Source organism: Heloderma suspectum, chromosome 4 (genome assembly GCF_057233095.1).
Source record: "Heloderma suspectum isolate Gila_16-S chromosome 4, 16-S_ref, whole genome shotgun sequence".
Classification (NCBI taxonomy): Eukaryota; Metazoa; Chordata; class Lepidosauria; order Squamata; family Helodermatidae; genus Heloderma; species Heloderma suspectum.
The window spans coordinates 288,811,751-289,100,108 of record NC_139461.1 but is presented as its reverse complement, the minus strand read 5'-3'; the positions used below and the strand labels follow the sequence as shown (position 1 = coordinate 289,100,108).

The window sequence follows — 288,358 nt, the reverse complement described above, 5'->3', positions numbered from 1 at the left end:
CTTATCTCTTCCTCTGGTGCACAGCTAAGTAATGCTGAAAAGAAGATAACATCTTCCTCAGACAACAAGGTGCCCACAAGGTTGCTGAGATGATTTGACTTATGTGTTTTCCATTTCTATCTTGCTGGGCCCTTCGCTTGCTCGACATGCTTGTCACCCGTTATTGTGGTTGTGAAGTCACCAAGCCCACCAAGGCTCTTGCTTTCAGCAAGGATTGGATCACAGCAAACTATGGGTATGAAAAGACAGATAACTCAACACATGTAGGAGTGTTGGTAGGCAGAAAGAAGGTGGAGATAGGTAGGCAGAAAAAAGGGGGAGAATTCACTAAATTTAAAAGGCAGGAAAGCAGGGATAATCTCTTAGATCAAGAAGGATGTTGCTCAAGCATTTCCATGTGATGTGGTATACCCTAAAGGCCTCTAAAAATTATTTCCATTGTCACATGAGGATCACTGAGATAAGGAGTTTAAACAGCTTTCCATTCCCAAAGTGTTACAGAAATAAGTAGTAATTGACTGCTCTTGGTGCATATTATTTTAAGTGAATCCAGTAGCATGAGCTTTTGGGGAAAGACTGGATAAATACTCTAAATAAATAATGTTGCCTTCAACACAATCACCAGTGTACAGGCACCTTTATTAAATTAGTGACACATCTGTTGTTGTCAATAATCCAATCACTCTTTTGCTGCCCATTATTTAGCTCAGTGGCTAGAAGTGGGGAAATTAGATGTGGGGGGCTAGGATATAAAAAGCATGATAATCAAGTTTCAAAAGAGAAAACAACAAAGAGCCTTGTCGCATCTTAAACGACTTCATCAGGCCTCTAGTCCATATGCCACAATAAATTGGTTTGTTTTGAAGGTGCCACAAGATTTTGTTGCAATAAGATTAACATGGTGGTTATAACTCTCACCAGTTTTGAAACAGCAGCAAAAACAACCGAGATGTTTGGCACCCTAAAAACTAAAAACTAAAAACAAGTGTACTGTCACAGGCATTTTCACAGGGAAGAGCCTTCATCACATACATGCCAATCAAGATATTTTTAGAAAAATTGAACTGCTGTGTAATTATTAGAGTCTACATCAGCCTCCCCCAACCTGGTGCCTTCCAGATATGTTGGACTACAACTCCCAACTTCCCCAGCAACATGGCCAGTGGCCAACACATTTGGGTGTTGCCAGATTGGGGAAGGCTGGATGGACAAAGAGACCATGAAAGAGAGGAATACTGAACATAGAGAGTCCAGTGTTTCTGAATACCAGGCTTTGGATAATAAGATCTGTGGTTTACCTTAGTCCTTTTCACACATGAGCCTCCACTAGTTCCCTGACCAGAACCACCCTTCTGCCCAAACCCTCAATGTCAATGCATTCAATACATACATGTTATTTTTATTATTTATATTTATATCCCAGTATCCACCTTTCTTCCAAGGAGTTCAATGTAGTACACGTGATTCTTCCCACCCACCCTATTTTATCCTCAGAACAACGCTGCGAAGAAGGTTAAGCTGAGAAGGAGTGACTGTCAGGGTGGATACTGAGCCCATAGAGCCCCAGAGTAGTTCTGATTCTGAGGAGGACCAACCACCTGTGGGAGAGGAGCTCGCTCATCTCTCACAGGCACAGCGGCAGGGAGAGATTCCCCCTGCCTGCATTCCTGAGAGAGATAGTCACCCTGGCAGCGAGAGAGTGTGGGATGGGATCTTGCTGGACACTCAGCGGAGATGGAGGGAGCGGCGCCTGATGGAGGGCGCCGAGAGGCGGTGCTCTGCCCGCTTGGCGCTAAAAGAACGGTCGCATCCCGGGGATCCCCGGGTAAGAGGGAGGACCTCTCCATAGCTCATAAGTTCAGAGTTTTCCTGCTCTTCCCCTGCCCTACCCGAAGCTTAGGCTACTCCAGTGCGTTTCCTTGCTTAGTCACTGGTTTTTAGCATCTGAAAGAGTCATTAAGTTGTAAAGGAATAAAGCCTTGGAAAGAATCCCTTTCGTCTGTGTTGTGAGTTGGCTATTGGAGAGGTCTTAAAGAGGCAGCTAGGGGGCTCATGGTCACCCAGGGAGCTTTTTGTCTCAGTGAGAATTTGAACCTGGATCTCTCTAGTCTTAGGCCAACCCCCTAACCACTACATTATACTGGCTTGAAAGCATGAAAGGGGCCCTACACACATAAGCTGTGTGTGCATAGGAGCTTCCATGTGCTCAGGAGCTCCCAATTATGCAGGGTTCCCAATCATGTGGGAGCTCCTACATGCATAAAGCTGAGCATGTGTAGCATCCCCTTTCACATTTCAGTTGAATTCTTTGCCATAGAGTTGGGGGTGTGGCTACCCAGTATGGTCCCACTTCCCCTTCCACGCATTCAGGGAATGTGTGAAAGGGACTCTTCTTTATGTGAATTGGTTAAAGAAACAAACATGAATATTGGACTTCAGCCCAAATAACATCTTACAAGGATCCAACAGGACTCAAAATTCATGTCATGTTTTCCCCTTTCTTTCAAGTTGCAAGATCTCATAATTAACAAAGTCCAATGTATTTTCATCAGTATTCATGCCATATACTTAACACATCTACACTATAATTAGTCCTGATTATGTGCTTTGAGGTGATGATGGGCCTGAAAATAAAGAGGAGGATAATGGGAACTGCCTCAGTTAATAAAGTGGTTCATGGTTTGGCATGGTACCTTTGACAAGTGAAATCAATACATACTTTTGGGGGACTCTACTAGTATAACTACTAGTAAAACTAATAGAGGAAGGTTGCACCCATATGGGGCTTCTGCAGGGCATTAGATGTGTTCGTTCCATGTTTCTGATGGCTGTAGGCATAGTCTGGGAGGACCCAGTGGACATATGAGCTCAAATCCCTGCCTGGTCAGTCATGGGGCTCACTGTCTGATCTTGATGTAACCTATTTCAGAGGAAATTGTTGGGAGAATAAAATGGAATAAGCCTATTTCCTTTTCATTCCTTAAAGGAAGGATAGGATACAAATGTTAACGAATGAATGGATGAATAAATGAACAGATGTTCCCTGATCTAAGCCAATACAGTGATCCCATATTTGTCTGCAAAGCAGAAGGGGACTGTGGTGAGGCCATCTTGTGCCATAAGATTTGGTAGATGTCATCAATCAGGATTCTCATATCACCTTCTTGGAGAACTTTCCTGAGTTTCCAATTTGGCATTGGCAAAAATAAAAAAAAACAAATTGTTCACACATGGCCATAGGTGGCAAACAATGATTGTCCGTCATGACAAATCTGAGGTCCATTAATTTAGAAATATTAGTTATCTCTTCTCCACCCCCTTCAAGAAGTTGTTGAGCTCCGGACATTAGCAGTTCAACAAGAGATATTTTGACATGCCACTGTTGCCTTTATAACATCCCACCTGGCCTCCCTATAATATTAATTTCAAGAATGTGTTAACTAGGTCAACAGCTCATAAGAAACAAGTTGAGCCTATTTCTGTATATAGAGCGAATATAACTATTTGATCAGAGTAACCAAAGAAATCAGAACGCCTAACTCATTAGCTGCATTTGCCTCATGCGAACAGCTTGATTGTCTCACAGGGTAAATCCCTTTCCATTAAAAGCAACAGGGGTTTTCCCAGGGACTTTAATGGGATCAAGATTGCATCCCTGGGGCTCGATCTACACATGGAACAGAATGAGATGGCAGAATTATAAAGAATGGACTGTACCATTTCAAACTACAACTGGGGTTACTACTCTTTTAATGTTCAACAATGTTCATGACTCCCTGCAAGGAGAAAATAAGCAAGACATCAGGAAGAAACCTCCTAGTTCAGTCCACTCACCTCTGTGCTACTTTTCTACTTGCAGGGACAAAAACAATCCCTCTACCTGCAGCCTCCACCTTGCTGGGAGGCTGAAATCCCTGTGGTTGAAAGGACTCTACCAGACGGACTTCAGCCTCCCAATGCTTTACCACCTCCTTCCCACCGTGCTATGCTGTAGACCAGTGGAGGCTGGTGGTGCCGATGTCACTGGGGTGGTGAATCTGCTCCGGGTTTCAGTCAAAGCCAGTCAGAACTCTAAAGGAGCTATCCAGGGTGCTTCTCACGGAGCCACCAGACTCCACTGCTGTAGGCCTAGCCGGTTTTGATGTGGAGTCTCTCCACAGTAGCATTTCCATATTTAACACCATGCGTTACCTCAGATTGTGCAGTTTCTCCCCTCTGCAACGCTTGTTTCTGTGTGATGACTGTTTTTCTGAAAGAAATGCCAGAGCTAAGCATAACTGTAAACTTCACCTACATATGCTACGTAGGCCTGAGCCTATCCCATCTCCAGTGAGCCCACCCTACAAACAGCCTACAATCTCAGTATAACTCCCCACTTCCTGTTTACAATTATCTGAGGGCCTATATTAACATTTTGAAAACATTAAGCCGATGGAACTACAAGTTGTTGTGGGACATCGCAGCAATGTTTTTGAACCCTTACTCTGCATGGCCAGGGGACATATAGAAAGTGTGATATTATGCCTTACTTTCCTTCATGCTTCCAGGTTATAGTGCAAGAGAGAAAGTGACAATGGGAAAGGGTGGGAATAATACTTTTGAGACTGTCTCTGTGTTAGCAATGGACCCGGGAGTTTGTTTTCCTAAGTCTAATAACAGAATTAATCTTCCCATCCTTGCCTACGATTATATTTTTTAAAATATTTGAGAGAGGTAGCCATGTTAATCTGTCAGAGCAATAAAAACAAAGAGTTTTGTGGCACCTTAAAAGCTAACACATTTATTCCAGAATAAGCTTTTGAGGACATTGCATTGGATGAAGTGGACAGTGTCTACGAAAGTTTATGGCTGAATAATTTTTGTAGTCTTTAAGGTGCCACAAGACTCTCAAGGTGAAATCCTATGTGAGTTTAGACAGAACAAGGTCCTGCAACTCCCAGCATTCCATAGGCAGCGTGGCTTGCTGAGGAATGCTAGGAGTTGTAGGGCTTTTTTCTATCTAAACATGCATAGGACTTTGCCTTTAGGGCGCAATCCTGTGGGGATAGTCGGCCAACGGTCGTCTCTGAGCTTGGAGGCGACTGACTATCCAATGCAGGGTGGGCGGAGTGCGGAGGGGATCTTCTCCTCCACGCTCCACCCACCCTGCATTTGCAGCTAGACGGATGATTTTGGCTGTCTAGCCATGGTGCCTCGAAGTGGGAGGAGGGGAGGCTGGACAGCACATAGGAAGCATTATAACAGCACTTCCACAGTCCCCTCCCTGTCCCCAAGAATGCCCCCTTTTTGGCCGCTCTGCGTTGCTCTTCCGAGCACAGAGCTGGGAACAAACCGCATTGCCTATGAGGCAGCAGGGGAAGGGAAGGGGAGTCGGTTTTCTGGGAAACCTCAGAGAGCTGGTTCCCAGAAAATGAAAAATCCTATGGCCATCTTGCCGCTGTCTAGCGGCCATAGGATTGTGCCCTTAGTTGATAAAAAAAAAACTTTTGACATTCTTCCAAGCATCATAAGTAGTTTAGCCCTTTTGTTTATTACATGGATCAAGTCTGTAGAATCCTAACCAGTGGGGGCTGGTGGCTCCGAAGTCAGTGGGGCAATAAATCTGCTCCAGGTTTCAGATACCACCAAAGACAACAAAAAGGGAAAACCCCACAAGAATTGCCAGAACCAGTCAGAAATCTAAAGTTGCTATCAAAAGTGCTTTGCATTTCTGACTGGTTCTGATTGAAACCTGGAGCAGATTCACTGCCCCACTGTCATTGGAGCCGTTAGCCTCCACTGATCCTAACCCTGAAAAATGTACATCCCTCTTGCAAGTTGTTGTTGTTGTTGTTAGTAGTAGTAGTAGTAGTAGTATTCCTTTCAGTGAGTGAATCTGCTTGTTTCCCTGCAGCTCCACCAATACAGACATACACACATTTCTCTCAATTTTCCTTCAGGGCACTCAGGGAGGTCTGAAAAACCATGGGAACTTTTCGAGCACAGTTGTGTCCTTAATGAAATAGTTATGCAATTTCCATTATTTTTCTTTATCTCTAACTAAAACCTTGAAAGGCCTTTTTTCATGTATGAGAAACATGTAAAACTGCTAGTTGTCAGCTTCTTGCCAATGACAAATGAAACTTAATAATGATAATGAAATGAAACCTAAATGTGTTTGTTGATACTCATTAGAATTCTGCAGTTTCAAACTTAGTTTATGCTTTTTATATACTGTGAAGAAAGACAAAAGAGACATGCCCAGTAGAATCTAAATCCCCCCAACCCCCAATTATGCAAAACAATAAAAACAATTATGCAAAGCAATATAATAGGCGCATCCTGTCTTTTGGGATTACGTTAATCAATTGTCACATTTTAATCTGATCTTGATATTTTAACAGTTGTAAAATCTGAATTGTTTTGTTAAAGCAGGGACTGGCAGAAGCTAGATGTGGGTGATTTGCAGTAAATTATACTGCTGAAACGAGGAAAGCTTGGGAGCAGACTTTTGTGTGGAAGGACTGTGATCTCTGTTCAGTTCTAGTATTCAAAACATGTTCATGGACTCAGAACTCTTTAATTTTAAGTGTATGTTTTTTGCACCAGGCTGTGGCTGGTGGATCTGAGGGTTCTAGTGAAAAACAAAGTACATCCTGCAACCCTGAAGTCTGCCCAGTAGTCTGAAGTCTAGACATGTGTTCTTTATTTGAAGGACTGCCAGAGGATTGCCCTCTATTTTGAAGGTGTCCTCTATTTGAAGGGCTGTCCGGTCCAAGTCCAGTATAAATTTATTTATATATATATACACACACACACACACACACACACATACATACACACACCACCCAATAGCCGAAGCTCTCTGGGCAGTTCACAAAAATTAAAACCACACAGTACAGCATAAAATAATATAAAATATGAAAGCTTAAAAGTACAACCAGAAAACCTAGCAGCAATGCAGACATTTAAAATACAAACTTAAAATAGCAGAGCTAAAAGACTAGAGTGCTAAAAAGCTGGGAAAATAAAAAGGTCTTCACCTGGCACCAAAAGGAGTACAACGCAGGTGCCAGGCGAACCTCTCTAGGGAGCTCATTCCACATCTGGGGTGCCACAGCAGAAAAGGCTCTTTTCCTGGTAGCCACCCGCCTCACTTCCTTTGGCAGGAACTGCTGGAGAAGGACCCCAGAAGATGACCTTGGGGTCCAGGCAGGTACATTTTGGGAGGAGGCAATCCTTCAGATAACCTGGCCCCAAGCCATTTAGGGCTTTGAATGTTAATACCAGCACTTTGAATCGGGCCCGGACATAGACATAAATATGAAAATACACCTTTTTGTATATGGGAATCATAGAATAGAATAGTAGGGTTGGGAGGGCCATCGAGTCCAACCCCCAACAGCAACACACACCAGATGACTTCAAACGCAGAAGTTATTTATTCTAAATTATAAAAACAAAGAGCAGCCATCTTTGACTTGTTAGAAGAACATAAACAACAGAATGGACAGTTGTCCTTGATAACTGGTACAATCATATAGACCCAGGATTGTCTTGGCCACTCAGAAGATTATGCAGGCCCAACCGCTCCTAGTGACTTCTGCCCCAAAGTGAAAGCATTCCCTTCTGTTCTTCTCACATGGGCTGCTAACACTGAGGTCTTCTGGCCTTGCCTCTTAAAAAGGCAGTACAAAACAAGAAGGAAGAGCTGTGCCTTGAAGTTGCCCATCGACAGCACCTAGAGAGCAGACTGAACAGGCACAGAAGTCACCTGCTCACAGTCTTCCACGCTACGGTGAAATGGAATTCCTATTTAAATTATAATTATTATTTTTAAATTTGCACTGATTTTTATATATATATATATATATATATATATATATAAAACGTTAATTCTGTAATAAATTATATTACTCAACCTTGGGGGAGCTGGGGGTGGTGACGGCCGACAGGAAGCTCTGGCGTGGGCTGGTCCATGACGTCACGAAGAGTCGGAAGCGACTGACCGAACAAACAACAACATATATATATAAATTACCATATGCAATTTTTATGCAAATCATCGCCCTCTTTTTTGGGTGATGCGTGTCCTCTTTTTTGGTGATTACGAGTGGCCACCCTGCTGCCCATCACTGTGTTGAGGAGCAAGCAGTGAGGTTGCAGGAAAATTGGTTCAGGAGGAACAAAAAGAAAGCGTATTTTGTGATGGCCGCTAGCATTGGCTGGACTTTAAAATGGAGTAGACAAAATCACAGGGTAGCTCCATCAACAACTATCTTCCATGAGCAGAGGCAAAATGGTTTGATTATTGTACTTTTCATTGTACTTTTTCTCAGGGAATATTTCTTTACCGGCTTCTCTTAACTTCGTGGAGGTGGGACCTGTTTTTTACTTCTGCTGTAATGTACCATGTATATCAATGGCACTGTATGAATGAATGAATGAATGAATGAATGAATGATATTTTCCATAGACTACTATGGAAGAATGAAAATGCCTACCTATGGCACTCTTCCCATTTAAGAAATTATAAAGGTGGAGGCCTGTGCTTCAGAGGTCCTAGATATTTGCTGAAGCTTGTACAGTTGCTTTGTTTTTCACTTTATTTTTGGGGGGGTTTGATTTGGGGGAGAGGGCAGGAGTGAGGGAATCTTACAGGTTATGAGTTCCCCTCCCTCCCAGTTTCTAAAGTAAATGTAAAAGTCATTCTTTAATTAAGCCTAGCTTAATTAGTTCTTGTATGCCCACATATACCCAGTGTGGGCATACATCGTATGTTGGCATATAATGCGGGCATACAATTATAAACCCAAACCATAAAATAAACTTTTCTACATGGGAGGCAAGTCTCATCTGGTGGGGGAAGGAGAAATGGGGACAGCAGAAGTAGATTCGACTTTATTACACAGATGATATTGTTCTTTGCTATTGTCAAACCAAATCACTGTCATAAAATTAAACCCTGGAAGATTAAATATACCTAAGCACGAACAAAAGCAAAGAAAGTTCCTAAGTGTTTCAAGTAAACTCAAATACACATTTTTCCATCCCAGATAGTCAGAATAACAGAGACATGCTCAGCCTAATATCCTCAGGGTGGTGTAGCATACATTGAAGATTCAAACTGACTTTATCCCCATCACCCCCAAAATGTACATCACTCTATATTACGAACCCAACTTGTAAAGTTAAAATAGCTCATAAAAGTGTGATGTGGAAAGTTCAGACTTACATGAGAATGGTTACATATTTCTTTTGTGTGGCCTATAATGGAGTTATTTATGGTAGATGGAGGTGAATTGTAGGAAAGATTAAAGGTTTTCATAATAAAGGAAAGCAAGAGCTCAGGAACCGGGTGCCTCCTCACCACCACGACTCTCAAGACAGGATAAATCACCCAAGCAACCATTAAAACTTCAAGAAGATTGCTTGTAAACCTCCAAGCCATGCCAATAAAGCATATTCTTTGCCATACAGCAGCCCATATGGTGAAGCTCAGCAGTTTCCCCCCCCCCAAACCAAGGGCCATTCACAATGTAACCTTGCTGCCTTTCCCTCTTTCTCTTTGTAAGGCATCATGCCAGCCGAGCACTATCAAATCAATGCAGACTTTAAATCTGGGAAATGGGGGTGGGGAGTGGCGGGGGGGCATCAAGGAAAGCAGAATTGCAGGAACGGAGAAAAGTTAAAGCCCTAAGAGGCAACTCTCTCTGAAATGGTTTAGGGTGCCCCATGGTGGAAAGTCATCCGTTACTTTCCATTAAAGTAACATTTCCCACCCTAAGCAACATCAGAGGAAATTCATACTGACTTGCAGGATGTTAGAAAGTATTCCTTGGGAAAGTGAAGAAAATATGGGACTTTGTTTTTCTAGAAATTAGTAAAACAACAGGGCAAAGCATATCAAAAACGCCAGAATTAGCATTACTGGGAATATTTCAAGGTAATAATGAGAATTTATTACATAAAACACTTACAAGATTTCTAACAAATACAGCTAGATTGTTGATAGCCAGCAAACGGAAATACCAAAAAGGAATCTCTTAAAGAATGGTACAGAGTATGGAAGATTGCGTTATTAGAAAAAATGACAAATAATATCAAATAAGCAAAAGGACAAAGAAAAAAGGACAGTTTTATAGAAGAATGGTACAATTTTATTGTTATACTAATGCAGAGAAACGATGGAGTGTTCCCTCCTACTACAAAACTCTGTGGTTATCATAAGAACACAAGAAGGTACAATACATGATTAAAATAACAAATAAGAAGGTATATGTATTAACAAAGTGTAACACACGTTTTCAAGTTTAGCTTATATATTTGTTCTTAAGAATAAAACATGTACATCTTATCATTGTTAATAGCATGGATAACTTGTAAATTGATGTGCAATTTATTATGCATTTGTTGAACAAAGTTGTACAGATAGATAATGTACATGGAGCGTAATGGAAATGAAATATAGAACAATTAAAATAATTTTTTTTCCCAAGACATCTTTTCTCTCCCCACCCACACCCTTGCTCTTCTACAGCCTAGTTCGTTTGTATTTTAAAATGTCAAGTTCGGATGCATGTAACTTCATTTTCATTCCAAAAGGACAGACCTGGGAAAAGGGCCATAAATCACAGCTCGGCCTTAAAATGTGGCATAACCTGTTATAAAGCAATCCAACAGGAGAAATCTTGAATCCCTCCTCCAGTTTTTAATTCTGTCAAAAATCCTGGAGCCAAAAGATGGAACTGTTGAAGCCAGCCTACCCATTTCTATCAGCATCAAACTTCTAAAGAATCCACTTCGGGATTTGGAAGAAGCTTGCGGAGACAAAACGAAGGCAAGCCATTCAAAAACCAAGCAGCTAGGTTTGGAATTTTGAAATGGCTGTCACTTAAAACCAAAAGTTGAATAATCCATGTTTTTCATTGTGGGGCAGAACATGCCCTGAAACTTCCAGGACAGGGAAAGTTAAAAATCCAAATAAATAAAATAAAGTGAGGCGTGGAGACTAGGTTAGTGAAAACTGAATAGAACTGTGTGTGCAGATGCTACAAAAATTATTATGTGACTCCATTTATATCCTGTCCTTCTTTGAAGGAACGCAAGGCAGTGTACATTGTTCTTCCCACTCTCCACTCCATTTATCCTCACAACAGCCCTGTAAAGTAGGTTACCCAAAGTCACCCAGTTTGTTCTGTTGCTAAGTGGGTCTTTGAACCCAGGTCTTCCCAGTCTTAGTCTGACAATGTTGAATTGTTGGAATATTGACATTAGGATTTCATTTGTGCCTTAGCTCAGCTCTGCCAGATGTTTTTAATTCCAGGGCTCAGCCCTGGAGTATACAGGCCGCAAGTCTTCTCCAAATGTTTTGGGCTTCAACTTCCATCAGCCCCTGCCAGCACAGCCAATGGTCAGGAATTCTGGGAGTGGTAGTCCAAAACATCTGGAGGTCACCAGGTTGGGGTGGTTGCAGGGCCCAATAAATGCATTTTTTGGCCTGGATGCTTAATGCTGAATGGTGGCATGCAAGGATCCACAATTTGTCGGAATGTGTTGGGCAAAATTTCTGACATCGCAGCCTGTTCACTTTGAGGAAGCATAGGCAAGCCAGCTGTTTAATGGTGAGGGAAGAACGTTATATTATGTCATCAGTGGGGGGCCACCTTCGTCTTGACTTAGAATTCCGACCCTGACAGTCTATGCAACCCGTAGTAAATTAATCTGTTCCGGGGGGTGGGGAGGGGGAAGATGTGTTAGTCTGTTGCAGCAAAACCAACAAAAAGTCTGGTGGCACCTTAGAGATGAACAAATGTATTACGGTGCAAGCTTTCATGGACACTGACCACTTCATCAGATGTGTGAAGTGGACAATGTCCACGAACGCTTATGCCATAATAAATTTGTTTGTCTTCAGGGTGCCACACGACTCTTTGCTGATTTTAAATGAACATGGGTTTGTGAACCCAACATCATGCTCTATATACGGACATGGCAGGGTAAGAATTGCGGTGCTTGGGCTATAATTTTGTCAAGTAGGAACTTCCAATAGAAGTTTTGATTCTAATAACCCAACACAATCACCTTTTGAAATAGTCATCTTTGTGAGGAGCCATTGCATGGCACTGTCTTTCCTTACTGGAGAGTTCATGAGAGTTTAAGTTAATGCAGAAAATGTAAACAAGAGCATAGACGTTAATTGCACTGAGGTCACCTATTTCATTTCCATTTTATGGCATCTTCCTTATATTTTGCAGTGGGCTATTATTTTTTTCTGGATAAAATGAGGCATCCTTTTAAGAGCCACCTTTGTATTATCATTTCCATTTGGCCAAAACAAAACCCTAAGTCGTAATGAGCTGTTAAGAGCCAGCAATCCCTCCTCCTATTGTGGAAGCTGCAACAGAGCTTCTAAAGTGTTGAAAAGCCAGAGGACAATTTATGATCCCTAACCCTATCCCTTCCCGGGACAACTTATCAGAAAGGATGATATTCAACAGGGGCTTAGAAGTTCCCCTCTTTAGATGTTTGTGCATCATTTACTGAAGTTATTAGAGCACAAGAACTGACATGTTGGGTTAGACTTAGAGCAATGGTTCATCCAGCTGAGCATTCTGTTTCCCACAGTGTCTAAGCCGATACCCAGAGAGAAATTCACAAGCCAAGAAGGATGATGCTATCCATCCACCATTCTCTATCCAGACAATTGGAGGATCAGTTCACATGTGTGGCTGCGGTATCAGCAGTCATGAATGGTGCATTTCTTACTCAATCCATAGATCAGTCTTTGGCAGTTCTCCAGAATTCAGCAATTCTCCAATGTGGCAGAAAAGGGCAACTGAGGCAGCAATCCTATGCCCACTAGACACTGCCTAGATGGCCATAGGATTTTTCAGTTCCCAGAAACTGTGCTCCCCTCCCCAGCCCCCTACATCGCCACACTGGGAAATGGAGCACAGAGATGGGGAAAAGGGGGCAGTCCCAGGGGCAGGGAAGGGACTGTGGAAGCTGTGTTACACAGCTTCCTACGCAACATGTGGTCTCCCCTTTCCTGCTCCGAAGCTCCCCAGCTAGACTGGCAAAATCACCTGTCTAGCCAAAAATGCAGGGTGGCTGGAGCATGGAGACAAGGATTGCCTCCATGGTCTGGCCACCCTGCATTGGATAGTTGTCAGCGTCTGAGTTTGGAGGCTGACAACTATCTGCATAGGATTGTGCCCTAAAATGATCAAGGGGCTGGAGCAACTTCCCTATGAGGAAAGGTTACAACAGCTGGGATTGTTTAGCTTGAGAGAAAAGCAAGTAAGGGGAGACATGATAGAGGTCTACCAAATTATGCATGGTTTGGAGAAAGTAGACAGAGAGACCTTTTTTCTCCCTCTCTCATAATACTAGAACGTGGGGTCATCCCATGAAGCTGATTGGTGGGAGATTCAGGACAGATAAAAGGAAATACTTCTTCACACAGTGCATAGTTAAACTATGGAATTCATTACCACAAGATGTAGTGATGGCCCCCAGTTTGGAGGGCTTTAAAAGGGGATTGGACCAATTTTTAAAATTTTTTTTAAAAGAAACAGATTCTGAACATAATAAGCCACAGCTGGTCGCTCAAGGAAGGCCTCTCAAAATAAAAATGTCTTCAGGAGGTGCTGAAAGCAACACAATGTTGGCACCTATCTGACCTCCAAAGGCAGGGAGTTCCACAGGAAGGGGGGCACCACATTGAAGGCTCTTTTCCTGATGGACTCAAACCAGGCCATAGGTCTATATGGAACCACCAGGGCCATTCCCTCTGATGACCAGGCAGGTTGGTAAAGAAGAAAGCACCCTCTCAGGTATCCTGGTCCCAAGTTGTTTAGGGCTTTGTACACTAGTACTAAGACTGTAAACCTGGCCTGGTAGCGAATAGGCAGCCAGTGCAGTTCCTTCAGCAAAGGAGTTACATGCTGAAAATGGGCAGCCCCTGACAACAGCCAAGCTACTGCATTCTGCACTAGCTCCAGCTTCTAGACCAGCCTCAAGGGCAGCCCACATAGAGTACATTGCAGTAATCCAGTCTTGAGGTTACTTATGCCTATACCACCATGGTCAAGCTATCCCTGTCCAGGAGAGGCCGTAGCTGGCAAACCAGCTGAAACTGGTAAAAGGCACTCAGAGCCACCGTGCCACTGTTGCCTCCAGCAACAATGATGGGTCTAAGAGCACCCCCAGACTACATGGATACTTTCTGCAGTGTAGGACACCTGGCTACCCTACTCCTGGCCTACACCCGTATGAACCTGCCCAGGCCTCAGAGGCTCTTTGGCCTGCCAGGAAGGATCAGTTTGGCAGCTCCCCATCTATGGAACTCTCTCCGCAGAGATCTTTATCAGGCCCTCTCTGTGGTAGCCTTAAGACTGATTTGTTTTGCTTAGCCTTTCCTGATTAACTTCTTTCATGCTGTTTCTCCTGATTGATTTTCTTTTTAATGCTGGCTTTATATTATCCTGGTGATAACTTTTTGCATTTTTTTTTTCATTCTATGGTTTACATCTATGCAGGAATACATCCTGTGAGGTCACTGTCTTACAAGGCGGGGTATAAACATATAAAATAAATACTGGAGGGGAGCCCATCCACTTAATTACACATGGACCCTTCATAACTGATGACACCATGCATCTACTTTGCCATTTAAACCTCTGGATCTTTTGTATTTGTATTTAAAAAGTAACGTGTGAATTGGATGTCTCATTGGGTTTCCTGCTATTGCCACTCATAGCTGCCAATGGACTGATCCTTCATGGATATTTCTAATCCCCTTTAAAAGCCAACATCCTGTGACAACAACTTACATAGGTTAATTATGTGTCATGTGAAGCAGGGCTCTCTTTTCTTTGTCTTAATCCCCGGCTGTCTATCAGTGTCATTAGAGGACCTAGGCATTTTGGAGGTTTTTTCTGAGCAAATGCATTATCTTTCAGTTCGCTGCCTCTGCATACCTGTGATTTTACAAACCTCTTTCATAGCCCCTGTCCTCCAGCTCTGTTTCTAAAACTCAAAATTCTTAACTGTCAAAGCTTTTCTTAGTAAGAGCCATGCCAAGCTAGTTGCCCCTTTTCTGTACCTTCTCTAGATCTTGAACTACAGGGGGCAGACAGACTTCAGGTGTGTCAGATCTACTTTTTTACTAGAATCCCAAGGTCCACCAACCAGAACCAGGTGCAGAAGACACTGGTCCAGTTTGCATGATCACAGTGGCTGAAACAACCCTCAAATAACCCAACTTCAGCTTATGGGTTATTTGAGGATTACTGCCCACCCCAAACAAGCCATGCCACCCAGGTTCAGATGACACAGCATGCTGTGCCAGTGTGGGTAATTAGGGAAATCTGGCTGGCATGTACTTTCTACCCACCCTATTATATCCCTGCAGATAGAAAATGTCCTCCTGATCTGTGTGCAGTGGCCGTAATGCAGAGAGGCATAGAAACATAGACAAAATGGGGAGGGTTTTTTTTTTCCCTTTCAGCAGACACTTCCATGGAACTCCCAAAATGCTTTTTTGAAAATTTCTAAATAATTAAAAGCACTGGGAAGACTCCTAGCTGGTCCACGCATGCAAGTTCATCACTTGGTGACTGCAACATTATAGCCCTTTCAGATGTTCAAGCTCTCCTAGATGTGTTCCACAAATGGTTGTAGGGCGGGTGGTGGCACTACGACATCAGTTTATTCACTACCACCACCCCCATTGTACATGCATTCATTGGCATGCCTACAGCATGCCTTTGCGTATGCACTTCTGTGGACGTTGGCACCCGTCCTTATGATTGGGAACACTGCAGTTAATTCCAGACATACCAGCAGATGTGTGTACAGCAGGAACAAGTGGCCCGAATGTATGAAAAGAACTTAGTTGACAACTTGCATGTGTGACTGCATCATCACAGGTAGCACTTTCATGTTGCCCACTGCCACCTCTAATGCAATAATTTTCAGTGGTGCCAATTCACACATTCAGCTATGAATAATCAGGTATATACTATTCATGTTTTACCTGCATGTGGAAACCAACCCTTATGAAGGAGGGTTTAAAAAGTGGTTGGTGGGCTCCTCTAACTCATGGCCAATATTTCTAAATTTAAATGCAAGATAGATTCATATCACTATAATAGCTTTATGTTTTTGTTGTTGTTGTTGTTGTTCAGTCGTTCAGTCGTGTCCGACTCTTCGTGACCCCATGGACCATAGCACGCCAGGCCTTCCTGTCCTGCGCTCTCTCCCGGAGCGTGCTCAAGTTCATATTCATTGCATCCGTGATGCTATCTAGCCATCTCATCCTCTGCCGTCCCCTTCTCCTTTTGCCTTCAGTCTTTCCCAGCATCAGGGTCTTTTCCAGGGAGTTTTCTCTTCGCATTAGGTGGCCAAAATATTGGAGCTTCAGCTTCATTATCTGTCCTTCCAATGAGCACTCAGGGTTGATTTCCTTTAGGATGGACTGATTTGACCTCCTTGCAGTCCAGGGCACTCGTAAGAGTCTTCTCCAGCACCACAGTTCGAAAGCATCAATTCTTCGGCGCTCAGCCTTCCTTATAGTCCAGCTCTCACAGCCATACATTACTACTGGGGAAACCATAGCTTTGATTAGACGGACCTTTGTCGGCAAGGTGATGTCTCTGCTTCTTACTATGCTGTCTAGGTTGGCCATAGCTTTCCTCTCAAGAAGCAAGCGTCTTTTAATTTCATGGCTACAGTCACCGTCTGCGGTGATCTTGGAACCCAAGAAAGTAAAATCTGTCACTGCTTCCATTTCTTCCCCTTCTATATGCCAGGAAGTGATGGGGCCAGATGCCATGATCTTCGTTTTTTTAATGTTGAGTTTCAAACCAGCTTTTGCACTCTCCTCTTTCACCCTCAACAAGAGGCTCTTTAGATCCTCTTCGCTTTCTGCCATTAGGGTGGTATCGTCTGCATATCGGAGGTTGTTGATAATTCTCCCAGCAATCTTAATTCCGACCTCTGATTCATCCAACCCGGCATTTCTCATGATGTACTCTGCATATAAGTTAAATAAGCAGGGTGACAATATGCAGCCTTGTCGTACTCCTTTCCCAATTTTGAACCAATCGGTTGTTCCATGTCTGGTTCTTACTGTTGCTTCTTGACCCTTGTACAGGTTTCTCAGGAGACAGGTAAGGTGGTCTGGTACTCCCATCACTTATGTTTTTAGAAAATACTAAATAATATTGTATGACTTCCCCATTGATTTCCAACACTGCATTGTATTTAGACTTAGTCTTGTTTCTTTGTATGTTTATTTATTACATTTCTATCACCCAAAGCTCTCTCCACAGTTCACAACAAACCATAAAATGCATAATAAAATACAATATAAAAGGTAAAAGTTTAAAACTACAGTATAAAAGTACAAACCAAACTAAAACCTAGCAGCAATGCAGAGATGTAAAATGCAATAATAGATTTAAAACAACATTGCTAAAAGATTAAAATGCCTGGGATAATAAATAGGTCTTCACCTGGCACCGGAAAGAGCACGACATAGGTGCCAAGTGAGCCTTTCTGAGAAGCTCATTCCACAACCAGAGTGCCACAGCAGAAAAGGCCCTCTTCTTGATAGCCACCAGCCTCACTTCCTTTGGCAGGGGCTCCCAGAGAAGGCCCTCTGAAGGTGATTTTAGGGTCCAGGCAGGTAACCCTTCAGATAACCTGGCCCCAAGCCATTTAGAGCTTTGAATGTTAATTCCAGGACTTTGATATGGTCCTGGATATGGACTGGCATATTTTGAGTAGACCCATTGAAATCAATGGGACGTAAGTTAGCAATGATTAAGTCCCATTGATTGCAATAGGTCTTCTCAAACTATGACTAAGTCTAGATCCAACCCAATATGTTTTCAATGAGGGTTGGGTTTTTTGTTTTGTTTTTTACTGTGATTCCAAGACATATTTTCCAAGTTGGTAATGGCCAGGTCATAACCATTGGGTTTAATGATTTCACCTTTGAACAGTTTGAACCATCTGCATTTATTTTATAAAGTTTCTTTTACTGTTAACTCTCTGGATGCATGCACGTGGAACACTGTTCTTCAGATAGACAAATGCATTTGAAAAGGATGGGAGAAGATGATTCAGTCAAAATCCACCTTTTACTGTTAGATGTATAAAACACATTCCTGCAAAAAAGGATTCACCAGCTTATAAAAATATCGATTTCAATTAGAATGATGGCAGAATGTTATAACTGGAGAATGTGGTCTCTTTGTTATCCTTAGTCATGTGCTTTTGCTGCTCACAGTTCAATGAAAATTTGCTGACATTCAAATCAGGGGGGTTAATTTATGCAATGGGGAATATTTTAAACATAAGGATTTCACAAGCTTAAAACAGCCAGCAAATACATAGCTCTTTGACTTCATTTGTCTTTAAAAATGGGCCCCCAACAGGCATGGGTATGTTGCACCAGAAATGCAAAAAAAAAAAAAAATGTTTGTGAAGAAGGACAATTTCTTTAAATATTTATCCAGTGCCTTTTCAGGATAAAACCCTGTCCAAGGTGGCATACAACAAGATCCCTAAAAAACAATTAAAACAGCACAAAATCCCAAGGAAATTTTGTATATGCAGCTCATAACCCAAAAGCTGATTGAAGTAGTACTGACTTTACCTACTTCCTATAATCATTTGAACATATTCATCCGCCTTATACTAACCAAGTTCTTATGACACAGCTCAGGTGATCGGGGGCTGCTCCGTGTCGTGCGAACCTGACCATCATGGGTTATGCAAGGCTTAAACCCTACCTCGGTTGATAATATGGTTATGTAACGGTTGTTTAACCCTCCAATAACCCATGATAGCCAGGTTCACACAACAAGGTGCAACCCCCAATTGCTCCAATCAGGGGTTACATATTCAAAATGGCAGCCACAAAAGCCTGGCATGCACTGTGGCTCAGTGTGGGTTAAATAACCCACAATGAACTGGCTGTGTCGTGTGGACTGGCCCACTAACTTAGTCCATGTAGCCCAGTATTGTCCCCTCTGACTGATAGTGGCTCTTTGGGGACTTGGGCAGAGGTCTTTCTCACTAGGTTCTGCTAACTGAAATAGTTTTTAGATGGAGATGCCTGGACTTGAACTGGGAAACTTATTCATGGTACTTTATGGAATCCCTCTTCCCATACATATCTGCCCATCCCTCCCATTCAGAACTCAACAAGTGGCTGGATTCCTGCAGACAGAACTGCTCTCAGCCATATTCTGAGCCCAGGCCATTAACACAATTAAATATTTGTACCAGAGGCAAAGCCCATGTGAGTGTTAGATTTAGGGGAGGGGAGGGAGAGCAAATATCATGTTACACTTTATGTTTCTGCAAATGACAGATGTCCTAATCTACAGAATTTCATCAGCTTGTAAGGACTGTTTTGCAAATGGTGCTGGGCAAACCAATGTCTATGGCCAGTCCCAGCTCCCTGATGAGTGTCCCTATATGATATATATGGTTGCCAACATGTTTGTTGCACTCACACGTTGCATTGTTTGGTGTACCCTAGGATGTACAAGTAATACATTATGAAGCCATTATTTCCCCCTAAATTAGGTTGCTGGCAAAGAGAACTTGGGGAGGAGGGGAATAAGTGGAAAGAATGAGGATGCGAGCACCTGGTTAGCATAAGAACATAGAAGAGCCTTGCTAGATCAGACTGAGGGTCCTTCTAGTCCAGCATTCTGTTCACAAGTGGCCAACCAGCTGTCAATGGGAAACCCACAAGCATGACATGAGTGCAACACGCTATTGGTACTGATCACAGATTCCTGTGTTCAGAGGCACCATATTCCTTAATTCTTAGCATATGTCTACCTGCCCACACCACTATTTTGCACTTCGGCTCTGTTTGTGGGACCATAAGATTCCAGTAAAAAGCAAAGTCGATCCCACAAGTCTGAAGTCTGCCCATCACTGATTTAAAGGACAACCTGCTCCCATATGATTGTCTGCTCCTCCCCCACCCCCCTGCTGAGATCTTCATGGAGGACCTGAATTTTCAGCTGGCCAGGAAGAAGGAACTTTATGGAGGTTCCAAGGGCACCCAGGTTGCTTTTGAGGAACTGATGCTGCTTTCCAGACTATTGCTCATCTGGCTGTGCGCTGTCCTGCTCACCGTGCTCAAATGCATCAGCACTCTCTCATCATAAGGAATTGATCTCGTACGAGGCTGCCCATGAAACATCAGGATAGTGGGGAACCACAGAACAATATTCTATGTTGTACATCCCTTTCTCCATTGTATTCGCTGGAATAAAGAAGCAAAAGTGTTGGGTTCATTGTCCCAAACACACCACATTTCGAAAAGCAACAAAAGGCCGCCCAACCAATTATAAAGTCCCTTTATGAAAAACCATGAGTTGGATTTTCATTCAATAATGTAGGATTTGCCAAAGCTGCATCACCAAAGAACTGTACCAGTGCCCCTGGCGTGCAGAGTAAAGGGGAAAAAGTGTAATTCAGAAGGATGAGGGATTATTCTTCTATTAACCTGAGTGGACAAAGGCCCCACAGTAAACGTTGCATTCTGCCAGGCCAAAGGGGTTTTTGTCCACTTTACAGCGCAAATCATACTGTTTCTGAGTGCTCCTCCCCAGCAGTATTCTTTAATGCTTAACTCTGCGACCTCACAAATATAATTGGTGTGAAGCAAATTTACTTAGCCTTCTGCCTTTATTTGCAGACTGAATGGCTCAGGGAATTGTGCATATTGTTTATGGAAATGAAGAGGAAGGAAAAAAAGAAAACAGAATGGTTGTCTCAAGATAAAGGTGGCCCCCATGCAGAGCTGAAAGAATCTACCATTGTGGCTCAATCTCCCATTTCTTAGCATTGTGGAAAATAAATGAAATAGACAGATGATGGATGGATGGATGATAGCCAGCCAGACAGGGCTGGTATGGTGTAATGTAGCTTTCCCCAACATGGTGCTCTCCAGATGTGTTGGACTGCAAGTTCTATCATCCCCAGCTGGCTGGGAATGATGGGACTTGCTGTCCAGTTCATCTGGAGAGCACCAGCCTGGGGGAGGCTAATGTAGTGGGAAACCCAGGTTCGAATCCTCGCTCAGTCATGAAACTCACTGGGTGAGCTTGGGCCAGCCACTATCTCTCAGCTTAACCTACCTCACAGGGTTGTTGTGAGGATAAAACAGAGAGGGAGAGAGAAGCATGTAAGCCCCCTTGAGCTCATTACAGGAAAGATGGATTATAAATGTAAGAAATAATCAGACAGATATACAGTACACGTATCTCGGAAGTTCCTCTTGCATGATAATATAGAGCTGATGTGATCCCATGGCTAAGAGTATTCACTGTGAACCAGGAAGCTGCCAGCTCAAACCATGGGCTCCTTCACATGGAGCTTTTATCGATTCCATGAAGGAGCGATTGAGATCGCTCCTTCATGGAAGATTGTGGGCTCTTTACATGACAGTGTGATCATCCAAGGCGTCTCCTACACTAAATGCCCTTCGTTCCATTTTTAAATAGATCGCAGATAACGAGAGTCGTTGTGGTCCTGCATTTAAAATGGAAGCAGAAAGCTCTGTTTTAAATACAGGATTTTAGGCTAGTGCAGAGATGCTCCTTGCCTGTCACCACCTCTCAATGCTCCACCAGCCTCCAACTGCAATATGGGGTTAGTAATAATGACTAACTTGCAGGAGTGATGTAAAGATTACTGAAGTGTCCTGAGCACTCAAAATGCGCTATGTAAAAGCTAAGTATTATAATATATATACCTGCAGTTCCAATCTCAACCCTTAGGTTGAATATACTCCTGCCTTATAATGCTATTGAATAATATGCATTCTTCATCAATACACAATGGCTTGGATCCTAAGAGAAGCGAAGTACACAAAAGGAAAGCTTCCCATCCCATCCCATCCTCCCCTGCTGCAGAAGCCTGTACCCCCTGAAAAGCCTCTCTGGAGGGCTGTGGCACCAGTCTCGACAATGCGGGATGGTGTGTGCCATGAGGGACTGCTGGGAGAGGGAGGAATTGCTCCAAATCATATGGACTAGGGCAGTGGAGGCTGTTGGCTCTGATGTCAGTGGGGTGGTGAATCCGCTCCTGGTTTCAGTCAGAACCAGTCAGAACTCTAAAGAAGCTATCCAGGGTGCAGATTGCTCCTTTAGAGTTCTGACTGGTTCTGACTGAAACACGGAGTAGATTCACCACCCCACTGACATGAGAGCCACCAGCCTCCACTGGACTTGGGGAGGAGGGAATGGAAACTTTCCTTCCATACACCTCTTTCCAGTGCCAGGTTTTTGAAGGCTCTTGGACAAGACACCCTCAATGGGGCCCCTCCCTCAGTGAGTCCACCTTCTCTCCCCGCCATTATTATCAGCTGCTATTGGTCCTCTTCCTCATCATTGCTACCTCTTGTCTGCTTGAGCGAGCCAGTGATCAAGCAGGCAGCATGAGAGGCAGGGGAACAAGGACGTTGCAGTGGGGAAGAAGAGGAGCAAGTCCAGGGGGCTCTTGTCAGTGGGCCCCTGCCGGGGTGTGGGCCCTCAGCAGGTGCCCAACCGTGCCTATCCTTGATGCTAGCCCTGTTTCTTTCCAGTCACATCTCACAGTCCAAGACAATGGCCGTAGTCAAAATTCTGCATAATTGTTTCAAAAATGCAGTTCCAGACAAGCAGGGGTTGTCCTGCCATCCTTCTGTGCAATCCATTCCCTGACAGTGAAAAAATAATCTGGCAGCCCTTGTTTGTGCAGACTCCATGCACATATCAGAGCTTTTGCCTGTATGGTGGAGTGCCTAGTTCAGGGTGAATGGGGAGAGGAGGGGAAGGAGGAGGAATATGAACATCTCCAGAATAAAGACATAATTTGATGTTGCATGCCACCCTGTTTTACCAGCTGCGTTAGAGATCCAAAGGAGAACACAAGGGAGATTTCCAAAACTAGTTTCAGGATGTGGCTATGGAGGACTGAGTTATGCCTTGCAGACAGAAAGAAGAGTAATTAGCATATTTTTCATCAATATTATTCTCTACAGTTATTGCATAACAGGAAATGGTATTTAACCTCACATCCCAACCTAATGAGATTATGTTGTATACTTATCTAACATCCTATTCATAAGGACCCCATCTGAGTCCAGTTAATTAGAATTACTGTTTCACAGCTGCAACTTGGTGGCGGGGGAGGGGGAGATATTTATAACATCCACGTTTGTTTGTTTTCCCTTTAATTAATAAAAATCATATTTAGGATTATATGAAAATCTGAGCATCTGACAGAGTTTTCACTTTGGACCTATCATATATTTTTAACTCTGTCTCCCACTTGAAAATTGATCTTAGATTATTACATTCTAAATGTGGAAGCAATAGTAATAACAAAGCACCTTCGGTGTACATGGCACTTTACAAAGTAAGATGAACAGAGGGTAGGTCCCTGCTGCAAAGAGGTTACAATCAAAATTGAGTGGCAGAAGTAAGCAGCAGACACAGAGAAGGAAAGGATATGAGAGGGAAAGGTAACAATGAATAGATAGGAGGAAAGGCAGATACTTGTTTTTAGACTGCAATCCTATACACTATTACCTGGGAGTAGGCACCATCAAATTCAGTGGGCCTTCTGAATAGATTTGTGTCAGATTGCACTATTAAGTTTTGCTGTGTATCCGGATGCTCTGTGAGATGCTACTTCTCTCTCTCTCCTTTAAAATCCTAACTCACATCCCCCCTCTTCCATGAAGCTTTTGAGTAAACCCCATAGGGCACAATCCTATGCATGTTTAGACAGAAATAAGTCCTACAACTCCCAGCATTCCCCAGCCAGCCATGCTATCTGGGGAATGCTGGGAGTTGTGTGTGTAGGACATTTTTTTCAGTCTAAACATGCACAAGATTACACCCTATGGGGTTTACCCAAAAGCTTCATGGAAGAGGGGGGATGTGAGTTAGGATTTTAAAGGAGAGAGAGAGTAGCATCTCACAGGGGGGTCTTGAAGGAAATCCCAAGCATAGGGGGAAGCAAGTGAGAATGGGAGGAATTGTGATCTTCAAACAGCTGAGGATAGTACAGCTGGGAGAATGAAGGCCGCTGTCAGAGATATATCAGGAAATGAGGGCAGAGCTAACTGGTTTAGCAGTGCAGTCAGTTGCTTAATTAATCTCAGACTAACTGGGATTTCGCAAAAGGTATTCCCTGATAAGTAGTGATGGAATTATTGAAATCAGGGATTGCAGTACCACGCTCCTCCCGCCCCAATGAATGGAGTTCTTAGTCCTCACCACCTTCTCTGGTTGATAGGACCACTCAGTGCATATAGGACCCAACCCAGAAGAGCTACTTGAATGCAGAAAGCAATTTCTGCACACTGTTTGTTGCTCTTGCTGGGTCAGAGCTACTATGAGCATCGTAGACTGGAAAGTCCTTCTAGGCCAACTTGTGGGCTGCAGGACAGATGCAACCCCCAAAGCAATTTATTTTCTGTCCTTTGCTCACCTTGCCAAAAATGGTTTTAAGCAGGAAGGAAGGATGATCCACAGTTTAGTATTACATCTCTCCTTTGTGTTTGGTAAGCAATATGTAAATGGACATGTTTGTTTGTAATGCTTGGCTCCACATGTGCTCCAAAATGGTGAATTGCTTCCTGCTAGATGAAAGTGCACCATTCTTCACCCACAAACCACCGTCCCCTGAAAGTACAGAAGCTGGCCATTCTTGTGCAACGACAGCCTTCCCCAACTCAGCATCTTCCAGATGTGTTGAACTACAACACCCATCATCCCCAGCCAGCATGCCCATTTCTGGGTGGGGATGATGTGAGCTGTAGTCTAACACATCTGGGAGGCGCTGAGTTGAGGAAGGTTGTTCTAGGATATATGCATTCCCCACTGCTTTTGCTGCTGTTGTAGTCTGCACTGGTTTTTCCATCCAAGAGAAAAGATAATTCATTTTCAAAGAAAGGGGAGAGAAGAAGAAATGAAAAGAATAACACAGATTCTTTCAGCAAATAGATAGACAAAGAGATACACGGTCAGCTAAATCAAATTCTAAACCTGCTCACCTTGTGGCTGTCCCTTCAAATTCACTTTTGTGGTCTGAGAACATCCACAAACAGTGCTTTAAAGAGCATGGTTTTCATCCTAAACGTTTCAGTCCAAATTTTAATTTTAGGGGGACCATAAGCCATTTGGAGTACTTTACTAGAGGTGCAAAACTTCATGGCTCAGCCATGGTTTTATTTATTTATTTATTTATTTATTTCTATACCGCCCAATAGCCGAAGCTCTCTGGGCGGTTCACAGAAATTAAAACCAAACAACACACAATAAAACAATTTAAAATATATAGAACATTAAAACCACAATATAACAATACAACCACAATAAAACCTAGCAGCAGTACAGGAGTTTAAAATACAGATTTAAAACAGCAAAGATAAAAATTTAGAAAGCTAAAATGCTAAAATGCCTGGGAAAATAAAAAGGTCTTCACCTGGCGCCGAAAGGAGTACAATGTAGGCGCCAGGCGAACCTCACTAGGGAGCTCATTCCAGAGCCGGGGTGCCACAACAGAAAAAGCCCTCCTCCTAGTAAGTACTAGGTAAGTACTTAACAACAGAATAAGATATTACGGCAGGGTTGTGTGACCGCACTGTTCTCATCTACAGACTCTCTCTCTCACACACACTATTATTGATGCTATCTTCAGCTCTAGCATCTGATGGAAGTTGTAGGACTTTCTTCTTTTAAAACATGCATAGGAATGTGCCCTTAATCACACTTTAGTGAAGCCCTTTTGAAATCACTGGGACTGAAGTTAATCATGACTAACTTGTCCCACAGATTTCAGTGGGACCAAAGCATGACTAACTTAGTCTAGTTTCAGCCCAAGAGCAATAACTTGAACCATCAGAAGATCTGGGGAGCTGTCCAGCAGGGGAGAGAAAGACCCAATGAATAAATGCAGTTTTAAGTGGGCTGTGACACTAGTCAATTAATTGGTTAGATTAATCAATTAAAACATTTTGATTGATCAAAAGTCTGCCCCTGATTAATCAGTTGGCAAATTTTAGTTATTTTTTAATATAAATACTTCTAAAAACTGAACCTGACATAGCGGTACATCCACCCTGTACACACTACAGCGACTGGTTCCACCATCACAGCATCTTATGCTTGAGCTATCGGGAAGGGGAAAAACCCCCTACGTTAGTATTAACTCAATCCTGCCATCATAAAACACACATGCTAACACTGAAATACAAAGAAGACTGTTCTAAAATGACGAAAAACAAGTGCAGATACTGGAAATCAAGTGCAGATACTGGACTGCCTTAACACACACACGCACACACACGCACACCCCATATGATCCCAGTTTAAGAAGAGTCCCAGAAGATGGCTAGCAGTTCCAAATATTCAACCTGATAATCAATAGGCACAGAGAGGAACAATGGCCTGCTAGTTCTGTGCAGTCCTCAAGCCACAATAGCACTCCAAACATCTGAAGGAAAAGTAGATTGTTAATTGCTGTCTAGACAGTTTATTGCAGCAATAAGATCAAAACACAGAATACTGAGGTTTCGGGTATGAATCATGCAGACTAAACAATTGTTTTACTGCATTTACAGAGGGGCTGATTTATAACACACTTGGCTCAGCCATAAAATCTCCCTATAGGTTATACCAAATAAATTTCGCCTCTTTCGCATCCCCTTGTTATAGTTCTGGCACACTGACTTTTCAACTATGCGTTCTCACGCATCCATGAGCAGTTCTTATCTCAGAGCATTTTTCATACCATCTCTGAACATACAGCCAATCAGCTTGGTCATTTATAAGAACTCAACTGTGTTCTTTTTTCTTTTTTAAAAATGTATGTGTGCTGTTACTTTGATTTTGCATCCTCTACAATGTCCCGTACCTAGCATCATTCTAGAGCTTTGAGGAAGGGGAAGGGAGGCAGCTACCAGAAAATAAAATGGTGGTGAAAATTTGGAGAAAATTCTGCTCTGGTTTCTTATTTCTAGTGGGGTAAGAACAGAAAAATCATTTTTGAGAAAGGTATCTTCTGAGATATTTTGGCTCAGTTCTAGTTGTCATTCTTCAGGGTTCAGCACCTTCCCCAAGGTCTTCCAAACATTACATTCCTTAGGGGTGATTGTGGGTGATCTTGGGCTCCTTCACACCGGGCTTTTATCCTGAGATTGAGATTGCTCCTTCATGGAAGTTTGCGGGCCCTTTACATGATGCAGTGACCCTACCATGACCCTCCTGCACTAAATGCCCTTTGTTCCATTTTTAAATAGATTGCAGATAATGGGCTATCAAATTACCCCTTTGTGTTCCGCTTCAGTTTCCACTGTGAAAAGAGGAAAAGTGGCAAGAAGAGGAGCGAGATCAATGAAAGATGATGGAAGACTCAGATATGGGGAGAAGGAGGGGGAAAGGGGAGGGGGAAAGGAAACACATGAAAAAGGGAGTCGTTGTGATCCTGCAATTAAAATGGAAGCAGAAAGTTCCATTTTAAATGCAGGATTTTAGGCTGGTGTAGAAATCCCCCTTGTCTCTAATGCAGATGCTTAGAATACCACTATTTCTCTGAAAGCCCGGGCGCAGGTGTGAGGGGGGCAGAGTTGTGTCCAGCTCCAGAGAAGAGGTGCAGCTAGTGCTGTGCCAAAATCTGTCCTCTAATTTCTTTAATATTCCACCCACACACCCCATGAAAGAAGCTTCCATTCTTCTGTCTCTTTTTCAGGGTGATTTATCACTTATTTTGAATTTCTTTTGGTGGTATTTTTGAGCTTATGTGATCACTGTGTGGTGGTTGAGGGTGCTGTGTGTGTTTTCTTTCTCTTACACATCTTTCCATTGCTCTGCAGCAGCCAGCCTGCCTGCGCTTCCTGATCTTAAGAAGCCCTATGAGAGGAATTACTTCATTACCCCTGGACTTCAATTGAAGTGTGGGAAGCCAAAGAGGCTACAGGCTGCTGGTGAGATTACTGTACAGTGAAAGACAGGACACTCATGTGCACTCCTTGACCACCTCATAAGTAAGGTAAGTACAAGAAACCTGAACCCAGCCCATTAGTAAGGGGAGACATGATAGAGGTGTACAAAATGTGCATTGCATGGAGAATGTGGATAGGGAGACATTTTTCTCCCTCTCTCAAAATACTAGAACCCGGGGTCATCCTATGAAGCTGATTGGTGGGAGATTCAGGACAGATAAAAGGAAGGACTTCTTCACACAGCACATAGTCAAACTATGGAATTCACTACCACAGGATGTAGTGATGGCCACCAATTTGGATGGCTTTAAAAGTGGGTTAGACAAATTCCTAGGGGAGGAGGCTACCAATGGCTACTAGTCCTGATGGCTATATGCTACCTCCAGTATCAGAGGAAGTACGCCTATGTACACCAGTTGCTGCAGAATATGAGTGGGAGGGTGCTGTTGCATTCACGTCCCGCTTGTGGGTTTCCTGTGGGCAGCTGGTCGGCCACTGTGGGAACAGAATGCTGGACTAGATGTACCCATGGCCTGATCCAGCATGTTTCTTCTTATGTTCCCAATGTTCTTATGAGAATTTCTCCAAAAATTTCTTCTTCTTTGAATTTCTTTTCAAAAGTGATTCCTTTTTTATCAAATTGAATGAGAATGGTAAAAATATCGTGAAAGAAATTTTTGACACAGCACTAGTTGAAAACACAGGGATTCCCACCCAGACTTTTAAAAGCTAAGCACTCAAAGCTCTGGATATGGATAGACAAATCTGTCTGTTTCAGTTCCTCCCATATTCACATTTTTTAAATCTCAAGTCCTTTCCATCCTGGATATGAACTAATTTGCAAATTTTGGAAAATTCTTCTCAAAAACAAACTGAAATGAAAGTCTCACCTATTCTTACTCCTTCCTGCCTTTCTAGCCAAGCAACGTGCAGCTGAGGAACGGCTGCAACAGATTGGTTGTCTGGGTAGAAGTTAATTTCATCAGCTTGGCTGCTAGAGCCCTACACCACCTGCCTACAGTCAGACAGCCTTTACAGCTGAAAGATGTTCCAGCGATGTCTGTTCAGTTATCATGGAGAAGTTTGCACAGAAACATGTTCCTCTTTAAATAGGAACTCACTTTTCCACAACTAAACCCAGAAGTGAAATATTATACTCACTTCTATACAAGCATGATCGACAAATGTCTTTTAGCCTGGAAATCACCACTTGGGAATATTGCTTATTCAGGATAGAAAAGAGAAGTGTGCTATCTTTAAAACAAATCTAAGCCAAAGTAAGCATTCTCATTTGAATTGCAAAAATGCAGGAAATTACTCTACTCCTGGAATTTTGCATTTACATTGAATATATGAAAAATTGGGCCAGATAGATTTCTCCCCAAAATATACTTCCTGAAAGGAAAATAAATGGCTTTATCTTCTGTTTCCAGGCAAGCTATTAAATGTAAGAACTAAAAAGCCACTTCCTGTTTTACATGGAATTTGTGTTTGCTGTGGCTACACCACTGTTACATCAGTGCTGTTTCCTGCAGTAAGCATGCATGAAACACATAAATTATTTCTTTTTATTTCTTCATTTATTTGGCAAGTTTATAGACTGTCCTTCAGTATAAGACTGCCAGGGCAGCACACGAGATTAAAATAGTAAAAATAAAAGAACAATAAAATTCAATCTAAAATGGCACACATGTCTCATGTACTGCGGTACCATGACCAATCAAGATCTCCAGTATATGTCTCCAAGTGTTTAGGTTAAGGATGTCTGTCACTGAAACTTACTTGTTTACCATGGAAGCATCAGCATAAACACAATTACTGCATGAGGTGGAAAGCAGCTCTCAGAGGACCTCCATTTGACCCTCACGCTCATATTGGAACAAATCTTGTGAAGAAACTCCTGGAATTTCTCCCCTATGCTCACCCTTTTGCTCTAAATTCCCCCTCAGAACCAACAACCGCTTTCTCCATCATTCATTTCTGGAGCTGTTATCAACAGAGGGAAGCAAGAAAACTTTTCTATCAGATATCAGACTCTCAAAACTGGCTGTGTGGTTCCAAGACCATAAATACACATTAAAGCAAAATACACCATCTTGTGAAGTCATGTAGAACTGTATAAAGAACTTCATCAGCTAAGGCAACCACAAACAATGGCAAAAATAGTCCCGAAGAGGGAGGTGGGGGAGGAGGGAATGCCAGTAAAATAGGCACAGGAGATATTCCTGTTTACACTTAAAATGGAGATTGACTCTGCTCCTTGGGAGGGAAGGCCTTACTTGCTTTAATTGGAGATGCCACTGCAGTGTTATTAGATTGAGAATGGTTTCCACAGCTGTTGTTTCTCTCTCCTTCAGTCAACATTCCCACAGCAATAATTAATTTAACACCTAGCCACAGACAGAAAACACAGCACAGCATCAGTTAACTACTGTGTAGAGGAAACAGCCTTTTCTTCTTCTCCTTTAAGTATTCATATTCTTCTGTGTTGATTCTTCTTCTGAAGTGACTGAGTGGTAACTTCTTTTGAAAGAGATAATCTACTGTTCAAAAGGGATTTGGGGGTATTGCTTCAGTTTTGGGATCACCTTATTCAGGGCCAGCCCAAGACATTTTGTTGCTTGACACAGATCACCCACTGGAACCTGAGGCAGAAGATCCCAAAAGCAACTCTCTACCTCCATGGTGGTAAAAACACAGTAGTAATGAATTAGCCAACAGTCTGCTGCCCATTCATGACACCCAATATCAGCTGCCTGAAGCAGCCAACTTACTCTGCCTAATGGTAGGGCCGGCCCTGATCTCAGTGAGACACCCAAAATTAGACTTTGAGCTGCATTCCATAATGTAGCTATGCATAAGGATGAGCATATTCTTTCCCTGTTTTTCCCTGCCTCCATTCCCTCCCTCTTCCTCTATTGTCTATAGCCCCTTTCAGGCATTCAAAATGAACATGGGTATAAAGGAGCAAGGCATGCATGTTAGCCCTGCCCCCAATGAACCCATCCATACATGACGAAGCTTCAGATCTTTGTGTGTTGAGCACAAAGTTCTGAAGGGTAAGTATAAGCATGTTCTGCTGCAAGTGCTTAGAAGCCTTCCTGTGATCAGGAACTCTCACTTATCAGGGTTCTAGACTGCAGAAAAGATTCTAACCACATTCAGCTAAACTTACTTAGAATCCTGCTAAAATCTTCATGCTGAACATGTGGAAATCAGAAGTGCAACAAGCATGTGTGTAGACATTGGGGGGTGGGGCTTGTGTGCCCATCCAGCCTCTTCCCTCCTTCCCCAGTTTACACCAACTCACATTCCATGGAACACCTGAATTCTCTTGTCTTTTTTTTTTTTTTAGATTGTAAACTCCTGCCCAATCTTTCCTGTACTCTTTTCTTTTATGAAAAATATTATTAATATTTAACAAAAGTACTTATAAAAACTGCAGATGGCAAGCACCTCCATCTTAAATGAGTCATTTCCCCTTCTCTCACACAAAGGAGGGAGCTGGGTTGGCCACTTATGCATCACCAAAGAGGGTGCATGAAAATGACCTTGGCATAAAAGGCATTTGATGTGAATTTAGCATAATTTGCATATGCTAATTTATATGTATGTATGCATATTTAGCCATAAATAGACATACAATACTTCTCACCATAGTAGGGACAACTGTGACCAGATGACCTGTGTTTCTGCTCAGTCTGCTGTCCAGGTGGTAACTGTTGCTGGGCAAATTCCCTTTTATGGTTCTTTATCTTTTAGCTGGACTTGGACTGGACAGCCCAGGAAAAACTTCCTGACTGTTAGAGCAATACGGTAATGCAACCAATCACCTAGGGAGGTAGTGGGCTCTCCTACACTAGAGGTATTCGAGACGAGGCTGGACAGCCATCTGTCGGGGATGCTTTGACCTGGATTTCTACATTGAGCAGGGGATTGGACTCGATAGTCTTGTAGGCCCCTTCTAACCCCACTATTCTATGATTCTAACCCTTCAAACAGAGGGTGCCTTCAAACAGAGGACTGTCCTCTTTAAAGTAGGACACATGGCTACCATTTGGAATGCCTCTTGTAAAATGATCACCTAAGAACAAGGAAAGTGTTTTCGCTTCAAAATTGTAGTATGCAAAAATGCATATGCAAAATATAGTTGTATGCAAATTTGTTCAAATAATTAGTCAATTGTCCACCTGAAATCATACAATTAATGACTACACTTTCTTTACTTAAGAGATGATGGCCCTAGAAAAGCAGTAATCAGGCCAATCCTGAAGAAACCGTAACCTGGACTCAGAAGATGACAACAACTACTGTATAGGCCAGTTGCTAACATCCCCTTTTTGGGCTTGAGTGCGTGGTTGCTGATCAACCCCAGGCTCTCTTAGATTAAACTAATTTCCTAGATCCATTTCAATCCAGTTTCAGGCGTAGATTTGGAACAGAAACTGCCTTGGTCACCGTATAGGATGACCTGTGCCAGGAGAGGGACACGGGGAGGTTCTCTTGGACCTTTCAGTGGCTTTTGATACTATTAGTCATGGCATCCTTATGGATTGGCTGTCTGAGTTGGAATCTGGGGATACTGTATTGCAGTGCTTCTGCTACTACTTGGATGGCCAATTCCAGAAGGTGGTGCTGGGGGGTCATTGCTCTTCCCCATGCCAATTGTGCTGTGGGGTTCCTCAGGGCTCTACTTTATTCCCCATCCTTTTCAGCATCTACCTAAAACTGGTGGGAGAGGTGATCTAGGGATGTGGGCTGAGGTGTCACCAATATGCGGATGATACCCAGCTCTACCTCTCCTTTTCATCTAATACAGGTGTGGCAACTGATACACCAACTATGAACATACCTGGGAAGAGATAGTTTCGTGACATTTATTCATACTCTGGTAACCTCCCATTTGGATTATTCCAGTGCATTATACATGGGGCTGCCTTTGAAAATGGTCTGGAAACTTCAGTTAGTCTAAAACAAGGCAGCTAGACTGTAACTGGGACTGACCAATGTGATCATATTATGCCAGTACTTCTCCATCTGCACTAATTTCCAGTTCATTTCCAGGCCCAATTCAAAATGCTGTTTTTAACCTTTAAAGCCTTAAATGGCTTGGGGCCAGGTTACTTGAAGGAACATCTCCTCCCCTGATTTTAATCTCCTACCTGGATATTCAGATCATCCTCTGAGGCCCTCCTCTGGGGCCCCCCACCAAACGAGACAAGGTGGGTGGTTACATGAGAGTGGGCCTTTTCAGTGGTGGCACCCCATCTGTGGAATGCTCTCCCCCGAGAGGCTCAACTGGCGCCTACATTGTGGTCTTTGTGTCATCAGGTGAAGACCTTTTTATTTTCCCAGGCATTTTAAGAAGTGTTTTTAGTGATTTCAGTATTTTATTCTGCTGGTTTTATCTTGGTTTTATTCTGGGCTGCTTTATTTATTTTTTTTTGTATTTTGTTTTTAATGTATTGTACACTGCCTGGAGAACTTTGGCTATTGAGTGGTTTAAAAGAACAGTAAATACAATAATAAAATAAATAAAATAAAAAAGAGGTGCAGAACAGCAGCTCCTGTGATTAGCGAGCAGTATGGGGCTCCGGAATTGGCCTTCCTTTGTATAAAGATAAGTTGCCTGGGCTTTTGCCCTTACCAGGTTGGAAAAGCAGTATCTTCTGCCCACTGAACTTCAGTCTCAGGTTCAGCAGCTGAGCTCAGGGACCCTTGGCTGGAGGACACACCCTCCCAGTCTAGATTTGAGTATGGCTGCCCAGAGGGTGTAAAATCTGGGCATTTGCTATGGCCCCAAGACCAGTGGAGGACCTGTCATCACCCTAACAGTGCTATGATTTCAACTTTGCCTGGAGTATCCAAAAGCTTAGCTGAAGTATAAGAGAATCTGTAGTTTCCCTGTCCTAACTCTTCCAGGTTCAGGGACCCCCACTCTAGGACACCACGCGCGAGAGCCCCCCAAATCCCAGAGGCGGCACTATATGTTGCTGTGGAGCAGCAATAGCGGAGGGAGCGCTGTACGTAACGTAAGGCCACCACTGTGGCCGGTCTATGGCAAGTCTATGGGAGGGGCGCAAGTCACTTGGCTCAGGCCAGTTTCTCTTCTTGTCTACTTGCCTGCCTCTCTGGGGGCACCTGTCCCTTTAAACAGAAGGGGTCTTGAGAAAGGACCACACTGGCTCTCCAAGTGCCAGCAGGGCTGCTTTTCTGCAACTTGCATAGGGATTTCTTGAAGCAGCCAAGCCAGATCGCTTGTTCTCCTATTACAAGCTATTCTTGTGTTTATACCAACCTTGTTTAGCTTACTCCTAATGCACATACTTCGTTGTGAGCCCCCTATACATCCCGATAAATGTTTATGAAAATTCTGTATAAGCAAAATATTTTACTTTGCCCCGGGAAGTTCAGATACAGAACACTTGCTTCCCAGTAAAGAAAATGAACCCTTTCTGGGCATCTTTTAAAAGGAAAACACACACACACAACCCAGCCCACCCACATGATGACAGTTTTTACAACATGTAGATTCTTAGACATCCTCCTTGGTTTGTTATTTATGTCCTGTTTTCTCAATTGGCAAATATTCTCCCAAACAGCTTGAGCTCCACAAGGTGACCTCGAAGTAAGCCCAGTTTGTTGTTGGCACTAATTAGTGCTTTCTTTCATTATTTTCCTGAACAATTCCTGTATCTAGTCCCGTAGCCTCGACTCAATGAGGGTGAACTATTGAAAATATTAGTATTAACAGGACGGGTGGCCAGGTCTTCTACTTTGCAGAGAACAGTCATCTGATTGAAATTGTCCTCTGTTTGAAGTGCTGTCCAGACCAAGTCCAGTTTAAAGATAAAGAACTTTAAGAAGAGAGAGCAGCAGAGGCCTGGATGTTGCCCATCAACATATGAATAACTGAAAAGAGCTACTACAGCATGAGAAAGGAGAAGACAGGGCAGGGCTCACTGGGAAGAGGAAAAAGCTGTTTCTCCCCTCTTTAGCAACCCAAGGGCTAGTCATCAGGCCCAGTTGGGTTTTGTTAGGCACCAGTGGCTACTGGGCACCTGGATTTTTGAGCCTGTGTCAAAAGGATGGCCACTTACAAATCACCCCAAACGAGGAAATGCATAAACTAAAGAGTGGACAAAAGAGGATATTAATTTGCATAAAATTTGCATATATTAATTTATACATACAGATGCAAATTTAGTAATAATTATTATAATTTCAACAGAAATACAGGACACGCAGAGGACTGTGAGCCTACTCAGTCTGCTGTCCAGGTGCTGTTGATGGGCAGCTTCAAGAGAAGCTTCAGCTTCTCTTCCTTCTGATGGTTCTTTATCTTTAAACCAAACTTGGTTGGGACAGCCCTTCAAACAGAGGACCCCTTCAAAATAGAGGACTGTCCTCTGTAAAAGAGGACAGATGGCCACACGGACACATTTATCAAAGCCCTCCTCGTCTTTAAACTGGACCTGGACTGGACAGCTCTTCAAAGGGAGGACGCCTTCTTAAATGTCTTGCAATGAAATTGCAATTTATGTGTTTGTTACATTCACATCCTACCCTTTCCTCCAGGGAGCCCATGGCAGCTTACATGATCTTTCTCTCCATATTCTCGTCACAATGACCCTGTGAGGTAGGTTGGGCTGGGAGTCAGTGACTGGCTCAGAGTCACTCAGTGACCTTCATGGCTGAGTGGGGACTTGAACCTGGGCCTCACCAGTCCAGTCCAGCACTCTAAGCACTACACCACACTGGCTCTCAGCCTAACGTACCATCAAGTGTATCATCAGGAGGACTAAATCTAAATCAGAATGCTGATGAGAGCAACTCAGTCTACCCAGCCATTGCCATCATGATATGAGCTAAATCCTTCACTGGTATTATTTGTGGTTTCCTTTTTTTCAGGAAAACCATGTGAAAATAACTTTACATGCTTTTAAAACTCATAAATGCAATAAATCAAAGGCAATTTGGCAAATTATTTTGATGGCGAGAGGCCCGATCGGATCTGCCCACTTAGTTAAGTTCAATCTTGCTGAGACATCTTTCTGTTCATAAAGAACCTGTCACTTTATTTGGACCAATATATCATGTTGACAGACCATCTTCCTTGGATGTTAGAATAAAATGCATTTTTAACTATAGATTCAGCCCTTACTTCACTTACTGCCATACTTTCCCCCTACAATTTATGTCTTTCTTGCCTGTTTTTAAATTCCTCTTGCAAACTCAACTTGTACACTGGCCCCAGTCCAGTTAGAGTTAGTCATAACTGAAGCTGCAAACCTATGCATTCTTACCTGGAAGTATATACAAATGAACAAAGTGAATCTTACATCCGAGGAGACATGCATCAGATCAAGCTGCAAGGCTGTACACTTACATAAGACTAAGTCCCACTGAACTCAATGGAATTTACTACTAAGAACAGTATGGGGCAGTGATTAAAGTGTTGGGCTAGGACTGGAGAGACCCAGGTACAAGTCCACACTTAGCCATATACTTCACTTGGTGTCCTTCTGCCTAACCTTAGTATTTCTCAGCCTAACTTACTTCACAGGGTTGTTGTGAGGATAAAATGTGGGAGGAGGGTGTATGTATGCTGCCCACAGTAAAGAAATGCATAAGCTCCATTATCAGCTATAAACCTATATTTCAAAATCTATATTAGTGTAATATCTTTATTAGTCCAACCCAGTGGAGGCTGGTGGCTCTGATTTCGGTGGGGCTGTAAATCTATTTTGGGTTCCAGTCAGAACCAGCCAGAACTCTAAAGGAGCTATCCAAGGTGCTGAATCAGAGCCACCAGCCTCCACTGGTCCAACCCAAAGCTCATAAAAATTGTCCAAGCTTTCTAGATCTCCAGATCTCCTCATCATAGGGGAACAGGGGAGAAAAAACCCTGGCTTGATTGTGAAGTCACAGGGCTTCATCACATGGAGCTTTTATCCTGCAAGTGATGTGACCCTCTTGCACTAAATGCCCTTTGTTCCATTTTTAAATAGATCGTAGATAATGAGCTATCAATTACCCCACTGTGTTCTGCTTCAGTTTCCTCCATGAAAAGACTTAAAGCGGCAAGAAGAGGAGCGAGATCAATGAAAGATAATGGAAGACTCAGATATGAGGAGAAGTGGGGGGGAAGAAAGGGCATGTAAAGGGAGTCAGTGGTGATCCTGCCTTTAAAATGGAAGCGGAAAGCCTCGTTTTAAATGCAGGATTTTAGGCTGGTGTAGAAATGCCCACAGTGTTGGCATGGTCAGAGTCCCAAGATGATGTGGGAGAGGAGGGGTCTGTAGGCATGCAGATTAGGCCCTGTAAGTCATGTGATGTTGAGAGGTTGGTTGGACCTGGAGCTGCCCCTTAGGGTGGCTAGGAGCAAGAAAGGGAGGAACACTGGATCCCCCACTTGTGAAAATATAAAATCCAGCTGTGACTCAGAAGTGTTTAGTTACCACTGACTTAGTGCCCATGTAGCCACTTGAGCTGTCCCTACTGTTGTTCATTCAAATGTTTTCATCCCACCTCTCAGTTTGAAAACCCTCAAGGTGGTGAACAATGCAATAGTAAAACAGTCATAAATGGCAGGGCGCAGGGGACTCCACACAAAACATCGACAACAAAACCTGGCATACGTAAAACCACAGTGAAGCAACCAAGTACAAGCTTGGCTGACACACACACCAAATACCTGCTGAAACAGCCATGATTTTGCTGTTCGCCTAAAGGCGAGCAGCAATGAAGCCAGAAATGCCTCTTGGGTGGGCCTTCCACAATTTAGGCCCTGCGCTCCTGGTCTACTTGCTGCCCCTCAGATGGCAGGGGAACACAGGGGGCCGCTCTGATGATGAGCTGAGCACACAGGCAGGAAGAGGCCATTCTTAGTCCATTAGAGCAATGTGTATATGAAGAGGGCTCCTAGTGCTATCAGTCAGCAGGCATTGTGCTGCACCTCAATCTTTCCCTCCTTAACAGATTTGGGGAGTAATCCTATGGACCCTAGACAGCATTTCAGGGGCCGTAGGATCTTTCAGATTCCTGAAATCTGTGGTTGGAGACGGCACTCTGACCTTGGACCCAGGAGTCCCTGCTCCCCTCCCCGTCCCTGTCCCCGCCACCACGGAGAGAAATGTGTCAGCTGCCTCTCCGAGGTCACAAATGCGAGCTTGGATTGAAGGGGAAAGGGGTGGTTCTGTGGGTGGGGAAGGGAGAAGATTGGGGCGGAGGGCTTATGAAGAATCCTCCAGTCTGCCCCCGCCTCCTTCTCCCCTGCTCTGCAGAGCCCCAGGTAGACAGGCAAAATTGCCCATCTAGCGAAAATGCAGGGCGAGATGAGCACAGAGGCAGCCATTGCCTCTGTGTTCCTCCTGCCCTGCATAGGATGCCCATCAGCTTTCTAGTTCAGAGGCTGACGGGCATCCAGATAGGATTGTGCCCTTATTATGTGAAGAAAAAAGATGGAAGAAGTGGTGGCCTGCTTACAAATGGAAGCAACAATGTCTGGAATATCCCCCATAAAATTCTGTGTTTGTGGCAGGGCAATTGCACAATAAAAGGCTTGTCTGGAAATACCCAAAGAAGAGTAGAAGGCAGGAAACTGGGGGTAGGAAGGAGGGAATAAATTGGCAGCAATAGCAGTAGCTGGTTGTGCGAGTAGTCCTTGATCTTTTCCATAGCCAGCTCTTGTTTGGGGGGGGGGGTGGAAGACAAGTGCCCCATAGCAGGTAGCTAGTGCTACCACCCCTGGCAAAGCTGGATCTCTAGGGTTACTTGAACGAAAGGTACTGTTCACATACAAATTCAAACTGAATAATTCACTGGAAATTAAAAGCAAAGGAAACCATATTGGTCATAAGAAAATTCCAAAATCCATATAAGTGTAATTCTTTTATTAGGGATGTACGAGAGTCACTTACCTTTCGAGGATTATGTTGATGGGGGGGGAGGTGCTCCGTCCCTCCCCCCGGAATCCTCGACGGGGGGGGAGGCACTCCGTTCCTCCCCCACGGAATCCTGGCCGGCCGGCTGTGCTCCGCAGGAATTCTGCGGAGCCGCTGGCCAGCTCCGCCAGCAGCCGGACATCTGGCCGCTGGCTAGCAGGGACGCAAATGGCGGCGGCCATAGCCGCCACCATTTGTATCCCTGCAGTCAGCCGTGATAGGCTACGTAAATGTTTACATAGCCTATCACGGCTGACTTAAAAACAAACAAACAAACAACACGCGTACGCAAATGGTGGCGGCCGTGGCCGCCGCCATTTGCGTACACACGTTTTTGTTTTTTTTTAAAGTCAGATGTGATAGGCTATGTAAAGATTTATGTAGCCTATCACTTTTTTAAAAAAAACTAGCCGTGATAGGCTATGTAAATCTTTACGTAGCCTATCACGTCTTTTTTTTTTTTTTTAACTGGAAATGGCGGCGGTGGCAGCTGGTTGGAAGACCGGCCACCGCCACCGCCGCCGGAGCCACCGCCGGAGCCACCGCCGGAGCTGCCGCCGCCAGGAAGATCCGCCCCAGGTAAGTCTCGTCCCAGGGGGGCGGGGGGGCAGACCGTTCTGCCACCGATTTCGGGGGGCCAAATGCGCTGGCATTCGGCCTCCCCGAGATCCGTGGTGGAATTCTCTGACATCCCTAACCTTTATTGGGCCAACCAAAGGGTTACACATTTTTAGTAACCTTTTGGTTGACCCAATAAAGATATTATATTAATATGGATGTTGGAAATTAAAAGAACCCTGCAATCATCAGCATGCAGTTAACATGTGCTTACATGTGAACCGCCCAAATCAATAAGACCAACTTCAGAGAAAATATTATCAATCCAATCAATAAGACCAACTTCAGAGAAAATATTATTTATTATTAATTACATTTATATACATTGCTGGGAGAATTATCAGCAACCTCCGATATGCAGACGATACCACCCTAATGGCAGAAAGCGAAGAGGATCTAAAGAGCCTCTTGTTGAGGGTGAAAGAGGAGAGTGCAAAAGCTGGTTTGAAACTCAACATTAAAAAAACGAAGATCATGGCATCTGGCCCCATCACTTCCTGGCATATAGAAGGGGAAGAAATGGAAGCAGTGACAGATTTTACTTTCTTGGGCTCCAAGATCACCACAGACGGTGACTGTAGCCATGAAATTAAAAGACGCTTGCTCCTTGGGAGGAAAGCTATGGCAAACCTAGACAGCATAGTAAGAAGCAGAGACATCACCTTGCCGACAAAGGTCCATCTGATCAAAGCTATGGTTTTCCCAGTAGTAATGTATGGCTGTGAGAGCTGGACTATAAGGAAGGCTGAGCGCCGAAGAATTGATGCTTTCGAACTGTGGTGCTGGAGAAGACTCTTACGAGTCGCCTGGACTGCAAGGAGGTCAAATCAGTCCATCCTAAAGGAAATCAACCCTGACTGCTCATTGGAAGGACACATACTGAAGCTGAAGCTCAAATATTTTGGCCACCTAATGCGAAGAGAAAACTCTCTGGAAAAGACCCTGATGCTGGGAAAGACTGAAGGCAAAAGGAGAAGGGGACGGCAGAGGATGAGATGGCTAGATAGCATCACCGATGCAATGAACATGAACTTGAGCACACTCCAGGAGAGAGCGCAGGACAGGAAGGCCTGGTATGCTATGGTCCATGGGGTCACGAAGAGTCGGACATGACTGAACGACTGAACAACAACATTTATATACAGCCCAACAGCCAAGGCTTTCTGGGCAGTTCACAGCAATTAAAACCATAAAATACAACATGATGAAACATACTATAACACTTTAAAAGTTGGAGGGAGCAGTCCTATGTCCGCTTATCAGAAGCTAGACAGCCACAGGATATCTGGTTTTCCCGGAACCGACCTCGAAGCCCACGCTTCCCGGAGAACCGACCTTCCCCCCCTCGCAGGTAGCACGGAACAGCCCCGTGCTCCACACTTGCAAGAGGAGAGTGAAGCGACCAACATGGGGCATTCTGGGGCATGTTTCAGGGGGCGTTCTGGGGCAGGTAGGTGGAAACGCCCGTACAACACATGCCATGTGTTGCACTCCCGCGGATGGCCAGCCAAAATCAGTTGTCTATCCACAAAATGCAGGGCAGGAGAAGCGCAGAGGGAACGATCCCCTCCGTGTTTCTCCTGCCCTGCATTGGATAGGAGGTTGCCTCCGAGTTTGGAGGCAGACGCCTATCTGCATAGGATTACGCCCTAAAAGTAGCATGCAAAATATGCATAGGATGAGAGCGTTATTGTGATATATAATGTGATTTCTCTTTCAGAAAGCTAACATGTGAGACGAAGCTTCCCTTCCGCAATGCATTTTTCCGTTTCTGTGTGTCCCTCCGCCCCCAATCAATGGTCATTCTCTCTCTCTCTCTCTCTCTTTTTTTTTCCTCATCTGCAACAGCGCTCTGCTTCAAGACAGCAGGGTTGTATCTTTAGTTGTTTGTATATAAGATGAGATGGACTCATTGGGAGAGAGTCATCACTTATTTCCTTCTTAAAATTATTGTTATATATTCCTGTAACAATCTATGTTTATGATTTGTCTTTAAAATCCGTTTACTTGTATTTGTTAGGGAGGCTTTTTTGTCCATTCAAAACTTAATAAATTAAATTGAAAATCAGTACATGGGAACTGGAGACCTTAATGATGACTGAAGCCTTGCAGATTTGATATATGACTGACCAGTTGTTACCATATAAGGCCAAACTGTTTAAGTAAAGACAATGTTTTATACTGTGTTTGCACAGTACCGAGTGTCCAGAAATAATAAATGAATGAGCAGCCAACGGGATTAGTCAGTGGACTGATTATTGTAGATGGCTCAACTGGTATTAAGAGTTAATGTTCACAAAAATTCCAAGTCATCGAACTGAAGTTTCAGCATTACTTCATATTCAGCCCAGACAAAACACTGACTTGTGGAGCGAGTCTTGCAAAATCAGCAGCCAGTCGTTTGCATACAGTGCATAGGCACAGAGGGGCCGCTTGGGTGTTGCGTTCATTATGGCAATGTCAGGCGTTTTCCTAGGAGGGGGTGACACATGGCTGAATATTGCAACGCTTAGACAATAGTCCTACTTAGCATGACATCACAGGTGAACTAGCCGTGCTAGGAATCCTACTACATGTTCACAGAAGCTCACCACCACCACCAGGGTGACCTCCTGGGAAAAGGTGGGGCAGTTTGCGTCGAATGGGTTCAGTGGTGGGATCAACTCCTGGTTTGATTGCTAAAATCTGAGTTCCTTGTTAATAAGCAGTGCTTGAATTACAGAGAGAGACGGAGAGAGCGGGGACCAGGCTGTCTTTCCTTTTGTGGTGGTCTACTCAGCTATTGGTTTTGAAAGGGTATGGGGAGTATGGTTTGGCTAAAATTGCAGGGAGTAGCGTGGTCACTTATGCATTGCCAAAAAAGAGGAAATGCATCACCCCTCCCCCAAAGGACACCAATTTGCATAACATTTGCATACGCTAACGTATAAGTATAGACCTAAATTTAGAAATAACAACTATAATTTAAATACAGTACATCTCACCATAGTGAGGGAAGTTGGACCAATTGACTGCATGCCTACTCAGTGTCGGGAGCGCCCTTGCTGCCTTCCCGGGGTTTCTAGCCTTAGGGAATCAGTTGGTCTCCGTTTGGAGGGAAAAGGCGGGAAGTCTCTGAACTTAAGGGCTAGGAGGTGAAAGTAGTAAAGGAGGACATCTGGCTATCCTAGCAGGGAGTCAGGGGTTGGGTTTGTTGATTTCATAAAAGGCGCCCTGCCTTTCTTCTATAATTTAAGCACAGTAACAAGGAACTTACTTCCGTAAGATATTTGCTATGAACAGACATCACAAAGAGCATAAGGTCTGGTCATTAGTATTTATTTATTTATTTATTTATTTATTATGACATTTGTATACCACCCAATAGTCGAAGTTCTCTGGGCGGTTCACAGTAAGCACTTGTGCCTGCCATGAGAAAAGGAAGACTGGAGTGCTTACTGATGAGTCGACCCACTGGTACGAAAGGTTCAAGTGAGCTGCTTGAAAAGAGCTCTTCTTAGCCAGGAGTTGCTGCAGCCCCTCATTTCAGTAGATCTCTTCATGGGTAAGCACCTCAGCTTTCCACTTTTCACCATATGTTGGAGTGATTACTAAAATTATTAAATGTTCTGGCAGGGAAGAATCCAGTCTGGACTGCGGGTAAGTGGAGGCACACGACTCAAGTGCCTGCTGTTTGACTAAAGTGTAACATCTGAACATCTGAATCCGCCACTTTTATTAGGAATTAGGAACCTTTTTTCTAGCGCTATGTACCGCTTCAGCGCGAACCCTGAATCCCGAAGCAGATCAGGGTGCTTTGGGCCAAAGCAGTCCGGTTCTGGAGCAGGTTGGGGGCAGACCAAAGTAGCCTGAAGTGGGTTGGACTGCTTCTGAAACTCTTCAGGCCCCTTTGGCCTGATCCGAGCAGCCGCCTGCCCAATCACGTGAGCCCCCTGCTCTTTACCTAGACCCGTGGGGAGTACCTGCAGCCACAGGCTCCCTCCAAGATGGCACATCTTGGAGGGAGTCGCCATGGCAACTCTTCTTCTTCTGGTAAGTACAGTAAATGGTGCATATATTGTGGCTGCAAAGGGGCCAGCTATGCAATATTACAGACGTAAATGGGCCATTTAGGCCACAATCTACACACCATTTACTTACCAGAAGAGTCAACATTTTAAAATCAAATGGTGATTACCTGCAAGACGGCAGTGGCTGCAGGCGCTCCCCACAGGTCCAGGTAAGGAGGAACAGGGGGCTTGTGTGCCTGGGCAGGGGGTGGGCGTGGGGATCAGAAGGCACTTCAGCTGTCCAGATCATGCTTCGGACCTGCAGGCCAAAGTGGGTTGGCCCAGCTCCAGATCAGCCTGAGGCGGGTTGGGGCCGATTCGGAAGGCCCGAATCAGCCTCCGGAGCGGGTCAGGGGGTCCTTGCACAGCCCTACTTTTTTCTATTGAGGGCTGCATTCCTTTGGAGGTAATTTCAGTTTGGGACCGCAATACATGACAGAATGCCTCTCCCATCATGAACGTACCCAGACACTACAATTGACACATGAGGCCTTCCTCCAAATGTCTCTTCCAAGGGAGGCTCGGAAGGTGGCATCATGGCAAAGGGCCTTCTCAGTGGTGGCCCCCTAACTGTAGAACAAGCTCCCCACTAAGGCCCACCTGGTGCCAACACTATCATCTTTCTGGTGCCAGGTTAAGATTGCACTCTACTCCCAGGCATTTAATGGCATACGATGGGGCACTTATTTCAGCTGTCTTGAACAGGTCTGTTACTGAAATTTACGGAAATTGTTTTTAGCTATTTAAATGGTTTTTAAATTTTGTTCAACAATTTTTAGACTATATTTTATTATAATGTTGGAATGTTGTATAATATTGGAATGCTGTAGTTTGTATTTTTCTGTGTGTGAATTGTTCAGCTATTGGGCAGTATAGAAATGAAACAAACAAACAAACAAACTGTTTGGGGCTGCATACCAGCAGTGGAGCAGAGCTGAAACCAGCAGTGAGCAGCACCAGAGCCAAAATGGGTAGGGCCACACCTTTTCTCTCTTTCGTTCAGCTCCTCCACTCTCTCTCCCTCTTCTTCCTTGCCCAATGAGCAGCTGAGGACATGCAGATAACCCTTGCTAGAGGTCCAAACTGATTGCTTGCAGAGGGATTTTGAAATAAGGCTGAGGGCCCAATGTGGCCCTAGGGACACCAGTTTCCCACCCCTGATTTATACTAATGGTATTCAGCACAGTCCATTGGACATTTTGCCTTCAAAATGGGGAGTTGGACCTTGGGGGTTGGACTCGATGGTCTTATAGGCCCCTTCCAACCCTGCTATTCTATGATTCACCAGTCCTGTTCAAACTATTGGAGAAGCTCTTGCACTTTACAGGGGTGGCCCTACCATTAGGCAGAGTGAGGCAACCGCCTCCAGTGGCAGGTGATGTGAAGCAGCAGCAAAGTGTAGGAAGGCAAAGTTGTGTGTCCATGCAGCCTGCCATCCTCAGGTACAGTGGAGGGCACTGTCCCGTCACCAGTGTTGAAGCAAGATTCAGACACTAGGCCAGCTGGCTTTTGTACAGGGTATAGGGGTAGGTCATCTTATCCTTTGCCTCAGGCCACAAAATGTTTTGGTCCAGACCTGCACTTTTCTATAGTTCGGTGGGGTAGGCACATAGCTGCATTAGTAGTAATTGTCAGAGCAGTAGAAGCACCAACACAACAATAAAGCAAATGTCCATCTCTGGAAAACATTCTCTGTAACCTTAACTCTTTTTAGAAAATTATTTCTCAGCTGTTTGAAATACATGAGCTAGTGCGCACTCAAATTGCACCCTCAAAAGATTTCCGAGCAAGAAAGTGTCCAAATATGTTTACTATATGAAAAATGATTTCCTTTTTCTTTCTTTTTAAAGTAAAACATACAAGACGTTCTTTTTCACTGAATTCCCTGTATTGATCCTTGCATCATCTTATTTTCTTCTTCATCATCTTGTTTAATGCATTTGTATTTCTTCCACACACAAACACACAAAAAAGGCTGTTTCTTTTCCAAAGGAGGCACAAAGAAGTTTTTTTCCTGTTTGCAATGAGTAATTTAGTTTTTCTTTTGTAACTGTAAGAAGAAACCCCACAGAAATCAATATATCATTGCCAAGCTATAAAAAAGGGAATGAAGAAAGCTTAGTAAATACAGGAAATTGCCATTTTCCCCCTCCCCTGGTCAAGCTATGGTATACTCAAGGTGATTACTAATCTTGTCCAGTTTTCTGGAGATTTCGAGCAATGCAAATATTAAACTTAAGGCCTGTTCCTATGCGTTACTATGCTAGCTAGGGTGGCCATGAGTCCTACTTTACAGTGGACAGTCCTCTATTTGAAGGGCTGTCAGAGGACAGTCGTGTATTTGAAGGTGTCTTTTGTTCGAAGGGCTGTCCAGGCCAAGTCTGGCTTAAAGATACAGAAGCATGAGAAGGGAGTACAGGGGCCTTGAAGTTGCCCATGGACAGTTAGGACCTGGACAACAAACTGAGCAGGTGCGCAGGTCATCTAGTCATAGTCACTATGGTGAGGTGAGAAGTATTGTGTTTCTCTTTATCTTATAGCAATGATGACTAAATTTGGCTGAGCCATGTGAAATCCTAGCTGAAGGAACACGTTTTACCCTGGATAAATCATACTGGAGACTCCGGGTCAAAGGAATAAGCTTGCATTTATTACAAGAAATACATGTTGCATTTATTACAAGAAATACATGTTGCATTTACTACAGGAAATACATGTTGTAGGAGGGTCCCCAATTCAAGATAGAGGGAGACCCAAAGAGATGTCTCCTTTCTGAGAGGCAAGAGCATGAAGAGGGAAGTAGGAAGTGAGGTCAGCAACCCTAAGAGCATCAGTCTAGCATTAGAAGGAAGGTCGGCACAGATCAGAGGATGGTCTAGGAAGCTTGGAGGTCCTCTATCTATTCCCTTTCCATGCAGACACATCAGTATTTCTCTCTTCTTCTTTGGAAGCTAGCCGAGTTACACCCATGCTTCCAACACTTCGTGCCCTGCTTGCACATTTTCCATCAGGCATTTAGCTAGCCACTGTTGGACGCAACGGTATTGTCCTAGACGGGCCTTTGATCTGATCCTAAAACTTTGCTTCATAGGGCCAAACCAGACATTACTGTAAATCCATATCTAGCAACTACATCTTTCATTTTTACTCTGGAGTAGACGCAGGGGCCCTGATCCATATTGGGACACTAGAATGGGGTGGGGTGGGGCTGTTAAGGTCTGGATTGGCGGCCCTGCCCTACTCTAGAGTAAAAATGGAAAAAGACATATCTGCTAGATAAGGTTTTTAAATAATGTCTGTTTTGGCCCTTAGTTGCATGGTAGGCCTGGCCCAGGTGTTCACCTATCATAATTAATCTTCCAAGTGAATCCTGGCCCTAAATAGCTGATTGTGATAATAAATAATCAGCTTTTGCCAATCATTATCATTTACTTTGCCTTTGGGCTTTCAGCTGTACATAAAGGACAAGATTAGGTCATTGCAGAGTATGATAACTTATCAAACAAATTCCTTTTTTTCTTTTTTTTAGCAATTGTTATTCAACATGGGCGTCTCAGACAACTGCAGATCATTTCTTTCCTCTGCACTTACTCCTGTACCACAAGGAAAAATAGAATGATTTACAACAAATAAATAAAAATCAGGAAGTCGGTCAATTTTGAGAGGTCAGGTTACTTTTAAATGCAGGTAACAATAAGAACTGATCAGCAACGGGGGTGAGGAGTTAAAGGCATGCAGTTTCCCTTGTTATCTTCTAATAATTGGAATTCCAGCAAGGTGGGAACTCCTGTGCTTTTGCTACAGAGTTTTGAGTTGTGGGTGTAGGTACACTTTACCAGAGCCCAGAGAGCCACAGGATCCTATGCTAAGCTGCAACCCCTCTACCATAAGGGGAAAAACTGAGGCTAAATTGCAGATCATGCTTGAGGATATTTATGGAAACATATTTCCCTATCTCTTTGTATTTATTGTCCAGATCTTGTGAAATTTGCTGGAGCAAATCAGTAGTGTTAGGGGCAGAAGAAGCAACATTCTAGAACAGAGAGACTGTACTTGTTCAGTTAGAATTAGGACTTGTACTTAAGAGAGAGGTAATGCAAATTGGTGTCCCCTTTTGTCCTCTTTTTTTGGGTGAGGACAGCTCTTCAGATATATGAAGCTATCACATCTCCCCTTAAATCTTTTCCAGGATAAGCGTATCCAGATCATTCCATCATTCTTCATTGGCCTTCGTTTCCACATTCCAAACGATCCTGGCCACCCTCTTCTGAATGTGTTATACTTTGTCAGTGCCCTTCTTAAAACACGGTGCCCAGAAGCAGACACCATACTCCAGTCCAGATACAGTCTGATCAGCTGTCCCAAAAATGTGTTGCTTTTATTTTAAAGCAGCGGTGGGGCTCCAGTTTTTATCAGAGCAGTGGGCACAGAGAATTTAACCATTCCACCACTGCTGTTGTTGGGAGCCTCCCAAACTTGTTGTTGTTTTTAATTGTGTTTCATTGTATTTTAATGTATTTGCTTATTGTTGTTTTTATCAGTGACTGTAAGCCGCCTCGAGTGCCGTTTTTGGCAGAAAGCTGGGGTACAATCAAATAAATAAACAAACCTTTTGAAGAACATGCCATGTGCTTGAGTGGCAGTATGCCTACACCAGTTGCTGGGGAACATGGGCAGAAGGGTGCTGTTGCACTCATGTCCTGCTTGTGGATTTCCCGTGGGCAGCTGGTTGGCCACTGTGTGAACAGAACGCCAGACTAGATGGACCCTTAGTCTGATCCAGCAGGGCTCTTCTTATATTCTTAATATATGCTTGCTCTGCCTAGCCAATCTGTCCCTCACAAAAAGTGGGTGGATGGATTACATGGTTCTAACGTGTGTGTGTGTGTGTGTGTGTGTGTGAGTGAGAGAGAGAGAGAGAGAGAGAGAGAAATCATACATCACATTCTACATCAGCCTTCCCCAACCCAGCCCCCTCCAGAGAGCACTGGCCCTACTGGCTGGGGATGATGGCAATTGTAGTCCAACCCATCTATATGCACTGCAAGGGGACTGTAAGTCAAAAAACTTGGTACCATGTGTACAATCCCTACCCAGCTCAGCTGTAAGAACTGGCGTAACATGAGTGGGCATTGTAAGAACATAAGAAGCGCCATGCTGGATCAGACCAAGGGTCCATCTAGTCCAGCATTCTATTCACACAGAGGCCAACTAGCTGTCCACGGGAAAGCCACAAGCAGGACACAAGTGGCAGAAGTGTGCAAATCACTCCAGTGCCCCAAGCCATCCACACAATAATTGCTGCGCCTTAGGCCTGGGGCAAACTGGGATCCTCTTTCCCATAGATCCCATCCTCCATCTGAAGCAGAGGCTGTTGCTCCATACTGTGAAAAATAGATCTGATGGTGTTTACTCTGGATGAGATGAAAAGCTTGGGCATTTTAACAAACATCCCAGCATTTGTTTGTTTACCCGCCTAGCCCACATACTTGTCATTCTTCTGGGCTGTGGAGCCAGTTAGTGCGTCTTTCTAAATATTACAGACCCTATAGAGTTCTTGAGCTCTTTGACACTAATGTCGCCTCCCCAATTTTGTATTTCCCAGACTGCAATTCAATTCTGCTGACTGTTATTTGTGTAGATTTCTTCCCCCCCCCCAGCCCCCCAAGCAAAGTGCATGCAAGAATAATTTGTGGGATTGTTATTAGAGACTTATTCGTAGAGCCTGGGATCCTGTGGATGAAGGCCAGTTTACAAATTTCAAAGAGAGACAGACAGATGAATTTTGGAACAATATTGTGCTACTTTACTGAAATTGGCCCTCCTTGTATTGGATATACCATTTCATTTCATTGTTTATTACATTTCTATACTGCCCAATTGCAATGAATATGAACTTGAGCACGCTCCGGGAGAGAGCGCAGGACAGGAAGGCCTGGCGTGCCATGGTCCATGGGGTCACGAAGAGTTGGACACGACTGAACGACTGAACAACAACAACAAATACTGCCCAATAGGCAAAACTCTCTGGGCAGTTTACAAAGATTAAAAACCATTAAAAATACATTATACATAGTATTAAAACCCATTTACATACAAATATAAGAACAGACAGCACACGCACAGACACACATATATCTAAACAATTTTTAAATAATCAACAAGAAAAATCCCAGACCTGATTAAAACCTCATCATATGCTGCCAACTGCCTGAGAAAAGGGGAAGATCTTAACCTGGTGCTGAAAAGATAACAATGTTGGCACCAGGGGGGCCTCATCAAGGAGATTGTTCCATAATGGGGGGTCACCACTGAAAAGGGCCTCTCTCTTGTTGCTGCCTTCTGAGCCTCCCTCAGAGGAGGCACCTGGAAGAGAACCTTAGGGCGCAATCCTATTCAGATAGGCGGCTGCCTCCGAACTTGGAGGCGACCACCTGTCCAATGCAGGGCAGGAGAAGCATGGAGGGGAACATTCCCTCTGCACTTCTCCTGCCCTGCATTTTTGGCTAGATAGCCAATTGTGTCTATATACCCGCGGGAGGGCTGAGCAGGGGAGGAGGCTTCTGTACAACACACTGGTTGTGTTGTACAGGCATTTCCACCCCATCCGCCCCAGAACGCCCCCCAGAATGCCCCTTGTCAGCTGCTCTGCACTCCTCTTGTGAGTGTGGAGGATGGGGCTGTTCCGCGCTGCCTCCAAGGCAGCGCAGAAGTGAGGGGAGGTCAGTTCTCCAGGAACCGACCTTGGAGCGTGGGCTCCAGGGTTGGTTCCCGGAAAACCAGATATCCTATGGCCGTCTAGCCTCTGTCTAGCAGCCATAGGATTGCTCCCTCCAATGATGAATGTAGTGTACAGGTAGGTTCATGCCTACCCATACATTTGCCTTTGTTCAGATCTGGTTGCCAGGTGGCCATCCTGAGGCACTGCTTGATGGGAGTCAAAGAGAAGGAAGAGCACTGTTACACGCACAAAATTCAGTTTGAGGGGATCCCTGCCCCATTTTTTTTTCTGGGCATGTGTATATTTGGGACTTGGGAGTGTCCAGTATTAGTCATTTATTAAGGGCTGGTATAAGAACATAAAAAGCATCCTGGATTAGACTTTTCTCTTTCCCAGATGCAACAGAGGTCACCTCCAAATGCTTTAGGTTGGGGTGGCCAAACTTCATGCTTGCAGGATCTACTTTGGGTTGGTTTGTTTTTTCACCAGAGCCCAAGATCCATCAATTGGAGACTGAGTCATGCACTTAGAATTAAAGAATTCTGAGCCCAAGAATTTGGTTTGAGTGCCAGAACTGAATGGAGCATGTGGTCCTTCCTCTGCTGGTTAGCAGTATAATGTAGGAGAGGGAGTCATTTTGTTGCTGGCATTGTTAAACAACTGGGAGTCCACAATCCTTGTGGATCTACTGCAAATCAGCTAAAGCGTTACAAGTAGATCCAGGTATACAGTGTCTTCTCCCCACCCCTGTTGAGTAGGCGGGTGATCTATGGCCAGTAGCAACTTGATGGTCTCTGAAACACTGCAGCATATCCTCTTAAAACTGCAGGTGTTCCCATGATACGAAGCCCCACCTGTAGGAACAGAAATATAATCATACTGAGTGGAACCAATGGTCCATCCAGCTCTGCATCCTGTTTATCTGATCATACGGGTTGACAAGAGTTGTAGGCCAAAACATCTGGAGGGCACCAGGTTGGGGAAGGCTGAACTATGTTATGTTCCTCTGTACTATCTAAATCTGTGCTATATACATTATAGACGGTAATAATCATAGAATCGTAGAGTTGGAGGTAGGCCATCTAGTCGAGGGGTCCCCAACTTTTGGGGGTCAATGGGCACATCTGGAATTTTGAGAGAGTGGGTGCTCTCACAAAATGGCTGTAATGGGAAGACTTGCCCGTTCATAAAATGGCTACCATGTTGTGCATGGCCAATCACAAAACACTAATTCCCATAAACCTGTTAGAATCTAGCTCTATGCTCTGGGACAGCAGAAAATAAATATTCGCCATCTTCTCCTTCAGTTATTTGAGGAGTGCCATCATGACCCCTCTAAATAATGTGGACATCCAGTCCTATCATACAGAGATCAATGTAAGTAGGCTCCATGTGATAACTCACTTCCACAGTGCCCTTAATATACAGTATTAATTTAGCTTCTGGGAACCTCATCATATGGATGCCATACTGCATTAGAACAGCCTGTAGCCAAATCTTTTTCTCCTAAGCTAAAAATGTTCAAGCCTTTCTTCATAAGAAAGATGTTCTACTGGTTGTAATGGCCAGGAGCTCTCTCAAAGACATCATATATAAATGGAAGTTTTCTTAGGATGTTGAGAAGCACATCAATAAAAGCATGGTGGAGTAACAGGTTTTATGCACCGTGGATTCAAATAATGGTTCTGGTAGACACTGATATCTCTGGAAATAACTTGTGAGCTGCTATGGAAGGGGGAATTCACACATGCAGATTTGACAGGCACACATCCAAATGGGTTAAACAAGACTGTTCTTAGTAAAACATCAGGACAAAAGTGTCTCCTTGCTCAGTTGTCTTGAGGATCAGTACGGTGTAGTTGTTAGAGTACTGAACTGGGTTTGAGGAGACCAGGGTTCAAATCCCCATTCAGCCATGAAATTCCCTGGGTGAACTTGGGCCAGTCACTATCTCTCAGCCTACTTCCTACTTCACAGGGTTGTTGTGAGGATCAAATTTCTGTCATCCTGAGCTCCTTGGAGTGAGGGTGGGATATAAATGGAATTCAGTGCTGGGGAACCTGTGGCCCTCCAGATGCTGTTGAACTCAAACTCCTATCAGCCCCAGCCAGCAGGACCATTGGTAAGGGGTGATGGGAGCTGTAGTCCAAAAATAGATCGATGGCCAAAAAGAAGGAATGCGTCACCAGAAAAGAGGACACAGAACTGCATAACATTTGCATGTGCTAATTTATAAGTATAGATGCAAGTTTAGAAATCATAACTATAATTTAAATAGAAACCCAGTTCATATCACCACAGTGAAGAAGGATGAACCTGTGGGCTCCTTCACACTGAGCTTTTATCCTGAGATTGAGATTGCGCCTTCTCAGAAGTTTGCGGGCTCTTTACATGACGCTGTGCACCTCCAAGGTGTCTCCTGCACTATTCCATGCAGATAATGAGCTATCAAATCTCTTCAGTTTTCTCCATGAAAAGAGTTTAAGCGGCAGGAAGAGGAGTGAACTCAATGAAAGATAATGGAAGACTCAGATACAAGGAGAAGTGGGGGGGGGGGAGGAAGGGCATGTAAAGGGAGTCAGTGGTGATCCTGCATTTAAAACAGGAAGCCCCATTCTAAATGCAGGGTTTGGGGCTGGTGTAGAGCCTGTGTGCCTACTCAGCTTGCTGTCCAGGTGTTAACTGTTGATGGGCAACTTCAAGGCTGCTGCTCTTCCTTCTTATGGGTCTTTGTCTTTTAACTGGACTTGGACCAGACAGCACATCAAATAGAAGAAGTCTTCAAATGGAGGACTGTCCTCTGTAAAGTAGGACACCTGGCCACAGGCTCCCCATCCCCAGTGTCATAAATTATACTCTGCACACCATTCTTACTAGAACAGAGCCCGTTTCCTGATACCCACCTCCAGTTAGTCATCATTCGAGGAAAGTGCACGCTCTGATAATTAAACACTGTAGCTGAAAGTCAGTGTTCCTGCCCCAAAGGGTTTATAGTCAAAAGGCTTCATTATGCAAATAGCTGCCATCACTTGAGTAAAGAGTTGACTCCAAGCGAAGCAAGCAAAGGATAGCTTGACTACAGGAGAGAAACTGAAATGGATTGGAAGAGCTGTGCACACATCCTCACCTTGACTTTAGCAGGATTATGAGAGGGGCTGCTGTGGATTGTTAGCAGGATTCCAACCCACGGGGCTCCCACTAGCCACTTTCTGCATTCGTTTGCAAAGTTGTTTTTCGAAGGCTCTCTTGAAATACAGCACAGCCATTCATTGAAGCACCTTCTACAAGATTGCCCCTCTTGACGACTGCGGAGGAGGGAGCTGGGTGGCTTTGTTTCGTTGTTGTTTCTGTATCATTTTGATATAATTATTTTACCATCTCAGGGTGGTTGTTGTTTCTACTTCTTCACTAGATTGATGTTATCATATTAACCAAGGCTGAAAACCTGAGTACACTCACTCAAAAGGTAATATACACATCTACTCAGTAGTAAGGTCCATTTAGTTCAATGGGACTTACTTCCAGGTAAATACATATAGGGTTGCAGCCTTAGTTTTATTTAGCATAAGGGTCTGTAATGCAAATTCTTGGCTAAACTCGTGTCAACAATTGCATCCCTATGCTACAATCCTCAAGCCATTCACTGCAGAGAGTACTTCTCTCCAAGCTTTATTCTCTGGGGTGTAGACACTTGTCTTGAGCCAATTCATTTGCTTAAAGCACCAGAGTTTAAATGGCAAAATACAAACTAGTAATTGGGAATGGTCCATGAATGCTTAAATATCTGTTTCCCTGCAATAAACAAGGAACACAGATCCCATTCTTTTCCCATTTCTGTGTTTATTCTGGGAGAACCCAGTCCTTTAAATCCACTTAACGACATTCTCAATGGATAGTTTTATTGTTTGAATTTTTTACCTTGCAAATTGTGTTGAGGAGGCTTCGCCTCAAAATGTGTTATAAAAATGTGGTATAAAAATTATTTTAATTAAATAAAAGTGTCATGTGTGTATTCTAAAATAAATAAATAAAATATTGTCATGCATGCCACTTCAATTTGGTATATACCCATTTAATTGTGGTGTTTGTGTGTGCATATGTGTGTGTGTGCATATATATGTTTTTGTATATTTCCATTTTACAGACAGTGGGTAAAATTCAGCATATGTCCTATTTAGAGCAGTTCCACTGAAATGAATGGGGCTTAAGTTATTTATAAGTCCCATTCATTTCAATGGGTCCACTCTAAATAGAACTTACATTGGAGTTTACCCAGTGACTTGTTTAAGACCACAGAATGAGTCATGGCACAGATAGGATTTGAACCTGCATCCAAAGCTGATGTCTTATTCAGCAAGCATCTGCTGTTATTTGAGAAAGTTTGTGCCATGTATTTATTTATTTATTGGCATTTATATACCAGTGAATATAATAAAATCTCTCAGCACTTCACAATATTAAAATACAATATTAGAAACACCACATTAAGAACACTTCCAACTACAATAAAAAATCAAGGAGCAGTAAAATGAAGCGGCGTAATTAATTTATTTACAGCCCAGGGAAAGCCTGGGTGAACAAGTGTGTTTTCAGGAGGTGTTTGAAAGATATCATGCTTTCTGCCTCCCAAACTACTTGAGAGAGGGTTTTCCAGATGGTGGGTGCTGCTACAGAGAAGGCCCTCTGTCAGATTATTTCACGCAAATATTCCCTTGGTTTTGGAATGACTAGCAAGGCCTCCTCTGCTGATCTTAAAGGTCGACTTGGGAAGGCGGTCTGCTAGGTATCCTGGTCCCAAGTAGTTTAGGGCTTTGTATGATAATAACATAATCTTGTATGTGGCTCAGTAGATAAAGAACTAGACTGCCTGCCTATTAACACAGGTGGGCATACCTAGGTGCCCCAGTGGACACCCTAGCTGCTGCATTCTGCACTAGCTGCTGCTTCTGAACCACGCATGGGGGCAGCCCCACACAGAGTGCATTGCAGTAGTCCAGTTGTGAAGTTATCAGTGCATGGCTCACCGTGGTCATGCCTGAAGACTGTGTGGGATTGCCACTTTTTTATGGCAAAGCTCCTGTACATTTAATGATTTCATTGTAGGAAGAAATTCAACAGGAGAAGTTTTCCATGACAGAAAACAGAAGTTTTCTCTTATGCCAGGAAAAGCTGAACTTATTCCATTTCAGCTCTTAATGCAGCTGGAAAAGACACAAAAGCCCTGCTTAAAAAGAGAGAGAGAGAGCACACCCTGGGAATATGTATGTTGTGCACCAAGGAGCAGGAAAAGAGCGACAAATTTGTGACAAATGAGAGATGGCTAAGAGTAAAAGCTGTGAGTCAGGAATTATTCTCACCCATGAACTCACAGGATGGCTTTAGGTAATTCCCCAAGCTTGGCCTCAGTTCTACCACAACTGCAATATGGGTATATATAGAGGAGAGTGTTTGAGCATTAAATGGTTAGAGAATTGAACTGAGACCATGAAAATGTGGGCTCAAATTCCCACTCACCCACATCGCTCACTGGGAGAGGCTGGCCCTACCATTAGACAAAGGGAAGTGGCTCCCTCAGGCAGCCAAATTGGGGTGTCGTGAATGGGCATCAAACTAAGTTGTGTAAGGTCCAATCCTAAGCATGTTCATCTATAGAAAAAAGTCCTACAACTCCCAGCATGCCCCAGCCAGCATAGGATTGCACCCTTAATTTATTTTTGTTGGGGTTTTTTATTGCCAGGGATGGGGAGAGGTGCTTGTAGGGCTTTCTGCCTCCTGTGTCAAAATTACTTGATCTTGTGTGGTACTACCATGCACTTTGGTTGGGGAGTAGGACATTTGCTGCTCTCCTATAAGCAGCAAATGTCTTGGGCTGCCCCTAGTGGGTCAGTCCGTCTATCCTACCTCACAGGATTGTTGTGATGATTAAACAAAGGGAGTGGGGGAGAGAACCATGTATGTCCCCCTAAGCTCTAAGAGGAAGGGAGGGATAGACATGTAATAAAATGAATTACTTACCTTACAGGGATGTTGTGAGGATTATGTATGTGAAAATACCTTGGGCACCCAAGAGGAATGTTATAAACACCCCCTATTTGCTTCTCATAGTGAGGGAGTAACCAGCTGCAGTGCCAGAACAAAACATTTGTGCTTAAAATGCCACCACAAAATGCTGCCTTTTAGGTTCTGTAAGATAACATGTTAACACTTCTGAAATCTAGCAAGTGTATCCATGGATCTCCCAGTGAGCATTTAAAATACAGATATGCATTTAACCCGACAGTAGTCCAGCTTCATGCAGAGGTATGGAGGAACATTTCAAGTCCTTTTAAATATACCATTATGTTAAAACAAAAATAAACACATGCTCACCCTTCTGCCATATAAAATCCCCCCTCCCCTTCAATTCCAGATAACCCAAGAGGCTAAAACCTCATGCGCACTGACATGGAAGTTAAGCCTCACTGAAATCAATGGAACTTGAGTGGCTGAGTGACAAGCCAGATGTGCGAGCAATAAATTTAATAAATAAAATAAATAAAACTTACTTCCGAGTAGACATTGTACAGGATCGCGCTCGGAATCTCCAGCTCTACGGACACTGGGAAGTTTTATGGATACTGGAAGCTGAGAAGTTTTACGACCCTTTCTTATGAGCAAGCTCCACTGAACTCAGCGGACCTTACTTCCGAGTAAGCATGCCTGTCTCTTTACACCCGGTAAGACTTTATTTTTGAGGAAACGTACATAGGATCGCTCTGCAAAGATGCTACCTCATTTGAGGAGGTGGCGAGGAGAGAGAGAGAGAGAGAAGAGGTGTTTCTATTTGATGTAATGCGGATTAAGTTTCTCCAGCTGAGAGATGCGTACAGGACTCTATACAGACACACCCAACCCACAGATAAATAAAAATGAACTCCTTTAAACAGGAGACAACTAAAAGGTAGGATAACAGACGCATTGTTCCCTACTGATTGCCCCAGAAAAACAGGCTGCCTTGTTTACTTTCAAAGATGGATCCAGGGCATTTTCTGCTCTTTCCCCATCCCCTTCCCTTAAGGGAAGCATAATCCAATCAGGCAGTGCGCAACGCTGCGCTAAACTCCCCCCTGAGTCTTGGGCTCCACGCTTCAATCACATGTGAGAGGCCAGCGGGGCCACCCGGAGAAACTACAAAGCCCAGCGTGCCCTTCTGCTCCCTGATCAATGGACCTTATTTGAATAATCTGTGAGCTCTTGGACTCAGGCCAATCAGCTGTCAGGGACCCATGATAAATCGCAATGCATTATTGATAATCATAATTACTCTGACATGCGCATTCCGGTCCCTGGGAGTAATTTCCCAACTCTAGGAATTTGTTGTGAAGAAGAAGAAAATAATTGCTACTATTTTGCCCCCGATGCGTCTGCAGCATGTCGAGGCGCAAGCAGGCGAAGCCTCAGCACATCCATTCGGACGAGCGGCCGCCCCCGGATGTAGCGAATGGTAAGGCACGGCCGGGGAAGCTCGGGTCAATTCCCAACTTTAATTGATGGGCAAAAGAAATCAAGCAGGGAATCGGATTTGGCGGGGGGGGGGGGTGCTTGCTTTTGTGTGCGAGCGTGTGGTCGCCCTCCCACGCACCCACCCTCCCCTTTTGCGCATCGGGGTCCTTGTTCGCGATCCTGAGCCAAACTAATCCTTTCGGTATCTGGACCACTTCAATTTCGCCTTTATTTCTCACGATTGCGGGAGCGGACCGGATCATGTGTGTCTTTATTGGTTCTTTTTTCCTCCTCGATAGGCAAGGTTCTTCTTCTTCCTTGCTTTTCTCTCTCTTCTTCTTTCCATCCTTTGCCAGTCCACATTAGATCTGCCTTCTGCTCCCTTTCACTTCAGCAGGGAGAAACGGATTCCCAATAGATATTAATTATTTTTTTAAAAAATATCCTGGGGTGTAATTCTTGCCTCTCTCTCCCCGGTCTGGGAAAAGTTCCTTATATGCTCGTCCCGGGATCTCTTTAGCATCCTTAAAAAAACAAAGCAAAACCCCAAACCCCTGTGTGGGACAATCGTATCCTTATATTCCGGTAGACGCTGCTAGAAGGTAACTCCCTAAACTTCTCTCCCCCCCCCACCCCTAGGGAAATATTTCTTGGTGGGAGGGGGCAGGCGAGAGGGATACTGCGAAACACCTTTTGTAATGCAAGGGTGTGTGTGCGGGGGGGGGAAAATATTCTTCCCCCCCTTCAATCTCTTTCCTTATTTGGATGGGGGTGCTTCCTGGCCCCTCTCTGGTTCACCAAAAACTTGGAACTATCTTTGTGGGGAGAGAACGAGAGATCGCAATCACTTCGGACCTTTTGTAGCCTGACCTCCAGCCATCTTTGATTTCCGACTTCCTAAAATAACTCCGGTGAGCTAATATGGTGTGTTGCAGGATGGGGGCGGGTGGGGAGAGGCGATCTTAAAAAAAAAAAAAATCTTCCCAAAGTTGCTGATCATTACGACTGCTTTTTGCGTTCTCCTCCTACCGCTGATGTTCTATGCCTTTTTTTAACCTATAAAGATATGAAGAAATGGATAGCTTTACGTCTACAGATTGTATTTATTGAGCGGGGGGGGGGGGTGTTCAAAGAAGAGCAATTGATGTGGCAGAACTCGCTAGAATGTAAACGGAGAGTTTGAAATTCCTGGATGGTGCGACCGCTCTGTTGCTTTGGAACCTTTGGGCCAAGATGGACTTTATATATTCTGGGAAGTTGGATTTCAGATTTCTTTCGAAAAAACAAAACAAAACACGGAGGGGAGAAGTGCAGTAAAATATGATGCGCCGGGTAGGTGGGGGACTTTTTGAGTCCTGGATATTTATCAGTACAATCCTGAACTTTACAATTCCAGGAAGGGGGGAGGGGCAATTTGTCCTTTTAAAAACCAACTTTAGATATTAGGGTTTCCTAATTAAGTTATATCTAATGCCTTTCCCCAATCTATATGCCCCCCGCAGAGATCTATGAAAAATGCCCCCCCCCCCGATAAATGAAAACTTTGGGATGAAATCTTGGACTGGATTCTCTCTCTCCCTCTGTCTCCCCCCCCCCCATTTATTTTTTGTTTTTGTAAAGGTGGGGTGAACTCTTAATCAAAAGTGATCCCACGATAAACTCTCCCCCACGCCACCACAATTGCTGGAAATGGTCGATAACAATGTATATTTGGGAGGGAGGCGATTCTCTTTTCGAACCGCAGGAGGTTTGGGGCTTTTCTCTTGTCTCTTTCTTTTGAGTCCAAATGTGCAATTGTTGAGTCCGGTTAATGGTGATTTAAGAAAACGGCGAGCTGGCCAGAAGGCAATAAATCCCATGTTTAATGCATGACTGTTTTTCCTTTGTGCATATGGTTAGGATGGAGCGGGGGGGGGGGTTGGAAGTGATGTGTCCACATGTAAATCTCTGCTCGCAGCTGGAAAGCCAGCTCCGGGGTCTGCCTTGAAACAAAAGGGTTAATAACTCCCTTGGAGTTGCGTGCTGGGGGGGGGGGGGAGAGAAGAGGGTAATCGGAAAATTGCTCAGATGTTCCTGCATGTATTCACTCCTCGCTGTAGGCACCGACCTGGTTTTCAAAAGTCACTTTTTTAAATCAATTTTTCACTCCTAAAAAAAAAAAAAGCACTAATTTGCAGTAAGTAAAGTCTTCAACCTTATTGGATTTTGATTCAGTGCCGCGGAGCTCTTTAACTAGTAAAGAAAAAGTCGCGTGGTGGTGCGGGGAGAGAAACCTAGTATTTCAATAACTTCTTGAATGTGTGTTATCAATCTAGTGGGGAAAAAAACCCTCACGCTCTTTAAATCGCGCTCAATTGTTTGAAGGTAACTTCTCGAGTGTGTGATGGGACAGTTCGGTTGCTCTCTTGCGCCATCTAGGGGACTCTGCCTGCGTTGACTTTGTCGGTAGAGAAAATGCGTTTTTGGCCATGGATTCTTCTTGTATGTTTAGGTCTTACTCTTCCTGTTTGTGGAGCTGGGTTAAAGCCTAAGCGCTCAGAATGCCTGCTGATGCCTCTCTGAGCAAATCTCTGGAATAGAGAATGAGCCTACGATGCTGTTGTGGTGTTAGGCAGGTCTCAGTCTTTTTGGTGCCTGGTTAGAAATACCTATCCAAATGTTTCTAATAGATAGATGGATACTTCATGGAGGGGGCTGGCCCAGATGACCTCCAAGAACCCTTCCACCTCAGTGAGTTGGATCCAGATTTAGTCATACCTGAGAGTAGAACCACTGGAATCATGTCTAGCTTGTTCCATTGATTCCAATAGGTCTCCTCTTAAGCATGAATGAATCTGGATCCAGCCCTATGAACCCACTCTGCCTTTTCCGGCTCCAGAAGGGAAAAGCTCAAGGTGTGATGGCAGTGTGCTGCTTGAAGATTTGTTATATTTTAAAATCTGCTGCAGCAAAACCCAACAAATAATCTGGTGGTACTTCAAAGTTTGCAAGCTGTTTGTTTTGCAAGCTTTATGGAGGCAAGAAATATCTTCCTTCCATGGATGACCTCATGAAATAGCATCTTGCCTTTAAGGCACCAGAACTTCTTTTATTATTATTTGTTGCATTATCCTACCCTCCTCTATTTAGCCCCAGAACAACCCTGTGAGGTAGGCCAGGATAGGAGTGACTTGCCCAAAGACCAACCAGCGAACTTCATAGGCGAGTGGGGATTTGGATTGGTGCATTCCGCATCTAAACCCTGAGGGAAGGGCCATGGCATCTCCAAGAAAGGCTAGGAAAAATTCCTGCCTGAAGCCCTGGAGAGCAGCTTCCACTCTGTGTTGACAATACTGGGCTAGGTGGACCAAATGATCTGACTCAGTATAAAGCAACTTCCTATGTTCCTAAACCCAACATGCTCAATAACCATTAATACCACAGTATGTAGGGGATTTCCTAAAGTATGGGGTAATAAGTGTGCTAAAAATATGTAGATCCCCTCGCATTTACTTTTGTACCGTGGAGTAGAATGTAATTGGCACAGAATGGACGTTCATTTAAAAAGAAACAAAAACTGTTCCATGATGATAATACAAATTGTGTAGGTGTCAGCAACGGTTTCGTCAATCAGATTGTGCATAGGTTGAGCATCAGAATCTTGGAAAGAAACCCAGATATGCCCATATTATCTACTTTCAGATTGGCAGGTTGTGAAATTTAATTGGATAATTCCCTGAGAATTTCTTGGGGAGTAGCTGCATATGTGTAGCAAGGAGGCATAATTAAACCAAGCACTTTATCTTTTAGCTTCAGGGATTGAAACCCCAGACAAAAATTTGCAAAGCAAGGCATTGGGGGGGGGGGTGTTACTGCTAACCTGGTGATCAATTAACTGGTCAAAAATAGCAGGTGTGTCACTTGAGACCAACAATTACATACTGAAAATTAGCATTTCCCCCTATTCAAAGGATTTAACAGACCATTGTATTTGATAATAGCCATTAGGCCAAATAATTTTTCTTAAAATGCAGTGTAGAACTTTTTTCCAACTGGAGACTCCAAATTTTTTTTTAAATGATCTACTGTGATGGGAGTCTCACTATGACATCAGCAACATCCAGTGCTTACATTAAATGAATATCAAGCAATTTTGCAAAAAACCAAGGTGGAAGTCATCTTTAAAGAAGATGTTTTCTGCAGTTTAGCTTGGGCTTAAACCCACTTGCAGAAATGGAAAGGGTTAAGCAGAATAAAATTGTCCTCGTAAAAGAGTTCTTTTTAGAAGCTCCCATTTGGTGATAGTGTTAATGTTTACCAGAATATCTTAGCTTATTTTCAAGACTAGAACATTTTCATCTGATCAAGTGTTTTAAAAGTCCAACCACGATCCCCTTCTGTCTTGCGGTGTGGAGATGAACCATTTTAAACAGAGCAATAAGAGAATGGCTGGGTGAGAGCGGTGCTGGAGAAGTAGTTAGGGTGGAGTGCCATGCATGATGTTTCTGCCCCCCCCCCCTTTTAAATGCAAGTGAAACACTATATTGGTTGTAGTGACTGGGCCTTTTCTGCGAAACCCAGCAGCTTGTGACGTTTTTGACAGAGCTGCTGCTCTAACCTTTGCCTCCTCCTGCCTGCTGTGGGTGGTAAGTTGATGTCAAGCTTACAATTAGGACTCTCATGCAATTGACCTTGGCAGCGGGGTTTTCTGCTGTTTAGCTTGGTCTTAAACACTGTACTAGTGTTAAGTGAGATCTGGAGCTGCCTTGTTTATAGTCGAGGGGGCTTGCTGGTGGAAGCAATTGAGTGCGGAAGAAGAAATGGTCCTTCGACAAGGTAGAAGCAAAGGGGTTTCTCTTTTTTTTTCCCCTCCCTCTTCTAGGCTGTGAGCTAATGTGGGGGGTCTCTACGCCCCATTATTACTTGAGTATGTGTGTATGTGTGTGTGGGGTGATTGGTAGTGGGCTGTTCACTGGCTGTTTATTTCTAGCTCTGTCCTTTGATCTTTAAATTCCAACTTGGTTTAGGTCATCAATTAAAGTCTTAAACCATAAGGATCTTGCAGTATTTTGCAAAACTTATGGATCTTGCAATATTTTGCATAGGCAGATGTAGTGCTATTTAACACATCTGGCAGGAATGCAGTATTGGCCAATAATACTGGGAGAAATAAAGTAGTTGCTAGCTTGTGCATAGATAACACATCAGTTGTGACTCTGTTTTTGTGAAATGCCATGTAGTCATTTTTGTTTTATCTTGTTTTCCTTTTTTTTTTTTTTAAAGGCAGTTCACTGGGATAATGAAAATATGTGGATTTATTTAATGTGATCCAACCAAATTAACCTTGCTCTGCAGAAATGGTGATATTTATACACCTTATATAATAAGTGCCTTCCTATCCTTGGCCTCCTTTTTAAGCTCAATGTTAATAGCGTTGGAACAGTTGTTCACTAAAGATTTTGATTTTAAGCCACAGCAGGTAGCTAAGGCCATTTCTCAGAGGTTTGTCAGCCTGATTTACTAGCCTTATTGGGGGATTTTTAAGCCCTTCTAAACTTACCTCAAACAGTTAACATGAAATCCAGTACCCCATTCTAAGGCTGCATATCCAAGTACATTTTATAGGGGGTAAGTACTTCCTGAACTCTGTGGTCCTTTTTTCTTTTTACAAGTAAAAAGTATGTTTAGGGTTGCACTGCACAACTCTGAATAAACTTGTTAGCATTTTGTATTTGCTCTAATTTGATGTAAGACTTTTAAATACAGGATGGTTTTTATCATCTGTTTGACATGTGGTATGAGGCTCACAAACTTCTGTGACAGTTTGATTTGTGTTTTAACTAATTGCTGAAAGCAAAATCAAGAGCCTCATACATTATTGTTATTATTAATATTACCATTGAACACAAAGGTTCTCACTGGCCCACATGTGTAACTAATTGGTATTGATCACAACTGTTGAAATATCTAATGCTGTTATCTTCATACGTGATTGCAATACTGGAAATGTTTAACCAAAATACCAACAACTCCAAACCCTGTCTTGTTAATGGCTCACAAGCTGAAATATCTAACTAAAAGAATTGATTGAAAACAGTTGCCAGTGGTACTGACGAGTAGTTAATTTGGATCTTTTGTAGGCTGCTTGAAAAGCTCGTTTTGCCTGAAATGCAGAGTTTCAGCATGGCATGATCTAAGTACACTGCTGCAAACTGGACAGGACCTCAGGGCTGAACCCAAGGGCCTCAAAGTCCAAAGGATTCCCCCCTCCCCCCAAAAATAACCACCCAGAGAGCAACAGGTGATGGGACAGTAGCAAGTAAGCCCAATGTCACCACCTGGGCTACCATAGGCATGCCATGGGCTACTGGGGTTGATGCTGCTTGCTGTAGCCTCCTTTGTTCTTAAAAATAAAAACCATTTTATAGTCAGACAGTATCTGACCAGGCATGTACATGATTACAGAGGCTCCTCTTATTATTTTGATTTCTAAAATATAATCTCCTTTCCTAGAACAAAAAATTCGTGCTTATTCCCAGGTAAGTGTGTTTAGCATCAGGGCACATCAGAAGTTAACTCCATTTTATTCCTGTAGTCCTGACGGTGCGAAGATTTGAGTTTAAAATGCAAAACTGCACATGCTCAGAGGATTTCTTCTTTTTTTGTAAAAAATTTGGATTGGCAACCTTTTTTTTTTTCCTTTTGCTCTAACATAATAATATCGAAACAGTTGTAAAGCCGGGGGGGGGGGGGGAAGGTTCATTGTGTGCTTCACAACTGAAGTAATGACACATCCACTTCCCCCGCCCTGAAATTACCTAACTGCACTGCTGTTTATATGGCCAATATAGTATTAACCTTAAGAGCAATAGAGACCATCAAAATCATAATTATGATTATTATTACGTTAGCAATATTGCCCTAACAAGTATGTTTTGACGAGTGGGGCGGGGGGATGGAAAGAATAAAAGCGTAAGTGTATGCATGTGTGTGGGAGAAGGGACAGTGGATGCTAGCCAGCCAAAATTAACCATTTGATTCAAATCGTTAATTTTGTCTGACTGGTTCCCATTGGCCCTTCTATATTTGATTTAAAGATGTTACTTCAAAGGGCTGAAATATTGCCCGCTGAAATTAAATGAGACCTAAATGTGCTTAATTTTGGCTGGATCATGCCCCGTTTGGGAATCTCTACCTATGACTTGGTGGCCAACTTTTAGGAGCAAGTTTTTAAATCTAATCCTTGTAATGGGGTAGGGTGGTGGAAGTAAATCTCTGAAGCAGGAGAACTGTTTGGAACAAATTGGATCATTCCGGTATGTGTAGGCACTTGAGTAAATTAAACCTGATTATCAAAGTGCCACTGGGGAAAACTTCATAGGCTTGGGCTAAATATGAGGTCCGGTTTTATTGCATCAGACCTAGTTATAGCATGATCTCATCTACACCTTATGAGTATCTTTCCATTCATTGTGCTGTGTTAGACTATAAATCTCCCTGCTGACTTTACTGCATTCTAGTTATTCAGTAAGTTTACAAGATGTTGAAAGATAAAATTCCTGTAATCTGGGGGAGGGGGAATAGAACCACATCTTCAAGCATCAAGTGGGGTTTAAAATGTCTTAGACTGAGGCCTAGATTTAAATGTTTGCTGTGCTATAAACTCCCAAAGTGAGGGTTGGGCATGCTATTCTGTCCCAGTTTGTCAGCTGTACACTGAGGTTTAATTACTGAACATGGCAGTAAAACTCCATATTTATATGCTTGTAAAACATCTTCCACTGCCATTGTGCAGCAAGGGTGCAGGCCTTCAGACTCAGGGGCCAAATCTGGCACGCCTGGGGTCCCAATCCAGCCCTCTGGGGTTCTCCAGAAGACCACACCCCCTTTACTTGGCCCTGCCCCCTCTCTTTCAACCACCAATTGCTTGGTGGTTTCCTGGCTTTTGTGCAGATTTTCCCACACTCTGAAAGGTTGAAATGCCGCTCCTAAGGCTTAGCCACTGGCAAGAAGAGCTTTACGCTAAAATATGCTGGTATTTTGGCCCACCACCTTTGCCTTTGGCCCTGCCCACCCATAGACCCCCCCCCCAGCTTATCCGAAATGGAATTCAGCCCTTAGGCTGAAAGAGGTTCAACACCCCTGTTTGAAAAAACAACTAGGGGTTGGTATAAAGGGGGCAGGCCTGACATGTGTACCTGGCATCCTAGGGCAGCTGCTGAGGCCCCACCAGCACAGATGCCTGTCCCAAGCCACACAGCTGGGTCTGCAAGCAGCCATTTTAATTTCCCACAAAACCCTTGAGTGGTGCTATGTGGCATCAGGCACCTGAGGGCATTGTGGCAAATTGCAACCGTGGCTCCTAGCTGCCCTTGGTGTGCTGCCCGTGGCAGGTAAGCCTGAAGGACTCCCTGACCTAGGAGGGGGGGCCACCGGAGGGGACTTTGCTCAGGGCCCCCTCAGACCTGGAGCCAGCTCTGAAAGGGAGAAGGGCCCAGATTTACTTAGTTACCGGTAGCCAGAGCTTCAAGCTACAATATGCTGCTATTTTGGTATGTGGTATCATAGTCATGCCCCTTTTGCCTTCTGCCCAGACCGCTTTTTGTCTTGGGCCCACCCACCACTGGAATGCTGCCCCTGTAGAGCTTTTCTGAAATAGAATTTGCCCCTCGAGCTGAAAGAGGTTCCACACTTGTGTTCTACAGTGTAAGAATAATGGTATGTGAGCACTTGGTGGCAAACGCTCCTGACTACATTGATCACCATTTCAAAAATAGATGTAATATTTAGTGGTTGCATTTTGGGTGTCCAGAGCTGTGGTAGTCCACTGTATTCTATGGATCTGTGAAGCTAGCTGTTCCAAAATACGGAGATCCCAGATCATCCTGAGCAGAAATAAGCCTTTCTCAAACTAAGACAGCATTTTTGAGCAGAGTTGCAAAGACCCAAGAGTGTAACGGTGCAATTCTAAGCACTTTTAGACAGCAAAAAGTCCTTCAGTTCCCAACATTCCCTAGCCAGCCATGATGGCCCGGGAATGCTGGGAGTTGTAGCACATTTTTCGGTCTAAATGTGCATAGAGTTTATTATTACATTTCTATCCTACCTTGTTTCCTCTTGTGAGGAACTCAAGGCAGCTCACATAGTCTTCCTCTCCATTTTATCGTCACAGCTCCCCTTAAAATTGTTGTGAACTCTGTTGGCAAGTTCAGCACTGTGCATCAAAGAGAGGTGTTGGGGCTTAAAACGTCCCTGGAAGTCACCTGTTCTGACCTGGAAATCTTCTAATCCTAAACAGAAGAGAAGGTTGTCCGGGATTACAAATAAGGCAACCAATTCAGATGGCCTCAAAAGGGGATTGGGCAAATTAATGGAGGAGAAGGATATCGATGGTTACTAGTGGTGATGGTTATATGCTACCTCCAGCATCACAGGTTGCATGCTTCTGAATGCCAGTTTCTGGGTAACAAGTCAGTGGGAGAGTGCTATTGTCCATGTATCCTGTTTGTGGACTTCCTAAAGGCATCTGGTTGGCCACTGTGGGAAACAGGATGCTGGACTAGATAGGCCTTTGGTCTGAAGAGCACAGCTCTTCTTATGTCCTTAAAGGCACTCTTGACACTCTACAAGCGTTCTGATCACTTACATTTCAGGGCTGTACCTGTGAACTGAAAAATACTGGTGTTGGGGTTGCAGTTATTTGGGGAGGGGGACATGTTGTCCCCTGCCTTTAGGCCTTCTCCTGAATAGAAAACCATTGAGTTCAGCAACTGAAATTTAAAACCAGGCCTGTGCAACCAAGACAAACACAGCCCATCTGCCCTGTCTTTGCAACCTGCTTATCGATGCCAATCCCCCATTTTTTACAGCCCTAGGAAGGGAGCGAAAACAAGGTCTTTCAAGCCTCCAGTGGGCCAGAAGATATGAGAGTGGGTGTTGTGTGGTTTGGTGAGCCACACTTGTACTGGCCTTTAAAAAAAAGTGAACCCCCCAAAACTTTCCTATTGCCTGGGTATGTTCTTTTCTCACTGAATAATGGTTGACATGTGGTCCTTATTCCAAAGCATATCCTAATATTGTACTGAATGATGCTGTTAGCCCTTGTCACTCTGCCCAGGAGTTTTACCTGCTCTTCCCTGTTAGTTTAAAGATACCCTGCTTGTTCCCTATGCTCTCAAAGGCTCTTCACCCTTGTAAGCAGCAGAACCATGTGGGCTACATAGAATCATAGGAATGGAAGGGGCTTACAAGACCATTGAGTCCAACCCCCTGCTCGGTGCAGGAAGCCTGATTCCCAGGCAGTCTCCCATCCAAGTACTAACTAGGCTGACCCTGCTTAACTTCCGAGATCAGATGAGATAGGGCGCATCCAGCCCTTTGCACAGTCTCCTGTTCCTCCTAGTGATGTTTCAAAATGTAGAACCAAAGCAAGGTACTGCTCTAGGCCGTAGGGAGCTTTCCTAGACGAGGCTCTGGTTTATGGATACTTTAGAAGATGTCTTAATGTGATATTTTGCAGGAACACAAACCAAAACCGCCACCATCCACCAGTGTAGTTGTTCCACTATGCTATAGTACCACCTAGAATGGCCTCCAAGTAATGGCACAGAAAATCGAAATGCAATGCAATTCCTTCTCTGTAGGAATAAGCTTGCACCACCACCCCTCACTGCCCCTTTTTACAGGTAAAATCATTAATAGGTATTTTAAAGGGGAACCATTTAGATGGCCAAGGCAGGTATTGCTCTGTGGAGGAATGTTTGCGCTGAGGGAGTTTAAGGGGGTGGGGGTAGGGGAGTGGATAATGTCAATATTTGGTGCATCCCACCAGGCTCCACCCACCAATGTAAAGGTTATGTAGTGGAACTTATCAAAAGACAGGAAAGGAAAAATTGGGTGTGTAGAGATCTGATCTTAATCCTGCAAGGAACCCAGAAGCAGAAGTAGCAAGTTAAAAATCCTTGTCTAGAAAAACTCAGGGTCTCTTACTGCTAAGACTAGTCTTTTTGTGTCATCATGTTCCTGCTGCCCAGAACTCCCCAGACATTTATTTAGTACATTTCTAATGCGCTCAATAACTAATGTTCTCTAGACATCTATCTAGAACTGGCCTGTTTATAGCTGTGAATCTGTTCTTATGACAGCTGCATTGTTCTTTCATTGAGTTTAGGTTTCCTCTGCAGTGTGTGAGTCATCTGGAGTTAATTTGCTCTGTACTGCCACATGCGGTCTACCTGCCCTCTGCATGTGGCATTACTATTCTGGGTCACCTAGATCCTTGTTCCTCGACACTGTAGGCGACATCAGCTCTTCTGAGCCTCTATTGCTTATCTTCTCATCAGTGTTCTAAGAAGCCACATGCCTGGTTGTCTTTAGAAAGGAAGAATTTATTTAGTAAGAATTGCGTCTAGCCAACCAGACAGGCTAGCTTTGTGTGTGTGTGTGTGTGTGTGTGTGTGTGTGTGTGTGTGTACCAGCTGAAAGAGGAGCTTGTTCATTCAGGCTCTTGATGGAAATGGCCAACACGTGGCTGTATGGACAAGAGGAAGGCTAATACAACGTTCAGAAAGCTGGGAAAAGTGCCAGCTCCAGATTTTGGAGGGCCCTTGGACAAGATACCCTCCATGGGACCCCTCCCTCTGTGAGTCTACCTTCACACCACTACTGTCACTACCTGCTGTTGTTCTTAGCCCTCTTTCTCATCATTCCTACCACAGCACAGGGCTGGATGTGCCTGATCTTGTCTGATCTCGGAAGCTAAGCAGGGGCAGCCCTGGTTAGTACTTGGATGGGAGACAGCCAGGGAATCATGCTTCCTGCACTGAGCAGGGGGTTGGACTCAGTGGTCTTGTAGGCCCCTTCCAACCTTATGATTCTATGCTTGCTTGATGGGCAGAGAGCCACTGAGTAAGTAGGCAGTGGCATTTGTTGTGCCTCCTTCTCGACACTACCATTGTTTGGGCCAGAGCAAGAGGCAGGTGAACAAGCAGGGCGCAATGGGGAGGAGGAGGAGGAGCAACTCCAGGGGGTTCGTGTCAGTGGGCCCCTGCTTAGATCTGGGTCTTTGGCAGGTGCCCGACCATGCCTACCCTCAAAGCCAGCCCTGGCTGGTAATACTATTGGGGTTACTTGCACTGCTTGCTGCACACAGCGTTCTCCCCACACCCTCCTGCTTGGTGGCTACTGATGTAACAGTTCCAACTGCTGTGTTTCCTAATGGTGATTACATCTTCACAGGAAGGAATAGGTGGACTCGGTTCGCATGACACGCTGGGCTCACGGTGGGTTATTTAACCCCTGATGAGCTGCAGCACATGCTGGGCGCATGCAGCTGCCATTATGAATATGTAACCCCCAATGGGGTTGTAGCATGTTGTCTGAAGCTGGCCACCATCGGTTATACCAGGGTTAAACAACCTAGCATAACCCTACAACAAACCAAGGATTATGTGAGGGTTGCTTAACCCTTGAATAACCCATGGTGCTAACCGGCATTTCACGCTAACCAGTTCAGAGTGTCATAAAATGATGTGGCAATAGATTGGCCCACCCCAAAGCATAATGAACACCAACCTGGCTTGGCCTATGGAAATCATGCAGATTGATGGCCTTGCCTCATAGGTATCCTTTTGGATTCTGTGATCCTTCAAGCTAAATTTGTGGTGGGGGCAGATGTACAAGCCATAAGGCTCCACATGGAAGCTGATGGTATCCATGCGATGGGGTGCTCCTTCTCCTTAGATCTTTGACATAGTGTTGGATCATCAGCCACTGTCAGAAATGTGCTAGTTGCATTGGCCTCCATGTGGACGCTGTGGCATCATGTAGATGAGTCCTGAATGAGGGACCCTTTGGGCTGTGTTTCCACCTTTGCGGGCTAAGGTTGATGAGCCGCTGAGTGCATGAAGGACCAATAGAACATTTGCTTCATTAGTCATCCACTTAATTTTAAAAGGAAAGGGTCTCTTACACAAGGGTGGATGGGTGGAAGAAGAACTCTTGTAATTTGGGTTTTACCTGATATTTAGCTGTACTGAAAGACAAACTAGACTGCAATCCCGAGCATACACCCTTGGAAATGAGAGCACTGAAATCGGTGGGAGTATGCATGAAACCAAAAGTGCACGTTACTTTACAACGTAGTTAGCAGCTATGTCTTTGTTGGCTCTAGGGTAAGCACAGTCTCCCCACCGCCCCGCCATGCAGATTAGGACCTTAGTATGAAGGTAGGTGGGTTTTAACCCTCCCCCTGCTGCAGTCCCAATCCGGGTGGGGGAGGTGCATGCAATTTATATTGCCAACTAGTGTTCCATTTGCTTTAACAGAGCACTATTTGGTGATACGTGTTGCGGGGCCCCTAATCTAGATTGGGACTGCAGTTGAGGGGAGGGGGGGAAGGGTTAATGCCCCCTACACCAGGGTCCTGATTAGGATCCCTGTTCTTACTCTAGAGTAAAAAAAAAGAGAGACATAACTGCTAGCTATGTTGTTAAAATAACAGGTGCTTTGTCCCTGAGCAAACGTATTTAGCAGTTAGGTAGTAGAGGTCCTAGGTATTTTCTGGAAGCTTTCAAATAGGGACCGGGGTAACCACTTGCACCATGGTAGTCACCCGTGCAGTCACTAGCTCAGATCTGGCCTTGCTTAATACCAAGCTAAGCTGCGTACATTTTTTCTCATCGCCCTGCCTGCAGAAACCCCTTCTCGTTTTCTTAGTTAGCATTAATTCTATGACTTACTGGGATATCTAAACCAAAGTAACCATAGTTAGCTTTCAGACTGGAGACTGAAACCACAGAGGGACCAAGGCGGCACACATGAACCTCCTCTTCCTCCTCCTCTCCTTTTTATTTTCACAACAACAGTGTGAGGTAGGTAAGGCTGAGAGTCGGTGACTGGCCCAAAGTCAACCAGTGAGCTTCATGGCTGAGTGGGGACAAGAACCTAGGTCGCCCAAGTCCCAATCCAACACTCGAACTACTACACCACTCTGGCTGTCTCTTATGTGACTCCACTGACTCTCTAGCAAGCATACAATACCAAAATAATTGTGCATACCTTTGAGAGCTCTGGTGGGCAGCAAAGTGATTACTAAATCGAATACATATAAGTAAATGACACAGGTGGCCCTTAAAATACACTCCAGGAAGTAGCCTGGAAGGGGAGTGGGGGGAGACAATATACTGAATCCAGAGGGAAGGAAGTTCATGGATACTGTGGACTGTGGAATTGTCAACGTCGATATGACAGGCAAAATTCTTTTTCTCCCACAGAAGTCTGTTAGTTGGCCGTTCACTTCTATAAGAGAAAGTAAAGGGTGGCATTCGAGGGCAAAACCTACCCTGGACATGGTACTCCAGTACTCTGATAATAAGGGGGGTCTTAGGGAGGGGGGGTTTGTTTTATAACCTCCCCCCCCAGCCTGATATCCCTGAATTTATCTGCTCTACAACAGAGGTGGACAGAAAGTAAGTTTCCAGATGTTTGGGACTTCCAACTCCCAGCATTTCTGACCATTGGTCATGCTAGCAGGCGTGTCTGGGAGTTGAAGTCCAAAACATGTGCTGATCTACTTCTGCCCACCCCTGCTCTACAGAACCGAAGAGCACACTATGAATTGTATCCAATGTTAGTCCACAGTAGACCCACTGAAATGAATGGGACTTGTTAGACTAACATTGGATGCAACCCTGTGTGTGTGACTTTATATACACTAGCTACAGGTGTGTGAAATTTCTCAGTTGGGATAAGGAAAATGGCCTTCCCAGTATTCTCCGGGTTCCTTGTGTGCTCTTTTCCCATGCTAGACCCAAATCGACCTTCTGATTGGATCAGCACCATGCTCTCTTCTATTTTAAATAGCGCCTTCTTGTTCAGCAGCTTGCTTCCCTGACAAATGCTCTTTATTATGTAGTTGCTTCTATTTAGTCCTGGTGATTTCCAAGAGTTCACATCTGTCACTTTGTGCTAGAAGAGACGGCTACCTCCCAGCTGAAGTAGGAAACGCTAAAAAGCTACCTGTTGATTATTGCTAGACACCCCCACCCCCAGGCAGATTTACATTAACGAGTGATAGTGAATTCTCCACATCTGCGATGTGAGGATAGTAATACTCATTGATCTTGTATCATCTCAGCAAATCTTTACAACAAATTTGAAGCTTGGTGTGTGTGTGTGTGTGTGTGTGTGCGCGCGCGCGCGTGCGTGTGTGGCAATAAAGATGCTTTTTTTTATAGAGCTGTGCGCAAATGGCCTCTTGAAATTCTCCACTCTATTTTTGGGTACAGACAATTTCACCGAATGTTTCAAGGGTGAGGAGAAATTCTCAAGAGTTTCTCATAGGTAGGCCTCACCATTGGCAGGGATTGTAGCACACCTTTCTTTTTTCTTAAGGGTTTTTGGTTTTTTTGTGCTACAACCGCAAGTGGCAACAGCATCAACCTCATTGACAGCCAATCCATTTTGCACCACCCACAATGCGGGTGTGAGAAGGGCAGTGTTGTGTCCAGCCCCAGGAAAGAGGTGGAGCTAGTGCTATGCCAAAATTTGTCTTCCAATTACCTGAAAGTTTTCTTCCCCCATGAAAGAGGCTTCCATTTTTCTTCCTCATTCTTAGGGCATTTAATAATTTAATCTGACTTTATTTTGGTGGTGGCTTTGTGCTTACTTAGTCACTGCAAAGTGGGCAAGGGTGATGGGTGTGTTTTATCTTTTTTATTCTATATCTCTCCATTGCTCTTCAGCCTCCTAGGCTGGCTGTGCTTCCTGATTTGAAAAAAAGCCCTATGGGAGGAATTACCTCATCATGTCTTCTTCTGGGCTTTAATTGAAGTGTGAGAAGCTGAGGAGGCTACAGGCTGCTGGAGAAATGATTGTATAATGCAAGACAGGACACTTGAACATGCTTCTTGGCCACCTCATGTAAGCTAAGCACAAGAACCCTGGGCTCAACCCATGAGAATTTTTCTGAAATTTTCTTCCCCTTGGAACCCCCCCCCCACCCTCCTGAAAGCTATCTCTTTTCTATCAAATTGAATTGGAATGGTTGAAAAAAATATGAAAGACATTTTCGGCACAGCACTAGTTTCTTACAATATGAGAAAGCTGATCTTTGTTTTGCTGGTAGCTTCTTGACATGCATTAGATTGGTTTCTCTGCTTTACGCATGCCCTGTTAATATATGTATATACTTCAGTGGTGACTGATGGAGTGAAATTTCATAAGAACATAAGAAGAGCCCTGCTGGATCAGACCAAGGGTTCATCTAGTCCAGCATTCTGTTCACACAGTAGCCAACCAGCTCTCGACCGGGAACCCACAAGTAGGACACTTTTTTTATAAAGTATTTGCAGAACATTTTATTTTTGCTGTCTTCTTGAATTTTTGGTATTAAGTCTTCATATTGAATATTGCTAGACACTTTCTCCCTTGCACATTTAAGTTAATGAGTGATAATGAAATCTCCACATCTGCAAGGTGAGGATAATAGATGAACTCTAGGTAAGAAATGTATTGTTGAAAGAGAGTTTGCAAGACTCTAGTTTAGGGGTGGGCAGAAAGCAAATTCAGGGCGCAATCCTATGCATGTCTAGGCAGAACAAAGTTCTACAACTCCCAGCATGACGGGAGTTGTAGCACTTTCTTCTACCTAAATATGCATAGGATTGCGCCCTACGATCTGGTAGGTAGAGTGTTTTGCAATAGATCAGCAAAGAGTTTCCATCTTCCAGTCATTTAATAACCACAAGTAAAATGTCAGTAAAAAAACCAAAAACATTCTGTCATGGCTGGTCTCGTATTGTTTGTCTCTTAGCCTTGGTGATTATTGCCTATAAAATAATTGCTTGCCTTTGTCCAGGGCAGTTCTGCTTGTCAGTGTTAGAGTTTTGTGTTAGCATCCTCAACCATTTGTTCTAGACCACTCTGATGCAAATGTGGACTTTTTTATATATATATTTCTATATATTTTAAATTGTTTTATTGTGTGTTGTTTGGTTTTAGTTTTTGTGAACCGCCCAGAGAGCTTCGGCTATTGGGCGGTATAGAAATGAAATAAATAAATAAAATTTATGCAGGTTATTGCAGTGTATGGGTCATGGGATGTAATAGGTAATTGGCTCTGCCTCCACAAGCCTAGGGTGGCCAGGTGATCTACCTTACAGAGGAAAGTCCTCTATTTGAAGGGCTGTCAGAGGGCAGTCCTTTGTTTGAAGGTGTCCTCTATTTGAAAGGCTATTCAGTCCAAGTCCAGTTTATAGTTAAAGAACCTTTAAGGAAGTTAAAAGCAGAGGGGGAGCAGGTGAAATTGCTTATCAACAGTTAGCACCTGGACAGCAGACTGAGCAGGCACACAGCTCATCTGGTTGGCCTTACTACGTATTGTATTTCTATTTAAATTATAGTAATATTTCTAAATGTGCATCTATACATAAAAAATTAGCATATTCAAATTTCATGCACACCTGTGCCCTCTTTCTTGAGGATGCATTTCCTGTATTTTGACAATGCATAAATGGTCACTGCTCGAGCCACAATTTTGCACCAGGCTCCGATTGGTGGACCGGGGGGGGGGGGGGGCGTTCTGGTAAAAATAGAAAGTGGGTCCAGCAAGCCTGACCTCTGTCCGCTCTACCCCTGCTCTGGCTCATATCCCTTCATAGGTTTTACTTGCTGTAGTTCAGAGAAATGTTTCAAAACCACTTTTTTCCATTGCTGTGTGGGCAGTCATTTTTGTGCATTGGCATTAACACATGCGAGCATCTCCCCCATTTAACATGACTCTCTTGTTTCCAGCAGACCTTGACACTTTTCCACTTTGTCTTCCATAAAAGTTTTATTGGCCTAAATGATTCATTGTGCCTGCACCTAATGGTGGGTGTAGAGACACTGTATGTACCTGTACAACATGTTCGTGATAACAATGAACCTGACGTTGTTATCTTTTAGCTCTTAAAATAGTGTATTTAAAAAAAACAAGCTCACCCTTGCTTGCTTTTCTTTATAAATGTGTTTGTTTGTCCAGTCTTGTAGAATTATATTTTAAAAACCTAATAAATAACTTCAAAGTGCTCTTACTTAGGTACTTGGCAACCTGGCCTTTGGCTACAATATACACCAAGGTGCTTTATGCAGTTCCGCCTTCCCAAGCCCAGTGCTCTGCAGGCGTGTTGGACTGCAACTCCATTTATCTCCAACCAGCATGTCCAACCTGATTGTGGAAGGCTGGCATAGTTCTAGTCTAGATGCTTTGATGTCTTGGGGTTCTCTTGGAACCAGGGCATTGGTTATAGAGAGAGAAGTACACATTTGGGGAGGGGGCATGGAAAGAAGTCAGTGGGGATATTAGGGGACAGGAGACCAGGGGATACCTTTCCATCACAGGAATTCGCTTCGGGGGGTATCTGTATGTCATGCAGCTGGTCCAAGGCTGAAGTTAACAGCCATGCAGACAGGGGTGTCCAGAGCCAGTGTGGTGAAGTGGTTTGATTGTTGGACTAGAACTGGGGAAATCCAGGTTCAAATTCCTACTCAGGCAGGAACCTCACTGAGTAACGTTCAGCTAGTCGCAGACTCTCTTTCTCAGTCTATACTACTTCACAGGGATGATGTGAATATATAATTGGGAACAGGGGAAGGTCCATGTAGACCAGCCTCCCCCAACCCGTTGCCCTCCAGATGTTTTGGACTTCAATTCCCATCAGCCCCAGCCAGCATGGCCAAAGGTCGAGACTGTTGGGAGATGTAGTCCAAAACATCTGGAGGGAAACAGGTTGGGGAAGGCTAATGTAGACCGGAGGAGGGGCAGGATAAATATTGAATGAATTGATAAAGTAAAGGAGGAGCTGCTATTAGGTTTGTGTATCATACACATCATTAGAATTCTGGACCCTGCAACAAAATGTTGCAGTGTGTTCTGTTCAGGATTCCCACCACTCTATTCCATTTTCCCCTCCTTCAGTTTTCCATTTTCCACAACAGTTGGTCTGTGTTCCAGGCCACTGAACATGTTCACTCCTCACTGGGCTGTTTTGGGGGCCTTTTGTCCTTTAGGTCCCACCCCCCACTAAAGATTTTTTTGTACCTCTGTAAATGTTGGGATTTCCCCAGGGCTGCTGATACCTTCCTCTTGTGTGTGGGTGGTGCTGTTTAGGCTATATAAGCAACAACACTTACAACCTGAACGCTGAAAATGGAGGGGGGAATAATGTAAAGACTGGCATTTATATCTATATGATGGGGGCGGGCAGGAACACAACTGGTGCCTATAAGTTGAGTAGGGCAGGGGACGAAATGGCTCCACTCCCATCCCCACTGACAAGCACTGAATTTTTTTTTTTAAATCAAACCCTTTTTGTTTCCAAAATTTTGGTTGTTTTGTCAAATCTTCACACTTTACAAATTAGCCCCATAAAATAAAGGCCTATTGATTATTTAACTTTTAATGTGGTAAAGCTATTGCAAGAACCCTGTCCAGATGTTCTCTACACATTAATTGAATGCACATTGGAGGGAGGGGATGCAGTATCACGGCCCAAGGCTTGCTCCAGCTTATACATGTTACTTGTAAGATCTGAAAAAAACACCACACATGTAACTTCACAAAGGATGTCTGATGAAGACCAAGATGTCCACACACCTGCAGTTTCATGTGGCAGTCTTTTCTTATAAATGTTCCCCCCTTTAAAAAGAAATACTATAATTAATTTTTATTAATTCAAAATTTCAACAAAACAAAACCATAAAGAGGAAAAAATATAGTTAATAGATTTGAATATATCAATTTCAATACATGCATATGAATTGTGTGTGTGTATATGTGTATATATATATATGTGTGTGTGTGTGTGTGTGTATGAAAATACAGCTTTCTAACTTCAACAAAGGCAGACCAAATATCCATATAAGTATCCATTCACAAATGGTGTCTATATACCACCTGTTCAAATGTTGAAAGTATTGTAAGGTCCTCAGTCCATGGCATTATAGGAGATGAGTGTTTATTCTTCCAATGTTATATCAGTCTTTTAGCTGTCAAAGGGGCATGGAGAATCCATTTGCGCTGACTGTGTGTTTAACATCCAGGAAGCAAGTAGATAATTTAAGAGGGCATGTACATCAGTAAATATTGAAGTGTGTTCCAATACAAAGTTTATCCGTATAATAACCTCCTCCCCAAAAGAGGAAACTATTGGGCATTGCCAAAACATATGATTAAAAGAAGCATTAGCTGTGTTACACATCCAGCAATTAGCTGACGTAGACAAACCCTTATTAAAGAGACATTCCCCCATGTGGTGACATCTGGTATTTGTGATACCGGGGAGCTTACAAATCCTTCAGTGTTAGACAGTCCTCTATTTGAAGCTTAACTGGGAAAACTAGCACCCAAATTGCCTCGTCATGTGGGCAAAATGAAAACTGATTTTGGATAAAAGTGTTTGAGAATCTGTTCATTTCCATTCTGCAAATGTCTTGGTCTACCATCCATGCCTTCCAACCAAGATCTCTGATTATGCTTTTGTTTCTGTTGTAACTTTGCTCTGAGACCCCTTCTCTCTCTCTGGTTCCTTTCTAGGGAGTCCACGAGACATCCCACGTGACAGAGGTGGCGAAATGAGTTCCAAAAGGTGCCGGATGGAGGAAACCAAAATCTGTCAGAAATGCTGTGCAGAGTTCTTTGACCTCTCCGAATTCCTTGAGCATAAGAAAAATTGCACTAAAATGCCGCCTGTCCTAATAATGAATGATGGCGAGGGGACGATGCCCTTGGAAGGCTTCCCTGATAGCTCATCGGGGAATTTCCCAAGCAGTCATATGGACAGTAGAACAGCCAAGGAGAGTCATGCAAAGAGTTGCTCTGCTTCTGTGGACAAGCGAGAAGAGAGTGTCGACTCTGAGCCAATGGGAGGGATGTATCTAAAAACTGAACCCCCTGTTGCTCCCGCAGCTCATGGGTTAAGCTATCTCCCCAAACCCAAAGTACCAAACACTAATGTGACTTTGCAGACCATACGTGGCACTAAAGTGGCCGTCAACCAGTGTACCTCGGAGGCCCTCTCTCCATCGACGGCTACCCACAGCGCCATTCCGATGATCCTCGAGCAGCTTGTGTGCCTACAGCAACAGCAGCTGCAGCAGATCCAACTGACGGAGCAAATCCGCATCCAAATTGCCATGATGGCTCCCCATCTCCTGCATTCTTCAATAGCTGCTGCTGCTGTCACAGACCCCCTCAAAGCGTTGGGTGCTCACATGTCCCAACAGCTGTCAGCGGCTGTGGCTTTAATCGGACAGAAAGCTGGGAACCAAAGCCTATCACTGGAATCCTTGAAGCCAGGCAAACTACCTCATTCGAACGTTGGCCTTCCAGCAGCAGTCTCTGTGGCCGGTGGGCTCATGCCTGCCATCTCCATGAAGCCTGACACAAACCGAGGCCTGCCTAACTCCATGTCGCGCTTCCCGAGCCCTTTGCTACCTCAGCCGTCCAGCTCGGTTATCTTCCAAAACCCGCTTTCCGCTGCCTCCCAGGCAGTTGACCCCTCGAAGAAAGGGAAAGGGAAGCTGCCCAACGTGAACGTGTCCGAGAACAAGCCAGCCGTGGAAGAGTCCTTTTTCAAACACAAGTGCAAGTTCTGTGGCAAGGTCTTTGGCAACGACAGCGCTCTGCAAATCCATCTCCGCTCCCATACCGGTGAAAGGCCCTACAAGTGCAACATCTGCGGCAATCGCTTTACGACCAAAGGCAACCTCAAGGTCCATTTCCAGCGACATAAAGACAAATATCCTCACATCAAAATGAATCCTTACCCAGTACCTGAACACCTAGACAATGTGCCAACGAGCAGCGGCATACCATATGGGATGTCTGTTCCGCTGGACGAATCGAACCTTATAGTGGATACTAAGCCTATCTTGACCGCACTGCCTACCTCTATAGGTGCCAGCTTACCTCAGCACCCTTCTGGCCTAGCAAGCGGCAAGGATTCTTTTGCTAGCACGCTTCTGGGTGATGTGCAGCCCGGGCCTTCCCCGGAAAGTGAAGGGGGTTCTTCGTCAGGTGCGGCCAGTCATGAATCGGGAGTTGAGCAGAACAGGGGTTCCCCACAGGCTGGCTGCAGCGTGAGCGCTTTTCACATCAACCGAGGTGGGGAGCACGGCTCTGAAACCACAAAGCTCCAGCAGTTGGTGGAAAACATTGACAAATCCACAGCCGACCCCAACAAGTGCCTGATCTGCCACCGAGTTCTCAGCTGCCAAAGTTCCCTCAAAATGCATTACCGCACTCATACGGGTGAGAGGCCATTCAAGTGCAAGATTTGCGGCCGGGCCTTCTCCACCAAAGGCAATCTTAAGACCCATTATGGAGTGCACCGTGGAAACACCCCATTAAAGGTGCAGCACTCCTGCCCCATCTGCCAGAAGAAGTTCACAAATGCAGTGGTGTTGCAGCAGCATATCCGTATGCATATGGGTGGGCAGATCCCCAATACACCGGTCCCGGAAAACACCTGTGACAATTCTGATGTGGAGACTACTGTGGCTGAGAAAAATGGAGATCCATGTTGTCCAGAGGGTAATATAGAAGGTATGGCGATGGAAGGAGACCTGGAGTTGCTGGATGGTCCGAGCCACTCTTCTAAACCGCACGCCCCTTGCAGTACTCAAGCTGACACTTCAACCTCTGTATTTTCCAGTATTTCGGTGTTGGAAAGCCAGATGAAAATGGTAAATTCGGCTTTGACCTTACAGCGGCAAAGCAGCCTGAAATCCAGTGATAATGGCTCAGCAGAGAGTGATGGCATGACTAATGACTCTTCCTCGGTGGCAGGTGATCCAGACTATCAAAATGGCAGCCGTAGTCCTGTTGCCTCTGAATCAGCTTCATTTCCAGCTTTGTCGCCGGCCAACAGTCAAGCAGAGAGCAGCAGATCCAAGTCTCCAGGTTTTAACACCCAAGAAGATGGAGTGGTGGGAAGCAAGGCCGAAGGTCCCGAGACCCATCCCATGGAGAGGGATAGTGCTTTGGATCTAACTTACGGCAATATTGGTCGGAAGGTTATCAAAGAGGAACCTGGGTTACACTTCCCAAATGGAGAGTATGGTAAGTCCCTTAAAGGTTCTAACTACATATACTGTAGATTCTGAAACCAAATCTATGGAAGGATGATTTGGGTTAAAAGCTTGTTGCCTCTGCTAGGCCAGCCAGTCTTTGAGAGCCAAACTAAATGTTCTGCTCATCATGCATTGTACAGCTATGTCTGATAGTTTGTCTTACTCTTGTGTAAGCATGTGTGGCCCCAATTCAGATCATGATCATGGTGCTTCGGCAGTGGAGGTTAAACCTCTCCCCACCTGCTTTATCCTGAAATTCTACCCCCCCCTTCCCCACAGGGGTAGATTTAAAAAAAAGAAGAAAAGCTTCCATTGACGCCAGGGGAGACTTTTTTTCTTTTTCTTTTACCCGGTTCGTGGGGAAAATGGGTGGGGGGAGATTTAAATCCCGCCTCCCAAGGTGCCATGGTCCTGATCCGAATTGGGGCCACGCATGCTCACACAAGAGTAAGGAAAACTATCACACATAGTTACACTGGTGGGCAGCAATGGATCTCCAGGGTTTCAGGCAGGAGTTTCTCCAGCTGTACCTAGAGAAGCCGAGGATCGAACCTGGGGCCTCCTGCACACCAAGCATGTGCTCTTCCGCTGAGCCACGACCCCTCTCCCGCCATGCCTTCTCACTCCAGGTTATTTACTCCATCTTGCTCTATCTTCCAGCTGCAAAGGTGAGCGAGGGAACCTTACACAAACTGAGGAAGGAGAATGCCTGGATGCAAGTGTCTTCTTCCATTGCCTGCCCCCACCCCCCAGCATACTGAATGAAGGCAAGAGTCACATTTGTAACTCCACCCACCGCAGCCACTTCTGGAATAAGTATCCTGAGAGGTCTTGACTGAGTTAGTGCAGACCTCGACAGGAAAAAGGTCCCTGCCCCTATTCTAGACCCTGTGCATTTGGTGGCATCCAGATATGTGCCTTGCATCTCCTGAGGAGCCTAATTAAAAATGACTTGTTCATGCAGCAAACAGGGTGGGCAACAAACAGATCATAAGCATCCTGTTTTCAACAGTGGCTAGCCTGATGCATTCAGGAAGCCCACAAGCCGTGTGTGTCCCTGGCATCTGCTACTCAGAGGTCCCTGACTCTGAAAAATGGAACTTCCATATTCTGTCAGGGTCAATAGCTGTTGATCATTTGTCCAGTTTTTAAAAGCCATCTAAGCTCCTGACTGTCACCACATTTTTATGGTGGGGAATTCTATAAGTTTGTGTTTCTTTTGGCTCCCTTGAACCTCCTGCCAGAACACTCTCTGGGTGACCCCGAGTTCTCTTCCCACATCAGAGGAAACGTCCCAGTTTAATCTTTGTAAACCGCCCAGAGGGCTTTGGCTATTGGGTGGTATAGAAATGTAATAAATAAAGATAAATAAATAAGAGGCTGGGGAGGTCTCTAGCAGCTGATAAGATGCACTTTGTGACTGGCAGGCTGTAAACAGCCCACAGGCAAAGTACCTTGACAGCCCTGTTGTATGCAACATAGACAGAATGATGCTGATTTTTACAGAAAAAATCTAGAGCTGGGATCAGGAGGTTCACTGCACAAATACAGAATGTGCCTTCCACCACCACCCCTTCAACAGTGAAGGTTTATTAACGCTTGAAAATGTCTTGGCTGGGGTATTCAGACGACCAAACTTCTTGCAGGGTATTGTTGCTCTATGCATCTCCGGTCCATTCCACTGGTTCTTGCCAAATTCTGCTGAGTAGCTCAGCCATTCCTTGCTTACACTGCAGCCTTGTCTCTAGGCAATCACCTTGTGCCCTAAAATTCTCTGCAGCCCCCCAGGAGTAGCCCCCCTCCACCAGGAAATGCAAAGGCTCATGCAACTGTGCCTGGCCTCTCTTAGTGCTAGTGCAGGGTTGGGGAACCTGTGGCTCCCAGCTCCCATCCACCCCAGCCAGCTGGCCCAATGATCAGGGATTATGGGAGTTGTATTCCAACAGCATCTGGAAGGCCCGAGTTTCCCTACCCCTGTGCTAGACAAATGGAGCATCCCGCTATTGGGTGAGGGCGCAAGTCACAGGAGCACAGTGGCAAGCCACAGCTGGCTCCCTCTGTGGAACATTTTTATTTTTTATATATTTATTACATTTATATCCTCCCTTTCTGCCTCTTTCAAGAAACCCAAAGTGGCTTACATGGTCTTTCTCCTCCCCATTTTATCCTCCACAACAACCCTGTGAGGTAAGTTAGGCTGAGAGTCAGTGGTTGGTCCAAAGTCACCCAGTGAACTTCATGGCTGAATGGGGACTAGAACCTGGGTGTCCCGAGTCCCAGTCCAACACTCTAGCCACTACACCACTCTTTCTGTCTCTCTGGCTTTCAAGCTAAAAGACATGGAGGAAGACCTGAGGACAGCCTCATCCCCTCTCACAGAATAGGTGAGCAAAACAAGAGGCTGGTAACCACTCCGGATTCTTTGCAAGACTGTTTTGTGCTCTTCCCCTGTCAAGTTGACACATCTCTGAAGATCTAAACATCAAGCTAACAAGCCAACGTATAATTCTAGGGGTACAGTTTGGTTCCTTAAGTGTGCAGTCCTATGCATGTTTAGACAGCAGTGTCCTACAACTGGCTGGGGCATGCTGGGAGTTGTAGAATACTTTTCTGTCTAAACATGCATAGGATTGCACCCCTAATCTGCTTTCTGTCCACCCCTAAACTAGGGCCTATCCACAGCCCTAGCTCCATAGGGGACTGTGAGGCTAACTTTCCCAAGGCCCTCAGTTATTTTTAATGGTGAGAGGGAGGAAGAAGCACTTTTGAATGTTTTGTTCTCTCCCACACCAAGTTACTTAAGAACAAAACAAAACACAGGAGTAAACTATGGACATAAGAACTGACGTGAAACTAGTGTGTTGTCCCCTCTGCCTGCGCAGGATGAGCATACCTGTAGATCACATGATATGGAATTGAAAATTAGGAACAAAACAAGATGTCTGAGCATTGCTCCTTTCAGAAATGTGGCCACTTACATGCATATAGATCCAAATTTATAAATAATGTCCATGATTTAAATAGAAATGCAAGACATCTCACCATAGAGGGGAAGACTATCACCAGGTGACCTGTTGCCTGCTCAGTCTGCCATCAAGGTGCTATCAGTTGATGGGCAACTTTGAGGCCTCTGCTCTCCCTTCTGTAAACCACACTAGGGACTGGACAGCCCTTTAAAGAGAGACTGTCCTCTGTAAAGTAGGACCCACAGCCACCCTACCTTTCAGTAATTTTAAAAAAGCAAACGCATGTTGCTCGACTTCATGGTCACAAAGAGGTGTTTGTAAGCACAGACAGTGGGTAGCATCCAGTGGTGTCCTGACGCTAGTGCTAATGGTGTTGCACTAGAATAAATAATGGTGTTGCACTAGTGGGAAAAAAGTGGTGTTTTGCTGCCAGATTTCAGCAAAGCTTGCATATCAATGGAGGACTTGAATAGTTTGGTAATTAAAAGTGAGGTGTCCACTCAAATTACTCTAGAGTAAAAGTGAAGAAAAGATGTAGCTGCCAGAATGAATTTGTTCATCTTTGAACTGCCACAAGCCCCTTTTGTTGTTTTTGCTGAAGCAGACTAACACGGATATCCCTCTGGGATTTAAAGTAATGTCTGTTTTGGCCCTGAGGATCATGTTACACAACAGCCTCTGTATTTGCACTGGCTTCGCATTTGCCTTGAGACCACTGTTTCTTTGTATTTATTTATTTATTTGTAATATTTATATACCATTTAATAGAATAACATCCCTAAGTGGTTCACATATAAATATTAAAAATTACATGTAAAATACACTATTAAAAACAATTTCAACTGCAGTAACGATACAAATCACATTTAAAATACACTATTAAAAACAAGTCCAGCTACAACAATACAAAACAACATAAGGAACAGTAAGATGGGGCAGCATATGATTAATTGCAAATAATTAGAAGACAGAGAAAGGCTGGGCCAACAAGTGTATTTTCAGGAGGCGTTTGAAACATCTTCTGACTCCCAAACTGCATGTAGGCGGTGTCCCAAAGGGTGGGCGCCGCCACCAAGGAGGCCTGCCTTTGGCATAGTACACGGTGACATTCATTTTGGCACGACCAGCAAAGCCTCTTCTGAAGATCTTAAAGATCAGCTGGGTATATACAGGGGAAGGTGGTCTGCTAGGTACTGTGGTCCCAGGTTGTTTAGGGCATTGTATGTCAACAACATAACCTTGAACATGGCTTGGTAGCTAATAGGTAGCCAGTGCAATTACTTTAACACAGCTGTCATGTGAACATAGCTGGGTGTCCCAGTGAGCACCCTAGCTGCTGCATTCTAACTAGCTGCAGCTTCCGAACCAGGCACAAGGGCAGCCCCACATAGAGTGCATTACAGTAGTCTAATTGTGAGGTTACTAGTGCATGGATCACCAAGGCTAGGTTGTCCCTATCAAGGAATGGTTGTAGTTGGCACACCAACCAAAGTTGGTAATGGGCACTCTGGGCCACCGAGGTCACCTGGGCCTCCAGGTGATGGATCTAGGAGCACCCCCAAACTACATACCTGTTCTTTATATGTTTTCTGTTGCTCATTGGATACCGGAGGCCTATAAAGGTCCCAGTATCGATAACTGGCCATTTAAAGGAGAGTTTTTGCTTTCTGTGGTGTACACATAGTAAAACAAATGTTGGAAATGATACAAAAAGCTGTTCAGTCCAGAGGCACCAGTGGAATGAGTGTACGCACTGCCAGCAGTCTCTCTTCCAAATTACCTTCAGCTCTCTCATCTATCTCCAGCCTAAGCATATGATCTTACGATTTGTTTGTATCTGCCCACTCGGTTTTTATTTTTAAAAGATGATAAAGCTGGGTTTATGAATCCTCTTCAGTAGGGACGGAAGGGAAACACTTCAGTGCCCATGTAACCAGGACCAGTATGAAGGGTAGGTATGGTTGGGCACCCGCCAAGGGTCTGCACCCCAGTAGGGGCCCACTGACAAGAGCCCCCTGGAGTTGCTCCTCCTCTTCACCCTTGCAACATGCTTGTTCCCCCGCCTGTCACTCTGGCCCAGACAACGGCGGCAGTGAGAGGGAGGAGCAGCAGATGCCACTGCGTCCTTGCTCACTGGTTCTCTGCTTGTCAAGCCAGCAAGTGGTAGCCATGATGAGAAAGAGGATTCAGACCAATAGCAGCTGGTGGCAATGGTGGTGAGAAAGGAGACCCACTGAGGGAGGGCAACATTGATTGAGTCTTGCTGAAGAGCCCTCAAACACCTGGAGCCTCAGCTGCATGTAACATTGGTGTGAACAGCTTACCAATGCATAGCCTGTCCCTTTTCTTATTCTTCAGGCCGAAGCAGTGTCCACGCAGCGTTTGTCCGAGCACCACCAGCGCTAATAAAGATGGAAATTCCTAGCGATCGCCCCATTAGCGCGAGTCATTTTATTGGCCCCCCTGCATTGTCGCCCGGTGTGCCTCCTCTTCTGGTGCCACCCCCTCGCCGTACCGCGAAACAGCATATCTGCACCACGTGTGGCAAGAACTTCTCATCAGCAAGCGCTCTTCAGATTCATGAGCGGACTCACACGGGTGAAAAGCCGTTTGCATGCACCATCTGTGGAAGAGCTTTTACCACGAAAGGGAACCTCAAGGTGAGCAACGGGAAGGCAATGGCTGTAAATATGTCCAGTGGCAATTGCTGTGGGCCGGCCTTCTCTAGCTGAAAGCAGCACTTTGAGTGTGGCCAATTAAGAGCTGAAGGGAGGAAGTTGTGTTGGCTTAGTTGAGGACTGGGCACAATGTCTCTACCCGTCAGTATCTGTTGAGGGGAAAGGTGCTACCTATGGGCATGCTTTCCAGTGTTTTCCTCATTCTCAAACTCATCTTGATGGAAAGCCCACAATTCTCAAATGCACAGCAGGCTTTTCTGCACACCCAACTCCCCGTTCCAATTTTAGACTCCATTTGAGGTGACTGTGATAAGTTAGGTAACTTTAGACACTGGACTTAATGGTCTTATGAAGTCCTCCCTTTAGACAGCATGTGCATTACTTCAGTTGTGAAGCACACAGCTAATATTTCTCTTTTCTCTCTCTCTTGCACACGTGTTGCACACACACATGTACCACCATTCCATGCTTTACTACTGCTTCTACATTTCTGATGTTAGAGCAACCCCCCCTGCCCCCCAAAACCACCCCTCCCTGCCGACCCTGATAAAAACAAGAAATACTCTGAGCATATGCAGTTTTAATATGCAGAGATACCATGTGCACTGCCTCATTGCGGTGACGTCCACATGTTCCTCAAGATGACCACAAAAAGGTACCTACATCTATACCCATGCAAGAATGTCACGGGACTGGCTCCCATGATCACGCAGGGTTTCCAATCACAGAGAGTGCCTACGTGCATACAGGTGTGCATGAGCATGAGTCCTTTTTGCAGTCATGTCATTGGATGTGTGGATGTCGGGGGAGTGGAGCCAGCAGGAGCAATCCTTTTTCTACACCCCCCCCATTCCATCACGTGATTATGGAGGAACATGTTAAAAGGGATTGTGTTTTATGTTTAAAACCCTGCTTAGGAAGCTTCCCATAGCGTTCAAGATTCGAACACATTGTTGGCACACAGGAGGATTACAGTGGTGTAGACCAGCCTTCACCAACCTGGTGCCCTCCAGCTGTGTTGGACTACATGGCTGGCTGGGGGATGCTGGGAGTTGTAGCCAATCACAGCTGCTGGGGAAGGCTGCTCCAGAACTTGCTGGGAAAACACCGCATGCCGAACGTACCACATTCATCCCTTTTGCTTGTCGTACCTATGCTGTCACCCTTCCCTTTAATCTGTCACATCTGATACCATCCTTTCCCCCCTTAAAGATCATAGGGCAGGGCCTGTGGGGTTATTGCACTCCCCCCCCAAACAAACCTGTGAAGTAAGTTAAGTTGAGAGATGGAGCTTTGTCCAAGACTTGACACAGGGAGCTCTGTGGCTGAGCAGGGATTTGAAGCTGGGTCTTTCTATTCAAAATTCAAACACTTTGATCATGGTTTTCTCTGCCCCCCCCCCCCCAGTGCTGCAGGATCAGTATGCATGGAAAGATAATTTTGATGTTCTTTCCCCTCCACTGCTCCTTTTCTGTAAGGTCCATGTTGGAACTCACATGTGGAACAATTCGGCCCGACGTGGAAGGAGACTGTCCATTGATAATCCCATGGCTCTGCTCAGCAGTGACCCGAAGAAGGCGTCAGAGATGTTTCCCAAGGATGTTGTCCCTCCGTCGGTCAACCTCGACACTGCAGCATGGAACCAATATGCTGCTGTGCTCAGTAATGGCTTGGCCATGAAAACCAATGAGATCTCTGTCATCCAGAGCGGAGGCATCCCTTCTCTTCCAACCACAATCGGAGGAGGTCCAGCAATCAATGTATCAATGAATTCTGCCACAGTCTCCAAGATGGATGGTTCCCAGTCTGTGATTGGGGTGGAGATGGAAAAGCCCAGTAGCGCTGCTGCAGACACTGTGCCAAAATGCCAATTCCCTCACTTTATGGAAGAGAACAAAATTGCTGTTAATTAAAAACAAGAAAACTTGAGAGGAGGCAGAATGGATTTTTTTTTAAAGAAATAGCTATAGAAGCATATATATATATATAAATATATAAATATATATATTTTTAAGAGATTACACCTCAAGTATCCTTATTTTCCTATTGATGTGCAAATGATTCAGTGGTTGTCTTTGTAAGAGTTGCCCAGAGTACAATCATGCCATTGTTTTTGCGCAAAACAAAAGTGAAGCCAATTTAGGATTCTTCTCTGTCTTTGGAAAGATGCGGGTCTTGCAAAGTACTTCTTACATGGGTGACTTCTTTAATGTGTAAAACCGGAGAAGTTTTACAACATGAAATTCCAAAGGTTATAACATTTACCTCTTCTCTCTTGTTTGGGTGGGGTGGGGGTGGATGTCTGTTTTGTTTTGTTGTTGCTTATGTAGAAACCGTTTGCAGCTTTGAGCAGAATCAAATCTATTGGTCATTAAGAGGGAGAAGGGGGCACGGCACTCCGGGAATTCACGACTGATATGTGGAAACCAATTATGCGGGTAAAGGTCCTAGAATGCCACCCTTTTAGAGTAGTACCTATTTTTGTTTGTTTGTGGGGAATATTTTTTTGATGTGGTTTTGAATGTAATATTGCTATAAAGCCTGTCGGAGAGGCGCAAATCTGATTTATGCAGAAGAATGCCGTTTGAAAACAAAATTACTTCTTGAAACCGGCACTCCATGATAAAATCTTAAATACCCTGTATTGATGACTGCTGCTTATTTAAATACTACATGGACACACACACACAATCTACGTAACCGTGCCAAAATTCTGACTTTTCATTGCAGTGTGTGTGTTTGGGGGGGAGGGGTGTTCCTTCCCTCATGCCGAACTGGAGTGGCGAGTTGGAAGAGACTCAACACCAGGAAGCAGGAACAAGCATGGGGTGGAAGTTTTGTATATACTGTTGAAAGGGAATCAAATCCTTAGGTTGAATTTTTTTTTTTAAACGTTCTGCCAGGAATCTCAGGTGATTGCATTTTGAAATGGTTCCCTTAGCAAGAGGAGATGTTCCCTCTGCTCATGCATTTTCAATCTTTGTAGGGTTTTCTTTCCTCTACTAGGAGAAGGGTCTGTCTAAATCTGTATTTAAAATGAAGTATGTGTTTTGGGGGGGTGGCATGTTCTTTTGTTACTACATTTCCACTTCAGAAATTCAGGGTGGAATACACCCAGAAGTTTAGCTGCATGAAATTCCTGGTCACGTGCAGCAGATCCAATTCATTTCAATGGAGCTTGTGCAGGAGAAATTCTTGGGGGGGCCCAAAGGTTCTTTTGGACTTTTTATGTGTATTTTCATTTTCTTGCCCGGGGTGGGGGGTGGGGGGAAACCAAAACAAAACCCTGATGGCATTTGTATTGTATGAAGGTTACTGGGATTGTCTTCTGGATTCTAAGTTATCTACCTCATTATTATTATTATTGTTATTACTATTTTGTTCTTTTTGTAGTGCTAAGTGTCTATTTTTCTATAAGATAACCACTGTATTGAACTTGAGATCCAAGCAGAGGCTACTGTGCACTATTTGAAACAAAACATGATGTACTGGTAGGAGTATCTGAAGATGTTATGTTGCGTGTGTGTATGTGGGGGTGCGTGGGTTTGTTTTGTGTTTGGTCTCTCCCGCCTCCACTCTCCTTGCATCTGCAGGATCTCTCTGTGTGTTGATGTAATGCTACATTGGAAAATTTAGCTAGGCATTTGATATTAAGAAGACTTGAATAAAATGTGGCTTTTTCTGACTTCAGAGTCCAGCTTTGCTCATGTGGAAGGCTCATGAAACCATGTGGATTCAATAATAATTTTTTTAAAACCTTACTTGTGTAATGTTGTTGCACCTGAACTATATTTCTCTGTGTGTGTCCAGTTGTTGTTGTTGTTTTGCTAGGATCAGTTTTGCCAAGTTGTGCCTTTCCTGCTGGACTTTGTAAAGTAAGAACACAACCTGTTTACAGTCATATGGATCTTGTTACATGGAACACGTCAAAGGTGCATCCCAAGCATCACGCCTCTTCTGCATTGTGAATGTATGGACTTTTAAAGCAAATTCTGTGTAGTTGTTTTGTTTTTGACTATCTACTGATGCGTTTCTGTTGATATGAGAATAAATCTGGGATGACTTTTTTCACATTTGGGGCATTCAGCCTTTATTTTTATTACATTGCTACAACGCTTCCAGTGTGCATGGTGCATTATAACCAGCACAATACGTATTCCAGGCTAAAAAAAGAAAAGAAAAAGTCTGCACGCAGGCTATTTAAAATTCTGCAACCCGTATAGATTGTGCAGATAGAGGGGATTTTCCATAATTCTGCAACAGATTTGAGTGCTACCTTCAACCCATCGCAAACCTAATTCAATCACCTCTCCTGCTTCTTGAGATGTCAGCAGGCATGCAATCTGAAACATTCAGGAAATTGAATGTTTACCCATGACCATTGTATGTCCCCCGCCCCCTCCCATACCTTGATTTTTGGCTAGGCTGTAGCTTACATGAGTGAGGTATGTGAGTGAGTGAAATTCTTTTCATTTATTTCATTTCTATACTGCCCAATAGCCAAAGCTTTCTCAGCGGTCCACAAACATTTAAAACCAAAATACAAAATAATAAAAGCATACTACTATATTTCTAATCCACCCAATAGCTGATGTTTTCTAGGCGGATTACAAACAGTTTGATTGATTGATTGATTGCATTTATACCCCGCCTTTTTTTCCTCTTGCAAGGAACCCAAGGCGGCTTACATTATCCTCCTCCTCTCCATTTTATCCTCACAACAACAACCCTGTGAGGTGGGTTGGGCTGAGAGTCTGTGACTGGCCCAAAGTCACCCAGTGAGCTTCCATGGCTGAGTGGGGACTAGAACCCGGATCTCCCAGCTCCTAGTCCAGCACCCTTGCCACTACACCACACTGGCTCTCGGTTTAGTTAAAAAAACTACAATGCCATAGAACTGTTAACAATATAACAATATAGTACAAAGGATAAAATGCAATATAATTCAAAACAATAAACTGCACAGGCATAGATAAAAGTGCCATAATAACATAGAACTAGGTCTTTAAAATGCCTGGGAGAAAAGAAAAGTCTTTGCTTGGCACCAAAAAGATAACAGCGTACGCGCCAGGAAAACCTCTTCAGGGAGTTTATTCCATAATTGGGGTTCCACCACTGAGAAGGCCCCCTCTCTTGTAGCCCCTGCCTAGATTTTTAATACAGGTACATGGATTTCTATGAAATGCATACAGCTTTTAGCAATTATACATAGGCTTCAACAAAAGTGGACCAAATATCCAAATAAGTGTCCATTTGAAGGTGGTGTCTATATGTAGAGATGTCGTGAGTGCCTGGCTTGGTCTGAGAGGCTGGCAGACTCCCCTGTGCCCAATCCATTTGCCAAGCTGTGGGGCACTGATGGACCTGGTCACCAAACGCCCCACAGCTCGATGTGCAGCTCGGAGCAGCCTGGAGCAGCTGTCACCGCATGTGCCCCAACCAACCTTGCTATCTCCTCCTTGCAAGGAGGAGAAGGCAAGAGCGCATTAGGCACCAAGGACTCATCCCCACTGACTGTCAAGCTCTTAACAGCCGGCCGGGGCAGAACAAGGCCTGTACGCTGCACCCCCCCCAATCCTTGCAAAGAGGAGATGGCTAGAGCGGTTGGGCATGCCTGGCTCAGAGGACTCCGGCAGTCAAGCCCTTGTTCGCACAAGGGCTTGACTGCTGGAGTCATACAATCATAGAATAGTAGGGTTGGAAGGGGCCTATAAGACCATTGAGTCCAACCCCCTGCTCAATGCAGGAATCCAAGTCAGAGCATCCCTGCCAGATGGCTGTCCAGCCTCGCCTTGAATGCCTCCAGTGTGGGAGAGCCCACCACCTCCCTAGGTCATTGGTTCTTTGAGGAGGGGTAGCTCGGTGGGCGGGGGCAGCGGCTTGTCGAGCTCCTGTGCGCCCCAGAAAGAGGTGAGTCTGTCCATGCAGCCCTATCTATATGCCACCTGTTCAGATATTGTAAGTGTTGTAAGGTCCTCAATCTGCTGCATTATAGGAGGTGAATGTTTATCCTTCCCCTGTTGTAATATCACTCTTTCAGCTGTCAACAGGGCTCTTAGAATCAATTTATGCTGACCATTCGTTAATTTTCATGAAGGAGGTAAATAATTTAAAAGAGTGAGTACATTAGTGATACTAAAGACTGTTCCAGTACAAAATTTACTCATGCAATAATATCCCACCCCAGAGAAACAACTACTGGACATTGCCAAAAGATGTTCAAAAGAAGCATTAACATTAGTACTGCACCGCCAGCAATGAGCTGAATTGGACAATCCTTTATTAAAGAGACGTGGTGTCCAGTAGACATGAATCAAAAGGTTTTGCCAAATAAGATGCAGTCTAAGATCCATTGACACGACAGGTAGACACCAAAATGTTGATCCATTAATTAGGCACTTTGTGGTGGTGCCCACACCAGTTTCTCAAATTCCCAAATGTCCCCCTGGGTCCAAAAAGGTCGTGGACCCCTGCATTACGCTACAGCAGCTCCATAATTCTACTAATCATGGGAAGCGGGTGGTAGACAAAGAGGGCAATGACCCCTCTCCCCTAATCCTAGATATATTGCTTGGTCTCCTGTCTGGGTTCCAAGTAGTTTAAGTTGAAAGACTTGTGTTGGCCAAGGCTACACGGTGCAATTCAGATTTGAGTGAGGCTTTGAATCTAGCTTTTCCTGGTCCAAGTCAAACATTAACAGTACTAGCCTACACTTCTTTACTCAGAAGTAAAGCAGAGCAGAATCTCCTGTCGGGCATTGAGGTGGCCATTTTGGGCGAGGGATGCTGGGGGTGTTGAAGGAGAGAATTGTGAGTGCCACATCGCCTGCCTATATCCTAGGGGTGGGGCACTTTGGGCCTGTGGGGCCAGGGGACATCTTTGTCCCGTGACCCCACCACCCCTTCCCCCAACCACTGATCATTTGGTGGTTTCCTGGCCGTTGTGCAGTTTTTCTGCATTCTAAAAGGTTGATATGGCTCTCTCAAGGCTTAGTTACTGGCAGTAAAAGTTTTCAGCTACAACAAGTTGATTTTTTTAATGGGTTTGGCCCTACTCCCTTTGCCTTCAGCCCCGCTTGTTACTGGAATGCAGGCCCAGAGAGCTTCTCTGAAATGGAATTTGGCCCTGGGGCTGAAAGAGGTTCCAGACCCCTGTGATATCCTCTAAGCTAGCTTGCTAGCAGAAGATGCTGTCCCACTGCCTGCATTGCAGTAAGATTCAACTACCGGTCTGGTGGCCTCTGTATGTGGAATTGGGGTGGGGCAGGGCAGGGCAGGGTGGGGAATCTTATATTTTGCCTCAGGCAGCAAAAAGGCCTGAGACTGGCCCAGACTATGGATTCTGTTCACTGGGACTCACTCTCTGGTAAAAGATTGGATTGCAGCTTCAGTCCACTACACAAGACAGGCCTGAGTCTTGGCATGTAACTTTTAAAAGTAACTAAAATGTGTATAGGCAAGGGCGGGGGGACGGGACTCTTCTCCATGTAGTCTTGTTCTTGTAGCTTCACCCCTTCTCTTAGCTATGCGCATTTAGGACAATCCCCCTCCATCTCATGTGCTCCAATTTACCTGGGACCATCTTTCTCATCGGTTACCTGAACCTGGTAAAGCAGTCCTTATTTTGTACCTATGTTTGACTGTTCAGGGATGCCTTATTTAAGATGGTTAAGTGTCATTGTTCAGGGTTCTGCTTCCTTCCCAGGGTATTTAGAAGGCGGATCTCTGAGGAAATGATGGATGCATCTTGCCTTTCGTGTGCATGCATAGAAAGCACATGAGCACTAAGGCACCCTGCCTTGCACAGCCAGCTGTTTCACATGATGAATCCGCCGAGGTACAACTACCACCATATTGTAGGAAATTAAAGGAGGGTTCAGACAACCCCCCCTGCCTAGGTATAACCCCTGTGCTACAACTAGTCTTGGCAGGGGGAGCTTCCCATCAGTTTTTGGGGAGCTATGGGACTTTTCCTCCATAGCTATGACACACCCTGCTGCAATGAGGCTTTTTCACCTGTGATTGTTTTGGAGGGGTGGGTCAAGGAAGAAAGGCCCACCAGTTCCCCCCGCCCCAGGAACTTGGCATAATCCTCAAACAAACAAAAAATACTAGTGTTGTGCTGAAAATTTATCTCACATTTTTTTCAAGCATTCTCATTCAATCTGATGGAGAAGAAATTCCTTTTGAAAAGAAATTCAATGGTGAAGGAATTTTGGAGAAATTCTCATGGGTTGGGTTGGGTTTTCTTGTGCTTACTTTACTTAGGCCAAGGAGTGTGTGCAAGTGTCCTATTTTTCAATGCACAATCATCTCTCCGGAAGCCTGTAGCCTCCTCAGCTTCCTGAACTTCAATTATGGCAGAGGGGAAGACATCATGAAGTAATTTCTCCCATAGGGCTTTTTCAGATCAGGAAGCACAGGCAGCCTGGGAGGCTGCAGAGCAACGAAATGTGTAATAGAAAACACACGCACACACACAGCAACCTTGCGATGACTAGGTATGCTCAGAAACACCACAAAAATAAATTATAAAACACCCTGAGAATGTGGGAGAACGTGGAAGCCTCTTCATGTGGGAAGAAAATTTTCAGGAAATTGGAGGGCAGATTTTGGCTCAGCACTAGCCCCACTTCTTTCCTGGAGCTGCCCCCCTCACACCTGCATTGTGGTGGATGCAAAATGGGGGCCAGCCTGCCGATGCAGTTGATGCTATTGCAGCACACACACAAAAGGAAAAAAGAATCTGTGCTTCAATGCCTGCCAATGGTGAGCCCTACCTTTGAGAAACTGTTGAGAAATTCTCCTCTCCCTGGAGAAATTCGTTGAAATTGTCCCAATTTCTCCATCCACAAATAGGGTGGAGAATTTCAATTAGTGGAGGACAAGTAATTGAGAGTGAACTAATGCAACAGATGGAGTAAAGTCTTCAGCAGTGAGCAGCTACACATCTTTAAAAAGTGTGTCCCTATTTTCATCTGTACCATATAGAAAGGTATATACCATATTGAGCCATGCCCCTTTTTTCCAAGAATATGTTTTAGGGTGCAATCCTTTCCAGATAGGCGGCCGCCTCCGAAATCAGAGGCGACCGCCTATCCAATGCAGGGCAGGAGAAGCATGAAGGGTGTCATTCACTCCACGCTTCTCCTGCCCTACGTTTTCAGCTAGACAGCAGATTGTGGCTATCTAGCCGCGGGAGGGCTGAGCGGAGGAGGAGGCTGCTGTGTTGAGAAGGAGGCTGCTGACATTGGATGTGTCGTACAGGCGTTTCCACCCTCCCTGGCCCGGAACGCCCCCAGACACGCCCATTTTCGGCCACTCCGCGTTCCTCTTTCAAGCACGGAGGATGAGACTGTTCTGTGCTGCCTCAGAGGCAGTGCGGAAGTGGGGGGAGGTTGGTTCTCCGGGAACCGACCTCAGAGCGCGGGCTCCGTGGTCGGTTCCTGGAAAACAAGATATCTTATGGCTGTATAACCACTGTCTAGCGGCCATAGGATTGCTCCCTTATTTTATTTATTACATTTCTATATTGCCCAATAGCGAAAGCTCTCTGGTTTTATGTTAAATCCATAAAATAATGTAGAAACAAGTACATTTAAACAGTTACAGAGTAAAACTGAAGTAAAACCAACAGCTTTGGACAATGACAGTGCAAAGATCTAAAAAGCACAAACACAGGTTTTTCAAAACTGAAGGACTAAAACGCCTGTGGAAAATACAAAGGTCTTTACTTGGTGCTGAAAAGTTCACAACGTAAGTGCCAGGCAAGCCTCTCTGGAGAGGGTATTCTATAGGGCTGCCACCACTGAAATGGCCCTCTCCTTAATAGCCACCCATCTCAAACCTCATTTGGTTATGTCTTTTTATGTGTATAGCACCAAGACAAAGATAAAATGTTGCTATACTTATTCAAACCTGAGAAAAAATGTTATGGCAATACTCTGTGTAACTAACCATCCTCTCTTCACGTTTACTGTTATGAACCTATCCTCTCCAAACTCTTCTAGTCTTATGTATTTTCCAAAATCCACATAACACACTGATGTATTATTACCAGGATGCCAAACTGCCTCTCTGCAAATGCCTGTTGCAGTGTGAAGTTTTTTTGTAGTTTCCGTTAGCATGTGCTGATAGATTTATGAAGGGTTTTATTTAATGTATGTTTAAAGGATATCCGCTATCACCCACTTGTCAAAAAGGGGAAGAGAAGGAAGGGGGGAATCAAAGCCATCCCAGCAGATCAGAGATACAGGTGCTAACAGCTTATTACAGTCTGGTAGTGATTAACTGGCCAATTAATTGCAGTCGTCTTGTCGGAGCTCAGACATAGAGAAAAGATAAATGCATCATGTGTAGATTTAGGGCATGCATAATATTGCCACACTGCTAATAATTCCAGTCTTGGCATCCAAGATCATGGCTGTATTTCAGTTGCAGAAGTGCATAACATACATTTTGTTATGTATTGTGTGTGCAGATGTTTGGTGCCTTTGCATCCATTAAGCCATGGGAACAGTCTGCCCCTGCATCTGTTTCGAGCCATTCTTTTATTTCCTCTCCTCAGGAAGTGAAACATAATAGGCTGAGTGCATTTATTAAGAAGATGAAACTGGGACAAAGCTCGCTCCTCATCACCCTCGGATATTACTAGGAATTGAATGCAGTTCATGAAGCAGTCACCTGTAGCAGTGAATGCCTGGTTAGGACTTCTGTATTCCTTAGCAGTGAAGGCTGAATTCAGAGGACCCTTACAACAGCCACATATGAATTGTCAAAAATAAAGGAACTTTTATCACCAAACAGGAAGACAAAAGAGGACAGTGATTTGCATAATTGAGAAATAATTATTATAATTTAAAGAGAAATACACTACATTTCACCATAGTGCAGAAGATCTTTATCTTTAAACCAGAACTGGACTGGGCAACCCTTCAAATAGAGGATGCCTTCAACTACACGACACTCCTCTGGCAGCTATTCAGACAGAAAACTGTCCTCTTGGCAAAGAGTTAGGGTAGACAGATATATGGCTACCCTAACTCTTTGCCAAGCAGTAACTGAAGCATTGAGTGTAACTGCTTAGTAAGCTGGTTATCAGTGACCTAGTCTACCCAAAAGCAACCAAATGAGGGTAGAATGAAAGTAGAGGTCTGAGATGGCAGAATGTCTGTTTCCTGCCTCCCAGCTGAGCAGAGCAGAGCAGAGCAGAGCAAGCTGCTCCAGCTGGCCCAGGGACTACAGAAGCAAGCAAGCTCCCAGAGAGCGAGCGACCAGAGCGAGCGAACAGGGGGAGCAAACAGGAGTTGGCCAGGGGAGTTGCAGTGATTGAAGAGACAAAGGAGATGGAGGCTAAGAGGTAAGTGGGCTGCAGGAAGCCCAGGGGGCTGCCCTTTATCCTTCTGATTGGCTGTGAGCTCACCAGGTGCTTCTGAGAGCTCCAACTGAATTGGGGGTGTGTGGCCTGAGTACTCCCAGCAGCTGAGTGGGTGGGAAGCTTCAGACTGTTTCCCGCCTCCCAGCTGAGCAGAGCAGAGCAGAGCAAGCTGCTCCAGCTGGTCCAGGGACTACAGAAGCAAGCAAGCTCCCAGACAGCGAGTGAGGGAACAGGGGGAGCAAACAGGAGTTGGCCAGGGGAGTTCGGCAGGGGAGGTCAAGGGGAAGGCCCCTAACATTTTTTCCCCATTTTTTATTTTATTTTATTTTATTTTTTAACTAACTTTTTTCCATTTATTTGTCTTGTAACACACACTTTCACACAAGTGGGACTCTGCTTTTAACCTCTACTAAGTAGAGGAACAGGCACAGGCTAGTCTAGAATGGCTTTGCAGCAGATAAGGCAGTATATAAATGTTAATAATAAATAAATAAAGGATTACAGCCCAAGGCTTTATAACAACAGGAACTTTATTGCTTAAAGCCATCGGCCGCCACAAAGCCTTAAATGCTGGTTTGCAGGCCAAAGGTCTTCCCAAGCAGTTTACTCAAGATTCTAAGCCAGCAACAATGAATAAAAATGCAATCAACCAAACTCAAAGCCAGATGAGACACACAATAAAACTGAACATGCTAAAAGGCCTGGGCAGATAAAGATGTCTTTGCCTGGTTCTGAAAGGATATCAGACTCAGCACCAGGCAAGCTCCCTGAGGAGACTTCCAGAGTTGGGGAACTCCAGAGTCATGGAGTCAACTCCCACAACTGACAAGGACCTATCATGGGCTGCCACTCACCTCACTTTAGAACAGAGATGCAGAACCTCAGAATGGAGATAGCAGTGGGGCACAACACAACTTGGTTGGTGCTGGGAAAAGTACCCACTGAAGGGGATGTTGATACTGCCATACACAATGCCTATGAAAATGGTGCACCCATGATTGGATCTGCCTAGCCAGTCCACAAAGTTATATATATAATTTGAAAGATATGTTTGATTAAGATCTCATGTTTGATGAGGTCCTTTGCCAGAAAGTTTGTTATGCAAAGCGACTCACAAGTAGCGTCACTGAATCTTACCTACACCACCTAGGCCAGGAGACACTGAGTGTCTCCTGGCGGAGTTGCAAACTTTCATGTGTGCACAACGTCCACCTGAAATGTGCAGAAGGTAAGCAGAAGTCAAATATGTTGGCCCGATCTGTTATTAAGATGGAGAATCAAGTGGGATAACCTCAAGTTTATGCCTCTCTGTACTCTTGGGGAAAGGATGCAATACAGATGTAATAAATACTAATTAAATCCAATTGATTTTGGTCTAAAATGTGATCTAAGTGGCCTAACTGTAGCCCTCAAGTATAGAGTTCCTGTTCTTTCATTGCTGAAAGAAATGGGCTGAAAAACTGTCACCATCCCATTGTTCTTTGATCTGTGAACCAAGACCTCTTCAATGTCACTTTGAGTGGGCAGGAGAGTGTAAAATGTAGTCATGTGTCATGGTTTGGCTGTGGCCCTGGCGTTGCGCTCATTGACTCCATAAACTAGGTGCTCATGTTTACTTAAGGAATCTTTTCCTCTCTTCACCTCCCCACTCCCATCCCCTTATTAGGAATGTGCCTGGTCACATTTGAGAAAGCAGATTATTCTCGGCCCATAGCTCTTCCCTCTTCTTTGTGTCATCTGTTGGAGGACTATTTATCTCATCAGGACACATCTGGAAAGACTCCAGATTACGGAACTAAGGGCAGGGCTGCATTAATCATTACACTAAATATGCTGCAGAGCGAGGGCCCAGCCAAATGGGTCCAATAAAAGCTATCGCCCAGCTTCCCTGTCTACACACACGGGGGCAACAGAGATTAGTTCAGGGAAAGGAGAGGACGATATTATAATCTAGTTTGTATCCAGTCGTCTGGGGAAAACAATTGGACAATGAAGGGGAGAGGTGGCTGAGGGCAGTTAGGAGGCAATGGGTGGACTTTAAGGGAAAGTCTCTCCTAGGATGAGTGGTGAGATGGGCAAGAAAAAGATGAGCCGATGGTATCAGTGGGCGGAGGCAGACCTCATATGGAAGAAGAGTCATTAGGGGTTATTTGGATTAGGCATCTCATATCAAAGGGCTCCTAACGCCAAGGCTCCCAAGCACATCCAAGGCCGTTGTGATGGGTTGGCATCACTGGGCGTTTGTTGAGCCCCTCACCCTCGGAACTGCCAATCCCTGGAGCATCCTGGCCTCCTCCTCCTCCTCCTTGTTGTCGCTGCTGGTTCACCTGACCCCTCGGAGCACGAGCAGGGGATGGAGCAAGGAGCAGCAGACCTGGCTTGCCTTGCCTGCTCCTTCTGGGTCTGGTTTACAGCTTGGGCCCAAAGGAAGAGGGCAAGTGAATGGCTAGTGGTGAGACAACAGCAAGGAGGAAGTGGGCCCACTCAGGAAACGGATGCACTCAGGCCTCTGCCAAAGGGCCCCCAACGCTCGGCATTGGCCCTGCCCGATTTGTTTCATGTGGGCCAATACATGTACAGCAGAGCTCAGTCTTGCAACTTCTGAGGGTTCGGCGTGATTCTGCTACATAAAATGTTCTCACAATACGACAGAGGCACACATACCAAGGAGCCTACGGATTGATTTTTGCCTCAGGGTCATCTGAACACTCTAGATGAGGGGTAGGCAAGCTGGTGCCGACACCCACCTTCCATAATGCCTGGCTATTGGCCACGCTGGCGGGAGCTGTTGGGAGTCGTAGTTCAAAACGCCTGAAAGGGCACCAGGGGACCTCTCCTCCCCACTCCCCAGGGGAGAAGAGACAGAACTGGTGAGTTTGGAGGCCGGCCAGGAGCAGCGACGTCTCGTCTGAAAGCTCCCCCGACGGGCGGAAGGAGGAAACGCGGCTTCGCGACCGCTGCCAAGGCTGGACAGCGAGCAACTCTGTCCGGCGGGTGGGCCGCGGCTGCCACGGCCGATCGAGAGCGATGCTCGGGCGCTTGGAAAGGAGAGCGGCAGCCTTACCTGGGAGGTGAGCCCCGGCGGGGAGAGAGGGCTCTGGGGAGCGGGCCGGCGGGCGGCAGGGTCTGCGGCGAGGGACGGGGCGAGGCAGCGTCGGCCAAGAGGTGGGGAGGCGCAGCCACGCCGCCCAATGGGTGGGCTACGGCGCGGGGAGGGGAGGGGGAGAACCGGGGGCGGCGTGAGCGGCCACGTTACCTGCGCGTCGCCGCCCAGCCAGCCCCCAGCCCGCCCGTCGGTCCGCGGCGGCGGGCTGTCATCAGAGCGCGGAGCGGCCGGGCCGGGCCGGGCGAGGCTGGGCTGGGCTGGCAGAAGCCGAGCCTCCCGCGCGCTGCTCCTCCCCGCCTGCGGCTGCGCCCAGCCCGGCTGCCGCGGCCATGACCGATAACATCCCCTTGCAGCCGGTGAGGCAGAAGAAGCGCATGGACGACAAGCACCGCGGCGGGTAAGCCGGCCGCGCCGCCCGCCGGGCCCCGTCCCTGCCCGCCTCGGGGCCCTGGCCGCAGCTGGGCCTCGCCCTCCCGCCGCGCGCCTCTCCTGGGACCCCTGCCGGGGCTCCCCCGCGCCCCTGCGCCCGTTCTCGGCGCCGGAGGGAGGCACCCCGGGCTTTCTCTCCCCGGCGCCTCCCGCCCGTGGCGCTCTCGGGGACAAACGCGGATGCCGCGTCCCGGCCCTCCTTTCGGTTTCAGGGGCGGCGGCGGCGGCAGCCTGGCTCGTACTCGAGCCAGCCGGTTCTGGCGCCAGCCGGACGCCGCGATCCGCGATGGTCGGGCATTGGCGTGGGTCGCGCGGAAGGATCGGAGATTCCTCCCCCCAGCCCCCGGCAGCTGCGCGCTCCTTTTTTCTCCTCCGCGCCTCGGAGCTCCCCTTCCCCGTCGCTGATTGCCCCACCCCCTCCGGGCCCGTTGGCCGAGTGGGCTTGCCTTTTGTCTTTCCGGATTTGTCTTCCTCCCACCCGCACCCCTGGAGGGGAAAAGAAAAAAAAAAAGGAAATGGGAAATCCAGTTCGACCCCTCTTCTGCGGCAAGGATGTTAGAAAAGCCCTGGGCATCGGAGACAGCCCCATGTCCATCGGCATTTGGGGGCGAGGAAGGGGCTCCCCTGCTCGTTAGGAGAAACATGAACCCGTGGATGACGCACCCTTCTGGGAGAAGGGCAGGAGGCTCCTTTTCCAGCGGGGGCTTTGAGGGGGCGCGGGAGGGGGGTCGGTCCACCCCTTGGAGGGGGCTGGGGCGGAGGGGAGGGCGCGCCGGCAGCAGGAGCTGACAGGTTGATCCTGACGCCATTGTAGATGGCACGCCCAGGCGGAGGCTGTCATTCCAGCCCTCGAGAAACCTGGACGGGAAAAGGAAGGCGGAGGGGAGGCTGCCGCTGCCGCTGCCGGTGCCAGCTTTCTTATGCGCTCTGTCCTCAGGCCCGGGGAAAGGAAACCGAGATCGGGGCAGGAGGCGAGCTCTTCTGAACGCACACCGCGTCTCCAGTTGGCGTGTTTGCGCCCGCCGCTTCCATTGTGCTGGTCACACGGGGGGGGGGGGATACAGAGCCCTCTTGTTTGAGAGGCCAGAAATGAAGCTAGGGGCCACCAACTGGGATGGCTTTAAAAGGGGACTGGGAAAATTCCTGGAGGAGTAGGCTGTCGATGGCTACTAGTCCTGATGGCTATATTCTCCCTCCAGTATCAGGGGCAGTATGCCTGTGTACACCAGTTGCTGGGGGACATGGGCAGGAGGGTACTGTTGCACTCACATCCTGCTCCTGGGTTTCCCAGGGTTGGCTGCTGTGTGAACAAAATGCTGTTGTGCTTGTCCATCATCAGCTGTTATGAGCAACCCGTGGACGCGTCCAGATCCTTTTTCTACCCCTTGGCACAAAGGAACAGACCTTGGGCGGGTTGTTCCCTTCAGTCACCGGCATGAATTAGGAGCACTTCCCAGAGTCATGCTTCTAGGGAATGCTAGTTGTGGGGAAGCTGTTACATCTGAAGGGGTTATCCAAATGGACTTTTTTCTTTTAAGAGTGGTGCTTAAAGAGGTCAGTTTCTGAAAAGGGAATTGTAGGAGATTATACCGGTACAGAAGCCATGCCTTCCAGTCTAGACGGCCTCCTAAAGTTGCCAGATCGCAATTTGGAGATTTGTGCTTGGTACCTTCAAAACTACTGGTGAAGCTGGAGATGAAACTGCCTTTTTCTCCCCTGGTCCTTTCTTCCTCCTCCTTTCCCTCTCTATTGTGTAGCACACCTGGAATCCTGCTCATTATAGTCTTTGGTTTCAAATGTAAAAAGTCTGGCTGTACTTTGTCAGTAGTGAGTGAAACACCTTCTGTGCCAGCTATGAGGCACCTGGTTTTTTTTATAAGGGCAATATGAGTGGTTGCCTTGTCAAATGCATGTTCCAGATCCATGTTTGCCATGTAAGGCAAGTGGAGGGTGAAAACATGTGAGGGGAGGAGTGCAGAACCATTCCTGCACCTACCTAGAAATGCTCCCTGGTCACCCCTGTTTCATACACACATGAAATTTGCATGTATTTCATTAGTTTGCATAACTAATTATTCTGCTTCTGCTCATGAGAAGGCGGAATGGTCAAAAGAGGTGAATTGTAAACTCATAGAAAATCCATGAGCGTCATATGACATTTTTGAACACATAGTTCAGCACCAGATGTGCAAACTGCTTCCCTTATTGATTGATTGATCGACTGAAGATGAAAACTCTTGTCTGTTTGTCCAGTGACGGTGGTTTCACATGTGAAAGTCACCACTAGAGCCCTGTGCTGCTGTTCAGTGAACGTGTGTGTGGGCAGACCGGGAGCATGTCCATTATTTTATTTTAGTTACTTAATAGATTTATATACCAGTGACCATATTCAAACGTATCTCTAAGCGGGTTACAAGAAAATTAGATACATTAAAATACGTTATGATATACATTAAGATACATTATCCCTGCTTCCCAGCCCTTAAACAGAGCATACATGTGCACAACTGCCTGTCTCATTTGCAATCTGGTAGATCTTTCGCAGAGTTCCAGTTGCACTGAGGGAGTCTGTGCACATACAGTTTATGTGCACATAGGCTCTGTTTTCAACCTTCAGCTGAATGTGAGGAGATCAGGACTGATACAGTGCTGACTTTTCCTCTCCCCTGTTTTTACATGTGTTCACTGAATGTTTGCACAGGATTTTTATATTGCAGTCATTGACTGGAAAAACAGCAACAACAAACTGTCTGGTGACACCTTAAAGCAGGGGTTTCCAATGCGGTGCCCACAAAGCTCTCCACTCCCTGCCCCCTTCAGAAAATGTTGTTGTTGTTATTAATAATAATAATAATATAATTTCATTTCTATACCGCCGCATAGCTGAAGTTCTCTGGGCGGTTCACAACAAACCTTGTAAAATGTTAGGATAGTTGCCTTTTTCTTCCTTTCTAGCCTCTAGCCTTGCTCTTTCTCTCCCCTCTACCCCTTTGCCTTGCTATTTCCTGCTCCCTCCCAGACTCTAGTATCGCTATTTCTCTCCCCCCACCCCAGACCTCTTTTGGTCACTTTTGACTAGCGAGGCCTCCACGGCAGCCATTATTTGACTAGCCGCATCCTCCATGGGAGCCATTTTATGGTGATGCCCGCAGCAGTTTCTCAAATTCCCCATTGCGCCCATGGGTCCCAAAAGGTTGGAGACCTGAGCCTTAAGGAGTGACACTTTTATTATGGCATAAGCATCCGTGGCCCAGAGCCCAGTTCATCAGATGCATGGAATGTCATCCTGAGTTGGCAGAGATATGTACACACATGGGGTTAGGGTAGCCTTTCCTTACCTGGTGCTCTCCAGATGTTTTGGATGTCAACTCCCATCAACCCCAGACAGCATGGCCAGACAGCATGGCTGAAGAATATTGAGAGTTGTAGTTAGGAACGTATGGATGTTGTAAAATCTGCTCTGTCTGCATTTTGTGGATTCTCTGGTGCTTGTCATTCTATCGTCCACTCATTGACGGAATTTGATTTTTTCCAATTTCCCGAATTTGTACAAATGCGCATTTGTGCAAATTCACTCTTGCAAAAATGTGCAAATCCTCCCCCATGTGCATTTTCATGCTTTAGCCTATGGGGCGTTTTTTTTTTACTTTACATATTTTTCTATGACGAAATTTGCATAAAATTCCGGAAGGTAAAATAACCAGTCCACAAGTCCATGGAATCCATGTGATTGGTCCAATGTAGAATCGGTGGGACGGATTCATAGAAATCTGAACTCATTTGATTCCATTGCAGATTTCTCTGAGATCCCTAATTGTACTCTAAAACATCTGGAGGGCACTAGTTTGGGGAAGCCTGGTGCAGGGAGAAGAAAAAGTTATCAGTGAGGTTGGAGGAGAATTAACTGCCAGAAATACAGGCAATAATAATTACATTAAAACTTTGATGTATAATCACAGTGTCTGTTCAGTGTGTTGATAAGCAACCTGGCATTGATAAGTTATTCAGCACCTGTAGTGTGACAAAAAAAATCCCTAATCTCAGTTCAGGCTATAGGTGATCGTTGAACTGATATTTATGCGCTCATCCTAAATCCAACACCTTGTTCACTAGAACACGATTCAATGAAATAATAGTCTGAAGATGCATGCCTGGGTCATTACATTTGTTAAAGCTAAGGAGACTTTATTCTGGTCAGTGTGTAGAGATGGGAGATTGCATTGGATTCCTATGTAAGTTTCTCCGAGCTTCTAGAAGGAAAAGCAGGCTATAAATAAATAAAGTTTAGCTCTATTAAGTCCTTGTTGATTTCAGTGAAAGAGTTAAGCAGGTTTATTTATTCATTCATTTGCGCCATCACATTGCTCATGCTTGACTCTGGCCTGGCTTTATTGATTCATTATTACATTTATAGCTTGTCTTTCCCCCCCTCTTGCAAGGAACCCAAGGCAGCTCACATGATTCCCTGTATTTTATCCTCAGAACAACCCTGTGAGGTAGATTAGGCTGAGTCAGTTACTTCCCCAAGTCACCTAGTGAGCTCCATGGCTGAATGGGGAGTAGAACCTGGATCTCCTGAGTCCCAGTCCAATACTCTAACCACTACACCACATGGGCTCTCTGGGGGAAACTATGATCTCCTGTTATGTGAATAAGCCACAGCAAGCCTTGGGGTCTTGAGCTCTGCCTCACCTTTCCTCTTTCATGCATCAGAGGAGGAGATCAGAAGTTTCCACTTCCAGTTTTAAACAAACCACAGTTCCCCATTGTGTCTAAACGCAGGTTTGTTTAAACTCTAACTGGTGAACAAACCAGGATCAGAATCCATGTTGTGATCCTGTTTTGCTCTCACTAAGTAGAGTTTAAACAAAGCACAGTTTCCTGAGTTCAGATGTAACAGGAAACTGTGGTTTGTTTAAAACTGGAACGCCTCTCAGATCTCTTCTGGCACAGAAAAGAGAAAGAAAGGAGTGCATGAATGTGGGGCTCACTGTGGCTTGTTCATGAGAGGGAAGCCATGTTTTCCCATTATCTCTGAATCATCTCTCTCCCCCCTCCCTCTCTCATTGAAGTCAAAGGAGCTCACTTTGGCTGGATCTCTTCACAGGGATCGAGTAATTTATTAGTGCTTAACATATTCTTTTTGCAAAATGTTAGCAGATAGCAGTTAGCAGTGGCTGTAGAACTGGTTGTTTCTCAGATGTTGTTGTTGTTGTTCAGTCGTTCAGTCGTGTCCGACTCTTCGTGACCCCATGGACCATAGCACGCCAGGCCTTCCTGTCCTGCGCTCTCTCCCGGAGCGTGCTCAAGTTCATATTCATTGCATCCGTGATGCTATCTAGCCATCTCATCCTCTGCCGTCCCCTTCTCCTTTTGCCTTCAGTCTTTCCCAGCATCAGGGTCTTTTCCAGGGAGTTTTCTCTTCGCATTAGGTGGCCAAAATATTGGAGCTTCAGCTTCATTATCTGTCCTTCCAATGAGCACTCAGGGTTGATTTCCTTTAGGATGGACTGATTTGACCTCCTTGCAGTCCAGGGCACTCGTAAGAGTCTTCTCCAGCACCACAGTTCGAAAGCATCAATTCTTCGGCGCTCAGCCTTCCTTATAGTCCAGCTCTCACAGCCATACATTACTACTGGGAAAACCATAGCTTTGATTAGACGGACCTTTGTCGGCAAGGTGATGTCTCTGCTTCTTACTATGCTGTCTAGGTTTGCCATAGCTTTCCTCCCAAGGAGCAAGCGTCTTTTAATTTCATGGCTACAGTCACCGTCTGCGGTGATCTTGGAACCCAAGAAAGTAAAATCTGTCACTGCTTCCATTTCTTCCCCTTCTATATGCCAGGAAGTGATGGGGCCAGATGCCATGATCTTCGTTTTTTTAATGTTGAGTTTCAAACCAGCTTTTGCACTCTCCTCTTTCACCCTCAACAAGAGGCTCTTGAGATCCTCTTCGCTTTCTGCCATTAGGGTGGTATCGTCTGCATATCGGAGGTTGTTGATAATTCTCCCAGCAATCTTAATTCCGACCTCTGATTCCTCCAACCCGGCATTTCTCATGATGTACTCTGCATATAAGTTAAATAAGCAGGGTGACAATATGCAGCCTTGTCGTACTCCTTTCCCAATTTGGAACCAATCGGTTGTTCCATGTCTGGTTCTGACTGTTGCTTCTTGACCCTCGTACAGGTTTCTCAGGAGACAGGTAAGGTGGTCTGGTACTCCCATCACTTTCAGAATTTGCCACAGTTTGTTGTGATCCACACAATCAAAGGCTTTAGCGTAGTCAATGAAGCAGAAATAGACTTTTTCTGGAATTCTCTTGCTTTCTCCATGATGCAGCGAATGTTGGCGATTTGATCTCTAGTTCCTCTGCCTCTTCTAAACCCAGCTTGTACTTCCGGTAGTTCTCGGTTCGCATACTGCTGAAGCCTAGCTTGTAGGATTTTGAGCATCACCTTGCTGGCATGTGAAATGAGCGCAATGGTGCGGTAGTTTGAACACTCTTTGGCGTTGCCCTTCTTTGGAATTGGAATGTAAACTGACCTTTTCCAGTCTTGTGGCCACTGTTGAGTGTTCCAGATTTGTTGGCATATTGAATGCAGCACTTTAACAGCATCATCTTTTAGGATTTTAAATAGCTCGGCTGGAATACTGTCATCTCCTCTAGCTTTGTTGTTACTAATGCTTCCTAAGGCCCACTTGACTTCACTCTCTAGGATGTCCGGCTCAAGTTCAGTGACCGCACTATCATGGCTATCAGGGACATTCAGATCTTTCCTGTATAGTTCTTCTGTGTATTCTTGCCACCTCTTCTTAATCTCATCTGCTTCTGTTAGGTCCCTGCCTTCTTTGTCCTTTATCATGCCCGTCTTTGCACAAAACGTTCCCTTGAGATCTCCAATTTTCTTGAAGAGATCTCTAGTCTTCCCCATTCTGTTGTTTTCCTCGATTTCTTTGCATTGTTCATTTAAGAAGGCCTTCTTGTCTCTCCTTGCTATTCTCTGGAACTCTGCATTCAGTTGGGTATATCTTCCCCTTTCTCCCTTGCTTTTCGCTTCCCTTCTTTCGTGAGCTACTTGTAAAGCCTCATCAGACAGCCACTTTGCTTTCTTGCATTTCTTTTTCTTTGGGATGGATTTCGTTGCTGCCTCCTGAACAGTGTTACGGACCTCCGTCCATAGTTCCTCAGGCACTATCTGTATCTTCTCTCTCTCTTTCGATATGTATGTATGTCTGTCACTCTTTATTTATTTGATTTATTCCCAGAGTTATATTATGTATTTATATATCACTACTTCTAATAATACTGATCAATTCAAAGAAGAAGGGAAAAAAATTGGAGTGGCTGAGACCCTGAATGGAAGCATGTTGTTTCCATTCAATGGAACAATGTTGTTGCAGGGCCCCACTTGTATATATATGAAAACTGATTAAGGGCGCAGTCCTATGCATGTTTAGACAGAGAAAAGGCCTACACATGCTGGCTGGGGAATGCTGGGAGTTGTAGGCCTTTTCTCTGTCTAAACATGCATAGGATTGTGCCCTAGGAGTCTTCTTGTGGAGCTGGAACCTAAACTGCTTCACCCACACAGATGAGAGGAATATGAGCAGACTTGGAGTAATTCTGAGGTTTGAAGATACACAGGGGAAAAAAAAGAAAGAAAATCATAAGGGGGCAATTCTCTGCCAAACCATTCCATAATAACTCAATGACATGGAATGTTGAGAGGGGGAAAATCTGAGAAGCAGGTAGGAGAAGGAATAGAATCCTTGAAAGTCTTCCTGTTCTGGTAGTCCAGATCAAGCAGCAGGTTTATCAGTGCCCTGCCAAGCCAAAATATATGGCTGGTAAGTTCTGTTTGGCTTGATCGGGCTTACAGATTTGGACAGGCAAGACTTGGGGCAAACAGCCCTGGCAGTTGGTCTTCATTTTGAATGCAGCTACAGTGTTTACAGCCCCTCATTTCAAAATCGGACTTCCCCTGTATAATTTGGGCTGCCATGTTTCCACTGTGTGCTTTATGGCTTTTACGGACTGTTTTCTGTCAGGCTGCCAGTAGTGTAATGAGGCTCTACAAAGCTTCCAAGAGCACAGCAACAGTTTTGGGAAACACTTTTGTAGGCCTTATATTCTAATGAATAATACATGCCTAAGAACTATTTGTGAGATTCCAGGAGAGGCACATTAAGCAAAGGACCAGAGCTCAGTGGTAGAGAGCACATGACTGGCATGTGCAAGGTCCTAGGTTCAGTCCCTGGAATCTCCCAGTGAAAGAATTCCAGCAGGAGGGTTAGGGAAGGCCTCTGTCTGGGGGCCATGGCTCGTTGGAGTAGGAGGTAGTGGACTAGATGGACCAACGACCTGACTCAGTGTAAGGCAGCGTAATATATTAGACCAAGGGTAGACAACTTGGTGCCCTCCAGATGTTCTTGGACTACAACTCCCGTAACCCCCACCATTGGTTGTGCTGGCTAGGGCTTATGTGAATTGTAGTCCAAAACATCTGGAGGGCAGTAGATTGCCTACCCCTGTATTAGACCAAGCCTCCACAATCTGTGACCTGCCAAGACAAATGCAGCCAACTGCCGTGGGTTGTGGCTATTGCTAAGCCAAAATGCCCACCACCTCATTTACAGACCACTAAGTTGAGGAGGGGTAATGTCAGGGGTAGGGAAAGCCCGACAAATTTACTGCCAGTGGCAGTCCTTCTGATGGTCACAATTTCCTCCCTGGAAGTCCCCTAGAATGATGCTACATCATCACTTATCATCGTTCCAGAGCGCTTCTTGAAGCGGGTGGGTGATGGCAGTAGCCGGCAACTGGCCAGAGTACCATAGTCACCAAAAAGTAGGCAGCAATGAAAAAGGGTGAGGTGGGGGCATTTGGGGGGCACCTTTCTCCTCCCTCCCCCGTTCCCATTGAGGACTACAGTTCTCCACAGTGATTGTCTGGCACGGCTTTAATTGTTCCTGCCAGATGTTAATAACCTCTCTGCTTTTGCAGTCAAAGATGTGCAGCCAATACAGAAGGCTTAACGTGCATTGCTGGTGGGCTGTGTGTGTGTCTTGGTGGGCTTCACAAGTTGCTAGGCCAAGACTGTGGGTGGTGTGGCAGGTCCATTATCTCCCAGCTTTTTTTTTTTTTTTTAAAGACTTAACAGCAGTTGCAGGGGGCAAATTGGATCAGGGCTTCAGAACTGGAGAGAAGAGTTTAACCCTTTCTCCCCATACCATTTGCCTGATTTAAATCACCTCCCATTCCCAAATAACTACTGCTATTAGGTGCGTAAAGGGGAAAAAAGAAAATTACTATCAGTGTGTGTTTGAATTTGGGGAAATGGTATGGAGAAATGCATTATCCATCTCTTCCCTGAGCACCACAGCCCTGTTCCAGTTCATGCACACTCATATCATGGCTGCTTTGAAGTCTAAAAAAAAAGTTGGGAGATGTGGTCATGGATAGGGCCAGCCCTGTTATTGGACAGAGTGAGGTGGCTACCTCAGGCAGAACAGCCTGGATGGGTGTAGGGGCAATGGTGGCAGCCCTGTAGCCATTACTCCTGAGCTATCCTGGCCTTTCCCTTCTGCTGCTTTCCATACCCTAGGCTACTGTTGAAGTAAAATTCAACTGCAGGTCCAGTCAGCTTCTATACATGGAATGCGGGGTGCAAGTGGCAGAGTCACCATCTTGTCCTTCACTTCAGCAGCAAAATACCTTGATCATGGATTTCCCATATCACTGTAGTTTTGCCCTTAGACCAGGAATGGGGAATGTGTGGCCTTGCAGATGTTGTTGGATTGCAGTCCCCAGCATCCCTCACTACTGGCTATGCTGGGCTGATGGGAATAGGGCTGATGGGAACTGCAGTCCAGCAACAGAAAGGCTACATGTTCCCCGCTCCTGCCTTAGACTGTTGCAGCAAAATACACAAAACATGTCTAAGCCCTCCCAAAATATATAAGGAGCACCTGAAAGTAATGAACTGACCTGTACACTACGTTCAGCATCTAAAGCCCTCCTCCAGGTGCCTTCTGTGATGGAGGCTGTGAAGGCAGCAACAAGGGAGAGGGCCTTCTCTGTGGTGGACCCCCAATTGTGGAATGATTTCCCTGACAAGGCCTGCCTGGCACCAACATAGTTATCTTTTCAGCCCGAGGTTAAAACTGCCCTCTTCTCTCAGGCATTTGGCAGCATATAATGAGCTTTTGATCAGGTCCTGGATTGTCTTTGGCTGATTATTTAAAAATCGTTTTTAGATGTATGGTGTCTGTGTGTGTGTGTTATCTGTTTATATGTTCTATGTAAATGGTTTTTGTATTTTGTATATTGTATTTTAATGCTTTTTAATTTTTGTGAACCGCCCAGAGAGCTTCGACTATGGGCTGGTATAAAAATATAATAAATGAAATGAAAATGAAATAAAAGTCTAGCAAATGTATTGTGGCCAATGCCCCATTGTAATGACAAGGATGTTGCTAGTTACATAATAATGGCCAAGTGTCAGATGACAAACATGGTGAAATTAAGTGAATTGGCTTAACTTTAAAGCAGTCCTGGTGACAAAAAAGCAACCTCATGGTTATAGGGCTCCAGTTAGCAGTAGTCTTTGCCTGATCTTGTTTTCTTTGTAGGGGATTGCATAGTTTTCACTGGAGTTTCATTGACATGGTTGTGTGACTAGCCTTGTTAGCAGTGCTTGCAGCAATCACCCTGATCTAACCTTAGATCCTGTGCAGTGTTAGTCACAGGCTAGGGAGTTGGTTTGCTCCAGTTGGGTCACAGAAGTGGTATTTCCTATAATCATCAAGAGCTGTTGACAACACAAGACTGTGCTGCTGCACTACATGTAGCAATAGCTGTTCTATGTTTTATTTATTTTTAACCATCCACATTTCTGACCCTTAAGGGTTTTTGTAACTTTGTTTTCGGACTACTTAGGGTTCAGAAGATCAGCTTGGCTTGCTTTGATTCCAGATTGGTTCCAATTACGGTTGCAGCATATCGTCAGTTCATTGGTTAAATCAGTCTTCCCCAATTTGGTGCCCTCTAGATGTATGGGGCTATAAGTCCCATCATCCCCAGACAGCAATCCTTTGGCCATGCTGGCTGGAGATTATGGAAGCTGTAGTCCAACACATCTGGAGGTCACCAGGTTGGAGATTGCTGGGTTAGATTAATCAATTAGAAAACATTGTGATAAACTAAAAAGATGTCCCGGATCAATTGGATGGCAGAGTTTTGTTTTAAACCGAAACGTTAGTTATTTTTTATACAAGTACTTATTAAAACTGCAGAAGTCAAAGGCCATCTTAAGAACAGGCATTCCCGTCTGTGTGTGTGAGAAAAGAGAGAATCTCTCTTCTAAGATGATCCTGCTATGTGACACATATGTACACGACTCCACCTTCCCAATTGTGGCATGACCAGACCACACCATCGCAAGCGTCTTCAAGCAATCTTGTAGATGATGGAGGTCAATTTTTTTTTTTTTTTTACCATGAGTGGCATTCCTAAGGTCACCTAATCAGTGAGGTGGGGTGGAAATTTTTCCAGTGGTTTATTTTTCTGTGGAAAATTTTCTGTTTCATAAGTTCATTAATAAAAATGAATGTATGGAAATTGCAAATACAATGTTAGGCAAGCTTGGCAACTTCAAATTTGTAATTAATGTTTTTCAGGTGATTATCCTTAGCAAGTATGTGAAGGAATACATATATGTCATTGAATTACATATATTATATGTATTTCAGTGACACACACACACACACACACACACACAACACACACAAATACCTATATGTCTCTCAGTGAAATAGAATGGAGAAGTAGTGACATTGAAACGGAAGGTGTCCCAACAACCTTAGTGGAAGGTTGAAATAGATGAGTGGTTGTGAACACATCATGTGCATTTCTTTGGGTTGCTAAAATTAATTAGCGTATCAACAGTTTTCAGTACTTTGCTTTTTAAAAATTTTTAAACAATGTAAGGGAAATACATGATATTGTCTTTAAATGTTTACAAGTATTCCAATAAAAGTATCTTAATAATATGACATTTAAGGGAGCAATCCTATGGCCCCTAGACAGTGTCTGGGGTGCCTTAGAATACTTTGGATTCCCAGATCCGAGGTCGGAGACAGTGCTCCAACCTCGGATAAGGGAATCTGTGCTTGGCCCCCCTCCCCCTTGCAGCTGATGTGGAAAGAACCGTGCTGGCTGCCTCTTGGAGGTCAGTAACTCAACGTCGGAGAGGGGGCAAAGGGAGTGTTCCAGTGGCCGGAGAAAGGGAAGGGACTGGAGAGGCTGGAATACAAGCTATCCCAGGGTCTCTCCAGCCTCCTTTCCTCCCCCTACGAAGCACTCCAGCTAGGTGGGCAAAAAAGCCCGTCTAGCGAAAATGCAGAGTGGGAGGAGCAGGGAGGTGACGATCACCTCCTTTGCTCCTCCTGCTCTGCACTGGATGCTCATACGCCTCTGAGATCAGAGGCTTATGAGCATCAAGGGCGTAAGCAATAGGATTTGGGGTCTATTTGTTGGTTGGTTGTGGTTAACAAACCATGGTTTGTTAGCGCAGCTGTGTTCACACAACACAACAACCCACAAATCAATAACAATCCATGATTCAATGACAACCCTTACTCTGGGGTGTCGTGTTGCGCTGAACCCATTCTAAATGTGCTTTAGTTTTCCTCCTCAAATATTTCAGTTCAAGTACTTGTGGTGTGTTGGGACAAAAAAAACCAGGCTTTTTTTTAGCTTTTTTTTTTTTTTTTACTAAGTACAAGAAAAATAAACATGCTAATTTAGCTCTCTCTAGAGCAGGGGTGGGCAACTTATGAGCCTCAAGATTTTGGCTTACAGCTCCCATCAGCTCTAGCCAGCATAGCCAGTGGTGAGGGAACATGGGAGTTGTAGGCCAAAACGTCTGGAGGGCCAGAAGTTGCTCATCCTTAGTCTAGGGCATCAGAACATTTTTCAATGGAAACTTAATTTTTTCCTAAGCAAATTACCCTAATTTGCATTGGAAAAATTTCTGATACAAACTGAAAATTTTCCAATTCAAAATTTTCCAGAAACTCCATATCACTGCACCTAATATGTTTATGTCAGAGGTGAGATTTGAACTAGGAACTTTCTGGTTCATAGTTCAGCCTCATAGCCCCTATGCTACACTAGCTGTAGAATAGACAATTGTATGCTTAGTGGATGAATGGTCTAATTTGAGAAAAGGATTTTTATTTTTGATTTGCACTTCAAAATTAAAATGCTATATATTTTTCTTGCATTTCACCTGACAAATGAAGGTAGGCCCTATGAGGTAGGCCATTTTAAAGATTGGAAGGCCAAGTATGAAATGTAAAAGTGTGTATTGGCCCTTCCTAACATATCACTATAAAAGAAGCTTGCCAGTTTCACTTTGCATTGTGTGTGTGTGTGTGTGTGTGTGTAAACCATATCTATTTTCCCTCCCTGCTTTGGATAGTATTTTATTATTCTTGTTTATATATTGACATCAATAGGATTGCACCTTAAATAAGAGAAATTCTTGTCCCAAGGAGCTTACAGTATAAATTTAGAAAATGTGAGGGTAGGATGCTTTGGGCCAGAGATTGGAGGAAAATAATTTAATTGAAAGATGTGGCTCCAGCATTGGCAAGGAGTGGGAGCACATCTGTCCTTTATTTTACTTTTAAAAATAGAAGTGGCATACCCCAGCACACTCATTGTTTGAGGCAAAATTGCCTTCTGCGTCAAGTCTTCCACTCTCCCAAATCTCATGGAGATGGTATTCACATTTGTTGAGGGACTAGTGCAAAGGGAAAAATGCAACTTTTCAGGAATGTTTAGAACAGCCCTTATCTCTCTTCAACCTCTGATTTGTTTACATGGCTCAAGGTGGGGCTTAGGGGAACATTGAAGAGAACCTAAAGAATGTCAGTGGAGTCCCAGGAAAGGTCTAGCGTCTTGACTTTCTTCTCTTTCATCTCTGAAGAAATGATAAACAGGTAAACAGGAGGAGGGCTCTGAGCTCTGCTGGGTGGACTTAGCGATTTCACAGAGGCACACAGTGACATGTTAATGGCTGATCATTGATTAATGAGCAAAAGTGAATTGGCATTAGGTAAGTATAAGAAAGCCTTCCCCAACTGGGACTATATCTCCCATAATCCCAGCCAGCCATGCTGGGAATTGTAGTCCAACACATCTGGAGAGCACCAGGTTGGGGAAGGATGGTATAGGGATTATTCAGGGATAGAGCATTTGTATCTGGTTAATGCATTCTTTATGTCCAATACAGTACACACCTCCTTTCCCCCAGAGTCATATGACTCATGAGCGTAGCCCAGAGGAGTCCTTTGCTGTATCCCCGCCCCCCCTCCAGTAATGTTGCATTTATCATTTGTCCAGTCCACCCAGTGTGATGCAGTGGCAAAGAGTGTCAGTTTTGGATATGCAAAACCCATATTCAAATCCCAGGTTTACTGTGAAGCTCAATTGGAGACCTGGAGTACAATGAACACAACCCATTAAGCACTTTTAGGCTGCCATCCTAAATCTTACTTGGGAGTAAATTCTATTTAACTCAGTGGGACATACTCCTAAGTAAATACGTTTTAGGAATGCTCTGCACAGTTACATATGTTTTCAGTGGATTAGAGTTAGGCGCCTGTTCAGTTTTTTCCATGAAAATCTGTGGGACTTAAATGTGCCTACTTTTGGCTGAATCAAGCTTTGCCTCTTAATTTAGCTTCTCTCATAGGGGTTTTGTAAAGATAAAATTAGCTGAGCCAGTCTAAGCCACCTTGAAGTCCATAGAAGAAGGGAAGAATATTAAATGCATTGGAACAAGGATAACAGTTTTGGCAGTTGGCCTCTGTACACCACCACATTGAAGTTGAAAGGAAACACACCCAGATGGGAGTGAAGTCATGACTTTCAGCTGTAATTCAAGGGGGTTGACAAAAGTGGGGCACTAGCCATTCAGGAAGTACAGCCAGTGGCATACACACCCACCTGTCGTTGGTGGCTCATAAGTAATGGAACGAATGGCTGGCAAGCAGCTGCATGGCCAGGTGTGGCCTGTTTCCCGGGTACCCCATGACCAACCAAGCAGATAAAAGGCCTGGAGGTGGTTCTGAGTGTTACATTTGCATTTGGTAGCTGTTCACTGGAACCCCCAACATGAGGTCCAAAGAAGTGTCCATGTGAGTGAAGGAGGCCATCATTAGGCTGAGGAAACAAAATAAACCCATCAGAGAGATAGCAAAAACAGTGGGAGTGGCCAACACAACAGTTTGGAACATCCTGAAAAAGAAGGAATTAACTGGCAAGCTCAGCAACAGCAAAAGGCCTGGAAGACCACGGAAAACAACTAAAGTGGATGACCGCAGAATTCTGCTCATGGTGAAGAGGAACTGTTTCACAACATCTAGCCAGATCAAGAACGCTCTTGAGGAGGTAGGCATGTCATTGTCAACATCTACAGTCAAGAGACGGCTTTATGAATGTAAATACAGAGGCTTCACAACAAGGTGCAAACCACTGGTAACGCTCAAGAACAGAAAGGCCAGATTAGCCTTTGCCAGCAAACGCCTAAAAAAGCCTGCCCAGTTCTGGAAGAAGATTCTTTGGACTGATGAAACTAAGATGAACTTGTACCAGAATGATGGGAAGAGAAAAGTATGGAGAAGGAAAGGAACAGCTCATGATCCAAAGCATACCACATCATCTGTCAAACATGGTGGAGGCAGTGTTATGGCATGGGCATGTATGGCTGCCAATGGAACAGTGTTTATTGATGACCTGACTGCTGATAAAAGCAGCAGGATGAATTCTGAAGTGTATAGGGCTATACTTTCTGCTCAGATTCAGCCAAATGCTGCCAAACTGATAGGACGCCGCTTCATATTGCAGATGGATAATGACCCAAAACATATAACAAAAGCTACCCAAGAGTTTCTCCAGGCAAAGAAGCGGGATGTTCTTCAATGGCCAAGTCAGTCACCTGATCTCAACCCAATAGAGCATGCTTTTCACTTACTGAAGACAAGACTGAAGGCAGAAAGACCCACAAACAAGCAGCAGCTGAAGGCAGCTGCATCTCGAGGGAGGAAACTCCGCATTTGGTCATGTCCATGAGTTCCAGACTTCAGGCAGTCATTGACTGCAAAGGATTTTCATCCCAGTATTAAAGGCGATCCTTAAGTTTGAAATGATGTTGGTTGGTTCCATTACTTATGAGCCACCAATGATGGGGGTTTGTGTATGCCACTGGCTGTCCTTCCTGAATGGTTAGTGCCCCACTTTTGTCCAACCCCTTGAATTACAGCTGAAAGTCCTGACTTCGCTCCCATCTGGGTGTGTTTCCTTTCCACTTCAATGTGGTGGTGTACAGAGGCCAACTGCCAAAATAGTTATCCTTGTTCCAATATTTCTGGCCCTGACTGTACTAGTTATTTCCCATTAGACAGAGTGTCCAGGAAAGGAGTACTGAGAGGTCCCTGTTCTGTTAGTGTTCATACCATCTCAAATTATCATTATTTTAGAGCTGCCTTCCCCACTCTGTTGTCCCCCAGATGTTTTGGACTCCCATCATCCCCAGCCAGCATGGACAATGGTCAGGAATGCTGAAGCTTGTAGTCCCAAACACCTGGAGGGCACCAGGTACGGGAAAGTTGTTTTAGAGTCTAGTTCATGTGGCAGTTATTTGCCTTCTTGGTTTGTGCTTGCTTTGTTTCTATAAAGGGGGGAAAGTAAAATATCTTTGTATCTTGGACTCCCTTTTCCCAAAAGCAGGAAGGCTTGGCAGGGTATTGGCATCTGAGCATGATAGAATTGGGATAGTGGAAAGGATGCACTATATATTCGGTCTCCAAAATGGGTCCTGTGCAGACATGCCTTAACTCTCCCATCAAGAACAGAACTGGTATTAAAGTGTCCTGAGAGCCTTCAGAATAAAGAAGCTCTGCGTGAATATGATATGGCTTAAGTCAGCCTTCTCCAACCTGGTGCCCTTCAGGTATGTTGGATTACAACATCCATCATGGCCATGCTGGCTGGGGATGATGAGAGTTGTAGTCCAACACAGTGATGGGCAGAAGGTAGATCTCCAGATGTTTTGAACTTCAGCTCTCAGAAGCCCCTTCCAGCATGACCAATGGTCAGGAATGCTTGAAGTCCAAAATATCTGGAGATCTACTTTATGCCCACCTCTGGAGGATACCAGGTCAAGAAAGCTGGCTTAAGTGATCTTTGGGTGTGTTAGAGCCAAACACCCTGTAAAATACCGCAGCAGCAGCAAAGAAAATAATAAGATGACTATGCTAAAATCATGAGGTTGCCTTATACCAGGAAATAGATGAGTAATTTTTGCCTTCCACTTGGTAATGTAAAACACATTGAGAGTGCAGGTAGGCTGGAACTATTGAAAATGCGTGAAGGCAATATTGTGCAGCTAGCCACTGTTGTGGAGAGAGAATTCTTTTAATCAGAAGAGGAGATGAGTTGATGGAGACATTGGATGCATGTGCTGTGAACTCATTTAGCTGAACGGAGCTCAGAAGAGTTGTAGGAAATTTCCAAATACTTAAGTGTTTTACTTTAGTCAAAGAGAAGTGCTACTCAGATGATGCTCCTTGGACATGAATAACTAGGATTGTAAAGAAAACTTACTGCCTTACTTGAAATACTGCCTTCCCCCATATGAACCTGCCTGGGTTTTAAGACCTTCAGGGGAAGCCCTTCTCTCAGTACCGCCACCATCAGGGGTGCACTTGGTGAGGACATAAGAGAGGGCCTTCTTTTCGGTGGCCACTCCCAGGCTGATTGCATGGTATCATCATCTACAAAATGGTTGGGAAAGGCCAAGCTATGGGGATGTGCAAAGAACGAATTGTTGGAGTGGCTGCATGCACGTGTGGGCTGATGGGATTGCATGTGTTAGATCAGGGGTGGGCAGAAGATAGATCAGGATCTAGTACTGCAGTAGATCAGCAATATTTTCTAACTCCAAATTGTTTAACAATAGCAACAACAAAATGACTTTCCCCACCTAAATTAGGCTGCTGAAATGTACAGAACTTGGGATAGCCTGGAATGGAGTTTTGTGTGAAAGTACTGTGAATCCAATTCAGTTCTGGTATTGAAAGCAAATTTCAAGGCTCAGAGTGTGCTCAAAGGCATCCTGTTCTTTAATTCTAAGTGTATGCTGCTGCTTCTTTTTTTTGCACCTGGCTCTGGTTGGGGGCTTCTGGGGCTCTAGTAAGAAACAAAATAGATCTGATGCTAGAAGTCTGCCCATCCCTATGTTAGATGACTACCTCCCTTAATAATAATGTTGTAGATGTGCCTCAAGCCGGACATTGAACTAAGAGGGTGGGGCATATTTACACAAGTCTTAAACTGGTTCAGTATTCATTAACTTTCTCTGAGGAACACTGTAAGGTGGCCACTTACGTATTGACAAAAAAGAAGAAATGCATCACTAAAAAAGAGGACAAAAGACACCAATTTGCATAATATTTGCATATGCTAATTTATGTGTATAAAGGCAAATTTAGAAATAACTCTGATTTAAATAGAAGTGCAATAGCCTCACCAGAGTGGAGAAAATGTGACCAGATGACCTGTATGCCGGATGCTCGGTCTGCTGTCCAGGTACTAACTGTGGATGGACAACTTCAGGGCCCCCACTCTCCCTTCTTAGAGTTCTTTATCTTTCAAACAGAGGAGTGTCCTCTTTAAAGGAGGATGCTTGGCCACCCTAGAACATCGGGAGCTGTAGTTCTTTGAGGAAGGGCCATGGAGTCATAGTACCCTCACCAAACTATACCTCTTTGGTATACCTTAGGGGGTTGGACTCGATGGCCTTGTAGGCCCCTTCCAGCCCTACTATTCTATGACTATTCTATGATTCTTGGAATTCTTTGAGGAAAGCCATGAGAATTAAACTGGTATAAAACCAACCAAAGTTTGTAGTATAATTCTGCCCAGAGGAAGCGCTCCTCAACACTTAATTGCAAAGCTTCAGTAGATTTTTGGGGGGATAGTCTTACTGTATTCACATACACACATATACCCCCCCCATATGTATGTATGTATACATGTTTTGACTGCCTTCAGTGTTTTAGGAAAGGCAGGATATATATGTTTTAAATAAATCATATACTGGTAAATAATTAATTTCTGGGACTTTTTTCTTTTTCTTTTACTGTTTTATCTTTTGCCAGGAAAGGCTTCTTCTGCTAAATTTCTGCATGCCATGCTGCTGTTAAAAGCCATTGGAGCAGGGCCACTGAAAAGACTAGCAATCCTAGGGATTGCATCCAGAATATATTTTACTTTTAGGGATATATATATATATATATATATATGCCACAATGAAGGGAAATAAAACAGTTCTCCACTAGTTACTTTTTTAGAAAAAACCCTCAGCACACAAAATAAACAATACAAAGTAAGCAATAAAAATTATTGCCTCGAGGAAGAGAGAATCAGTTGCACATAAACATGTTTATCGGTGTGTCGTTTCCCCTCCCATGAAGCATTTATTAAAGCTTGATTTCATAACTGTTGAATACGTCTAAAGCTATTAACATTTTTGGCTGTAATTCTCTAGGCCTTGTCGGCTGCATTTGCTCATTTCTCTGGGGATTGCACAAGAAACCCTTTCCAGTCTTTGTAGATGAAGGCCATGGCCATGTTTGGATCATCAAATTCTGACTTAATAAAATCAGGATAAGTATGGGCTTTGTGCACCCACATACAGCTGATCTACTGCTCCCTTCATGTCAGTCAGTTCATGTCAGTCTTACTTAATCATAGCTTCCCATTACGTCCAAACTGGGAACTGTGGTTAATAGCTTCCAAACAAGATTCAGGAGCCAACTTTGAATCATGGCTTGTTTGGAAACCATTGATCATCGTTTCCTTTTTCAGACATAATGGGAACCTATGGTTAAATGCAACTTTCTGACAGACACAGGCTTCCTGCACACTCACAAAGCTCAGGGATATCCTGGCTTCTTAAACCAGCATTTGACCATCTGAAACGGGCCTTTGTCAGGAGAGTCACAAAGAAAGATACAATTAAGTTGGCAGTTTGCCATAAATGCCAACTTATAACTAGGGTTGTAACAAGGGAACCAAACGTGTAGGTAGAGTTTTTTTTTTTTGGGGGGGGAGCAACATCAATCTAGCCCCCAGACACAACAAATTATATACTCCAGCCATTTTCTTCCATGAATTCCATTTTCTTCCACAGATAAAACGAACACTCAGTGTGCTTAGGCAGAATTCTCCCCATATGTACCTCAGCTCCTCATTCACCTCCTAAAACCAAGTGAGGCCAGGTTTACACCTGCCACAGAATGAGGTGACACAATGCTGAGGTGATAGCATGGGTTGTACCATTTCAGACTGCAGGTAGGTGATAGGTTTTTGAATGTTCCCCTACTTTAAACTCCCTGCTAATAAAATACCAGCATTAAAGGCAAAGGGCTAGGATACAGCTTTTTTTCCTGCTGTGCTAGTTTTGTATTTGCAGGGAGATGAAACTCGCACACATGGGAGCACTCAAAGGTGGAACCTTCGGTTGCATGCTACCATTTCATTCTACTGCGTCTTTTGACTAGGCCTCATTTGATTGCAGGACTCACACAGACCATAATCAAAGTAGAATTCTTGGATTTTATCTTGTACGACACCTTGAGAAGGTTCCACCCTGAAAGGCGGCCTAGAAATACCTTGTAAATAGATAAAATAATAAATGAATAAATTCTGCCCAGGTGTCTGCTGCCTGCCGCTGTTCATACTGAGGAGGAGAGGTAAAAAGGGGTCTTTGCCCCATTCTCAGTTTGCATTGGCCAATACATGGGTGGAACCAGTATTGCTGGTCTTTTAACATGATCCATTTAGAACGTGGTTACTGATTAGGCTATAAATCTGCCCCTACAACATTTGTGCTTAAAAGAAGCAAATAGCTACTGCTGCTGCATTTGGTGCATGCTCCCCTTCCCATGGGTATGAACAATCTGAAAGCATAAATCCATTATCAGATTATCTTCCAGTGACTCTTTATGTTTACCTAAGACAACTTCCATCGAAAAATTCCTGGGGACATTTAACAATCCTTGCAGCAAGTTCTAGCATTAATTTACTGAGGTGGGTGGACGTATTGTATCCACAAATGTGAAATTTGTGGCTTAACAGTTGCCATTTCATGTTCCTGAAATATGCAGCTTGCTTTTTTTCTTTAGTAAGAAGCAACAGAACAAATCCTCAGTGTTTTAAGGTTTTATATGGCAGCAGCAGGAAAACAGGTTTTACAATCCTAGGCACACCTACTAGAGAGGAAACTCTACTGAACTTGGTGGGTTTTACTTCTGAGTAAACATTCTTAGGATTGCACTGCAAATCCTACTTCCTTGAAAGTAATTTCTATCTATTTCAGTGGGATTTATTTCCAAGTAAATGTGCATAGGACTGCAGACCTAGGATCAATTTGCGCATTACATGTCTACATGTCATTGTTTTTAATGTACACCTAATAATGTGTGAATTCAGCCACTGCTTGTATCATAAATACACATATATCAGGGACAAGAGTTAGGATTGGCTGCTTCCATCTGTTGAGTATATTCCCAATGGCAAGCTTGGATTTTCTGCCACGTAGTATGGACCTTGAACAGCGAACAGGTGAATGCTATCTCCAGAACATCCATAACAAATATTTCCTAAATTATAGGGAGGTTAACCTGTTGCATCAAAAACAAAGAGTATTTTGGCATCTTAAGGACCAACGTATTTATTATGGAATATGTTTTTGTAACTGGACTGCACTTTGTCAGATATAATACACACAAACACAGATACAAAAGGAAAAAGAAAACAGTTGCAAACAGCAGGTGCAAAAAGCCATTACTTAGAAGCAGTAGCTTGGCCATTTCTGTGGAGGGCACCAATGGATTTAAGATTATACTTGAGTAACCATCCATAGCAGCAGTGATAATACTATTGTTTTACCTATGCTAGGCTAATTAAACCCCTCTAGAAAGAAAGGAACCCACTGTTCTGATTGTACAGATTAGAATCACATCTGCTGATAAATTCTAGTTCAGCAATTTCACACCAGAGCCTCCCTTTGAAGTCTTATTCTTGGACTATAGTGACTTTGCAGTCAGCAGCAGAGTGTCCCAGGAGACTGAAATGTTCCCCCACTGATTTCTGACTGTTGCCAATTTTAGGTCTACTGCCACCAGTGTTCTTCTTCTCTCTATACATAGTACAAACACATAAGTCCCCCTGCAAAAGAATAAATGAACACATATCTGACAGTCACCAGGAAGTTCTTCTGGTGATTGAATACAGGAACATAGGAAGCTGCTTTATACTAAGTCTTTGGTCCATCTAGCCCAATATTGCTGACATGGACTGGCAGCGGGTCTACAGGGTTTCAGGCTGGAATTTTCCCAACCCTACCTGGACATGCTGGGGATTGAATCTGGGACCTTCTGCGTGCAAAGGAAGTGCTCTCTACCACTGAGCTACGGAACATAAATGAATGGGAGTTTCACATTCTTATACTTATACATTTACAGTAGCTATTGACATGCCCATTGAACTTGTTGTGGTGATAAAGCAAGTCTTAGCCAGCTCTGATTTGATTTTGATTTTTTTAAGCATTAACTAGAAATATAGAATTTGTACATCATACCCTTATGACATGGTTTGACATCGGACTTATTGATGGAAATGCACATTATTTTAATTAGATATATTTAAAAATAATATGCCAATTAGCCTGAGTTCTTGGATTCGTTATGGAATTCCTTGCTCCCCTCACATATATTACTCTTCTTCAGTGTTGAAGAAGCAGGCTGCATTACCATCCCGTGTTCCATCTGATTTCTATAAACTATAAGTCCTATCCCAAGGGTCCCCAAGCTTTTTGAACCCATGAGCACATTTGGGAATTTGAGAAAATGCTGTGGGTGCCACCACAAAATTGCTGCCCTGGTGGTGTGGCTAGTCACATAATGGCTGCCATGGGGGCCTGGCTAGTCAAAAGTGAGCTAAAGAGGTTGTTGTGGTGATGGTGGGGAGAAATAGTGAGGCTAGAGGCTGAGAGGGAAGGGGGAATAGCAAGGGAAAGGGGTAGAGGGGAGAGAAAAAGCAAGGCTAGAGGCTAGAAGGAGAGGGAAAGAAGACTGCCTTAATATTTTCCAAGCTTTCTCTTAAAACAGTTTTTAAGGGGACAGGGAGGGAAGAGCTTCCTGGGTGCCATTGGAGGTCCCTGCGGGTGCTATGGCACCCGTGGGCACCACACTAAGGAACCCCTGACCTACCTAGCCCATTACTATTCAAACTAAACCTTCTCGGGACCAAAACACACATTATGTATTGCTGAGTGATTCATTTTCCTGATTGGAAAAGGACTGACAATGGATGGGGGTGAATTGCTCAAAACTGCTCTCCCAGGTCGCTCTTCTACTCATGGGATAAAACCAAAACAAAAACCTAGTCCTATGTTGTTCCCCCACCACTCCACCCATTAGTGGGAAAGTAGCTTGGGAGAGCCCATTTTTGAGCTGACATGGAAAGGGTTAAGCAGCTCCTCATAAAAATGTAAGAGCTGTGTTGGATCTGACCAAAGGCTTAGCTAGCCCAGCATTCTGTTCCTACAGTGAACAACCAGATGTCCACAAGCAGGACACGAGTGCAACAGCACCCTCCCACTCATGTTCCCCAGCAACTGGTGGACATACACATACTGCCTCTGATACTGGAGGTAGCACAGAGCCATCAGGACTAGGAGACATTGATAGCCTTCTCCTCCATTAATTTGTCTATCCCCTTTGAAAGCCATCCAAACTGGTGGCCATCACTAGGTCTTGTGTTAGAGAATCCCATAGCTTAACTAGAATCTATACCTAAACTCCACAAACACACACACTTCTGCTTGAAGGAGTAATTGCAAAAATAAGCAATTCCAATAATGGTGTAAGTCAGCCTTGCCCAATCTGGTGCCCTCCAGATGTTTTGAACTACAACTCCCAGTATTCCTGACCATTGGCCATGCTGGCTGGGAGTTGAAGTCCATAGCCTCTGGAGAGCACCAGGTTGGAGAAGGCTGGTACAGTGGAGGCTGGTGGCTCCGATGTCAGAACGCTAAGAGTTTTGACTGGTTCTGACTGAAACCCAGAGCGGATTCTCTAGCCCACTGATATTGGAGCCACCAGCCCCCACTAGGCTGATGTAAGTAACAAGGATTTAAATCCGGCTGGCAAGTGGCCAGCAACTGAATGCCACGGCAGACGTTATTCTTTACAGGGCTTCAGCTGGTATTATTACATGTATCACTTTTTAAGAAACCTGCTAAACAGGAAGTATGTGCTAGTGTGTAATTGTGCATTCAGCATTCTCCCTTCGTGCCTAACACGATGATGACATCTGTGGTTAGCTACGGTTTCTGGATATTGCAGAGTGGAGGCTGTTTGGAAGAGACTCTTCCGATTTTCCCAATTTGTGGCTTGGTGGAGCAACTTCAGCATCCTCTTGTTTTAATTCTTTAGGGTGAAATCCTATATACGTGAATAGGATTCACATTCACATTCTATAGGGTGAAATCCTATGCATGTGAGTTTAAATCCTATGCATGTGAAATCCTATGCAGTGTCCTCTGGCTTTAATTCTTGGTGGAGCAGCTTTAGTGTCCTCTTGTATTAATTCTTTAGGGTGAAATCCTATGCATGTTTAGACAGAAAAAAGCCTTACAACTCCTAGCATTCCCCAGGAAATGCTGGAAGTTGTAGGACTTTTTTCTGTCTAAACATGCATAGGATTGTACCCTTAGCTGAAGCTCATGCTTAAATGCCTGATAATTAAAATTCTTAGGATATGGTGCCTGCAAGGTTCACTGGTGCCTGCAAGGAGTGAGGTGTTCCCGGGTTGTTTGCTAAGCCAGGTGCAAAGCCGAAGCAGTGCTTGACCCCAAACCCATGTATTTATTTTAAACCTCCCAGCAACCAAAGTTACGTGTGAACTGGGTCATTTCCTGCCCACAGATTATTAACTAAAAGACATGACACAAAAGGAAAAGTGATGGGCAGGGAGGAGGAAAAAAGCAAACTCAGAAACCAGTTCTTATAATGACCAGCTTGAATGGAAACAGTTTAGCTACAAGAGGACCCAAAGGCAGCTAGTCTTCAGCAGAGCCAATAGAATAGTTCCTCCTTTCCATCTCTGCCTCTACTGCAGCAAGGTGCTGGAAGTGCTGCTACTGGAAGATATTTAAGGGAGAGGAAGAGCCAGATAGATCTGGTCTTTCAGCAAAGTTGATGGAGTGGGCCCTGCTTCCCTTCTCTCCCTCTTCAGCTGATCTTCTGCAGCTTCTGGATGTGTTTTTTTTTGGGGGGGGGAGGGGTTGTTTCATTTGATTGTATTTAAAAATATTTATATTTTTAAAATGGTTGTTGGTCATTTAAAAAACAGAAATAGATACATTTTCAAATAAATAAATAGATGTGCTTTAGGATCTCCTGTTTTCGCTTCAGCAAACTCATCTTTCTTACTTGAGATTCTCACTTAGGCTGGAAGAATTCAGCATTTGTATAGTGACCTACATTAAACACTGTTTAATCTATCACTTTCAGGACAGGGTCACTTCGTTTTTGCTACAAAGCCCCATGTATTGATAGCAAGTTGGTTAAAAAGCTATTTCTCTACTTCATTAAAAAAAAAGAGAAAGTTTAATGTTGTCTTTGGAAAATATTGCCTGGGCTTTTTTAAAAAAGCAGGAACAGTGTCTTCTACCATAATTCTGCAGCAGTTTATTGTTCCACCTTGTCTGCTTACTTAGAGCCAAGCTATTCATGACTTTAAAGACACCAATAGCAGCTTACTTTAAAGTAAACACAGGGAGCCCAATCCAGATGGTGAATGAATCACTTTTTGGCAATTATAATTATGTGTGTTGATTGCACAATAGGGACTACACCAGGGGACAAAGTCTTAATCCCCACCTAGGGTCTCAAACTGGATTGGGCCCCTTGTGCTTACTTTAGAGCAGGTGCGCATAGAGATGTGAAAGCCTGGAAAAATCCTGGAAAAATTAAGAAAGCACAGGGTTTTTTTTTCCCTAAGGACTGTTCCCCCCCCTCCGGAAAAAAATTGAACAGTTTTGGATTATGAAATATTTTCTTTTAGAATTTAAGACAAAGTATTTATATATTATTACTAATATATTATTATTATAATATATATATATATATATATATTATCAGTCCCACCAAAATGTTTTCTAAAAATTATGTAATAAGAACACTTTTATAGAAAGACTAAAGATGTAAAATGTCTGGAAATAATGAAGCCATGGGGAAAAATGTTTTTTTTAATCTTCTCTGTAAGATTCCCAGCATAGTTATTTCTTTCTTTCCTTATGAAAATTATTGATCTAAAGTATATTTTACTGATAAACATTTATGCTCAGTTTCCCAACATGTAAGTAGAATCATCATTGTGTATTCTTGACAGTAAATGTGCATTCTTGACTGGGTTTTGTTCTATAGAGTCCTATGTTTCTGGTGCTATAGCAAGTCATTTAGGGTACAATCCTATCTGGATAGCCAGCTGCCTCTGAACTCGGAGGCGACCGCCTATCCAATGCAATGGATCTTCCCCTCCACGCTTCACCCGCCCTGCATTCACGGCTAGAAAGCTCATTTCAGCTGTCTAGCTGCGGGAAGTTGGAGTGGGGGGACCCCGGATGATGCATAGGAAACGTCAGAAAGGCATGTCCGCCTTCCCTGCCCCAGCCCACCCCCAGGAACACCCCACTTTTGCTGCTCTGCACTGCTCTTACGAGCACAGAGCGCGGGGCTGATCCGTGCTGCCTACAAGGCAGCGTGGGAGGGGGTAGAGGTTGGTTCTCAGGGAACCAACCTATCCTATGGCCGTCTAGCCGCTGACTAGCAGCCATAGGATTGTACCCTTAGTGTAGTTCTAATCTATTCAGACAATAATTAGAAATTTACCAACTGAGTTTACTTTTAAAAGTTTTAAAATATAATGATAATTTTATGAGCAAACTAAGTTATACATTAAATAACTTTAGGAACAGAAAAGCTGCTTCATCCTCCTAAAGCAGCCCTCCCCAACCAGGTCCCCTCTGGATATTTTGGACTACAGTGCCTAACATTCCTGACCATTGGCCATGCTGCCTGAGGCTGATGGGAGCTGAAGTCCAAAGTATCTGGAGGGCACCAGGTTGGTGACGGTTGTCTTAAAGCAAGAAAGTGGCTTTAGATCTGTAAAAAGCAGTAAAAAAATTAAGTATTATTTTTCAATTTTTCCCAAAAGTTTTGTTTTTTCCCAGAAAAAAACTGGAAAAAAAAGTCCCCCCCCCATGGCCTCAAAATTTCCAGAACTTTTTCATCTCTAGGTGTGCACAATTTCTGAGGGTCCAAGGGCCAATTTGCAACCCTTGAAACCCACCGCGGGTCACCTCCCCCACTGCTGTCGGAATCACAGCTGCCAAATTTGGTGGTCGCAAAAAGTGCCCCCTTTCACCTTTAAACATGGCATGCAGGGGAGCATTCAACTTGTTTTAATTTACAATTGTGCTCTTTGAAGCCCCTGTGGAATGTGAATTTGCGTGAAAGCTAGTGTGTGGTCCTCACATGCCTTGTTTTAGAATAAAAAATGCAGCCTTTTCCACACCGCCAAAATTTGGTGGCAATGTGTGGTGATGGCAGCTTGGGGGGGTGGGGCTGTAGAAAAGTCTTGGGGCCGGCCATGGGCCTTGTGTTGCTCACCCTTGCTTTAGAGTAAAAAAGAAATTACAGGTGTGTGGCTATACGTTCAAAGTAATGTGTCATTGAGGTCTTACCAACTGAGATGCCAGTTCTGATATTAGTTGGTGAGCTGAAAGGGTCGCCATGTGACGTTGACTTGATAGTTCTGTCGCACTTTAGCTCTCATTTAATACTTTACTATGCTGTACTTTGTAGCTGTTTTAACAGCTTAGGTGTCCCCTTGATAGAGAGATACATCAAGTATGGCACAAGTTCTGCTTGACCGGAGGTGAAGAGAAGCATGCATGCAAATAGATCACTGCAATGGCAAAGCAGGGATCACCATTCTCATATAACTGCGAATGCAAAGGAGCTGTTTCCAAAGCAGGATTGGAGTCCTAGAGTAGTATCTGTTGTTAGTCCTACTTAGAGTAGATCCACTGAAATGAATGGAACTAATGTTCATCATGACTAACCTAAGCCCTATTCATTTCAATGGGTCTACTCTAAGTAGGACTAACAACGGATACTAGCCCTAATCTTCAAAATGGAGCATACTCAGAAAGTGATGACCAGGATAATGAGGGATCTGGAAACAAAGCCCTAGGAGGAATGGTTGAAAGAGCTGGGGATGTTCAGCCAGGAGAAGATCAGATTAAAGGGAGACAGGAGCTCTATTCAGGTTGTCAGTCAGACACGTGAGGGCACAAACTGTGTAGTGATCTTGGGGTATGCACCCCACGCCCAACATCCAGCATGTTCCTTCTCCTTCCCTCTCAACCTTCATATGTTTAGCACAGAGATCTGAAGGGAGATTCTAAGCATGTTTAGCTGAATGTGCTTCGGGCCAAATCAGACATTGACCAAATCAGACAATCACACAACAATCCACTGTAACTTGTCAGCTTTGTTTCAGGGTGGTTTGTGCAGTTTTCTCAGCGTAGTTTGTTAACCATGTACAAGCCACCCTGAGATCCCATGGTTTGTTGCTGGGTTGTTCAGGTTGGCTTGTTTTCAGAGTGGCATGGTGTGATGTATGAACCTGGCACAGTGGTTTGTGCGTGGCTTGTCAGAAAGGTTTACAGAGCTGCCTGATAAGACCAGCGGAAAAAAAACCAGTTGCTCCTTGTCATTTCAGTAATGATATTCTCTATTACATCTTGAAATGACACTAGTCAATTTACTGTTCCACTTCATCGCCTCCCTAGACAGCAAGCCCTTTTTTTCAACCATATGGGAGATTTGCCCATATTTAACATAGTGTTCTCACCTTCAGAGAGAATTGCACATATTTAACATAATTTTTCATGTTGAGGGGCATTTGCGCATATTTAACTTTTTTTTTCCCCCACCTTTGGGGAGACTTCTGCAAGCATAACTTAAAAAAAAAATTCGGGATATTGCGCAAATTCACAGTAACTATTTCAGTTATGCGCAGTAGTTACTGTAAGCATAGCAGTTAATGTGCTTTAGCGAATTTGCACAAATTTCCCCAAGTTTTTTTAAAGTTACATTTGTGCAAATCTTCCCAAAGGTGAAAAACAATTATGTGAAATATGTGGAAATCTCCCTGAAGGTGAAAAAAAATTCTACAAAACAAACTCTACTCAGCAAATGAGCACATTCGCGCTAATTCACGGAGTAGACTGCATAGGTTGGGCAGCAAAGGCCCATGGGATATGTGCCAGGAGCGGGTGGGAGGATTGAGGGGGAAACGCGGCAAGCTGCAGAGTACCTCAATGTCTTTTGGGAGTAACATGGGTTAGTGAGCGAACAACCAACCCACCATGGCTTATTTTCAAGGTGGCTTAGTGTGGTGCGAACAGGGCCATTACTTTATCTAGCAGCTATGTATCTGTATCTAGCAGCTATGACTGTTTTTTTTTTTCATTTTTACTCTAGAGTAGATATAGGGGCCCAATCCGGATCAGAACCCTAGTGTGGAGGGTAGGGGGGCTTTTACAATCTGGATCAGGGGCCCTGTGCCTACTTTAAAGTAAAAATGAGGGTGAGACATAGCTGCTAGATATGTTTTTAACATAATGTCTGTTTGACCCATACAAACCTTCCTTACAATTGGGAGCCCCAATAATGCAGGCCTTCTCCTTTCAGAATCACAGAATCATAGAATAGTAGGGTTGGAAGGGGCCTATCAGACCTCCATGCCCTGAATCTCTTTTCAGACCTCCATGGCCTGTGTACAAAGGTCGGGAATGGACTATATGGAGATCTTGGGGCTGGGGTGAGCGCATGCACGACCTACACCATTTGTGCCCTCGCATGTTCAGCTAAACCAGTGACGTCTGCAAGTTTTTGAGGGCTCTTGGGCAAGACACATCAATGGCCCCCTCCTTCAGTGAATCTACCTTCTCACTACCATTGTCACCAGCTGCTAGTGATCCCCAACTTCTTTCTCATTATTGCTACCACATGCTTGCTTGACATGTAGAGAGCCAGTGAGCAACAAGGCAGTGGCATCTGCTGCTCTTCCTTCTCAGCACCACTGTTGTCTGGGCCAGAGCAAGAGGCAGGTGAACAAGCAGGATGCAATAGTGAAGAGGAGGAGCAACTCCAAGGGGCTCTCGTCAGTGGGCCCCTGCTGGAATGTGGACTCTCGGCAGGGGCCTGACTATATCTACCCTTGATGCCAGCCCTGACCTGAATGCCTGAATAGGGCTAAGATAGCTGTCCTCAAATATCTGTCGTCTAGAAGGTATAGAGCCTCGTGTGGCGCAGAGTGGTAGGCGGCTGTATAGCAACCAAAGCTCTCCCCACAACCTGAGTTAGATCCCAGCGGAAGCTGGGTACCAGGTAGCCGGCTCAGGTTGACTCAGCCTTTCATCCTTCTGAGGTCGGTAAAATGAGTACCCAGCTTTCTGGGGGGAAAGGTAGTCACAATTGGGGAAGGCAATGGCAAACCACCCCGCTATAGTCTGCCACAAAAACGCTAGCGCAAGCAGCATCCCTCTAGGGGTCAGTAATGACCCGGTGCTTGCACAGGAGGAACCTTTCCTTAGGGGCCGCGATGGCTTAGTGGTTAAGACACTTGAACTGCAGACTGGAAGGTCAGCAGGACAGCAGTTCGAGACCCAAGTGCTGCGTGATGGAGTGAGCTCCCATCTTCAGTCCCAGCTTCTGCCAACCTAGCAGTTCGAAAGCAAGAAATTACAAGTAGAGAAATAGGTACCGCTTCGGCGGGAAAGGTAACAGCGTTTCGTGCACCTCGGTGTTCAGTCATGCCAGCCACATGACCACGGAAGCGTCTTCAGACAGCGCTGGCTCTTCGGCTTAGAAATGGAGATGAGCACCACACCCTAGAGTCGGACACGACTGGTTGGGGACACCTTTACCTTTACCTTTTTAGAAGGTGCAGCTTACTTGTCCTCTGTGTTCCAGAGGGCAGGACTAGCACCAGTGCGTGGAAATTGCAGAGGGAAGCAGGTTTGGGCTAAACATGGTAAGAGCTGTTAGACAGGAGAACAGCTTGCCTCAGGAGATGATGGACTCTCCTCCGTTGGAGATATTTGAGCAAAGGATGGACAACCATCTGTCAAGGCTGTTCTAGTTGCATCCTGGGATATAGATGCTGCCTTGAGCAGGGGAATGGATCAGATGACCTCCAAGCCACACTCCCTCTCCATAATTCTGTGAATCTGTGAAAACCACAGCTTCCTTGACATTCCTTAGGGAGATCCTTGCTGAGAAGCAAAACCTGGGAGTTTATCCCAGATTTAAATATTAGGGTCAGGACTTTGGTTAAAAACAACAACAACCTGACAGTAATCTATGGGCTTTCATCAAATATTTCCTACTGAAATATTTAGTGCTGAGAGTATTTACCTAGCACCATAATCTTCTTGCATTTGTTCTCAAGTGGATGCCTGAAAAATACTTCTTTTGAAAGTCAATCTTTCTGCTGCCTGTGGAGTATTCCAATTTAAGCTAAGCTAACATTTCCTTGTAACTAACTGGATTTTTCAGCGCTGCTCTTTGGGGGTGGGGTGGGGTGAGGGCTTCTAAAAGCATCTCCTTAGCAGATAAGATTTCTCTTATACTTATTTGCAGGCAGTGAGGTGGAAAGCCAGGAATGTGATACTTTATTTTTAAAACAAAAAATACTACCTCCCCCATTGTTTGTCACTTCCCAAAGTGTTTCCTGTTTTGCAGTGTGCAAATCAGGGATGACACTATCTGTTGAAAGCATTGAATTCTTCCTAAAATAGAAATTAGTTTGCTTCTAATCATTAAGTTATTTGCTTGCCTAAATCTTAGCGGAATGGATAAGCATCATTATTCAGGGTAGACTGGTGGATATTTTACCTGTAAGAATGGACCACTGTGTGTGAGATTTTTCCAGTTTTTTTTCCTATGGCAGATGTGTCTGTGATATTAACCTACATATGTCTCAACGTATGATATTGGGGACCCATTTAAGACATAGGCTGTGTTCTCACGTAACCATTGTTTATTTTAACCACCGTTTGTTGCTTTAGCTACGAATTGTCTTGCAGATGAGCAAACAAACCATGGCTTGTTTTCCCTATTTCTGGGTTGTTGCTGTCCCGCCCATTTTGTCACCCTTCAGAGTGGTTTCATTTTCAGGCTGCTCTTGCTGGGTTCCTCTGTTTCAGGGTGGACAGTAGCAAAAACAAGCCAGGGATAAGCCACTGTTCTGGTTCAGACATCATGACAAGCAATGGTTTAAACAAGCCAGACATGTAAGCCAACATGAAACATGGCTTCTTGTTGTGGTTTGTAACTCGTTAACAAAACATGGTTTTTTTGCAGGGATGGGGTGAGATGCAGCAACAAGCCAGATTTCAACAAATCATACCATGGCTTAGGGCTAGATCGTAAGATAAATTAACTTAAGAAAGTTCACAGAAGGAAAGTTTCCCCTCCCTTCCTCCCTTGTACAACCACCGGTGTCCCCCCAAATGCCTCTGGATGTTGGTGGTGGGCTCCTGAACAGTGTGGGATGGAGTGCTGTAAAAAGTGCAGCTACAGTGGCCACTAGAAAATTTGGCTACCCTATTCTTGCGTCCTACCTGAAAAACAGTGTTGTTTAGTTGCTAGGCTGCTGGGTTTCGATGTGCAAAACTCAGGTGGGTTAATCTTCACTAAGCCTGAAACTTCTTGGGTGGCCGTGGGCAAGTTGCTTTCAGCCTAACGTGCCTCACAGAGTTGTTACGTGCAGCTATAACACTTGCTCTGAGTGCTTTAAGGTTGGGATACAAATGCAGTAGATGAGAGTCTGTGCAGATGGTCAGACAGGGTAGAAATGAATGCATGTAGTGGGGGGAATATGACTGTCAGTGCCAGACCTGATCAGAATTGTGTACTGGGGTCTATGGCAGTACACTCAAACATATGAAGGCTGTAAAGATTAGATCTGTACCTTCTCTTTTTGCAAGTTACGGATCACACATTTAGAGCCTATGAATGTCTGCACATAATTCCACAAGTTGCAATCAATGTGTGGAGGCTGGGGACAGGGCCGACGGACACGATCCCATTCACCTCCTCCTCATGTGCATTTTTACACTGCTTAGCCATCTGTCCAGGGCTCAGGTTATTTGACATTCTGATACTAGCCACATTTACTTTGAAGTAACTTCCATTTGTTCAATGAAAGAGCATTTGTTCCAAGTATTTAGGATTGCTGCCCTCGGGTCTGTTTAATTGTAGATTCCATACAACCTGATCTTATACAGCAGGGGTGTTGATTCTCTTTCAGCCCGAGGGCCGGATTTCATTTTGGAGAAGCTCTTGGGGGCTGCATTCCAGTGGTGGGCAGGGCAAAAGGGGCAGAGCCAAAATACCAGCATATTTTAGCTTAAGGCTCTCACTGCCAGTAACTAAGCCTTAGGGGAGGCATTTCAACCTTTTAGAATGCGGGGGAAAACTGCACTAAAGCTGGGAAACCACCAAATGACCAGTAGTCGGGGGGGAGGGGGGGCAAGGGAAGGGGGGGTCATCTAGAGAGCCGAATTGGGACCCCAGGAGGGCCAAATGTTCTGCACCCCTGCTATACAGACTTAGGTATGCCTAAATCCACTGAAACAAAGACATGGTTGGCAATCAAGTAACATATATTCTGGAGGATCTGAGCCAAGGGAGCTCCATTGAATTGCTGTGTCCAAAATAGCACCCATATAGAGACAGGGATGGGGACTCTGGCCCTCAGCATATTGGACTACAATCCCCACCAGCCCCAGCCAGCATGGTCCATGATTCAGGATGATGGGAGTTGTAATCCAACAACATCTGGAGAGCCACAGGTCCCCCAACCATATTTATGAGTTTGGGATTAAGCTTTCCAAGAGGTCTGTTTTAACTCAGCTAAGATGATGAAAGATTAAGCATCGAAGAAAACAGTGTGAAATCTGTGATCCAGGTTTGAAAGATAGCAATGTGCAGCAACTTATGAAGCAACGTCAACCCAGACTTTGCTTTAATAGTGTGCTTAGCAACCATGTCTGTTTTTCTTTTTAAAAATACCAGACAAGGGGTGGGGAAATCTGCAAAGCACAGGGAGGTTTAACCCTTCCCCCCACAGCTGCAGCCTGACAATAATCGCCCATGGGTACCAATGGGAGTTTTTGTCCCATAAGAGAGAGCTTCGGCTATTGGGCGGTATAGAAATGAAATAAATAAATAAATAAATAAGGCCAATTGCAAAATTCCCCTTTCTATGTGTACTGCAGTCCTGATGAAAACAGACCCCCATGGCTGGAATTATTTTTATTTTTAAAAACAGCTGTGGTTGCTAACTACACTATTAAAGTAATATTTGGTTTGGCCCTGAGAAGCCAGCTCTCTCTGGTCCTAGTGCAGTATTCTAATCACTACATCACAGTCCATAGATGTGTAGCAGCACTGTAATACCTTTGCAGCCTAATAATACTATGTACAGTTACTCAGAAGTAGCCCCACAGAGTTAAATTGGAATTGCTCTAAGTAGCTGAGGATAGAACTGAAGCCATGCAACATGATCCTAAGCATGTTCACTAAGGCCTCACCTTATTCAGTGGGACTCCTTAATTACAGCCCAATCCTACGCAGAGTTAGACATGCCTAAATTTTTAGAAACCAATGTCACTTACTTTTAAGTAGATGTGTATAGGATTGCACTCTTAGTCTGTTTAAGATTGCATTCTTGTAAACCTGATCTTTTCTATGCATGGGATCCAGACCTAGTCATGCTTAGAGCAGACCCACTGAAATCAATGGGATTAACTGAAGTTCCATTGCTTTCATTGAGTCTACTCTAAGCATAAGTATGTCTGGATGCAACTACCGATGTTAACGTGGAAGTTAATCCTACATATTTTAATTTACTTCCAAATGTGATAGGACTGAAGCCTCAGTCTCTAGCAAATGTGCTTAGGATAACAGCATTGGGAATTTCATGTGAACGAATGCCAATATTTTAACAAATGTTAGGTACATCTTACACACATTTAGTAATACATTCCTTGAAGTTAAATTGAACTTCCTTCCTGTTAAAAAAGCTTAGGGCTGCAGCATTGCAGCCTGATCTTACACATGTTTATTCAGGAGAGAGAGAGAGAGAGTATTCACAAGCAAGCATCTATAAGATTGCAGCTGTACAGCCAAACATATACACATACACACACACACACACACACACACACATATATATATATATATATATATGGTTCACATGCATACACACTCACAAGTTCTGTGTGGGATGGGATCTACTTTCATATGTTTGTATGGGATTGCAGCTCTTAGCTCTAATTTCTATTTGTTTTTACTTTCAGTATGATTGATGTGACAAGTGTGACAGGGGGTGATGAGTTTACGATCAAGGGGAAGTATCTGGATCTTAAAACCACATGAAGTTAAACAAAATACAACCAAATCTCAACCAGAGACTGCTCACAAGTTTTGCTTCAGTGCTCTGTATCTGTACCATTAGAGAAGAGATTTGCTTCAATCATTAAACAATATGGACTCTAAGGGTGTTGCAGTGTACACTGCGGTGTTGACTGAAGGCAGTGTTCTGGCTGGGCTCAATCATCCTTATCAGTAACAGTACAGTGACAAAGTACGACTGCGTACTCTTTGCAGTTCTTTGGAATTAGGAGGCGTGGACGTAGACCTGTATTTAACAACTGAAATCAAATAAGCAGTGAATGTGAGGTTACAACAGAGCCACTTTATCATTCATTACAAATCTTTCCGGGTTCACTTTTCCAAAGTGCGCAAAGCAGCTTACATAAAGCCTAAAAAGTGGCTCAAAAATGGGTAGCCATCTTGCTCTAGTCAAACAAAATTTGCAAGGAAAGTAAAAGAATAGCTTAGGGAGAAATCCTGTGGACCCAAGACAGAGTCTGGGGGGCCTTAGGATAGTTTGGGATCCTGGGTCAGAGTCAGCACTGTGCCCTGGGAGTAGGAGTCCGAGCTCCCTGCCCTCTCCCCCTCTGTGCAGAGAGAACTGCACCAGCTGCCTGCTGGAGCTTGCAGAAGTAACCTCAGAGAAGAGAGAAAGGGGCATGTCGGTGGGCAGGGAGGGGACTGGGGAGGCCAGCTTACACTGTATCCTGAGGCCTCCCCAGCCTCTTTCCCACCCATCCCACATAGCCCCAGCTAGATTGTGGGGGGAGCCTGTCTAGCCAAAATGCAGAGCAGGAGGGAAGCCATCCACTCTGCTTTGGATGGGTTTGGAGGCTTACAGCCATCCTGATAGGATTGCTCCCTTGCAGCAATTCCAAAACATGGTCTGAAGGCATACAACGCAGCCACCTTGCTGAAGCTACGCAGCTCTGGGTCTGGTCAGTGCTTGGAGGGGAGACCAGAATCACATGTAGCCACCTCGAGTTCCACAAAGGAAGAAAGGTGGGATATAAGTGTAATAAATAAATCCTATCCTTTGTAACACTTTTTCTTCAGGGTCTCTAAAAGGACTCACAGCAAAGGCTTTGTACAGGGATAATTAACATATATCATTTTAATTTCCTAATTAAAAACAACAATAATGCACATGTAATAATTTCACATGGATAACAGCTCACTTATCACCAAAACAATAAAACAGAGCACAGCCCTCCCAAAGTTCTGTCTTTCAGCTTGAGTCCACAACAAAAATATAAATAAAACTTCTCTCTGAAGCTTCATTTTTCTGCTGGCCGACAAAGGAAAACAGTCTCTACTCAGTTCACTCCAGCTCCATAGCAATCTTCTCAAGGTGGATGAGTCCAATAACACAGGAACAAACTTTGCAAACAGCCCTTTATACAATATTAAAGAACATAAACAAGGAATTCATAGTGTTTGAACAAAATCATGACTCTTTAAAAAGAATTCCAAGAGGAAATCTCCCTACAAACCTGTCTCAAGGTTTCAGGGTCTTAAGGGGAGGAGAAAGCAAGCTTCTTCCACGCTGCATTTTGGTAACTCTTAAAATGGTGGCCACTCCCCATCTTACTGCCTTACTGAGCATGTGCAAGAATATTCTCCCTCCAAAATTCTGAAAGGGAAAATATACAAGTGGATTACACTTTATCTACCCAGAAGTGAGTTCCAAGGGGCTTTACGCTCAGGTAAGCCTGCGTGGCATGGAAGCCTTAATTACACAGGTTGCAGAACCTCATGCTTTCTAGAAGGAATCACCCGCTTTTCCTCAACCACTGATCAATCCTTTTGTTGTTTCCTGGCTTTTTGTCAGGGTAGAAACTGAGCCGATAGAACCCCAGAGCAGTTCTGATTCTGAGGAGGATCAGCAATCCGTGGGAGAAGAGCTAGCTCATCCCTCACAGGCACAGCAGCTGGCAGAGATTCCTCCTGCCGGCATTCCTGAGATAGTGATCCTAGCAGTGAGAAAGTGCGGGAGGGGGGCTTGCTCGACGCAGAGAGCGACAAGCGATGGAGGGCGCAGAAAGGAGGCGTAGTGCCCGTTCGGCGTGCAAGCAATGGCTGCGTCCTGCGGACCCAAGGGAAAGAGGGAGGATCTCTCCCTAGCCCATAAGTTCAGGGTCTTCAAGTGATTCTCCTTCAGACAGGGATCAACTGCCTAGTCGGAGCATAGGCTACTCTGCTGTTCCTTGCTTAGTCGCTGGTGATTAGCATCTGAAAGAGTCATTAAGTTGTAAAAGGATTAAAGCCTTGAAAAGAATCCTTTCATCTGTGTCTTGAGTTGGCTATTGGAGTCTACTGAAAGAGGCTGCTAGGGTGCTCCTGACACTTTTGTGCACCCCCAACCCACCCATTTTAAAGGTTGCAGTGCCTCTCCTAAGGCTGTTCCTGGTGGTAAGAGCTTTAAACTAAATTAGGCCGATATTTTGGGCTTTTTGGCCCCACCCACCTTTGGAATGTGGCCCCTGAGAGTTTCTCTGAAATGGAATTTGGCCCTTGGGCTGAAAGAGGTTCTGCACCCCTGCTTATTCAGGACCAACCTGTGTTTACATACAGTGCACAAGCCTTTGAGTTACACAGAACCCTCAGGCTGGATACTAAGGTGGGAAAAATGTTTCTAGGAGATGGCATCGCTCCGGGCAAGAAAGCGTGCTAGTCCTTGGTGTCAGGGAAGAGGAAGAATGTCTTAGGGCGCAATCTTATGTATGTTTAGATAGAAAAAAAGTCCTACAACTCCCAGCATTTGCCAGCCTGCACAGCCAATGGAAGTTGTGTGACTTTTTTTCTGGTTAGACATGCATGGGTTTGCAGTTTTACTGTGCAAGAATTTATAACTGTTTATAAGAGATTTCCCTGGTGTGTTCTGAAATATGAGGTTCTTCCCTCTCCCAGATAGATGTGATGAGCTCAAAATACCTATTGACAAAGCAAGGTTTTTACTTTCTCCCCTGTTTTTATGTTGCAACAGCATTGTGCAGGCTACCAGAGCAAAACATGGAAAAAATAAGAGGCGGAGCCAAGCTAGTGTTAAGCACATGCCTTTTCTTGCAGAGTTTATGGATCTTTAAAGGTTCTGGGCATTGGAGCTGCAGGGATTAGCTTTAGACCACAGCAAAATGCACAGAATCAGACAAGAGGACTAGTATACAAAGTGTAGTTTCTGATAACCAATCAGCAAGAGAAAGTGAGGCACTAGCAAAGATCACTAGCCAGGAAAATAACACTCAGGTGCATAGGTCAGTGGATATAGCAGGAAGATAGGAACTACAGTTGCCAACTGATCAGAAAAAACCCCTCACCAATTCCTGGGCTTTTATCTGCATCTTGCTTTCCAGTAATCAGCAGAGGGAGAACTTCACAGCACAGAGATTGATTTCATCTACTTACAGGTGCAATTCAACAACTGTTAAATACACAGCTACAGAGGCCAGATGAAAAGCTGGCAATTCATAAAGTGCAATCCTAAGCACATTTACTCAGAAATGCATATCACCAGTTTCAGTGGGCTTACTTCCAGACTAGTGTGGTTAGGACTGAAGTCTTCAGGAAAACAAGGCCAAACTAATGCCATTGGCTACCCAAAAGAGCCCCAGGTTTTATACCTTCAAGAACTGGCACTTAATCAGCCCTTGCAGAAGGAATGATTGGATATGGCTGGACAACCATTGGCTTCTTCTGGCACCTGAATGATTGTCAGGAAGGGAGCCTCCGATTGGGTCCATAGTTTTCAAGAGGCGAAGCAAACAGCTAGTTATGTTCTTTGTAGAGCAATGGCTTTCTGTGCTTATCAGCAGCTCAGGCCTCTCCCCTTGGGATTCCAGGGCAGTGGAAACTTGGGAGGAATGGGAAGGACTAGGATAAGGGGCAGAGTTAGGTGAGTTTCTGGATGTATACCAGGGTGGATTCTTGCTCTGGAATCACAAGCGACAGAGGGGTTTATGCTGCCTGTACGTGTGCTTTGAGGACATTTTTCAGAACTGTGTGAATTATTTAAATTACAGTGATACCAAACTCCTGGTGTTCAGTGCCAGTCTACAATGCCTGTATTTTTATAATCAGCTGAGTGTGTTGTGTGATCATACTGTGCAGGTGTAAAAACTGGAATAAGAAATGTTGGTGTGTTTTGCTTTTTAAAAAGTAATTTTCTAGTCTTTGAGCCAGTAAGATGGTTCCCTTGCTGGGTGTGGGGGTGTGCAAAGTTTCAGGAAGGGATAGCATCAGATCCTGAGGTATGTGGAGCTTTCATCTCCTTATCAGCAAACTCAGAGTAAGATGCCCTTGATAGAGGACACCCACAGAACCACACTGCCGTTACGGGGGGGACTGTACCATTCCTATCTTCATTCTAACATGTGGGAAGAACAGAAGAGTTGCTGCTAGGGCCTAATGGTAGTTCCTGTGTGTGGATTTAGGATGGGTGTGCAGTCCAAGGCGTCCTGTTCTACGATTGCCAGTCATGGATTAGTGCACCTACCTACAGATCTTTGTGTACATACCACTGCAAACAGATTATTAGTGCTGGGTTGGGGAAGCAGAAGGCAGAATAAGAATATAGAACAGGGGCATGGGAACAGCAGCCCTCCCAATGTTGGACTACAAATCCCATTCACCCCAGCTGGCACGACCAATTGTTAGCCATGGTGGGAATTGTAGTCCAGCAACATCTGAAAGGTCATAGGTTCCCCATCCTTGATATAGAAGGAGGCCCGAGTTCAAAGTTGAGCTGTTGTAAGGCCATGAAGATCGGGTTGAAAATTGTTAAATGGAAGTAGTGGAGTTGAACAGGGCCTATGATGATCAGGAGGTTGGCGTTTACTGCCTGCATAACTATTTGCACATTTGTAGTGTTAAAGAAGAGGCACAATCACACTCCCCATCCCTCACCCCATGATTTTAAGCAGGGTGACCTCTGACCTGGAAGTCCCTCCTTTTATTAGGTTCTCCCTTCAATAGAATATGAACTGTGGAGGACCAGAACTCCATGATCACTCAGCAACGTTTTTCGTGTCTTGTAGACATGGAAGCATTGGAAAATGAACAATATACAGGTTAATGCCTCCCTTAGTCAAGGCAGAGTTCCAGCTTGCCTGAAGGAGGCAGTGGTGAGACCTTTGTTAAAAAAAAAAGCTCTCCCTGAACTCCACCATTTTGGATACCTATTCAGCCAGTCTCCAATATTCCATTTCTGGGCAAGATATTGGAGCGTGTGGTGGCCTCCGAACTCCAGGGATTCCTGGATGAGACAGATTATCTAGATCCATTTCAGTCTGGCTTCAGACCCGGTTATGGGACAGAAGCAGCTTTGGTCGCCTTGGTGGATGACCTACGCTGGGAACTAGACAGGGGGAGTTTGTCTCTGTTGGTTCTGCTGGACCTCTCAGCAGCTTTTGATACCATCGACCATGGTATCCTTCTGGGCCACCTCGCTGGGATGGGACTTGGAGGCACTGTTTTACAGTGGCTCCATGCCTTCTTGGAGGGGCGGATCCAGAAGGTAGTGCTGGGGGACTTCTGTTCGACTCGCTGGCCATTGGCTTGTGGAGTTCCTCAGGGTCCTGTTTTGTCCCGCATGTTATTTAACATATACATGAAACCATTGGGAGAGGTTGTCCGGAGTTTTGGGGTTGGGTGTCACCAGTACACTGATGACACCCAACTCTACTTTTCCTTTCCACCCAATTCCAAGGAAGCTGTTCCAGGGCTAAACAGGTGTCTGTTGGCAGTAATGGACTGGATGAGGGCAAACAAATTGAAGCTTAATCCAGACAAGACAAAGGTGCTCCTGGTCAGTCGAAAGGTAGATCAGGGAATAGGGATTCAGCTTGTGCTGGACGGGGTTACACTTCCCCTGAAGACTTAGCTTCCCAGCTTGGGTGTACTTCTGGGTTCAGCCCTGAGCCTGGATGCCCAGGTTTCTGCGGTGGCCAGGAGTGCATTTGCACAGTTAAAGCTAATGTGCCAGCTGCAGCTGTTCGTTGAGATGTCTGACTTGGCCATAGTGACAAATGCCTTAGTTACATCCTGTTTGGACTACTGTAATGCATGCTAAGTGGGGCCGCCTCTGAAGAGTGCTCAGAAACTTCAGCTGGTTCAAAGAGCTGCTGCCAGACTGTTGACTGGGGCTGGCTACAGGAAGCATACAACTCCCCTGCTAAAAACAGGGGAGTCTGTTTCCCAGCCTGTTTCCGGGCACAACTCAAAGTGCTGGTCATGACCTATAAAGTCCTATATGGCTCGAGTCTAGGTTACCTGAAAGACCGTATTCTCCCCTATGAGCCTGCTCGTGCCCTGAGATCTTCAGGGGACGCCCTTCTCATGGTCCCGCCATCATCACAGGCACATCTGGTGAGAACCAGGAGAGGGCCTTCTCAGTGGCCGCCCCAAGGCTCTGGAACTCCCTTCCTAGGGAGGTGAGAGGGCAACCTCCTTGACATGCTTTTGCAAGCATGTAAAAACTTTTTTGTTCTGGCAGGCCTTTGGGGATAACTAGTCTGGACCTGTGAGATAGGGATGGCGGAGAATTCCGCCACGGACTCCAGTGAGGCCGGATTCTTAGAATCCGACCCCCCCGGGGTCCGTGGCGGAACGGACCACCCCACCCCGCCACCCCGTGAAGTCCGACCTGACTGGATCCTACCTGGCAGGCTGGCACCGCCAGCTCCAGATCCAGCTTGGTCCGTCCACTGCCCCGTGCGGATGCAAAATGGCGTCCAGCATAGCGGACGCCATTTGCGTCCTTCTCTTTGGCCATGATAGGCTACGTAAAGATTTACGTAGCCTATCACGGCAAAAAGGGAAGGATGCAAATGGCGTCCGCTACGCCATTTGCGTGCCTCCCTTTTTGCCGTGATAGGCTACGTAAATCTTTACGTAGCCTATCACGACCAAAGGGAGGCACGCAAATGGTGTCCGTTATGCCGGACGCCATTTGTGTCAGTAGACCAGCTGCGGCCGGAAGTCCGGCAGCAGCTGGCCCCGGCCGGTGGCTCTGCGGACTCGCTGCGGAGTGCAGCCAGCTGGGGAGGATTCCGGGGGTTTCAACAACAAAAAAGTTTCAAAGGCAGAGTGTAGAGTAAAGTCACTTGAGATGGAATTAATTAGCAAATTTCATACCTTGGAACTTGGACTCAATAGAGACTGGGAGTATCCAACACTACAGATATTAAATATCTCTCTTTAGTTGGTTATTCATGCTGTTCATTTTGCTATACTCATTCGGTAACAGTGATTCTTAATCGGGAGTGGATCACATCCACTCGGGGTGAGTTTCATGAACACCTCTATATCCTACCAACTTAGTGGACCACTTTGTGTATCTGTCAAAATGGGGACTGGCCAATGAATGTTTATCCCACAATATATTTCTTCAGCTTTAAGCTGCCTTATCCTGTTTTTGTTACAATGGTCCAACATGACTACCTCTCTAGAGCTATACGCTGTTCTGTAACACAGAATTTGCAAACGTTTTCTGCCAAACATAGGCAGAATCTCGGGAGAATGATGCTGCACAGCAAGAGCTCAGTGAGGGATATATCTTGGTTTAAACCCTCCAGAATGCTGGGGAAATTACAGTGAAAACCAGTAGACTGGTGTGTGGTTCTTCGTCCTGTCCCAGGCCCAGTCTCCAAGATGAGGGATCTGAGGAAAGGAAGAGGTGACGCTAGTCCTCAAGATCATATATGGGCAAGGAACTAATGGACAGACAGGGAAGCAAGACACCAATTCAAGCTGAAGGGCATACAGCCAGCACAGGTGCTTACAAATGCTCTTTTTATTGTGCAGTTGCCTTGCCTCATCCTTGGAAAGCGGAGTGGTCCAGACATTGCTGTCTTCTATTTCTAACCCTCCCACATTTTCCCGTTGTTGCTTCTGTCTTCTTTTCTTACTGCAGAACATGTGTTGGGGGGGGGGGGGGAGATGGAATAGGTGTTCCACCCCTACCCAACTTGGTGCCCTCCAAATGTCTTGGACTCAGTTCCCATCAGCCTCACCCAGCATGGCCAATAGGAATGTTGGGAGTTGTTTTGTATGACATTTGGAGGGCATCAAATTGGGGAAGGCTGAGCTACACAATGCCTTATGGTTGGTAGCACTAAGGAGCCATTGGTTAGGAAGCATCCCTGGTAAGCTCTGGTGTTTGGAGTGGGTAGATGGCCCAGTTCTGACTAGCCTCTAGGCCCTGAGCTGAAAGAGAGTCATGGAATAGCTGGTGCCTCTCTTAGCCATTATGTCTGTCTTGCTAGGGAAGCCCATATCACTTTTGAGACACGTGGCTGTATGTCAGAGAACAGGTCATGCTAATCACAAAAAACTAAAGTGCCGCTTTAGTTTAGGAGTGAACAGCATGCTCTGGGCCCTACAAGATGTCTGTTAGGGACTGATGAGGAGTAGCTCATTTGTATATTTAGATATATGTTATGAGCATAATGTTCATATGGGGTAACCAGAGACAAAAGAGAACATGGGCTGTTCCTTTAAATAGGTGGGGAATCTTTTTGTTGTTGTCAAGGGCTCCATTAACTCGAGGCTCATCTGTCAAGGTGTTGTATGCCAGCCAGTAGTGGGCAGGATTGAAGCCAGGGGGTGGGTGGGACTGGAGCAAAAATTGGATGGGGACTGCTTTTCCCCTTCCCCACCCAGCAGTCTGCCACGGGGGGGAGGGATAGATTGCTTTTGCCAGAGGTCTGAACTGATCGCTTGCAGGGGGCTTTTGAAATTAAGCCAAGGACCACGGGTTGCCTTCCCCTGCAGTTTAAAAGAAGTGTAGAGGGAGGGATTTTGGCAGACGTAGTTTGTCACATCACAGCCCTAAAGAGGTGAAATAAGCTGCATTTGCCAGCAATTTCATATGCTGAGCTACAGGTAAAGGTACAGGTGTCCAGCCCCTCAAGTGCATTTTGTCACCGTGTGCACACATGTAATTTGGTGGAGAAGTTGTGCTTTATGTGCACTATTCTTCTGAAATGGTTACACTCCAACATGGAAAAACATGAGTTAGTTATTGGGAGAATAGAGAATCTTGAGAAATGGGCTTATAATGGTATATCCGCTTGCTTAAAGGAAGGGAGACTTAGATCAGTAGGTTGGAGGGAGTTTTTCTTCCTCGCTCTTTAGAACTTGGGGCACTCGATGAAATGTATAGGCATTCGATTCAGGCCAGACAAACAGAGAGCCCTTTTTCACCCAATCCATAATTAAGTTATGGAATCTGCTCTCACAAAATGTGGTGGTATTTATTTATTTATTTTATTACACTTATATCCCACCTTTCTTCCATTGTGGAACTTGAGGTGGCTACATGTTGTTCCCAGGTGGTCTCCCCTCCAAGCACTGACCAGACCCAGAGCTGCGTAGCTTCAGCAAGGTGGCTGCCTCTTGTGCCTTCAGACCATGTTTTTGGGTAGCCATGGGTGTAGATAGCTTTGTAAAGGGGATTGAACAAACTTTGGAGGATAGGTCTATTTATGGTTGTTAGCCAACACCATTAATGGAAAATCTTGTTCAGAAGCAGTGTGCCTGTGAATACCTGCTGTTGAAGGGTACTTATATCGTGCAGTTCCGTTTAAAAACAAACACTGAAGTTGTTGGATGGCAGAAAATGAGAGGGCTGTTGGCTTCATATCCTGCTGTGGTAGAGTGGCCACTTATGCGTTGCCAAAAAAGGAAAGAGGAAATGCATCACTATAAAAGAGGACACCAATTTGCATAATGTTTGCATGTGTTAATTTATATGGCTCGAGACAAATTTAGAAATAAATAGAATTTTAATATAAATATATATTTTAATATAATATAAACATCTCATCATAGGAGGGAAGATTGACCAGGTGCCTATGTGCATGTTTTATCTTTAAACTGGACAGGCCTTCAAATAGAGAACAACTTCAAATAGAGGCCTACCAAGTAGAACACCTGGCCACCCTGTGGACTTCCCGGAAGTGTTTGGTTAGCCACTGTTGAAACCAAAATCCTTTGGTCTGATCCAGTACTCTTCCTATATTTAGTATGTTAGTTCTTCTCAAGATAACGAGTTTTTATAATTGCCACTTTTCTACAGGTGTTGCGAGTGCCTAAGATGCTGCGGAAGAAGAGACCCAAGGCCTCGGACGGTTTGGCTTGGCCATCCAGAAAAGAGAGAACAGAGATATCCACGCAATGTCATCAACAACCAGAAATACAACTTCTTTACTTTTCTACCAGGGGTATGTATGTCACCTTGAATAACCACATTGTTTTCCTATTAATATTTAGAGCCTTAAGTGACGGAAGTAAATTTGGAGAAGGGGATTAAGAGAGCAGGAATCAGGACTGGCTCAAGTTACTCTTCTGCCTTAGGTGAAGTTCTCATCTCTTCTGCTCCTCCAGCTCTCTCCACATCCCATCATCTTGTTGCATACAAGAGTGGCAGTTGAGTTTCTTCCTTGAGGTTTTTCTCAATTACTTCCCCTGTTGGAATGGAGGAAGGGGAAAACTTATAGCGTCACCCCACCTGCACACTATCTGCACTTTTGAGATAACAAGTGGTGAGGAAGGGATGGAACTACGTTACCTCCTTGAAGTCTTTCCCAATTGCAGTCCTCCTTCCATGATCTATACACATCAACAGACACACTGATCCTTCTGTTTATATGGAACCAAAAAAAGACACTGCAGTAGGGAAAACATGTTGTCCTGAGATGTGTGAAGGATTGCATTGCTTCTTAAGGTTTTCCCAATTAGTCTGGAGGCCCTAAAACGTGGCTGTCTCAAGACATTTGCCTGTAGTGCTGTTGGACCTAGTCAGTTCTGGGTAGAATATATTTTCTTCCTGTGTAAGTTCTTCCCTTTCTGCAAAATGCAGACTTAACCAATGGTTTCTTAACAATGGCTTCAGTTCTAGTTTCTCAAGATATCATGCTCATTTTTTGTTATCACAATGTTAATGTGTTGCATCCTATATTGTCTCTCTCTCTCTCTGTCTCTCTCTCTGTGTCTGTCTGTCTGTCTATCTATCTATCTATCTATCTATCTATCTATCTATCTATCTATCTAGATTTCACTACCTTCTCTGATCAGACGGTGCATCTGAAAATTGTTACAAAAGCTCCACGCTGTTATTTGCTGATTAAACTTTCCCCAGCTATTTCCAGAGAAGTCATGGCTGTCATTAGACGTTTTAGGGTAGCTGACAATGTGCAAGTGGAAGGGATTATTTCCACTGAAATGGTACCTGGGAGTCATTTCTATTTTTTATATTTCTTCTACAAGCTTTAGGCAGCCAGTGCTGAAGTATAGCATTGTCACAAGGGTGCTCTTTGTGCCACAGAGTGAGCGATACTTTTCAAGCAGCTGGGATCCAGCTTCTTAACTCCTTAGCATGAAAGGCAAACTTATGCTAAAAACCTTTATTTTTCATGCCTTCAGAAGTGCTATCCAAACATCTTTGTATTAATGTCCACTCCTTTGGGGCAGAATCCAACGGGGTGCCTATGCTTCTGATGATTGTCTTATACCCTTATACTTAATAATAATACTAAGTGGTGGGTCCTGCTCGCACAATGGAATTGGTGGGACCCACTGCTTGTGCAAGAGCATAAGTGCCCCATTGGATTCCACGCTTAGAACTGGAAGTTTTTAAAGAACTGGGTGTTCTCTGTTTCTGCATCTGAAGGAATATTTTACTGTTTAGGTGTGACCCAACTAAATTGATGCATGTTCCTCTATTTAAAAACACAACAATATTACTTTCTAAAAATGCCTTTTTTTAAGAAGCTTTGAAAAGTTTCCATGGTCAGCAATGTTAACATAGATGAGCTTATACAATTTATGCCTCTTGTCACTCACTCTGCCCCTCCCTTTTTTTAGGTGCTGTTCAACCAGTTCAAGTACTTCTTCAATCTCTACTTCTTGTTTCTGGCCTGTTCTCAATTTGTTCCTGAAATGAGGCTTGGTGCACTTTACACATATTGGGTTCCACTGGTAGGTAATAACAGATTTATTTATTCAAGAGAAGTTTCAGTGTTTGAACACAAGTTGTCCTTTGTTAACCTTATCTCGAAGATCCAAGTAATGCTGGAACTTAAAAATGTTTTTTGTTAGCTTATTTTACGAAGCCTTTATGTGTTTGGGAATTGTAGATGCTCGGGTCTGACTTTTAAACTGATTTAATAAAGGTTTGCCATTCAGAAATAGAACCTTGAGCAGTGCAGGGGGAAAAAGTGCATGGGGGACACTTGATCCAAAGGGTAATTTATCCCATAACCCAGCCATTCTAAGAGTATGGCTAAGGGAGATTCCCTTGGGCTAACTCCAGGAAAAGTAGACTATCATGCGAACATTCTAGCAATTATTCCTGTTAGAACAATTAACAATACATTATTGAGCCAGTGTTAAGCAAAGAGTAGTAAGCTTGTGTGTTGAAGTCCTGGGGCCAGGGTCTTTCAAAGGGTTAAACTATATGTTGGTCAGTATTTGCAGTGGTGCACACGGCTCGATGACTTCTGCTGCATATGTGAGTGCCCAAACAAACCACAGACTTTCTGGCCATGGTGTGTGTATCATGATGTATGACCTGGAAACTCTGGCTTGTATGAGGAGACACAGGCCAGAGTTCCTAGTTCGCATGTTATGATGCACAAGCCATGGCCAGAAAGTCCATGGTTGGTTTAGCTGGTCCTGCTTGCAGGAACAGTCAAGTCGGTTGGGGAGCGGGGGAGGGGGGAATCAAGCAACGTGCATCAGAATTCCTTCGAATTCTGGCTTATTGTGCTGTGCAAATATGGCCAGTATGTAGCAAATCTGTGGTTGGATCTCTTGATATATTTTATTTTTATTTGGGTAGGATGTCCCAAATTTGATTGGAACAGTGATGCCTTCATGAGTTTCCCAATTGCAATTTCCAATAAAGGGGGAAGTGATCTTCCTTCACCTATTTATGGACATACAGCATCTTTCCTTCCAGACTTCAAACTAGCATTACTAGGCTTCATTACTGTTCGCAAGGATCCTTTTGCTTTCTTTGGCATGCAAGCTCCAGGAGTCTGGGTGTGAGGTCAAGAAAATAAGGTCTATGCGTGTGTGATGCTTTTCTTTCTGAGCAACATGACTGAGAACCAGTGTATGACAATGGGTGCATTTGAAATCACTTTAAACGATGTTCCAATGTGGTCTGAGCTGGACTCTGGGCACCTTCCTTCCATACAGCAGCTTGTTGAAACCCATATCCAAACCCTGTAAGCCCTGAAGACAATGTATAACCTGAGAAGCATTGTAGTGCTTAGAGTTCTCGGTTTGGAGGTAGGAAATCCAGGTAGTGGGAAGGGGCAGAAAGGATGGAGGAGGGAAACGGCAGGAGAAGGACCTAGAATAGATGGGTGGGGGTTGAAGCAACGTCAGAACGTTTTCAGAAGACTATTCTTGGTCATTATCAAACCTGAATGCCTCATATCCCACAGGCTAGTTATATGACAATTACATTTTGTGACTGGATTGCAAGATAACTCACCACAGTGCCGGGCTGGGGGACTACAACTCCCATCACCCCTGACCATTGGTCTGCTGGCTGCAGCTGATGGCAGTTGGGGTCCAACAACATCTGGAAAGCCACAGGCTTCCCACCCCTGCCATAGTGCAATAGACCTGCCCCACGTGCTTTGCCCTGGATGCTGCTGTTCCTATATCGGCAAAAGAGACCCTGGGCATCTCTACATCAGCCTAAAATCCTGCATTTAAAACGGGGCTTTCTGCTTCCATTTTAAATGCAGGATCACAGTGACTCCCTTTTTCACTCGCTTCCTTTCTCCCCACCCCTTTCCTCCTCCTCCTCCTCCTCCTCCTCCTCCCTGTATCTGAGTCTTCCATTATCTTTCACTGATCTTGCTCCTCTCCTTGCCACTTTTCCTCTTTTCACAGAGGGAACGCAAGCGGAACACAACGGGGTAATTTGATAGCTCATTATCTGTGATCTATTTAAAAACGGAATGAAGGGCATTTAGTGCAGGAGACGCCTTGGAGATCCACGGCGTCATGTAAAGAGCCCGCAAACCTCCATGTGGGAGCAATCTTGATCGCAGGATAAAAGCTCTGTGTGAAGAAAGCCCCTGTGTGCCATGACAACTGAGCACACTGGTAGGATTATGAGTTCAGGGCAGTGTTGCACCTCAGCGTCCCCTGCACAATCCCATGCACACAGGGACTTCCTCATTTCTTCTGTACGAGGGGAGTGACCATAACTCGTTGGTAGAGCACATGCCTTCAGTGCAGAAGGTCCCAGTTTCAATCCCTGGAATCTCCAGTTAAAAGAATCTGGCAGCAGGTGATGTCAAAGACTTCTGACTGAAATCCTGGGGGGCTGCTGCTAATCAGCATAAACAAAACTGGGCTGGATAGACAAATAGCCTGCATGTGCACTTGTAAAACAATGGGGAACTCCTTGTGCACATGGGGTTCCTGATATAATAACAGTAATGAATAGCACTTGTGTAGCACTTTAGAGCTTTGAGATAACTTCATATACATTGCTCCACTGCGGGTACAAGAGCCAGGGACTTCTTGGTGGGGGCACTGCGGTTTGAAGCACTTTGTGGATCCACTGGGCTCCCTTTCTGTTGGCTTTAGATGATTAGTAAATACTTAAAAAAAAGAAGTTCCATCCAGCGTTTAGTGTGTGATCTGCTGTGAGGAGTCTTAAGTCTGCTATCTGCTGGAACTTAATTTTTGTACTACTGTCTTCTGTGTTTTCTTTTACTGATTTATTGTTCATAAAGGCGTTAGTGTTTTAATTTTGTTTGTTACTGCTTTGATATGCATTTGTTCTTCTTCTTTTCATTTAAACTGGAGCTGTTTTGATTGACCTGACAGAAAATTTGAACATAAAGAATTAGCTAAATATTATCTTGGTGATCCTTACAGCAATCCTGCAAAGTAAGCCAGTATTAGCATCCCCATATTATAGGTGGGGAGCAGAGGGAATAGTGGCTTACTTCCTAGTGAGTCCATGGCTGACATCACACTAAAACCATTGGGCTGGCTCACATGTAATGCCAAACCACGATTTATCATTATGTGCACCAGTCTCTGCAAGTCCAGGCAAAGCCTCAGTCCTGAACACTCCCAGCTTCCCTCTCCTCCACATGCCCAAACAAGGAATAAACTATGATTTCACTTTCCTCAAAGTGGGCTTGTTGTTATGTATGTAGTAGGAATTGTGGTTTCAGATACACTCTAGCTTTTTGAACAAGCCAAATTCATAACCCATGGTTTGAAGTTGGCTTGATTAGGAGTTGACTAGAATTTATTTTAAAACATGATTTCTGGTTTGTACATAACAACAAGCCAGGAATCGGGGAAAGTTAAATTGAACTATGGTTTATTCCTCCTCCTGGCTATGCAGGAAGAGAAGGAGTGGGGAGTACTTGGGCCAGAGGCTTTACTTGGGTTCACAGGGGCACGTGCACGTAATGTTAAATCATAGAATCATAGAATAGTGGGGCCTACAAGACCATTGAGTCCAACCCCCTGCTCAGTGCAGGAATCCAAGTCAGAGCATCCCTGACAGATGGCTGCCCAGCCTCGTCTTGAATGCCTAAACACTCATGGTTTAGTGTTAAGTGCAAACCAGGCCATACACTTCCCAACTCACAATTGTAGCTGCTATGACACACCAGCTCCCTGTATTCTGGAGATCTGTAGGGGTTGGGGTTATGGTTAAGAAGTTTACAGAGAATGGTAGAGCTGTATGGGGATTTTTTTTTTTCTCACAGCAAATTCAGTTACCTTCCAGCCAGTTTTTCCTAAAACTTGATTTTTCTAGTGGTGTATTAAGAGTTTGGGGGCCTGGGGCGAGGAGACAATAATTGAAATGTGTGGCTGTGGGGAGAGGTTTTTCTTTTTTTAAGCTTACATTTATGCGTAACAAAAATGTGCAGATTCCTCCACACCTCTGGGTCATGATGACTTGATGTACTTCCTGTTGGCTTACCTATCTACTTCTGCAATCGCATTTATTACCGTCCTGTTTTATAGCTAATCTCTGAAACCATGAGACAAAGTAACTTCGACCTAACTACCAAACGATGCCAGGATTCTTACGATGGTAGCAAATGCAGAAAATTAAACTGCTCCATGATAGATAGATCAAAATGCAAGCTCCCTCCAGTCAAACACCTCTACTACATATAGCAGGGGTGTCGAATCGAGTGAAGTCTGGTGGCTCTGATGTCAGTAGGGTGGTGAATCCACTCTAGGTTTCAGTCCAGAACCAGTTCCGCACCTTGGAGAGCTCCTTTACAGTTCTGACTGGTTCTGACTGAAACCCAGATTGGATTCACCACCCTACCGACATCAGAGCTGCCACCCTCCACTGGTTGAACCTCAGGACCGCAGGCCAAATATAGCCAACCTGGGGTCCCAGTCTGGCATTCTGGGTTTCCCCAGATAGCCACGCAAGCCTTCCTTTGGTTCCACCCCGGATTGCTGATTGTTTGGTGGTTTCTTGGCTTTCATAAATTTCCCCCCATTCTCAAACATTGAAATGCCTATCCTAAGGCTTAGTTACTGTCAGTAAGAGCTTTAAGCTACAAAACGGAGTACTGCCACCTTTTGAGGCATGGTCAGTGGCAATGTGAGAGAGGGCCTTCTTGGTGGCTGCTCCCAGACGATGGAACTCCCTGCCAAGGGCGGCTCAGTTGGCTCCCTTTTTGGTGTCCTTCCACCAGCAGGCAAAGACATTTCTATTCAAGCAGGCCCTCAGCTTGTAAAATCGTCTGTTGGGTTGGGTGCTGCTTTTCTTCTGTAGTTTTTGTTGTATTTTATATGTGTTTTTAATGTATTTGTTTTATTATCAACTATGGTTTTTTTTAATGTTTTAATTATTGCCTTGAGTGCCATTTTCTTGGTGGAAAGGTTGGGTATTGAATGAATGAATGAATGAATGCTGGCCTTTTGGTCCCACCCCTTTTGCCTTTGGTCTCGCCCACCACTGGAATGTGGCCCCAGAGAGCTTCTCTAAAATTGAATTTGGCCCTTGGGCTGAAAGAGGTTTCAGTACCCCTGGCATACAGCAACCTCTTGTTTGTTCAAATGATAAGAGCTGCAGCATGAAACTATAGTAATTCACCATTAATCTACACTCAGGGCTGGGTTATCGCTAGGAAGGTATGAATCCCCCACTGTCCAGTCCAGGGAGAGGGTCCGTGAAGCGGCAATTCAGGCCACTCAGGGCCCTGTGTAATCCTCTGGGGCCTAGACGCATCTGCCAGAGTTGGCGGATCAGGTCTTCAGCTCCCTTTAAGATGCGATATGCTAATGGTGGCTGCCATTAGCCTATTGCGGGAAAAATACAGCCGTAAATGGCATATCGTATGCCATTTGCAGCCATAAAGCACTGACTTGGACCTAAATTGCAGCTGTTTACTGCTGTATTTAGGTCAAAGTCAGTGCTTTACAGCCGCAAATGGCGTACAATAAGACATTTCCAGCTGTAACTTTCCTGCGATACACTAATGGCAGCCACCATTAGTGTATCGCGTCTTATAGGGAGCCAGAGAGCCACCCCACGGGAATTCCTCCAGACCTGGAGGTAAGTGCAGCCGTTCCGCCGTGGACTCCGGAGGTTGGATTCTTTGGAATCCGGTCTCATTTGAGTCTGCAGTGGAATTCTCCAGCATCCCTAGTTGTCGCCTTGAGCTCCACAACTCCAGTGCCGAAGCAATCCAAGAAAAGCTGTATCCTGTGACCTCGATAAAGTAATGCTGAGCAAATTTTTATAATTTCTCTTACATTGCCCAATTCTTCCATTTTTTCCCTACTTTGCATAATTCTGGGTTTACTAGTCGTCAGGAGGGGCAAGCAACTGTGAAGAGCCCTGAGACCTCACCACCCCACTGACCCCACTGAAATCTAATTCACTCACTCAGGCTTCACCTGACTTGCCCAGACACTTTCAAACATACCTTCACAGCCCTGAGGGTTAGAAACATGCTGCCTTCTTAATGACAGGTGAAATTTTTAGGAACCTGAATTGCGTGACACCCCACCCCCAATTTATACAACATTTGAATGGACATTCTGGGCACTTGCTTGCTAGCTGCACCATTTCCTTTGTCACAGCTAGGAAGGCAGAGAGTGTTGGAGGTTTTTGCAAGGTTTTCTCCAAATCTGTAAGGCCTTTGTGATTCGTCCGCATCACGTGAGCCATTAGAATCCAGCATGTGAACTGCCAGAGTTATATATAAAAGGCCTTTGTTTGTTGTAGGCTTCTATTACAGCCATTTGTGGCATAGAATGACAACTTGAGTTGAAATGAGTCAGTGAGGTGGAACATGAGGGAATATTTTTGGGAATGATTATGTGAAATTCTGATACCCAAATGAATCTACACCAGTTTGTGTGTGTGTATAGTGTAGTGTAGTGTAGTGTAGTGTAAGAATGAACTAGGCTTTTGGATTTTCTTTGAGAATTAAATTTATTAAGTTCAGAATCTGTTGTTTTAAAATGTTTTAATTGTTTTAATTAGGGTTTTTTATTATTTTATCTTGTTTTTCACTGCTCCAAAATCTTTGATTGGAGTGGTATATAAACATTGTAAAAATAAATAAATAAATAAATAGCAACAACAGTATTTTAAGCAGCAGTTCAAAACAAAACACCACCCTGAAATAGTCTAACAGTGCAGTCCTATTCATGAGTTCAGTGATGCTTACGCCTGAATAATGCTGTGTAAGATTGCAACACTGAAGTGCCAGAGGAGGTTTCCATCGTGGGGGTTGGACATTTCATTTAACCAGATGGTATCTTGGTGCCCTCAAATGAGAAATAATGACCCTGAGTCCCTTTGGACTTGCTTCATACTGTATACTAATGACTTCCAAATTTGTGTAGTTGGAATGTATCCCTCTGCAGCATTTGCATCTCTTTGTAAAAACATTCCAAGCCTTGAGGGCATGTAATAATATAATTTTGAATTAACGTTTGTGGAACATATGCAGGGGAGTAGAATATGCCTTGAAATTAGTTGGGCAGATTGGTTTCCTTTTGGGGGCTTAATTGCATTTAAGTAATCAGTTCTCCCCACTTCGTCATACAAATAGGAAGAATCAGTATTAAGAGGCATGTTACAACTTGTGTCTACACTGACATTGGTCCTTGGTGGTTGTTTATTTTGAAACAAGAACTTAAAATGTCAAGATTTTTTTTTTAAGTCCTAATTTTGCGGTGCGTCTTTTAAAAAGACAAATTGCGTAACTTACTCTGACTGAAAAGCAAAGATTTCAGCATGGGTTTTCCACACCCTCAAAGGGATGTGACTTGATTAGGCTGCACTCCTAGACCTACTTACCTGGGAGTAATTCCCACTGAATTCAACAGCATGTACTTCTGAGTAGATGTAGGATTCTGCTGTAGATCTGCTGGTATGGCCTCTTAAGTTGTGCACTTCGTGCATGATCATTGAGTTTGTGTGAACAGATGCACATATCACTGTATACAGAAACATGTTTCAAGTCTATCATATACATTTTCTTAAATGTTCTATAGATTTCCTTGAAGAAGGAGGTCCAAAACACACTGGAACGGTTTATTTTTGTAGAATAAAACACATCTTTTGCTTGTTGTTCAGTCGTTAAGTTGTGTCCGACTCTTCGTGACCCCATGGACCATAGCACGCCAGGCCTTCCTGTCCTCCGCTCTCTCCCAGAGTGTGCTCAAGTTCATATTCATTGCATCGGTGATGCTATCTAGCCATCTCATCCTCTGCCGTCCCCTTCTCCTTTTGCCTTCAATATTTCCCAGCAGCAGGGTCTTTTCCAGGGAGTTTTCTCGTCGCATTAGGTGGCCAAAATATTGGAGCTTCAGCATCTGTCCTTCCAATGAGCACTCAGGGTTGATTTCCTTTAGGATTGACTGATTTGACCTCCTTGCAGTCCAGGGGACTTGTAAGAGTCTTCTCCAGCACCACAATTCGAAAGCATCAATTCTTCGGCGCTCAGCCTTCCTTACAGTCCAGCTCTCACAGCCATACGTTGCTACTGGGAAAACCATAACTTTGATTATACGAACCTTTGTCGAAAAGGTGATGTCTCTGCTTCTTACTATGCTGTCTAGGTTTGCCATAGCTTTCCTCCCAAGGAGCAAGCGTCTTTTAATTTCATGGCTACAGTCACCATCTGCGGTGATTTTGGAGCCCAAGAAAATAAAATCTGTCACTGCTTCCATTTCTTCCCCTTCTATATGCCAGGAAGTGATGGGGCCAGATGCCATGATCTTAGTTTTTTTAATGTCGGGTTTCAAACCAGCTTTTGCACTCTCCTCTTTCACCCTCAACAAGAGGCTCTTTAGATCCTCTTCGCTTTCTGCCATTAGGGTGGTATCGTCTGCATATCTGAGGTTGTTGATAATTCTCCCGGCAATCTTAATTCCGACCTGTGATTCATCCAACCCGGTGCTTCTCATGATGTACTCTGCATATAAGTTAAACAAGCAGGGCGACAATATACAACCTTGTCGTACTCCTTTCCCAATTTTGAACCAATCGGTTGTTCCATGTCCGGTTCTTACTGTTATTTCTTGATCCTCGTACAGGTTTCTCAGGAGACAGGTAAGGTGGTCTGGTACTCCCATCTCTTTCAGAATTTGCCACAGCTTGTTGTGATCCACACAATCAAAGGCTTTAGCGTAGTCAATGAAGCAGAAATAGACGTTTTTCTGGAATTCTCTTGCTTTCTCCATGATCCAGCGAATGTTGGCGATTTGATCTATAGTTCCTCTGCCTCTTCGAAACCCAGCTTGTACGTCTGGTAGTTCTTGGTTTACGTACTGCTGAAGCCTAGCTTGTAGGATTTTGAGCATCACCTTGCTGGCATGTGAAATAAGCACAACTGTACGTTATAGAATCATAGAATAGAATCATAGAATAGTAGGGTTGGAAGGGGCCTATAAGACCATCGAGTCCAACCCCCTGCTCAGTGCAGGAATCTAAGTTAATTATCTACACTTCAGCTATGAAGAAAAACTATGTCATTCCTTCTAACCTGAGAAAGGCATCTATATTATGGTTTGGGTAGAATACATTTATTTAAACTGAATGGACTGTTACATTAATCTAATCAAAAGCCAGGTACTTAACCAAAGAACAATATTCAATTAGTTGACAGCCCTAGTCTTGTATGATGCACAAATTAGTTAAACCCACATATTTGCACTTAACCCAACATGGCTTGTTAATGGGATGAGATGTTCCAGTGTGATGGGTTAAGAGGATCAAATGTTTTGTTCAAACATTTGCTCCAAAGGTGCTCTCTAGGCATGAGACTCCTAAAAAATTTAATTCCAGCCTAGAATATCCAGATACAAGACTACAGAGCAGAGGTACACAACCTTTTTGGCCTTGAGGACCACATAGGGCAGTACCACAGGACAGCGCATACACACGTGCACACAAATACATATGCACACGCACAAACTGACACAAAAGCCTGGGAGTTCTCTTGCTTGTGCCAGCAAGGGAAAACCTTCCCCCATCTCAGATCTCTCATCAGAAATCAGAGATAAAGGAAGACATTACCCTGCTTGCACGAGCAAGAAAAAACCCTTATATTCTTGTGGCTTTGTTGTAAAGCTTGCCTTGAAATAACAGAGGTAGTTCGAACACTCTTTGGCAGTGCCCTTCTTTGGAACTGGAATGTAAACTGACCTTTTCCAGTCTTGTGGCCACTGTTGAGTGTTCCAAATTTGTTGGCATATTGAGTGCAGCACTTTAACAGCATTATCTTTTAGGATTTTAAATAGCTCAGCTGGAATACTGTCTTCTCCGCTAGCTTTGTTGTTAGTAATGCTTCCTAAGGCCCACTTGACTTCACTCTCGAGGATGTCCGGCTCAAGTTCAGTGACTGCACTATCATGGCTATCAGGGACATTAAGATCTTTCCTGTATAGTTCTTCTGTGTATTCTTGCCACCTCTTCTTAATCTCATCTGCTTCTGTTAGGTCCCTGCCTTCTTTGTCCTTTATCATGCCCGTCTTTGCACAAAACGTTCCCTTGAGATCTCCAATTTTCTTGAAAAGATCTCTAGTCTTTCCCATTCTATTGCTTTCCTCGATTTCTTTGCATTGTTCATTTAAGAAGGCCTTCATGTCTCTCCTTGCTATTCTCTGGAACTCTGCATTCAGTTGGATATATCTTCCCCTTTCTCCCTTGCTTTTCGCTTCCCTTCTTTCCTCAGCTACTTGTAAAGCCTCATCAGACAGCCACTGTCAGGAGCACCCTAGCTGCCTCTTACAGTCTACTCCAATAGCCAACTCAAGACACAGACAAAAGGATTCTTTTCAAGGCTTTAATCCTTTTACAACGTAATTACTCTTTCAGATGCTAATCACCAGCCACTAAGCAGGGAACAGCACTGGGGAAAGATAGCAGAGTAGCCTATGCTCCAGGTTAGGCAGTTGGTCCCCATTTGAAGGAGAATCATGGGAAGACCCTGAACTTATGGGCTAGGGAGAAATTCTCCCTCTTTCCCTTGGGTCCTCGGGACGTGACCGTTGCTTGCGCGCCAAATGAGCGCTACGCCTACTTTCCGCACCCTCCATCTGTCATCGCTCCCTGCGTCGGCGTCGAGCATCCAGCAAGCCCCCCTCCAGTGCTCTCTGGCTGCCAGGGTCACAATCTATCTCAGGAATGCTGGCAGGAGGAATCTCTGCCAGCTGCTGTGCGTGAGAGATGAGCGAGCTCCTCTCCCACGGATTGCTGTTCCTCCTTAGAATCAGAACTGCTCTGGGGTTCTATCGGCTCAGTTTTCACCCTGACAGCCACTTTGCTTTCTTGCATTTCTTTTTCTTTGGGATGGATTTAGTTGCTGCCTCCTGAACAATGTCACGGACCTCCGTCCATAGTTCCTCAGGCACTCTGTCTATCAAGTCTAATCCCTTAAATCTATTTCTCACCTCCACTGTATATTCATAAGGGATATGATTAGGTCATACCTGAATGGTTTAGTGGTTTTCCCTACGTTCTTCAATTTCAGCCGAAATTTTGCAAGAAGCAGCTCATGATCTGAGTCACAGTCAGCTCCAGGTCTTGTTTTTACTGACTATATAGAGTTTCTCCATGTTTGGCTGCAAAGTACATAATCAATCTGATTTCGATATTGACCATCTGGTGATGTCCATGTGTAGAGTCGCCTCTTGTGCTGTTGGAAAAGAGTGTATGCTATGATCAGTGTGTTCTCTTGACAAAACTCTATTAGCCTTTGTCCTGCTTCATTTTGTACACCAAGGCCATGCTTGCCTGTTATCCCGGTTAAGATGAAAAGGACATCTTTTTTTGGTGTTAGTTCTAGAAGGTGTTGTAGATCTTCATAGAATCATAGAATAGTAGGGTTGGAAGGGGCCTACAAGGCCATCGAGTCCAACTCCCTGCTCAATGCAGGAATCCAAGTCAGAGCATCCCTGACAGATGGCTGTCCAGCCTCGTCTTGAACGCCTCCATTGTGGGAGAGCCCACCACCTCCCTAGGTAATTGGTTCCATTGTCATATTGTTCTAACAGTCAGGATGTTTTTCCTGATGTTCAGCAGGAATCTGGCTTCCTGTCACTTGAGCCCATTATTCTGTGTCCTGCACTCTGGGATGATCAAGAAGAGATCCTGGCCTTCCTCTCTGTGACAGCCTTTCAAGTACTTGAAGAGCGCTATCATATCTCCCCTCAGTCTTCTCTTCTCAAGGCTAAACATGCCCAGTTCTTTCAGTCTCTCTTCACAGGGCTTTGCTTCCAGTCCCCTGATCATCTTTGTTGCCCTCCTCTGAACCCTCTCCAGTTTGTCTGCATCCTTCTTAAAGTGTGGTGCCCAGAACTGGACACAGTACTCCAGATGAGGCCTAACCAGTGCTGAGTAGAGGAGAACTAGTACCTCCCGGGATTTGGAAGCTATGCTTCTATTAATGCAGCCCAAAAGAGCATTGGCCTTTTTTGCAGCCGCATCATATTGTTGGCTCATATTCAGCTTGTGAGCGACAACAATTCCAAGATCCTTCTCGCTTGTCGTGAGTCACGTATCCCCCATCTTGTAACTGTGCATTTGATTTCTTTTTCCTATGTGCAGAACTTGGCATTTATCCCTATTCAATGTCATTCTGTTGTTTTCTGCCCAGTGCTCCAGTCTATCCAGATCACTTTGAATTTTGTTTCTGTCTTCCAAAGTATTAGCTATCCCGCCCAATTTTGTGTCATCTGCAAATTTGATCAGCATTCCCTGTACCTCCTCCTCCAAGTCATTAATAAAAATGTTGAAGAGCACTGGGCCCAGGACAGGTAGCACAGAATTGCAGGGATGGCATCAGGAAGGCTAAAGCTGAGAACGAGCTGAGGTTAGCGAGGGATGCTAAAAACAACAAAAAGGCTTTCTTTAGCAACGTGCATAGTAAAAGGCAGAGGAAAGAAATGGTTGTTCAGCTATTAAGTAAGGATGGCAAAACAATAACAGATGACAAAGAAAAGGTAGAGGTGCTCAATTCCTACTTTGGCTCAGTCTTCTCCCAAAAGAGGGTCTATGACCCCCCTGGCAAAGGCGAAGTGCAGGCGGAAGGGGCAGGATTGCAGCTTGAGATCGATAGGCATATGGTCGAGGAACACCTCATTACTTTGAATGAGTTCAGATCTCCAGAGCCAGATGAACTGCATCCTAGAGTAATAAAGGAACTGGCAGAAGAACTCTCAGAACCGCTGTCTATTCTCTTTGAGAAATCATGGAGGATGGGGGAAATGCCAGATGACTGGAGGAGGGCTAATGTTGTCCCTATCTTCAAAAAGGGTAAAAAGGAGTAACCTGGGAATTACAGACCAGTCAGTCTGACATCAATCCCTGGGAAAATTCTGGAGCAGATGATAAAGCAATCCATCTGTAAGCACCTTGAAAAGAATGCTGTGATTACTCGAAGCCAACATGGATTTGCCAAAAACAAGTCCTGTCAGACGAATCTGATCTCATTTTTTGATCAACTAACCCCCCTTGTGGACCCTGGGAATGCTGTGGACATCATATACCTCGACTTCAGCAAAGCTTTTGACAAAGTGCCCCATGATATCCTGATGAGCAAACTAGCTCAAAGTGGGCTAGATGAAACAACGATCCGGTGGATCCACAGTTGGCTACAGAATCGGACTCAAAGAGTGCTTATCAATGGGACCTTCTCCAACTGGGGAGAGGTAACGAGTGGGGTACCGCAGGGCTCAGTCCTGGGCCCAGTGCTCTTCATTTTTATTAATGACTTGGAGGAGGAGGTGCAGGGAATGCTGATCAAATTTGCAGATGACACAAAATTGGGCGGGATAGCTAATACTTTGGAAGACAGAAACAAAATTCAAAGTGATCTGGATAGACTGGAGCGCTGGGCAGAAAACAACAGAATGACGTTTACTAGGGATAAATGCTAAGTTCTGCATCTAGGAAAAAGAAATCAAATGCACAGTGACAAGATGGGGGATACGTGGCTCAACAACACGACAAGCGAGAAGGATCTTGGAATTGTTATCGCTCACAAGCTGAAGATGAGCCAACAATGTGATGCGGCTGCAAAAAAGGCCAATGCTCTTTTGGGCTGCATTAATAGAAGCATAGCTTCCAAATCCCAGGAGGTACTAGTTGTCCTGGTTAGGCCTCATCTGGAGTACTGTGTCCAGTTCTGGGCACCACACTTTAAGAAGGATGCAGACAAGCTGGAGAGGGTTCAGAGGAGGGCAACAAAGATGATTAGGGGACTGGAAACAAAGCCCTGTGAAGAGAGACTGAAAGAAGTGGTCATGTTTAGCCTTGAGAAGACAAGACTGAGGGGAGATATGATAGCACTCTTCAAGTACTTGAAAGGTTGTCACAGAGAAGAAGGCCAGGATCTCTTCTTGATCATCCCAGAGTGCAGGACACGGAATAATGGGCTCAAGTTGCTGGAAGCCAGATTCCTGCTGAACATCAGGAAAAACGTCCTGACTGTTAGAGCAATACGACAATGGAACCAATTACCTAGGGAGGTGGTGGGCTCTCCCACAATGGAGGCCTTCAAGACGAGGCTGGACAGCCATTTGTCAGGGATGCTCTGACTTGGATTCCTGCATTGAGCAGGGGGTTGGAGTTGATGGCCTTGTAGGCCCCTTCCAACCCTACTATTCTATGATTCTATGATCTTTCTGGTGCTACTTGGAAATTCCCTCTGCTCTTCCCCAGTAGTATATTGGACACCTTCCGACCTGAGGGGCTCATCTTCCGGCGTCATATTTTTTAGCCTTGTGATATTTTCCATGGGGTTTTCTTGGCAAGGATACTGGAGTGGGTTGCCATTTCCTTCTCCTGTGGACCACATTTTGTCAGAACTCTCCGCCATGACCTGTCCGTCTTGGGTGGCCCTGCACGGCATAGCTTATGGCTTCACTGAGTTACGCAAATCCCTTCGCCACAACAAGGCAGTGATCCATGAAGGGGATCTTTTGCTTACCCCATTGCTTTTTGCTTCTTGGCATCCTCTGTAGTGTTCCGCATTTTGTTGGATCCTGTTTAGATGTACTGTAGGCATAGGCTGTGGTTGTGTTTTCACATAAAGCTAAGCCATGGTTAATGTTAATCATGGTTTATTTTAGCCACGAATTGTCTTGCAGGTGAGCAAACAAACCATGGCTTGTTATTTCCCCCTATTTCTGATTTGTTTCTCTCCTGCCCATTCAGAGCAATTTCATTTTCACGCTGCTCTCCCTGGGTACTAATGGGAGGTGTTTTTCAAGCCTATTTGCTGTATGGAGGTGGGGGAGATTTTCAGGATGGGGTCACAGCTGGAGAGGGAAGAGTTAGCCATCCCCTGCCCCCCTGCTTCAACCACACCTGAAAGTCAGGCCCCAATCCAGCAGTTAGGTTTGAAAAAAGCTTCCCAGTACCTCCAATGGGAGGCTTTTTTTTCAAGCCAAGTTGTTTCTTGGGGGGCAGTGAGCATGAGAACATGGATCTCTCCGGCGAGATCACATCACTTCAGTGCTGAAGGAGTTGCACTGTTTACCTGTTGTTTTCCAGGCCAAATTCAAGGTGTTGGTTTTGACCTTTAAAACCCTATATGGTTCCTGCCCAGCCTATCTTAAGGAGCGCCTCCAGCAACACCAGACAGGCTGCTTAACAAGATCGGCCTCGGATAGCCGTCTCTATGTCCTATCAGCCAGGACAGCTAGACTGGTGAGGGTGAGGGAGAGGGCCTTCACTGTGGTGGCCCCCACTCTGTGGAACTCCCCCCTAGGGAACTCTGCCATGCCCCCTCTTAATGAGCTTCTGCCATGCATTAAAAACGTGGTTGTTCAGGCAGGCATTTGGGGTGGGTTAGGGTATTTTTTAGAAATATGATGTTTTTAATGTAGAATTTTATTGTTTTAAACTGTTTTATTATTGTACATCGCCCAAAGTGGCTGGGTGACTAGCCAGATGGGCAATTAATAAAGTTAGTTAGTTAATTAATTAATTAATTAAAAATAAATAAATTGGGGTGTGTGTTTGTGTGTAGGGGGGGACAACAGCCATTTTTGCTTTGGCCCCACCCACCACTGGTATCTGGTCTCCAGAAAGTTAGCTACGAGAGAATATGTTCCTTGGGCTGCAAAGGTTTCCCCACTCCTTGGACAGAGTGCTGGACTTTGACTAGGGAGACCAAGGTTTGAATCCCGAGTCAGTTGCAAAGCTCACTGAGTGACCCACCCCATCTAAACCACCTCACGGGATTGTTGTGAGGGGGAAAGGTGGGAGGACCATGTATGTCACTGAGTGACCCACCCCCATCTAAACCACCTCACGGGATTGTTGTGAGGGGGAAAGGTGGGAGGACCATGTATGTCACTGAGTGACCCACCCCCATCTAAACCACCTCACAGGATTGTTGTGAGGGGGAAAGGTGGGAGGACCATGTATGTCATCCTGCTCGTCTTGGAGGAAGGGCTGGCTATTTTTTAAAAAGCGTATCTTTTAATTCTTGAGGGCAACCTTTTTATGAAGGAAAGTTTAGATTCAGGAAGCTGAATTCTATGCTTTTTGTATACTCTTGCAGAGTTGCAGCATTCACATTCATTCATTCATTCATTTTCTTAATTGCCCATCTGGCCAGTCACCCGGCCACTCTGGGTGATGTACAGCAGTACAAACAGTTTAAAACATTCAAGTTACACATTTCTAAAAATACCCTAACCCACCCCAAATGCCTGCCTGAACCACCAAGTTTTCAATGTGTGGCAGGAGCTCATTAAAGAGGGGGCATGGCAGAGTTCCCTAGGGAGGGAGTTCCACAGAGTGGGGTCCACCACAGAGAAGACCTTCTCCCTCATCCTCACCAGCCTAGCTGTCCTGGCTGATGGGACAGAGAGAAGGCCATCTGAGGCTTGGATAATGTAAGCAAAGCTCTTTCAGTGCTTGAAATACAGTCTTTAATGCTTATTATCGATTATCATTATTTGTCCCAAAGTTTAGTTCTGTCGAAAACTTGACAGTGTTGATGAAAAGTCCTTTTTCATCCGGTAGACCCTACCACAGAATTTTGAGTATTTCCCCACATTCAGTAGCTTTCCATGCACTCTGTGGGATCTTTATCCACCCTTTTTTAACTATCCGTCTCCTTCCTGATCTTTTTAGGGTTTTGTGCTCACCGTTACCATCATCCGTGAGGCTGTGGAAGAGATCCGATGCTACGTGCGTGACAAGGAAGTGAACTCCCAGATCTACAGCAAACTCACAGCAAGAGGTCAGCTGTTTGGTTCCAGCTTTCCACATCTGCTTGCTGCGTCCCTTAGCTGACTGTCAGAGCAGCAGGAGCTGCAGTTCAATCAAATGCTGTTGACAATTGGAGGGGCAGAGTTTCTAGAAGGGACGGGCCAGCTGGGGGAGGGAATTGTTGCTGAGCGTACAGGCACGTGGCTTAACAGCCCTTTCTGTTGCTTGTGGCCCGAGGGGAGCTGTGGAGTCTCCTAGCAAAGACCAAGAGCTTCTGGCCTAAGCACCACAGAAATTTATCTATGAACAGGCATCTTTCTCCAGAATAAATATTCAGAGCGTATGGGATCTGACAAATTACTTGGAATAATTATGTCACTGTGTATTGGGGGAATAAAATAAGTGGGAACAATATGTGCCCAGTTCCCACATAATGGTGTAGCATTATAAGCCACAGTGAGCCTTGGCGCTTCCCTTGTCTTCTGGCATAACTGCAAGGAGAAATGCTTCCATTTTAGATTAATCACAGCTGAGTGTTACTTGCAATCCCTAAACTGTGGTTTGTTGAAACAAACCAACTTCTCAAACCAGGGGTGTAGAACCTGAAGCCCAGGGACCAAATCTGGCCCCCTTTGGGTTCTAGTCTGGCCCTCCAGCATTCCCCAGATGTCCATGCCCTCTTCCACTGGCCCCACCCGCTTTCCCCTGACTGCTGATTATTTGGATGTTTCTCAGGTTTTGTCCAGTCCCCCCCCGCCCGCTCCTTTAAGACCAAAATGACTCTCCTAACGCTTACTTACTGGCAGGAAGAGCTGTAAGGTAAAATATGCTGGTATTGTATTTATTGTATTGGCCTCACCCCTTTTGCCCTGTCCCTTTGGCTTTTGTTTCTGCCAAAAGAGAGCCGGAGGAGGTCCAGCACCCCTGTCTCAAACTGTGGTTAGAAGTTGGCTTATTTCAGCAAACAGTAGTTAAGATTAACCACAGTTTGGCCAGCTTCGACTGTTGACAGCCCTAGTAGCAACGCTTATGTAATTTCAACAAGAGGTGAGCTCTTCACATCCTGGGAATTCGAAGGCTGTCTGGGTATATTGGAGCATATTAAATCTCCTTTTAAGTGCATGTTCTCACAGCAACGTGCAAAATGCTGGGCAACCGACAAAAACCTTAAAAGTGCAAAGATACTGCATTCATTTGAAAATAGGTTCCATGTTCTTCATTTACTGGAGGTCTGACCTGTTTTCATGCCATCTCTCCCAGGAATGAATTTTCTTTCTCCACACATTTATAGAAAAAGACTACCCTAGATTCATATATTGCCTAAACTGATAATGTGTCTTTATGTGATGGAGGAGGAGGGGGCTTTCCCCTTCTTTCCACCACAGAGGTGACCTCACCTGTGACACAGGTGTTTCACACAATGTCTGATCATGTAGACATCTGATTTGCATGAGTCTTTCCCCTCCCTTTTGAAGGTATGGGGAAATTATGCAAACTGGTCACCTGGACTAGAACAGGAGGTGCATCTGTAGGGAGCAGAAAGGAAATTGTGATGTTCCTGAGACAGGCATATTATGGAGCCTTTTTATTTGGGATAGGCTGAAAGATGGTAATTAGCCCACCTCACAGGGTGAGGACAAAATGACATTGGAGAAAGGGTAGAATATAAATGTCATTAATATGAGAGGGCAACCTCAACCCTCCACCAATTTCATTCATCCTTACTGGGCTGGTTATTGGGAGCGGGGTTAACAGAGAGAAAATGACAAGATAGATACATTCTTTATTGTGGTAAGCTGAGACATTATTTTAAACAATACTTTCATTGTAAGCTTAATTTCATATTGGGCATCACAGTTTGCTATCTTCCTAACTTATTTTGCTGTGACGTTCTGGGTCAACAAAAATAATTTTTGGAAGTAATTTTAAACCATCCACATAAATCAGATTTAAGTTTCCTGTTCATTCCTCCTTGCGCCCAAATTTGCTACCACGTTTCCAGGGTTGATTTCTGTTTTAATACTATTTGGTTGCTTTAAAATTCCAGGGTTGTTTTTCTTTTGTTGCCCCCCTTCCCACCCACCCTTCAAGATTACAGAGCATAGTAAATGAAACTTACATTAAAAAAAAAAACCCTATGAAATGCAAAGAGACCTCCTGCCAAGAGAGTGCTCCTTTGATACAGATCATTGGAATTTACCAGCTGTATATAAAAAAAATATTTTTCCAAACCTTTTGTGCTCTGTTTTGCAAGTCCTGGAGTGTAAGGCCACCTGAAAGCTTGCCAGAATAAAAGAACTGTATTTGATGCTTAGGTACATTTTGCTGGTTCTTGGAAATGTTTTAATTTGACTTTCTGTTTGCATATTAAATGCATCCTAGTCATTGTAGTGCTCAGGGATGCAAAGAGCCACTGAAAATATCTCCACTGAGGCCTTCATATGAAGGACTTATTTCCCCTTTGCTATTGTTAGCTGCATTTTCGCCATCAAGTAGCCTGCTCAGTCTAACTGAACGCAGGTTAGAGCTCATTATTGAGCCTACTCTGTGGCAGTGATGGTGGCAAAGAGGGAGTTATTTTCCACCAGCATTGCATTTGCTCAATGTCATCCAGCAGAGTTTTCCCAAGTGGTTCATGGGAGAGAGATGGTAGAAACCTTGGTATCATGCTGTGATGAGTTTGAAGATAGAGTCGCTCACATTCATCATGACTTGTACACCACAGTTAATGTAGTTCCATTGGTAGAGGTGTCCAGAGCACCATCTGGTTCAGATTTATTTATTTATTACATTTCTATACCGCCCAATAGTCGACACTCTCTGGGCACTTCACAAAAATTAAAATCACGAGGTACAGCATAAAACAGTATACAATACAAAACCTTAAAACTACAGTATAAAAATACAACCAGAATTAACCCTAGCAGCAATGCGAGATTTAAAATACCATAACAGATTTAAAACAGCAAAGCTAAAAGACTGGAATGCTAAAATGCTGAGAAAATAAAAAGGTCTTCACATAGCTCTGGAAAGAACACAATATAGTTTTATTGGAGGCGTTTCACTTGTTGAGGCCTGAGGATGTGGACAAGGTGCTTGGCCAAATCCAGTCAACCACCTGTGTGCTTGACCCTTGGCCATTATGGCTTATTACTAGGGATGGCAGAGAATTTCTCCACGAATCTCGGGGAGGCCAAATGCCAACGCATTTGGCCCCCCGAAATTGGCAGTGAAATTCCCTGCCCCCCGCGATGGGACTTATCTCCCTCGAATATCCCTCTCGGCGGCGGGTCCCGGCGGCGTTTCGGCAGCATTTCAGCGGGGGCGGGGATGGCGGCTGGTCGGAAGACTGGCCGCCACCGCCGCCATTTCCAAGTAAATGTAAAACACACACACACACACACACACACGTGATAGGCTACGTAACGATTTACGTAGCCCATCACGGCTAGATTTCCAAAGTCAGCCGTGATAGGCTACGTAAATCGTTACGTAGCCTATCACGGGTGACTTAAAAAAAAAAAAAAAGCGCGTACACAAATGGCGGCGCCCATGGGCGCCGCCATTTGCGTTCCTTATTTGGGCCCGGGTAGTCTACGTAAAGATTTACGTAGACTACGGCGAAAATAAGGGCAACGCAAATAGCGTTGCCCTTATTTTCACCGTAGTCTACGTAAATCTTTACGTAGACTACCCGGGCCCAAATAAGGAATGCAAATGGCGGCGCCCATGGGCGCCACCATTTGCTTACGCGCTTTTTTTTTTAAGTCACCCGTGATAGGCTACGTAACGATTTAGGTAGCCTATCACAGCTGACTTTGGAAATCTAGCCGTGATAGGCTACGTAAATTGTTACGTAGCCTATCACGTGTGTGTGTTGTTGTTTTTTTAACATTCACTTTTGTATTTCGCGGCCGGGGAGACGGGGCGCTTCTCCCCAGCCTGAATTTCAGCCGAGCGAGGCGGGGCGCCCCCCCCGGCCTGAACTTCCGGGGGAGAACCGAAGCGCCTCCCCCCCACCGTGAAGCAAGCTGCGGGACCAGGTAAGTGACTTTCGTACATCCCTACTTATTACATCTAATAGGGAGGGGATATTTGGCTGGGTCCAGGAGGTTGTCAACTCCTCCTTGAGAGAGGGAGTGGTGCCGGCCACTTTAAAGGAAGCCGTTATTAGGCCACTTCTGAAAAAACTGGGAAACATGGGCGAGAAGATTCTGTTGCCCTCATGTCCTGCTTGTGAGTTTCCCATAGGCAGATGGTTGGCCACTATGTGAACAGAATGCTGGACTAGATGGACCCTTGGTCTGATCCAGCATGGCTCTTCTTATGTTCTTATGTAAGCCTAACATGGACCCAGAAGATGTTAACAACTATAGGCCGGTTGCTAATATCCCCATCCTGGGCAAGGTGCTTGAGTGGGTGGTTGCCAGCCAACTTCAGGCACTCTTGAATGAAATTGGTTATCTAGAATCATTTCAATCAGGCTTCAGGCCTAATTTTGGAATGGAAACTGCCTAGGTCACCCTGTGGGATGACCTTTGCCAAGAGAGGGACAGGGGCAGTGCAACCCTGTTGATTCTCTTGGACCTCTAGGCGGCTTTTGATACCATCGAACATGGTATCCTTCTGGATAGGCTACCTGGGCTGGGACTTGGGGGTACTGCACTGCAGTGGTTCCGCTCCTACTTGGATGGCCAATTCCAGAAAGTGGTGCTGTGGGATTATTGCTCTGTCCCTTGGTAGTTATGCCACAGAGCTCTATTTTATCCCCCATGCTATTCAGCCTGTGGGAGGGGTTATCTGGAAATATGGACAGAGGTGTCACTAATATGCAGATGGCACCCAGCTCTATCTCCTTTTCATCAAACCTAGGTGACGCAGTGGGTGTTGTGAATCAGTCCCTGGGTATGTTAATGGACTGGATGAAGGTACTGTTAGTGGGTGGTTCATCTGCCCAGCTAAGTGATGTTCAGTCTGTTCTGGAGGGGGTTGCACTCCCCCCAATGGATCAGGTTCATAGTTTGGAGGGTGCTCTTGGACCCAGCATTGTTACTAGAGGCACAGGTGGACTTGGTGGCACAGAGCACCTTTTATCAGCTTAGGCTGATATACCAACTGTGTCCTTATCTGGCCAGAGACAGCCTAGCTAAAGTTATCCATGCTCTGGTAACCTCTTATCTGGAGTACTACAATGTGTTATACATGGGGCTGCCTTTGAAAATGATCTGGAAACTTTAGCTAGTCCAAAATAGGCCAGTGAGATTGTTAACAGGGACTGGCCAATGTGATCATATTATGCCAGTACTTTTTCCTCTGCACTGGCTGTCCGTCCACTTCCAGGCCTGATTCAAAGTGCTGGTATTAACATTCAAAGCCCTAAACAGCTTGGGACCAGGTTCCCTGAAGGATCATCTTCTATTCCACCCCAGTTGTGGAATGAGCTTCCCAGAGAAGCTTGCCTGGCCTCTATGTTGTACTGTTTTTGGTACCAGGTGAAGATGTTCTTATTTTCCCACGCATTTTAGTCTTTCAGTTTCTGCTGTTGTAAATCTGTTACTGTATTTTAAATCTTCTCACTGCTGCTAGGTTTTATTTGGTTATTTTTATTTTACACTGTAGTTTTAAACTTTTAAACTTTTATATTGTATTTTATTGTCATGTTGTATTTTATGATTTTAATTGTTGTGAATTGCCCAGAGAGTTTCAGCAACTGGGCAGTATAGAAATGTAATAAATAACTAATAAATAAATATCAGAAACTTAAGAGCCTGAAAGCAAACAGCTAATTGGCAGAATTAGCTGCTTTATCATTGCTACCTTAATGCCAACGTTTTAAGCCTTAAAGTGCATCACTACAATTGATGGGATGTTTTAAATTTCATTTAGTGTAATAATTTTATTTTGCTATTGTTGCACTCAAAAACTTGAGCCAACACTTCAAAAGTGTTGGAACACATAGAGTTAGAAATAAAGAGGGCAGGAATTACACAATCACTAAAATGGTTTGGATGAGCGTATTTCAGCTTAATAAAAGGAAGTATGGGGAACCTTTTGCCCACGCACACTGCCCTTGCGCTGCCTCATCACTTCTTCTTGGCACACTGTGATAGTAAGTCTACCATTAACCATAGTTTCCTGTGACATCCAGATTCAGAAATTATGGTTACCAGGTTTGGAACGAACCAAAATCTTGGATCTCTGTTTGAAGATGGTTTAAGATTCTGTTTTTTCTTAGCCCTTGGTTTCCTGGTTCAGGTATACTGGATCAGTTCAGATGTGATCATAAGCCATGACTTACTGTGCTGGGAACAAGCTGCAGCAATCCTCGGGCTCATGTGCCCCCCTTCTCTCCCCTGCTCTGCTGCAGCCGCAAGGAGAAGATTGGAATATTTGCTTCCATTTTTTATTAACTGCATCCAAACTTGATGGTGAGCTGGTTTGCACATCACAATTCCCCAGCAATTCCTGGTTGACCCAGGAATTGCTGGGGAATGAGCAAAGCCATGGGCCATTTTGGGGTTAATTCTGGGGTGTTTGACCCTTAATCAGCCTAGAGCTTTCAGGTTCGCATGTCACAAATCAACTCGGGAACAGGGCATTCCTGTGTTGTTAATGGAAATGATGAGCACATGGGAGGCAGTGCACTCGTTGCTTTGGTCAACCCTGGCAATTCATGGGTTAAACAACCCAAGAATTGCAGTGTCTGTTGTTAATCTTAAATGATGGATAGTTTGAAACAAGCCAACTTCAAGTCATGAGTTATGAAGCTGGCTTGTTTCAACCAACCAAAGTTTAGGGTTCAGACAACGTGCTAAACTTAAGCTTATTAAGGCAAGATAGTTTATTAAGCCCAGCCAAGCCTCTGTGGGCATGGAACTCTAGGGCAGGAGCTCTACCTTCCGCACAAATAGATTGTGCTGTTTAAAAAAGCAGCTTGTCTCTTCAGAAGCCAAAAGAGCCGCAGCATGAACCATGCATGAACTTGTGGCTGCATGTGCAGTTCTCTCCCATGTATGCACCATCTATCCCTTGAATAGAAGTTGCCTCTTCTCTGTGGTGCATTCCACAGCACTAGGGCATTTGTGTGAATCTCACAATCTTTATTTATTTATTTATTTGCGATATTTACATACTGCTAAGTATAATAACTAGGTTATTAGTTATAACTAAGTAATAACTGCTAAGTATAATAATAATTCTTTGCGATATTTATATACTGCTAAGTATAATAAAATCCCAAAACAGTTCACATATAAATATTAAAATCACATTGAAAATACAATATTAAAAACACAACATTAAAAACAATTCCAATTACAATAAAACCAGTTCAATACAAGGAGCAGTAAGACGGAGCAACACAAGGGCTGGATGTCCCTGATCTTGTCTGATCTCGGAAGCTAAGCAGAGGCAGCCCTGGTTAGTACTTGGATGGGAGACCACCTGGGAATTAGGCTTCCTGCATTGAGCAGGGGGTTGGACTCGATGGTCTTGTAAGCCCCTTCCAACCCTATGATTCTATGATTAATTTAATTACAACGTGGGGAAAGCCTGGGTGAACGAGTGCATTTTCAGGAGATGTTTGAAGGATGCCACATTTTTTGCCTCCCGAACTGCACGGGGGAGGGTTTTCCAAAGGGTGGGTGCCATTACCAAGAAGGTCCGCTGTCGAGGTATTGCATGACGACATTCCATGAATTTCAGGATGACCAGCAAGGTCTCCTCTGACTGTCTTAAAGGTCGGCTGGGTATATATAAGGGAAGGCAGTCTGCTCTTGGTCCCAAGTTGTTTAGGGCTTTGTATGACAATAACATAACCTTGTATGTGGCTCGGTAGCTAATAGGGGTCTCTCCCACCCTATCACCACACTGTTGGTAGGAGAAGCAATGATCAAGTGGGTATTTGCAGTATTTATATTTACCCCTGTTTTGCAGTATTTATATATACTCCCCACTAGTGTAGGATTGCCTTGTGGGGGAGCAGCTTCCAGCCATTGGGTATAAATTTGTCTTTGTGTTACTTAGGGTGCAGTCCTATGCATGTTTAGACAGAAAAAAGTGGCTGTGGAATGCTGTGAGTGGTAGGACTATTTTTCTGTCTAACTATGCATTGGATTGCTCCCTTAATATGTGGAAAATCTGGGTGTCTTTAACACACAGCATTTGTTTGAGTTTTCTTGTCTCACAACACACACACACACCCATGTTTAAACTGGTTCGCTGTGGAGTCAAAGTGGATTGCCACTTGACTGTTCTTTTGAGTGTGCTTTTCTGTATTTAACCTACAAATCTCTTCCCATCCAAATGCGTTCTAAATGGTGTGGGGGCAGAGAGTGGAATAGTGGAGGTCATGCTTTGGTTATATCATGCCACATCTTGGATTTCCCTAGGTTGGATTCATACCACCCCTATTTATGGGTTGTTGGGAGGTAGGCTGAGGAAAGGCGTCTGTTTGACACACTTGGGAGAGCTGAATTTGAGGGCCATACTGCAAAGGGCTGTGTGTAGGATGGCCAGGTGGCCTGCTTTACAGAAGGCAGCTGGATATTTGAAGAACCGTTAGAGGACAGTCCTCTATTTGAAGGTGTCCTTTGTTTAAAGGGCTGCTCAGTCCAAGTCCAGTTTAATGATAAAAAGCCTTAAGAAGGGAGAGTAGGGGCCTTGAATTGCCCCATCAGCAGTTAGTAGCACCTGGATAGAAGACTGAGCAGCGGACACACAGATCACCTGGTCAGTCTTCCTCACTATTTAAATTACAATTTCTATTTAATTTCTTGTTATATATTTTCTATTTAAATTATTTTTATTTAATTTAGAGTTATATCATTTCTATATAAATTATAGTTATTCTAAATTTGCATTTATACATATAAATTAGCATAAACATTTATTTATTTATTATATTTTTATTCCACCCAATAACCAATGTTCTCTGGGTGGATTATAAAGACTAAAATACAAACAGTTGAAATACAATATTTAAAAGAATAAAAGAGCAAATGTTGTGTAAAGTGGTGTCCTCTTCTTTTTTTGGTGATACATTTCCTCTTTGAGGGGCAATGCATAAGTGGCCACCCTAGCTGTATGGCAAGGTACAGATGTCCAAATGGGGATACAGAAGCTATCCTTCTAGAATCAAGCTTCCTGTGTTGTAAAGCAAGTGCTTCTGAAACTCAGGGGAACTTTGAGTGGGGTCTCTGATGCAGCACCAGGGAGCACTTGTTGCAAGAGCCTGGGGCTGGGGCAAAGGTAGCCTGATGCATAGAATCATAGAATCATAGAATAGTAGAGTTGGAAGGAGCCTACAAGGCCATCGAGTCCAACACCCTGCTCAATGCAGGAATCCAGGTCAGAGCATCCCTGACAAATGGCTGTCCAGCCTCGTCTTGAATGCCTCTAGTGTGGGAGAGCCCACCACCTCCCTAGGTAATTGGTTCCATTGTCGTATTGCTCTAACAGTCAGGACGTTTTTCCTGATGTTCAGCAGGAATCTGGCTTCCTGTAACTTGAGTCCATTATTCCGTGTCCTGCACTCTGGGATGATTGAGAAGAGATCCTGGCCTTCTTCTCTGTGACAACCTTTCAAGTACTTGAAGAGTGCTATCATATCTCCCCTCAGTCTTCTCTTCTCAAGGCTGAACATGCCCAGTTCTTTCAGTCTCTCTTCGTAGGGCTTTGTTTCCAGTCCCCTAATCATCTTTGTTGCCCTCCTCTGAACCCTCTCCAGTTTGTCTGCATCCTTCTTAAAGTGTGGTGCCCAGAATTGGACACAGTACTCCAGATGAGGCCTAACCAGTGCTGAGTAGAGGGGAACTAGTACTTCCCGGGATTTGGAAGCTATGTGCAGAAGGACTTGTATGTACCTGAACAGGCTTTTCAGATCACAGCCAATTGTTTGCTGTTGTGCAGCATTGTTGTGAGAGAGTTACAACAGCTGGATTGTTTAGCTTGGAAAAAAGGAGGCTAAGGGGAGACATGACAGAGGTGTACAAAATGATGCATGGTGTGGAGAATGTGGACAGGGAGACATTTTTCTTCCTCTCTCAAAATACTAGAACCCAGGGGTCATCCTATGAAGCTGATCGGTAGGAGATTCAGGACAGATAAAAGGAAGGAGTTCTTAACACAGTGCAGTTAAACTATGGAATTCGCTACCACAGGAAGTAGTGATGGTCACCAGTTTGAATGGCTTTAAAAGGGGGTTAGATAAATTCCTGGAGGAAAGGCTGTCAATGGCTACTAGTCCTGATGGCTATGTGCTACCTCCAGTACCTGAGGCAGTGAGCCTATGCACACCAGTTGCTGGGGAATATGGGCGGGAGGATGCTGTTGCACTCATGCCCTGCTTGTGGGTTCCCAGTCAACAGCTGGTTGGCCACTGTGTGAACAGAAAGCTGAACTAGATGGAGCCTTGGTCTGATCAAGCATGACTCTTCTTATGTTCTTATGAGAGATTAGTTAGAGACTTGGCATCCTTGCAATATTGCCCGGTTGTAGCAATAATTACAGCCTTGGGAGAAAAAAAAAACATCCGTGGATTTTATTAGCAGCAGTGATGGGGTACCTTGTTAAATGTACAGTGCTTGTCACAAGAACAGCAAGCAGTCTGGGAGCTTGGAATAGATTTCCATTGTTTGTTCTTATGGTCTAATACTTTTTTCTGCTGTGTCCCTTAGAGCATAAAGGAAAGCCTTGCTGGATCAGACCAAAGACCTGCCCAGTCCAGCACCCCAGTTCCCACAGTGGCCAAGCACATGTCTATGGGAAGCCCACAAGCAGGACATCTGATCCAGCAGGACTCTTCTTGTGTTCTTAGTTTCAGTTGATTTTAATTTTTCAGCTAAATTTGCATATCAGTAAAAAGCAACAATTGTTTTGAAGCAAAAAGCATCCTGAGAGCTTCTCCAAAATAGAATTTGCCCTTGGGCCAAAAGAGATTCAACACCCCTGTTGGAGCAGGTATCATCTTAGAGAAGCCCTCCCCAAACAGATGCTCTCCAGATGTGTTCGACTGGATGTCTCCCAATCCAGTGCCCTCTGGAGGAGTTGGATTGCAAGTCCCATCATTCCCAGTCAGCATGCCTGTAGGAATGATGGGACTTGCAGTCTGAACATTAGAGACATTCTCTCCTATGTGAAAGAGAAGGGGGAATATCTCTTTTAAAATGTTTGCTTGGCTTTGCAGTTTTTATAAGTCATTATGTTAAAAAAAACTTTCAAAAAATAACCCTTCAACCTAATTAATTGGGCCATGGTTTCAGCCAATCAAAAAAAGTTCTTTTACTTTATTTTACATTCTATTAGAAATCCTTTTTATTGAACCGATTTAATGTTGCAGTGCAAGTAAAGGTGTTGATTCCGCACATTTTTGAAAAATGCTGCCAAAGTAAACTGTAAGATTGACCGTATTTAATGCATCTGAATTTTCTCCCTCCTGCCCTCTCTAATAGGGACTGTCAAGGTGAAAAGTTCTAATATTCAAGTGGGGGACCTTATCATTGTGGAAAAGGTATGTCTGGATTTGCAAAGGTTTTATTGGGCTTCTTCACATGGGATTTTATCCTGCTCTTGTGACTGGTTACTCACAAGTTTGCGGGTCTGTTACATGATGCCATCAACAACCAGGACTTCTCCCATGCTAAATTATCTTTATCCCATTTTTTAAAAGATCAGAGTTAATGAGCTATCAAATTACAGTGCCTTGAGTTTCCTCGTGAAAAGAGGAAATCCCACAATAAGAGCAGCTAGCCATGGTGGCTGTATAATGAAACATATAGAACAAAGCAGATAAGGGGGGAAAGTGGGGAAGGAAAGCACGTGTAAAGGGAGCCTGCCGTGATTCTGCATTTAAAATGGAAGCAGAAAGCACTGGTAAAGTTACAAGATTTTACCCTGGTGTAGAAATGCTCATATTCTTCATCGTGCTTTTGTAATGCTGGGAGGAAGAACCCTCTTCTGGCAGTTACTGGCAAAGTACACAGTACTTAATGGGTTGTCTCAGGGGTATGCCCAGAAATGAAATTTGCTTTGGAACCCACTTTGAGGCTTTAGACAGAGGTCTGCTTTCCTTTGGGCAAGACCCGCTTTGCTTTGGACCTGAGCTTTGCTTCAGTTTTCTGAAGCTTTGGATCTGCTCCCTTTCAGAGTTGTCCCAGCTCACGCTGTCAGCACAAGTAGGGACTCCTCTGACGGCATGTATGGCAGCAGCTTTCAGAGGAGGAAAAGAGAGGTTGCACTTTCCTAAAGATGACTCTTGGGAGAAAGCCCGCCCTCCCCCAGCCAGGACTGTGTTGCTCCAAGGGTCCTTGGTGGGTGGTGGACTCCCAACCCTTGCTGCTTTTGGGGAGATAGCCTTTCCTTCCTCCCTATGCAAGTCAACAGAGACAATGCCATCTCCATTTATTTGTATGGGTGCAAAGGAAGGCTGCACCCTTGAAAATGGGTGTGGGTGGGGAAGCTTCTGCCAGGGACCCTTGAGGTAAACCTGGAGGGTGGCTTTCTCCTCCTCCTCTTCCTCCTCCCCCTTCCCCAGACTTCTCTACCATTCCAACATATCTCTTCCCAAAGTTGCTTTTCCTAGAGCAGCCTTCCCCAACCTGGTGCCCTCCAGATGTTTTTGGACTACACCTCCCAGCATTCCTGAACATTGTCTATGCTGGTTGAGGCTGATGGGAGTTGTAGTTCAGTGCATAGTTAAACTATGGAATTCACCACCACAAGATGTAGTGATGGCCACCAATTTGTATGTAATTTGTATTTACTGGACAAATTCATGGAAGATAAGGCTATCAATGACTACTAGTTCTGCTGGCTATATGCTACCTCCAGTATCAGAGGCAGTATGGCTATGTGCACCAGTTGCTAGGGAACATGGGCGGGTGGGGTGCTATGCACTTCTGTCTTGCTTGTGGGTTCCCGGTCGACAGCTGGTTGGCCTCTGTGTGCAGAATGCTGAATTAGATGGACCCTTGATCTCATCCAGTGTGGGTCTCCTTATATTCTTATGTAGTTCAAAACATTTAGAGAGCACAAGGTTGGGGAAGGCTGTTCTAGAAGAAGAAGCCATTTTAATTTGAAGCCACATACGTCTTGTATAATAGGTAGTTTGCTCCTAACTTAAGCTGGATCAGAGCCATTTGTGGTACAGAACCAGAACAACAGGCCTCTATTCTACAGGATATCTTTCTCTTTTTAAAGAAAGTCCTCCTAGCTTTATGCCATATCGCCAGTTAAGACTGAATACTGAACATTTAGTAACTGTCCATTTTTTCACCATACAGAACCAGCGGGTCCCGGCCGACATGATCTTCCTGAGGACATCAGAAAAGAATGGTAAACATCTGGAACCAATTGTGACAATAATCATTAACCTTTGTCCGGTTATTGGGGACAAAATAATCATTTTGAAAATGTAACCAAAGTAGATATAATTTTAGACTTGGTGAGTTTCTAACTGATTCAAACACTCCTCTTTTGATAGCTTGGTTATCCTTCTTGTTTATAGTCTGTGATTGTTTAAAACACAGAGGTTGTTTATCCAGTAAGGTGTCCCCCATTGTGCAAGGTCAACTGATGGGAGGAACAGGGAGATGGATGTGGCGTGCTGTCGCTCACTCTTGCTTTGCTGAGCATCACGCTGGCTTGTCTTCTAACATGTGTCACCGTTTATTCAGACAGCATGAAAAATGTGTCTTATAAAAGCTGAATAGATACAATCAGTGATTCTGGGGTTCCTTCACATATTTATTTACTTGATCCCCAGTATTACTGCAAGAAAAGGAAAGTGTGATTTTCAAAATGGCATAGTTAAAAGACAGTAAGGGGACCCTGCCTGTGTGTGATAATATTTATCAAGTGAATTGCTGCTGGGGGCTCTGTTTATTCAAGTGCAGTCATATTGCAGTCTTGGTGGCCACAGTCAAATTATTTGTGGGTCATACAGAGACAATGACCCTGATCAGAAGTGCGGGGGGGGGGGCACATATGGAGCTGTCCCCAACACTGAAGTGATTGAGTTGCAATGCGTATGGCTTTGACCCCCCCCCCCCAATTGAGTGATGATAAAAGTGAACGCTAAAGCTTCTGCTCACAGCACACCCCTGGGGGTATACTGGTTGGATGAATGTGCTTGGAATAATTTTGCTTCCATTTGATGTGGAAGGAACCAGCATGCTATGGTTGGTAGGAGCTAATCGACTGAAGCCTTGGAGAATGTCAGGGAAATGGTTCCTTTCTTCCTTGCCTTGCACCAGCCTTCAACCTGGTGCCCTCCAGATTTTGGACTACAACACCCATCTGCCATCATGGCCAATGGCCAAGGATGATGGGGACTGTGGTCCAAAGCATCTGGAGGGTGCCGGGCTGGGGAGTGCTGTTTTTTACATCATCAGCACAGGTCATCCATTTCAAGGCTGCTGTGCTAAACTTTTCTGTATGTGAAGATAATGCCAATTAAGCAAATGGATGCGTTTCTGCTTAGTTTGCATTTGAATCTAGTCCTGCAAATCATGGGGCAAAGAACAATGCAGGGTTCTGATGCCTGATTCTGTTTTTTTCAATGAAATTCTCACATAGCATTTCAGGCTTGGGCACCATATTTACAGAACGGGCATAGCACTCTTTAACAGTGGTTTTGCACCATTTCCTGAAAAGGAATGGTTCCGAGACACCGAGAGACACATTTGAATGTACTTGTGCATGTCCGAAATTTACGCATGGTGATTCTCTCCATATATGGGTGCAATTAGAACACGTTTCGTGTCTGACAAACAATTCCTGGGAGATTTTCAAAATGAGGGGTTGATGTTACATGCAAAAGCACATACATACCTTAAACCACCCAAAGACTGGTAGTCCGGAGAAAGGGGGCGGTGCTGGGGAAAGGGGGCATGGTCTTCTGAGGAACCCCAGGGGGCTGGATTGGGATCCCAGGCAGGCTAGATTTGGCCCAGGGGCCTGAGGTTCCACACCCCTGATGTAGTTCTTCTCTATATCAGCAGCAGTTCTCCAGCTCTTTCTCACCACCTGGAGATGCCAGGGATGGAACCTAGAACTTGCTACATGTTTCAAGCAAGTGCTGTACCACTGAGTTACAGTCCCTCCCACTATATTCCAATATAGTCCTTCTAAGCTCATAGTCGTCCTCATAAGGTTTGTCTTAAATAAGTCGGTACCTTTAAAGTGCAACTTGAAGAACAACAACAACTGTTCTCTTGGGTATCCTGGTCCCAAGTTGTTTAGGGCTTGGTACAAGTGTACAAAGCCTTAACCAACTTGGGATCAGGATACCTGAGAGAGCACCTTCCCCCTTACCAGACTGCCCAGTTACTGAGGTCATCAGAGGGCATGCTTCTGGTGGTTCCACATGGACCTATGACCCAATTGGAATCCACCTGGAGAAGAGCCTTCAGTGTGGTGGCCCCTTTCTACAGATCTCCCTGCCTCTGGAGGTCAGGCAGGCACCAACATTGCATTGTTTTTGGCGCCTTCTGAAAACATCTTTATTTTAAGAAGTTTTCCTTGATAGACCAGCCATGTTTTTATTGGTACTCTGCTTTCAAAACAAAATTTTTAATATAGTGTTTATTCTTTTTATTGTTCACCACTCCAGAAGCTGTCTAGATGTGGAGCAGTCTATAACCATTGTAAATAAAATAAATCAATAATAATTAAAACAACAACAAACCCCATTAACACAGATTAATTATCTGTAGGGTCCTGTTTTCTCCGTACGGATCAGCTGGATGGTGAAACAGACTGGAAGTTGCGCCTGCCTGTCAGCTGCACTCAGAGGTTACCCACTGCTTCGGTATGTAGTCTTCTAATTTGCTGGTGGTCGTTTTTATTAACCATCTAAAATACAGCCAGAATTAAAAATCTAAGGACCCAGTTCAGTTGGGCATCTTTTCTGCACCGGTTCCCTTGAAACGACTGGGAGCTTTATGAGAATGTGTCTAAAATGCCAAGTCAGGCATCATGTAGATCAGGGTGTCCAAATTCCAGGGGTCAGGGAGACAGTTCCCTGCCCCCCCTGCCCCTCTGGGAGTTGTACACTGCCTGCTATCACCCAGCACTGCTGAATTTGTCACCAAAATTCACTGTCACAGCAGCAAAAATGGAGCTGCTCTTTTTGCTGCTGTGCTGCTATGCCACCAAATTTCAGCAGCAAACTGCAGCTTGCTTTCCCCCCAGTACAAGAGAATATCATCTCTTCTGGGCTGCCATGCTACAGAATTTTGGTGGTAATTTTACCGGGGGAGGCGCAATAAGTCCTGGGGAACCTACATGCTGTTTGCTGGCCACATGTTGCCCATTCCTGATTTAGAGGGATTGTTGTTGTTGTTGTTCAGTCGTTCAGTCGTGTCCAACTCTTCGTGACCCCATGGACCATAGCACGCCAGGCCTTCCTGTCCTGCGCTCTCTCCCGGAGCGTGCTCAAGTTCATATTCATTGCATCCGTGATGCTATCTAGCCATCTCATCCTCTGCCGTCCCCTTCTCCTTTTGCCTTCAGTCTTTCCCAGCATCAGGGTCTTTTCCAGGGAGTTTTCTCTTCGCATTAGGTGGCCAAAATATTGGAGCTTCAGCTTCATTATCTGTCCTTCCAATGAGCAGTCAGGGTTGATTTCCTTTAGGATTGACTGATTTGACCTCCTTGCAGTCCAGGGGACTCGTAAGAGTCTTCTCCAGCACCACAGTTCGAAAGCAAGAGGGATATTAGAGGGATAGTAACTATTTAAAAAAAGGTTTCTTTTCATCTGTTTTTCTCCTAAACCAGAGGTGGGGAGACTTTTTTCTGTCGAGGGCCACATTCCCTATTGGGAGCTGCATGCTGACAATGGGTGGGACTGAAGCCACAAAAGGGCAGGCTGCTGAGGGAGGGACAGATCACTGTTGACAAAGATCAGAACTGATTGTTTTTAGAGAGCTTCCCCCGCCACACACTTCTTCCATCACCCTGACCATTTGGGGGCTTCTGCCTGTTTTTTCCCCTCTCCTCCTTTTCTCCTTCTGGGATCCCTCCACCTGCATGAAATTAAGCACTTGGGCTGCACGTGGCCAGCTCCTGTCCTAAACCATTTATAATTTGTTTGGAAAGAAAGCTTACTTTAAAGAGGAGGGTGCAAAATTTTTAATACTGTGCACATATTTTTAACCCTCTGTGTAGGACCTTCTTCAGATCCGATCGTATGTGTATGCAGAGGAGCCCAACATTGACATCCACAACTTCGTTGGGACATTTACTAGAGTAAGCAATCGCTTTGTTATGGAGTAAAAACAAAAAATAACATTGTGTCTCAAGAACCCTAGGATTGGATCATGCTTGGAGGTGATTTCCCCATTCTTTCAAAAGTTGCTGGGGATAGTCAGTATGTTGCAAGACTGATAAAGTAAGACCGTAACATAGGTGTCTCATGTTTTCTACAAAAAATAGCAAGTTACAAATGTGACAACAAAATGTTGCAGCATGGAGTGTCCAGTGAGCCAATCATGTCTTCTATCAGAATACTCCATACCATTCCCCCTCCCTCATAGATTTCCTTCACCCAATCCCACAACAATCAGTCAGCATTTTGTGCCCACTGAGCATGCTCACTTACTGAATTTCCCTCCCCCACACACTTTTAGGGTTTTTTATCCTTCTGCAAACCTTAGGGATCCCCCAAGCCTTCTGATATGTCCCCCTTCAGTGTGGTTGGTGCCATTTTGGCTCCATAAGGATCCACATCTAGAGGATGACTTCATACATAGTGTATAGACTGTCAATGATAAAGAGAATTCTCAGTGTCCCCTGATCAGGTTGACTTTGGGCCAAACTACACGTTAATGCTTCTTGTGTAGTTACATCTTGTGTTTTCTTGTTAGATTAATTACAGTCACAAGTGGGGAAGGGGGCCGATTCTTACTTTGAATGCAGCATATGGGGATGGAAGCCTAATTCCTTCACTCCCCAGCTACAGTCAGGGCCAGAAATACTGGAACAAGGATAACTGTTTTGGCAGTTGGCCTCTGTACACCACCACATTGAAATTGAAAGGAAACCCACACCCAGATGGGAGCAAAATCAGGACTTTCAGCTGTAATTCAAGGGGGTTGACAAAAGTGGGGCACTAACCATTCAGGAAGTACAGCCAGTGGCATACACACACACCCATCGTTGGGGCTCATAAGAAATGGAACAAACCAACATCATTTCAAACTTAAGGATCACCTTTAATATCGGGATGAAAATCCGTTGCAGTCAATGACTGCCTGAGGTCTGGAACCCATGAACATGACCAAATGCGGAGCTTCTTCCCTCGAGATGTTTTGCCAGGCCTTTACTGCAGCTGCCTTCAGCTGCTGCTTGTTTGTGGGTCTTTCTGCCTTCAGTCTTGTCTTCAGTAAGTGAAAGGCATACTCTATTGGGTTGAGATCAGGTGACTGACTTGGCCATTGAAGAACATCCCACTTCTTTGCCTGGAGAAACTCTTGAGTAGCTTTTGCTGTATGTTTTGGGTCATTATCCATCTGCAATATGAAGCGGCGTCCTATCAGATTGGCGGCATTTGGCTGAATCTAAGCAGAAAGTATAGCCCTATACACTTCAGAATTCATCCTGCTGCTTTTATCAGCAGTCAGGTCATCAATAAACACCAGTGACCCAGTTCCATTGGCAGCCATACATGCCCATGCCATAACACTGCCTCCACCATGTTTGACAGATGATGTGGTATGCTTTGGATCATGAGCTGTTCCTTTCCTTCTCCATACTTTTCTATTCCCATCATTCTGGTACAAGTTCATCTTGGTTTCATCAGTCCAAAGAATCTTCTTCCAGAACTGGGCAGGCATTTTTAGGTGTTTGCTGGCAAAGGCTAATCTGGTCTGTCTGTTCTTGAGTGTTACCAGTGGTTTGCACCTTGTTGTGAAGCCTCTGTATTTACATTCATAAAGCCCGAGGAAGAATGTTCCCACTGGCATCAAGAAAGAGAAAACAGAAAAGAAAGTTAGTATCTGCTTTCAGTGCAAAATGGTGTTTGCCATCATGCTCAGTCTTTCCCTTCACTTCACAGTGACATTTGACTACTGCATCTGGGTTTTTCCTCAGTGCTACACACTACGAAGGCTGTTTCTACATGAGGCATTTATCACGTGCTTGTGATTGGTCACTCACAGAAGTTCGTGGGTCCTATACACGATGTTGTCATCCTGCAGGGCACCTTCTGCTCTTTGCAACTTTTATCGTGTTGTTTTTCATGATGCCGAGAGTCTGGCATTTTCCCTCCTCCTGCTATGAACCGCGGTAAATCTATGCAGTGGTGCTTTATCGCAAATAATACTACATTGCCATCTAGTGGCTTTATAATGAAACATATAGAACATGCCAAGAATGGGGGGGAAAGGGGGAAACCATGTGGGAAGGAGCCAGTCATAATCCCGCAAGGAATCCAGAAGCAGAAGCCCGGGTAAAGATGCAGGATTTTAGCCTGGTGTAGAAATGCTCAAAGTAAACTTCCTATAGCACTCTCCCTTTTCTCATGACTAAGGGAGAAGGCTTTAGAAGGCTGTGCTCCATCCGTTTTAAAATCTTAGGGTGCAGTCCTATGTGTGTTTAGACAGAAAAATATCCCACAACTCCCAGCATTCCCCAGCCAGCATTGCTGGCTGGGGACTGCTAGTAGTTGTAGGACATTTTTCTGTCTAAACACACATAGGACTGAACCCTTAGTGATCTCTTCCTCTGGAAGCTTTTTAGGTCAAAGTTTGGAATCTGTGACAGAGAGGCCTGAGAGATTTTCTGTCATAGGTGACTGGCAGTGGCTCTCCAAGAACTCAGGTAGACATCTTTTTACATCACCTGCTACCTAGCCCATTTTTAATGTGGAGGTGTCCAGGATTGAACCTGGGACCTTTGGCATGTAAACATATACTCTGCCTTTGAACTTAGTCCTCCACAATCTCTGTCCTGAATCTTTCAGCTTTGTATGCAAACCCAGTCACCTATTAAATGGGCTGATCAAGTATTGTGGCCTTTTCAGATACTCCTTTTTACCGTCCACATCAGTTCAGGATGGATGTGGGTTCAGTGTTGGTTTCACACCTGTGATAACAACCATTGAACATCGTACCCTTTAGGTACCTGAAGATTAGGAGCAAAAGTGCTGCAAAATCAACACATCTCTGACCATTTATGAGAAACCCCAATAATGCCATTCTTGTCATTAGAAAAGGAGGTACAAGGTAACTCTAAAAAGCTCTCTCTCTCTCTGGTAACTTTTTTAGGAGGACAGTGACCCTCCCGTGAATGAGAGCTTAAGCATTGAAAATACTCTGTGGGCCAGCACTGTGATTGCTTCAGGTAAGGCAAAACCAATGTGTGAATTTCTGAGGGAGTATGTTAGCAATTTTTAAAAAATCTCTTTGTAATTGAAATAATCATTTCTTGTCAATGGAAATTAGTGGTTGGAATGAAATTTTCCACTTGTCCTAACACCGCTAGGGAGCTTGAGCTGACATCTAATTGCCCCTTTGGGCATTTATAGATGAGAAGGCCTTTGGAATTCCAGTAACCTTCGGGCAAAGCATCCCCTGCTAGAATAGCACTTAATTGCTCTCAATATTGACGTTTTAAATCTGTAACAGAAAGGGTGTTGGAGAGATTATAAATGGAAGCTAGGATAAAAGATCTCGAAGTAACCTCCCACCCCCACCCCGGAGCTGTAGCTCCATAGGAGAGCATCTTGTAAAAGCAAGACCAGATGTATCATGCAGAAGTTGCAAGGAGCCAAAGAGTTTTCTAATAAGTACTCTTCAAGAAAGAAAGCTTTATTTTATTTCCCCCCATTGGAGCTGTTAACGCATCTGCCCTCCTCTGTATAAGCTGTCATGTTGAGGATTTTAAAAGGGTTTACCAGATGGAAGTTTCAAGTGATCTCTGTTTGGTACTCAACTGATGGTTTCATTTTGGACACTCCGTAGTGTTCAGATGGAAGGCTGGCTGGGGGAGGTTGGTAAAAATCCAGCAAGGAAATTCAGTGAGGTGAAGTTTCATTTTGAGCCCCAGATTCAGAGAGCTGACAGTAACTCAGTCTTAGAAGCAAGACTGCAATGTGATGGTAGAGTAACTAGGAAATGGTTGGGGGAGATGGGCCAACATACAATGTGGCACCTGTGACTTAGGTCATCATACAGGCCACCTTTGTACTGCTGGTGGTCAGGTAGAACTTGTGATGCTACCCATTGGCAAGGCCCAGCCAAATCCTGCTCTCGCTCATTCATCAGTTAAGGCTAGCAGCTAGGTGAGCAGGTAATTCTGTTTGGGTGGCTTCCTCTGCCTTTATCTCAGTTAAGAGAGCATTCTGGGGCGAGTGATGACTCAGGGTTCTCATCATCAATGGCTGGCAAGTCTGGGGAGGAATCCATACCTTTAGAGGGAGAATATCTCATCGTCTCTTGGTCTTCATCTTGTGGCAATGCATGATTTAGTGGGGTGGACTCCCCACAGGCCTGCTCTGCATTAATAGAATTAATACTTTCTAAATATATTGCTCAAAGCAATTGACCTCAGGTGTTCACCTGTAACCCAAGTGTGGGGTTAAGAAGATAAGAGCTTTGGGGTTAAGAAGATAAGAGCTTTGGCTGCCAAATGACACACCTTGTGCTGGGTCTGCAGTTACCATCTTCTGCACTGAGGACAGGACCAGAAGCTGGAGATGGGACTGGATACCCATTTGACTCACTTCGAAGTTTCACTCTTTGGCAGGGGTGCACAGCCTGTGGTCCTGGGGCCTTCTGCAAGCCCCAAAGCCAGCAGGACCCCACCCACGTTTCTCCATAGCCCAGCTGATCAGGTCGACTGTGTGTGTGTGCGGGGGGGCAGCGGGAGGAAAAATGCTGTTCTCTGCCTTCCAAGATCATTGCTAGTACCAGTGGAGAAATTGCAATTTTGGTGACGATCACTGGGAGCTGGGAAAGACCTTGTTTGTTTGTTTATTACATTTTTATACTGCCCAGTAGCTGAACCTCTCTGTGTGGTTCACAACAATTAAAACCATAAAACTCAAGACAATAAAATACGATAAAATGCAGTATAAAATTTAAAAGTCTAAAGCTACAATATAGAAGTAAAAATAATAACCAAACAGAAGCTAGCAGCAGTGCAGAAATGTAAAATACAATACCAGATGTAAAACAAACTGAAAAACTAAAATGTCTGGGTGAATAATAAGGGCTTCACTTGGCCTCTGAAATGAGCACAATGTTGGCACCAGGCCAACCCCGTCTGGAAAGCTCATTCCACAGCTGGGGTGCCACAGCAGAAAAGGCCGTCTTCTTGGTAGTGTCAGGGTGGAAACTGAGCCAACAGAGCCCCAGAGCAGTACTGATTCTGAGGAGGAACAGCAATCCGTAGGAGAGGAGCTCGCTCATTTCTCACAAGCACAGCAGCTGGCAGAGATTCCTCCTGCCAGCATTCCTGGTCTCCTGACAGTGAGAGAGCGCTGGAAGGGGGCCTGCTGGACGCTCAGCGCAGATGCAGGGAGCGATGACAGGTGGAGGGCGCGGAAAGGAGGCGTACCGCTTGTTCGGCGCTCAAACAACGGTCGCATCCCGAGGACCCAAGGGAAAGAGGGAGGATCTCTCCCTAGCCTATAAGTTCAGGGTCTTCCCGTGATTCTCCTTCAAACGGGGACCAACTGCCTTACCTGGAGCTTAGGCTACTATTCTGCTATCTTTCCCCAGTGCTGTTCCTTGCTTTGTCGCTAGTGATTAGTATCTGCAAGAGTCATAAAGTAATAAAGGAATAAAGTCTCGGAAAGAATCCTCGTCGTCTGTGTCCTGAGTTGGCTATCGGTGGGGACTGCAAGAAGCAACTAGGGCGCTCCTGACAGGTAGCCACCCATCTTACTTCCTTTGGCAGGGGCTCCTGGAGAAGGACTGCTGAAGCTGATCTTTACCTACTTATACATACACACACACCAGTGATCCCTAAAGGGGGAGAGAGTTTGTGTGTGGGGGGGGGGCAGGGCAGGGGAGAGTGTGAATAAGTGTGTGTGTGTGTGCATGCACAGCTTCCAGCCCCCAATTGATGCCAGATGCAAAAAGGTTATGCACCCCTGCTCTATGGACATTCAGTGGTACACGTGAATAGAAGTCCTTGCTGCATACCTTCTTTGTTGCTAAGGGCTGAGAGGAGCCCCACTTTCTTTCTACAGACCTGTTTTTAGGTCAGCTGCCATATGGGAATGGTGTGTTTCCTGGCTTCTATCTGCAGAGGCGTACCTTTCAAGGAAAGCATGCCACGAGATTTTTACTCCCAGCATCTTTTTTGCATTTGGCTACAATATTTCCAGTTACATAAATATAGCGTTCTACAGACTTGCAGTAAAAGGGTTGGCTGGTTTATTTTAAAGCAGTATGTGAAACTCATTTCTTGCTGTGCTGTGCCATCTTGTATTTGCCTCCTCACCCTCTCAGCTCCTTTTTAGAAAGGGCCTTAATGTAGGAGATGTTTATGTGCCACTGGTGGAATAGGTTGTTTGTGTGCGTGTTGTTGTACATTGAAAGGTTTTTGAGATTATTATTTTTTTTACAATGAAAGGGCATCTCTACACCAGCCTAAAATCCTGCATTTAAAATGGGGATTTCTGCTGCCATTTTAAATGCAGGATCACAACGGCTCCCTTTTTCACCCGCTTCCTTTCCCCCCACCCCTTTCCCCCTCCCTCTCCCCGTATCTGAGTCTTCCATTATCTTTCATTGATCTCACTCCTCTCCTTGCAACTTTTCCTCTTTTCACGGAGGGAACTCAAGCGAAACACAATGGGGTAATTTGATAGCTCATTATCTGTGATCTATTTAAAAAGGGAACAAAGGGCATTTAGTGCAGGAGACACCTGGAGGTTCACCGCGTCATCTAAAGAGCCCGCAGACTTCCGTGTGGGAGCAATCTCAATCTCAGGATAAAAGCTCCACGTGAAGAAAGCCAAAGAAGCCCTGTTTCTGCGCTTCCCAATTATATACTTGGTGATAAGATGATATAGAACAATAAGCCTCAATTTCTCATAGTTCTCCCAAACAAACTGAAGGCCAAACAAAACATTTTTCAAATGGCAGATAGCAGAGCTATGCATGATTGGCTTGTTTAGTCCAGTGTAAGTGCACGGGGGCCTGATTTGGATCAGGACCGTGGTGCTTTGAGATGAGGGAATTTAAGCTTCCCTCGCAGATTTTGTCCCAATGGAGACAGGGATGGTTGGTTGGTTTTTTACCCTGCTGGCCCCCCCATGGGAAGAAAGGATTTTCTGATTGGGTGGAAAAAGCCTGTCATGTGCAGGGGGCCCTTTCTCACCAGTACTGAATGCGTAATCACTGGGGCGAGGTTGCTTAGCCAGCATGTGTGTTGCTGTGAGAGGGGCCTGGCCAGTGAACATGCTCCCAATAACCTTTCCATGTGTTCATTGAATGGGTGAGGAGGTTCATATGAACACCCCTGTTGTGTTATCCTAGAGGAAGTCTCTGTCATTTCCTTGTGCTTCTTTTCTCTGTTTAAATCGAGATACTGTTTTGGCCTCATGTTGCCTATACTCCTTGTCTATCTGACAATGTTCCAGGAGAGCAAATGTATGGTACTGTGTGCTATAACATAGTCATGGTCTAAGAGAACCTCTAGGTGGTATCATAACACACATGTTTAATAACAGAAGGAAGGCCTGCAAATCTGGCTAAGGCATAAGAGTATTTCATATTTGTGGCCTTTTAAGCTCTCTTACTATATACATGTTTATTTGGTTTTTGTTTATTCATTTATAGAGCTTATAACCCTCTTTTCCTTATAAAATAATTCCAAAGTGGTGTACAAAACCAATAAAACACAATAAAATACAGTATCAACCTTTAAAACAGGAGAGAACAGAAACACAGATAAGTAAGTTTACAAGACGCAGCAACACAGATTCAGTCAAAACATGAGTGAAAAAATATATCTGTAGTTAGTGCCAAAAGCTTGTAAGACTCAGCACCGGCTCTATATGATTGGGGGGAGGGGAGCTCCACAATCAGGGTGCCTGCGTCGAGAACACCTTCCCTTGGGTCGCCCCATATCAAACCCAAGCCTTATGCAACAGCATCAAGAGGGCATTCCCACTAGATCTTAATATCCAGATCAGGTATCCAGATCCTAAACTGTGTAAAGCTTATTCATAATCCATATAGGTTAACATCTGATCATTGTTAAGGGTGGAATGAAATGGGGAGAGGCAGGCAAACGAGCATCCTGGCCTCTGTAGGTTTCGGACGTGATCAAAGCAAGAACCGCTTTAAAGCTCATGAATAACAAAATATCCTGCCTTTACTCCTTGCCTGCCCCTTCTGTGTTGTGCTTCTTCCTGTTCCCTGGCTCATTAGTCTAGACAAGCCTTGCCCCAACCTGGTGCCCTCCAGATGTGTTGGACTACAACTCCCATCAGCCCTGGCCAGCATGGCCAGTTGTTGTCCAAGACATCTAGAGGAGACCAGGCTGGGCAAGGCTGGTCTAGAGGAAAAACAACAACAAAGGGCATCTCTACACCAGCCTAAAATCCTGCGTTTAAAACAGGGCTTTCTGCTTCCATTTTAAATGCAGGATCACGAATCCCTTTATCAGCTGCTTCCTTTCCCCACTCCCCTTCCCCCCTCCTTCTCCCCATATCTGAGGCTTCCATTTTCTTTCAGTGATCTCGCTCCTCTTCTTGCCGCTTTTCTTTTCACAGAGGAAACTGAAGTGGAACACAGCGGGGTAATTTGATAGCTCATTATCTGTGATCTATTTAAAAACAGAACAAAGGGCATTTAGTGCAGGAGACGCTTTGGAGGTTCAGGGTGTCATGTAAAGAGCCTGCAAACTTCCATGAAGGAGCCATCTCAATCTCAGGATAAAAGCTCCATGTGAAGGAGCCCAAAGACTGAGGCAGGCATCGATTATATAATACAGTCTAGAGTGGCACTATTCTGGATTTGTGGCACACAAAAAGGTCAGCCAGCACAATGGTACTCTGTCGATTAGGTTACTTGCAAAAGCAATACACAGCCTAAGAGAGCTTCTTTACTTGTACTTGACACAACTGAGACACATGTTTTCATGATGCATTTTAGGGCAATGAACACACCGGAATATAATAATGCTCTTGTTAGTCTCCAATAACTGGCTGGTAGAAAGCATGCTCAGTAATATTTTCTACAAGTGGGACCTGCAAGAGAATGTTGCAGTGTGGAGTGTTCCTAGTCAGGTTGCCTGCCTGGCTGCCAGCCAGACATGCCTCCTTTCAGCTCACTCTATTCCAACCCCCCAACCCCAGTTTTCTATTTTGAGACTGGGGCTAAATTGCGGACCTCATGGCCACAACATCTGGTCTAAGAGTCTGTTCTGTTCCTTGTCCCATCTGCTGCTTTTTGTATCACCTAGCCAGATGAAGAGCTCTGGCAAATTTGGAAGCTTGCACACTTTGGAGTCATTTTGGTTGGTCCTAATGAATGTATTGTCCAACAATGGGTTTTGGATTCCTCCCCCCACTCGGTGTTCTGTGGCCGCTGTGCATGCTCAGTCCTCTTTGAGCTGTTTTGGGGGTAGCCCTTAGGGTTTTTCCCCTAACTTCTGCAAAACCTGAAGCTCCTTTGAGGCTGCTGACCTCTCCTCCTTGTGCATGGATGGTGCTGCTTTGGTTACATAAGGACTGGTATTCTAAGAACGAGTTTGCTATTATTATATATGATACAAGTGCTATTCTCTTAGCACTTACCACATGTTGAGGTGTTTCTTCAGGAGGTTAGGTGTGTGATGACTAGAGAAAGTGTTTTCAGCTATGGCACCCCATTTATAGAATCCTTTCCCCAGGGAGGCTTGCCTGATGCCCACTCCTACATCCATTTGGCACCAGAAAAAGACCTTTTTATTTACCCAGGCTGTTAAAACAATACTGCTTGAATTGGCTTGTTTTTCTGCTGCCACTCTTTGTTTTCACTGCTCTCCTATTCCTAATGTCTTCTTAAAGCAGCCTTCCCCAAACTGGTACCCTTCAGATGTGTTGAACTATCACTCCCATAACCCCCAGTCTAGCACATCTGGAGGGCACCAGGTTGGGGAAGACCCTCTTAGAACACAATCCTATGCATGGTGAGATAGGAAAAAAAAGTCCTACAACTCCCAGCATTCCCTAGCCAACGTGGCTGGCTGGGAAATGCGGGGAGTTGTATGACTTTGTTCTGTCTAAACATGCATAGGATTGCGCCCCTAAAGTATTGATTTTATTATTTTATTCTGTATGTTTTAATAGTGTTATAAGTCACTCTGGGAGTGGTAACACTGATGACTGGGATGTAAATTTTCTAAATAAACATTATTAGACATGCCAGTGCTTACAGCATTTGGCAGAAAGTGGGGATGCAAAGCTTATAAATTAAATTGCAAAAAAAATATGGGCATAAATTGCATGCAGTAAACACAGCTTGGTAAACATGGCTTAGTTGTGGGAAGTAGAGAGAAGTACCTACACCAGCTGCTTAAACCCATTCCCATATTTATGTGTAACAACTGCCTCTATCAGTCACGTTTTCTGCCTGGATCGATCAAACAAATAATTAAGATTCATTTCCAGGGGTCTTGCTTTTTTCTTTCTTTTTTTTAAACACTCTTTTCATTACAAGTTTTATCAGTCTTTAATCTTAGTCATTATGTTTCCACAGGAACAGTTGTGGGAGTTGTTCTGTACACAGGCCGTGAGCTGCGCAGTGTCATGAACACATCAAATCCACGGAGTAAGGTAAGGGGCAAGATTCCCTGATCTGTTTTACTCATTAGGAGCTAGCAAACCCAGGGTTGCCACTGAATGTACATGTGAAAAGGAGCTGCGGCCCATGCTGGCCACCTGATTTGTACCTACACGATGCATGTGTTGGTCACATGAGCACTAAGGTGTGCATGTAAAAACAGCTTAGCTGTTCACCTAAAATTGTAATGTGTGAATTGATGTTTCTCATTTGGGTGACTTTATACATTATAGCTCCCACATGGATACCACCCAAAACAGCTTCATGATCTTCCATACCAGGGCCATTATGTTAGTAGGCTCTTGTCATGTGTGGTGGGTTTTCTAATCAGAGTAAACGCACAATCCTATGCATGTCTATACTGAAAAGAGTCCTGCAACTCCCAGCATTCCCCAGCCAGGATTGTGACCTTAAAGGTTGAATCCATAGAAACAACCAAATAACCCCAAAGTGTGTTCCCTCATTCCACATAGCATACCTGTCTCTGTGTGTGTGCGTGTGTGTGTGCATGAGCTCTCTCTGTTTATATGTTTGTATGTAAACAGTTTTTAAATTATGTACTGTATTGTATTTTTTAAGGTTTTTAATCCTTGTATAGTGGCCAGAAAGCTCTGGCTATTGGGTGATATAGAAATGTAGGAAACAAAATGAAATTTTCTACCACACATCTGCACCACTTGGCAAAATGGTCATCGGTAGCCACCCATTCTGAATACAGAAAGTAGGGAGTGATGACTGCACTATTTCTTCTCCCCCCACCACGCCAAATCTGGTGTAAAGGGTGTGAACCTGTTTGTTTTGAAGACCAAAACGTGACTTTGCTGTATCATGTTGGCAGCTCATAGAGTTGTGAAAGTGTCAGATCATGTATTGATCTGGGGTCCTGATTCTGCCAGGGCCGAGTCAAAATAGATTATTTTAGATTACCAAGATGAAACAATGCCTCTTGTGCAAAAGGATGGCAGAAAATGGATGCAGAATAAATATGCAAAGAAGGCTCACGTCTCTCATCAACCAGTGAAGCTGTCACAGCTGAGTGACTGTCTGAGCCCCCAAGATAGACGGGAAGTCATTCCTAGAGCCACAAGTTTCTCCAGGCTGGTAGCGCGCTTTCCCCCATCAAGCGAGACCAAAGGACAAAGCCTGCGGGTTGGATTTGATAGGTTCCTTCTCCCTCCAAGCTCAGGAGCTGGCAGGGAGAAGGGGGGCTTCTCTTCCCATGGGAAGCGAAACCTATCTCATCTTCCAGGATGACATAATCCAGCTGAGCAAAACAGCTTCAGAGTGAAAACTGTAGATTACTAGCCTGTGTGAAAGGGCTTCTTAATTAGCGATAAAGCTGCTGGTTTGGCCAAACTACACAAGTCTCTTGGTGGCTACCAACAGCATATAGGAATGCTGAGAAGTCCACCTTACTGCTCACCAACAAACTCACTACAACTCATAACTCTTGTATGATGCAAGCAATCTCTTTTCCTCCCTTAGATCGGTCTCTTTGACTTGGAAGTGAATTGCCTCACCAAGATTCTCTTTGGGGCACTGGTGGTGGTCTCTCTTGTCATGGTTGCTCTTCAACACTTTGCTGGCCGCTGGTACCTGCAGATCATCAGATTTCTTCTTCTTTTCTCAAATATAATTCCTATTAGGTATGAGACTCCCCACCCCTACCCCAAACACACACACTTTAAAGTAGCACTGTATTTATGTTAGGGTATTCTGCAGTAGCCCTTGTTTACTCAGCACGTACCTCAGCATACTGTAAATAGCAGGGTTAGTCTATACCCTTATGAGCCCAGATGCACATTACAGCTCCACTTCAGGTTTCCTCATGGAAAAGCTGCTTAATTAAGAACTAGAATAGCTGAGCAGGAAGCCCCACATGATGTATCTGTTTCTGGGTGAAACAGAAACCATTCCAGACGATGGCCCAATGAATGAATAAGCCATCAGGAATCTCATGCTTCTGTGTTCCCCACTCCACGTGGGAAAGAGACCTTATATTTCCATTCCTAGCTAGGGATGTGCGAACCCACCCTAGCCCAGGTTCACCAGGCGCCCACTGAAGTGCTCCCCCCGAGACCCACACTTGAGCTCCCATGAGCTCAGTGAGTCGCCCGCACTCACCCCAGGCCCGCCTGGCAAGCACCCGCCATTTTGCCACTTTTTTTTTTTTTTTTACGAAAAAGGGGAGCTTAAAAAAAGGTGCATATTTAAATATGTGCAGTTTGAGGCTGGGAAAGCTTAATACGTGCAACATTAGAGGCATAATGCCTCTAATATTGCGCATATTAAGCTTTCCCAGCCCCAAACTGAGCATATTTAAATATTTTGCCTTTTGAGCTCCCTTTTTTCATTAAAAAAGTGGCAAAATGGTGGGCGCTCACTGAATGGGTCGGAGTGAGTCCAGGAAGGTGCGAGCGGGGGCAAGCGAGGGCAGGGCCTTGGCAGGCATGGTCCGGGGGTTGCAGGCGGGGCGGGTGGACTCCTGGACCCAGTTGGGCATCCGTAACATCCCTATTGCTAGCTGGCAGCAAACCAGATCCTGGTTCGTTTGCTTTCTGATAAATTGCGGTTTGAACAGACTACCATTTGCCGCATCTGGATGCAGCAACAAATGATAGTTTGTTGCTAACCAGGAATGGAAATTTAAACCTGGATGTTGAACCTCTTTAAGGGCCAAATTCAATTTTGAAAAAGCTTTTGGGGGCCTCACTACAGTGGTGGGAGGGCCCAAAAGCAAAAGGGGGCAGAGCCAGATGCAAAAGAGACAAGACCAAAATACCAAAAACACTAACATATATCTTTTACTAACAGTAAGTAAACCTTTGGAGAGACATTTTAGCCTTTCAAAATGGGGGAAACTCCACAAAAGCCAAGAAACCACCAGTCCATAGTCAGGCAAAATAGGGTAGGGACAGGGGCAGGAGTGTGGCCATCTGGGAACCCCAGGGGGCCAGATTGGGACCTCAGGTGGGCCAGATTTGGCCTGCAGAGTTCTGGTTCAACTCCCAACCTTTGGATCTCCCTCTTTGCATGCAAAGTAGAGCAGAGAGTATGCAAGCGCAAGGCTTGTGCCAGCCCATTCATGTAACAACAAAACATGGCTTGTTGTGTCTGAACTGGGGTTCTGACGGTTTAAATGATCCCCTGCATAAAAATATTCTTTTTATGTATGAAACCCGTCTAGAACTTTCACCCTGACATGCTAATTTTGTACAGACAAGGAATATTTTGATGCGATGGAGCATGAAAAGCATTCAAACCAAGGAGGGAAATGGCAGCTTTGCGGGGGTGATTTCAACCAGGAAAAGTACACAGCCCTCTCTGAATGCCACAACCCTGATCTGATTTGGGATTCCTTTCTTCATAGCAGCTTTAGTCTTTCCAAACAAAACACAAAGGGCATCCTGTTCATTCATAGGTCTCCCATATCATGCCTAGACTAGCTCGGAGACTTGTATTGGATTACATCACTGGTTCATAATTTAAGGCTGACCCACCTGTTACATTCCTTGCTAATTACGGCCAGGATCCAAAGACCTAATCTAGGCTTGGGCGTGCCCAGTGGCATTTTTTATTTGGAACAGATCCTAGAACCATATTGCTAACTTCTTCTGGAAGACCCCTCCCTTGCAAAAGCCATTCACCGTGTGGCACTGGAGGAGGACGGTGACGGGCTGCCGCTTGAGAAACACCAACTCAGAGCTCCCTTGGGACCCGTCTGGAGTTAGTGCAGTGCTGCTTTGGATCCTGGCTGACTTCTTTTTTCCTTCTCATATAAGTGGTTATACTCATGCAAGCAGACCACTCATGTGAACGGGTGAAGAATAAAAAGATGACAGAATCATCTGTTTGAATCAGACCTTGGATCATTACATTAAATTAATATTTAAAATATTATACATCACACATTTATTTATTTATTTATTTATTCCATTTTTATCCTGCTTTTCAGACAAGGCTGCTTAAGGCTGCTCTGGGAGCTGGAGCTAGTCGGGAGTTGCCCCTTTTCAGCGGGCAACTCCTTTGCTGAGGGAACTGCACTGGCTGCCTATCCACTACCGGGCTAGGTTTAAGGTTTTGGTACTAGTTTACAAAGCCCTAAACAACATGGGACCAGGATACCTGAGAGAGCACCTTCCCTCTTATCACTGAGGTCATCAGTGGCATGCTCCTGGTGGTTCCACATGAACCTATGGCCCAATTAGAGTCCACCCAGAGAAGAGCCTTCAGTGTGGTGGCCCCCTTTCTATGGAACTCCCTGCTTCTGGAGGTCAGGTAGGCGCTAACATTGTGCTGTTTCCAGCGCCTCCATGAAAACATCTTTATTTCAGGAAGCCTTCCTTGACTGACCAGCCATGGTTTTATCGGAATTCTGTTTCTTGTTAAAAATAGTAATTTTTAACATGGTGTTTTATTCTTGTATCCTAGGAATTTTGTATCTTTTATTGTTCACCGCTCTGGACTCTGTCTAGATGTGGGGCAGTATATAAAAATAATAAATAAATAAATAAATAAATGTCTCCCAAAGTGGCTCAAGAAGTAAAAAAGAGAAACAGGCCCTGCCATGAAGCTTAGAAACTAAAAAGACAAGATACTCAAGGGAAAAGGAGTGGAGGGGAAAAGAAGAGCAGGGAGACCAGTTTTGCAAATGCACTTCTGGCCAGGCTGATCTTCCCTTGCTGGCATCCTTGCTTTAATAGCACTTGGTTGCTCTTGTTCCTTTGGTCAATGAATGGCCAAATTTTTCCTACATACCTTCATGTCTTTGTGGGTGGGGGAGGGGGGGAGAAATGTTTGAGTAAATTTATAATATCTAAGCATTGTTCCTTTTTTTCTTCCTTGCCATCTTTTCCCTCCACACAGTTTACGTGTGAATCTTGACATGGGGAAAATGGTCTACAGCTGGATGATCCGGAGGGATTCTAAAATTCCTGGCACTGTGGTTCGATCCAGCACGATACCGGAGCAACTAGGAAGAATATCGTATTTACTTACAGATAAAACGGGTATCTTTACATAGTTTTAAAACGTTTTATTATTATTAAATTATTATTAAATTTATTATTAAATTTACTAATCGCCCATCTGGCTGGTCACCCAGCCACTCTTTTTTATTACGGTGTTAGCTGTCCTGGGGGGTGAAAATTTTGAAGAGCAGGATACAAATCTTTAAAATAAATCAGGGCGCAGTCCTATGCATGTTTAGACAGAAAAAAGTCCCACGACTCCCAGCATTCCCCAGCCAGCCATGCTGGCTAGGGAATGCCGGGAGTTGTAGAACTTTTAAAATTATGATTGTTGTTGTTGTTATTATTATTATTATTTACATTTCTATACTGCCCCGTAGCCGAAGCTCTCTGGGTGGTTTACAAAGATTACAAACCATTAAAATACAGTATACAAAGTTTAGAAACCATTTACATAAAAACGCAAAGGCAGTACATACAGAGACAACATGTATCTTTTCTGTCTAAACGTGCATAGGACTTTGCTCTAAATAAATAGAACCTTTGAAAGAGAAGGAATCAGGCTGTTGCATAGTTAAAGATTGCTGTTAGAGGTGAATATATATATGAGGTGTGGTCTACACAAGCCTTGAAGTGAGCTAGTAGAATAGACTTGCAGCATTTCAGAGTGAAAATGGGAGTGGCCATTTTTGAGCGTTCCCCTACATAAAAACTCCCGCGTAAAAAGCTGGCACATCACAGAGAATGACACTCTGTTGGCTTGCTTCCTGCTGTGTTAGGTTTCCTTCTTCCAGGGAACTCTTAACACAAAGAAGCATTAAAAATTCTGAGGTGGTATATATATTCCAGTCCATTCTACCATTTGAGTCAGCTACATGTGTAGACCAGGCCTCATAGAAGTAATTATTTAAAGAAAAAAAATCTCCATTAAAAATCATAGTTTTTTTTTAAGTACTTGCATAAAAATAATTTCTAAATCTGCTGCTCACTTTATCAGAGGCACCTTTTTAGTCAATTTACATTTTTTAATTAACCAGTTCATTAACTAAATATTGCAACTAAATATTGCAATATTTTCTGTAAACCATAGACTCACTTTCCATTACTCCATTGGCTAAAAAAATGGACTGGCTTATGTTCTACATTATATGCTGTGATTTAAAGCTGCCTCCGCTTAGAGCAGCGGTCTTCACTATTTTTCAAATGGGAGCCACGTTGGCAAAATACATTCAGTATGAGAGCTGCCGCGTCTCTCTCCCTCCTCCCCACCCACCTGCCCTTCTCATCTGCCTCCCTTCTCCCTCCCATGTTGCCACGATCTCCAGGGACACCCCTTCCTCCCACAATGCCTGGCTCTAAGGAAAGTCCCCTCAGAGCCAGGCATTTGGGCATGGCCGCTTCTCTGAAGAGGTGTACCAGCTGCTTTTCCCGGCGACGCAGCTCTTCATAGAGCTCGGCCACCTGCTGGCTCACTCTGGGAGGATCTAGAGAGTGGGCTGCAGCAACAAGATGGATAGGAAGGTAGGGGGGTGGGAGACATGACAGAGACAGCAAAGGGAGGGAGCACAGCAGTAGCAGGTCCTCCTGGCAGCAGGGCGAGCGCACAATTTGCTGCTCCACCACCTGAGCTTTGGCAAGCCACCAGTGGCCGTGGGCCTTGCAGTGAAGACCAGGGGCTGAAAGGGAACAATTTATGACCATTCGTCTGTGTGTGTGTGTGTGTATCTGACCTCAAGCTATTAATTGTAGTCAGTTAGCATCTTCCTATAGCAGGGATGGACAACACACAGCCCACCAGCCTTTTGTGTGCCCCTCATGCTGGGAGGCAGGTGTGCAGCCCCCAGTGGGTTCTGTGCAGGGCAATACAGCCCTTGGAAGTGGCCCACCACTGTCCTATATGTCCTATACATTATCCTATAGACATATTTAGTCTGCAATCATGTACATACTTACCTGGGAGCAATTTCCATGGAACTCAGTGGGACTTATTTCTGAGTGGACATGCATAGGATTGTGCTGTTAGTCTGTGCACCGAGGTCTCTCTCTCAGCCTATCTTTAGAAATGAAACAACCTGGCCACTTTATGATGAGGAGAAACGGTAGGTGTGTTGTGTCTCTTCCTTTCATCATGGATCAAAAAGTAGGGATAAAAATGAAACAGCCTCCCTTGTTTGGACCATGACTTATAAATCTGCTCCTGCTCTAGGAACCCTCACGCAGAATGAGATGGTTTTCAAACGCCTTCATCTTGGAACAGTGGCTTATGGACTAGACTCCATGGATGAAGTTCAGAGCCATATATTTAGTATATATACTCAGGTGAGCTCAACAGCATTTATCGGAATGTATGGTCAGGATCCAAAGAACCATGGAACAGTTCTTTTGGGACTTGCTGTTAATTGATCATAGCATTCTATGCTACATCACATACTGTTTTTTAAAGTGAAGGGAGCTTCTGTGACATGGTATTTGACTGGGGAGCGGGGAGTCATCTGTTCAAAGAAGGAAAAATTGAACACTCAACTGAGGCTGAACTTCAGTTGAGTGTTCGATTTTTACTTCTCTTTACTTCAGACAACACGATAACCAATGTTTCAACAACAACCCATGGTTCAACGACAACCCACACTCAACCGATACTCAACCCTTGAATTATTGTGTTGTCTGAGCCTAGTCAATTTACTTTGGATCCCAAACTAAACTGACTAGGCTCAGACGACACAATAACCCACACTCTGAACCCAACCACTCTAAGAAACCATAGTTTGTTAATCACAAAGAATCCATGAAGAAAACTCATGGTTTGCTGTTGGGTTGTGAACCGTGGGTTGGTCATGGTTAACAAATCATGGTTTGTTATTGTGGCTGGGATCGGACCACATGATAACCCACGGTTCAACAACAACCCACTAGTCCAACACAAGTGAAGGGCAGCAGGTTGGGGAAGGCTGTCTGGGAGCATGGAAAGTCGATCCACATGTCACTTTTTACCCATCATTCTTTGTTATTACTTCTGTGGTATTGAGTGATGTCCAAAGCAGACATTATGCTAAAGATGTAGCAAGCACTATGTCTTTTGTTTTTTACTCTAGTGTAAGCACATGGCCCCCCCTTCTGGATTGGGACCCTAGTGTGGGGCTGGGGCTTTAACCCTTTCCCCTCCTGTGGTCTTGATCTGGATCAGCTTCTGTGCGCCTGCAACTGATGGTGCAAAATAGGGATCCATTTGTTTAATGGATCACTGTTTTGCACTATCAGTTGCAGGCATAGGCTGCTGACCCAGATAAGTAGCTGGGTGGGGTGGGGGTAAAAGCACTCTTAAACTTTAGGATCTGGATCGGGGAGGAGGCTGCATTTACACTAAAATAGCAAAGAATAAAAGACATAGCTGCTTGCTATGCCTTTAATGTAACATTTGCTTTGGCCTTAGGCTGTCTTCAGTCAAGTCAGGACACCAACCTGTTTCAAAACCCAAGTCTAACTAATATAGTTATATTTAATAACAGGGAAGTACTGTTTAACGGCGGTAAAGGGAGCTTCTCAGTGAGTATAAGTTTAAATATAATTAAAAGGTTGGATTCTTTGTTAATTGGAAGCATTTGCTGGCCATGATTCATTTAAACTGTAGTTCTGATTCACTGCTCTAATTATTGTTACCATGCTATGCCCTTTGACATGGAAGTGAAACTTCTGTCCTTTTGACACAAGAGGTTAACAGAGCAGGAAACTGGATGGCTATATCTTCCCCCTGTGACCAGCATAATTTAGTAATTGCAAAATTACCTGGAAGGTCTGATGCAGGACTCTAAAAATAGTATTAAAAATTAAACAACTGGCTTTTTACCGCCATGTCAGCCCATCTGTTTTTTCTTTTTCAGTGACTGTGTATTTATGAGTATAAAATCCTGTTCATCCCAAATGTTCAGCCCCTCACTGAGTTAAGTGATTTCACCAAAAGATAGGCTGTAGCACTTCATGAAGCTGAACTTTAGAGGCTAAACATCTAATGAATCTCTAAGAAGCATACCCTTCCTAACCGACTCTGAAAATGTGTGTTCAGTTGCCTCATGTTAGGCAGTGGAGGCTGGTGGCTCCGATGTCAGTGGGGCGGTGAATCTGGTCCAGGATTCAGTCAGAACCAGTCAGAACTCTGAAGTAGCTCTCAAGGTGCACCTTGGAGAGCTCCTTTAGAGTGCCAGCTGGTTCTGACTGAAACCTGGAGCGGATGCACCACCCCACCGACATTGGAGCCACCAGCCTCCACTGATGTTAGGAACTTCCTTTATAGCTCTAAACTGAGGCAGGCAGAAGGGATATTGGAACCTACTGGTTGATCCCTAGAGCTGTTTCCAAATGGAGGGCTCCTACCATTACCAGGGTCCTTCCAGACAAGGCTTTTACTATGCAATTGCATTGCCTCATTCACAAAATTTTACAGCAAATGCAGATGACGTCATTTTCCATTTGCAGCCCTCCTGTGTTTTCCCACCGCTGCTTCTGCCTTTTTTTTCCTTACTAGAAAAAAACTGTTAAGGGGGAAAAAAAGATGAAATAGCTGTACCATGGCTTTTCTTTATCCATTTACTCATCTATTTGTGAGCATTTATAAACTGCTTACATTTACCAATTTCAAAGCAATGTACACATATCATAAAAACAGAAAAAATAGAAAAAATAATGCATAGAATATATCATATCTTAAGATCCATAAGATGGTAGGCTAAACGACCCAGGGAGGGCTTACGTAAACAGATGTATCTTCAATATGTGGCTAAAAATAAAAAGTGTTGGTGCATGTCCAGTCTTGAGGAAAGATTATTCCACATAGTGGGCACTTTTGTGCTAAATGCCTTGCTCTGATCAACTTCAGAGCTGACCTCAGAAGTATGGGGCATCAGCAGGAGAGTCTCAGCAGATGACCTCTAGGATCAAATGGGTCTATAGGGGAGAAGGTGGGCTCTCCAGTCTTTTGAGTGTTAGCGGTAGGAGCTCTCCATCTGGAAGCACCCCCAGTTAGAAGGCATTTTGCAGCTATTCTGTCTTTTTCTCCCTAACGGATTTTCTGTGATTTGCAACTGACCCCCAGATCAGCAACTGACCCCCAGTTGTTTAACAGTAGCAACAACAATCCCCACCCCCACCCCTCTAAATTAGACTGCTAAAAGAAAGCTTCCATGGGTGGTTGGAACCTGGAGTGGATTTTTATATGACAAGGGCTATGAGCTCAGTTCTGATACTGAAAACAAGTTCCTAAGCTGAGTATTCTGCGGCATATTTTTGTCACCAAATTCAATTTTCTGATTGCTGGAACTTTATTTATTTATTACCTTTCTATACTGCCCAATAGCTGAAGCTTATAAATATTTTAACCAAAGCTTGCTTGCTTGCTTGTTTGTTTGTTTGTTTGTTTATTTATTTATTTATTGCATTTATACCCCGCCTTTTTCCCTCTTGCAAGGAACCCAAGGCGGCTTACATTATCCTCCTCCTCTCCAATTTATCCTCACAACAACAACCCTGTGAGGTGGGTTGGGCTGAGAGTGTGTGACTGGCCCAAAGTCACCCAGTGAGCTTCCATGGCCGAGTGGGGACTAGAACCTGGATCTCCCAGCTCCCAGTCCAACGCTCTTGCCACTACACCACACTGGCTTTTGTCTTCCCCTTGCAAATGGAGGGTATTAATGGAAGCAAGGTTTCTACAACTGAACACAGCTGTATTTTTCCTCTTTTCTTAGCAGTCCCAGGAGCCACTTGCTCTAAAAGGCCCCACCCTCACTACCAAAGTACGGAAAACCCTGAGCAGCCGTGTCCACGAAGCAGTGAAAGCGATTGCCCTCTGCCACAATGTAACTCCCGTCTATGAATCAAACGGTGTGACAGATCAGGCTGAAGCCGAGAGGCACTATGAAGATTCTTGCAGGGTCTACCAAGCTGCTAGTCCTGATGAGGTAAAATGTGCCAGGAAAAAATGGTTAGATTTCCTGTGGCATCAACGCTGGGAGATTTGTTCATACCAACGTAATTTGTTTAAATATGAATACCGTCTATATCTTTCCTATTGAGACAAAATGTCTCGCCTACACTCCCTGTACGGATCAGACTACTTTACAATGGGTTGGATCCAGTAGCACTTACTGGATTTCCACTTATGCTAGAGGGAGGAGGAGGAGAGACAATCTTTGTTATCCCTCCTTCTCTCTGCAGCCCCCCGGAAAGCTGCTCTGGAGGGCTGAAGAGTCATGAGAAGCAATGCATGGTGAAGCTGGGGATCAGCAAGATTGGCTCCCCACCCTCTTCCTCTAGCAGGGAGCCCCCACTGGATCCCAGACCCTTCCATAAAGGAAAGGAGTCCTTCCATTCACAGAATGGGCCATCTGGATCCAGCTCATCATTATCATCATCCGATACACGCATGTCAGTTTATTTTATTATTTCATTTATTTTTGTTATTACATTTATATCTCACCATTTCCCTGCAAAGATCCCAAGGCATCTTATGTAATCTTCCTCCTCTCCATTTTTTTAATCCTCACAGCAACCCTGTGAGGTGAGGGTAGGTTAGGCTGAGAGTCAGTGACTGGCCCAAAGTCACCCAGTGAGCTTCATGGCTGAGTGGGGGCTTGAACCCAAGCCATAGAATCATAGAATCATATCATAGAATAGTAGGGTTGGAAGGGGCCTACAAGGCCATCAACTCTAACCCCCTGCTCAATGCAGGAATCCAAGTCAGAGCATCCCTGACAGGTTGCTGTCCAGCCTCGTCTTGAACGCCTCCAGTGTGGGAGAGCCCACCACCTCCCTAGGTCATTGGTTCCATTGTCATATTGCTCTAACAGTCAGGAGGTTTTTCCTGAGGTTCAGCCGGAATCTGGCTTCCTGTAACTTGAGCCCATTATTCCGTGTCCTGCACTCTGGGATGATCGAGAAGAGATCCTGGCCTTCTTCTCTGTGACAACCTTTCAAGTACTTGAAGAGCACTATCATATCTTCCCTCAGTCTTGTCTTCTCAAGGCTAAACATGCCCAGTTCTTTCAGTCTCTCTTCATAGGGCTTTGCTTCCAGTCCCCTGATCATCCTTGTTGCCCTCCTCTGAACCCTCTCCAGTTTGTCTGCATCCTTCTTAAAATGTGGTGCCCAGAACTGGACACAGTACTCCAGATGAGGCCTAAACAGTGCTGAGTAGAGGAGAAAGAGTACTTCCCGGGATTTGGAAGCGATGCTTCTATGAATGCAGCCCAAAAGAGCATTTGCCTTTTTTGCAGCCACATCACATTGTTGGCTCACATTCAGCTTGTGATCGACAACAATTCCAAGATCCTCCTCGCTTGTAGTGTGGTTGAGCCATGCATCCCCCATCTTGTAACTGTGCGTTTGGTTTCTTTTTCCTAGGTGCAGAACTTGGCATTTATCCCTATTAAATGTCATTCTGTTGTTTTCTGCCCAGCGCTCCAGTCTATCCAGATCACTTTGAGTTTTGTTTCTGTCTTCCAAAGCATTAGCTGTCCCGCCCAATTTTTGTGTCATCTGCAAATCTGATCAGCATTCCCCGCACTTCCTCCTCCAAGTCATTAATACAAATGTTGAAGAGCACCAGGCCCAGGACTGAGCCCTGTGGTATCCCACTCGTTACCTCTCCCCAGCATCCCCCGAGTCCTAGTTCAACACTCATTTCCTTTTAAAAGCCAAATCCTGGATGGAAAAGTCTGGCTGGGTTTTGGGATGCAGTTGGCAGAGAGAAGACCAACTCTTTAAAAATGTGAAGTGTACGTCCCTCTGTTGTCTTGGCCCCACAACAGATGACTTCTAAAAAGGGACTGGGTGCTCGATGAAACCTTCAAGTAAGAGAGATGCTGTTAAGCAGCAATTCCCTGTGGGGAATCTATGAAAAGTCTCTTTAATAGGTATCCGCATGCTCCCTTTGAAATTCTGTAGCAATAAAATATTGCTAAGGCACGAAAGTCAGCTTATGCTGAATTCAGAACAAAACCTTGGAGGTATTCACTCTCCCTCCCCCCCCCACACACACACTTCTTTCTCCACTTTTGAACAGCAAAGGTAATTTCTACCACTTGGCACAGGATTCATTTCCTGAAACACAATGCAGGATTTCCTAGATTTGTTTCCTGTGAGCATTCCTGGGCAGGGACTCCTGAAAGCAGCTTTATTGAGAGATCAGTTACAGCCTCTGGGGCTCTGTGATCCTGTCAGGTTGAGGCCATACAGTAACAGAGGGGAAATGTAATAGGTAGAATCTGATCAGAGATAACTTGCCTGGGAGGATTCTTAGCAAACTGGCCTTTAACCCTGACGACACTTCACCACTTCCCAGGATGTGAAAGAATGTAGCGATCAAAAGCATTACGAGCAGCGTTCCCCATTTCCACCCGACGCAAATAAGGCTTTGGAGCAACAACTAATAACAAGCAGGAAACTATTTGTTTCTCTCTGTAGCTATGAAGCGGTGTTGATCAATAGCCTTTTTTTGCCAATGGTTTGATGCTATTTAATGACTGGAAGGAGTAAACGATGAAGTAGATGAGCTAGGAAGCTTGATGAAAATTCATGGTATATAGCAATGATACTGGTTCGTGCTCTTTGCTTCCCTGAATGGAAATTCTGGGACAGGTTTACAGGGTCACTCTTCTTTTGAGGAGAGGTTGACTAGGTTCGCACAACGCGCTAACCTACACTCAGTGCCGTGGGTTATTTGTTGAACCGTGGGTTATTTGTTGAACCTTGGGTTACCATGTTGTCTGAACCCAAGACATTTTTCCCAGAGTGTCTTGTTAACCATGCAGTGTGGCTTATTTTTTCTCAAACAAGCCACCTTGAGAATCCATCATTTGTTGCTGGGTTGTTCAGGGTGATTAACGAGCCACACTTCATGGTTAACAAGCCACCCTACAGAAAATGTCCTGGGTTCAGTCAACACATTAACCCATGTTTCAACAAACAACCCATGGTTCAACAACAACCCACACTCAGCCACTGAGTATGGATTAGCATGTTTTGTGAACAGTCCCAGTGTTGGAGATCTGTTGTGTTTTCATGGCAGTTTGTTTATAAATGTATGAAAACCACAGCTAGTGCAGAATTCAGCAGTTGTACTGCTGAATGGGACAGCCTAGTGAAAGCATGTTACACCTTTGCTCAGTGAACTTCACTGGCTGCCACTATGTTATCAGGCCAAGTCCAAGGTGATTTTATTGACATATAAGGCCCTAAACAACTTGGGACCAGGCTACCTGAGAAACCACCTTCTCTCATATCAGCCTGCCTGTTCAGTGGCGCAGCTGGACAGTTTCATACCCTGGACATAATACTCTTATGGGGCCCCACTTTAAATATCCGTGTGTAGAATGTCAGCTGTTAAGCACACAGCTAACATCTCTCCCCACTCCCATTCCATGGTTTACAAGCAATTCTACATTCCTGAGATGTTAGAGCAAAACCAAGAAGCAAAACAAAACCCTGTTTGCCAATTTCAATTAACCCCCCCCCCCCGCCACTCTCTGGGTGGTCAGTTGGAGGCCCTCCTAGGCTGTGGGGCCTTGACTTCAGCCCCATGGTCCAGCTGTGGCAGCACCACAGGCCCCATTCACTGAGATCTACAGATCAGAGCCTCCTGGTTGTCCCATCACCTGCACAGCTACCTCTGACAGCAAAAAGGGGAAGGGCCTTTTTTGTTGTGGCACCCTGCCTTTGGAATGTTCTCCTCCCTGAAGTGTGACAGGCACCATCCTTGGTGTTTCGGTGCCTGTTGAAAAACATGTGTTTTACCCAGGCATTTGCTGATTTGAATACCTAGTTTACTAGCTTTTTTGTTTGTTTTCTTAATCTCTGTAGTAAAACCTGCCAAAAGCCACTGCCAAAAGCCACTCAAGCATCAGGATTAGAAGAAGGGACTTTTGGCTCAAGTTTCATTCTCATAACCACTATGTTACCTCTAATTGCCTCTGACAGAAACAATGAAATGTCATACTTTGCTTTTGTAAAGTATTCTGAAAAAATGTGAAGAGTTGCCGTTCTGGGTTACCACCTTCCTCAAATAAATAAATCTTCCTTAAGTTACCCCTTTAAGCACCCTGCCATGCTTATGGCTATATACGTGTAGCAATGTAATTCTCTGAGTTATGCAGCCAAAAGAGCGTCACTGTCATGCCAGAGTGAAGTAGTTTGCAGAAGTACTTTTGACAAAATTTAAGGAGGAGGTCATGCTCAGTGGTCATGGGATGCTTTCTGACAGAGAAAGGGGAAATAGAAAACCAGGGTGACTGGGGGAGGTGAAGGGAGGACCTTGAAAGGAGATATGTCTGGCTGGGTGGAATCCTGAACAGGAGCACTCCATTCTGCAACACTTCGTTGCAGGCCCCACTTGTCACATTCCAGTTTAAAATTCCATTTGGCCAATATGTTACTTATTAAAACTATAATGGTCGAAGATTGGACTCACAGCCTTGTCTGGAGGATTATGGAGACAATGGTCAATAGAACAACCTGTAATTTGGCTTCTATTGCATGCCTACACTGGAGCTACAAAACATCTTTTCAGTTATCTTTCCAAATAATTCATGGGATTTGATAGAGAAAGCAAACAGTTATTCACATTGAATAACTGAATACTGTATTTTTAAATGGAAGATGTGGGAATTGTTCCCAGGGGAGGCAAGGCTTTCTTGTGTGAAAGAAAGGCAGGCAGGCAGACACTTGGCCACCTTGTATGTAAAGCAAAGCCCACCTCTGAAAATCCTGTCTTCTCATGTGGGGTGCTGCCTCACCCACAGCTCCTGGAAATCTGTGGTAACCACTGGGCCAAGTACTTTGGCCTAACGCGAATTCATTTATGCTTTGGATTCCAGGGGGGAAATATTTTGAACCTCAGAAGCATTTGCACTGTGGCTTCTGGTTTTCCAAATATGCTCACATTACAGCAGTAACAAATTCAGCTTTAGCCCCAGCGTGCCAGTGAAGAAAGGCAGGCACAATAATGGTATATCCACTTTTAGCAGGGGCAGTAGCAGACGGATGCAATGGGGAAAATGTACAGTTAACAATTGAGTAACTTTGTTCTTTGCTTCACTCATCTCCCTTCCCCCCACACTCCTATTCCATTTGCATGACCTCTGAACCTCTAAACTCAGCAGTCTGTCTGACCTGTGACCTTTCTGGTGTTTAGGTGGCCCTGGTACAGTGGACGGAAAGTGTAGGCTTAACACTGGTTGGCAGAGATCAGTCTTCCGTGCAGCTGAGGACCCCTGGCGGCCACATCTTAAACTACACCATCCTCCAGATCTTCCCTTTCACCTATGAAAGTAAACGGATGGGAATAATTGTTCGGGTAAGTTGCACTAAACTGCATAATAACAGTCAAAGATGCTACAACAAGCCATCTGGCAAAACACAAATGCCATCGATTGCGATGAAGTTTCATGTTTATCAGAGGAAGGTGGGCAGACTTCAGCCTTGCAGGATCTACTTTGTTTTTTAGTTGAACCTTGAGTAGGGATGTCGGAGAAATCTGCAGCCAAATCAAATGAGTTCTGATTTTTATGAATCAGAACTCAACCTATGGATTCCGCAGTAGATTGGCTTTTTCTGAGTCACACAGATTCCATGGACTTGCGGACCGGTTTTTCACTTTTGGGGGGGATTCATGCTAATTCATATTAATGCTAATCGATACATGTGCTAATCTGTATTAATTAATGTGCATTAGTGTCGTAATATGTGTTAACTCATGAGGATTTGAATGCATTACAGATGCATGGATTTTGTAAAAACTGTTCCATCTGTGTTTCGCGGATTGTCAGGTGCCTTTCATTCTGTCGTCTGCTCATTGGCGGAATCAGGGATTTTCCTATTTGCTGAATTTGTGTAGATTCGTATCTGCGCCAATTCACACTTGCGCAAATCCCCCAAAATGCACAATTTCATGCTTCAGCCTATGGAGAAATGTGCATTTTCAGCTGGTTTTTAAAAATTTTCTTACTTTTCTATGACTGAATTTGTGTAAAGTTTCAGAAAGTAAAAAAATCTGGTCCACAAGTCTGCAGAATCCATGCACCTCGGGAAAAGCCAGTCTGCTGAGGAATCCACAGGTCGCATTCATAGAAATCTGAACTCATATGATTCCATTATGGATTTATCTGACATCCCTAGCTCAAGTACACAAGTGTGCATTAGTGTTAATGTACACTTGTGCTAATGCGTATTAACGCAAGTAGAACAAAATGCTGGTTTAAAACAAATCTGATTCTGTCAATGAGCAGATGACAGAACGAGAGCCTCCTTGCAACCCCCAAAACACAGATGAAACAAATTTAACAAAAGCTGTACTTCCTTTCCCTCGGGATCCACCAACCAGAGCCTGGTGCAAAAGACATACTTAGGGTGCAATCCTATTGACGTTTGGGACTTTTTTCTGTCTGTCTAAACATACATAGGATTGCATCCTGAAAGGCTATGCAGGTTTTCACTTGCAACACAGATATAGTTAAACGGGACAGGATATGGGCGAGTATACAAGCCCTGCTCCCAAATGTCCCCACTTCCCTAACTACATCAAAGATCTTTGCGTGCCGAACACAAAGATCTGAGTAGGACTTGCAAGCACGTTCAACTGAACTTACTTACAAACCTCTATTCAGATCTTTGTGCTCAACATGCAAAGATCTTTGATGTTGCTGTTGCTGCAGGGAAGTTTGGGGGCAGGGTTTGGGTGCTTGCCCACGTCCTGTTCCAACTTTAACTATATCCGTATTGTAGGCAATGCCTGCACAAAGCTTTAGAATGAAAGAATCTGAGTTTGTTGTAAGTACCAGAAATGAATAGAGTTCACAGTCCTTCCACACAGAAATCTTCTCCCGGTTATCTCCGCAACCCCCAGCTTTCATTTGTTGTTGTTGTTCAGTCGTTCAGTCGTGTCCGACTCTTCGTGACCCCATGGACCATAGCACGCCAGGCCTTCCTGTCCTGCGCTCTCTCCCGGAGCGTGCTCAAGTTCATATTCATTGCATCCGTGATGCTATCTAGCCATCTCATCCTCTGCCGTCCCCTTCTCCTTTTGCCTTCAGTCTTTCCCAGCATCAAGGTCTTTTCCAGGGAGTTTTCTCTTCGCATTAGGTGGCCAAAATATTGGAGCTTCAGCTTCATTATCTGTCCTTCCAATGAGCACTCAGGGTTGATTTCCTTTAGGATGGACTGATTTGACCTCCTTGCAGTCCAGGGGACTCGTAAGAGTCTTCTCCAGCACCACAGTTCGAAAGCATCAATTCTTCGGCGCTCAGCCTTCCTTATAGTCCAGCTCTCACAGCCATACATTACTACTGGGAAAACCATAGCTTTGATTAGACGGACCTTTGTCGGCAAGGTGATGTCTCTGCTTCTTACTATGCTGTCTAGGTTGCCCATAGCTTTCCTCCCAAGGAGCAAGCGTCTTTTAATTTCATGGCTACAGTCACCGTCTGCGGTGATCTTGGAGCCCAAGAAAGTAAAATCTGTCACTGCTTCCATTTCTTCCCCTTCTATATGCCAGGAGGTGATAGGGCCAGATGACATGATCTTCGTTTTTTTAATGTTGAGTTTCAAACCAGCTTTTGCACTCTCCTCTTTCACCCTCAACAAGAGGCTCTTGAGATCCTCTTCGCTTTCTGCCATTAGGGTGGTATCGTCTGCATATCGGAGGTTGTTGATAATTCTCCCGGCAATCTTAATTCTGACCCCTGATTCATCCAACCCGGCATTTCTCATGATGTACTCTGCATATAAGTTAAATAAGCAGGGTGACAATATGCAGCCTTGTCGTACTCCTTTCCCAATTTTGAACCAATCGGTTGTTCCATCTCTGGTTCTTACTGTTGCTTCTTGATCCTCGTACAGGTTTCTCAGGAGACAGGTAAGGTGGTCTGGTACTCCCATCTCTTTCAGAATTTGCCACAGTTTGTTGTGATCCACACAATCAAAGGCTTTAGCGTAGTCAATGAAGCAGAAATAGACGTTTTTCTGGAATTCTCTTGCTTTCTCCATGATGCAGCGAATGTTGGCGATTTGATCTCTAGTTCCTCTGCCTCTTCTAAACCCAGCTTGTACTTCCGGTAGTTCTCGGTTCGCATACTGCTGAAGCCTAGCTTGTAGGATTTTGAGCATCACCTTGCTGGCATGTGAAATGAGCGCAATTGTGCGGTAGTTTGAACACTCTTTGTGTAATTTAGCGGGAGGGGAGTTATTTTGTTGCTACTATGCTTAAACAATTGGGAGCCAGAAATCCTTGCCACGCTGCTGCAAAACACCCAGAGATTTACCAGTAGATCCAGATCTATCATCTGCCCACCCCGTCTCATCAGATTTCTCAGCTGAGATTTTACATTTTCAAAAGCTGCTACATGTCTAACCACACAGCTATGAGATTAAATTAGCACTGGGGTTTCTCTTTTAAGTCAATGTTTTGTAAAGGTCAAACACTCTACATTAGAATCACAGTGGATGGTCAGCTGATTATCATAAAGAGAGGTGGAGGTGGCTCTGTGGTTTCTGTGGATTCTCCTGTTAGTTTGCAGCCCGTGAATAATGACACAGTCCAACAAGATATGGCAGTCTTTCCCAACCTGGTGCTCTCCAGATGGGTTGGACTACAAGGAGTGGCTGGGTTGTGAAAGGCTGGTTACGTATATTCTCATGTTACTAATGTAGACAGTTGATTGCTTCATGGATATTGTTATATATTGATATGGGAATAAGGACACCTACATGCAACGGTAGGTAACTCTGGACATGGTAAATGAATGTCAGATGATGGGATTTGTAGTCCAACACATCTGGATCACTGTGTATATCAGCCCCAATCCAGCACCCTCCATATGTGTTGGACTACAGATCCCATCATCCCCACCCACCATGCTGGGGTGATGGGAGTTATAGTACAACACATCCAGAAGGTGCTAGGTTAGGGAAGGCAGATATATGTATTCTCTCTCTCTCTCTTTCTCTCTCTCTTAGAAATTACAAATAAGTTGCTTTGCATAGCTGTCATATAACATTATATAATTATAGTTCGTATTAGAATTAAAAAGTTAGTGTGGTGTAGTGGCTACGACTGCCAGACTATGACTGGGGAGACCCAGAATCAAATTCCAACTCAATCCTGAAGCTCACTGGGTGTCCTTGGACCAGTCATTCTCTCAGCCCTAACCTACCTTACAGGGTTGTTGTGAAGATAAAATGAGGAGAGGGGGTGGACCATGTATGCTGCCTTTGAGCTCCTTGGAGGAAAGAGGGGAAATAAAAACAACAATACAAATATATTTAGCATTTACATCATGCTTTAGTTTAAAACATTCACAGTGCTTTGTGATCCCTACATCAACCCTGTAAGGTGGGTAAGAATTATTCCCATATTTCAGATAAAGGGGACTGAGGCTGAGAAATAATGGTCAGCCACCTGGTGAGTTCATGGTGGGGGAGGACTTACTCTTGACACGAGCTCTCAAAAATATGCTTTCAGGAGCCCAGGAAATGGGCTGCAGCAACCAGATACTGCATCATTGTTGAAACTAAGAGCGCAATCCTATGCAGATTTAGACAGAAAAATGTCCTACAACTCCCAGTATGCCCCAGCCCCAGCATAGCTGGCTGGGACATGCTGGGAGTTGTAGGACTTTTTTTCTGTCTAAACCTGCATAGGATTGCGCCCTGAGCAGGTTTGGGCCTGGTCAGTACCTTGGATGCGAGGCCACTGGTAGCCCTTATAAGAGTGGGATATAAGTATAATATTTAACACTAAAATAATGGTTGGTGGTGATTATCAATCACTACCATTATCAGTGGCATTCTCCACTGGAAAACTACTTTTCAGGACCTCCTTTTCACCAAACCACCTGGCAGGTGATGGCCTTTTTAAACTCCACCATGCATTAGCTCACTGCTCCACTTGCATGCAGCCACCACATGTAGAAGCAAGCTGTTTTGCAACTCCCAAGTCAGTCTGTGATGGTTTACAGACAGGCTGCAGCTGCTGAATGTGAATAGGTCTCCCCAAGCTGGGAGCCTCTGCATGACAGAATATGAAATAGCAGCCAGACACCGGGAAGGGTTTGTTTTGCATTGGCCATTGTTTTTTTCCCCATTTTGTTCACATCATTGTAGGTTTGTGCAACAGTTCTGAAATACTAGTGTGCTGGTCTGCATGCTGAAGATACTTTGTGATTTTGGCAATGGACTGACTTCACGTTGCAGGAACTCTTTGTCAGTTGACCGGGGGCCAGAACAGACATTACTTTAAATGTGTGTCTAGCAGCTATGTCATTTTCCCCCATCATTTTATACTCTTGAGTAGGTGCAGGGGCTCCAATCCAGATCAGGACCTGGATTGGGCCCCCTATGCTTACTCTAGAGTAAAAATGAAAAGAAGACACAGTTGCTAGACACATATTTAAGGTAATGTCTGTCTTGGGCCCTGGATAGCCACATTGCTAGATTGTGCAGTAGAGCTTCTCTTCCTTTCAGCAGTTATGCCATAGGTGGAATCTCAGCAGATGTGAGAAGCAGCACCGTGCGTTGAAACTTTCTCACCTGCAAAAAGGCAAGGAGCGCGTAGAACAAAAAAAGATCACAAAGTTCCCATCTAGCCAGGTGATGTCTCTGGTGGTTCTTGTTTCCTGAGTACAGAAAATATGCAAGCTTCCAGTGTGTGCATCTTCCCTTTGGAAGGCGCAGAAAGATGAAAACGTTCTGTTTTGTCCAATATGGAGATTGGGTGACCATTTATGCATTGCCAAAAAAGAGGCAATGCATCGCCAAAAAATGAATACAAAGTGGACACATGTTTGCATAAAATGTGCAGGTGTTAATTTATGTGTGTAGTTGCAGATTAAGAAATTATAACTATAATTTAAATAAAAATATAATATGTCTCACCATAGTGGGGAAGACCGTGACTCTATAAATTAGGACACCTGGCTACTCTTATGACTGGGTTTGGATGACACGATAACCCACGATGGGTTAAACAAGCCATGGTGGCTTATTTAACCCATCGTTGGTTATCGTGTCGTCTGTCGAGAATTCTTTAATCCATGATGGCTTATTTGGCTGAAATAACCCACTCTGATAACCCATGGTCTGCAGTAACAGTTATTTAACCCACCATGAGTTAATCATGTCATCTGGCGTTCACCTTGGCTTATTCCAGTCACCTGCAGAGTTGGCTGGCAAGAGCAGCCAAAACCACTACGACCGCTCTGCTCCAGCCTTTAGAGCCCTTTTTCCGAGATCTGACAAGCAGGGACAACTGCAGCCAAGCAAACACAGCCTTTCCCGATACCACGCAACAGTTACAAAATAACAGGTTTTCCCTACTACATTGACGGCCTCACACTATCATGCTACCCTGCTACAGCAAAGGTACACAATGACAGGCTTCCCTGATCGCTACTTTGACACTGTGCAAATTGGGGAATAGGGGAAGAACTGCTCGTTTTTCCATGAAGAAGTGCAGTTCCATGATTATCCGCCACAGCATCTGAAGACTCCCCATGAGGGCACCCCACCTGTGCAATTTCGCCCCATTCCAGCTGTGAGGGAGTTATAGCTCCCACACCCTTTCCCCCTCTCTGGTCACTTTTCCACAAAGAAGCAAAATGGTTATTGGGGGGGATTGCGCTTTGCAATTGCACTATAGCGCTTCAGTGCTATAGAGAACAGAAGCGGGTCTGCCAGCAATGCCTGGTGTGTGTGTGTGTATGTGTGAAATGTGCAACTCCAGCTTACTGTCCTCAATTTTGATGACAATAAAGGTGTCTATGCCAGCAATGGCTTTGGGGGGAAATGCACAATTGAGGGTTTTGTCTTGATCCTGCAAACCCCAAGGGTTTATCTGTGCCACGCCCTTTTTGGTGTACCTGGGATTTGGTGTACCTCTTCTGGTGTAACTGCACAGGGTTTTGATGGTGCATCGGGTGCCTCCCAACTAGTAGAGGCTGCATGTGAAGCTTTGTCCCAATCCTGCAAACCCCTAAGAGTTTATAGCCGCCACCCCCTTTTTGGTGCACTTGGGATTTTTGCTCCTCTGGGGTAATTGTGCAGGGTTTTGCTGTTGGATCTGGTGCCTCCCAATTAGAAGAGGCTGTGCGTGATTTTTTGTCCTGATCCTGCAAACCCCCAAAGTTTTATAGCCACCACCCCCTTTTTGATGCACTCAGGATTTTTGGCCCTTGGTGGGTAGTTGCACAGGGCTTTGATGTTAGATCAGGTGCCACCCAACTGCAAACTTCCAGCACTTTAGAGGTGAAACAGTGGCACTGCTCAGGCAGGAGGACTGCAGCTGGACAGGGGGCAGGGGGGTGAATCAAATTACACACAGTAACTTAATAAACTGCTCACAGTAGCTTATTAGCCTGTTTGTGTGGTGGGGGATTGTGGACTTTTTCAAAAATAAGCTAATGTATGTAGCTTATTAACCCAACATGTGGTATCGTGATGTCCAAATGCAGCCTATATGGAGTAGCAACGAGGAATGGGGTGCACAAAGCCTCATTCTCACACATTTCACCACATCCCCAAATCTTCTTACTTCTCAAAATCTTCTTACTAGTCCGTGGGAAAGTGATGGATCAAGTTAGCCAAGTACATTGTTTAAGGATAAGGCTATCAATGTCTATGAGTCATAAATATATGCTACCTCCAAAATCGGAGGCGGTATACCTCTGTATATCAGTTGGGAACACGAGCAGGAGGGTGCTATTACGCTGATGCCCTGCTTATGAGATTCCCATAGGTAGCTGGTTGGCTACTGTGTGAATGCTGGACTCGATGGACTCTTGGTCTGATCCAGCATGGCTCTTCTTATGTTCTTAAGGCTGATATTTAAACACATTTGCTATTTTATGTCTAGCCTTTGGGGCAGGGTTGAAAATTTCAAATAACATTTTCAGATTCTCCAGCTACCTCCAAAGATTTGCATGGTAATTACAAGAAAAAATAGCAATCATTGTCTCCCTTTTGGTTTTGCATTGTCTGCTCCTTAAGGGATAAACATTAGAAGCTCCTTGGCCTCTAATGGGTCCAAGAGGTCCCATTATAACTAACAATCTAGCCTTACTGTTGATGCTGTCTCTTGTTGGTAAAGAGGTAGTTGTTTGTTCAACCACAAAAAGTTTCCATTCTCTCTCTTTCTGTCTCTCTCTCACTCTTACTGTGGAATTGGAATGAAGTATGTTTTCTTTGCAACTCAGAGAGTGCTATTGTCATATGTCAAATGGGAGTGTGTGTGTGTGTGTGTGTGTGTGTGAAGGCCTTTGAAATGTGGCCAAAATCAGACCATGGTGGAAAAAGATGTGGTTGAGAAACAATACAACTGGCAAATCTTTCTGCAGATTTATAGTTGTAATCGTGCCATAACATGGGAACGTGCTAACCTCCTACTGAACTTGGTGAGAGGAAATGACTAATGCAAGGAGATAGTTGATATGGTATTTATATTGGACAAAAGATCTAAACTATCATAAAGCTAGTTCTATACCACAGGAAGTGGAGTCTCTGTTCAGTTTCCTACCGAAAAGTTTTAAAAACGTTTCTTAACAGTTTAACCCATTTAATACGCAAACATCTATCTTAACTGATGCCAACAATCTTTTATTTCACAGCTATTTTTTCTGGCCTCCATTGCTGGCCTCTAAGTGGAAGTTTTCATTGACATATGGACAATTGACCCCTTTACAGAAGTAAGGTGAAACCCACAGATGAACCATAATGTGCTATCCAGGAGTTCCACAAAAGATATGGTCCATAATCCAACTTGGTGTTAAATGTGTATAAACCCATTGATTTCAAGGGGCTTAAGCATGTTCAACTCTGTGTTGGTTGCAGCCTTGGAACAATGCTATCACACAGAAGTTTGAAGACCCCAGCCCAGTCTGCAAAAGAACAGCAGAAAAACCATTTTCTTGAAAAATGGGCCCAGTTTGTGAAGCTCACACCCAAAGAGATGCTAGATTGGTCTAAACTGGGCAAAGGGAATCATCCATGCTACGTGGCTAAGGGTGCCTTCACTTCAGGTTGTTTCCTGTCTCCTTGAGTGGAGACACTATCTGGGTTTAACTTTGGGCTGGTGTCAGGAAGAACATAATCCTCTGTAAACAGGAGCAAACGTTTTGCATAATGTCTGAATAGAAGATATGGGTCCATTCAGATTTAATCTGAATACAAGTGGATATTCCTCATTTACAGCACAATCATGTATGTACATCTAGCTTTATCACTGAGTATACATGTCTACTTAAAAGTCGGTCCCGTTGCGTTCAACAGGGCTTACTCCCTGGTAAGCAGCGACAGAATTGCAGCCTTAGTTCAGTGATTTAATATTCGTTAGTTTGATTGTTTGATTTGATTTGCACCCTGCCTTTCTGCCAAGAAAAATGGCACTCAAGGCAGCTTACAATCATAAATAAAACTTGATCAAAACAATAATAAAAGCAGTGCATAAAATACAATTAAAAACACAACAATAACAGAATAAAAATTTAAATGTAAATATATGAGGGAAAATGTTAAAACTACATGTACGTGTGTGTGTGTTTAAATACTAAAAATGAGTAGAAATAATGTTTTCTACTAGGCAAGAGAATGATTGGAATGAGGAAAAAGGAGTGACCTTTTTCCATACAGAATGGTGGGAATCTGACATCAGCCTGGGACGTCAGCCAATACCACCTGTTGTTAACACAGGCTTAGTTCTCACAAAGAGAAGAGGAGATGGTCATTGCGTTACTCAACTGTACCACTTCAGACTACAGGTGGAGGCTTACATCACTGAATGCTTTTCCCTACAAAAGAGATTCCTGGCACATGGCGAATCTGTCAGGCTTGGCTATAATCCTTCTGCTTGACATGCTAGTTTTCCATATGTGGGAATTTTATTTTATTGCAACATTCAGTCATTGAGAACCCACCTGTGTATATAGTGGCACAGCACAGACACATGTTTGCCATTTCATCTGATGATTGCTAGTACCAGCCCTTAGAATCATAGAATTCAAAGGACCTCAAACATCATCTAGTCCAGAGATGGACAGCTTGTGGCCCTCCAGATGCTTTGGCCTACAACTCCCTTCTTCCCTCACCATTGACTATGCTGTCTAGGACTGATGGGAGTTGCAGGCCAAAACATCTGGATGACCACAAGTTGCCCATCCCTGATCTAGTCCAACCACCTGCCAATACAAGAAATTCACTGGGACAGCATCCCTGATAGGTGGCCATCAAGCCTCTGCTTAAAAACCTCTAATGAAGGAGAGTCCACCACCTTCCGAGGCAATCTGTCCCAGTGTCCCAAACAGATCATACCATCAGAACATTCTTAGAATCATAGAACAGTAGGGTTGGAAGGGGCCTACAAGGCCATCGATCCAACCCCCTGCTCAGTGCAGGAATCTAAGTCAAAGCATCCCTGACAGATGGCTGTCCAGCTTCATCTTGAATGCCTCCGGTGTGGGAGAGCCCACCACCTCCCTAGGTCATTGGTTACATTGTCGTATTGTTCTAACAGTCAGGAAGTTTTTCCTGATGTTCAGCCGGAATCTGGCTTCCTGTAACTTGAGCCCATTATTCTATGTCCTGCACTCTGGGATGATCAAGAAGAGATCCTGGCCTTCCTCTCTGTGACAGCTTTTCTGTTGTTTTCTGCCTAGCACTCCAGCCTATCAAGATCTCTTTGAATTTTGTTTCTGTCTTCCAAGGTATTAGCTATCCTGCCCAATTTTGTGTCATCTGCAAATTTGATCAGCATTCCCTGCACTTCCTCATCCAAGTCATTAATAAAAATGTTGAAGAGCACTGGGCCCAGGACTGAGCCCTGCGGTACCCACTCGTTATCTCTCCCCAGTTGGAGAAGATCCCATTGATAAGCACTCTTTGTGCTTATTCACTCGCTATTCTGTAGCGAGCTGTGGATCCACCTGATAGTTATTTCACCTAGCCCACTTTGAGCTAGTTTGCTCATCAGGATATCATGGGGCACTTTGTCGAAAGCTTTGCAAAAGTTGATTATGTCCACAGCATTCCCACGGTCCACAAGGGAGGTTACCCGATCAAAAAATGAGATCGGATTAGTCTGGCAGGATTTGTTCTTGACAAATCCATGTTGGCTTCGAGTAATCACTGCATTGTTTTCAAGGTGCTTCCAGATGGATTGCTTTATCATCTGCTCCAGAATTTTCCCAGGGATTGATGTCAGACTGACTGGTCTGTAGTTCCCTCCTTTTTACCCTTTTTGAAGATTGGGACAACATTAGCCCTCTTCCAATCACCTGGCACCTTCACCCATCCTCCATGATTTCTCAAAGATAATAGGCAGTGGTTCTGAGAGTTCTTCTGCCAGTTCCTTTATTACTCTAGGATGCAGTTCGTCTGGCCCTGGAGATTTGAACTCGTTCAAAGTAACTGAGTGTTTCTGGACCATATGCCTATTGACCTCAAGCTGCAATCCTGCCCCTTTGGCCTGTACTTTGCCTTTGTCAGGGGGCTCATTGACCCTCTTTTGGGAGAAGACTGAGCCAAAATAGGAATTGAGCACTTCTGCCTTTTCTTTGTTATCTATTATCATTTTGCCATCCTCACTGAATAGTTGAACCACTATTTCTTTCCTCTGGCTTTTACTATGCACGTATGTGAAGAAAGCCTTTTTGTTGCTTTTAGCATCCCTCTCTAACCTCAGCTTGTTCTCAGCTTTAGCCTTCCTGATGCCATCCCTGCAATTCTGTGCTACCTGCCTGTACCCTTCATTTGTAGCTTGGCCTTCTTCCACCTTCTATATGTGTCCTTTTTTGTTTTCAGGTCATCTCTAAGCTTTTTGTGAAGCCACATTGGCTTCTTCTGTTGTGTTCCGCCTTTTTTCTTGTTGGAATTGTTTGTAATTGTGCCTTTAGAATTTCCTTTTTTAAAAGCTCCCACCCATCTTGGACTCCTTTTCTCATTAGAGTCACTTGCCATGGGACCTTACTTATCATTGTTCTGAGTTTATTAAAATTGGCCTTCCTAAAATCCAAGGTACATGTTTAGCTACACTCAGCTTTTGCTTCCTTTAGAACCAAGAACTCAAGTATAACATGGTCGCTTTCCCCCGGAGTTCCCGTAACTGCTACTTTATCCACTAAGTCATCTCTGTTGGTTAGCATCAAGTCAAGGATAGCCAATCCTCTAGTTCTTTCCTCTACTTTCTATAGGAGGAAGTTATCAGCAACACAAGTCAGGAATTTCCTGGAGGGGCCATGTCTTGCAGAATTTGTCTCCCAACAGATATTGGGGAAATTGAAGTCCCCCATTACTACTACATAATACTTCCTTGAAACATTGACTATTTGCTTTTCAGAAGTTTCATCCTCGTCTTCTGCTTGGTTGGGTGGTTGGTAGTAGACTCCGACCACCATGTTCCTTTTATTCTTTGCTCCAGTTGAAATCCCCTTTTTTGTAATTAAAATCTGTTGGGTTTGATCCTACCATCTGAAGCAACAGAGAACAAACTTACTCCACCATCTTATTAGACAGCCTTCAGATATCTGAAGATGGCTATCATATTGCCTCTTAATCATCCAGGCTAAGCATAGCTTACAAACTGATAATATCTGAATTAAGTAGATGCTCTGGTATAGGCAGTGGTTCTTCTGCAGCAGGGGTAGGCAACTTGTGGCCCCCCAGATGTGTTGGCCTACAACTCCCATGATCCCTCACCATTGGCAATGCTGGCTACAGCTGAATTTCAAAACATCTGGAGGGTCAAAACTTCTGGAGGGCCACAAGTTGCCCACGCCTGTCTTGGTGACTAAGTTGATTCCTGTGTAGCGTGCAAAATGGGGAGGTGGGGGAGCATAACTGGAACAGGATCTAGAAGTGTGGTACATTCTATTAAATTCTATCCGCATGGCACCACTTTGTTGTCTTTTCAGTGCTAGAAAAAGATGTTTCCTTTTTTTACAGGTGATTTTAACCTTTTAAGCTGTGTTTTGCGTTTCTTTTATTTATTCCCTGTTATTCTGCTGCTATATTGTTGTTGTTGTTGTTCTTATTATTAGACTAGCTGTTTATATTTTGTTTGTTGGATTATTGTACTTTTGTTCTGAGATTATCCTTCTTGGGGTGGCGTACAATATGGTATCGAAGGCGTCGAAAATAAATTATTGAAATAAATGCATACTAAGTACCGATGCTAAAACAGGTTGCCTACAAAGCTTACGTTTCTATTTCTTTCTTCTTCTTTCCCTACTGTGTCTTTCAGGATGAATCTACAGGGGAAATAACGTTCTACATGAAAGGGGCTGATGTGGTGATGGCTGGCATTGTTCAATACAATGACTGGCTTGAGGAAGAGGTATGGAGCAGCCAGTCTGGTACCATGTCTGATTTATTCTTAAGTATGAAATTCCCATCGGTGCAATGAGGGGTTGGCTATTCAGCAGATTTACTCCAGGGAACACTCTGGGAGCACCTGATGCTGTAACCCAGGGATGCAGAACCTCTTTCAGCCGGAGGGCTGAATCTCATTTCAGAGAAACTCTCGGGGGCCACATGCCGGTAGTGGGCGGGGCCAAAAGCTAAAAGGATGAGGCCCACATACCAAACATACCAGCCTATTTTATCTTAGCTTTAAGCTCTTACTGGCAGTATCTAAGCCTTAGAAGAGACATTTCAACCTTCTGGAACTGGGAAAAGGCTGCACAAAAGCTGGGAAACCACTGACAATCAGTGATTAGGGAAAGAAGGCATGACCATCTGGGGAGCCCAAAGGGCTGGATTTGGCCCCTGGGCCTGAGCATCTGCAAACTGATCAATGCTAAGCAGGTTTGGACTTCCATTGGTGCCTGGAAGGGAAAGCATTGGGAACCCCCTGTGAGCTGCTCTGAGTTTTCCAAGGACAAGCTGGATATAGATGTATGAAGGAGTTGCTGCAGTCACCCAAAATCTGATAGAAGAGGACCCAAGGGGGCAACAGGAATCTTAAAATATTCAATTAGTTAATGGAATACAATGTGAGCAATAATGTGCAACATAAAAAACTCAGCCTAGCCTTCAGAATTAGAGTAAAAAAGACTCTGTGTCCTAAACAGAGAGAGGAAGAGAAATGCCTGCTGTGCTTGAGAAATTAAAAAAACATGTTTGTGCCCCACATGGAGACCAAAAGCTGACTGGCTGGTCAGGTGCCCAAGAAATAAAACATTCTTTGTGCCCACCTGAATGAGAGAGCCCCAGAGCAGCCTGCAGCAAATCAACAAATGGTTTTGAAGAACATTAAATTATTCACCTCCCTCTTTGAATCTTGCCTGGCAGCAGTCCTGGCCTAAAAGTAGAAGTTCTAATAATATTATATAAAGAAGGACCCTTCGGTTCTCCCCTCTCCTGTGCCTCTGGGCCCAAGGAGTTGCTTTTTATGCTTCTTCTCCCCTCCTCCATAACTATCCCTGTAGGAAGGTTGTCATCTTTACCTCCTATATAAGAGGCAGTCGCTGACTGAGGCTGAGTGACAGCTTGGCTAACCCTCTTCTTACCTCCTCATTCAGGCCATCTGTCACACCAGTGGCTCGCCTTGCCTTCCTCCAACTCCTCCTCCTCCGCTGTTGCATGCTGTCCCAGCCAAGGAGAGTTTCTCTGCCTCTTGCCTCACCTTCCCACGCTCCTCCTCCCTGACCCCAGGGATCTTTGTTTCCGCAGAACCACAGCACTCTCCTCCCAACCCTCTGATGCAACTCCTGTGCAAAGTGGCACAGATGAGGGCAGATGGCGGTGTCTCAGCAGCCACCCACACTTCCTGCAAGTGCGGCTGGCTGGGACGCTGTCTTTTGCTTTGTCCTAGTTATACCACTGTGAGCGAGCCCAGAGGTCACATTGGAAGGAGGGCAGCAGGGCTACAAGCCCTTGGCACATCATCCTGAGGCCAGGCCCCGCTTCATCCTGCCACTGTATACACCTGTGCAGGACCCAGGTGCCAATGGGTGTGTTCCTTCCATTGTAAATAAATAGTGCTGGCTATGTGTTAAAGAAGAATCTTGCATGCCAGGTGTGACAAACATAGAATCGTAAAATAGTAGGAAGGTGCCTATAAGACCATCAAGTCCAACTCCCTGCTCAGTGCAGGAATCTAAGTCAAAGCATCCCTGACAGATGGTTGTCCAGCTTCATCTTGAATGCCACCAGTGTGGGAGAACCCACTACTTCCCTAGGTAATTGGTTCCATTGTCATATTGCTCTAACAGTCAGGAAGTTTTTCCTGATGTTCAGCTGGAATCTGGCTTCCTGTAACTTGAGCCCATTATTCTGTGTCCTGCATTCTGGGATGACATCACTTCTAGTTTGGCCCTGAAAGAGACCTGTGGGTCTCTGCCCCACGTGTCTTTAAAACTGCCCTGAGTTCCCCTCGGTGTGAGAAAACAGTGAGGCAAATGACCATTTAGTTCCTGTATAACGGAACAATTATTTTCTTAGGCTCATGGCTTATTTTATTTTTATTTTTAGCTCTGATGGCAAGTAGCTGGCTTCAGGGCTGCGTATTGAGATGTGAGTGACCTTATTTGCAATTTCTTTCTCATCTGCAGTGTGGTAATATGGCAAGGGAAGGGCTGAGAGTCCTTGTAGTAGCAAAGAAATCTCTGACTGAGGAACAATATCAAGATTTTGAGGTAAGTAATGGAGAGCCTTTCTACTCAAGACTTTTATTGTGTGCTTGTGATTCCTCACTCATGGTATTTTGCCAGTCCTTTACATCACATCCTCCTCCTCCAGGGGCTCTCTCATGCTTTGCAACCATTATTGTGGGGGGGTTTCCTAAAGAGGAAAGTCTAGTTTTTTTTTCTGAATGGCGTTATAGAAACCTAGTGCAATTGCATAATTCTACTACACCACAGCGCCACCTAGTGGTTGTGTAATGGAACATATAGAATGGAAGAGGAGGAAAAAACCCTGATAAACACGTGTAAAGGAGCTGAGCTTAATCCTACAAAGAATCTGAAAGCAGAAGCCTCAGTAAAGGTGCAGCTTAAAAGCCTCATGTGGAAAATCCCATAGATTATCCATCAGCCTTCCCCAACCTGGGACCCTCCAGCTGTGTTGGACTACAACTCCCAGCATTCCCCAGCCAGCCATGCTAGGAGTTTATTTTTTATTATTTATTTAAAACATTTGCACCCCGCCCTGTATCATTAAGATATCAGGGCGGCGTACAGAGTTGTAGTCCAACACATCCAGAGTGCTCCAGATTGGGAAGACTTCTATACATGACATAGAGACTGTTTCACTTAGCCCTCTTAGAGACTGTTTCACTTAGCCCTGGAATGTATGAGAGAGGTAACACTGGTCGTGTTTCTATAGTGGAAGGGGGTAAAAAGGGGTGTGTCGGGGCAGATCAGGGAAGGCCCTGGATCCAACAGATCCAATGTTTCCTTTTCTTCCAAAGACCACCCCCAGAAAGGGTGAAAAAGTACTCCAGCCTTGGAGATGGCACACTGATTTTTCCTCCCATTAGTGTCAACAGGAAGAGAAAATATTTAAAAGGCCAAACAGGGAAAATAAAAACTGGGAAATCTGCCCCTCCCGACCCTTTGACCTGGCTGACACAAGACAGCAGGGCTTTGAAGTGGCAGTTCCTCTGCCATAGAATCTCCCAGTGGTAGAGCACCTGCTTTGCATGCAGAAACTCCTAGGTTCGATCCCTGGCATCTCCAGGTAAGGCTGGAAAAACCCCTGCCTGAAACCCTGGAGAGCCATTGCTGCCAGTCAGTGTCAACAATACTGGGGTAGGTGGACCCAGGGTCTGACTCAGTACAAGGCAGCTTCCTATGTCCACTCTCTGATTGCTTCATCCAAAGATTTATAGCCTATCTTTCCATCAAATGATTTCCAAGATGGCCTGCAAACAGAAGTTATGAACAATACAAAGCAGCAAAAACTGCTAACAGCAGCAGTACAACAATACCTGCTTAACAACGTGCGTGTAGGATCAATGACAATACCATTTAGTCGAAAAACTTTCCCACAGTTTTTATATGTAAATCGGGGTGGGCAAACTCACCTCATCCCGCTTCATATGCCACTCGCTGGATCCGTGCTGGCTGCCTGACCCTGCTTGCTGCATGTGGCGAGCCGCCAGGCGATCCATGGGCAAACAGTGAGCGGCCTCCCACCCCATCACCAAACCGCCATTTTGCATAAAAATGGCGGCTTGGCCTTTTAGGGAAAGGCCGATTTTGTGCAAATGGTGGCCATAAAGAGCCCCATTTACACAAAATTACAGGCGTAAATGGTCTAAATAGGCCATGTATGCCTGTAATTTTGCATAAATGGGCTCTTTACAGCTGCCATTTGCTCAAAATTGGCCTTTCCGTAAAAAGCCGAGCCACCATTTTTGCACAAAATGGCAGCACGGTGAGGGAGCAGGAATCCCTGTGCTTGCCTGACTCAAGCACCGAGTCAGGCGAGCACAGGGATCTGCGGACTGGCGTCAGGGGCCAAGCCGGTGAAAAATCACCAAGCCTCGAGCCCGAATCGGACGCCTGCAGCATCCGTATATGTAAACACTTGGTGGGGGGGGAAACCCAGGTTTCAACTGGCACATAAAATATGGGAGCAACCTTGGCACCAGGCAAACATCTTTGGAGAGGGTGTGCCATAAACATGAGTGTCATGGCTAAATAGGCACCCAACTATATTGGGTAGCACCCATCTAACTCTGAAGGTGGAGGCGCCCAGAGCAGGGCCTCAGCAGATGATCTTAGAAAGGAAGTAGTCCGGCAGGAGAAGATGGTCTTTGGGATACCTGGTCCCAAGCCATTTAGGGCTATTTTGTGTCTATTTCCATTTGGATGTTCCATTGAATATTTTATGAAAAGGCACCAGACGCATGTAATACATATATATGGGCAACGTGGGAAGATGTGATGAAAAGTGCATGCCTAAGTATATATGTGCCAGCATTTGCACAAGTTTATCCCTCTTACCCTTGCCCAGCCTTCCCAACCTGGAGCCTTCCAGGTGTGTTGGACTACACACGTGCATGTAGGATCAATGACACACCTGGCTGGGGCATGCTGGGAGTTGTAGTCCAACACATCTGGAGGGCACCAAGTTGGGAGGGGCTGCCCTTGCCTCTCTCACTCTCCTCTCCCTTTACCTTTTCCTGCTCTACACTTCCTAGGTTGTCTTCCACATCTCCACCGTTGATGGTGCTATCTAGTTTACTCCAGGGCACAGAAGGACAAAGCTGAAATAAAAATGAATTATGACAAGAGTGCTAGTCTGGATGTACTCTTAGTCTCTGTAGCAATGGCAGCCAGCTGGCAGCTTGTGGGGCCACATCAAGACTATGGGTAGCAGCCAGTTGGCTTGCCATTCACCCATGTTCTTCTAATAGATAAATAATCTCATAGCACAGGCCTAGCCAGTCCCTTCACTCCTGGCTTCAGGAGGGAGGGGGAACTGCTAAAAGCTCATGGGCTGCCCCACTCATCTGTTTCTTGCTGTGTTCCTCTTTTACCCAGGCCTGGTAGCATGCTGACCTGGGGATTTCAGCTACCTATCAATATGTTAGGGAGGGATCATATTTCAATAGTAGATCTCATGCTTTGCATGTAGAAAGTCCCAGATTCGATCCCTGGCACTTCCAGATAGGGCTTGAAAAATCCCTGCCTGAAACCCTGGAGAGCCATTGCTTCCAGTCAGTGTCAACAGTAGTGGGCTAGATGGACCCAGGGTCTGACTCTGTATAAGGCAGCTTCCTATGTCGCTGTGTTGGCAGTGGCAAGTGAGTAATGGGAAGGGGGGAAGGAGTTTGGTCCCTTGCTCTAGGTAGTCCATTCCATCTAACGGAAGGATGTTGAACCTCTTTTGACACAAGGGCCAATTTCCATTTTGGAGAAGCTCCCAGGGGTTGCTTTCCAGTGGTGGGTGGAACCGAAGACAGAAGGGGTGGGGTCCCATATCAGCATATTGTAGCTTAAGGGCACAATCCTATGGCCGCTAGACAGCATCTAGATGGCCATAGGATTTTTTGATTTCTGGGTATCACACTCGGAGTCAGAAGAGCAGTGTGGAGCGGCTGAAAAGGGGGCATTCCTGGGGGAGGGGAGGGGACTGCGGAAGTGCCATTGCGACGCTTTCTATGCGCCATCCGGCCTCCCCCATGACCTGCTCCAAGGCGCCCCAGTTAGACAGCCGAAATTGGCCATCTAGCCCCAAATGCAGGGCAGGTGGAGTGTGGATGAAGATGAGTTCAGAGGCAGCCAACTATCCCCATAGGATTGCGTCCTAAAGCTCTTATTGCCAGTAACTTAAGACTCGGGATAGGATTTTCAACCTTTTAGAATGGGTGAAAAAACTGTACAAAAGCAACCCAGCAAATGACTGGGGCAAAGGGGCGGGGGGGGGCAAAGGGAAGGGGGAGACATCTGCAAAACCCAGAAGGCTGGATTGGGACCCTGGGCAAGCCGGATTGGGACCCCAGGCCTGGGGTTCAGCACCCCTGGTCTAATGGCTGGCAACTGGTCTTTAGGGAGTTGTTATTCACTGCTGCGTCTCCTGCATGTATTTTTGCATTAGTGTAAGCTTATAGCGTTTGGACAAGTATTGATTGGGTATCTGCCTTGTGGCCTTGCTAGGCACGCTACGTCCAAGCAAAGCTGAGCGTCCATGACCGCTCCTTGAAGGTGGCAACTGTGATCGAGAGCTTGGAGATGGAGATGGAGCTGCTGTGTCTAACTGGAGTGGAGGATCAACTGCAGGCTGATGTCAGGCCCACTCTGGAAACTCTGAGAAATGCCGGCATGAAGGTAATGCTAAACTAGAAACGGAAAGCAGAAGGTTGCTGGGGCAGTTTTCCCAGTCTTGAGAGCACAGTGATGAACACAAGTGAGAGAACTGGAGGAAAGGGAGGAAACGGCATTCCACTGCATTAGGCCTGGCCATGACCATAGCGCTAATAATGTTGTGTGTGACTGTCATGGCCTAGGCACCATCCGGTAGGAGCCCATGATGCTTACGGCACCTCCCTCGTCACAGCAATCTCAATTGATATTGTAGCAGCATTTGGCGGAAGTATGGCATTTTCCCAGCAAATAAAATGAGCTATCATCATAGCAGAATGTTTGGCTCAAATAACAACTGTATTTATCAATAACTGCCTGTAAACGCTGCCAGGTTTGAAGGGGGCCTTGAGCGAAATGCCTTCCAGGGCCCTCTGCAACATCTTGGCCTCTCAGCTGAGTTCCATTCTCAAAGTGGCAGCCAGCCACCCAGGCTCAGCTGCTGCTCATCTCTCTGCAAAAAAAAATGCCATGCTGGAGTTAAAAATGCAAATTTTCCTTTGCAGCAGAGGCAGTGGGGAATGCACATTAAAACCCAGACAGACAGCTCCAAGCAGCAGGTTTTGTGGAGCGACTGGTAGCAGACTGGGTGGCCAACCTAGACTAAATCCAGGGCTGACAGGTACCACAAAGTAGAGTTGTGCACAAATGGCCTCTCAAAATTCTCCAGCCTGTTTGTTGGCAGAGAAATTGGGGGGACAATTTCACCAAATTTCTCCTAGGGGAGGAGAAATCCTTGAACAGTTTCTCACAGATAGGGCTCATCATTGGCAGGGGTTGTCGCACAGCTGCTTCTTTTTTTTTCCTGAGGGTTTTTGGTTTACTGCACTGCTTCTCTCAGTGGCAACAGCATCAGCTGTGTGGAGGCTTCCACATTTTTGAGGCAGAATTTTGCATTTCTTTTGGTGGTATTTTTGAGCTTCCCTAATCACTGTGAGGTGACCAAGGGTGCTGTGTGTGTTTTCTTTCTCTATTACACATCCTTCCACTGCTCTGCAGCCTCCCAGGCCACCTGCACTTCCTGAACTGAAAAAGCCCCATGGGAGGAATTGCCTCATGATATCTTCCTCATGATGGCTTTAACTGAAGTGCGGGAAGCTGAGGAGGCTACAGGCTGCCACAGAGATTATTGTGCAATGACAGACAGGACACTCATGCACACCCCTCAGCCACCTCATAAGTAAGGTACACACAAGAACCCCAAACCCAGTCCATGAGAATTTCTCCAAAATTTCTCCTCCTTTGAATTTCTGTTCAAAAGCACTTTCTTTTCTATCAAATTGAATGAGAATGGTTGAAAAACACATGGGAGGAATTTTCAGCACAGCACTACCACAAGCCCAGGGAGTTTGATTTACTCCTTCCCAAGGGTGGCAGCTGTGGGGCCCTAGAATTGGGCCCCAAAGACTGTCCCTAGCAGTGCAACTGCCAATAAATGCCCGAATAGTTGTCATCACCAGCCTCTGACTTTCATACTCAGGAATGTCTGTTTGGAAGTCCCTAATTTTCCCAGCATGCAAGACCAGTAAAAAGTAGGCTGAGAGTTACTTAGTTTGTTTTTGTGTTAAGATTTACACCCTGCTGTTCAATCACATTTTCAGGGTGGTTTACAATAAAATAATGATAAGGAACACAGTAAAATTACAAGAAGATAAAATAAGCCCCAAACAGTAAATCTATAAAAGGAGCATTAAAATATACTAGACACAATAAAACGCATCATCAAACATTAAAAAGGCTGGGCAAATAAAAAGGTCTTTGCCTGGCACCAGGAAGCCATCAGAGTCGGTTCCAGGTGAGTCTCTTGGGGGAGAGCATCCCAAAGCCAGGACACCACTGCTGAGAAGACCACTTCCCTTGAAACTTTCTGCCATACCTCCAGAAAGAGGGAGAACCTGAGGAAAGGCCTGTGAAGATCTCAGGAGCATATGTGGAGACAGACAATCCTTCAGTTACTTCCAAAGTTAGGGAACAGTTTTCATGGTATAAGGTAGCGCCTAAGAGCCAATTTTTGCATTGTGCAGAATAAGGTGGAAGATTCGGATGCTAGAATTCTGGACTGTACTACTTCAGATTACACAAAAGGGTGTGTGTAATATTCTTGATCTGCAGTGGTGTTGTGGAGCCAGGTCTCACAGGGATGAGGCACGGGCACTTTTTTATTAGCAGGGACACAAACTTCATCTGCCACCCCCTGTTCACTCTGAGCTTAACTGCAATCCTCACAGTAGCTGAGAGGAAGTGAATTTTCCCAGCAGTAATATATTATTCCCTGTTGTAATGGAAATTGTTTTGTGGTGGCTTGGTCTTGAATGGACAATTAAGGGCGCAATCCTATGTGGATGGTCGGCAGCCTCCAAAGTTGGAGGCTGCCGACTATCTAAAGCAGGGCAGGGGGACCGCAGAGGTGGTCTTCGCCTCCACGCTACAGCTGCTTTGCGTTTCTGCTAGATGGGCGATTTCGCCAATGTAGCAGCAGCGCCTCAGAGGAGGAGGGAAGAAAGCTGGGGCAGCCATAGGAAATGGTGTACCACAGCCACCCCAGTCTCCTCCTCCCTGCCCTCAGGAACACGCCCTTTTACCCCTCTCTGCGCTCCATTTCCCAAATACGGAGAGGTAGCCGGCGTGGTTCTCTCTGCGCTGACTACGAGGGGGGGTGGAAGGGGAGCGCGGTTTCCTGGCTCCCATCTTGGAGCCTTGTCTCTGACCTCAGACTAAGGAAAGGGAACAATTCTATAGCCCCCAACCACTGTGTCCGGGCCATAGGATTGCTCTCCCCGACCCACTAGCTTTATGAAAGACTTGCTTGTGGTGGAGATGAAAACTGCTAGCACTGCTTTGTTGATGTGGACTCTCCTTGGGGCGTGGTGATGGGGACTGCCATGATGCACACCTAACTTCAAAACGTAACATTATACCACTGTTGATCTTCAGCGTAAAATGTTACCCACACTAGCACAGCAGGGAAAGGGTTACACTAACCATTTCTTATGTGCTCGTTTATGCCAAATGCTTCTGATATGCTAATTTACTACATGGAAAAGTGTGTGGTGGGTTTTTTGTGTGTGGTGGCGGGGGTTGTTTGTTTTATACTGGAGAGCATTAAAAATGGCCCCTCATTCTGAGTAAAGTATGGATTGGTTGTATATGATGATTGTGTGATCAAAGTCCCTTTAGCATTGTCAAGCAAACTTGACTACCTTGCCCAACTTTCTGTCCATTTAGGGAATGCAGACAGCGCTGAATTGTTCTCTCCTCTGTCTTATATGAGGCCACTTGTATTTTTATTTCACACACCACACAAAACTGAGATTTTGGATTCCTGTCCTGAAATAGCCACCAGAGGGAGCAAGATTGGGAGGGATTGTGTGTTGAAGTTTGGGATTATTTTATGACTTCCCGTACAGGTCAAAGCCCAACCTTCAAGCATTTTAAGACTGCTGTTTTTGAGCAGGTCTGATGCATCATTAGTAGGAAAGTGGAGGTTAAGAATGCATTCTCCGCTTTTAGCCTGTTTTAATTGGCAATATATTATGTGTGCATACATGTAATTAACTTCTTGATAGCCATCCCTGAGCTCTAGGGAGAAAAGGGTGGGCTAGAAATGTTGAGGCCCAGATACAAGGTCCTATTGGTCTTACTTGGAAAAACATGGTTGCCATCTTGCTGCATCTGCTTCTAGAATATGTGCAGTTCCCACTCACGAACAGTCCGTAATAGTGATTGAAATGCCCCAGTGTGAAGTCTCTCAACCCAACATAGACTAGACATCTGTATTGTCCCGCCAAATTGTAGAGAGAATTTTGTCAGCTACCAATTTATCAGCTACCACCGTCTGTCAAAATGTATGAAATGGCTGCCTGTATCAATCCATCTTTAGGGCATATTACATGATCATATGCCACACTATTGATGCCCATTCCATTCCTAAGGGATTGTAGCAAATGTGCCACTTTGCACAATATGCAAAGGAGGCAGAGTCTCTTGGATTTCCCTGGGAATTAAGTGCACTTGACTTGAGGCCTGTGAGCACATTCTGGCTATCATGTGAAGGCCTCTTTAAACTATTCCACATGGCAGCCATCTCCTCCTGATGTACAGTGACTCATTGTGAAGATATGGCCGTTATTCACCATACCACCACAAATCTTTCTTGCTTGGTCTTCTACACACGAACAGCCTGCTGCCACATAGAGCAATTAAAAGTTCCCTTTATAGAGCAGCCGGTATCATGTCACTGGTGCCGACTGTATTAACTACAATTTGTGTGCCCAAATGTACTATTATTGTTGTTGTTGTTGTTGTTGTTGTTGTTGTTGTTGTAAAACTCCTGGAGAAATTTATTTTCTGTGGTGTTTAATAAATTTATACATCTCTGCAATTCCAGTGTAACATAAAATGGACCCCATTTTACGAACACCACCTAATTTAGCAGAAAACTATGCTTGCCAGAACTTTTTTTACAAATCTCTCTTTCGTGCTTTGGAAGGGCCCATATATACAATAGTTGGTAAAATACATAGGAAATCTAGCCTTTTTCTTCCCAAAGTACACTGGAACAGCATCAATAGGATTGATGCTAAATGGAACTTAAGGAAGTTTGAGGGATATTGGTTATGTAGAACACAGGTGAGCAGAAGGTAGATCTTCAGATGTTTTGGACTTCACCTCCCAGAAGCCCCTGCTAGCATGGCCAATAGTCATGAATGCTGGGAGTTGAGATCCAAGACATCTGGAGATCTACTTTCTGCCCATCGTTGATGCAGAATTCCAGTCATGGCTTTCAGCAGTTCTGAGAGCTGATTCACACATCATTGCAAAAATAGATTCCTCTGGTTCCACCATGAATCATCTGCATTTTTCTGTCATGTCTGGAAGGCATTCATATGTCTGAAAGCCATATGAATCTCTCTGGAAAGCCAAGTATACATCCTGCGTGTATGTAAACTGTTTTCAGACATGTGAAGGCCCTTCAGTCATTATAGAACAGACTCGGAGATCTCCAGTGCCCAGGAACATGTGAAGTGTCTCTCAGCGTGAATCTACATATTACAGTGAATTAGGTGGTAGAATTCTGGACTGTACCTCCTCAGAGAGCAGATGAGTGGGATCATCTATTGGAATCCTTCTGGTGTGTGTGGCCAGGGGGACGCTTTGCATGTAATTAACTAGCACATGAGGGAAAGAGGTTTAGCATTAGCACTTTCTCTCAGATATGCTTGCGGAGTATATAGATCAGGGGTGGGCAACATCTGGCCCACAGGCCACATCTGGGCCCCTGGTCTTTAGGGGGGCCCTCCCCACTGCCCCCACGCCACTGAATTTACTGCCAAAATTTGGCACAGCAGCGAGGAAAAACTAGCCTGCTTTTAAAAGCTAAAAGCAGCTCTTTGCTGCCAAATTCAGGAGTGCAAGGGAAAGGGGCTATGTCCCTGTGGGCCACATGTTGCCAACCCGATCTAAGTGAACCCAGCACTAGCAGCTGAAACATCTGGAGAAGAGGACTTGCTATCATTACCGCTCCCAGTCCCAGCTCCCTTTTACTGATGCCCACCTCCTCTAGAGGAGAGATAGGAAGCCAGCCTCAAGACATCAGACCTAGTGAGAATGCTCCACCCCCATGAACTAAATAGACAGAGCCAGGCCACTGTGGCCCCCAGGGGTGTAGTGAACCCAGCACTAGTAGTGTGCATTATCTTTATTATGTTTTCTTTTTACCTGTTAATGTTGGTATTGTTTAGCATTTGTTTCACTGTAGTACTGAATTTCTTGTCATTGTAATACTGAATTTCTTTTACATGCATTGAATTGTTTTATATTTAACTTTTTATTGACGTCCTGTAACCAAATGTTTGTTCTTTCAACTGCTGTTTCCTGCGAGCCGCTTTGAGTACAGTTTACTATAGAAAAGCGGCATACAAATAAAAAATTGAATCTTTTTTGCTTTAAAATAGTTCCTTTTTCCTACAGCTGCACCACTGAATTTTGGCAGCAAACTGCTGCTTTTAGCTTTTTTAAGCAGGTTAACTTTTTAAAATTTAGCGTTTGGCTTTTTAAAAATTGGGGTTCTCTTCAATCTGAGAATTGGACAGTGCAGGCCCCGACCCCTGGAATTGGCTCATCCCTTATATAGATGGAGCTTTTTACATGGAAGAGCATTCAAAAATATCTCTCTCTTTCATTCTCTCTCTCTCTCTCTCTCTCTCTCTCTCTCACACACACACACACACACACACACACCCCTACCAGTCTGAACTGGTACCATCAATAAAGTTCTGTTGTTGTTTTTATGGGACTGCATGCTCAAATTGATTTGCTTCACGTAAAAACATAGTGACTAGGTTTATGTTTTTCCTGTTCTCTTGGATTCTTGCATAAGTCATCTTAATTATAATATATATGTTAAACTTACTACAAGCTAAACATTTTATCAAATGCCTTGTTTATGGTTATTGATGTTGGGATATTAATTTTTTTTATTGTAGGTATGGATGCTAACAGGGGATAAACTGGAAACAGCCACGTGTACAGCTAAGAATGCACATCTGGTAACCAGGACCCAGGACATTCATATATTTAGACTGGTGAGTAATATGAATAAAACTAGCTTACTTAGCACTTGTCTGCAGACCTGCATTATGAATCGAGGGGAATAACTTACACCAGCCCTAATGTGCAGTTAGAATACAATCTGAGTATAAGATGCAAACTTAATCTTTATCTGACTATCATTGCATTTACACAACACCTAGAGTCATCTGATGAGTACATAGAAGTTGGACATCCACAGTGGAAAAAGAAAGTTCTGAAAAAGTAGCCCTTATTTCCTCCCAAGTTTCTTGGAATAACGTAATTTCTTTCCTGCAGGCACAATTGATACGATGCATTTGGATCCTTCCTGTAACAACTTCTTAAGGAGGCAAAATACAGAGCAATGTTTTGCTAACAGTCGATAAAGATGTAAATAGTTAAGAGTTCCTGTTCTGATGGATCTTGCTCTGTACCAGGTCTTACATGGCTTACTTTCTAAAACCACATCTACAGATTTTAAGGGTGCAATCCTATGCATGTTTAGACAGAAAGAAGTCCTACAACTCCCAGCATTCCCCAGCCAAGTCTGAAGTGTAGGTATGGTTTTAGAAAGTAAGCCAGAGTGTGCCAGGTAAGACCTGGTACAGAGCAAGATAATCAGAACAGGAATTCTGAACTATTTACATTTTTATCGGTTGTTAGCAAAACATTGCTCTGTATTTTGCCTCCATAAGAAGTTGTTACAGGAAGGATCCAAATGCATAAGAACATAAAAGAGCCATGCTGGATCAGACCAAGGGTCCATCTAGTCCAGCGTTCTGTTCACACAGTGGCCAACCAGCTGTACACACAACAAGTGGAAACCACAAGCAGGACATGAGTGCAACACCCATGTTCCATCCATGTTCCTCAGCAACTGGTGTACATAGGCATACCATCTCTGATACTGGAGGTAGCACATAACCATCAGGACGAGTAGCTATTGACTGCCTTCTCCTCCAGGAATTTATCTAACCTCCTTTTAAAGCCATCCAAATTGGTGGCCAACACTACATGTTGTGGTAGCAAGTTCCATAGTTTAACTATGTACCATGTGAAGCAGTACTTTTATCTGTCCTGAATCTCCCACCAATCAGCTTCATGGGATGACCCCGGGTTCTAGTATTGTGAGAAAGGAAGAAAAATGTCTCTGTATTCACATTCTCCACACCATACATGGTTTTGTACACCTCTGCCATGTCTCCCCTTAACCTCCTTTTTTCCAAGCTAATCAATCCCAGCTGTTGTGACCTTCCCTCACAGGGGAGATGCTCCAGCCCCTGGATCATTTTAGTTGCCCTTTCCTGCACTTTTTCCAGCTCCACCGTGTCAGCTGTGCCTGCAGGAAAAAATTATGTTATTCCAAGAAACGAGAGTAGGATTGCTCTCTAAACCAGTCTAACTGTCATGGTTTCTCTCTCCCCTGACTTGCTCCACAGGCCACAACAATGCTCTGATCATTGTTGCTCAGTGGGGAAACCAGGAATCTCAGTATAATTGCTTTTCTGAGAATGCTGAGCAAAATGTCACATCCGAAAATTCCTTGGGAGAAGCCAGTAATGTTGTTGCATTTATGTGTGTGCCTGTACTAGCCACATGTGTCAGATTCAGGTGAAGCCCAAGCAGAAACGAGCCGCTTTGATCTGGTTCTGTTGCTTCCTGGTGCAAAACAGGCTTCCCTGCAAATGCAAGAGAACTGACGGTGTTCCAGAACAAGGCTTCATTAGCAACTCATGTTTCGGAGACATGGAGACTTTTTAAATGTCCCCTGCAAATAGAGTAGGCAGTATCCAGTGCTGGCAACTCGCCAGCTTTATTTATTTATTTATTCATTCATTCATTTCATTTCTATACCACCCAATAGCTGAAGCTGTCTGGGTGGTTCACAAAAATCAAAGTAATAAATAAATTGCCTATGGCGAGTACATAACATCTTGCATTAGCAGGAACAACCGCTAGTGCAATGGGAAGCTAGTGCTTGCTAGCACCACCCAGGAAATTACCACTTTCAAAATGGAACAGGTCAGTGGAGCTTCCTTCCGCGAGATCCCCTGACCTGTCTCCTTCCGGAAGCGGATAGTGTCTGTTCCATTAGCCAGCCCTAGCTTCCCGTTGCCCTAGCAGTTGTTTCTGCTAGTGTAGCGGCAGCATTGAATATTGCCCAGCGGCTTTAAGTTTTGTTTCTAAAATGCTATGGGTGGGGGGAAGTGGGGAGTGCAGTTGAGTGACTGACAGGTCCGATCCTAGGGCATGTTTTACCAGGGGCTCCAGTCACTGTGCTTTGTGGGAGGGATTGAGTTCTGTTGAGTGTTTCAATAGCATTCTTGCGCTCTCCTGTTTCTCCCAGTTATACAATTGCCACAAATGGGGGAACATGGAAGGTCAGAGTGTTTGACCATCTCGCCCAATGTTGCTCAGGCAGAGGGTTTTCATATCATTTGTGGGCTGATCCTTTTAACTCAGAGGGGTACAACTGATGATGCCAGAGCATGGATCTCCTGGAATCCTTCTGCATGCAAAATGTGTGTTCTACCACCTGGCCTCTCCCATTCCTGAGACATCGCTAATGTCTTATAACTTCTCCATGCTACCATCTTCAATTAGTATAACAGCCATTCCCACTTTTCCACAGAACTCTGGGTATCGTAGTTCTGAGAGGGAAAGCTAGGAATCTCAAACAAAATTATTCTCGCCCCACCAGACTATAATTCCCAATGTCCTTTGTAGGAAACCTATGACAGTGAAAGAGCCCTAAAATAGTTATAGTTTTGTAGTGTAGATCAGAATTGTGGAACCCATGGCCCATGGGCCAAATGCAGATCTCCAAGCCTCCATTTGGCCCCACTTCTGGTTACTGGTATTACTTACTCCATCTTGGTTTATCCCCCAACTACAAAGTTGATGGAGGGAACCTTGTACAGGTTGAGGAAGGAGAATGTCTGGATGCAAATGTATTTTTTGTTGTTGTGTACTGAACAGAGATAAGAGTCACATCCATAACTCTGACCGCTTTTGGCTCTGGACATACTTGCTGCTGGAATGTGGACCCTGACATTTTTTAGCCGAAGTTATGCAGAGCTTGAAAAGATTCCACATCCCAGGTGTAAATATTCTTTTCCTGTGTAGTAGCTCAGGTCCTAGTCTTGTTCTGTGTCAGTTATACTGTAATCCAAATGAGTCTGACAAATTCATGTGGATGGCCTGATCCAGTGCATGTTCACTCTGAATTCAGTCCCACATATCAGTGGCTCTTACTCAAGAGAGGATGAATCCGATTATGTTTTTCTTCTGACAGAACTGCTATCATGCCCCCTTCCCCTGCACACCCTCAAAATATGTTTGGGGTGATTGGGGAACCCTCTGGAGCAGATTTTTGGGGTGCCACAGGGAGGAAGAAAGAGGGAGAAAGTCCCGTTGCATGAGTGGACTGCTGCTTGTGCAATGTTGGCTTCTGCCCTAACTGTGCATTGAACTGCAGCCTAAAACTATTTTGGTAAGGATGATGTAGGGTTCACGATCCAAACCAATTCCAATGTTGTATTATATCTTCGTTCTTCTTTTTTTAGAAAATGGATTTCCAGATAATGTTTTCTCCCAAGGTGTTGTGAGCTCAGGGTTCGCTGTTTGCTCTTTTCCAGGTGACCAACCGTGGAGAAGCTCACTTGGAGCTGAATGCCTTCCGCCGCAAGCATGACTGCGCCCTTGTGATTTCTGGTGATTCCTTGGAGGTGAGAACAGAGCGGTTGCAGGAGCCATTCCAAAGGGTGGGAAAGAATTCGCATGTCACCTGACTCTGCTTGTCTATTACATGGAATAGGTGTGCTTGAAATACTACGAGTATGAATTTATGGAATTGGCTTGCCAGTGTCCAGCCGTGGTCTGCTGCAGGTGCGCCCCAACGCAGAAGGCTCAGATTGTACGCTTGCTCCAGGAGAGAACTGGGAAACTGACCTGTGCAGTAGGTAGGGTGCCTTCAGTTGTGTTCTCCAGTTCAGCATCTTTTTGTCCATCTCCATCAGAAAGGGAGGCTGTGATCTAAAACCATGCACCCAGGAGCTTTCGATGTAAGTCCTCCATAATGGTTGGGACCTTCTGGAAGAGCACTCCAGAAGAAGGAAAAATCAACCATGTGCACTCCCACAGGTGGGAGAAAGCACTCTGCAAGAACGTCTCAGCCTCGCTGGGTCCCAGACATAGACTACATACCTATATCCATAAAAGCCAGTTTCTAGTATCCCATCATAGTCAACTACAGGCTCCCCCAACCTGATGCCTCCTGGCTGTCTTGGACTTCGACTCCCATCAGACCCCAACTAGCATGGCCAGTGGTCAGGAATGCTAGGAGCTGTCGTCCAAAATATCTGGAGGGCACCAGGTTGGGGAACACTCTTCTAGTATCAACAAGCAGAAGGGCTATAGGGTGCTTCCAAACAAGACCTTTAAAGTGCTGTTGACTTGGCTTGTTCATAGATTCTACAGGGGTTCCACACAATGTTGCCATCCTCCTGTAATCCTCCCCTGCTCCCCCACCCCCCACTTCTCCCATCTTTTCTCATTATAATCTGTTAATTTTTCAAGGCACATGATAATAGCACAAACATCAACCATTGTGGATGTTTGGTACCACAGCTTTCCAGCGTTTTGCTGGGGGTGTAAGTTATGACGTGTGCTGCGATGTTACTGAGGGGCAAGTTCTGAGAACACACTGCGGGAATGTTTCTCTGCAGCTGTGCCACTTTTGTTTCCAGTGTTGATGCTGTAAGAGCTCTAATGGCTGATAACGCATCTTGAATTGGAGTGTGCTTTCATGGAGCCACCAGGGTTTGAAGGCTGTGCAAAAAGAATGACTGCTGCTTTGATATCTCCTCCTTCAGCTGCATTTATAACCATTCCATGTAATGAGTGCCTTTTTATTTTTTAAAATTAGTATTTGCTCAACTCTTATTATACCTACATGGTGAACTATAAGCATTCCATCATTTTGGCATTTTCAGTCACAGTACTTTTAATCACTTATTTCAAATGAAACATTTTCCCCCTGGGGACATTGCAACTTGAAGGGAAATTCTTTGTGGGTGGGTGTTCTGTTAATACATGTGTAGCTTCAGGGTGCTACCCACCAAAAGGACATCGGGAATTTGAAGAAAGAAAAATGGAAGACATTATCTGCCTCCCCCCTTCTGTGCGTGAGGCAGGACAATTGCATAATAAAAGCCTAATCTGGAAGTACCTTCAGTAAAAAGAATAAAGAATGCAGCTCCATTTTGGGGTGCAGAGACCAAACCGCCGCTCTATTGCTGTTGTGCACTTCCAGAATAATGTTTATTTTTAAAAGGTGTGTGCCCAGATGAATAGAGTCACCTGCGTGCATGCCCAGTAAGAAATAAAGTGGAAGGAGGAAATTGCCGGCGGAGGTGAGGGGAGATTTGGTGGAGGGGAGGGACAAAAAACAGCTATTGCTGCATCCTGTCTTACTATTCCCACGTGTGTGAATGGAATACTGGTGGAATAACGTAAAGGAAAATAAAGAGATGTCTTCTGCAGTGTGGAAGGGACATTGCAATTCTGCATTTAAAAAGACCTGTACCCGCAAGAAGGCTTCCATCCGGAAGCATCCATAGAGACATACAGTGGGCTTGATTCTTAGGGCATCTCTACACCAGCATAAAATCCTGCATTTAAAACGGGGCTTTCTGCTTCCATTTTAAATGCAGGATCACAGTGGACTCCCTTTACACACGCTTCCTTCCCCCCATCCCCTTCCCCCCTCCTTCTCCCCGTATCTGAGCCTTCCATTATCTTTCATTGAGCTCGCTCCTCTTCTTGCTGCTTTTCCTCTTTTCATGGAGGAAACTGAAGCCAAACACAACGGGGTAATTTGATAGCTCATTATCTGCAATCTATTTAAAAATGGAACGAAGGGCATTTAGTGCAGGAGACACCCTGGAGGGACATGGCATCATGTAAAGAGCCTGCAAACATCTGTGAAGGAGCAATCTCAATCACAGGATAAAAGCTCCGTGGGAAGGAGCCCTTCGTGGTTGGCGTTACTAGAGCAGGGAGAAAGTTTAGAATGTAGATTCTTCTTCTGGCAGCTGCCCCTTTACTTCCTGCTCAGAGGGCTGCTGGGAGGAGACAGATTGCTCTTGCCAGAGGTCTGGACTGATCACTTGCAGAGGGCTTTTGAAATTCCAAGTTTCCTACCCCTGATGTGGGATATGCGACTCGGATTTTTGAAATATGTCAGCCCTCCACACAGCAACATCACAACATAATGAAAGGCTTTTTGTTCAGGGCTCCATAGTTCCACTTACCAAAGGCGATCCCATCTTTTAAACTGTCAAGAACGGTCAAGAGCTTCTCTGGAGCCAGACTCAGGAGTTGTGCTGGGTTTCCAAAGCTCAGCATGATGTTAGAGGCAGGAGCCCACCTCGTGCCCCTTAGCCTGGGGGCAGAGTCTGTGGCGAGCACTACAGCCATCCCAGTTTGTGATCCCCTGTTGCTAGTCATATATCACAGTCCCTGCCTCTTATGTATTTTATGTATTTATTTAAAAGATGTAGAACCCGCCTTTAAGTGAAAAACCTCCCAAGGGATGGCATACAAATTTGAAACCACAAAAATTCACATATGCCTAAATTCAACATGTACTCCAGAAAAGCTAGAAGGTAAAACTCTTCATATTTAGAGTTTGCCTACACTTACATTAAATAGAGAAACTCAAAATTCCTGAATACAGCCCTATCTATACACGCCCTTTTGGAGCATTGTGGTTCTTAAGTGGATTTTCACCCGTCCATTGGAGTCCCAACTTCAGTGAATATTGAATGGGGGAATTTTTTTCTCTTTTTTAAAAAGTGGAAGTCTTGCTCCCCTCCCCACAAACTGGGATAAATTGTTCATTGTTTTTAGCTCTCATGCTTGCTTGCAATCGCTAACAGACTACAATCCTCACTTCACCTCTAAAGTGTGCAAGGGGAGTGCTGGGGAATAATCTGCCCTCTGCTTTATCTTCAGCCTCATCATGAGCAAGAGAGGGTAGCTGAAGGGTGTCAAGGGGTAATTAAGTCTGCCTTGAGCACTGGCCCTGAGAAACATTTATATGCAAGTGATACTTGGAATATCCAGCTTTTTCAAAGAGAAATAATATATGAACAGCCTGCTGCTTTCTTTTGTTTTATGTTGCATGTATAATTAAGCTCTGGATTCCATTATTGTAAAGATGCAAAAGAGTATCTCTGCCAGCCCTGAACTTGAGAGCCAGAAATGATTTGTCTATTTATGTTTAGCAGCAGCAAAGCGAGAAAAACTTAAGCCAGATCCAATCCTGGCAGGCAGGGAAAATGGGTGTGGGCTTTGAACATTGTGGAAGGCTGCAAAAACGGGATGTTCTTGTGACTCGATGCTTCTGCTTTTTGCCATGTACAGCTTCCAGATAAGACATGAACTTGTGCATCTCTCCCCCACCCCCTGCCATGTGCAGTTCATATTTGTGCATTTCCTCACAAAGGGAAATGTGCCAGTTCCTTTTCACTTGCTAGCTGGAAGCACAGAAATCATTAGCCTGAATTACTTTCTTTTCTTTGTCAGACAAATTCAGAGAAACCTGAATCATCATACACCAAAGTTGGGACCCATCCCCAACAGCAGTGCTTGCCTTCTAGGGTCCCTGACTTTTTTGGACCCATGGGCACATTTGGGAATTTACTGTGGGCACCACCACAAAATGGCTACCATGAAGGATGTGGCTAGTCACATAATGGCTGCCGTGGGGGACTAGCTAGTCAAAAGAGGTGGCAGGGGGAAGAGGAATAGTGAGGCTAGAGGCTGGGAGGGTGGGAGAAATAGCAAGGCAAAGTGGCAGAGGAAAGAGAAAGAGCGAGACTAGAGGCTAGGAGCAGAGAAACAGCAAGATAAAGAGATGAGTGGGAGGGAAGAGCAAGGCTAGGGCTAGGAAGAGAGAGAAAGAATAAGGCTATGGATGGATAAGGGAGAGAAGTAGCAGGCTAGAATCTGGGAGCGGAGACATAGAGAGCGCAAAGGGGAAAGGTCTGTGTGGATGGCACACATTTGGGTGGGGCCATGAAGCCACTCTTTCCTTCTCTTCTTGCCTGCTGAACAGCTGATCAGGGGCATGTTCAAGAACAGGAAGGAGAACCTGGCACCTTAACTTTTTTCAAGTTTTGTCTTAAAAATAATTTTTGAAGAGGGTAGGGAGGGGAGAACGGGTGCCACTGGAGGTGCCCATGGGCACCATGGTCCCCTTGGATGCTGCGTTGGGGACCCCTGCCCTACTGCATGGGCACCAGTAGCACCTTCATGCTGGAGGTGAGATCCTCTTGTGATCCGGCAGGAGGGCACTGGTGTGATCTGGCAGGAGGGCACTAAGAGTTGGTTTTACACCAAGATTCTCCATGGCCTTGTTTCTATGTTGTCTCTCGCAGGTGATGGTGGGAATGATGTCAGTATGATTCAGGAGGCAGACTGTGGAGTTGGGGTTGAAGGAAAGGTGAGTTGGTCTCTCTGGAGCACCGTTTCTAGTTTTAACACGGTGGTCTCGAACCTCTTTCAGCCTGAGGGCCAAATTCAATTTCAGAGAAGCTCTCAGGGGTGAGGGGATGCATACCAGTGGTGGGTGGGGCCAAAGGCAAAAGAGGCAGGGCCGAAACACCCCAAAAACCAGCCTATATTTGCTTAAGGGAGCAATCCTATGGCCCCTAGACAGCATCTGGGGGGCCATAGGATACTTCATATTCCTGGATCTGAGGTCAGAGACAGCTCTCTGACCTCAGGGCCAGGAATCCATGCTCCCCCCCGCCCCCTCACAGCCAGTGCAGAAAGAACCGTGCCTGCTGCCTGTCTGAAGTCACAAAAGCGACCTTGGATAGCAGGTAAAGGGGGCATTCCTGGGCAGGGGACTGGACAGGCCAGAATATGAGGTATCCCGAGGCCTCTCCAGCCTTCTTCCCTTCCCCTCCAATGCGCCCCAGCTAGATGGGCAAACCAGCCCGTCTAGCTAAAATGCGGAGCTGGAGGAGCAGCAGGGGCGACAACCACCTCCGCCACTCCTCCCACTCCACACCGGATGCTTGTTAGCCTCCAAATTCGGAGGCTTACTAGCATTGGATGTGGAAGTGAAAGGATTGTGCCCTTAAGCTCTCACTGCCATTAGCTAATTCTTAGGGGAGGCATTTCAACCTTTTAAAATGGGGAAGAAGAGTGCGAACTCTGGGGAACCACCAAACAATTGGTGGTCGGGGGAAGGGGGTGTTGCCATGTGGGGCTGGATTGGGACCAGAGGAGGTCTGGATATGGTCTCTTGGCCTAAGATTCTGCACCCCTGTTTTAACCCAACAGTTCTACATCTGGCATGGTATACGCTGGATGTGCACAGAGTACTCAAAATGCACATTCGCCAAGCAGCATCGCTCGGACATACCGATTCCCCGTTTTTCTCCTTTCATTCTCACTTCGCTAAGGAAGATGGCCTCCAGCCAGCTCAGTCCTGGGCTCAGTGCTCTTCAACATTTTTATTAATGACTTGGAGGAGGAGGTGCAGGGAATGCTGGTCACATTTGCAGATGACACAAAATTGGGTGGGATAGTTAATACCTTGGAAGACAGAAACAAAATTTGAAGTGATCTGGATAGACTGGAGTGCTGGGCAGAAAACCACAGAATGAAATTTCATAGGGATAAATGCCAAGTTCTGCACCTAGGAAAAAGAAACCAAAGGCACAGTTACAAGATAGGGGATACGTGGCTCAATAACACTACAAGTGAAGAATCTTGGAATTGTTGTCGGTCACAAGTTGAATATGAGCCAACAATGTGATGTGGCTACAAAAAAGGCCAATGCTCTTTTGGGCTGCATTAATAGAAGCATCGCTTCCAAACCCCGGGAAGTACTAGTTCCCCTCTACTCAGCACTGGTTAGGCCTCATCTGGAGTACTGTGTCTAGTTCTGGGCACTGCACTTTAAGAAGGATGCAGACAAACTGGAGAGGGTTCAGAGGAGGGCAACCAAGATGATCAGGGGACTGGAAACAAAGCCCTATGCGCAGAGACTGAAAGAACTGGGCATGTTTCGCCTTGAGAAGACAAGACTGAGGGGAGATATGATAGTGCTCTTCAAGTACTTGAAAGGTTGTCACAGAGAGGAAGGCCAGGATCTCTTCTCGATCATCCCAGAGTGCAGGACACAGAATAATGGGCTCAAGTGACAGGAAGCCAGATTCCGGCTGAACATCAGGAAAACCTTCCTGACTGTTAGAGCAATACGTCAATGGAACCAATTACCTATGGAGGTAGTGGGCTCTCCCAGACTGGAGGCGTTCAAGACGAGGCTGGACAGCCACCTGTCAGGGATGCTCTGACTTGGATTCCTGCATTAAGCAGGGGGTTGGACTCGATGGCCTTGTAGGCCCCTTCCAACCCTACTATTCTATGATTCTATGATTCAGCCCGTCCCTCATTAGGTGGCTTAAAGCATACATCTTCATGACACACAAGGCTCAACAGCTTCCTCTGCAAGCCACTGCACATTTGACACAAGCGGCTGCCACTTTAGAGGCCTGCTTTATGCATGCACCACTCTGGGCGATCTGTAGGGCATCCACTTGGTCCGCTTCCAGCACATTCACAAGACACTGCAAACCAGTCACTGGGTGACCCTGGGATAGGCACTGTCCCTCAGCCTAACCTTCCTCTCTAACTGGTTGTGCAGATAAAAGGTGGGAATCATCCAGGTCATCCTGAGCTACTTGGAGATAGGGTGGGACAAACATCTGGGTCATAGAACAGAACAGCAAATAATAATTATTAAAAGGGCCTGAAAACTACTAAGGAAGCTGCCCTAAGCACCCTTCCCTGGGAGTAAGCCCCATTGAATTGAGTTGGGCTTACTTCTGAGTAAACATTAGGACTGTGCATGGACCCCCCGATCTGACTCGGAAGCTGCTTCGTGGCTTCTAAGGTGGGCCCAATTCGGCTCAGGCTGATTCGGGAGGCTCCTGACTTGACTCGGCCCTGAAGCGGGATTCAGATGGCCGAATCCCACTTTGGGCCCCCTGATGTGCCCACGCAAGCCCCCAGCTCCTTTCTTGGGCTGCTGCCGCCGCCACCACCATCATCACCGCCACTGTCATCGCTGCCGCCAGCTCCTGAGGCCTGGACGTGTACCGGCTCTTGTTGCAGGAAGTGGCGTTTTAAAAATGGAGACTCCCTGCAACATGAGCTGGTGCGCTTCCAGGGCTCAGGAGCTGGTGGTGACAATGGACGCGTCCAGGGCTCAGGTGACGGTGGTGACGGAGGTGGTAGTGGCGGTGGCAGCGATGACAATGGTGATGGGAGTCTCAGGTAAGGAGCTGGAGGCACTGACGCAGCTGGGCCGGGGTGCTGAAGCTCTGAAGTGCTTCTGAGAGCCCCCTACCCAGTTTAGGTCTCTTCGTGCCCCCTCCGCTTTGCCTCGGAAGAGGCCCGAAGCAGCCCTCTTTGACTCGTTCCTCAGGCCAAAGCGGTGCACAGCTCTAGTAAACATACACCAGATTGTTTCTGTTTCTTTTTTAAAATAGTAATTATTTTAACATAGCGTTTTTATTCTTTTATCCTATCTGTATTGTTCACTGCTCTGAAATCTGTCTGGATGTGGAGTGGTATACACATGTTGTAGATAGATAGATAGATAGATAGATAGATAGATAGATAGATAGATCATGACGTCAACCAGACATCTACCTTTTTCCCCCCAAAGGTCTTGCTGGCCTTTTGTAGAAGAGCCAGAGATGGCTTTCTACTCATTTTTCAAGGTTGATTGTTCGAAAGCCTAGGGGCCACTGTTGCAAAGGTCTTGCTTCTTGCTGTCTCAGTTCTAACTTTTGCATTGAGGGCATGTGAAGCAGGGCTTTATCACCTGATCACAATGGGCAAGGAGGCTGATATAGGGAGCATAGGGTAGTATCCCATATTAGTGTCATGTAAAATCCAATGTCGTGACTAACATAAGTTTTATTTATTTCAGTGGGTCTACTCTGTGTAGGACTAACATTGGATACTATCCATAAATACTACAGAATTAGGGTGAATTGCTGCTATCTTGTAGTCTGATGATAAGGGCGTTTGTTTTTTTTAATTATTATTTCATGGTGTGCATAGGAAGGAAAGCAAGCTTCTCTTGCAGCAGACTTCTCCATCACTCAGTTTAAACATCTGGGCCGGTTACTGATGGTGCATGGACGGAACAGCTACAAAAGATCTGCAGCTCTCAGCCAGTTTGTGATCCACAGAAGCCTGTGCATCAGTACGATGCAGGTAAGTAATGCTTCTGTACCTTCCTTCCTGTCCCTGTTTATTCAGCATAAGAGAAGGTGGATCAGTATGCTAAAGTGAAATTTTGCTTCTGCCAGAACTGAAAATCTAGGTTATTTTTGTTGGCACTGCAGGCTTTAATCCATTGCTTTAGCAATCTGACTAAACATTTAATGACTTATCAAAAACCCCAATTAGTGAATCAGTTGGTTGACAATCAGCAAAGACTGAAAACTACCCACACTGTCTCTTTCTTATGTGAATTTTGATGAAAACGACTCTTGCAGGTGGCTTTCCTTACAATTTTTCATATAAAAAGCTAGCTATTCTGCCTGGGGTGGGGAGAGGAATGGCTGTGACTTGTCTTCTCATAAGAGCCACAGGCTGAAGTTGATAGTATTCAGTTGAAAAACACTGACAGTATCAAAAACTGGATCTTTCAAATAATTTATTAGCCTTCAACTTCTTTTGGAATCTATTTTGGCTCTGGTATTATAACATATATACCAGTTGCTGGGGAACATGAGAGGGAGGTTGCTGTTGAATTCATGTCCTGCGGTGGGGTTCCCGTAGGCATGTCATTGGCCACTGTGGAAACAGAATGCTGGTTTTGATAGGGCTTTGGTCTGATCCGGCATGGCTCTTTCTATGGTGCAATCCTATGCATGTTTAGACAGAAAAATGTCCTACAACTCCCAGCATTCCCCAGCTACTTATGCTGGCTAGGGAATGCTGGGAGTTGTAGGACTTTTTTCTGTCTAAACATGCATAGGTTTGCGCCCTTACGTTTTTAAAAATAGGGAATATAAGTTATCTCACACTTAACAAAAACTGTTCCCTTTGTCCAGAATCTTCTGAAAGGCACTATCCTTGAGCCCTGTAATACCTACATTTTATTTAAAACCGATCCATTAACAGACTAATCAGTTAAAACCAAATTAATTGAAGATGTTTAAAATTCCTCTTAGAAGTGGATATTGAATTTATACTCCCCCTAAAGAGAAGGCTGTCAGGGAAGCCTGCAATATAAAACCGCATTGCTAAATCAAGTTAAAGTATTACAATATCAAGAAGATTCAAGACCCAAGAGGAGTGGCGTGAAGACATATTAGGCTAAAATCCTATATGCACTTACCTAGGAGTAAGCCTCATTGAAATCAGTGGGACTTCTGAGAGGAAATGTATGCATAAGATTCTTCTGTTAAACTTAACCTAAAGCTTTTAACAACAGATGCGTCTCCCCTGAGCATCTGAAGGCAAGCTATGAAGGGATCTACTACTATGCATCGTAAAGCATTTATTCTGTACGGGAAAGTGTTTGAATTTTCTGTGTCCAAACAGTTCTGTGGAAAAGTCAGTGACTTTATGCACCCTGAAGTATCTTCACACCTGTTGCTCAGCAAGATAGCTCACAACTATGTATTGTTCCTGAGAAAATTCATTACCACCACCACCCCCTGCCACCCCATCCAGCTACTGTGAGGACTGCAGCTAAGTTCAAAGGAAACAGGGAAGGCTGAGGGAGGTGGCAGATGACATAAGCGTCCCTGCTAATCAAAAAGCCCTGGCTCCACTACACCACGGTATACAACACAGGTTACTGCCCCACCAGCTCAACTTGCACTGTGGGTCTTCCATGCCTGGAGACAGACAATAGTTTTTAAGGGCACTGTCCTATCAGATCCGCCCTTGGTACTCATCAACCTCTGAACTTGGAGGCTTACGAGTGTCCAGTGCAGAGCAGGAGGCTCAATGGAGGCGATCCTCACTTCCAGTGTGCCTCCTGGTCTGCAATTTACCTAGACAGGTTTTTTCACCTGTCTAGCTGAGGCATCGGGAGTGGGCGGGAAGGAGGTTGGGGAGGCCTGAGATATGGCATAAGCCATCCCCTCCCTGCCCATCAGCACACTCCTTTTCCCTTCCTTCTGAGGTTGCTTTTGTGACCTCGGAGAGGCAACCGGCACGGTTCTCTCCACACAAGGAGTTCAGACTCCTGGGTCCTAGGTCGGAGCACTGTGTCTGAACTCAGATCCAGGAATCTGAACTATCCTATGCCCTCCCCCCAACTCTGTGTAGGGGCCATAGGATTGCTCTGTAAGAGAGTTAAAATGGTCTGAGACATTTTGCCTTTCCTTTTTAAAATAAAATAAAATGTATTATATAACCAACAGAAGAACACACACAAAAAAGACATCATCAAATGGACAATAAAAAGTTACCAAACTATACACACACAATACTTCCAAGAAATAGACAACCCTCCCTTTATAAAGCTCATACCCTTATTCTTCTCAGTTTTCCATAGAAGAGTTGTCTATAGATGAAAATCATTGTCAATACACGAGGAAGACTTTTATGCAATTTCACATCCATTTATTTCCAAAGCTAATAGGAATACTGACTAATTCAGTATACCAGTATCTCATGTAAATCTATGGAAAGATTTGGGGTCATTTTGCCTTTCCATGGTGTGTCCTATACCACACACGCACATTGTTTCTTATAGTCCCTTTATCATCTTGTCAAACAAGTCTTGTAGCTTTTTGAAACCCATATAAAAACCTGTTTCACAAAGGCTAAAATGAGTTGGGTGCATATGGAAGAAGCAGCACTCCCTCTTTCAAATTGCCTTTACCTTTTTGGGGTGGGGTGGGGAGTAGGGATGTACGATTATGTTGATGGGGGGGGAGGCGTTCCGTCCCTCCTCCCGGAATCCTTGACGGGGGAGGAGGCGATCTGTTCCTCCCCCCCGGAATCCTCCATGGCCGGCTGTGCTCCGCAGCAGCTCTGCGGAGCAGCTGGCCAGGCCCAGCCAGGCCAGAGCCGTCCGCAGCCGGATTTCCAGCCACGGAGGGCTCTGGGGAAAAAAGAAAAAAAAACCCGCATACACAAATGGCGGTGGCTCCGGCCGCCGCCATTTGCGTTCCTTATTTTTGGCCATCTTAATCTACAAAAATAAAGGGGAACGCAAATAGCGTAGCGGGCACTACTTGCGTCCCTTTTTGATTCACCGTTTTAGCCTACGTAAATATCTTTGCCCATGGGTGGTGAGTTCCAATCTTGCTGCTTGTCTATGAATTGTCAGAGCATTCAAGCATTGAGTCACCATTGCCATTAAGAACCATCTGGACAGATCATAGTCACTGAACACTTTTTTGTTGTAGTTTTGAAGCCTAAAGAGTCATTCCTTTTTGTTCCATAGGCTGTGTTCTCTTCGGTGTTCTACTTCGCTTCGGTTCCCCTCTACCAGGGCTTCCTCATTATTGGGTAAGAGCCAAACAGTTCCCCAAAACTATGTGAATAGAAAGGTCAAAATGTAAAGAGATGTGTTTGAAAACCTCATATGTTTGGGAGCATTTACCACAATGAATGGTACTGGCTAAAATGTCAACTGTTTTCCTTCCTGCTATTGCCGCTGTTATTAGAATAATGGCCGAGACTTTGAAGACCCACATTTTCAAAGCAACTTTAATCCAGCAACCATGATAAACACATGGATCTTATTAGGACCAATTTCAGCTGTTAAAGCAATTTTTATTTGAGAACCAGGAAGTAATGGTTTAATATGCGGAGCTCCTCTTGTGGAAGGCAAAAGCAGGATATAAATTTTAAAATGCGTAAATAAAATAATTAGCACAGCCATACTTTTTAAACCTCTCTTTTGCAGGAGGGGAAATACAGTTGATGCTTGTGTCCCAGTTCCCTCTTCTGTGAGCTGAGCCCTGGAACTGTAGAGAAAGTTTGAGGTTGAGCCTTGTTCAATTTGGACTAAAATAAAGTCCTGTGTCTTTGGACAATTTCACACAAGGACTGGGTTCCCACAACATGCTAACTCACATTCAGTGGTCGAGTGTGAGTTGCTGTTGAACCATGGGTGTTGTCTGAACCCAGGACATTTTCCGCAGGGTGGCTGGTTAACCATGCAGTGTGGCTTATTTTTCTTGAGTAAGCCATCTTGCGAACCCATGGCTTGTTGGGTTGTTCAGGGTGGTTAGCAAGCCACACTGCATGGTTATCAAGCCACGCTACAGAAGATGTCCTCGGTTCAGACAACACGCTAACCTACGGTTCACAAAAACCCCATGGTTCAACAACAACCCACATTCAACCTCTGAGTGTGGGTTAACATGTTCTGTTAACAGCCCCATTGCGTGGCAGCAAACCCAGGTTTGCCTCAAAGTGTATTCTTGCCAAGGAAGCACAGCCAGTTCCAACTCTTGATGAGGTGACCTGCATGATATGCACACTTTGCAAATATATTTGCCATAGCTGTGTTTATAGATTGCACACAGAACATATTACATTTTTGAGATGTGTATTTCAGATGTGAAGCAGCTCTTAGGCTCCAGCATCAGGGAGGGCCGTTGCTCAGTAGCAGAGGACATTATTTGCATGCAGAAAGTCCCGAGCTCACTTCATGGCATCTCCCCTAGTTAAAAGGGTCAGGTGGCAAGTGATGGAAATGACCTCCGCTTGAGCCCCTGGAGAGACAGGGCCAGCCAGGAAAGGCAGTACTGGGCTAGATGGGTAAAAAAATCTGACCTGCTTAAGGCAGTTTCTTATAATATCCTATTTTAACATTGATTTTCATTTCATGCTAGTCTTTCACTTCCCGGAGTGTGTTCTTTTATCTCTTTGAATTTATTCAGGGTTATTTAATAGCAATAAAAATAGTAGTAGAAGATGTAGTAGTGGTAGTAATTAAAAAATACTGCATTTGTCCAATTTCACCCATGCACTTCCTCTACCTTCCAATACTTTTATACAGTGTACTTAAAAAGATGTCAGGGAAACTGCTGTCTCTGCACAAAATATGATGAGATTCTTCAGCCTGCTGGTGCACCATGTCCAGTCACTCCCACTTGGCTCTTCCTGCAAGCAGGAGTGGCTAAAGGTGGGAAAAAAATGTCCAAACCTGAATTCCTGGCTTTGTTGTTCAGTCGTGTCCGACTCTTCGTGACCCCGTGGACCATAGCACGCCAGGCCTTCCTGTCCTGCACTCTCTCCCGGAGTGTGCTCAAGTCCATATTCATTGCATCGGTGATGCTACCTAGCCACCTCATCCTCTGCCGTCCCCTTCTCCTTTTGCCTTCAGTCTTTCCCAGCATCAGGGTCTTTTCCAGGGAGTTTTCTCTTCGCATTAGGTGGCCAAAATATTTGAGCTTCAGCTTCAGTATCTGTCCTTCCAAGAATTCTATGTACACCAAGAACTCCTGGCTTGCTGCTCCTCTAACAAGCCATAAGCCAGCTATAAAGTCATGGTTCAAACTCTGGCTTATTAGAGGAGAGAGAAGCCATGCTAAGCTTTCCCAACTTGGTAAGTTCCTAGTTACTATAGCTGCTCCCTCTTGCAGTGGGAGCCAAGAGAGAGTGACTGGGTAGCGTGTGCCAGCATGCTTGCTCATTACTGATAAGCTAGAATTCTGCCTTAGCATTTTGTACTAACGTGTATGGACTTGCGAATTAGCCAGAATTTGAGATCCAGGTTCTTAGCTTTTGCCAATAGTGGAATTAAAAATGCATCCATTTACATAAAACACCAGTACAGTGGTGAACATTCACTAATAATAATTTAAAAGGAAGAAGCTTTGATGGTGAAGTACGAAGGGTGCAGATACTGGGCAGGAAGAGGCCTAAACGATCTCATCTCGGATGGAATCCTGAGGGCTGAGTTATGCTGAAACAGACCATTAGAGTGGTCAGTGGCAATGGATTGCAAGGTGGCATAGAGAAATGTAAGAATCAGCAAAATTGGCCACCCATTGCATCTACATTTGTAACCCTTCAACCAGAGTACCCCTTTGATAAGTGTGCAGAAGGTTTGCCAAGAAAAAAAAATACATTGCTGAGTATTGCAGAAATCAGTGGGCATTTCTCTTGTTGCTTTCAGGTATTCTACACTCTACACCATGTTTCCAGTGTTCTCTCTGGTACTGGACAAAGATGTCAAATCAGAAGTTGCCATGCTATATCCAGAGCTCTATAAAGATCTTCTAAAGGTTCAACATAACTTCAGGCGGTTCTTCAAAGTTTCTGCATGTGATGTTGATCATAATATGCATCAGTCTTATTTTTCTTTTCTTTTTCTCTCCTCTTATTTTAGGGAAGGCCATTATCATACAAGACATTTTTGATATGGGTTTTGATAAGTATCTACCAAGGTAAGAGACTTCATTTGTCTGTCAGGGCACTTCTGAACCAATTAATTTGAAATGAATTATTGACATCTCATATTTCCCCAAATTTGGTGTATATATACTCTGTTGTTGTTGTTGTTGTTTTAACAAACAAAAAAGAATATTCCCCAAAGGTCTGCACCAAGTTGGCTGGAATTTCGCATCAGAAAAAGCTGGATTCAGTGACTTGCAGCAAATATACTGTTCTCCCTTTCCCTGCAACTTCCCCCCACAGACGCACACACTATTTACCATCTTCCTTAATCTGGTTCCCACCAGACTAGTTGGACTGCGACTCCCATTATTCCCAGCCAGCATAGCGAATGGCTGGGAATTATGGGAGTTGTAGTCCAACACATCTGGAGGGAACCACGTTGGGGAAGGCTCCTGTGTATACAGTATGTGTGTGTATGTGTATCCCTGACCACTGGAAGTTCTGCTCAGTTTCCTTCCGGCTTCTCAGATTTCCCCAGACATTGGCTGCTAACCTGCTTCCTCCATGTGCAGAGAGCAGCATATGGAGTGACTGTCAGGTCTGGTGCTCTGGAGACAACTAAGAGATACACAGCCCACGAGCAGCTCAGTCTCTTCAAAGAGTTGCTCAGGGATCCCTAACATGTAGGGGTTGGTGGGCACATTTGGAATTTTGAAAGAGTATCATGGGCTCATTCATAAATTAGCTGCTATGGTGGGCATGGCCAGTCACAGAATACTCATTTCACAGAAGACAAACAGCTGACGCTAAAACACTAAACACTGTTATGAACCCAATAAAGATGGCAGTGGAGGGCAGCACTTTCCTTTGCAACATTACAACCTCCCAGTTAATTAATTTTTTTAATTGTAAGAAATAAAATTACAATCAGGAGAGGCAGCCTGTCGGGCACCAAGAGAGGTGTTTGCAGGCACTATGTCGGAGACCCCAGGTCCAGACCAAGGAACCAAGCCAGGATCAGCAGCTTTATAGGACCAAGTGAAACCCTATTGGTCCCTTTACGTCACCTGACCTGTGCTCAGTGGATAGCTGTAATACAATCATCTGGCCACTTTTTGTGAAAACAGTGCAGCACAGCAGAGGAGGCCAACAGTGCCCTCATCCAGCCAGCTGTCAGGGTAGTGCAGAGAGCAAGGTGCTTGGTTCTGTTGCTACAGTCCCAAGTTCAAAACCCCTGGTGTCTTGTAGTGGCTCCATTGAAGACCAATTACAGCCCCTCCCCACCATGTCCCATTGCTACTCTCAATGCACATCCACTTCTCAGAAGAAGGAAGAGGAGTGCCATGACTTAGAACAGGGGTGAGCAGAAAGTAGATCTCCAGATGTTTTGGACTTCAACTCCCAACATTCCTGACCATTGGCCATGCTGACAGGGGCGTCTGGGAGTTGAAGTCCAAGACATTTCAAGATATACTTTCTGCCCACCCCTGGCTTAGAACAGCCTTCCCTAACCTGGTTTGGACTGCAACACCCATCAACCTCAGCTGGCATGGCCAATGGTCGGGGTGCTGAGAATTGTAGTCCCAAACATCTGGAAGACACCAGGTTGGGAAAGGCTGGCTTAGAACCTGGAAAAGGACGAGTTCAACGTGAGATTGAGGTTGACTTTGTCTGGAAGTGAATCTCTGGATTTGATGTAGTGGGTAAGAGTAGTGGGGCTCAGTCTCAAGGCGGCATCGTGGGCGGTGGCAAGCCTCCAGTGGCCACCAGTAGAATTGCCTTGCACCCTGCACTCCGCATGCAGAGCAAAACAAAATATTGCAACTGCTGTCCATCCACTGTCAAGGTTATCTTAAGAACATAAGAAGAGCCATGCAGGATCAGGCCAAGGGTCCATCTAGTCCAGCATTCTGTTCACACAGTGGCCAACCACCTGTTGACTGGGAACCCATAAGCAGGGCATGAGTGCAACAGCATCCTCCCGCCCATATTCCCCAGCAACTGGTGTACAGAGGCATAGTACCTCTGATACTGGCATAGCAAATAGCCATCAGGACTAGTAGCCATGAATAGCCTTCACCTCCAGGAATTTGTTTAACCCCCTTTTAAAGTCATCCAAACTGGTTGCCGTCACTGTGTCTTGTGGTAGCAAATTCCATAGTTTAACAAGGCACTTCTCATTCATAAAGGCTAGGTTTTATCCACTTGAGTGATAATTGTTTTCTTTTTAATTAGAAAAGCAGGAGCAACGCTATAAAACATTTTGGGAGGTAATAGAGCTGCAGGGGAAAATGCTACCACAGCAATTGCTTTTCAAGGGCTAAATCAGTCCTTGAACAGTATCAAGGCCTTGATAGAGAACACACAGCTTCTGGACAGTCAGAAAGAGTGAGACATCGTGGGAAAGCTTTTAATGCCAAGAGCCTTCTCCTGTTACATTCTGTGGGTCAGATGACTTCACCCCTTGATGGATCACACCATGCAATTTGGCTAGTAGCTATCACCCAAGATCGGGGATGGCCCAGAACTGAGCAGTACCCAGATGGTGGAAAGGTTACTCGCTGGGTCTCTGCTTTATGGCTTGAACTTGAGTCACTGGTAGAATTGTTCTTCAAACAAGCATAATGTGAAAGCTGTGGATTACTCATCAGTGCAGATTAGTCATGCTGATGACATGAATTATGTCTACAGCTGAGTATCTGGGATGCTGTGAAGTTATACTCAGATCAGCCAGAACCAAAATGCAAAGTAATTCTCGGTCCCTTCTTTCTCCCTCCCTCTCACCAATCTTCAGTATGTTTACTTGAACACTAGACAGTAGAGGCTGGTGGCTCCGATGTCAGTGGGGCGGTGAATCCACTCTGGGTTTCAGTCAGAACTCTAAAGGAGGTATCCAAGCACCTTGGATAGCTCCTTTAGAGTTCTGACTGGCTCTGACAGACCCCTGGAGCAGATTCACCACCCCACTGACATCGGAGCCACCTGTCCCCACTGACATTAGGGCTGCTCAGTTCAGTGGGACTTTTTTCTTAATAAGTATGCTTAGGTTTGCAGCCGAGAGTAGGTTCAAATCCCACCTCAGCTGTGAGCTTGCTAGTCAGTTCTCTCTCAACCTAACCCTGCCCCTATCTGCACTATGTGAAGAATAACAGTGATCTCTTTTACAGAGGTGTACAAAATGATGCATGGTGTGGAGAAAGTGGATAGGGAGACATCTTTCTCCCTCTCACGTAATACTCAAACCCAATGGGGTCATCCCATGAAGCTGATTGGTGGGAGATTCAGGACAGATAAAAGGATGGACTTCTCCACAGAGCACATAGTTAAACTATGGAATTCACTTCCACAAGATGTAGCATCAATAGGGATGTTGGTAGGGGGGTGGAGCTTGACGAGCTTTTGCCAGCTTGAGCCTCCAACCCAAAATCCGCCAGCTGGCCTGGCTCAGTCCACAATGAGTCGGGCCAGCTGGCGGATTTTCCGCCTTCGTACAGTGATGGGAGGGGAGTGCCATGGCACTCCCCTCCCATCCTGTCTCTGCCACCATGCAACCCTGCCTCTCTCCCTGCCATTGTCAGCCCCCAGCACAGACAGCCCAGCTCCTTATCCTTCTGACATGCAAGGGCTCTCCAGGCTGGGACCTACGATGGCAGGGAGAAAGGCAGGGTCGCACGGTGGCAGGGTGGGGATTTGTTCTTTCCCCCCGATGTAAATCCCGGTTTCCACAAATTGCGGTTCTCATTTGCAGAAACTGAGGCTGTAATTTGCAGAAATGGGGGGCTATGGTGGGGAGAGAGAAAAATAGCAAGTTCTTGGATTTTGGGAACAAACTCCCGGATTGGCTTGCAAAGGCAAGCCGAGCTGGGGATGCTGCATGAGTCTGTCAGGCCCTAGAAAGGCCGGATTTACCCGCAACAGACATCCCTAAATGACGTCCAGCAACTGGGATGGCTTTAAAAGGGGACTGGACAAATTCCTGGAGGAGAAGGCTATCGATCGCTACTAGTCCTGATGGCTCTATGCTGCCTCCAGTACCAGAGGCAATATGCCTATGTACACCAGTTGCTGGGGAACATGGGTGGGAGGGTGCTGTTGCACTCATGTCCTGCTTATGGGTTTCCTGCGGGCAGCTGATTGGCCACTGTGTGAACAGAATGCTGGACTAGATGGACTTTAGTCTGATCCAGCACAGATCTTACATTCTTTGGGCTGTCGTAAAGACGACTGAGATAATTTGTATGAAGTCCTTTGAGCACTGCCACTATATAAATAGAAAGTTACTGTGAGCTGCTAGAAGAAAGAAGTGTGCTCTGTTTTCTAGATTCCAAACTGTCCTCAAATAAATGTGCTCCTCCTCTAAGAGAATTATGCCTTGATGAGATGTTCTCAGCCCTCCAGGCATGCTCAGAGTTCAGCTTCTCCTGCTCTTAGCTCAGTACTTATTAATTAATTCAGAAGTGCAGGAAGCAGATATCTTTAGAAAAGGCAGTCCTTTCTTTGTGGGCTTAAAGCATGCCTCCTACAGTGCAAACTACCCTGGGCCTGGAATTGCTGCTTTCTGCCAGGTGAGCATGTAATAACAGATAAGTCTCTACTGGGGGAATTATGTGGCAGACACATGTTGTCTGAGGCAGGGAGATTAAACTGGATGCAGCTCTATCCCCCTGTGAATCTGCTGGACAGGCATGTCCTTAATTATTTCTAAGAGAACTTAAAAACTGTTTTCTCTTTGATTAAGGCAAGGCTGAGCAACCTCTGGGGGGTTGGAGGGCTGCATTGCCCACCCCTGGACCCCTCTGGGGGCTGTGCCCCTGCCCTTGATATTGCTCATAGGTCAATGGTATTGCACCTGCTTTGCATGCCAAAGGTCGTAGCATCTCTAGGAATCCTGAAACCCTGGAGAGTTGCTGTCAGTCATTGTTGACAATATTGCTGGGCTAGATAGACGAATGGTCTGACCTGGTTTGCATGATTGCAGGGTGGTGAATAAGCCACGATGGCTTGATAATCACCGGGTATGGCTTGTCGTGACGTCTGAAGCCAGCGGGGGTGGGTGGTTGGGATGGTTAACTAACCACCCGGAAACCATGGTTCTGGGGTGGTTTGTTAACTACCCCAACCACCCATCCTTGCCAGGTTCAGATGTCATTACAAGCTGCGCCTAGCGAGAGTAATTATGTAAATTGGGCTGGCATGTAGAGGGTGATTAACAAGCCACCATGGCTTATTAACCACCCCCGTGTCGTGCAAACCAGCCCAGTATAAGGCAGCTTCCTATTTTCCTCATTTACATCCGAAATTTGGCAGCACAGCAGTGGCAAAAAAGCAGTGATTTTGCTTCCAAACGAGGTGCGTGCACCTTGTGCTGCTTTTCTGCTGCCACCACGGCAAATTCACAAGCAGTGTGAGCCACAAAAACAACCAGGCAGCCCACATTTGGGCCATTTGTTGCTCACCCCTGGTCTGAGGGCTGCTGCACACATTATACCTCTAATAAACTGATTACTAAACACTTGATGACATTCGTCTAAATGTGTGAACAGTCTCTGTCAGAAAGTATTGTGCTTATGTTGACAAAGGTGATCTGAAAATTCTGCATGCGGTGATTAATCTTTGATTGATTTATCCTGCTTTTGTACTGTACGTAGTGAATGTTACTGTATTTCAAATTGGGGTGGTTTTTTTTTTATTGTGAGCAAACTTTCTTGGGACGAAAAGCACCATACACATCTAAAATGACCTCTGAATGGCTCATTCACACATGCAGGTTCTCACTTGACCCTAAGTCAGTAGCCCTGTTCAGTTGTTATGCCTGAACAAGGCATATCAATGCATATAAGAGCCATAGAGCTGCATGCTCTGACCCCACCCCCAATCTCCCCACATACACCAGCCCCACCCTCTCAGTCCCTGACCTTCCCATGTTGAGGGAGAATTTATTCATTTATTATTCATGAATTGCACCTTGCCCAAAAGATGCTCTGCATTCTAAGCAGAGTTCCCAGTTACATGGTGGCTTCTACTCATGTTCAGTTGAACACATATAGAACCTCCCTTCAGGCCTTTCCACGCAATACGAGAAGGTCAGGGACCGAGAGGGAAGATGGGGACTTTGTCCTGATGGCCCTTACACCATTGTTGTACCCTGATTAAGTATAATGCCTGAATAGGGCTGGTGAGTGCGGTTTATGCCTTCTTGACACTAGATGAAATTTTCTCTGCATTAATCACATCTTGAAGAACCAATTGTCTGAGTCATCACATGTTTATGCAAGACGGATCCTCGGCCAGTCATGGCTTCCTGAAGGTATAGTAGGCTTGGATTTAACCACTTTTCTGGTGGACATAGGCAGCAAGGAAAACTGCATGCAGGCGAGTGAGCAGGCTGGTATAGGTCGGATGGAAATCTCCATCCCACCAGCACCAAAACCAAGGCAGGCTGCCAGAGGATGGAAGCCCCTTTTTCTGCAGTGCTGCAAGAGGGGAGGGAGCTCTCTGTCCCTCTTCTGCCAGCCCCAGCAGAGAAAATTCCATCAATTTTTGTAGGCTATTTTCTTTTGTGGGCTTCTTTGCGAGGCTGGTGTTGCGTCATGGTGAAATAGACACATGTGCACAACTCAATAGAGGATCATGCAGTTCCATACACAGATGTTACTTCCATGTGGGAAATGTTCTTATTGGTAAAGCAGCCCTTAACCATATTACAACCAATTCTGAGAATGCCTGCTCTTATTGAAAACTGAGAAAAATCAGATTTTTCCATATTACCTGGAGAGATCCCATATCAAAAATATAATTTTGTTGTTCAGTCGTTCAGTCGTGTCCGACTCTTCGTGACCCCATGGACCATAGCACGCCAGGCCTTCCTGTCCTGCACTCTCTCCCGGAGCGTGCTCAAGTTCATATTCATTGCATCCGTGATGCTATCTAGCCATCTCATCCTCTGCCGTCCCCTTCTCCTTTTGCCTTCAGTCTTTCCCAGCATCAGGGTCTTTTCCAGGGAGTTTTCTCTTCGCCTAAAATATAATACAGTATAATAAACAAGAGTCCCTGTTGAAGTATGCCTCCAGTGACATGGTGCAACACAGGGACTGAATTCCCACTCAATTCAGACAGCCAGGATAAGCAGGTTTGGAGTCATGGAGGTTCCATTGTATGTGTTGATAGCTGTTGGACTGATCAATTGCTGGTGAGGTCTACAATCACTTTTTTCTCTCCCTCCCACTTGCAGGCAGCATCATTATGTATGGAGCACTCCTGCTATTTGAATCTGAGTTCGTCCACATAGTGGCGATTTCCTTCACATCCTTGATCCTCACGGAGCTGTTGATGGTGGCACTGACAATCCAGACCTGGCACTGGCTCATGATAGTGGCAGAACTACTCAGCCTTTCCTGCTACATTGCCTCTCTGGTCTTCTTACATGAGTTTATTGGTAGCCGTCACTGTTTTGTCTTTCTCAAAAATGTTCCCAGTCAAATGGTTTGCAAAGCTAGGGCCCGCTGTATCAGGATGCTCTAAAAGAGGTGCCTCAGGAAACGGGTTTGGGGTACTGTTAATAGGCCAGCACATGATCCATGATTTAAGGCACAATCCTATCCATGTTTAGACAGAAAAAAGGCCTACAACTCCCAACATGCCCCAGCCATGTAGGACTTTTTTCTGTCTAAACATGCATAGGATTGCGCCTTTAATCTGTCATATTTTTACTGAAAGTTGGGGAGGGGGGGAGTGCAATTTGAATTTTCCATCCCAGGCTCCAAACTGTTTAAGTGCAAACCCATGAACAGGAATGGGTGAGGTCAGAATTGAATTTGTGCTAGACTTAATGGGTTGTCTCCAATGTTAGTCCTACTTAGAGTAGACCCATTGAAATTAATGGGACATAAGTAAGACTGACGTTGAATATAACCCAGTGTTGATAAACTGTGATCCAAATGAGTCATCTGCATGCTGCTCTAGAAAATGAATTGACACATTCACTAAACTAGAGGTAGAGGATCAAGATGGTGATGAGCTAGTAAAAGCAATTGCTGCACGTTTTTGCGGAGGAGTCACCTTTCACCATCCAATTGTTGTCATGGAAATAGTATGAATGTTCAGTGCATAAACTCTGTGCCATTTGGGGCAAATCTGATGCCAGTTTTAACCATGTGGAAAACACTCCTGATTTAGCTTTAAAAGGCAGTGGTATAGCTTTTATCTTGCAGTTGTAGGAAGACAGCCAAAACCTCAGTTGATCTCTAGCCAAGTTGATGTAAGTATCAAGAGGTGACATCTCAGATTTCGGAGAGGGCTTACTTAGTGGGAAGAGCAACATTCACAACAAGGATCAAAGGCCTCCTTTTGGATATATTCAAGATACGTTTGTTTAAAAGCCATGCGTATCTAGAACATTTTATCATGTTTTTTTTTATGCCCATAATAACCAAAGGCCTCCTAAAGAATGTTTTATTTATTAATTGCTATTAACATTCGTATAGTGCCTTATTTGCTAAAAGGCCATCAAGGCAGTACACAGCAATTTAAAACAATGAAATCTTAAAACAATAAATTAAGAACATTAAGAACAGAAAAAAACCATTAGAACATTAAAACTACTATGTAACTGAAAAGGCTAAATTAAAATGCGTCTTCACACCCTTTCCAAAAGCCAAGAGAGTGGGGGCCAGTTGTAGTTCTTCAGGGAGTGCGTGCCACAGTTTGGGAGCAACACAGGAGAATAATCACCTCACAGGTGTTCTGAAATGGAGGGAGGTGGCACAATTATCTCCACTCCCTCCTTCAGGGCACAATCTAGTGGGGATAGTCAGCTGCCTTCGAACTTGGAAGTGGCGAACTGTCCAATGCAGGGTGGGCGGAGCGCGGAGGGGATCTTCTCCTCCACGCTCCCGCCACCCTACATTAGTGGCTAGATGGCTGATTTCAGCTGTTTAGCCAGAGCGGGTCGGAGCAGGGGATGGTGGAGGCCAGAGAGCGCATAGGAAGCATCGTAATGACGCTTCCACCATCCCCTCCCCCGAGAATGCCCTCTTTCCCCCCATACCACCCTGCTTTTCCAAGCACGGAGCCGGGGACGAACCTCACCACTTACCAAGCAGCGGGGGCGGGGAGGCAGCTTTCTGGGAACCGACCTCAGAGTGCTGGCTCTGAGGTCGGTTCCTGAAAACCGAATAATCTTATGGCCATCTAGCCACTGTCTAGCGGCCATAAGATTGCACCCTAAATGGTTCTTCTGTATATCAAGTAATACACCTTGCTCAACCAAGTACAGGATTTCACTTCCAAGCTTTGGAAATTCCAGGGAGCAGAGCTTGCCCATGTCATCTTCACAAAATCTTCATATATAGTGGCAGCTATCTTTACACATGGGAATTTCAGCTCCGGTTTGAATCCTGCTGCAAACTGGGGTGCTTCCAGATGGAGGGGACCTAGCGCTAAGTAGTAGAACACATTGTGCATCTTCATTTGGTCCTGTTTAGCTTCAGAACCTATACCAGTTGGTTTCAGGCACCCCAGTGGGTAACCAAGCAGGCAAACACCACCACAGGCTCAAAAATAAATTGAAGTGCACTAAACACTGTATTTAAGAAAATTACAAACAAATAAGGAAATTAGTGTGGTGGTTACATGAGCATAATTTGGACACTTCTTTGTAATTACTTTATTAGCAATGAAAGAGAATGTGGCATAAATTTAAGGTTAACCAAAAAGATTGCAGTTGACCAAATTGACACTACAAATGTAACAAGCAAGACAGCAAACTGAGCTTCTTGCATTGTTCTCTGAATAATATGCCTTCTCCTCCTCACTCTCCTGCCCTCTGCTTGCATTTTAAAATGTGCAAAATTTTCTAACCTGGACTTCCTCCTGCTACTATTTGAATGTAGAAAGCCAAGCTAGAGTGTAAAAAGCTAAAAGTTACTACGTTTGTCTAGGCATAAAAAAGGTGAAGTCTTGAAACTTAAATCATTAAGGATAGAAGCCAAAGTGAGAAACTAAAGTGAATTAAATTTGGTTAAGGTCTAAATTCTCATTGAAGAAAATAAAGGATTAAAATCAGCTAAAAGTTAAAAGTATAAAAAGATTGATTAAACCTAAGCGTCAGAGAGATCCGTAGTTCCCCAGACCCCTGCGACTGATGATTCGGCAAAGTTTGGCCGTGAAGAAGTGAAAGTAAAGCTGTAGCAAAGACATAATACACGACCAAGAGTGAGATACCAATGGGGAAAGGAGAGATACAAAGAGCAGAGAGACAGAAAAAGAAAGAGAGAGACCCTTGCTGCACAAGCTTTTATACTCTTGTTCTGAACATAGGTGGGGGTTATCATGGTAGTGGCCTCTCCCATTCACCAATCAGAAGAGAGGTGCCCACATGTTACTGGTACCCTCATGTTTTACCCTCAAATGTTTTGGAACGTTTCTGGTGCATTCTTTCTTGGGCCGTCTTGAAACTTCCATGATTTCTTGGAAGAGATCTCTTGAAACTTCTCTGGAGTTCCCTTATCTTTTATCTTGTTGACAGTACATCACAGTGATCTGTAGAGTACCTCTTGGTCATTTATACCCATTTCGGCCTTTATCAGGATTTTTCAACCAATAGGAGTCAAGCAGAGATATTCATAGTCTTGTTACTGCAGATGTTGTCCATGAGCTGCTCATTAGTGCCTGAACATGTGCAGTAGCTCTGCTCTTCTCTGTTCTTTGTATCAGCAACTTTGAGGTCTTCAAAAGCTGAGCCATCACTGTTACTGCGTGTGTGTTTTCTTTGCGACTTAGTAAAAAAGTAAGATTAAGGCATAGGATGCTATACAATATTTTTCCTGATACAAATTCTTATTCAGCTCTTATATGGTTACAATATCACAAGTTCAGGCCTTTATACATGTGGGCTGGGGTCTGGAATATGAGTCTGGGATCTTCTTAAATATGAGTCTGGGGTCTTTTGCAGGGTGTTGTAGATCTCCCCCAAACCCTCATTCAGACCATTCAACGATTCCAGATCAAATTAGCCATCGCATTTTGAAGTAGACTCTTCAGTTTTCAGCTAGCAAAATTGTTTAACCCTTTGAGTGCCAGATTAACACAGCTATTCCATCTTTTCTTCCTTAACGTATTTTCCACTGTAAGAGAAAAGACTGAACAAGCAGTGGGAAAACATGGGAGGGATACGAGTGGAAGTTGTCATCTGGAATGCACACATCCCCCCCATAAAATTCTGTGAATGAGGCAAGGTGATGGCATGATAAAAAGCCTCATCTGGAAGTACCTTAAGTCTGCACAGCTTTGAGATTTATAGAACATTTGAGATCATAAAGTATCCAAATGAATGAAGGCAATTTACTTTATTTGTCAAGTGAACAAGTAATAACCTTTAGCCCTCCAGGCAACTTGAGGTGTAGTAATGTAGCTGAGTCTAGTAAGGGCTCCTTTTGCCTCCATTAATAGTCTAATCTTAGTGAAAATGGAACAAATTAAGTAATGGAAGAGCTGACAGAACTGGGGGAAATGTAAAGAACATAACTGCTCTCTTGCAAAGATGTCTGAAATTGCAAAGAAACAATATCCGCCCCGCCCCCCCATTTTACAATTGGGTTGTTCCCAAATCTGCAGCTGTAAATGCTGAATTCAAAGGCCGAGTTTCCAAAATGTCAGTTTTTGAAATTCAGTGTCCCCTCTTGTAGATCTTGATCTGAAGCTTTTGTCAGTTCCGTTTGAACTTTGTTGCCTGCGTTCTGCAGCAAAGACTGAAAGTCTGCTACTAGATACCAAGTGTCCTATTCCAATTTGTATTTTAAAACTGAAATCATGACTATCACAAAGTTTAAAAATTAAACATTTAAATGCTTTATTTTTGAATTGTATCCTTTAAACTGGTTTCATGGCTGTTTTGAGAGAGTCTAGTTCTACCTTTACCCCTGCCTGAAATTATTTTACTGAAAGAGCACATTAGGGAGTGACCCTGTGCTCCCCCTGTGGGCAGCTGAGGGGCCACAGGCTGTGGCTGAAGTGCCGCTCCTCTGGTGGACTGGCGTACTGCCAGAGGTCCACCTGGGGCAGCTGCAAGCTGCTGTTGGGAGTGACTGTGGAGCCATGGATCCTAAGCCCCCTCTTTCGTCCAGCATGCCCTCAAACAAGCCTCGAAACTGCATCAGCCCTTTAGCTAGCATAGCTAACCTCCCCACCCACCCACCCTCCCATTGTGGTCCAGGAGAAGGGGAAGGAGGTGAAACAGATGGAAAAGCATTTTTTTAGAAGCTGCTCTCCAACCTCTCATCCAGAGCTTTGGAATGTGGTGGTTGCTCCATCATGGGGCTTTGTCACACGGAGCGTTTACCCTGCGATTGAGATTGCTCCCTCACAGAAGTTTGCAGGCTCTTTATGTGATGCTATGCACCTCCAAGGCGTCTCCTGCATTAAATGCCTTTTGTTCCGTTTTTAAATAGATCGCAGATAATGAGCTATCAAATTACCCTGTTGTGTTCCGCTTGAGTTTCCTCCGTGAAAAGACTTAAAGCGGCAAGGAGAGGAGCAAGATCAATGAAAGATAATGGAAGCCTCAGATATGGGGAGGAGGAGGGGAGGGGGGAAAGGAAGCGGGTGAAAAAAGGAGTCATCGTGATCCTGCATTTAAAACGGAAGCGGAAAGCCCTGTTTTAAATGCAGGATTTTAGGCTGGTGTAGAGATGCCTGTGGAATCTTCCCTTCCACTACCATAAGATTGCTCTGCAAGGCAGTCAGCTTCTTCATCTGAGTGGAACCAGAATTTTATTTATTTATTTAAAATATTTCTTGGCCGCCTTTCAAGGCAGAAGCCCTCCCAAGGTGGCTTGCAACAATAAAATACATAAAAACAGTTAAAATATTAAAAGTGATAAAAACGTAAAAACAATTAAAGCCAACAATTAAAACCAACAATGATGTTAAGAGCAGCAACAGCAACAGTAGCAGTCATATCAGTAGAAGGCCAAGGTAAAATAATGTGTTTTCAAGGCCTTAAAAGTCTGTAACGACGGAGTATGGTGGACCTTCGATGGCTGCTTTTTCCAAAGATGTGGGGCCACTGCAGAGAAGGCCCTCTCACATGTGTTCACCCATCTGACTGCTGTCACTGGTGAGCAAATGAGAAGGGACTCTGTTTCTGATCTTGAAGTGCAGGCAGGGTAATATGAGTGTAAGTGGTCCTTCAAGTAACTTGGCCCCAAACTGTTTAAGGTTTCAAAGGTCAAAACCAGCACTTTGAATGCACCGGAACCAGTGCGGCTGGTGCAGTATAGGTGTTACGTGATCGAATCGCCTTGCCCCCACCGATACTCAAGCGGCCACATTCTGCACAAGCTGGAGTTTCTGAGCTGTCTTCAAAGTCAGCCCCACATATAGTGCATTACAGTAGTCCAACCTGGATGTGACCAGTGCGTGGACAACTGAGGCAAGGTCCGTCCTCTCCAGGTAGGGCTGCAGGTGGCGTACCAGCCTAAGCTGGTAAAAAGCACTCCTGGACACCGCAGCCACCTGGGCCTCCCCAGTTACCTCAGAGTCCAGGAGGACTCCCAGACTGCACACTTGGTCTTTCAGGGGGAGTGCAACCCCATCTAAGACCAGTTGTAAACCTCCATCCGAAGTAGTTGATTTCCCAACCCACAGTACCTCTGTCTTGTCTAGATTAAGTTTGAGCTTGTTCACCCTCACCCATTACAAAACAGCCTCCAGACACTGGTTCAAGAGTTCCACATCCTCCCTGGGATGTGCAGATGGAAACGAGAGGCAGAGCTGAGTATCATCCACATACTGATGACATTTCAGCCCAAACCTCCTGATGACTTCCCCCAGCGGTTTCATGTAGATATTAAAAAGCATGGGGGACAAGACAGAACCTTGTGGCACCCCACAGGCTAACGGTCATGGGGTGGAGGCGAAGTCCCCCAACCAACACAACACTGTGCGTGGAATGTTTACACCCAGCTTTCTTTAAAAGAGCAGCTAGGTGTGCTATGAACAGGAACTGTGGTGTCTTCTCACAGTTTTATCAAAAAGCTACTTCTGATGTTCTACTTTAAATTTTCCAGCATAAAATTCATAGTATGTAAGTGCCCCTTTAAAGTTGGAGGAAGATAGGGTGTAAACATTTCATTAACTTCTTTCTTTTTTTGAATTTAATTTTTACTACATTTTTAAGCAAATGCCTTTAGCAGAGCATTATAGTCAAATATGAACAATGCTAATTATTCGAAGCAAATAATAGCTGATTCTTTCCCATTGTGGCCAGTGAAACATAACCAGGGTGGGGACATAGCAAAGCTGCCCCTTCCAGATCCTGCCTTGGTCATAGAGAGCTTAGGATGTGGTGATTCCTATGCCGTGGAATCTCCCACCACCACTATAGGATTGCTGTGCCATCTGTTATTGATTCCAAATCGTGTTATACCAAGTAATTCTTGATGGTTTTCCATTAATATTTCTGAGTCACAGTTCCACTCTGGTAGCTGTCAAACTAGGCAACCACCTACAAAAGTGCATCTTTTCCCCCAATAAAATCATTTCAGTTAGCCTTGAATGTACATCTGGACACTTCTTTTAAATTAGCATTTTGGAAACAATACTAAAAAATAGTTTTGTTTTTTAAATCAACGTGGCTATGTTTATGTATAGTATATAACTGCCTCTTCATTCTGCTGGACATACTTCACTTCCCCTTTAAGCTTGTTTTCTGTTTGAACCATTTTCTCTTCTCTTGCAGATGTTTACTTCATTGCAACTTTGTCATTCTTGTGGAAGGTGACAGTAATCACTCTGGTCAGCTGCCTTCCTCTCTACGTCCTAAAGTATCTAAGGCGAAGATTTTCCCCCCCAAGCTATTCGAAACTCACATCATAGGTGGTTCTACCAATGGAGCAGAGACTTTTTTTTCTTTTTGCACAATGTTCACAGACAAAATAAATGTGTATTCATCATAGTAACAGCTATGTTCTATGGTTGCATAAGGATCATGCATTGGCTGGAGAATGTTGCTGAAAGATTGTATAACAGTAACTCGCAATTAAGCAGAAACTTAGCAGTCAAGTAAGCAGGGAGAGCTTACCTAGATGATCCAGTTTTGTCACTTTATATTTATTAAACTGAAGGCAAATGCATGTAACTGAAAAGAAAAGCTGTCTTTCAGTGAGCAATTGGCTTACCTGGAAATTGCTGAGTAAGCTGTCGATGTGGCAAATTTTTCAAATGAATTTTTCCTTTTTTAATTTCTTTATGTTTTTTTATATTACTATTTAACTGTTTAGTTCAGGTCCTAGTTATAAGCATTTTGTAAGTCTTGGGAAATACTTTCAAATGGGTGACACAACACGCTGTTAACAGGCAACGGTTAGAGGATGGTGCCATGCTGATCTCTTTTGATGTGTTCCAATGCAAACCAGAGTTGCAATTTTCAACTAGTTAAGGTTTTCTTTAATCCCCCGTTTAAAAAAAAAGAAAGGAAAGAAAGAAAACCCACAGTGAGTCTTCCCTGCTGTGATATTGCCCAATTATTTCTAAAGGGAATTGATGTTGTCGGGAAAGGGAAAGAATCTGTTTCATTCAATGTTAGTGTTTTCTTGGGAGAAGAATTTTGTGGTATTCCAACTAGCTGCACAATGTAACCTGGTTCCTTAAGGGTGGAACGTCTCATTCAAAGGCAAACTTAGGCTTCCCAATCCATATTCCTCTAATTAATGCTCATGTGAGAACGGGGGGTGGGGGGGAGTTTCAGAGGAGAATCAGAAGATCAGGTGCTCAGCACTTACGCTATAATCTCCCCTCCCTTCCAGCCAATTTTTCCCCCAGCTAAATCTGAAATTGAAAATAAGCATGGCTACAAGAATACAGGCCATGGGGAATTTATTGCAAAGGAGAATTGGCAGGTGGGGGAAGGGTTAAGTACCCCTCTGGCTGCCTGCTGATTCTCCCCTGCAAATACCCCATCCTACACTACTGTTAACCAACAAGTATGTGTTTGCTGGAGTGATATATATTATGTCCTAATATGGGGGTTGCATTATGTTCATCCAGTATATCTGAGCAGCATACTACGTTTCTGCTACTTGGAATTGCTCTCCACCTCAGTTTTGCTTGTTCCAGAGGCTGCAGGCTACCATCATACATGCACAATGTTGAATGTCTACATAAGTACCAAATATACAGGGCAGGAGACTGGCCCAAATGGCAGATTAGAGAATGGGGCTTGGCTGGCTGACAATATAAATAACACTGCCATATTACAGAGCAACCTACTTTAACTTTCATCAACGTTTTGGAAGGAAATCTGCTGCTAATTGTCCCTTTTGAAAGTATCTGAAATGTTATTCCACAGAAACATAACAGATGTATTATGAATCATTAGACTTGAAAGGGAAAGGTCATGGGATTCTTACTATTTACTGTAAAACTTTTTTTTTTTAATGTTTCCTGTTAAACCCAAGCTGCAACTTCCTATATATCATTGGACTGTACCACTTCAGACTGCAGATGGGGAATCATATGTTTGAACGTTCTTCCCATTTTATTTTATTTTTACTTTCTGCACATGGAAAAGTATGTCATGGAAAAGGCTACATGAAAATCCTTTTCCCTAACATGCTAGCTTTCCACGAGCAGAGCTCATGTGGGTCAGCTTTCAGATATTGTACCCCGCACTTGCAGTTATAAAGTCCAGTAAGGGCTGTACCATGTGATAATTTTGAATGTGTAGTTGTGCTCTCAGTCTGGATGAATGAAGAAGGAATTGAAAACAAAATCAGATATGTGTATTTCCCACTCATGCCAAGTCATAGTATAATACTAGATTTGCATTGCTAAGAGCAAAAACTTGCAAGAATAGCTCCAGAATACAGGACAACGAAGGCCTGCTCAACACAGCAGATGACTGACTGATCTTTCAAAGGAAGGTGACATCCCCCCCCCCCCCCAGCAACCATTGCACTTCACGAAAGCTTGCATTAATCTCTGATCCACAACTTTGATCCTGCTAGCTACAAGGTGTACCATGGAAGATTTTTTTTAAAGGTGAATGTGTCCACCGTAGCAAAAGGATGTTTTAAAGTGAATCACTGGGGAAGATGAACACACAGGAGTGGGACATTCCTGGTGCAATTACTTTATCTAGGATGAGTGTGGCTGCTGCAGAAGAAGTTGCTGCTCTGTTTTGTACAGTCAAAAGGATCCCGGGGAAATGGTCAGCCATTGAAGCAGAAAGGAAAGCTTGCTGTTGGGTGTCTTCATGACAGTATGCTTCCTTGAAAAGCCAAAGTGAAGCAAATTTTTTGTGAACCGCCCAGAAAGCTTTGGCTATTGGGCGGTATAGAAATGAAATAAATAAAACAGTGCCAGCAGTGGCTCAGCACCACCAGGAAAGAAGCTCAAGGAGTACAGCATCACTCTTGCCTGCAAAGATCACTGGTTTTACAGCATTCAGTGCCATCACCTGCAAAGCATTTATCATGGTAGTGGTTCCTAGGAGCTCAAGGGAAAATGGGAAAGCCTTCATTGCTACATCTTCTCTTTTTCCATCACCGCCCCAGTACTCTGTAACAGAGGAGAGCGTGGCATTCCCCTCTTCGCACTGCCACCGCCACCGATCAGACTGCAAGGCCATTTTGAGCGGACTATGGAAAATGGATTTTAGATGGCATGTAAAAGAGAAATGTATCCCCAGGTTAGGGTGTTATGGCTGAGGAGCCTATGAATGTTGTAGATGCAGAACAAAAGCACACTGAGCCATTTAAGGCCAGTCAAATGAGTGGGAGTTTAACAGACACTAAAACATTTAAGTCCATTTGAAATCCATTTCTATGGGATTAATCACGCCGAACTCTGGACTGTAACCACTATTTTTTCTTTATCTCTTTTTATTTTTTGGTGGGGGGAGGGGGCACCATAAAGACAACATGGCCAAGAGGCAGCAAATCTATATTTAGCTAGTGTACCTTCCTTCAGCTTCTTTTACAGATTGTCTGTCTTGCCTTTCTAGAAATATAATTCCTCCTCAAGTGTGTATAAGGGTATCCTCCTCCTGTGCAAGTCCTCTTCAAATTAATAGGGGCTGTACACAACCATGTCAGTATCAATGGTAGATGTCACTGTTTGTTTTGTATCAATCCAGTTTACACTGAATGATCACCATGCTATTTGTGGCTATATTAACAAAGCCAACAAGAAAGGGAATTAATTGTAATTAGGTTCAGTAATATTTATTGGACTAATGACTAAGGAATTCTTATTTAGTGTCAGTAACAGTATCAGCTCATGCTTTGTGTAAGACATGTTATGGAAACCCTATTGCCTGTTCTTTTGTAGCAAATGTCTTGCACAAAGTTGTAATCTGTGAAGTATTTTTCTCTGAGTGTAAGTTGTGTAATTTAATTTTGTGGGTGTTTGTGGATGTTTTTTTCAAAATTGTTCCAAACAGCCAGTTGTACAACAAGCCAGTGGCACAGATGTCTGTAAAATTATCTAGTTTGCAGAAGAAAATTGCACGTGGATTCTGTTGAGGAAAAAACTGTTGGGAGAAATGAGGCATCCTTTCCTAAACTACTTTAAATTTGTGTAGCTTGGCAATCATACATTTGGGGACTCCAGCACAATCTATTGAACTGAAATGGAAGTTACACAAAGGCACACCTTGGAATGAACTCCAGTTTGATCAATTGGGTTTACACTGGCAAACTTTCCTATGGATTGTGCTTTGTATCTTGTGTGATACAAGACAATTTGGCAGTGTTACTTAAAATGGAAAAAGTGGAGAAATATTTGTGGTTTATCCATTGCTTTATGGAGACTGCTGATAAATACTATTTCTCTTTGCAGGTGGTTACTAAAATTACTTTATTTTTGCACTGATATATGACGATCTCATTCTTGCTGTTTCATTAAATAGGTGTAGTATCGTACTTTTCTGATACACCTTCAGTTATTCTCTGTCTCCTCCCACTTCTGAATCATATTTGCACATGTTCTTCCTTACAGCTTTTTCCAGACAACAAAATAGGGTTGCAGTTATGTTCATACTCACTTGGGAGTAGTCCCATTGAACCCAGTGGGGCTTATGTCTGAGTAAACACACATAATATCAGGCTATAAGCCGCACTTTTTATATTAGTGCTATACTCATACAATGAAGGCTCCAGAGTAGTAGTACTGTATCCTGTCCCCAGATAATGGAAGAGGCTGGGATTAAGGGACTGGATGCTCTGCTGCAGTGGAGAGAGACTCATTCTCATTCTTTAGAGGACATAGGTACTCGTGCATTTGAGAGGAGGAGCACACAGCTTGCAGTGAGATTTCTTTTTAATAATCAAACAAGCCCACTCCCACATTTGAGCGCTCAGTGTCCTGAAACTTTTTTTAAATTTTGAGGAATTGGTACAAGGCTTTGTGTGGAGGATTTGTGATGTTCACCAGTGATGTCAAGAACTATCCATGAGATGCCTATGGTGCTTTTGCGGCCACATGGCACGCAACAGCATTCACAATTGCATTGGATGTGGTATCAAGGATGGAAGGCATTGCATTTCTCAGTAACAAGATATTGTGGTTCGAGTGCTAGGAAATGGTGATATTCACACAAACCTTGGAATGATGTCTGGAGTTCACCCAAAGGATGAGTAACAACTGCAGAGTTATTATACTAGGGCCGGGATAGGCAACCTGGAGCCTCCAGATGTTTGAACTATAACTCCCATCAGCCCCAGTCAGCATGGTCAATGGTCAGGGATGATGGGACTTAAAGTCCAAACTATCTGAAGGTCACAGAGTTCTCTATCCCTGCTCTAGGAGGAACAATTGTGGGAAGAGCCTTGAGCTGACTACATTGATCCTTACCAGCTTACCCAGTTGCCCTTCATTCATGTTGAGGCATTCATGTCATACCTCTTGCATTGGGCCTGGTGGGAAGATGGTTGTATGACATGAAGAGCAAAAATGCCCATTGAGGATCTTTCATCCAACATCTATTGAAGATTTTACAGATCTTTTGACATTTATTAACCGATATGGAATCTCCTTTTTGAACATGTACACAAAGCTTTTCATAAGCAGAGAATTATTTCAATACAGGTCTTAAAACACTCATTTTCTATATTTAGCCTATGGGGACTACCCGGTGTCTGCCTCTTCCCCTCTGATTCCTTTCCCCATCACCCTCCTGCTCCTAATGGCAATTCATGCCATTATCTCTGAAGCCAGGTTTCCTTCGGATACGTACATAACGCATGAGCATTATGCATTGGTGCATAATGCATACAAAAGTTAAGGAAATATAGCTGAGTCTTCAGCTCCAGCAGTTACCATGAGCGCTAGATGTATTGGAACCAATAATGGCCCAGTAGTAGAGGCCAGAGGGTGGAGTTGGCCTGCCCAGCAATTTAAATATCACATTGTTAGAGCTCATTAGAAACAGCATGTGATAATCTTTCCAAGACAGGACACAGGCAGGGGTATCGCCCACAGTAAAAACTCTCCTTACTTATGGAAAGCTAAGATATTAGATAGAAAGGTTGGAAATTAATCTCTCTAAGGTGCTAGCTTTTCACTACATAATAATAATCCCCATTCCTGGACATTCTGAATGGAACCAAATTGGCTATACCAATTTTTTCCTTAACATTTGAATATTCCAAAGCTTTTGTCAACTGTGATCAAGTTGGTTACTGTCACCTAATAACGTATGTATTTCCATGCCTTTGGATGTGGAGCAGAACCACCCCACCTTTCCCTCCCTCTGTTAGGGGAAATGAATAATCTTGTCAAACTCTGTGATGCTGATGTTTTGTACTTGTCCTCTTAATTGAAATGTGCATATTCTTGATGCAAGAGAAATATAAATGCAAATTAATTGTCATGTGCAGTTCTGTGTTGCAGATGTGTAAGAACTTTTAAAAAGGGAATGGTATAAAAACAGGTTAAAAATAAATTTTATGCAACTTCCTATCTAATTCTTGACCTGAGAGGTGTGAGCTGATGTCTTCTTGATCAAATCTTAAAACTTCTTTATGACTAGTGAGAATATATTATTTAATATATTCCGCTGCTACGGTTACTGTTTAACATGGGTTTAGTGCCAACAGAAGGCAAGCTGCTGTTGCGTTTATGAACAAGAGTTTCCTGCCAAAGGGTTTACAACCTGCAATAGGTGGACTATGGATACACTTGAGGGAGGGATAATTTAGAGATTGGCAAATCGGTAGTGAGGCTGAGAGAATTACCAAATGCAGGCTCAGTCAAGATGAAACTAGTAGGGTTCAGGATACAATCTTCCATTGCAGTTGGCTTTCCACACTTTGGAGCATATAGCCCCTGTTTTATGTATATATCCCATCCATACGGGTGGCATTATATAGCCATGTGAGTGGAAAAAGTTAAATTCACTTGAGCGCACCTTTTTTAAAAATTCAAACCTGTTCAATCTTGTTTTTAATCCAATTTGTTCTAAAGCACTTTTATAAATCAAAACACTGTTCCACATTTACTTCAGGAGCTTTATAAAAATGTTTTAAAATGTTAACTGTTTTAGCACAAATGTAGCTCAAAGATGGCTAAAATGGTGGTGATATGGAGGCAGTTGGGTCTTTTTTCTTAATCAGTTTTTAACTAGTGCCATTGAACTAGGGATGTGGGAGAAATTAGTTCAGTTTGTCTTTTAATGCAAACGTACCTAATTTCACCCATTCAAACCACTATGTGAACCAAAATTCAGTTATCTGTCAAAACTTATACGTCTTTTGAATTTTACGATGGAGTTCTCCAATTAAAAAAAAAAGTGAATTTGGGGAAAACAGCATTCAAAAATATTAGGAATACTTCTTGAAAAAAATATGTATATTAGGCAAAAATGCATGCATTAGGAGAAATGTGCACAAAAATTCTAATGAATTTTCATGCAAACTTTTTTAAAAAATTCTCAGAGTTTGAGAGGAACCAAACTGTAGAAACTCTCAAAGTCTGAGGCAAACCAACCTTAAGACTGGAAAAATGAAAATCGGAGAATCATAGAACCATAGAATAGTAGAGTTGGAAGGGGCCTACAAGGCCATTGAGTCCAACCCCCTGCTCAATGCAGGAATCCAAGTCAGAGCATCCCTGACAAATGGCTGTCCAGCCTCGTCTTGAAGGCCTCCAGTCTTGGAGAGCCCACCACCTCCCCAGGTAATTGGTTCCATTGTCGTATTGCTCTTGACACTCAGGAAGTTTTTCCTGATGTTCAGCCGGAATCTGGCTTCCTGTAACTTGAGCCCATTATTCCGTGTCCTGCACTCTGGGATGATCAAGAAGAGATCCTGGCCTTCTTCTCTGTGACAACCTTTCAAGTACTTGAAGAGTGCTATCATATCTCCCCTCAGTCTTCTCTTCTCAAGGCTAAACATGACCACTTCTTTCAGTCTCTCTTCATAGGGCTTTGTTTCCAGTCCCCTGATCATCTTTGTTGCCCTCCTCTGAACCCTCTCCAGTTTGTCTGCATCCTTCTTAAAGTGTGGTGCCCAGAACTGGACACAGTACTCCAGATGAGGCCTAACCAGTGCTGAGTAGAGGGGAACTAGTACTTCCCGGGATTTGGAAGCGATGCTTCTATGAATGCAGCCCAAAAGAGCATTGGCCTTTTTTGCAGCCACATCACATTGTTGGCTCATATTCAGCTTGTGATCGACAACAATTCCAAGATCCTTCTCGCTCGTAGTGTGGTTGAGCCACGTATCCCCCATCTTGTAACTGTGCATTTGGTTTCTTTTTCCTAGGTGCAGAACTTGGCATTTGTCCCTATTAAATGCCATTCTATTGTTTTCTGCCCAGCGCTCCAGTCTATCCAGATCACCTGGAATTTTGTTTCTGTCTTCCAAAGTATTAGCTATCCCGCCCAATTTTGTGTCATCTGCAAATGTGACCAGCATTCCCTGCACCTCCTCCTCCAAGTCATTAATAAAAATGTTGAAGAGCACTGGGCCCAGGACTGAGCCCTGCGGTACCCCACTCGTTACCTCTCCCCAGCTTGAGAAGGTCCCATTGATAAGCACTCTTTGAGTCCGATTCTGTAGCCAACTGTGGATCCACCGGATCGTTGTTTCATCTAGCCCACTTTGAGCTAGTTTGTTCATCAGGATATCATGGGGCACTTTGTCGAAAGCTTTGCTGAAGTCGAGGTATATGATGTCTACAGCATTCCCACGGTCTACAAGGGAGGTTACTTGATCAAAAAATGAGATCAGATTTGTCTGGCAGGACTTGTTTTTGACAAATCCAAAAGAATGACTGAAATTGATAGATTTGTTGATCCCTAGCTATAATGCACACTCATTAAGTGCCATTGCACTATTTTAAAAGGTAGCCAAAGTGTTCTACCACCAATTAAAAATGTATTTAAAAATGGCACCAACCAGAAAAGGGGATAATGAAGGTGTGCTAAAGTGGTGATAGGTTCACCTGCCCAGTGCATCCCTGCACATGCCTCTTGACAAAGATGGAAGAGTAGCGCTAAGGCTATCTGTGCGGATTGTACTTCTTTTCCAATCTTTCAACAAGAAAAAACGCTGGATTTTCTGTGGTCTAAAAAAATATGGAAGGAGCATAGGGAAAGCACAGGCGGATATGTAGATGCCCCATAAAAAGTGCATGAATGATGAATTGCCCTTGAGTGGTGGCTTAATCACACAAAGGAAGACGGTTTTCTATCATGGAGAGCAGCACAGAAGGAGGCAGACAGAAGTGGCAGAATCAAAATAAAAGCAGAAAGATAAAACTTTTGCAAAAGGAGCAAGAAAAGATGGAAGAAGTGGACACACAGGGTGCTTCCAGATGGAAAACTAGTGCTCCCAGTCAGGAGGCTTTGCACAGCTATTCTGTCTTTTCCTCCTTAATGGATGTTTTTATGATAAGAAAAAAAGATGGAAGAAGTGGTGGGAAACACAAGAGGGTTGCAAACTGATGATGTCATCTGTAAAATTCTGTGAATGAGGTAGGGCGGCGGCACAGTAAAAGCTGTCTGGAAGGACCCTCAGTTCACATAGCACTGTTTTCCACACACAAGCAGTCCACACCTATGGTGAGTTATATCTATGCTTGTGGGTCACACAGGAAAAAACAAATAGTGTGAACTAACCATCTTAAAATGTGTGAAATGGAATTTGACTGTTGTAGTTTGCTTTCTTGGAGCAAAGCTCAACTTCTACTTCACACTTTGCATTTTTATTTATTTATTCATTTCATTTCTATACCGCCCAATAGCTGAAGCTCTCTGGGAGGTTCACTAAAATTAAACCCAAAAAGCACAGGATGAAACAATATAAAATATAAAACCATGAAAACTACAAAATAACAATACAACCAGAATAAAACCTAGCACCAATGCAGAGATTTAAAACACAGATTTAAAACATCAGAGCTAAAAGACTAGGAAGCTAAAATGCCTAGGAGAATAAAAAGGTCTTCACCTGGCACCAGAAGGAATACAACGTAGGTGTCAGGTGAACCTCTCTAGGAAGCTCATTTCACAGCCGGGGTGCCACAGCAGAAAAGGCCCTCTTCCTGGTAGCCACCCACTTCACTTCCTTTGGCAGGGGCTCACAGAAAAGGGCCGCTGAGGATGAGTGTAGTGTCCTGGCAGATACATTTTGGGAGGAGGTGATCCTTCAGGTAACCTGCAAAGTGACTGAACCAAGGACTTGCAAGCACATCCAGCTACCGGCTACTTCTTGAATGTATAGCTGGGGTCAAATCTAGCTTTTCTGCATTAAAAAAATGCCCCCACCCCAGCCGTTATTCTTGTTTACAAGCAAAGAACAAATGAGCTGGGCCTTCCTGTGCCAACCACGAACAGCTGCCTGCCAGGCTCACAGCTATCTCTTACAGGCAACAAAAAGGTGGTTGAGCTTGCAACAAATGTTATAAAGGGCGTGTATTGCCATAACAACATCTTCATATATATGTGTGTTTGCCCTTAATATATTAGAGATTCATTTCCCTGGTAAATTGCTATAGTGTGCAGTGCAAACAGATCCTGCAAGATTTGCCCACTAGGTGGAACTTGAGTATTGATGAAGGCTGTCTCAACTCTGTGTTTTCTAGAACCAGTTAGTCCCAGAGTACCCAACTGTCCCAAAGTTACATACCATCAGTAGAAATTACAATTTCAGCTACATTTGCTTCAAGGGCTGCTGTAACTCATGTGATGGGACAAGTGCTTTGCGTGCATGTGGCCTCAGGTTCAGTTCTTGTACAGCCAATTAAAAAGGTCTCAGCAGAGATGGGGAATTCTGTGCCTGAGAAGTGGAAGAGCTATTGCCAGTCAAGTACTAGACTAGATGGACCAGTTATCTGATTCGGTGTATGAGGCACCTTCAAATAAGTCATTAGGATCCAAGGCATTATTTCCATGTCTCCCTTTCCCCCTGTTAACTGCATTTGTTCTGCCCATTGCCTTGGTTTTTCTCCCTCTCTTACAATACTAGAATCCAGGGTCATCTCATAGAGCTGATTGGTGAGAGATTCAGGACAGATAAAAGGAAGTATTTCTTCTCAGAGCACATAGTTAAACTATAGAATTCACTTCCACAAGAGGTAGTGATGGCCACCAGTTTGGATGGCTTTAGAAGGGGACTGGACAAATTCATGGAGGAGAAGGCTATCAATGGCTACAAGTCCTGATGGCTATATGCTGCCTCCAGTATCAGAGGCAGTATGCTCAGTTGCTGGGGAACATGGGTAGGAGGCTGCTGTTGCACTCATGTCCTGCTTGTGGGTTTCCCGTGGGCAGCTAGTTGGCCACTGTGTGAACAGAATGTTGGACTAGATGGACCCTTGGTCTGATCCTGCATGGCTCTTCTTATGTCCTTATATTGCAATATTAATGTCTAATCTTCACCTGCTGTGCAATTGCATACTTGCACTGGAGAGGAAAGGGGATGTGTTTCAATGGTGCATTCTGGTTAGTATGTTTAATTTTTTGCTTAAAGTTTTTATATCCTGCCCTTCAAAAATATTTTTTCCAGGATGCCTTTGCAACACACATACACGCACACATGCAATAAAAGTACAAGAATATCAAAACTAAGAACAGATAAACAGCATATAAAAGCAGCATGAAACCAATTTTATTAAGGACTACAATTGCATAAAAGCCTGAGAATGTATTTCTTTTTAAAGTTTTCACTTGGTGCCAAAAAGAAAAAAAAATAGGCACCAAGTAAACTTTCTTGGAGAGTATTCCATGGTCAGGGAATCACCACTGAGAAGGCCCTACCACTAAGACTTGCTCCAGGCAAGTGTGCATAGGATTGCAGCCTTTTTGCTTAATTTATGTTTTAATGGTTTGAGGTTTTGTTTTTAAAAATGGATAGGGCGCCTTTCAGTGTAACAGTTCTCAAGGCAAACAACCAAAATAAAATTCAAGCAACATCAACATAGATGAAAAACAAACAGAGCAGCCCCTTCTAACAAAGAAGGCCTGTTAGCGTTAAGTATACAAAGTATGTTTAAAATAAGCTGTTCTTTAAAGCCCATTTAAAAGAACTAATGGTCAATATGGCATATTTTGCTGGACAATTGCTTCCAATTTTGCTTCCAAAATTTAGGGGGCACCAAGAATCCTCTTTCTGCAGTGGCTTCTAACATGGTAGATCTTAAATTACACTGTTTGTTTTTATTATGAAAGACCTCATTCATATCAGTAGTAATTAAACCATGCTTGTTTCTGTAGTCGTTCATTAAAATTATATTTGGTTTGTTCTGTTGGTTGGTGGTGGTGTTCTCTCTTCTAGCGGATGGTAGTTTGGTTTTGTGTTTTGCCACCGCCTGTGGTGACAGAACTAGTAGAGCTGATTTTGGTGACGGTCTCCCAGTGGCTGCCATTTTATTTTCCCAGAATGGCCCAGACACTGCATAATTCTGAGGGGGAAACAGGAGCCACTGCCATCCAAAATGGTGTGAAGTCCACGGCATTCCGGAAAATAAAATGGCTGCCAAAGCAGCAGGTTCTCTGCTCACCAGAGAAACGTAAACTCACCACCACTACTGAGTGACAACTAGGATAACAGAAAAGAAATCCATTCGTTTCTCATGGCATTTGTTTTGGAACAAATTGAAATTGAACTGAATGGGTCCCATTGATTCCATTTTTCATTTGTTCCAAAATAAATACACACCCCTATAGCTAACACTAGAAATTAATCTGTCTTATTCTCTAAAGTTTATACTGAGTCAGATCATTGGTCTGTCTAACCCAATAAGTGCTTTCCCCAACCTAGTGTCCTCCAGATGTTTTGGACTACAACTCCCAGGATGCCTGACCATTGGCCATGCTGGCTGGGGCTGATGGAAGGTGAAGCCCACAATATCTGGAGATCACCAGGCTGATGAAGGTTAGCTAACTCCGACAGCAACTCAGCAATGTCTCAGGCGGAAGCTTTTTGTAGGTCTGTTAGCCGAGTTTCTTCTTAAACAGATGCCAGAGATGGAACGTGAAAAACAATTCATGCATTCCACGTACCACTAAGCTACAATCACTTCTCTTTCACAAATTATTCACAACCTTTCAAGATTTCAGCAGCCTTTCCAGAACAAGAACATTTCCAAAATTAGTTTTTCATTGCCTATTTTTTCCTGTGATACCTGTAACTATTGCAAATATTGACTAGGCAGATTATTCGATATTTGAGTCCTTTGAGACAAGAGGAACAGTTTTCATTATTACAACAAAGCCTTTTCCTCCAAATGTTCCTAATTTCCCATTTTTAAATGGGTTACATAAGTTCTGTGTAGTGGGCCATCATTATAAAAAGCTGTCCTGAATTAATGGTGAAATGTAATTAAAAACTAGAAATAGCTTTGGAAAGACATGGGGAATTTCTGCAATAGTTTTTCACACAAACATTGCATAATGCTAAAAATGTCACAGATTTCCATTGAGTTTAATTTAATTCTTCATGTGGCTGTGGGTGTACAAGAAGTTTTTAAACATTGCAGGAGCTGGCAGAGTTTGGGAGCTCACGCATGGTGGGTTAAATTTCCAGTTTTAAGCTTTACAAAAGAATGCTTCTACCCTTAATTCTCCCCCATGCATCTTCCAATAAACTGTGCCTTTGCTATGAGCGCCATATTTGAATTGTTGCTATCTGATATATTTTAATTTCTCTGGACTTCTCCTTTATGCATAACAGGAAGGCACATGGTGCAACAACATATTGCTAACCATAAAGGGATACCACAAAAAATGGTATCCCACCCCCCACTCTCAGGTGGAGTTCTCTTCTTCTCCCTGTAATGTGTAGCAACAATTACTTCTGTCCTGTTCTTACTACATTGCACATTTCTCCACCCCTGTCAAAAGTAGCCAATGAAGTGGTCTAAGGAAAAGGGTGTCCAATATACACACTCTCCCCTGTGGTTATTGATATCCCAACATTGGTACAAGTTCTGGGAGAAAGGGGGAGTTTTTGAGAGTGAGGATACTGTTTCTGTTTGCATCCCTATTTCATTGACATGATGTAGTACCTTAGAGCTTCTCTATATGAGCAATTTATTGCACGCTCTTGATTGGTCACTCACGGAAGTTAGTGGGTCCTTTACACGACATCGTCAACTTCCAGAACATCTCCCACACTTTTCCCCATTTATTCCACTTTCAAAAAGACTGGAGATAATGCAAAAAGGGACATTATTCCAATCTATCAGCTATGTGAAATGCCTGTGTAGTGCTATAATGTGCTATAATGACAGCACCATCTAGTGGCTGTAAACTGAAACATTCAGAAACATAAAGAACTTGCAGAGGACGGACCTTCCTCAGTTCAAACCACATGTCCGCCATGTAAAGGAGCCCATTGTAATCCCACAAAGAAACCAAAATCAGAAAACCTTGGTAACGATGTGGAGGTGAGGGGTGCAGTTGCTTAATGTAGAGAAGTTCTTAGTTCAACTTGATTGGGCTATCTAGAAGTATTTCTGCTGTATATACCTTACTGAGATGCACCTTGATATGCCAGTTGTGACACAGCCTGGTCTGATTTACCCTCAGAGGGGGAGCAATGCTGATCTACAGATTGTCCTGACTGGAGACAGAAAGTGGACCTGATGGTATTTCCACCCCCACTCCCACCCAAGCTCTTTCAGAATATAGTGCTGCTCTAAAGGGTTCACACAATGAGGGGAGAGCAAGGAGGCACTCACTGGCCCTAGCCCCTCTGATACATTCCCATTGTCTGACCCTGCTGCCCTCCATGTGTTAGAAGGTGAAGGCCTGCTGTTCTTGTGCAGGCTGCCTGTGTGATTCAGCACCCTGATCAGGCAGGGTTCTAAATCACTTGGGGAGCCTCCAACTTGTGGAGGGGAACCAGCATGGCCAGCTAGTACATCCCCAGTCTTCTCTCATGTGCCTCTAATTGTGTGAGGCCTTTAACATCTAAATCAGACATATGATTCTACTGATATATGGTAGTGCTGTGCCAAACATTTCTTGCACATTTTTTTTGACCATTCTCATTCAATTTGGTAGGGGGAAAAATGCTTTTGAAAAGAAATTCGAAGAAGAAATTCTCATGGGTTGCTTTTGGGTTTCTTGTGCTTACCTCACTTCGGAGGTGGCCAAGGAGTGTGCATGAGTGTCCTGACTTTCATTGTACACAATCATCTCTCTGGCTGTCTGGCAGCCTGTAGCCTCCTCAGCTTCCTGCACTTCAATTAAGGCTCAGGGAAAGATATCAAGAGGTAATTCCTCCCATAGGGCTTTTTCAGATCAGGAAGCGCAGGCAGCCTGGGAGGTTGCAGAGCAGTGTAGAGATGTGTAAGAGAAAGGAAAAACACACACATCACCCTCAGCCACCTCAGAGCGATTAGGTAAACTCAAAAACAAATTAGAAAATGCCCTGAGAATGAGGCTGAACAATGGAAGCGTCTTTCATGGGGGAACAAAACTTAGAGGACAGATTTTGGCACAGCACTAACTCCACCTTTTCCCTAGAGCTGGACATAACACTTCCACTGTCACTCCCACACTGTGGAGGGTGCAAAACGGGGACCAGGAAACCCCTTACGCAAAAGAAAGGAGCTGTGCTACAGCCCCTGCCGCTGGTGAGCCCTACCTGTGAGAAACGGCTGGAGAATTTCTCCTTCCTCTGGAAAATCGGTGAAATTGTCTGCCCAATTTCTCTGACCACAAATAGGGTGGAGATTTTTTGAGAGACCATTTGCACACAGCTCTAATATATGGTGCTGCTGACAGCTTGTTGCAGAGATTACTATAAAGGATGTATTGTTCCAAAATAACCCAAATCCCAAAGCATTTGAGGCTGAACAGCCCTTCTTCATGGGAGTATCTTTAGTTCAGTTACTATTCTGCCAGTTTTCAAGGGCAAGGATGGCCATGTGTCCTATTTTACAGAGGACAGTCCTCTATCTGAAAGGCTGTCAGAGGGCAGTCCTCTGTTTGAAGGTGTCCTGTATTTGCAGGGCTGTTCCAGTCCAAGTCTGGTTTAAAGATAAAGAATTGAGAACCATAAGATGGGGGAGCAGGGACCTTGAAGTTGCCCATCAACAGATAGCACCTGGACAGCAGACTGAACAGGCAACAAGGTCACCTGGTGGCTCTTCACCGCTCTAGTGTGATGTATTGTACTTTTATTTAAATCGTAGTTGTTATTGCTAAATTTGCACCTATACATGTAAATTAGCATATGCAAATGTTATGCAAATCAGTGTCCTCCTTTTTGGTGATGTATTTCCTTCTTTGGGGTGACGTGTAAGTGGCCACCCTAGCTTCCAGCAGCGAGAAATAAAAACCAAATACATCCAACAATAACAACAAAAACCCAATAAAAATTAATGCTACCCTACACCTTATTCAACCTAACCCTTGAATGGCAGGCCAAAGGGGCAAGCTTGACAGCTCTTCTGCACGGTAAAGAAGGGAATCGAATTTGATAATTATGGGGTAGCAGCTACTGTCTTGGGAAAATTTAAAATCTTGCTTAAAAATGTAGCTCAATAAAGAAGAATATTCAAGGCACGGCCACCTTGGATACAGCCAGTTGCCTCTGCTGCCCTGATCACCATGCAAAGTCCTGCCTCTACTGGAGGTTCCCGCAACACCTGGTATGAAACAGCCATCAGGAAACAGCATCCATGTTGAAAGCTAAGGTTACCGGCAACATCAGGTTTTTAAATTCAAATGTCGCGACATTTCACATTTGACATGTGTGAATGCAAATTGTTGTTTAATATGTTATTGATTTACTTATTTCCACGTATATGCTGATCCACATCTAAACAGATTCTAGAGAGGTGAACATAAGAGGTAAAAAGAATAATTACACTTAAAACAAATACCAATATGCATAGGATTGTGCCCTAAATGTATTTTTAATTTGATGGGCTCAGAGGCCCATCCAGCTCTCTGAACTTCATGGGAGGCAGAAACAGGGATGGAGACACATATGTATCTGGTGGATCCGTGTGCTCTCCCCTCCCAGTCAACTGGCACCCCCACTTCTCTCCTCTCCCCATTGTGACTTCAGAAGAGGGGCCACCATGAAGCTTTCCACTAAGCTTTTCTGGAAAATCCAAGTGGGGATTTTCCTCTCCCACCCAAAATCATAGCTCCATCTACAGCTTTGGGGAGTGGGGGAAGCCATCTGGGAGACATAGGATTGGTCCATGAATGAATGAATGAATGAATGAATGTGTGTTTGGAGACCTGGATTTATGGGGAATTGTGTCACCAAGACATGCACAGAGCACTCTCATACCCACAAAAATTCAACAGACATGACAACTACATATTCAAAAACGATTAGGCAAAATAATAATAATAATAATAATAATCCTCAAATTAAGCTAAACAACAAACATTCTGGTATTTCCAAGTTCTCTGTCCCTCCTCCTCTGTCTGTCTGTCTGTCTGTCTGTCTGCCTGTCTATCTTTCCTTCTTTTCCTTTGCTTATGGCACATATGTACATAGAGGAGAAGATTGTGTCCTGTTCAAATCCTTTCAAAGCAGTAGTAACAAGAACAATCTGTGCAAAAGAATTTAGTGCATTAAAGACAACGGTAATAGCCATTCTCATTTGTCCTTCTATGTGAAACAGATTTTTAGTTTAAATATGTTCTTGGAGTAGATTGAACTATATCCAGAAACTTGTTTGCCATGAGGAAAGCAGAATTATCCACAGTATAAATTAGAGTGAGGTAACAGATGAGCTGACTGCATCACAAAACTCTACCAATCCTTTCAGAAAGGCGGCCCATGTCATTAATGTGGATGACCCACAGAGCTCTATTTTCTGTGATAAAGTATTCACGTATATCCAATTCATGTGCAGTTTATCTAACTGAGTACTAGACATCTGTTCCCAACATTTTACATTCTGATTACATACTGTTGACACTTCTCACTTCAAGTCTCAACAGTTCTATGCACAGTCATTCCAAGATCTGCCACAAAGTGGTGAGGAAGACAGAGTTCAAGACCAGGCTTTTATGGTGCCATCACCCTGCTTCTCTTACATAATTTTATGGGGGCTGGGGGTCCAGATGACAACATACTTGAGTTTCTGGACATGTTACATTTTATTTAGCCTCTCCAGTTTGCATTCTGGTAAATGAGTGTTTTGTGACTGCTCATGCCTACCATGGTAGTCATTTTATGAAGGGCCAAACACCCTCCTGTGGCAGCCATTTTGTGATAGCACCCACAACACTCTCAAAATTTCAAATGTGCCAACTGACCAAAAAAGGTTGGGGACTCCTAGTTTATAAAAACTGAACAATATTGTTGTATTGATTGCTCAGTGCAAGTGTTTAACCATTAAGATCCTCAGTGGAGACCTCCTGTGGGTGCCCCCACTGTCTGAGGCAAGATAGGATAGGGGGCTACCAAAGATGGGACTCCCAGGTCAGAAGATGGTCAAAATGCTACTGGGGAGGAACAGAGGATAAGTTCAACTAGCCCCAGATGTGATGACGCAGCTAGCTCAAAGGCGAAAGGACGGCTAGCGGCCGATGGTGCTGGTGGTGAACGATGAATCTGATGTTCTAAAGATCAACACACCATAGGAACCTGGAATGTAAGATCTATGAGCCAGGACAAATTGGATGTGGTTATTGGGGAGATGTCAAGATTAAATATAGACATTTTGGGTGTCAGTGAACTGAAATGGACTGAATGGGCCACTTCACATCAAATGACCACCAGATCTACTACTGTGGACAAGAGGACCACAGAAGAAATGGAGTAGCCCTCATAATTAATAAAAAAAGTGGCTAAAGCAGTGCTTGGATACAAAAAAAAAAAAAGAGAATTATCTCAATTCAAATTCAGGGTAAGCCATTTAACATCACAGTGATCCAAATATACGCCCCAACCACAGATGCTGAAGAAGCAGAAGTATATCAGTTCTATGAGGATCTGCAGCACCTACTGGATAATATGCCAAAAAGAAATGTTATTTTCATTACAGGAGACTGGAATGCTAAGGTGGGTAGTCAAACAACACCTGGAATTACAGGCAAGCATGGTCTGGGAAAACAAAATGAAGCAGGACATAGGCTGATAGAATTTTGCCAAGACAACTCACTGTGCATAACAAACACTCTCTTCCAACAACCTAAGAGACGACTTTATACATGGACTTCACCAGACAGTCGACACCAAAATCAAATTGACTACACCCTTTGTAGCCAAAGGTGGCAGACATCTATACAGTCGGTAAAAACAAGACCTGGAGCTGATTGTAGTTCAGATCACGAACTTCTTATTGCACAATTTAGAATCAGACTAAAGAGAATAGGGAAGACCCACAGATCAGTTAGATATGAGCTCACTAATATTCCTCATGAATATGCAGTCGAGGTGAAGAATAGATTTAAGGGACTAGATTTAGTAGATAAGGTCCCGTAAGAACTATGGACAGAAGTTCGCAACATTGTTCAGGAGGCG

The 288,358-nt window shown here is 44.5% G+C and overlaps 2 protein-coding genes across 4 annotated transcripts; both read left to right on the top strand.

Annotated features, from left to right (window-relative positions):
* Positions 1-57,759: 57,759 nt before the first annotated feature.
* Positions 57,760-88,479, top strand: SALL4 (spalt like transcription factor 4). The gene is made up of 4 exons (XM_084854166.1): positions 57,760-57,832; positions 78,386-80,911; positions 86,247-86,548; positions 88,045-88,479. The coding sequence occupies exons 1-4, from the start codon at positions 57,760-57,762 to the stop codon at positions 88,477-88,479; spliced, it is 3,336 nt and encodes a 1,111-aa protein (XP_084710292.1).
* A 12,123-nt stretch (positions 88,480-100,602) lies between these two features.
* ATP9A (ATPase phospholipid transporting 9A) lies at positions 100,603-275,375 on the top strand. Of its 3 annotated transcripts, none has more exons than XM_084854165.1 (28): positions 100,603-101,013; positions 147,213-147,357; positions 149,000-149,113; positions 165,768-165,876; positions 177,296-177,354; positions 179,126-179,177; positions 181,559-181,653; positions 183,012-183,092; positions 186,110-186,185; positions 193,544-193,620; positions 195,113-195,273; positions 198,494-198,636; positions 200,804-200,916; positions 204,333-204,545; positions 209,774-209,935; positions 222,860-222,952; positions 225,171-225,254; positions 229,224-229,394; positions 235,913-236,011; positions 239,636-239,725; positions 239,815-239,959; positions 244,442-244,506; positions 248,151-248,306; positions 251,506-251,570; positions 254,194-254,302; positions 254,407-254,464; positions 261,646-261,849; positions 269,152-275,374. In XM_084854165.1, exons 1-28 carry the CDS (start codon positions 100,970-100,972, stop codon positions 269,286-269,288), a joined length of 3,120 nt encoding a protein of 1,039 aa, XP_084710291.1. In that variant the 5' UTR covers positions 100,603-100,969; the 3' UTR covers positions 269,289-275,374. The 3 variants fall into 3 exon arrangements, with proteins under 3 accessions (XP_084710291.1, XP_084710289.1, XP_084710290.1); XM_084854163.1 differs by lacking the exon at positions 100,603-101,013 and adding an exon at positions 101,162-101,445; XM_084854164.1 differs by lacking the exon at positions 100,603-101,013 and adding an exon at positions 101,173-101,445 and having other exon boundaries at positions 204,336-204,545; positions 269,152-275,375.
* The last annotated feature ends 12,983 nt before the right edge of the window (positions 275,376-288,358 follow it).

Coding starts and splice junctions, on each gene's coding strand:
- SALL4 (XM_084854166.1), top strand. CDS start 57,760: ATGTCGAGGCGCAAGCAGGCGAAGCCTCAGCACATCCATTCGGACGAG. Junction 80,912..86,246: donor CTTCCCAAATGGAGAGTATG/GTAAGTCCCTTA, acceptor CTTATTCTTCAG/GCCGAAGCAGTGTCCACGCA. Junction 86,549..88,044: donor CCACGAAAGGGAACCTCAAG/GTGAGCAACGGG, acceptor CTTTTCTGTAAG/GTCCATGTTGGAACTCACAT.
- ATP9A (XM_084854163.1), top strand. CDS start 101,378: ATGACCGATAACATCCCCTTGCAGCCGGTGAGGCAGAAGAAGCGCATG. Junction 165,877..177,295: donor CAGCAAACTCACAGCAAGAG/GTCAGCTGTTTG, acceptor CCTCTCTAATAG/GGACTGTCAAGGTGAAAAGT. Junction 261,850..269,151: donor CTTCTTACATGAGTTTATTG/GTAGCCGTCACT, acceptor CTTCTCTTGCAG/ATGTTTACTTCATTGCAACT.